The sequence below is a fragment of the Urocitellus parryii genome, chromosome 8 (assembly GCF_045843805.1).
Source record: "Urocitellus parryii isolate mUroPar1 chromosome 8, mUroPar1.hap1, whole genome shotgun sequence".
NCBI classification, from domain to species: domain Eukaryota; kingdom Metazoa; phylum Chordata; class Mammalia; order Rodentia; family Sciuridae; genus Urocitellus; species Urocitellus parryii.
In genome coordinates, this window is record NC_135538.1 from 38,257,601 (window position 1) to 38,528,075 (window position 270,475).

The window sequence follows — 270,475 nt, forward strand, 5'->3', positions numbered from 1 at the left end:
GGGGAGAACTTTGTCCATGATTCCAAATTCCAGTGAAGACTGCTGGGATTATGGACTTTGTTGTAACAATTTTTAGTGAGAAGGGAAATTCATGAATATGGAATCTACGGGAAATAAGCATTGTATGTTTTTATTTTCTAATCCAATAGCAGTAGGTTGTCCTCATAGGTTGAGAGGCATTCATGTTTTCAGAGAAGACTAGAAAGAAACCCATAGTCCTGTTGAAGGTTGTCTGATATATGATTAGAAATCATGGAAGAAAATAAGAATTGTTAGCTTCTGTCTCACTCCCACTGGTCTTTAGCTGTTACAGATCTTCATTCTTTTCAATATCTACACAAATTTCATCTGTGAATACAGTATAGTTTTTATTTTCACTGGGCCTGGGACAGTTTGCCATCTAGGGAGCTGCTGTTCTTGTTCTCTCTTAAAATAGAGATAAAGGCCAGGGTTGAGCATGTATATTGTATTTCATCTCTCATGATTCCTGCCAAAGAGTCTTGTACAAATTCATCTCTGGAAAGCAAACAACTAGAAGGTTATATTGTATCCATGCCCAAGTTAGTCTCAAAGAATAGACTAATGAACATTAAGGGGCTCTTGCATTTTTATTTGAAAGAAATTATATTCGGGGTTTCCTGACACATGTACAAACATGTCAGTACTATTTTGTATATAATCCCAAGCCCAGGAATTTTGGATAACTTGGTGATAGTGACCAGGCATGCATGAAGTAATGACTGAGTGATTAAATCACTTTTAGAGTCTATTCAGTTGTTCTGGTCTTCTTAACCCTGGAAACTAAATACCAGGTTAGGGTTGACTACCAGCTGTTAAAATGAGCTAAAAATAGTTAATGACTTTCTAACTTGAGTCATCAAACTTTCATCCACACTGTGACTCATTTTTCTGGCTTATCATTTTTAATATTTTAATCATTGTTTAAATCATAAAACATTAGTATCAATTCAGAAATAGTTATTGAACATCTCCTGTGAGGCAGACTATGCTAGATGCTTAGGATATAGAGGAAGGACATTTTTTTTTAACCCTTCATGATCTTTTGAAAAGGATGGAAAGTCAGATTCCTTAGGAAGCAATACCTTGTGGTAAGGACCTTGCCTAAGGTGAATCTGCATTTTGGGTGCACAGAAGGAGGCCTCCTAACTGAGACTGGTAAGAGCAGATAAAGGAAGGGTGCTTTGCTTCAGCCGAGACTTGAAAGATGAAGAAATTAACCAGGTAAGTTGTATGAGCCCCTAAAACAGTGGTTTAGCCAAGGTTATTGAAGTCAAAAGGAAGAGTTCATATTTTGTATCCTTTCTTTTCCTTATCATTTATAATGGTGAATTTCCTTAACTTGTTGAAAGCTTACTCACACAGTCATCTTATCCCTCCTATTCATTATTCTTATAGCTAACTACTCTATGTGGAAGTCACTGAGCAGAAATGGAACTGGTCAATGAATTCTAGATCACTCAGGGGGTGATCTTTTATTTTCCTTGAATTTTTAAAAATTTGTTATTTTTAGACACACATAAAGAGTGAATTTTGACATGTTATACATACATGGAGTATGACTTATTTTAATTAGGATCCCCATTCTTGAGGTTGAACATGATGTGGAGTTACCCTGGTCATATATTCATATATAAAGATAGGAAAGTTATGTCCAATTAATTCTACTTTCTTATTTCCCTCTCTTTCATTCCCTTCATTTCCCTTTGTCTAATTCAATAGACTTATATTCTTCCTCTCCCTACCCTCCCATGTTGTGGGTTAGCATCTACATATCAGAGAGAACATTCAACCTTTGGTATCTTGGGATTGGATTATCTCACTTAGCATGATATTCTCCAGTTCCATCATTTACTGGCAAATGCTACAATTTCATTCTTCTTTATGTCTAAGTAATATTCCATTGTGTATATATACCATAATTTCTTTACCCATTCATTTGTTGAAGGGCACCTAGTTTGGTTCCATAGCTTGGCTATTCGAAATTTAGCTGCTATAAACATTGATGTGGCTGTTTCACTGGAGTATGCTGACTTTAAGTCCTTTTGGTATAAACCTAGGAATGGGATAACGGGGTCAAATGGTGGCTCTATGCCACGTTTTCTGAGGAATCTCCATACTGATTTCTAGAATGGTTGCACCAATTTGCAGTCCCACCAGCAATGTGTACGTGTACCTTTTTCCCCACATCCTCGACAGCATTTATTTTGACTTGTATTCTTGATCATTGCCATTCTGACTAGAGTGAGATGAAATCTCAGTGTAGTTTAATTTGAATTTCTCCCAATTGCTAGAGATGTTGAACATTTTTTCATATATTTGTTGACTGTTCATATTTCTTCTACTGACAAGTATCTGTTCAGTTCCTTTGCCCATTTACTGATTGGGTTATTTGAATTTTGGGTGCTATATGTTTTGAGTTCTTTATATATTGTAGAAATTAACATGCTAACTGAGGTGCATGTGGTAAAGATTTTTTTCCATTCTACAGGCTCTCTCTTCACATTATTGTTTCCTTTGCTGTGAAAAAGCTTTTTTGATAGCATCCCATTTATTGATTCTTGATTTTACTTCTTGTGCTTTAGAAGTCTTATTGAGGAAGTCAGTTTTAGGAGGAGACCTGGCAGAGACTTCAGTAGCCCAATGGATGCTGTCAATAGTCCTTGCCTAAACCAGTTCCAGATCACTCACAATATACTGTGCCAGGGTCACCTATGGGAGGTGAGCATGACAGAAATGGGAGGAAGGAGTCCGAAGGACAGGTAAAGTACACTCTTCTGGCCCATAAACCAACCTTAGTAAAACTTAGAAGGAGAATAAGGGCCTTGGGGTTCTGTTAGATTCCCATTCTGAAAAATTACTAGCTGTGCAATCTAAAGCAAATTTCTTAGCCTCCATATGCCCGACTTTCTGGATTTTGTGACAGGATATTACATGAGATATTTATTTATGTGCTCTTTCCTTACCATCCCTTTGGGTACCCATGTTTCTCAAGTACTAGTTCCCAGCTTCCTTGTGCATGAGCACCTGACAAAGGGCTTTGTGATATTTCTGATATTTGGACTCCACAGCCCAGGTATACTAGTTTATTTTTTGAGAACTCTCTAGGTAATATCAGTGTGTTTCCAAGATTGAGAATGGCTGTTTTAGAAACTTTCTATAGCAAAGATGAAATGTACTAAACTCTTGGCTTTTAAATTTAAAAGTTGCCACCCAGGTAAACAGAAATAATGAAAAAAGAAATGTGTACAGACTCAGCAAGGATCTTTGGCCCTAAGTCCAGGGGAATTGGAAAGGCAGAGAAGTTGGGCAGGGCAGAGAAGTTTGAAGGAGGGTTTAGGTATGTGTCTATCTGTGTATCTCATTCCCAAACCCTACAGAAGCAAAGAGAGCCTGGCCTGGCCAGTCCTATTTGGAACTCTGATTCCCATATAGTTTTGAGAAATATATGAGGAACAGGGTGCTTCTTGTCATTTTGATTTTCCCCACCCTTTTAGTTAGTATAGGGAAGCTGCTAGGAGCTCTCTCCAAGGGCGTTGGTGTTAAGGTAGAGAAAACCTGCTAGCAAGCCTAGAACATCCCGGGGAGGATGGAGAAAGGAAGGCAGGATCACTCACAGAGAGGAGGCACTGTACCCTGCGAGGCAGGCCATGTCTTGCAGGACCTTCTCCCAGCCAGAGGACTACCAGACCCCACCCACCCACCCACAATGAGCCACAGAGCATGGCAGGAGGACTTGGGAAGTCAGCCATGCCACCAGCGCTGGCTTCATTAAAGAAGGTAAACACTAGGGAGTTTGAAATTAAAGAGACAAGACTCTAATTACCTTTAAAACCAGCTCCCAGGACGCTTCTCCTAGCTCCAGCCTCCAGCCACCTAATGCGGTAGCGAGGTTTATTGAAGAGGCTAGCAAGACAGAACATGCCAAGGAGTGGACTTTTATTGGGGAACAAAAAATTCCAGGGAAAATCCCATCCAATGAAGGTTAATGGGGACAGCATCCCAAGGTCAGGGGCGCGATGATTGGGTCTTCGGGGCAGTGGCCAGACACATCTCTGCAGGAACAAGCTCTCGGACCTGGAGAAGGGTGGGGAAAGCTCTGACACAGCTGTGCCTAAGCGCCTCTCACCCAGCCAGGGAGGTAACTCAAATCACATGTGAGGATGGCCGCCCACAGGGAAGAGACCATGTGAGTGCCCAGAGTGGGCCCCCTGCACTGCTTTTTCTCCACCTCCTTGAACTTTGCAGTTCTCAGGACTGCAAATGGTGTCTGAAGTTCAGAGAGTTGGCTGTGGAGGTCAGGGAGATTTAGCAGGCTGTGGTCTTGCCAGGATCACTGAAATAGAAAGCCCAGAGGTCGAGTCAACACCAGAAGAGTGTGGCACAAGGTCATAAGTAGGGCCCCTGGTTCTAAGGGACCTGTTAGATGAGGAAACATGCTTTCCACCTTACCCAGCCTATAGAGGCATCGGGGGCTTTTCCCCTTCTTTGCAATCTCCACCATACATTTCAGCCAACAGGAACTGGTAACTAGAAGAGAAAGGATCTATGGGGACCTGAAAAATAAGAAAATCAGGTTAACGTTCACAGGTACACACACACACACACACACATTTTTACTGGATCCATAAATTATGCATGCATGTCCAGAGAATTCAGAAGATAAAGGCACTTTCTTTTTCATTTTCAAGATAAATTATTTAATTGTATGCTGAATTCCTACGTACAAAGGTTACTTACTCATTTAAAACTTTAAAATATATAATCACTAAAATTGCAATCTCTACCATTCATCTAAAATTTATTAACGTTTTAAAGTTTTAATGCAAGGTTTTTTAACCTCAGCCCCATTTACATTTTTTTCCTGGATAATTCTTTGGTGTATTGTAGGATGTTCAGGAACAGGACTGGCTTCTCCCTTTTAGAGATAGCTAGTAGCAGCTTCACAGCGGTGACCATCAGAAATGTCTGCAGATTTTGCCCCCTGTCTCCTAGAGGGCAAAACTTCCCCAGGGGAGTGAGAACCATGGCTTGGATTCTTTTTAGAAGACTCCAAGTCATTGATTACCGGGTACATGCCTACAGTGAAGGGAAGTCCTCTGAGCCTAGTCAGGGATGGAGATTTTTGTCCCTCATTTCCACAAAGAACTGCTCTTGGAGTTTTTCTGTCTCCTTTATTCAAGAAAGGACATAGGGAAATTTGCCTCCTTTCTAAAGAGAGAGGGGGAAAGCAACAGAAGGAAGAATGGCTGAGGAAAGTAGTAGATATTTTTTCTCTTATTTACTTTGGGATGGTGAAGTGGGGGATTGAACAAACAGATCCATATGAGTTCTGTCCAGGGAGGGTTACATTTCATTTCAAATTGACTGGTGTTCTTATCTGATCTATTTTCTTGAGAGGTAATAATAATGAGGATTAGGAAGGATTTGGGTGCCATGATCTTTCATTCCAAAACCTATAGTTTGCAAAATGATTACTTTAAGGCTGATTATATTTCTTTGTTTATTTTTAAAAAGTATATTCTGCCTAGTTTTTATTACGTTTCCTATTAAAGATGTTCAACTCTTCCAGAAACACTGAGGAAAGAAAGAAAGAGAGAGAGAGAAAAAAAGAGTATTGTCTCTAAGGTTAGGCCAATACATGGTATGGCAGGTGTAATGGACACAAGAGAACTTCAAAGAAGAGGCACAAATGGATAGCAGAAGACAAAGGCCTCCATCATACACTGAATTACCTGTTTTGTTTTTGTTTTTCATTTCTTAAAAGATATTTTACTCCCCAACACCACCAAAAATAAAAATAAAAAGAGTTATAATTTCTTTTCCCCCCTTATTTCCTATTGTTTTAAGTTGTACACAATAGTAGAGTATATTTTGACATCTTTATACAAACATGGAATACATCTTATTCTAATTAGGATCCCAGTCTTGTGTTTGTACATAATGTGGAGATTCACTATGGTATATTCATATATGTACATAGGAAAGTTAAGTCAGATTCATTCAACTGTCTTTTCTCTTCCTATCCCGCACCCCTTCCCTTCATTCCTTCCTTCCCCTTTGTCTAATCCACTGAACTTCTCTCTCCCCCTCCCCCCACTGGTTGTATGTGTTTTTAAGGATGAAACAATTAAGTCCTATTAGTGAAGATTTGTGAAATGGTTTTCCTAAGAGTTAACACAATTTTTGTTAAATTTATTTTAAGACAGGGAGTGGGATCCAATAACTTTTATTATTCATTTTAACATTCTGATTAGAAACTTTGAAAAAAATCAATTTATACATGGATTTTGATATTCCTTTCAACCTATACATTAACTTTACAGAAACTAAAATATTAAACTAAAGTATTTTTAAGCCATAGAAAAACTAGAAGAAAATTTAATTGAATATTTATTAATTTTTCATCTTACACAGTGTGTTCAGAGTTTATGTGAGAGTGAGGGGAAGACATGTGCTCTGGATAAAGGCAACCTTGGTATGCAGATAAAAGTCTGTAAGGTGATAAAAGCTGTCTTACACCTTTACTAGTCAAAATTTACTTTGTGGATATATATTTCCTTTATAAAAGGGAAGTTTCTATTTTATTTTAGGTTTTTGAGGGAGTGGCAGAGACTTTTTTTTCTGCTTTGGCTTTTAGTTCAAAGTAATCAATACACCAAAGTGGCTTATTTGGGGGTGGCATATTCTGATTCCCATCATATTCATGATGACATATCCTGAACCTCAACAGGAAAAGAATTGAAATCTCTAGACTCTACAAGATCTTATATAGCTACAATCTTGATATCAAAACCCCACAAGAATAGTTCTGAGAAAGAAAATTATGAAAATTATGAAAAACCATTATGGAATTTCTAAATAAAATGAAGGCAAGTAAAATTTAATAATGTATTAAAAGTGTGTGTGTTTATCAGCCATGATTGACATCTGGAATCCATGGGTGTCTCAACTTCAGGAAACAGTAATGGAAATAATGGAGTACTGGAGGCAGCTCATATCAGCTCATGAATGTTGATAATGAAATTTTCAAATTAGACAGCAAAATAAATAACTTGGGAAAAACAAATGTGAATTTGGGAGCAAGGTCAGAAATGCAAAATGGAATGAAAAGCAATAAAAGTGGTGAATACAAATAAATACAAATAAAATTTTGTCTGTAGAATGCAATAAAAAGCATTTTCTTGTAAGGTTTAAAATATGCATGGAATTGAAATCAATAGCACAATTGCATATATGTCAAAGTTAAGGTGTTCTAAGAATCTTATATTGTCTAGGAAAAGGTTAAAACTAACATTTAACATTAGAATTTTATAAATCAAAGGTGAATTTATTAGTCACTTATAAATCAAGACAAATAGAAAATAACCAAATTGAAATGGGCAAAGATTATGCAAAAAATGATTCAAGCAGACATGTAAGTGACTGGTAAATTGATGAAAGTATTCAAATTCATTGGAACTCAAAGCAATGTGAAGTCATTTGAAAACAAGATAGCATTGCTTATCCATCAAGTTTAGGAAAGGGAAAATGTCTAACAATAATGTCCATAGGACAAGGAGCAATATGGATTCTCACCCACTGTTAATGGGAGTGTAAACCTGTACGACAGCATTGGAGAATAATTTGTCGATACCTAGTAAAGTTGAAGATATATATATAAGCTTCAACTCATTAAATCCATACCTATATCTACACTTCAGATTTGGAGAAATGCTTGCCTTTGTGCACAATGAGACATACACAGATTCTGATTGCTGTTTTGGTTGTAGTAGCAAAAACTTTTAAAGAAGCATGTCAGTTTGGTTGAGCTAAATACATAATTGCACATCTGTTCTTTTCTTACGTGTCTTTTTAGTTGTTTCTAGCTTTTTGCTATCAGAGACAGGGACTACTATGAACACTCTTGTTCATACAGAAATGTGCAACATTTCTGCCTAAGTGTGTACTTAGAAGTGAAATTTCAGTGTTGAAAATTGTTTGTAAGTTGTTAAGGCTGAAGAACTAAAATGGATTAATATAATAAGTATTTTTTTTTACAATTATCTGCATGTATGTCATCAATGTTTACTTCTATGAATTAAAAAAAATTAAGCAGAATGTTTCTTCAGTTTTTCTAGTACGTAAAAAATTTCATTTTATTGTGCCCTGAATATTTACTCTCCCAAATTATAATGAGATTGTTTATCTTTTCATATAATTATTGACCATTCTGTTTCCTCTTTTGTGATATACCTGTTCATGTCTTTTGCCTGCTTTTCTGTTGGGTTGTTTGTTTTTTTTCTGATTGACTTTGGGAGTTCTTTACATATTCCATATACTTTTTTTTTCAGTTAATGTGTTGCAACCATTTTTCCACTTTGTAACTTCCCTTCTCACTTTTTCATACATCTTTTGATAAAAACACATACTTATGGCAAACTAAACAGATTTTTTTTGTAAGAAAACATTCATTCCCTTGAAATTACAAGTTGTATTAGTCAGCCTTCTGTTGCCAAGGAAAACAACTTAAAGAAGAAAAGATTTATTTCGGCTCATGGTTTCAGAGGGTCCAGTCCATAGTCAGCTGGCTCCATGGATTCTGGGCCTGTGGTGTGACAGAATATCATGGCAGAAGTGTGTGGTGGAGCAAGACTGCTCATCTCAGAGCACCTGGGCAGCAAGAGAGAGAGAGAGAGAGAGAGAGAGAGAGAGAGAGAAAAGAAGAACCAGAGACAAGATATACCCATCCAGGACATGTCCCAGTGATTTATCTCCTCCAACTAGGCCCCCACTTCCTACAGATTTACCATTCACCTATGAACCTACAAATGGACTGATCCATTGATGAGTTTGGAGCCCTCATGATCCAATCATTTCCCAAAGCTCTATCTATGAACATTGCTGCATTAGAGACCAAGCCTTCAACAAGTGAGACTCTGGGGGACATTCCAAATCATAGCACAGATATATTCTTCTACATTTTCTTCTAAAAGTTTTAATATTTTGCCCTTCACATTTAAATTTTTTTTGCAGCTTAAGTGAATTAAATTTTGCTTAAAGAGTGAGAAAGAGGTCTAAGTACATTTTCTCCTGCCGCAGTCCGGCTGCAGCAAAATAACCGGGGGTTGAAGAGCAACTTGTGTACATTGATACAGCAGGAGAGGGAGCCGTTTATTGTAGGACAGGAGTGGAATATATACATTCCACACAGCTTATCTTAATTAACATAAAATAGATACAGCAGTCAACCAATAAGGAATCTCCACACTTGTGAAGTAACGCTCGCTGGCGTTACTTCACAAACCACTCCCTCTGGCAAAATGCCAAGCACCATCCTGACTTGTTTATAGACCCTAACATTCTCCATACCATCCAGTACATCTTTATTACTAGTATTTCTTTTCTACCTGTGGATATGCAATGTCAATTCTATCATACATCACATTTTCATGTTTGATTTTTTTCTGAAATATCTATTCTGTTCCATTGTTCAATTTATTTACCACTAGTTCAATACTATAGCATCTGAATTATTATAATTTTATACTAAATTTTTACATCAGCTCAGAAGTATCTCTCTGCTTGTTCTTCTTCAAATGTTTTCTTCATATAGTCCTGTATTTAGACTTAGCACAATACAATCTGTAAAAAAAAAAAAAAATGCTTCTAAAAATTTGGCCAAAATTTTATGAAATCTATGGATAAATGTAAGAAATTTGAATCTATTTTTCATTAGTATAGTAACTAACTCAATTCATTTTTTAATCTTTTGATAAAATTTTGTCATATTCTAAAGACCTTAAAAATATTTTGTTGTATTTCTTCCTAGGTTCCTTGCATTTTAATTTTGTATTTCTATCTGTAATAATGTTGTTTAACTGATAATTTCTAACTTTTGATATTTAGAAATGCAGTTTTTAATTCTAATTTTCACCCATTAAACATAATAAACATTCTTAATATATTTGTGAGGATTTTTTGTTTTCTAAGGAAATAATTATATTATCTTCAATGCAACTATCATCTATATCAATGTATATATCATTCATATAACTTCCCCACTTTAATATTAAACAAAACTGACAAGCATGAATGTTTTCTCTTCTTTCTGACTTTAAAAATGAAGCTTCTAATTTACTATCATTTAGAAAAGTATTTATATTGGGTTTTTAGTAATGATAACCTTCAATTTCATGTTTCCTTAGGTTAACATCCTGAAAAGATGTTGAATATTTTCAAGTGATTTCTCTGTACTTGGTGAGATAAATATATATTTTTTTAATATTTTAATGTGGTGTATTACATTAATATACTCTCTAATGTAAATTCACTTTTGCATCCTTGGAAATAAACATAATTTAGCTTGTTAATAGTTTGTTTAGGATATTTGCATCTCCCTTTATGAGTGAATCTTTCCTTGATATCAATCAGGGGTCAGTGCAGGAAACAAACAAGTCTATGTTTTATAAGTAGTCAGGGATTTTATATAGAAAATTAGGGACTTACATAATCCTTGGCATATGAAAAGAGCAAGTTTTGTATGTTTTGGGATGACTCTACACAGAAAATAGAAGTGTCCCATTAAGAGAACTACCACATTGATACATCATTGCAGCTATGCCAATTAAGTCTGGAGCATCCATTCCATTTCTGAAGCCATCTATAACTGTCCAGAAGCTGAAGGCTGTACATCCAAAGCTACAGAAGTTATGGATCCTTGCATAATCAGTAGAAATAGTTAACAGCTACAAGAAAATCTCTTGCACCTTCTAAATCTCTCATGAGAGAATATCAATGAGGAACTTGACAGATGTTCAAAACACCACCACTAAGGGAGTCTGAGAAATGTAGTCTTTATTCTTCTAGCTCGTACAACATAGAAAGATATTTTTCTGGAAGCAAAATGAATTTAGCAATATCCATTTATGATAGCTTGTATTTTTTTATCACACTGTCCTTGTCAATAATTAATATCAAGGTTATGTTACTCAGAATCCAATGGACAGACTTCTCTATTGGTGTAATCTGGTATGGTTGTAAATATTTGAAATTCTTTCTATATCGACTCTGGTAGAACTCACGTGTAAAATCATTTGGGCTAGCTGCTTCCTTGTGGAAAGATTTTAACTACTTATTGAATTTTTTTGGTTGTTTTTAGGACTCTTTGGGGTTTTATTTGTTTATGATTAACTTTTGTGAGCTGTATTTTGCTGGAATTTGAGCATTTCAGTTACAGCTTTCAAACTTATTTCATAAAATTTTTGAAGTATTTTCTTTAAGTATGCTCTAAGTTCCTTTTTTTGTTGTTAACATAGTTTATTTGTACTTTCTTTAATTCTTTCTTGATAAGCATTGTGAGGTTTGTATTGCTGTGACCAAAATACTCAACAAGAACAACTTAGAGGTGGGAAAGTTTATGTTGACTCATGGTTCAGAGGTTTAATCCATGGTTGGCTGGACATTCTCTGAGCCCAAGGTGAGGCAGCACATCATGGCCGAAGGGCGTGGTAGAGGGAAGCAGCTGAGAACATTGCAGCCAGGAAGGAGGGGGCAGGTGAAAGGGGCAACAGGGAAGAACAACCCTTTGAGGGCACACCGCCAGCTATCTTCCTTCTTTAGTCACACCCACCTGCACATGGTTGATAGGGAATAGGCAGTGAGAACATGAGATTAAGAGAATAACTTCCATAAACTGGGCCCCTTGTGCTGATCCCAAATGCTATCTTTTCTTAAAAAAAAAAAAAAAAAGCAATTTGCCTGCAGTCTTCTCCCTGTTCTCCCTGGCTTAACTCAACAGGATATGTTACATTGCTCAGAAAAAAAAAAAAAAAAATCTCTCATCTGCAGGAGAAATGCAAGCCTGAAATGCAGATAAAAAGAACACAAGTCACCCTGAAGTGGGGGCCTTTTGTGACCCTTGACCAGGTCCCAGAACTCAGGGATATAAGGATAATTCCCCCTAATGATAAAATCGGTAAGAATGGGTTCCAATTAAAACCAGTCAGGATGGGCCAAAGTGACCTGGAGTTGTCACGCACAGTGGAACAGTGGGGACTTGAAAGTCTGGGGCCTTCCTGCTGTCAGTCAAAAGTCAAGAGGAAGAACTCTCTGGAATCTACCCTAGGAACATCAATAAAACTGGAGGGCAGCAGAGGCACACATCCTTCTCCTCTCTGAACGGTGTTTCTGCCTCCCCTTTTCTCTTTTCCAATCCCTTCAATAAACGCATGCCTGCGACTCTGAATGACATGTCTGAAATCTTTCTGGCGTAATCACAAGAATTGGGGTGAGAAAGAACTGCAGTAGTTGCCTCGGTTTGGCAGCGTGACTCATGTTCATTAGCACAGTCAATCCATTCAAACTAGGATGGACTGATGAGGTCTCAACTCTCAAAATCCAATCATTTTACCTCCAAATATTCCTGCATTAACACCCGTGTTTCGTAGGGAACACCTCATATCTAAACCATAACATTGCACCTCTGGGCCCTCAAAAGCCCATATTTATCTCACAATGAAAAATGCATTTAGTTGATATCCAGGAGTCCCATAGTCTTATCAGTTCCAGCATTACCCAAAGTTCAAGCGCAAAGTCTCCTGTCACAGGGAAGATGTACTCTTCCAGGGCCCACCCCTAGAGGGCCACCTCCTCCAGCTACATCCTGTCTGCCTACAGTTGCCACCCAAACAATTCAAACTGCGATGACTGACTGGTCCCAGTTCTCACAATCCAAACATTTCAAATATGAACATTCTTGTATTAACACAGGAGCTTTAGGGGTGCCTGCTTTCCAACTATAATACATTGCTAGATGTTTATGCATTTTATTAGCCTTTTTAAGGATTACATTTTTGTATTGATAGACTTTATTTTGCCTTTTTCTCTTTCATTAATGCCCTTCTTTATAATCTATGGACTATTATTTTTTTTCTGAATTTTCACCTTGGAAGATAAGCTTTTTCATTTGCCTTTCTTTTTTCTGGTATATGCTTATAAAGTTTTATATATTCCTTCTGATACCAATAGCTCAAGTTTTGTCATGAAGAGTTTTTTTTATGATTCAACTGTAATTTATATTTTTAATTTTATTTCTTTTTTGACATGAAAAATTTTTAGTTATGTTTTTAATTTCAAAATATGTGAGGGCAGTATTTAGTTAACTTTTAATATTTTATTTCCAATTTAATTTTGTTGCATTTGGCAAATGTGGTCTTTATGACATAACTATTTAAAAATTTGTTGAGATATGCTCTAATATGTGGTCAACTTTTGTAAATCTTCCATTTATATTTAAAAGGAATATGTACATTCCCATTCTTACATATTTATGTGTCCTTGAGATAAAATTGATTCATTGTGTTGTGAACATTTTCTATACCCTATTGATTTTTTTCTTGTACAATCAATTATTAATTGTTGCAAGTTAAAGTGTTTCATTATAATGGTATAGTTATTCATTCTTCTATTGAAAATTGTTACCAAAAATTGTTATTCCTTTGAACAAATTTAATATTTTTTTCTTTTTATATTTAAAGACTTTATTTGCCTTAAAAATCTGTGTAAACAAAAGAGAATATATAGGTATGCTCCATGTCTTGGGGTTTGCATTTATCTAATTTAGCTTTTTCCAATGTTTAGTTTCAACATTTCTATGTTGTCTCTTCAGAAAAGCACGGTGCTGGATTTTTTCTTATTTTTCTCTCTCTACTATTTACTGCATATAGTCTATGACTTGCTTTTTTTGTTTAAATAGTGCATTTTAGCTATACAGAATATAATGGGTTTCATTGTGGCATATTTTTACATGCTAATAACATATTCATTCCTTTAAAATCGTAATTATTCATATGTATTAACTTATTTCTATATTTTTACTGTGAGAATTTTCTTCCAGTGTATCCCTTTTTTCCCTAAATCTTGTCTTTTTCTTGTTCCATTTATTTCCCTGTAATTGTCTGAAAATATACACACTAATTCTATTCATTAGGGATGATATTTCATATATTAACCTTTATATTTAGGAAAATAAAGTTAGGTAATATTCTTATCCTCTTCCTGCCTCATATGAGAAGAATTTAAGAAAGCAGTGATGTCAGTCACCCTCTCTCCACCTTATATACAATTGTAGTTTGTTATATTTAAGTGTCATATTTTTTATACTAATTTTATTTCATTTCTTTGTAAATCTTCTCTATTTTTATTCTGGCTGCTTTTAAGATTTGGTGGGCTTTTTTGGTGTTTTTATTCTGTATTTCTTCTGATATTTGTTTATGTTTGGATTTGTTATGCTACTCTTTCATCAAGTATTTTAACTTTTAGGTTAAACATAATCATTATTTTATATCATCTTATTTTTTAATTTTGCTTTCTTATATCTCAGATCTTATTTCTGGGAACATTTTACTTTGCATAAATGTATGTCTTTTAGAAATTCCTTTCTTAATAGTTTCTGAAAGAAAGTTTGATATTCAAGTCAAAATTTGTTTCTTTCAGGATTTTAAAATATTGCTGGGTGCAGTGGCATGCACCTGTAATCTCAGCTACTTGGGAGTCTGAAGCAGGATGATGGAAAGTTTAAGGCTGGTATGGGTAACTTAGAGAGATCCTATATCAAAATAAAAGATATAAAGGGCTGGGGATATAGTTCAGCAGTAGTCCCATTCTCCAGAGGTCAATCCCCAGTACTGGGGGCAGGGGGTGCAGGGAAGAAAGAAAGAAAGAAAGAAAGAAAGAAAGAAAGAAAGAAAGAAAGAAAGAAAGAAAGAAAGAAAGAAAGAAAGAAAGAAAGAAAGAAAGAAAGAAAGAAAGAAAGAAAGAAAGAAAGAAAGAAAGAAAGAAAGAAAGAAAGAAGAGAGAGAAAGAAAGAAGAGAGAGAAAGAAAGGAGAGAGAGAGAAAAAGAGAGAGAGAGAGAAAGAGAGAGAGAGAGAAAAAGAGAGAGAGAGAGAAAGAGAGAGAGAGAGAGAAAGAAAGAAGAATTCTTGTCTTTTAATCACTGAAATTGAAAAGTTATTATACTAATTTTATTTCAATTCTTTGTAAATCTTCTCTATTATTTTCTGGCTGCTTTTAAGATTTGATTTTTTTTTTTTAGTGTTTTTATTCTGCATTTCTTTCATCAAGTCTGGAAAAATCTTTAGTCAATTATTTTTAATATTTTCCCCTATATCAATGTAATTCTGGTTTACGTATAGTAATATTTTTGTTTCAACTTCCATCTATTTTAAGCTTTCTTTGGCATATTTTATTTGTCTTATTTTCTTTTCATTGATAAAATTTATTCAGTTCTTTCAGTACCCAATTCTCTCTTTAGCTGTGCCTAATCTTCTTTATTCCTTGTAATTAATGCAATTTATTTATATGTATTACATAATTTAAATTTGTTCTTATTTTTATAATTAAAATATCTATATGTAATGTTAAATTTTATATTTTATTATTATTTATATTTTATATAAACATAAGTTATATTAATTATTTGTATTTATATTATTATTATTTCTAAATATTCAATGTTGTCTTTTTTCCAAAACAGCTCTTATTTTTTGTTTCTTGCTCCTTAATTATGATTTTAGATTCTTATGGTTACAATAGCAAATTGCCACAAACGTGGTCCTTTAAAATAACAGAAATTTATACTCTTATAGTTTTAGAGGTTAGAAGTTCAAAATCATTATCAATGAGTTAAAATCAAGCTATTGGCTGGGCTGATCTGTCCCTCCAGTGATTCCAGGGAAGGATTCATTCCTGGCTTTTTCCAGTTTTTGGTCGATGGAAAAAGCAATTTTTTTTTTTTTTTTTTTTTTAAAGATGATGGGGATGGGGATGTGGCTCAAGTGGTAATGCGCTCACCTGGCATGCACAGGACCCTGGGTTCCATCCTCAACACCACATAAAAATAAGAATAAAGATATAGTGTCCACCAAAATAAATCAATAAATATTTAAAAAGATGATATAAAACAATAATTATGTTTAATCTAAAAGTTAAAAAACAAGACACTTAAAAATAATAAGCTATAATTGTATATAAGGCGAGAGAGTGAGTGATTGATGTTACAGCTTTCTTAAATTCTTCATATGATGCATCCACTTTCTTCATCTCTTGTCATATTGACTTCTTTGCTGAGAGCCACAGCCGAATGGGTATGGCCCCTGGCATTTTGCCAACAGTATTGGTTGACAGGGGAGGCATTACTATCCGCCTGAGCCGCTCTCGTGGGGATTCCTGGGGATTCCCCGAGAGTTCCCATTGGTTGGGAAAGTGCAGGAGGAGGGATTTCGGGAGGAGATATTTCCGGTGGCTGGTTCCTGGACGAGCCACGTGGCATTAGGGAGGAGTTGCTGGTGGAGTTCAAAAATAAAGTTTGTTCCTGCTTCAGTGGCTCCTGATTTGTGCCCAGCCAGACTGCAGCACTTCTTCCTTCTCCTTCCTGCATCAAATGTCCTTCTGGCTTTTTAAACAGATGTATAAGATTTTGGCATTTAGGATCATCTCTGTAATCCAAGATAATCTCATATCAAAATTGTTAATTAATCATGTTGGCAAAGTCTTCGTTTTTCTTCTTGCTCTATAAAGTAACATTCATACCAGAGATTAAGATATACATATCTTTTATGGGGTCATTATTCAGCCCACCACAATCACAGTGTGGTTCCCTGTTTCATTTCTTTAAATATACTCATGATACTTAACTTGTATTCTGTTTAGTCTTACTAATAGAAGTGATTGATTCATTTGATTCTCACTGGTGCTGTTTCATTTTGGTTTACAATTTTCCATTTTAATTTCATGTTTTTTGAATTTCACCAGTAGAATATTTGTGCCTTAGGAAGAGTAGATGTTCATGGGGTAGAAATGGTGTTTGATTTTTACCAGGTAAATGAAGATCCACTTTAAATGACAATTCCAGGCTTATTAATATTTAAAACCATGCAAGCAATATTAACTCAGTCCCCAAACTCACATGGTGGTTAGCTATTATGTAAATGTTTGGGGAAAGTGTTTTAACCCTCACTAAGAGGGTCATGTGCTTGTGTGGCTTAGAGTTTATTTGAATATTCCTTCTCTGGAATATTCTTCTGGTTTTGAGTCTTTATGAAGAATTCTCCAATTGGTTTCCTATCATTTGTGGTTGCAGAATTTTTTTCTTATAAATGGAAGTAAGAATCTGCATATATCCCCAGATTTTCTAATCTCTCCCTGCTCATAATTCATTTCTGTCCTTGCATTTCCCTTACTATCTTTAATGCCACCTTTTTATTTGAAAAGTATCAGGCTTTTGAGTTTGTCTTGTTATTAGAGTTAGAGATTTAAAAGTTTTCATTTGCCAAAAATCAGATTTACCAATACAAAATATTCTCATTCCTACTTTTTTTCATTCTAATTTCCTATACTTTGAATCTCCTACTGATGAACTGATAGATGGACAGATAGTCAACCATACATGTAGAATGCTATAGGAGGTGTCAGAATGTTACCAGAAATAACTCCTGACTCTTGAACATACTTGAAATTCTCCCATGAAGTACAGATCTGGATAACTTGAAGGCAGTGTTAAAAAACAAACAAGAAGTTCTTTCAATGTATAAATGTATAAAATACCAACTAATATGCTAATGTCTTAAAAAGGAGTTAAAGACCTTTGCTTGATAAGTTTGATTGAAAAAAGTGAAAATGGGGTATTGTCTTCAAGTGACGTTTTCATTGGAGTCCCTAGAGAATGGAAGTCATAAAAAACAAAAAATACAAATGCTTTCTGATGTATGATGGTATCCTCCTGATAAAGTCTATGTTAAGTTGAAAATACTCTAAGTGAAAACACAATTAATACACTTCACCTACTGAACATCATAGTGTAGCCTATATTAAATGCTCCCAGAGCATTTACATTGGCTTGCCTTTGGGCAAAATCATCCAAAGGTTATTTTATAATAAGTATTGAATATATTATATAATTTTGGGGTTCTGTACTGAAAGTGAAAAGCAATGTGGTTTTGCAGCATTTTAAAGTCAGAAAAATCAAAATCATAAGTTGAGCTATCATGAGTCAGGAACTTTTGCAGTTCCAAAGAATGTTGGAAAAATGTTATAAACAAACTCATGGAGAAATCTTTCATCACTCATGATATAGTGTTATGTGGGAGACCAACCTCGCATGTGACTGAGTTAACTCTCCTGCTGAACAATGTGGTGTCAGGCACCCATGCTGCTAGACTGCCCCACTCTTCTAGGGTTCCAGTAACTGTGTCTTCATGCTGGGCCTTATCTTCCTACAGCCCCATGGGTGGAGCTATGCTCATCTGTTCCCTTGTAATATTATCCCTTGGCCTGTTTAGGATAGAATGTTCCATGGAAGTGCCTTGTGTGTGTGTCCTCTTCTCTTACTGTGCCCTTGTGTGTGGCCAACCTAGATGTCAGTCAACCTGCTGACAGCAGACATCATGAAGCTGGACTCAGCCCCCTGAAACCTGACCCCTTGCTTCATTTGAATAGCTTCTCCTCAATAAAAGGGGTCAGCGCATGCTCGCTCTCTCTCTCTCTCTCTCTCTCTCTCTCTCTCTCTCTCTCTCTCTCTTTCTGTGGACCCTTAAGATCAGAGGAGCTGTCACATCGACCCCAAAGAAAAAGGTATTTGTGTCTCTTGTGTGGTTATTTTGCATAGCCCAGTTAGCCCTGTTTACCTGGAGTGACCTCTGAACCTTTTAGTCTCGAACAGAAACCCGGCGGTGTTATACTTGCAAAAAATCAGAAACGTTTGTTGATCTAATTGGGATTCATAATTCTGCTGTTAACCATCGTGCCAGATTGCCTCTGATCACTAATTTTGTTTTTCTCTATTCCTAGGAACAATTTATAAATCACTGTTGCTATTCATTTTATAAAAACTATAGCAGGGCTGGGGATATGGCTCAAGCGGTAACGCGATCGCCTGGCATGCGCGCCTGGCATGCGCAGGGCACTGGGTTCGATCCTCAGCACCACATAAAAAAATAAAATAAAATAATGATGTTGTGTCCACCTAAAACTAAAAAATAAATATTAAAAAAAATTGGACTGGGGATGTGGCTCAAGCGGTAGCGCGCTCGCTCGCCTGGCATGCGCGCCTGGCATGCGCGGGGAGCTGAGTTCGATCCTCAGCACCACATAAAAAAAATAAAATAAAGATGTTGTGTCCACCGAAAACTAAAAAATAAATATTAAAAAAAAATTGGGCTGGGGATATGGCTCAAGCGGTAGCGCGCTCGCCTGGCATGCGTGCCTGGCATGCGCGGGGCGCTGGGTTCGATCCTCAGCACCACACACACACACACACAAAAATAAAATAAAGATGTTGTGTCCACTGAAAACCAAAAAATAAATATTAAAAAAAACTGGGCTGGGGATGTGGCTCAAGCGGTTGACTGACATGTAGGTTGGCCACACACAAAGGCACAGTAAGAGAAGGGGACACACACAAGGCACTTCCATGGAACATTCTATCCTAAACAGGGCAAGGGGTAATATTACAAAGGAACAGATGCACGTAGCTCCACCCATGAGGCTGTACTACTATCATGCAGGGAGGAAGAGGGGAAGGAGGGGCCGATGGGTTCGATCCTTGGCATCACATAAAATAAAGATGTTATGTCCACTGAAAACTGAAAAATAAATATTAAAAAATTCTCTCTCTCTTTAAAAATATTTTAAAAATTCTCTCTCTTAAAAAAACCAATAGCAAATATTCAGTGAAAGTATAAATTATCAATCTGCAGATTAAATTTATGTGCTATGAATGTTGCGTGATATCAGTAGAAGAATGTGAAAATAAAAGAAAAAAATACATTGACTTTCTTTGAAATGTATTGCCTTAAATTTATGCTGGGAAGCATATCTAATGATATCTGTTAACCAACCTCCTGTTTTGTTTTGTTTTGTTTTGTTTTTTGTTTTTGTTTTTGTTTTTTATTGGAGGAAGAAAAGGGCTTGTCCATCAAGAGCTAGGTCAACAGTTTAAAGCATTCACTGAAAAAAAAAAAAAGGAGAAAATTAACACAATTCAAAAAGCTGCAAGAACTCTACAACAATATGACAGTTTAAAGCAGTTCAGTAAAGAAAATGCACAATTATTTGCTATAACTGTCAAATGACCATAACAACCAGTCTATATAATGGCAAATAGAATCAATCTGAATGCAAATAAGATCTGTCCAACTGCATAATTCAATTTCCCGCAGGAAAAAAATCTTTTTTATTCCTCTCACATATTCAAAGAGTTTTGTTTTCTACCTTATTATCTTTCATTCATTCCATCTCTTCCTAGTTCTAACCCACGTTTCCCAAATCACTTGGCAATAATACACACACACACACACACACACACACACACCACACACACCATAAATACACACACTTGAGAACTTATTAAAATGTCACAGACCTCAATTTCTAGGAAAATGACCACTTCACATGACACAAATCTTCAGTCTTCTGAGTGACCCAGGTGCCTTCCTCAGTGGCCTACTGCCCATCTCCAGGCACTTACTCACAGGCACTCTGGGGTCCAGCCATTTATAACAATTTGAATCTCCCAATGAACCCATGTTTCCATAACTTTCTGTAACTATACTTGGCTTAGTCTGTATTAGGAAGATTTTTTGCCCCCTTATTCAAAAACTCAACTTCTCGTAATTCTTTTTTTTTTTTTTTGTATCAGTCATTGAACTCATGGGCCCTCAACCACTGAGCCACATCCCCAGCCCTATTTTGTATTTTATTTATAGACAGGGTCTCACTGAATTGCTTAGCACCTTGCTTTTGCTGAGGCTGGCTTTGAACTTGCAGTTCCCTTATCTCAGCTTCCTGAGCTGCTGGGATTACAGGCATGTGCAACCACACCTGGCTCATAATTCTTAAAGATTCAATTTTAAAAAAATTGTTTTCTTTGTGAAGGCTTTCCTGAGTTTTTATATCATGAAATATGTTAATATAAAATTAGGTTCTTCAGATATGGAAGTGTAGCTAAGGGACAGAGTGCTTGCCTCCTGGAAGGTCCTGGGTTTGATCCCCAAGTACTGCAGAAAAGAAATTAGGTTTTCAAATTGTTGTATAAAGTATTATTCTGTTAAGCACTCAAATAAATATTTTTTAGTGTTAATTGTTCTGCTTTTATTATAATGCATATTAAAACTATTCTGTTTTTTTTCATTTTGACATAACAGTATAACATTGGTTTGGGAATAAATTGATTTTATCTTAAAAATAAAGCAATTTAAATAGAAATATTAAATAAGTAGCAACTCATTTGGATGTCTCAAAATGGCATATAAATGATCATACTTTGAGAAAGTTCTGATCTATTACTAGCTTAACACCTGACAACTGAGTAAAAATTGTTATGCTCAACATGAACACCAGACGGCGCCAATTCATAAGCACTTTCAAACTATCATGTAAATAATGACTTTATTTCAATGGTAAATCCGATGATAACAGCTATAATTTCTTGATTATCTATATTGTTCTAAGCATTTTTCTCAGCAATTTACATAAATAAACTTGTCTCTCACAATATGCCTTAGAATTACCTGTTATTATCTTTGTTTTATAGATGAGATTATTTCAGATAATAACAATGTTTTACTGTTTTGTTTCAATTTGCATTTAACATGCATTTAATATTGTTCCATGCACTATGCTGGGTTTGTTATAGATTATCTCAGTTATAATTTGTAGTATCCCTGTCAATTATTTTGTATTATATTCCTTGTTTGTAGATGAAGAAGTTGAAATTTAGAGAGATCATGTAATTTACTTGAGAGCAAATAGTAATGTAGTTATTGGTGGAGATGAGCCTATTCAGTGCTATAGCCGCCTATTTCACTGTCAAATAACCTCTGCAAGATGTCAGAATAATTTTTTTTCTCTTTATCTCTTCCTGCTCTTTTTCTTATGCATTAAATTTACAACGTCTAATATAGTAACTTTATATGTCATATAGCTGTTATGATAGGTTAATGTTTTAAAGGCAATCCACATATAAACAACAATAATGTTCACGCAAGCAATGGAAATTTATTACAATGTCTTTCTTTTAAGTTTATATGCCTATATCTGGTAATAAAAATGTCCTTACTTATGTATATTTATCAAAATATAAGGATGAGAAGGAGCCACTAGACTTCAATAAACTCACCACTGTGAATTTTACCATACTATATGTTCATTTCATGAGATAATAAAGTGACTTATAATAAAGTAAATACAAGTTAAAAATAAATAAGGATTTGTTTACTACAGGCTCTGGGTCATTTCAGAAATTCAAGAGTCAAACTCCATTGTATCAGGACCCAGAGGGTCCTGAGAACAAGAGAGCCACTTTAATAGAAAGAGAGATTCTAGGACAATGATTATAATTATGGCTTTAAAACGATTTCTGATTCCTTTATCAGTGCATATCACTAGAACATAGAGTGTTCACCACAATAATCCTGCATTTTAGCATTTCCATTAGCAATACCAGAAAAGAAATTCAAATTGTGAAATTGAAAATGCGACCATAGTCCTTCATTAGAATATTTATTTTACTAATAAACTAACTGGGAAAAAAAAAAAAAAAACCAAGCAGAATAGCCCGGGTTCCTGACTGCAAAGATAACTAAAGAATTGAAGCATTTTCCTTTCTAAGGTTTTCTCCCTATAATTTGTTCTGGGGCTTTGGAATAGGCTATTAATTCTGACAAAACTTTCTATCCTTGGCCACCAGAGTGTCCTCTACATTGAGGGAAGCTTTTTGGTCTTTAGTAATAAAAAATAAGATCTTACTAATTGCTTTTTGGTCTTTAGTAATAATAAATAAGATCTTACTAATTGCTTTTTGGTCTTTAGTAATAATAAATAAGATCTTACTAATTGCAAGAAGTTATAACTAATATGAAGAGCTCTATACTTAGAATTTAGGCCATAAAAGTTTGCTGTCTGATTTATAAAAAAAACACACTTGTTTTAATGAGGAACTTTGAAGTGACTGGAGGGTAATTTGCACCATGTGGCCTCCTCCTAAAGGTCTGGCAAGATTTGTGGGTATAGTGCACCCACTGAGCCTATAACAGGCTGACTTTGGCCTTTCCTCTGAGACTGCCTGGTGCTGTCCGTCTCCTGGCTGTCCAGGTAGATTTGGAACTCTTCAAGAGCCCTTCCAGCCTCACCATCTCCTTCTACCTTTGTTCATGCCCAGAGTGGTTATTGGTTCCCTAGGAGTGCTGTAACAATGTACCATAGATGATGTGGCTTAAACAAACAAACCAAAAAAAGTTATTTTCTCACAGTTCTGTAGGATAGAAGTACAAGATCAAGGTGCCAGCAAGGCTGGTTTCTGCCCAGGCTCTCTCCGTGGCCTTCTTTCCCCTATATCTTCACATGCTCTTCCTCTCTGTGTGTTTGTGCCCTAACATTTTATTATGAGAACAATAGTCATATAGAATTAGGGCCCACATCTAAAGACCTCATTTTAACTTAATTACCTTTTTCAAGACCAATGGTCACACTGAGATTACCAGGGGTTAGGACTTCAGCATATGAATTTTGGGGGAAATACAATCCATCTCATAATAAGGGTTGAGAATTGTAGTAGGACCGTTGCCTGAACTAATGTCTCCTTTTTCTCCCTATTTAATGCAAGGTTGAAAGGTGGTAGCAGTAACATTCTACACATATTTTAATCTCTCTTTTTTCACAGTAGGGCTTCTATGGACCCTGTTACTTTTGGAACCAGAAAATTATTATTTTTAAATTTTATTTGACATTATTTTTTTATTTTGCCAAAATATAATTTACAAACAAATTATAGCCTTATCTGTATGTTATGTATCTACACCTACATGTACACATATATGTATATATGTATATATATACATATATATATATATACACACACACACACACTCTCACTCATGGGAATGGTGTGGTAAGCCAGCTCTCTGCTGCACTCCCCTAACCTCAAAATCCTCTGTTTTTGTAGAGTTTGCCCATTTCTGTAGTGTAAATGCCATCATTTTTGCAGATTTCAAACTGCTGACTTGATGTTACTGAACATTGTCTGTAAGAGATGAACCTCATGGACTCTTGCAAACCGATAGAAGCCCTCTCTAAGACATGCACATGCACAACTTTCCTTGCCAAAAATGTCTGTGGTATTGTCTTATTCTTTCCTTTGTTATCCTTATCCCTACAAATTCAGTATTGATCCTGCTCATGCTGCCTCTCATTTCCTTGGCTCATCTTTCCACTCCAGTTACACAGAAGCAGTCTCTTGCTAGCATGTATACTGAGGAAGCAGCTTAGCTCTGATTTCCTCTTAGGATTCTCTGCCTCTACTTCACATGACATCCCGAGGAGACTATTAAACCCTGGAGATTCATGTGGAAATGCAGGTATATGAGGGAGTCATTGCCCCATCCACCCCTTGCCAAATGGGGACCAGAGTTGGTGATAATCATCTCCAGTCTGCAAGGAGGGCGATTCTGAGGCAAACTGTGTGGTGCTTCAGAGGTCCTGTGGGACTGAGGCACAGTTGCACAAAGGGACCTTTGATAATGTATCCTTCCTCAGCACTTCCCCCATTCCCCACCCCTCATTTCTGTTGTTTGGATTCACATCCTCTCTCCCCCCAAATTATTACCTCCAAACAAGATCTCATCTTGGGCTCTGTCTTTCTGGAGGGGGCACAGCCTGATAGGCTGTTTCTGATGCTGCAATGTTTTGATGAGACATAATTGCCATCAACATCACTGAGCAGGTTGTTAATTAAATTTTGTCTACAAATACTTAAATTGCTTCCTCTTTAGTTGAAATCCAAATGAAGAGTAATTGGCTTAGATTCTACCTTTTAGAAAAGAAAAAGCTATATGACAATATCCAAATGTGCATTAAAAAAAGAAAATTCTTTAGAGACAGTGGTATATAAAATCATTTGTCTCAGCCATATTCTATTTAAAAGGTTTATATACCAGCAAATTATCATAGAGACGTGCAAATAGATTTACTCAGTAATCTATGGATTTCTTCTGATCACATCCACAAAATATGAGTTCATAGTGAAAGTAAAAGGTTTAAGAACACACAAAATTCTTATGTAGTGTTTGAAATAGCTATGGAAACACTGGTCATTATATTATAATAGCAAAATATTGTGATAAAGCACATTCAGAAGTAAAAGGAAAAAATAATGAACTCAGAGGGTGGTAATAACCCACATTCCTTCTGAGTTACAGACTGGGTTATATTATTTTCAACTCAAATTTGAATTATTTAAGTATAATAAGACAGCTAATTCTGGTGAATGTAATTCTTGTGTTTTATTTTTGTTTTATATAATCAGGAATTAAAATCTAATATAGATCCATATTTAAATTACCAGCTCAAATGAAATAAAACCATAAAGACTTTAAGTGCATACAATAAAGTTCAATTAATAAGACAAATATAAATTTAAAATCTTCTGTAAAACTGTAATGGGAAGGACCCAAGTATATAACCAGATGAGTATATTTAATTTAGGTTTAGAAAAACAATAATTTCATTTTTTCCAACTTTCAAAAAGAATCTGAACACAAATGAAAGCTATGTAAATAATAAGAATTTAGAAATGCCAAAAGAATAAAAAAGAAAATAAACATTGTATCTTATTTGGGTGTAGAAGGATCTATTTTTCTTCTTTTGTGTGTATACATAATTTTAAAAAAAATTTTAAACAATTTCATTATCCAATTGGCATTACATTTATATTTAAAGTATTCTAGGATGAGTTTCCATTCATGTATAAATCATTATTATAATCAGGTTAAGGAACATTTTCCAGAAAGTTTTTATCTTTGCTGTTTTCTGTTCCTAATAACACTATGCCTCAGACTTAAGACAGCTATAAAGAAAAGATCTAGCTGAATGTGTTGGCACACAACTGTAATCCCAGTAACTTGGGAGGCTGAAACAGGAGGATGGCAAGTTCAAAGCTCAGCAACTTAGTAAGAGACTTTGTCTCAAAAAAATAAAAAAATAAATAAATAAATAAATAAAATGGTTTGAGGATGTGGTAAAGTGCCCCCAGATCCAATCTCCAGCATCCCTTTCCTCCCCAAAAAATGAAAAAAGAAAAGGTGTATTTTGGCTCAAAATTTTGCACATCTCCAAGGGACTGCATCTGTTGATGGTTTTCTTATTGAAAACCAGAGCATCAAATGGCAAGAGACACGTGTGTGTGTGTGTGTGTGTGTGTGTGTGTGTTCCTCTTCTTTTAAAGTCATTGATATTCAATTAAATTGGGGGTGTCCATACTGATAAATTTACCTAATTCTAATCAATTCTCTCCCTCTAAACATCATAGTTGGAATAAAGTTCCACCCTCTTAATATCATGCAATAGGAATTAAATTTTGACATGTCTTCAAAGGGGACGACCCTTTTATAGGAATTTGTGAATTCCTATAAAAATCAAAAGCAAGTTACATGCATCTAATACATAATGGCACAGAGTAAACATCTCCATTTCACAAGGGATAAAAAGGCATAGAAAGAAGGGATGGGACCAAGGAAAGACGAAAATTCAGCTGGGCAAACAAGTCCTGTAGCTGTACATTGGGCACCTTAGGCACATGGCATCATGATGTTCTCTCCAAAGACTTGTGTAACTCTGCCCCTATTGACTTGTTGGTTGCAGTCCACATGGCCTTTCTTTTGGCTTATTCTGCTTTATGCCTGCGACTTTCTTTGGCACACATTCCACAGTACTGTCATCTCTTAATTTTGAGGGTTCTCTACTATAGCTTTGACTTCCTTCTCACTTCTTCATGCATCACCCTCTCAGGGCAGCCTGCAGAGACATCAATCCTGTTCCACCTTTCCTGGCCTCATGGCCTTCGTTTGAAAGATCAGTGGAAAACCTTCATGACCTCCTAACTCCAGCATCCTCCTGTATTTCTGCAGAGTGGGCAGCACATAGTATATGCTAAGGTCTGCACCTTCTTGAGCAATAGCCAAATCTCCTGGGACCATGACTGCAGCAGCCCCTGAATGCCTGTGTGGCTGAGCATAATGAAACAAATTCCTATGACCCCTTTTGAAAACATGGTGCCCCTGTGGTCTCTTCCCAAATGATGATTTACCTTTATAACCTTGAGCCTAAGATGGGTATGGTCTTGCCAATTCCTGAGTTATCCTCAAGCCATCTCTCCTATTGTTTCTGGTAAAGAACTTAGCATCCCTTTAGTGGCTGTAATCTCTTAACAACCACATCTTCCATATCTCCTGCTTTATACACACTTTTCTGGCCAAACTGCAAGATTTTAAAATTCTTCAGCTCTGCTTTATGCTCCTGATTATCAGAGTAAACTTAGCTAAAAGCTGCCAGCAATAACCATGACACTCCTGAATGCTGTCCTGCTTGGAACGTTCCTCCATCAGATTAATTAGTCCATCATCTTTAAATTTAGTCTTATAGAAATTCTCAGAACCTGAGCAAAATATAGACAACTTCTTTGCCAGAATATAACAGGAATGGCCTGTAGTCCAGTTTCCAATAGAGTCCTCCTTCTCCCCTGAAACTTCATGAGCCCAGATTTTGCTATCCACAGTCTGATTGTCATTGTGGTCTTCTGAGCTCCCACCAGAACTGCGCATTAAGCCTTGCTTACAAAATTCGAAAGCTTTTCCAGCTTTCATCTCTCATCTTTTAAAAATTCTTCCCACAAACTCCAAAAAGCTCCAAGGGCTTCTGAACCACATGGTAGGTTAGTCACAGCAACAACACCACTTATCAGTACCAATTTGTGTTTTTGTCCAATTTTTCATTGCTGTGACATAAAGATCTGACATGAACAATTTTAGAGGAAGAAATGTTTATTTGGCACTCATGGTTTCAGAGATCTCAGTCTTTTAAGCTGACTCCATTGCTGTGGGACAAAGAGTGAGGGAGAACATCATGGAAGAAGCGTGTGGAGAAGGAAAGCAACTCAAGACATAGCCACCAGGAAGCAGAAAGTTCTGCTCACCAGGAACATAATATCTCAAACTTTTGATGTGGTCCCATAGATCCTTTAAATTCTGTTCATTTTCTGTCAATCTGTTTTTTCTTTCTTGTCTTCAGACTGAATGATTTTTAATTGATTGATCTTCAAGTTTACTCCTTACACTTCTATCTCCATTGAACCTGTTTATTGAATTGTTTATTTCAAAGATCAAATTTTTTTCAGTTTTAAAAATGTCTCATTTGGTTCTTTTAAAGTAATTTCTAGTTCTCTGCTGAGATTTCCTTTTTTTAATCCATCTCCCTTTTGCCAAGTCTCTCCTCTCAGGTCCCTGACCTCATACTCCAGGGCTGATCTGCCTACATTCTGTGGTTTTTGAAGGCAAACCAGGACCAGGCTTCTGTTAGCATTTTAGCAGCTGTGCCCTCTGCAACTGTGCCTGGGGTCAAACCACTGGAGAAGAAAAACCAAGCACCTTCCCACTATGGGGGTTGGTTCTGCACATTTTGATTCTTCCACAATTTGCCTGGTTTTGCTTACTTTTTTAGCATTTTCAGGTGTTTTGTCTTTTATTTTGTGGGGGAAAGGGGTCTGCTGTCAGGGTGTCACATCGCCTTGCAGAACCAGAACTCCTTGTGAACTTTCATTTTTGCTTCAAAAAACAAATTTTATATAGAGGAATAAAAATCAGATGCAAAGCATTGGCATTTCATCATAAAAGGATGACTTCTTGCATGAAGTACATTTGTTCAACCCTAAAAAAGTTTGGGGGTTGAAGATCTGGAAACTGTTCTTGGTTATTTGAGTGACAACACCATGTGAAGTTGAAATAGTCATCTCAGAATAGGCTTCAGAAGCCACCTCAATGCCACGGTATTTTCCCATTTCTATTCCTGGTGGCATATCCAATGAATTCATCATTGCAGTTCCCAGGTCTTTATTAAAATTTCCCTTGTGCAGAAGATAAGTAGTAGGGATGATGATGATGATGATGATGATGATGATGATGATGGTGGTGGTGGTGATGATCAGAAGGACTCTTAACAAAGATATGAGAGACGTTTGATGTTGTTCCCTAGTGACATGGTTAACTGTTCAAAATGATATGTGAAGTATTCCAGTGGAAACCTCAAATTGCCTCCGGTGACCTTAAAAACCAATTGCATTTTCTTCTTTTTATTTTCACAGTTTAACACTGAGCAAAGTTTGAGTTCAAAGTAATGGAAGATGAGAACAATTGTATCAATCATTTTAAAAATGCAATTCATTTAACAAAACACCACCAGTAGCTAGTCACATAGTAGATCTTTAATAAATAATCATGAGGAAGCAACTCTGAGAAGAATGCGATGATTCTGAGTGCTTGTTGGTGGCTCCAGGAAATTTTGCAGTGGTGTGTGGGATGTTTAGTTCAGATTTCTTCCTTGGAAGACTGAATGGTTCTAGCAGTGAGCTAGCAACATGACCCCATGAGTTCTTTGAGCAGCCTTTATTCCCCTTGCTCAGGATTCCAGCTTCTGGCCGCCTGGAGTTAATTGCAGCTGCCAGCTTTTCCTGCAGAGCCTGCTGCTTTTTATGGTCAGAGGAGATAAACAGAGGCGCAATAGGAGATCTATTTCTGGGTGTTGAAAGAGCCTCTGTGCCCACTGGTTGAGGGGGAAATCATCCAACCTCCCCCATGGCATGCCTGTACTATTTCCTAGGGCTCTCCTCTTCAGACTGGCACTTCCTGTCCCTAATGTAAATAGTAGATAGGCTAAGAGAAATAAAATAAGTCTTAAAAAGTCTAAAAGTATGAACTCGTGTCTAACTTGGCAAACCGAAATTCCAATTTGGCAAGCCAATACGTGTTCATTCAATGTTGAATTCATGGTCAATTTAGAAAATATATTCATTTGTGGGGTGGGGTGGGGGGGGTCACAATTACTACCCAGCTGTGGTCAATAACATTCTCTGGGTCAAGAGTGACTTGCTTGAGGGAAGGAAGGAGGGAGTTTCCATTCCCTGAATACCACTTTGGGCCTCCTGTGTGATTACATTATCCGAAGTATATTTATTCCCTTTATGTAGTTGTTAAAGCAAAATTGAATGTCATAAAATTGTGAAAGAGGCTTATACTTGCTCTAGTTTGATTTTATTATACATTATTAGTCACACATTGTGGTATAGCACTCTAGAGAGCTGATTGTCCCCTCCCCAACACTGAAGATGGTTTGAGCAGCTGGACCAACGCAATAGCCTAGGAGCCAGCAGTAGGATCCAGACTTTAGACACCTGAGCCCTGTTCATTTCACTACCCCAACCCATCTTGTTTATGTGATGTAAGTTTCTTGACTGGGGACACAAGCCAAGAACAAAATCCTAGTTAAAATAGTAGCATCAAAAAAAGATATCTTTGTTAACAACGATATTAGTGTCTGAAAAGAAACAGTCATATGCTAATAAATAATACACTTTTAAGAGCCTTTTCCTTATTATCAACTGAGTACAGAGAAATGCATAGTATAGGAGATAGACATATTTGATTCCAGCTCTACAAAATAAATGTGCTGCTCAAATGATTTTCTAACGAAACAGAATCTGCTTACATTGTGATTTAACAACTATTTAGACTCATTTTAATTAGTTATGGTCACTTTCACAAATAGGATGGTGTGTTTAAATTCAATACATGTAGAAGCAGGCTGTGGAAGGCTAGGTGACTTTCAAATTCTAATATAAGATATTGCTGTCTTTGGACTGAAACAAGCAATTATGCACTTTCTGGAAAGGAAATAGCACCTATATCTAATTGACTGCATGTTCCAGCTCCCCTCAGTAACAGAGAATATGTGGTGGATTTTGCAACACGGGAGCCTAGAATGCTTCCTCGACTGTTTTGTGGCTTGTCTTAGGGCCCTTGTAGGGATAGCTACACACTATCCCAGTCTTCCAGAGAATTCCATAGAGGAAAGAAGGGAAAGTATTCCTTAATTCTTTAAATAATATTTGTTAAGCGATTGATGACTGTGTATCACTGCTGTGGTTATAAAGCAGTACATACAAGGCATTTAAAACTCACAACAATCTTTCACTAAAAATCTATTCAAATTTTATAGATTCTGAGAGGTACAGGGAGGTTAATTACCTTGTCCTAGGTCCCTGAGATAGAAAGTGAAACCAACATTTGTGGGACCAATGTCTATGATCTTTGTTTCATGCCCGGGTCTTTCAACTGTAATCCCTAAACTATAATCTCCTTAAATCTCTTATTTCCAAATATAGTCACAATCTGAGATTCCATGGGTTAGAACTCCAACATATGAATTAGGAAAGAATCCAATTCAGCACTTAACACCACCCTGGGGAAAGTGGAGGCACTATAGGTAAAGGAAGGCCCAGGAATGGAGGCAACTTCCAGAAGTTAGGAGGGGGAACAAAACAGAGCCACCTTCAGAGCTGCCAGAAGGTGCCAGAAAGTGCCTAATTGCTTGTTTCAGTCCAAAGGGGACAGACTTGCTGATGCTGATTTCAGACCTCAGGCCTTCAGATCTGTGAGAAGACTTTAAGCCACTGAGTGTGTGGTACTTTACTTAGGAAACCTATACTGTCAGTACAACTGCCTTGTCCAGTGGTGACTTGTAGAGTGCTCAACAGATGAGCCCATGGTGATGGGCCTGGCTGGGTACAGACAGGAAGGCATCCTGCAGGAGAAGATGCTGGGTCAGAGGACTATGGAGACTTGGAGTTAGGAGGAGGTGGAGGTAGAGAAGCATCCTACACAAAGGTGAAGTGGTTTGACAAACCCAGTCTAACTGAGAAATACCAGAACTAAGTAGTTTGAACTAATTTTAAAAGTAGGTTGCATAATTTCACAGGAGAATAAATACAAGTAGTCAACAAAAGTATGAAAAAATGTTCATCATCTCTAGCAATTAAAGAAATGCAAATTAAAACTACACCGAGATTCCATTTCACTCTCATCAGAATGGCAATTATCAAGAAAACAAGTCACAATAAATGTTGGAGAAGATGTGTGGGGAAAGGTCCACTCATACATTGCTGGTGAGACTGCAAATTGCTCCAACTATGCTGGAAAGCAGTGTGGAGATTTCTTAGAACACTTGGAATGGAACCACCAGTGGACCCAGCCATCCCACTCCTTGGTAGAAACAGGACTCAAATGGTAGAAACCCAGAGGGCTCAAAATCAGCATACTACAGTGATGCAGCCATCTCAATGTTTATAGCAGCTAAATTCACAATAGCCAAGCGATGGAACCAACTTAGGTGCCCTTTAACAGATGACTGAATAAAGAAAATGTGGTATATATTTATATAGTAATGGAAATTACTCAGCCATAAAGAAGAATGAAATTATGGCATTTTCCAGGAAATGGATGGAACTGGAGACTGTCATGCTAAAAATAAGCCAATTCCCAAACACCAAAGGCCAATGTTCTCTCTGATATGTGGATGCTAAACACAATACAGGAGGCAGAAGGGAAGAATAGATGTCTATTGAATAAGACAAAGGGGAATGAAGGGAAGGGAGAAGGGATGAGAATAAGAAAAACAGTAGAACTAATTGGATGTAACTTTCCTAAGTTCACATATGAATACACAACCAAGGTAATTCCACATCATGTTCAACCACAAGAATGGAATCTTAATGCTCCATGCATGTGTAATATGCCAAAATACATTCTACTGTCATATATGTCTAAAGAGAATAAAAAAAATTTAAAAAGTATGTTGCATAGGTCTAAATTTAAGAGCTGAAAGAGGCCTTCGAGATTGCTCTTGCACTTTTTTATTTTATATCAACATTTGGGCAGGTATCAGAGAGCAAATTAGTGAAAACATTCAAGACAGAAATCTGTCTCCCAAGCATTATCTAATAATCTCTCCACTAGACCAGGGTTGCAGCCTGGCCTTTTCTTAAGTGCATATACAGCATATTCCTTAAAACAGAGCAAGGGGCACAAAACATATTTACTTAAAGAGTAATTAACTGAATAAATAATATTTAATAAAATTTGGAAGAACGAATGTCAGAGAGAAAATAACCATTGGTTGTAGGTGTGCTTTCAGATACACTATTTCACTTGATGGGAACAATTCTGTGTTATTATTCTCTAATTCCCAAGGTTTTTTTTTTTTCTTTCAAAACTGCAAGTGTTAAGAAGTTTGGGTAACTAGCCTCAAATTTCCTGGTTAATCAGAGAAGGACTCTGAAAAGCAATCTAGTGCTGTGGCTTCAGGCTTCTGAACTCTGGGTTCAGATGTCAGTTCAGGACCCTTCCAGACTGTGACAGGGGGCAAGCTATTCAGTTTCAGCCAAATGTTAATGAAAAATGAGGCAACTGTAATTTCCAGGACACCCTGATGTAGTGCAAAGGAATTTGCTTTGGAATTTGAATCAGGCTGGCAGTATGACTCCATCCTGTTTCACTTTCTTCATCTCTAAAATGAGAATGGCATTTAACTCATAAAGTTATGGAGTTTCTAAATATATATATATATATATATATATATATATATATATATATATATATATGCAACCCTGAAGATTTCTGCTCATTAAATTCGCTTGGCAAATGAAAATTCTTTTCACCTTTCATCCCTTCCCTCCTCCAGGGGTCTTGCTGGTTACCGGCGACCCTTTTTGTTAACCTATCTTCTTAACGTTCCCTTTCTTTTCTCTCTTCCCTTTCATCTCTTTCCAGTCTTTTTCTTTTGGGTTACGTTCTAAATGAAATGTAGAAAACAAACCAGACAGGTTTGTGAAAAGAGAACAGATAAATGGAAGATGTTAGCAGGATACTTCAGGGAGCTGCCTTCCAACCTCCCCAGAAACATTAAACTTATTTAAAAAAAAAAAAAAAGTATTTATCCTTCAAGCACGCAGGTAAGGGAGACCGCCTCGGATTGTGTTGTCCCCATATAGATGCTGCTGCCTGGGAGTTGCTCCCTTTGCTCATCATCCTGGGAGGAGATCCGCCCCCCCTCCAGATCCAGCTTTGGGCAGGGAACCGCTGCAGAGGTGGCGAAGAGCGCTCCACAGGCTCGCGCTCTGCACCACGCGCGCTCCATAAACCACTGCGCCACCTACACTGGGCCCAGAACAGTCACCACCACCCTGGCCTAACCATTGTCCACTGGCGGCCTCCTTACCAAGGCTGCAGTGGACAGAGATGCTCGTGTGCACACTCTCTGATGCCCCCAAAGATTTCAGATCCCAGGACAGCTGTGGTTCCCTAGTGTCCTCCCGCTAGCCCCCACAGGCTTTGGTGGGACCTGCACAGCTTCAGGGTAAGGATCAGAAGAATGGGGTGGACTGGTCACAGGGTCTAGGTGGAGGCTCCTGCCAGCAGAGGTCTTCTCTATTTTGTACAAAGGCAATTCTAATTTGTTTTTGCTTTATCTTGCTTTATTTTGTTGGTGATGGGCATTGGGGAATGGGGAGAAGAGAAGGATGTTGAAATTGTGAAAGGATATGTTCCTCTTCTCTTGTTTTTCTTTCTTTCTTTCTTTTTTCTTTTCTTTTCTTCTTTTTTTTTTCCTTCAAAAGATAGAATTCTCCTCCTGGGGCAGAAACCAGGTTAAATTCAACCCTTCGAATTTAACACCAGCTGGAGGGTGAGGACCGAGGTAGTGACTATGGTCTCTCTTTTCTGTCCTGCATTCTTTCCATCTCCAGAGGTGCTGTTCTAATCCACTACACTCACATGTTTGGAGTGGGAAGACCCAGTTTGAATCCCTGGCTTTATCATTTCCAGGGCTGCATAATCTTGGGCTCCATCTCCTATTTTTAGTTTTATCATCTATTCTACAAGCATTTCAGTGTCATGACGTGCCTGCCAGTTACTGTAGAAGGTTCAGGGGGCACACTAATGAGTAGAATAGGAACCCTGACCTACTGGAATTAATTTTCTTGCTAGGGAGCCTCAGATATTATAAAAGTAAAAATCATCAATTTTGGGGTGATTATAGAGTGGGGTGGGAAGAAGAGGCCTGTTTCATATTGGGGATAGAGGAAATCCCTGAGTTCACATGGAATGGACAAGTAACTTGGAATGTGTACCTCAGTTTCCACTCCCCTTTACCCCCCCCACCCCACCTCATCCCACCTCATCCCAACCACTCCATTCCCAGGACTGCTGCTGAATGCTACTGAGTGTTCACAGGAGCTCTCAGCTGCGTCCCCACTCTAGTGTTCTCAGGAGCAAGGTGTGATCAGAGTCTGCTTTCCAGGAGCAGGTGGTGTTCAGAGTCTGCTGTATGTCACGGGTAGAAAGGCCTGGTCTACTCGGTTCCATCTGGGACACTCTGCAGGGCTGTCTAGCTTCCTGCTGATGGATCCAGGCATTTGTGGGGACTTCAATGCAGTCCCCTTTCTCTCCCTGCCTAATACTGATTCCTCTGCTCCCTCAAGATGTTAATGCTGAGAGAACTTAGCAAAAACAAACAAACAAACAGAAAACTGCCAATTCTGGTGTTAAAGTCTGTTTCTCAGAAAAGGACCCTCCTGCCCCAGACAGAAGCAACAATGTCAGATTGTATTTTAGCCACATCACCTCAATAGCACACTGTAAAGAACTCCAATAAAGGACTATAATCTTTTGTCCAAAAAAGCACAGTGGACACCTCCTAGGAGCCTGTCACTGTCGTAGGTTTGGGAAATATCGAGAGGGAGCCTGAAAGTAAAAACACCAGTAACTGCTGTGGTCTGAACAAGAAATGAGGGTCATCTGCATTGATGGGATGAAGGTGTGAGTAGAGAGAAGTCATTTAGGAGTTGTAATCAACAGGGCTAGGGACAGAAAGGACTAGGTTGGGTGAAAGGAGCCACACAAGGTGAGTCCCAGCTTTCTAGCTGGGGCATCTGGAATCCATGTCAAGAGGCTGCCCTTCTCACATGTCCTTCAAATACCTGAAGGTCTGAATCCCAAAAGACCATTAAATTATTTTTGGCAATAGAAGAATAACTACGAAACACTTGTGAGGGATAATTTTTAAGATAGTTTCCCTTTACATTGTGAGTATGGTCCTGCAGTGGCCACAGGGCTCAGCTCTGGTGGCATGTGCACAGATTTGCTTTGTCTCTTCTGAGGGCCCATAATAAATAACACGGGCATCCTGCTATGTGTGCTCAGTCGTAACTTGTTGAATAAAGAAAGAAGAAATGATTGCCTGTGACCAAGGATTTTATTATGGAGTGAGGAGTTCAGCTGAAACAAGACTAGGCATCTTTTACATGTTGGAACTATCCTCTGGCCAGTCAATAGGCACCTTTTTTCCCCCTATCTCTTGCTCACTTTTTACAGGGTTGACCAATAGAGAGCTCAAACTTCTTTTACTCTCTCACCTTTCTGATATGCATTTAAAAATCATGTTTCTAGCTTCTGCCACGAGAATGATTCTGGCAAGAAATGCTGCCAGAAGTCCAACCACAGCTTACTAACAGGGAGTGTCCACCAGCAACTTAATGAGAAAACGGTAGAATCTACCCAGACCAGCAGAACTGAGGGGCTGCATCCACTAGACCAGGCATTCCTAGTTCTGCAGAAGATCTCTCTATATAATAGGCTTTGCATGTAACCTCTGGAAAGCCGGCTGTTGGGGCTGAGATTGCCTAATCTAGCTGTGGTCTGGAGTGAGCAGACAGCCCAGGTTTGGGCCACTGAGACCTGGAATTCTCTATTTCATTGATATAGAGTCTTCCTGCTCTAATATATTCTGGAAGAACACAGAAATATTATATCGAGTGGTAAAGAAAAAAAACTTGCTTTGCTAATGCATCAGCAGATCTTATTAGTTCTAATCTTAAATTTAAAAACTTCTCATTGTACCTCCTATCACTGTCCTGCTCCAAGCTGCCTTCAGATCTTTCCTGATACATTTTGGTGCCCTCCTGGCTTGTCTCCCATTTCTTATCTGGCCTTGCTTCAATCTGGTCTCATGCCAGAAGCCAGAGTGATTCTGTTGGGAAATAGGAATGGTCATATTACCCTTCTGCCTACAATCTCCAGTAGACTTCTCGTCTCACTTCAATAGAACGAAAATATTCCAATTCTCCTTCTACCTTTGCAGCACTGTCCCCTAATCCTCTGTTCATACCACTTTCACCTGCTTCTATTCTGGCTACTCTGGCATCTTGCTCTAGGTTCTTGCCCAGCTGCTTTCTCTGTCTTGATTGCTTTTCTTGCAGTGCAACTCGGTCAACACAGCTTCCTCCCTTCTCTCATGCTTATGCTCAAACTCCAGTTCCTAAGCAGCCCATACTCCATGACCTCATTGTCCATCTCTTTTCCCTGATTTACTTTTCTCCTTTTTGCTTCAACGATTTACATATTTTACTTATTGGTCTGTTTCCTCCATGACTGTAAAACGTGAGCTCCATGAAGGCAGGCATCTTTTGTTGACTCCTGTATCACCGAGTCTTGGAAAAGAGAATGGCACATAGTAGGTACTCAAAAAGTATTTGTTGGATGAATGAATGGCAGCCATGCCTCAGATAGTCACTCGCTATGGCCAGGAGATTGGGGGAAAGCTTCAGGAGCTGTGGTGACTGTTTCTGTATTGTTGTATCACTTTTTGGACAGGTGCTTTAAGGAAATGGCATCCTTGATTTCTAGTTGATGTGAGATGCTCACTGTCGGAACTGTCACTACACTCATAGACCAAAGAAACCCTGGCCTCCAGAACTAAATTGCTTGGGAAAACACAGGAAGGATAGGTTCTATAAGGGTGATGTAGATCCCTGTGAATATTGCCAATATTTTTCCAGCTTTCTCTCAGCTTCTATTAGTAGTTTTGTTCTAAACAAAGTGAGTTGAAACAGTAGAAATTTACTGTCTCATTGTCCTGGAGGCTAGAAGTCTAAAGTCAAGGCATTGACAGGGTCATGCACTTTCTGAAGGGAGAATTCTTTCCTGTTCCCAAAACTCTTCTAGTTTCTGTTATTTGCTGGCAACCTTTGACTAATAGAGGCATCCCTCCAGTTACATCTCTTCTAGGTGGAAGAAACATCTTCTGGAAGCTCATAGGCTCACATTTCATAGTTATAACATTAGAGGAGGACAGATAAAAGTTTTTCTATGGTCTTGGGTTGAAAGACTGAGGAGGAGGGGTGATAGTTGGCTTTATTTGACTCAGGCATCCATCTCTGAACTAATTGGTTTCATTGATGGGGTGGAGCATGAGAAAAAATGGCTGTGGTTGGGTGGGTGAAGAGGAGAAAACAATAGATGTTGACTAATTGATGACTTTCTGAGTAAAATTTTACATTTAACCATATACTAATCCAGAAATATATGTGTCAGGCATCATGCGTTAAAATAATTTGTCTTTTAGGGCACTTCATATCACAACTCTGAGACAAGGTACTAAGCTTGCATTCTCAGTTGCTTGTGGCTGACATCACTGCTTCATTTTGTATTAGCCAACCTGTTCAAATGGACAGTTACTAACGGTAACAAGAACTAAGGTTTCTTGAAATCTCATAAGAGCAAGTGCTTGAACTTGTATAAAACTTGGTTAATCCTCAAAACTAGACTGGGAGGCATATACTGTTAGCTTCCTTTTATAGAAGAGAAAACCAAGTCACACAGACGTTAAATGACTTACCCAAGATTACACAGCCTGGAAGATGCAGAGTTGGGGTTTGAATCTAGCAGTCTAGCCATCAAGCTGTACTCTTACCTTCCTCACAAACCTACCCCACTTAGGATCTGAGAGTTAAAACCTGGCCTACTCTAAGTTTCATGCTGAATAATAGTCATTTATCTCTTTTTGGAGGGGTTTAGGGGGGATTGAACTCAGGGGCACATGACCACTGAGCCACATCCCCAGTTCTATTTTGTATTTTATTTAGAGACAGGGTTTCACTGAGTTACTTAGCACCTCACTTTTTGCTGAGGCTGGCTTTGAACTCTTTCTTGATCCTCCTGTCTCAGCCTCCTGAACTGCCAGGATTACCGGTGTGTGCCACAGCACCTGACCTCATTTATCTTTTAACATGAAACTCCTAGTAGTAACTGTGATGAAATATAAAGGCAGTTAATAAATACGTGGAACAGAGTATTAGGTAAGGGCAAGGAAGAAACTTCATAAGGAGGTCTCCCATTGATGACTAATCCATCATCTCTCAATAGACTACCCTGGCCATGTTAAAGACATTTCCCCCCTCTCTTTGAGGGATGGATGACATAAGTGGCTTAAAATGAGGGTGTTTGTAGTTTGAAAAACACTGTTCAATGCCAGAACACATTCAGCCTGCTCAACACTTGGAAGAGACACTGTGGGACCAGAATGCCAGAAGAAACAGGAATTCACAGTTCCCAGCTTATATTTATGTTGGAGCATATGTCATGCCAAACATTTGTGGTGAATTGTGTAAGTGCAATACATTTCTACTGTATCATGCATGTGTGTGTTGTTGGCAACTGTAACTATAATAGGAGATACCACCATCTTTTGTATTTAAAAATAACAGCTTAGGGCTTGGAGATACATGAGTACTTATTACAATGAAAGAAACTAAATGCAAATGGATTTAAGGGCAATTTAATTTAGAGAACAGAAATTCAGTACAATGTACATAACCATTCTGGACATGTTTAAAAAAGGTTAGATGCCACTTTATCACCTGTCAAATTGGCACATATTTTTTTAAAATGACAAAATCATTTTTATGAGGATGAAATGGAATAGATATTCTTGTAAACCGATCATGGGAATATAAACTGGCATCAACTTAAACATTTGACATTTGGGTATGTGAGTGTGCATGTGTCTCAGAGTGGTTTTCAGCCTCTTATCCTGAAATTCCATTACTAAGAATTTAACCCAAGATTTGCATTCAAGAGAGTTCACTGCAGCCTGCTAACAGCAAGAAAATACAAATAGCTAAAATACATTCCATTTGCAAAGTTAAATATTATTTTTTCAATGTATTCTGATGATCCAAGAAACACAATATAGTAATAAAAGACAATAAATTCTTTTAGGTAGATGTCATATTGGAGTCATGTTTGTCTGTATCTGGAATTATAGGTGATTTTTGTCTTCTGAATTTAAAAATTATATTTTTTGCTCCCTTAAGTTTTCAAATGGAGGAATAAAATATATTTAAAATGTTTAAAGTATACAGATTTTAAATGTCCAGCACAAAAAACTATATATATATCCTGATGAAGTTTTGTGCATCATATAAATATGGAATGCAGACTGTATTGTGTCTGGCATAATTTGTACAACCGAATCTTCATGAGATTCAACTATTTTTGCATTGACTGCTCAGTAAGTTTTGCAATTATTATTATTTTGGGGGGTAGGAGTACTGGGGATTGAACCCAGAGGTGTGTAATCACTGACCTACATCCCCAGCTGGCTTCATATTTTTATTTTGAGACAGAATCTCACTAAGTTGCTTAGGGCCTTGCTAAATTACGGAGGCTGGCCTTGAACTTGCAATTCTTCTGAGACTAGAAATGTGCATCACCATACCCAGTATAATTTTTTTTTCATTTTTCTTGCTCTGATACGTTTCATTGTATGAATATACCCCTATGCATTTATCCATATTCCTGCTAACAGAAATTCTTATACATACCTTCAGATCAACAAATGCCCTTCTTTCCCTGTAACACAGCTAGGAAAAGTATTAGTAGGTTGTAGAGTTGGTGTGTATATTTGACTTAGATGTTTCCACTTTTCTTTAGCTAGTCTAGCTTCCTTTATCAGGAGAGTGATTACCACCCTAAGCCAATCTCTTACTTTCATGTTATTTGTTTATCATGACTCACTGAAGAATATCTGGACCAATCTTCACCTTTTGGTGCTTTTCTCCAAAATCTTGTCACAGCAACACACTCCACCAAAATCACACTCATGAATTTCTGTTCATTTCTGCTTCTCTATTCTGAGAATCCAGTGCAGAAATGACTCCAATAACTTCAGATTTACTTTTGTTTGGCACTAATTCATTTACTTTAGAATCCAAATCTATTGGAAAAAAACTCGAGAGTCTTGTCTCTTAAAAAACTTTTATTAGGTGTTGCTAGATGACGTTGCACGATGTATCGCACACATCCTGCAGTAAACGGCACTCACAGTAATCCACACGACAGCTCATACAGTGACAGTCGCAGCTGATTTCTCTTATAGTTTTCATCCATGTAGAGTGAGCATCATTAGATTTTTCCATGAGATCTGATCTCAGACTCAAGATTACCCTCCCATCTTAAAATAACCAACCAAAAATAATTAAAAAAAACAAAACAAAACAAAAAACAAATAAAAGCCCAGCTACAACAAAAGGCTATAGGGAAATTACCAAAAGTCTATAATTAGACTCTACAAGAATATCACAAGGTATTCATCTTTTCAAAGATGTGTCCCTAAAATTTACGTGATCTGACACTTGGGTTGCTTTTACCACCAGCAGCAAGTGAGATAGTACTTCTATAGAAGGAGCAGTACACTGACACATATCCACTGAAAATTCTTGAGGTAATAGATTTTTAAATTTCACTGCTTAAAAAAAAATCTGCTAATTTCCAGGTCCTGTCCAGCAGGATCTATCTGTTGGATAGGAAGATTCTTTTCTATTTTTTTTCTTTGTCAAATATTTACACATATTTGCATATACAACCTGCGTCTTTGTCTTTTCTAAACACATGGTTTATTTTATTCAGTCATCATACATTCATCAGGAAAAGCTGAATTACATACTATGGTACATAAAGAATACAACAAAACCAGCATTTTGTATAAAGCAAAACAAAAGACATAGACCAAGAAGAGCAAAATAATATATTAAACATAATAGCTTGATGTCGATAAAGCCCACAGTGAATGAACAGCAACATGAATTTGTGAATCTCATGGTTATCCAACATCTGTATGGAAATTTATTACTAATAAAATATCTCCAAAGACATATTGTAGAGAAATGATCAAATTCCTGAAGTAGCATATACTTTGTTTTATTTTTAATGCTTTTGTCCTAGTTTGAGCTATAGATTTACCTGACAGTCATTCCAATTCTTGTTTTAAACTTATTTAGTATTCTTTTTTGTGGTTTAAAATACACTTCAAGTTTAATGGCTTGAATTTCTGGTACTTAATATTCATTTCATACTTTCTTTTAAAAATGAACAATGAGTTTAAGAAAAATGCACTGGCTAATTTGCTGTTCTAGAGATAATACAGTAGATTATGGTAGCAAATACAGGCTATATACACCCCTAAAGAGATACTATCTCATTAGCACTTTTTAAATAAAGGGACCAAAGAACACTCACAAAAAATAGATATGGCTCTTTAGATAAGAAATAAAGTCAAGTGAAAAAAAATAAGGCACTAATAACATATATAAATGTTATATACCCATCACACAAAGCACCATATGGAAGGTTAAAGGGACTATACATTAGTGCTATTGAAAAAAGGGAATAAGCCCAATTTCCCTGGCTTTTCTTCACCCAGTTTCCTCCTTTCTTTTCTGTAATCAGTGTAGACACACTAAGGTGGTGAGAAAATTATATACTATGCAAAATTAATGGAACCAACAGCACAAAATAATCATTTGGAAATAAGAAGTTGATTGCTCTAGCAATGTAAGAAATTTTTCCTTTTAAATTATCCTTATTTTCCAATATTTTTAGCTCAGTAAAATTTGTTTTCTCCTTTCTAATTTCTTTTCAAGGATTTCTACATAAGAATATTATCCATTTGCTTATTTTATTTTTACCTGTCTTTTTCCTAAAATACATTAAAATTTTTTTCCAAATAGTTTTATGAATACCAAACTTAGTAGTATAACTAATGAAAATCAGAAACAGTTAATATTAAAGAAACATTTTTTTCAATCAGGCTCATTTTAAACATAAAAATATTATGATATATTTTTAGAAAATGACTACAAATTTTAAAGAAAACTTTAAGCAATATAATAAAATGGATAAAATCTGGTACAAGCTACTACTGGAAGTCACTCACCTTAAATTTAAAAAATTTGATACTGTTAATAAGAATATAACTAAAATGAAATATATTCTGATATTTAAATAGGAGATGCAAATTAGTTTTTAGAACTTCAATTTCTGAATATACAGGAATAACAAATTAAAAACCCCAATGTTTCTTTTTAGCATTTTATACTCATCATGAAAAAAGGAAAATGTGAATTATTTACTTGTCCTACAGTTTTGCTATACATCTATATTAATAGATATGAGTATATTTGTTTCATAAAAATGTTTGTTTAAAATAGAAACAAAACAATTAATTCTCATGGCTTCTTAATAAATAATATTAACATAGTCACATTTTAATGCTGCAGTTTTTGTGTTTCTTCTACACAAAATTATTTCTGTGGCCTTATGAAGTTGAATTATTATTATATGTTCATAACTGCTTTCTGAAGCAATAAGATTGTCAATTAAATTTCACATTAAAAACCTGTAACAGATTGTCCTTAATAAGGTAAATGGTAATATATATAAACCAATTACTGTTCCAAGTTTCATATGAAATATAAGTTTGGTCTATTTTAAAAAATATTATCTGTAGATTAATTGTGATGAACATGATCAAATAATAAAAGTAAGCTATTGAGGGGAATTTTAAAAAATGGAATATGGAATTTCAAAAAGAGGGGTCTTTAGAAAATAGTCAGCTGATAAAAAATCATGATACTTGATCAAAAATTTCTTTAGAAAGAAGGATAAAGCATGCTAATTTATATATTGAAAAATTTAGATTGTTTATGTCAGATATTTAGATACTATTTCCTTGAAATAAACAAAATATAATTGAATATAGAGGAAGTAAGACGTTAACAAATAGCAGTTTTTAAAAAATATTTGACTGGATTATTTTGAGAATATTTCCCTAACTGGGGCATGACAGGAAGATCTCCCAAATTTGCAGAGAACATGACTGAGAGAACACATGCCAGCTACAAGGAAGAACATAAAGTGACATTATTTCCATAATTTCTGGGGCCATTTACAACTAACTTTGACGCTCCCTTGAATTTTTTTTTGTTATGTACTAAACCTATATGAAATACAGTTTGAGTGTGGCTTATGTCTATGAAAAAGTTGAACATTTGTAATGACACATGGTTTCTAAACCATTCATTTAAGGTCATCTATTTTGGAGTATCAAAAATCTAATAATGTTCACAGTATGAATCAATGTTTGAGTCTTACAGACAAATGCTGCACTATATAAATCCCCCACAAGTCCAAGATGGAGGCCCTCTGGATGAAACAAGGACCAATGGCCATAACTGTAACCATAACCTATTTTGGATGAAGAATAAATGACTTGGGTTCAGGATGGATAAATATCTACACAAACTTTCTACCAACTGATGTGCAAAGACAATGCTGATCTTAGGATAATGTAAAGCAATTTTTGAGGCTTTGTTCTAGAGTATTATTAAGCTTTCTGGTCCAACTAATATCTTCTCATTTGTTTGATTTACTTTTTGGCAGAGAGCTAGGTGGAAGTTCTTCAACTTCATCAAGAGGTGGGAAGAGTGTCCCAGGAACTCCTGGATATATTTCAATTTACGGATAAATTAAGCAATATAAATTATGTTCATTATCAGAGTTAAATTGTATTGTCCTTTAAGAGTAGAATTTCACTTCATCAGAGTGAAAGGAGACAGAGGTGAGATAATTTATTCAATACTTGGTCATCAGGGAAGGTAACTGCTGAGGCAAAAAGGAAGATTAATCAGGAAATCTAAGATAGGTAATGTTTGAAATAGATGGGTATCACTGCCCAGTCAGGTAAGAAAGTCATGTAATTATTCATGATGGAACAGTGACAGAAGTGAGGCACATGATAGAAAACAAAGAAATATTTTCTGTTAATGAGTCTGCATAATCTAAGTGATGTATAAGAGTTAAAAGTGAAACTAATAAAAATCCTTTTATAGGTATAAGGAAATGGCAAAAAGTGTGGGATAGTGACAATGTCTTGTGTATTTTTTTAAAAAAAATTTACCATATTTTAAAATTTAGGTCCATATAGTTACTCTTAAAATGTCACTTCTATAGTCAAAAGGAAAAATAAAGAATATCATTTCTAGTATGCATAATTACATGCTTCTATAATTGGCAATATGTATAAGGGGACTGTAGGGTAGGTGGTAGGTTCAGGTTTTAGCTAATGCTCCAAACAGACAATTATAATAGTCTCACACTACTGTGACTCTGTTTATTGGATCTGGGACCTCACAACTTATGGCACACAAAGGCTCTATACCATACTTTGTTATGAAATGAGTATTAGTTCTAACCTCAACACCAGGAGTTCCATTGAATTTTCCTCTTAAAGATTATTATCATTGATTTGCATTCAAAGAGTAACATTTCACAGTCTTAAATATTTCCTAAGTAATGTGGTGTGTGTGTGTGTGTGTGTGTGTGTGTGTGTGTGTGTGTAAAATGTGATTTTAGAACCTGATTTCCGTAATAGGAGAAAAAGGTCATAATTAAATTATGAGTTTGAAAAACAAAATATATTCAAATTGTTTTGATCTACCATGTTTTTAGTCAGGGATACTTCTTTCATAGAATACATGAACTATGCATATATATTTAAAAATTTCAGTAAAAATTCACTTAACATTTTAAGCCAATGTTCCAACTAGGTTATTAGATAACATTTATTAAATATTATTTGCTATATTTGAGCTCTAAACATAGCAGAATTTTTGAAAATTTCCAGGTTTACTATAAAGAAACTGCTACATTTTTTCAGTTTTTTTTTTTACTTGTTTTAAATGTTTAGCTTCTGATTCTACACAAATTTAAAGAAATGACAGGTTTGCTAACATTAGTATTCTACTCTATCTATTGAAACATCTACATTAGTTGCTTTAACTTTGTCATTAAGTTATTTAAATGGCACAAGTATTTTAAAGTGCATGGACTTTTAAGGTTATATTTATAACCAATTATCACAAAACAATAAAGCTAACCACGGGGAAAAATTATTTTCTATAGTTGGGATAGATTTCAATCAATATGGTTGGATAAGCATATGACCCATTGAAAAGATTCACATTAAGGCCTATGCATATGTAGCTTCCTTGTAAAATCTACGATGGCTTTTGATGTGAATTTTCTTTTCTGTTTTTTGTACTTAGTAATATATGCCGACTAATGTGATTTAGGCCACTACATTTTTTTTTCATCAGTATAAATTTAATAGGCAGCATAAAAGTCTGATGTTAAAAACAATTGCATTTGTTTAACAAAGGAGAATTCATTTAACATGGGATGTCTCGGCAATGCCTTCCAATGTGACAAAGGTCAGTCAGAAATGCTGATGCTCTGCACAGACCAGAGAACTTTTCACCTCTTCTGTTTCTTCTCATTTCTTTTGGCAAAGAGGAGTAGTTAAAATAGCAGAGGTGTAAATGTATGATATGTCAAGATCATTGTATTGTCTTGAGCAACTAATAAAAAAAAAATAGCAGAGGTGTGGAGAAAAACAAGGTTGGGAAAGGTAAAGGAAGTGGAAAAGACTGCAGCAGTTTACAGGTATTTTATGGGAGCAATGTGTCTTATATTTGGGTGGTGGAACTGAAAAACAGAGTCTCAGAGAGGGCCTGGAGGCTCATGAGATGGTGTCACAGAGCAAGGAGTTTTCTGACAGGCACCACTGAATCTTGATCCTACAGCAGAGAAAGTACAATTGAAGATATCATGTTGTAACCAGATTGGTGTTTAATTACCTCGTATCATTTTCCTGTCTGTTCTAGTCTTAGGATACAATAGCACCTATCACTGAATCACGGTAGTGGTAACAGGAGGTTGCTTGTACCATGGGTTAGCTTCTTTCCTCTTCTTACTCAATGTACAGAAATCTCTAGGGCACTGTTGTGATTCATTGTAAAGTGAGAGTTCTCTGTTATTCTATGATTTATACTCATTCCACCAAACCTTACATAATGTAATTTATTTTTCTATGGATTATTGTGGGCATTTGTAACTACTGACATACTGTTTTCTACTTTTCACATAAAATAATTAAAGTTCTCTGTGAAGTCATGTGCATAAATGTAGATAGTGTTTAAAAAAAAGTGACAAACATCATCAGTTTGGTTTGAATATTTCATTTAAATCTCTCAAGTTTAAACCAGGCAGTTCAAAAATCTTTCTCACGTTATCTGACAGACAGTTCATCACATTTTATTATTATTGGAAAAAGATTAATTTAAAATAAGTTTTGGTAAGGCAATTATTTGGCTAATCAAGCAGGGAAGAAATTACCGTTCAAAAGATGTTCTCTTTAAAAATTCTGCACTACTGGTTAATATTTCTTTTACTCAAAAAAAATTTCAAATACATTATTTCTCATTTCCTGAAAATGCACTGAAATTTTTATTACAAATATCCTGTAAAAATCAAAATTTAAAACTATGGAAATGTTCATGCATGATGACAAAAATATATGCCAAAGGGTTTTCACTAATGCTTTGTAACAGGGAAGTGGAAACAATCTTGATGTCCATTCAATAGGAAACTAATTCAACTAAAGTATAGCCCCACAATGGATTATGTAGTAATTTATAAAAGAATGAGGTAAATATATGTATATATATATAAACTCTTATGGAAAGATATCTACTAATATATAATAAAATGAAAAAGTCACAGCAAAGAAATAATATTATTATTCTATTTATATAAAATACATGCATGCACATGTACACACACACACACACACACACACTCATACACCCCTCCCCACACGGTTATTTGTAAATTTGTAGAAAGTGTCTGGAAGGACACATACCAACATTAACAGTGGTTACCCCTCGTAAATTAGGGTGTGGTAAGCAGAGGAATTTGTGTTTTATAATTCTATATGATTTGATTTTTTAAAGGAGAATATATTAAATTTATAATAAAAACATATAAAAATGTCCAGCCTTTGATAGAAAGATATTTATTTAATGTGCACACTTCTTTTTCTAAAGTAGTTTTTAGAGTTTATTGTAAAGATTACTACTATTGTTTTACCTTCAAAGTTGGCACTAACATATAAAGAATCCTTTTTATTTTCTTCTTTCTGTGTAAGATTTTGAAATTTAGTTTTTAAAAAATCACAAATAATTACTTTATGTTGCAGGGAAAAGCCTAATATGTATCCACCTTTAAAGAGAAAAATGCATTCATTTATTTTAAAAATCTATGCAATAGAAAAATGAAATCCTGTGCAATACAGTGCACACTGTCTCAGTAATGAAGAAACAGCCTTCACTGATAACAGACACTATTTTGTAACTGGCATATTGGAAAGTTTTCCAAATCATATGAAAATACCTCAAAAGATAAGTTATTTAAAGAAAGGAATAAAAATCCCTGAGTAAGCCAAAGACAACAGATACAATGATCTAAGAAAATAGATGATTTATGACCAGAGAATATATTTTTCAACTAATTGGTATATATGTGTATGGCATATGTATTCATATATGATATATGTATATATATACATATATCATATATATATATATAGATCCTCTATATTTAGAATTTATCATATTCACACATTGCCAAACTGATGCCTAAGTCCTGGAAAGATGAATTAAAAAAAACTTGAGCACTTTTATGTCAGAGCCATGTATTTGGGCTAGAGATTCTCCTTCTCCCTAACTAATACTAAAGCACCTAAAACAGACACTCAATAAATACCTGACAAATGGTTGGATGGGTGAATGGAAAGATGAATTTGTGAAACTAGAGCATCACTTTTTCTCGTCTCATGTCATGCTTTTAGATACACTACTCTAGAATCACAAATGTCACAACTGCCTTCAACAGAAAATAGATGAGTCCAAAAACCCAACAGCTATTCTGAATTATTCCAAAAAAAAAAAAAAATGCAAGCATGCTGCCCTTTCACCCATGAGCTAAACAAAAATGGTAAAATGTCTTACACTCTGGAGCCCAATAAAGACCAACCATCTATATGAATGCATGTTTTTTATCATATAATCTATTTCAAGTCATATAAGTTTGCTGATACATAAATGCTACATCCACGGCAGATAGCTAATTTTGAGAATTTAGAGACAAGTAAAAAACCTTAGGCTTCTTAGAAGTCTTTTCTGCCTTTCTGCTGATAACAGACACTACTGTTCATGCTGGTAACAAATGAATACACTACTTAATTGTCCTTCTCTTATTTTCAAAGATTTCTCCTCTGAGAAAAACTTTCTGAAAACACTTTCTTCATTTTTTGGTTTCCTTCTCCAAAAATAGCTGTGTTTTTAGATGAACATATGAACATAACCCCTCTATAAGAAGATACCAACAAAGCATTATGCACTTGAGCAGTAAACGAGAAATCCTTTCAAACTGGTATGTTTCCATGAAAAACTTGAGGTCAAATAAAAACAAATAGGAAGAGAAGATAGGGAAGACAGTGGAGATTAAAAAATTTAAAACCTTGATCTAAAACAAATGATCTATCATCACAAGTTGGTAATTAAAAAAACAGTGGAATACGGAATTTGTTTAAAGACTTAAGCAATTCTCTTACTAATAAACTTGTTCTTTGGGTTAAATAATCTCACATGAAGGATTTATCCACAGAGTAAAGCACGTGTGCTATAATGGAAGAAATTGAAAAGACTGAATATTTGGGTCTTGAGGACTTACTAAAAGCAACCTATTAGTTTTGTCAGTTTACAAAGTCCAATACACCTCAGGATGACCATTGCACAAATTTTTCTGTGTGTGACAGAAAGAGAGAGCAAGAAATAGAAAGGGTCAACATCAAAATAGCCTGTTGTCTACATTGACTTTAATTCAATATGTTAGCAAATTATGCCCACAAAAGAACTATCATCTCTAAACAGGTCTAAGAAAATGTGAAGGAAAAAAAAATAGTGTAGAGGCATGGAAATAGATACGCACAAGGTTACTGGGCCTAGATTTAACATATATTTATATACACACATTCACACTCCTACACATATACACTTCATTAACTCATAATTCTTCTCATTAATTTAGTTTCATTATTTCCCTTTTGGGCACTGAGAGTTTTAGCAATTACAGTATCTGAAAGATAAAGGAATTACACTGTTTGAGACACAGATGAAAACAGATGCCATCCGTGAACTTGTATCTTCTGAAAAGTGACCTTGCTTATTGGGACAGACAGGACCTTAGCTATTCACACCAAGTCCCACAGATAGGCTGGAGGGAGGTTTAGGGTTCAAAGACAATCCAAGCAGTGCTCAGAAGAGGCACCCTCAGAACAATTCTGAGGAAAACCAGTCCTCAGTTAAAATATTTTCTTCCAAGAAACACAAAGGTCAGAGATATGATACAGATGTTTATAGTTTATGAAAGTGACCATTTTTTTTTAAAGCAGCAATTTGTTTAGGGTAAGGACAGGATACCATATTGGGAGTGCACCGGTAGCCAGAGGCATTGTGGCTTGCAGAGAGCCATGGGGAGACGAGATGCAGAAGGTTCCTCGCAGTGTTTTCAGGGTAGAACTCACAGATGGTGTGCCATCTTGCACAGCTCCTCCTGGGACCAGCTTAGTGGGGTGAGATCACCTGCATTTTACCAATGCATACCTGTCCTTGATCGCTTTCTCTGTTTCTTACAAAGGCAATAGATAGGAAATACAAATAAACCTAGGGATTAAAAAAACATAAAGGCAATTAGGGGGAGACACATTTTGGTTTCTTTGAAAATTTTCCCTTTCATTTCTTTGCATACTCTTTAGAAATAATCTTTTTTTTTTTTTAGCAATACATGGACGTGAAAAGAGAGAAGAAACCTATGCTATGAAATATGTTTATTATTATTTAATTCTTTATTATTTTTCTTTAGCTCTTTCTGCCTTTTAACATTCTCAGTGATATAGTTTCACTAGGGAACAAAGCTTTCTATCAAAATATCAAACCTTAGATTTAAATCTTAATTATCCATAGTCAAATCCTTTGTACACTATGACAGTCACATTTCAGTTTCAAGTAATACCACATCTTATTTAAAAACACCTTGTGGAGCCAAATATCAGATGTGACTCCCAGTTTTAAGACTAATAAGGTCTTAGTGAGCCTTAATTTTCTCAAATGTAAAATGTAGATAGTAAATAATTACCTCATCCAGTCCTGACTTACTGCAGTAACTGAAATGTCAGATACTGTCTTCTGTCCTGCACATGTATTACTTTCCAAATAAAAATTTATGTATGAAAAATCATTTTATTTAGCAAAATTAAATAGTTACAATTAATAAACAATTAATAAAGCAGCCTTTATCACAGTGTTTAACTTAATCTTTTATAAAGCAATGGTTCTCAAAGTGTGGTCCTTGGACTAATAGTATTAACATCACTTGGGAACATTTTAAAATAAAAAATCTATGGGCTGTGCCTCAATACTCAGTCAGAAGTTGCAGGTAGAAACAATCAACTATGTTTTAGCTAGTCCTTGTGGTTATTTTAAGACTTGGTAAAGTCTGAAAACTATTGGTTTAAGGTGCATACTTTAATATACTTGTATGAATGGAACTATACAAATCATTAATAGGTTTTCTATTTGTCCATGCTTAAGTAGATGTTGATATGTTCCTGTATACATGGAAGGCATTTTTTACTAGGTGAAACCAAACACCTACCAAACACCAAAGCCTCTTTTCTTTAATGCTCCAACCTGAAATCAGAATTGGAGAACTTTAAGTCTAGTTCACTTGACTCTTGCACTAAAACACAATTGCGTCCTTGGTATTAAGAGGAAGTAATAATGAATCCAAGTGTTCAAAGACTGAAAAACTGTCACACAAATATATCCTACGGGAAACATGATACTCTGAATTTAGAAGTCACATGCTGAGTAGCTGTCTAAAATAGGCATGGAACAGAAATTATGGCCACTAACAGCAGACTCACTTTACATTTACACTCATTTTGTCTCCGTTGTCATGTGAAAAATCTAATCTCAGACATGATAAGTGTTTCTTACCGATTACAACTGCTATGGCCCCTAGTGCTAATCCCAGGACCAGGATTAGAGGTGCAACGAATAATTTTCCAGCTGGAAAACAAAAAGCAAAATAATTTAGTATCTAAAAGCTAACTTGCCAAACACTTCCAGCAATGCTTTTAAATATCTCAGTGCAGGTTATTTTTAAAGAAGTCTGATGACAATTAAGACCTTATTTTCCTAAGAAATATACAAGGTGTAGAACAGCTAATGAACACATAAGTTCATCATAGATGTCTTGGGCAATCTGTGTCAAACATCTCAGAAATCATTTATCTTTCATATTAACAACAAAAACAAATCTAAACCAACTGGCTCACTTTATACTTCCAAGGCCATCCATCTTTGTGTTTTCCTTTAGATATTTTCCATTTTCAAGATGCTGAAAGATTAAGAAAGGAGTGACACGTTCTGATTTGGTAGGAGAAAATCCAGTTATTTCACAAATGAAGAGCTGGTAGGGACTACAGAGAAATTCCACCTAAGACCACATCTGAAAAAAAAAGTGGTTTATTTACCTCCTGAGTCCAAAGAAAATTAATAATATGACCTAATAGAATGAATGACAAATGGAATGTTGTGAAAACTCCTCTTAAGGAAAATTACCCATAAAAATCATGTTGGGAATAATTCAAGTAAATAATTTTTAAAAATTTAAAAAGGAAGGCACCTATAAAACAAAAAAGGCTACATGCTGGTAGGGTACTGTGTCTGGCAGCATCAGCCAGTATTTTCTCTCCTAGATGAATAATTTATCAGTGGTAATGATCAGTATTGTCATATGTGAACACAGAACAGAATCCACAATGGGAATCCCGCTGACTTTGAAAGAAACTAGCGCACACAAAATAGGCCAGAAAACAGTGTCTGCTCATTCCGTAGCACATGGGTTAGAGCACGTGGCACAGTTGTACAACTGCAAAACTCAAATGTGGTAGGAGAAGTGAAAGAGGAGAAAAATCTGCAGGAGGATCATACAGCTGTTTAAGAATGAAATAGCAATAGAATCCTATAAACTAGGAACAGTAATTTCTTTGTTTTAATCACCAATTACACACAAAAGAGAAAGACTATGCAGCTACTGGTTAGAAATCTGACAGAAAAAAATTAACTTATTTTTTAGAAATGGTCTGTGGAACCAGATGACCAGATGTATATGGAACATAGCTTTTAATATAAAAGATAGTTTTAATAACTGTAATGATTAACTTGAATTGTCAACTTGATTGGATCAAGAGAGGACAGATATTAAGAAATTTATGGGTGTGGCATGAGGGTGTATCTAGGAATGATTGGCATGTGGGATAGCCAAATGAAACGTAGACTCTCCCTAATCATGGGCAGCATTGACCAATAGGATGATGGCTTGGGTGGAATAAAAGTTGGAAGAACAAGGAAACAGCAGATGCCAGCTCCATTCTTCTGGAATGGGTTCTTGATAGCAATTGTCTGAGGATATTGGACTCCTGCTACTTTCCTCTTCCAAAGCAGACTCTGATAGTGATTCTCTCCCGAGCCGTGGTTGATCCTTCTTGTACTGGGGCTTCAGCCTCTTGGACAGTGCAGCTACTGATTCTTCCAGCTCTAAAGCCTGCAGAGTGCCACTGTGGAGTATCACCAGTTTTGGGTCCCGCTTTTATAATTATACTTCCTGTTCATTCTGTTCCTCTAGAGAACCCTAATACAATATCTAATTAATATTAACGCAATGTCTAACATGAGTTTTTTCTTTTCTTTTTTATTTATTCTAATTAGCTATACATTACAGTAGACTGCATTTTGACACATCATACATAAATGGAGTATAATCTCTCATTCTTCTGGCTGTACATAATGTAGAATTACACTCGTCATATAATCATATATGCACATGGGGTAATAATGTCCAATTCATTCCACTGTCCTTCCTACCTTCCTGACCCCTCCTCTCCCTTCACTCCCCTCTGTCTGATACAAAGTACCTCTATTCTTCCCCAGGCACCTGTTTATTGTGAATTAGTATCTACATATCATGGAAAATATTTGACCTTGGTTTCTTTGGGATTGTCTTATTTTGTTTAGCATGATATTCTCCAGCTCCATCCATTTACCAGAAAATACCATACTTTCATTCTTCTTTAAGGATGAATAATGTTCCATTGTGTGTGTGTGTATATATGTATACACATCACATTTTTTTAACCCATTCTTCTGTTGAAGGGCACCTAGTTTGGTTTAGCTATTATGAATTGAGCTGTTATAGACATTGATGTGGCTACGTCACTATAATATGTTGATTTTAAGTCCTTTGGGTATAAACTTAGGAGTGGGATATTTGGGTCAAATGATGGCTCCATTCTAAGTTTTCTGAGGAATCTCCATACTACCTTCCATAGTGGTTGCACTAATTTGAAGCCCCACTATCAATGTATGATTGGACCTTTCCCCCCACATCATCGCCAAAATTTTGTTGCTTGGATTCTTGATAATTGCCATTCTGCCTGGCGTGAGGTAAAAATCTCAGTGTAGTTGTGATTTGCATTTCTCTAATTACTACAGATGTTGGATAAGTTTTCATATATTTTTTGATCAAATGTATGTCTTCTGTGAAGTATTTGTTCAATTCCTTAGCCCATTTATTGACTGGGTTGTCGAATTCCACCATCAAACACTCACAGTCACTCCAGGTGAACTGGGACACACGAAACAACCACACAGAGACAGAGACAGAGAAATATCTTTTTCTTTAGGTCCTGTGATGGCTCCTCTAACCTTAAGGGTCCATGGAAAGACAGAGAGAGAGAGAGAGAGAGAGAGAGAGAGAGAGAGAGAGAGAGAGAAAAGAAGAAGAAGAAGAAGAAGAAGAAGAAGAAGAAGAAGAAGAAGAAGTAGTAGTAGTAGTAGTAGTAGAAGTAGTAGAAGTAGTAGTAGTAGAAGTAGTAGTAGAAGTAGTAGTAGTAGTAGAAGTAGTAGTAGTAGTAGAAGTAGTAGTAGTAGTAGTAGAAGTAGTAGTAGTAGTAGTAGAAGTAGTAGTAGTAGTAGAAGTAGTAGTAGAAGTAGTAGAAGTAGTAGTAGTAGTAGTAGAAGTAGTAGTAGAAGTAGTAGTAGTAGAAGTAGTAGTAGTAGAAGTAGTAGTAGTAGAAGTAGTAGTAGTAGAAGTAGTAGTAGTAGTAGTAGTAGAAGTAGTAGTAGAAGTAGTAGTAGTAGTAGTAGTAGAAGTAGTAGTAGTAGAAGTAGTAGTAGTAGTAGTAGAACCCTTTTATTGGGAAGAAGCCATTCAAATGAGGCAAGGGTCAGGTTTCAGGGGAGTTGAGTCTAGCTTTGTGATGTGATGTCTGCTGTCATCAGTTTGACTAAATTCTAGGAAGGCAAAGCCCAAAGGCAGAGCAAGAGAAGGGGACAAACTAAGGGATTTTCCATGAAACATTCTTATCCCAAACAGGGCAAAGGAACAGGTGAGTGTAGCTCAACCCCTCTGGGTGCTGCCTACTCCTAGGACCACACCTTGTTAGCACTGTTATCCAAGCAAGGAAAAAGACCAAGTCATGAGTCATGGCACTACCACTCCAGACTACATTGATCTTTCAGATCTGCTTGGTGCATTAGGACTTAAAGGTGTGTGCATTTGGAGTGAGTCCCCACACTGGATTATTTTATTATTTTAACCATGAATTTTACTTATTTTTCACCAGTGACATAAATCAGTTAAATAATACAAAAGCCCACTGAATGGTGGTGACCTTTGTATATTCTTAGAGCTATGGTTAAAAGTTGGAATTTAAGAATCTAGGACTGCATATTTTAAAATACCCTGTTTGTCTCCTATGCACATAGCTTAGTCTTTTCACTCAAACTTCCTCTAAAAATAATTATCAATATATTTTCATCACAGTAATGGAGCATGACTATAAAGAAAAGTCACTGATTTTTTGTCTTTCAAAATCACAGACATCAAGGAACATGTGCTCCCTCCCTGTGGGGTGAAATAAGCTTATTCTAAGGATGATCCACATTGAAAACTTAGTATTCCTATTTCTGAAAATGTCTGGAGGGAGTGAATACACTTTTTCTTATTCCTAGGACAGTAACACATTTTTAAAAAATACTATTTTCAGTAGCTGAAATAATATTACACATACACTCTATTATTCATATGCCTGTAATTTAATTTTGCCTAATTATGTGTTCCTTTTTTTGCTATTAAACATTCTACTTGCACATAAACTATTAAAGTTGATCATGTTTTAAAATCTTTCACATTACTATCAAATTTCTTTGCAAAAGAATGATACATTTTGATATTTTGTCCATCATAGATTTTTAAATACTAGTTGTGATTTTTTAAAAAATTGCATTAAAATATTATTCATTTTGAAAAAAAAAATTTCCAATTTGCTCAGTACAGTATGAAATTTCAGCATTGAGTGGTATTTTACAAAGTATTGGATAATCAGGAGTCCCAAATATCTCATTTTATTTTAATTTATATTTTTCTACCAATAACTCTGAAAATTTCCTCCCCCTCCCCTTCCCCTTTCCCCTCCCCCTCCCTTCCTCTCCTTCTCCTTCTCCTTCTCCTTCTTCTTTTTTGTACTGTGGATTGACTCCAGGGATATTTTATCACTGAGCTACATACCCAGCTTTTTAAATTTTTTATCTTAAGAGAGGGTCTCACTAAGTTGTTTATGGCCTCACTAAGTTGCTGAGGCTGGCCTCAAACTTGTGATCCTTGTCTTAGCCTCCCAAATCGATGGGATTATAGGCATGCACCACTGCTCCTGGATATACTGAATATTTTTGAACATGTTTTTGGTCTATTCATATTTCTTTAATTCTGGTTCAACACTCTGTTGTCTTTTTTAAAAAACTTGGGTATTTATTTTTGAAGGGGGGCTCATTGCTTTTGTTCATATAAACTGTCATCTAGAAATCACTTTAAACACTGATTTTTTAAAAAATTATATGATTTACGTAAAACCTTCAAATTCTGGTGTGAAATATTACAAGGATTTAAGATGTTTTCTTAAGCACTTTCATTTCTAATACCTGAATTATCTGCCTATGCCCTACCATGGAGATGCCCCGCGTTGGAGTCTGCTCATCATCCCCTTTCTTGTGAGTAGAACCTTTGGTTTCTAGCTGGGCAAATGGTAATGTGCAATGAACACCATATTTCCCATTCCTCAGATGTGGGAGGAATGCATGCCCTACCTCGGCTTCTGACCAAGGACATGTGGAGGCTGTATCCAAGGCTGCGGGGCCAAGATGTATAACATTACACAAGAAGAGTGTCTGGAAGAGTTGACCTATAATTCATCCACTCTCTTGTACGGCAGGGAGTCAGGGAGTCACAAAGTAATTCCTTTTCCTACTTTCATGGAAAGAGGTGAGGACTCCTCCATGGGAGTTAAAGTCAATAGCAGTTGAGGTTATTGTGCTGGGGTGGAAGAATACATGTTGGAGGGAAAGCTGATCTTAAGCCAGCTGCTCCCTATTTTGTCAGGTGTATCTTGACTTGGCTGCACGTACACACATGCATGTGAGCACACATGTGAGCACGCATAAGAAGAAGACCCAACAGAAATCCATTTACTGAAATCTGACCAAAAAAATAAATAAATAAATAAGAAAACAGAAAAGGTACAGAGAAAATATTGTCTTGCTGACAATGTCTATGGTATTCTCCGCCCACTGTCCATTTCACAAGCTGTAAGATAACTCAACCCAATTTTTGACCAGAGAAGATTCTCGGGGTGTCCAGGCAAATATCAAGAAGGCCCAAAGAGATGTATCCTGAGAACTGCTGGAAAGATAGAACATGAAATAACTTCCTTCATTAAGAATGTCTAAAGAGAAAAAGAAAAAGGAAAGAAAAAAATGACTGGCCAAACCAAAGATATTTAAAAAAAGAATGGAAGGAAACATCTTACAACAATAAAATCTAAAATGGCACTGAAATAGGATTAAAAAAGACTAACCAGGCTGAAAATATAAAGGTTTTGTATTTGGGACTGCTGTCTGTTTCTATAGACTTACAAATAGGATACTGCTCAATACTTTATTTGCAATTATTTTTCTCATAGTATTCATTATAAATAGGGGAGCTTCTTTATCTATCTCTAAAGGCTATATGACTAACCAGCAAATATAGCTGATACACCAACCAAGAAAATAAATAAACAAAAAATTGCTGAAAATTACTAAAACTAATCTTGATTACTGGATGCTGTTGGCTCTGTAAAATTATGTTTAAAATGGGAGTTCATAATCTGCTTGAATCAAATGTATGAAATATGATATGTCAAGAGCTTTGTAATGTTTTGAACAACTAATAATAAATAAATAAATAAATAATAAATAAAATTTAGCATATTTCAATCATGTAAGATTTTAGACGTTTCCATGTTAAAGTGCATTTAAGGTGTATGTTCTTTTTCCCGACAGAAATCTGTCATTAGCACCAGCTTTGTTCTAGTCAGCCATCATGATTCCAAAAAAGGAAAGGGTGGTCACACACCAGTGTAGTGGCTAAGAATAGTTACAGAGAGATTTTCATGAAGTCACTAAGCCGAACTAGATAGAAAAGGGTAAGTGTGGAAGATGTTGAAAAGTATCTTATACACACAACAAGACTGCCAGAAATAATGTAGCACAACACTGTGAAAAGGGAGGAAGAAATCTCACAGTGGATACATGACAGAGGTGCCGGGAGCTAAGGGAAGACAACATATTAGGTCACAGGAATGAAGGTGGTGGCATTAGGCCAGGGGGATTCGGTTACAGGCAGATATCAGCTTATGGGTGTGCGTGTGTAGAAGTCATGTGTGAGGCTGTGTGTTACTGAATAAGAAGGGGTAGAAAGTCAGTCTACAAGAGCACTTACGCTTGCGTAATTAAACTTGGGTCTATATATAATGAGGACTTCTGAAACTCATTCCATTAACTGCTGGCTCTTAATTAGGAATATGATAGGAAAACATATACAATGACATCGATTATGAAGACATAATGGAACTCCATTACAGGGCTGTGAAACGTGTGCTTCTTTCCATCCTGCTAGACCATGTTCCCTGCTGTACTGTACTGCAGTACTTCATCAATGAACAGAGGATGTGTAGACATTGTCCCTCTCATCAAGTGGCTTATACTAGGGCTTCAGAAATTTAAAAGGCTAATCACTTCAGATTTCTTCCATGTTATCAATGATTTGTTTTTCAAATAAAATCTGCTTACTCAAATAACTAATGTCCTGTTAACCAATTAAAGCTTTCAATTTGGGGGGTTTTGGTTTCGGTTTGTGAAAAGATCTTGTTAGGTTGCCCAGAATGGCCTCCAATTCCTGGGCTCAAAAGATCCTTAAGCCTCAGCCTCCTGAGTAGTTGGAACTATATATAAGTAGGTGCCACTGCACCAAGTCGTTTTCAATTTTGTTCACAAAAGGAGAGAGAATATTCTCTTCTTGCTTTGGGGTAAAGCCCTATCTAGAATATCTGGCACACAGCAAGTGCTCAGAATTATCATGGATATTCCAAGTTCTACAGCTTCATTCTGAGAGAAGAGTCCCATAAGCTTGTCAGATACTCACCACAGACTGACCCTCTCACTAATCTCCTTAAATGAGGTCTCTCTGGGAGGTAGCGATATTTGCATCCAAATATACTGAGGTTTGATGTGTGGTCTCCAAAAAACCGGAGTTGGCGGTATCTCTCCCCACATCGATAACAAAAATTAGTGTTACACTGTGAACAGGTCATGTGGTCACATCCTTCTGTTCTCTGGATGTGGATCTGTATTGGAGAAAGAGGCAAAGAGAAGAAAAGATTTTTAAAGTCTTTAGAAAGTAAAATCTGGCAACCTTTATTGGAACAACATAGCTTTTACCAAAGTGGAAGTGTCACATGGCATCCCTTAGGCATCCAATTTACTTATAATAACACTCTGCAAGATTAATTTGTTACTAAGTACTTTTGTGTATGGAAACCTCAGGTACTCAAGTTGTTGGCTTATTTTGATCAACATATAAACAAACACTGCCCACAGAAGATTCATTTGTCTTTCCAGGCACACATCTAACTCAGTGGGCAAGAGAAAATTTAAAATGCTGTGAAAGTATTTTTACCTTTTATTTTATGCTATGACCAGCAAGAATAAGGTGACTCAGGGGGAATAAGACAGGAGAGTTTTCCTTAAAAGAAAAGATTACATAAAAATTTCTGTGAATAAATATCAAGGAGCAGAAATTTCTCTTTGCTCAAAGAAATTATAACAAATACACATGTATATGCAATACCCTTTCACTACCTAATATTATTTATAAATATGTTGTTTATAGGACTGTGAAATGCCTTCTATGCAATTCAAACCTTCTCCTACTGTTGCAGTCAAGCTACGTGTAGCCACAGCTTCACCCATAATGTAACAAGGACATTATTTTTGGACAGTCCATATACTCAATGTGTAGTCACTGTCTTAAGCACTCCTCAGTGCTTAAGATCATGTTATAATCAAGATATTGCTCTTTTTAGGTATAACTGGACTCTGAGTCCTCGTGGATCCTGTATCCATGGATCCTGGAGCCATCTTTTATTCCAATGTTACCCACTTTTCCTGTTAGGAGAAACATCATGAAAGAAACTCTAAATATACAACAATATTATTTCATCAAAAGACACATACTTTCGTTATACTGCCTAACTCTCATGAATAAAATGGGATCACCTAAAAATACAATTTCACCATAGAGTTGGCACTTACTACATTCAAGGGTCATCTTCACTCATTAATATATATTTGCAGTGGTGGCACTGGGTTCTCATTCCATTATATAAAATGAAATATACCACACACGAAAGTCATTTGCTTAGAAATTTCATTGCAATTGTTCCCATTACCATTTTTACTACTATCAGCTTCTATCCATGATGTTGTTTTGGGATTTGTTTGTCAGTGAATGTTTTAATGCAATTGGGAACTTCACCCTTCATACCAGAGTCAAAACCTCCAGGAGTTATCTGGCTCCTGTCAGTAAAGCTTCAATCCCAATCTACAACATGACACATTTCATCTGAAATTATGCTCTCCTTCCCCTAATGCACACTGCAGTTCTCTGAACTAGCAGAAATGGGGTTAGAATCACATTTTTAAAAAAGCTGGTCAGTGATGTTAGAGACGGGATAAAATCATCCAGGTAAAAGAGATCTCTGAAAAGAAAAAGCTAAGAGATGAAAATGATTGCTCATTTCAAAACATAACTTATTTTATAGATGTGAGCATAAAAATTTTGGAAGTTGTTATCTCCAATCACATGCCACATTTGTTTTGTGATTAAACTGCAATTTAAAGGAATTTTAAAAGGACTCATGAGACTAAAATAACAATGGATATCAATGATAAAATTTTCATCAGAAAAATACACACACATGTGAATTTATCTATCATATCCTAATCTACCTACCAATGAGTTTCTAGGTGAATCTGACAATTTTGAAGAATAGGTAAGTAGAGGGCAGCCTATTACAGGCAAGCAACGGACACATGGATAAATGAATGAACCACAAAAGAAAAGTCAGCCGAGTGGCCAGCAGGACCTCAGGTATCCAGAGTTGTTTTGTGAAGTGTAGGTTAACTGCCCGCTCTCTCCAGTGACTCTGGGCAGGTAATTCTCAGCCCCACAGGAAAGCGGAAAGAACCTGGGATTTGACTTCCGGTGGCCTGTGGGTCAGTACTAGCTCATCTAGCTACTTAAAATGAAGTCACTTACTTCCCGAGTCTCAGTTTTAATGATGTTCCTCTCATGAACCCATTGTTTGGCACACCCAAGTCAGATCAGTATAAAGGGTTCTCATCTACCTTTATCCACCTAAACATATGAGAAATCAAATAATTGGATAATATAACTACAGACCTCTTCCTTGCCAGGTGGTCTCTCTCCCTTTCTTGGACTGACACTGGACTAGAGTACCTGCAGATAGGCAAGGTGTTTGTGGTCAAGGGTAAATGAACATTTGTGCTCAAGGATTACAAACAAATTATTATTTTGGCAACAAAAACTACATTTCTTGCTATTGGCCACCCTATTCCTTTATAGTAATACTGATTTTTTAAAAATTTTATATGATAGTGCAGCTGTAGTGAATACAGGTTTTATGGGGCCTGAGGTTATTTAATTTCAGGGACCCTCTTTAAAGGAAAGAGTGCAATTACAAACAAAAATTAGATACAAGGCCAAAAATGGGGGCCGTGTAGGTAAGGGTCTCCAGAGCTCAAGCTTTTTAGCTTCCTAGTAAAACAGCACTTTCCTAGTGGTGCCTGTTTATTAGTGATTGTGTGTCCATATTAATTCAGCACAGTAGATGGCATGAAGGTATAACCTAGGCCAAAGTTCTACTGGACCCTTCAACCTTTCATGATTCTTTAAACCATCAGGGCACTAAGAAACACATCTGAAGATAATTGCTGTGCACCTCAAACATCTTACACTCAACTTTTCGATTATATTTTGCATTTGATCTTAAAATGGAAATGATACCATTTAACAGATTTCCTCATCAGACAGCAGTGTTGTATGGAGCCTATAAAGGGAAGAGGACTGATATCTGTTTAGAGTTTATTTTGTGCCAAGCATCCTACATACAAAGATTAGCTCTTTAAACTGCACCATGAAATGGACATTCTTATTCTTAATGGGAACTCAGAAAAGTGATTTGCTGAAATAACAATCCTAGTGAGTGGAGAAAAATTTCAAATTTCTTATGCTAAGCAACCTTTTATTGTGAAGTTAAAGTAAAACCAGAGGGTCAAAATATTCTTTGCTAATCAAGTGTAATCTTCACAGTAGAGGTTATGAGATAAATACATCTGCTTTTCTAAGATTTTCTGCTTGTTTCTGCTGCTCTCTGGATCCACACTCTTCCTTCAAAATGGCATCAAAACTTTTTCTGATGGGAAACTTGTTCTTATAAGTTAAACTTGTCAATGATAGTATATATGCCTCAAAATTTTACATGCAGTTCTGTCATTTTATATCGGTTTATAATATTGCTTCACTGAGTTCTAAAATCTTTATGTGGCCTATTTATTATTCCATTTAAATACCCAAACTGCTATTTCTATTCTCTCTTTTAAGGTTTTTCCTTAGTACTAATATTGTTATTATATTATAATATTCTGAACATAGCATGAAACTAAAATATTATTGGTCCTACCACACAGGAATTGAAAAAGTAAGATCTCATAAGGATGTTCAGTAATTTTGTACACTGTAGGAATATATGGTTCTATAGGTTAATTTGAATATTTTACACTCATAAAGGCAGGGATTTAATTGTGGAAAATGGTATCATGATTTACCAACTCTGAAGTACACAGTGCTTTCTTTAGTACTATTGTGGATTGAATATATCTTGATTATATATAAATATTTTATTATTTGATACCAATAGAGAAATGAACAGATATGACATCAGTTAGCATACAACAGAAAACACAACTTTTTTTGACACTTAGTGGGAAATAAATTTCACATGCTAAATGAGTTCCTTGGGTATATCTTTGAGTGGCATGCTTGTGACAATGCCATCTTTGTTTTTGAAACATAAAGCTTTAAAATAAATTAAAATTATATTCACATATGGTTCATTTTTTTCCCAAAACAAAACATTCATCAGCTTAGCTCACTAAAAAATAAACTAATTACCCAAGTGACTACAATTCAGCATCAAAATTCTGTTTTTACTTAAAAGATGGAAATAGACTAGGTATTTCTAATCATTAGCTTAAACTGAGTATTCACAAGCCATGGATGTTATGTGTATGTGTGTATGTGTGTGTGCGCGCTACTGGGCATTGAAACCAGGGCCTTGCTCACATCAGGCAAGTACCCTGCCACTGAGTTGCACCCCCAGCCATCCCAAATGCTACTTGATTTGTTATTACACACACATTTTCTTCACTCCATCAGGATAAGGATGGCTACTTAAAGAACTGAATACTTATGACCCAAATGTTGCTGATACCTCTGTATACTTAAAGTCATGAGATGAAATGTTCAGAATATGCCAGACATTTCTTCAGTAAGAGTCTGATAATAAGTTCACATTGTAGTAGACACAAAAAGACACAACTGTTTATTTTTGTGCCTATGATATTCTTCATCCCACAGACCAAAAACCAGTAATAAGAGATTAACCATTACACATATGAACATATATAAAATAGTACCAGTCTCCCTCAAGTTGTTTACATTTAGTTTAATAAAATGATCATATAGAATCTAAAAAATAAAAGTGGGATATAGTTTTTTATTTTCATAGAGATTCCACTTAATCAATGGGTGGAAGAAAATCTCCAAGGGCCCAGATCATGCATATCTTTTTCACTCCTTAATAAAGGGCCTTGCATTGGTCCCAATACACAGCATATTCTCAATTACTATTTATTAAAATAATAAATAAGCATTATCTAGGATCTCCTAACTCCAAAATTCAATGAACACACTTGTAATTTTTATTGTACTGCAGCTTCCAGTATTATTTAATCAGTCAATCACCATCCTTTCCAGACCTCTGATGGACTTGTGCTTTAGTGACATTGTTTTTCCAGGTTCTCTTCTGATCTCCCCCAGGTTGCTTGCCCTTCACCTATCCCTTATTCCCATCCACACGCATCATGTTGCACAATCTCCTTGGGTGATTGCTTCCACATTCACCTGGCTTTGACTCCCCTCCGCAGGATCTTTTTTCTTTATCTCCACTGTAGACCTAGCTCCTAAGCTTCAGACTCAAACAGCAACTATGTGCTAGTCACACACATCTATATGCTTTGTAGGCATTCCCAGGCCAAATAGGCAAAATCAAAGTCATCATCCTTATTCTATGCAAAGCCCTACTGAAGTACAATAGTGTTTAATCTTTGTCAGTCTAACAACAATCTCTCCCTTCTGTGAGTCCATGAGAAAAAGGAACACATCTTACAAAGCATATAAAGGATCCATATTCAAAGTCCATATGAGGAAGAATGAAAAATGAAATTCATTTATTCAATAATTATCTATTTAGTGCTACAGAGTGCCCAACAAGTGCTATAAACACAAGAAGTATCTTTAGTATCTCTCAAGAGAACAAAATTAATTAAAAAAAAAATTCTTACTCTCATGGCTGAAAATACATCCATTACCTTAAAGAACAATAAGAAATAGAGGGCTACAGATAAGTAATATGACATGTGCTTTATTTTAGCTCCATATTATCTACTGAAGAAGGGGAGGAGGTTTGAAATTATATGGCCTTATCAGGAAGCTGAATATTACTCCAAGACAGTGAACAAACTAGCCATGTAGATGTCTGGGGGAAAGAACCTCTAGACAGAGGGAAGAACAAGTGCAGAGACCCTGAGATGTTTTGAAGCATGCATGGAGGGCATCATGGCTGTGGCAGGGAGAAGGAAGTATATGCAGCTAGAGGAGTAATGGGGTGGAAGCATGTTCAGGCTGTGAACTGTCACATGGTTGTCATAGGACTAGCATTTGCGTTGTTTAAGATGAGAACCACAAAGTTTGAATCAGAGGGATCAGAGGGGTGATGTGAACTGTCTCACGTGAAACAGTCTCATTTTGGGTGCTGGGTTAAGAACATCGAAAAGTGGGAGAAACCAGTTAGGAGTCTATTGTAAGAATCCTGGAAAGGGAAAGATGATGTCTTGCCCCAGACTGTTGATGATGGAATCCTGGTATGAGTTCAAACTCTGAATAAATTTCAGTCAGATAATCCATTGACTAGAAGTGAGTTATAAAAGAGAGTTGGGATGACACAGAGTTCTTGGCTCAAGCAGCTGGAAGATTAAATGGTTATTTAGAGAGATGGAGAGTTATGGGAAGAACTATTTGGGGGAGAAGTTTATTATTGCATTTGAGAAGTCTATTAGAGCCCAGAGAAGAGGCTGCATAGTATTTGGATATACACCTTTTCCCACAGTTCCCTAAAACTTTACGATATGTCAACTGCTGCCACCAGCAAAATTTGTATTGTTTTGAATTCCTTTTTTTTATTGGTGTTTGTTTTTTGGTGCCAGAACCTAGGGCCTTTGCACATGCAAAACATGTGCTATACCACTGAATCACCCCAGTGCCTCTGTTTTGAATTCTTGTTTGAATTTGCTCTATAGACAGAGACGGCAACTCTTATAACTTGAAATGAAATGAATGCATTATCTAAGAGAGCTTAAGATCCCCTAGCAAAAAAAAAAAAAAAAAAAAAAAAATGGCCCCATCAGACTCCAAGGGGAAAATGAGTAAGTAGCTTTTAACTCAAATGTTCCCCTGTGGACATGGTTCACTGGACTTCATCCTTCTCAGAAGCCCTCATCAACTATAACAAACTCAACAGGGCACTCAACTCCCTGGAGATGTTTCAGATTTTTCTTTTTCTTTTTAGTCAGGGGGATAATTAACTCACACAGGTGGCTAATGTTGGCATTATGGATGTCCTGCAATGCTTGGGATCTCCTGCACAGTAAAGAATCAGACTCTTTCTGTAAAATTTTTAAATGCATTAGATGTTTGTGTTGGAGAAAATCTGTTGAAAAATATCTGAACTTAGAAACCTAACTTTATTTTACCTATAAACACAAAAGAATGTTTATATAGTTTACAAACACAATGAAGTTTTTTGTCACACTATTACTGTATAAAATGAGGAAAGATTGACTGCATTTAGAGCATAACTCCATTTTATATATCAGCCCAAAACACAGTTCCAGTACTTCAACTACATACACATATAAATATAAATACATATAAATATGCATATATATGTACAAAATGTTCTTTTTGTCTTTATGTTAAAATGTTAAATCCAAAGGACAGGTATCCATAGAATTTGAATGTCACTTTAAGATTTCTTAAATGCATGGGTATGTATAAATCTGATTGCATCATTATTTGTTTTAATGTTATGTTACCTATGTATTTACACAATGATATATATTATATTATAATATTTTAATTATTTCTATATTATATTCAAACTAGGAGAATTTTCTGACTTTTTAAGGAAATGTAACAGGTGGTCACATTATATATTTAAATCTTGGGATAGTAAATAAGCATTCCTTTTTTTGGCATTAAAAATAGGGCATTAGAGGCAACACAGTCTAAGTCCAGGAAGTATTTTCTGTCAAACAATCAGGCTATTCTCATGTCTACAGTTCATCCTTCGGCACACCGGGAAAATAGCAGTAATAATCACTGCTCCAAACTAAGATATTTCATGCAATATGAAAAATTAAAAATGGTAAATCAGTGATCCAGTGGAAGCTATTTTATTTCCTGAGTGGCACTATTTGGAAGCTACCCTCAGTCCCTGTGCTTTTGCAGTAGTAAATAAAGTACTGAAGAACTGTAGGATATATATAAGAGCAAACATGGATATGCCAACCTTTTCCCCAGTAACTACAAGCTACATAGCTATGGCTCAGATATAAATGACCAAAGTCATAGCTTTTGTGTTAATCTTATGTGAACAGAAGAAAATTAATCATTTCCTCTGAATCAATATATTCTTGCCCAAAGCATCCTATTATAGGACTTAAGAGGATAAAATATCTAAAGAGAAATATCTCTAAAAGTAATTTCCCTTAATTGCAAATTCACAATAAATTGTGAATTAGCATAGTTTATTTTCCTTAGTCCTCCTTTTGGTTGTTACTCAATCAACCTGAAACTGGCTCTATGTCTTAGAATGGTGGTAAATACTTTATCCTTACAACTTTCTTTTGAGAATTAAATTAGACTATTATACACACTATTAAGGCTGTCACGTTATTTTTACTGTGTAACATCTCAAAATTTTATCAAAAGACAAGTAATGATTAAGATCTTGATAGCATACTGGAATTAGCATCTTACTATCACACCTGAGGATCTGATGAGGAAAACATAATTATAATAACTGTTATAGAGACAGACATACAGTAAATGTCAGTAGGTATTAAACAGTGTTATTACTGTGCTAATACCATAAAAAAAGATCACTGGACAAGGACATTTTGTAAACATGGAATAAAAATGGCTTATCAGAATTCGGCAACCCCTAATAGTATTTTGGCATTTCTTTTTTTAATGGTTCTGACACTTGAACCCAAGACCTCCCATATGCTAGGTAAATCCTCTACCACTAAGCTAAACCCACGCATGGATGTTCTTTTAATAACAGAAAAGTGATTATCTTGTCACCTAGAAATCAGAAACGTGTTGATCCTGGAATAAAATAAATAACTTAATTTAAATTCATAAATCACATTACTTGTATTCTAACCTAAGAAAATGTATAATTTCCTAGCAAGGTGTGGTGGCACACACCTATAATCCCAGCAACACAGGAAGCTACAGCAGGAGGATCATGAGTTCATAGCCAGCCTCAGCAATTTAGTAAGGCCCTAAGCAACTTAGTGAGATCCAGTGTCAAAAAAAAAAAAAAAAAATTAGAAGGGCTAGGGATGTGGCTCCATGATAATGCTCCCCTGAATTCCCAGTACACCATCCCCAACCAAAAAAGTATAATTTCTTAATTAATGATCTCTACTCAATGTCTTGTTAAATGTTTTACATAGAGATGTGAAATTATTTATAAGAAGAAAATCAAGGTGGTCAACTCCAGGTAATCTAGTCAATTGTGACTACATTTCTAACACATTACATACGTGTTTAAATAAATATTTATTTAATCTGACATTAAGAAAAAAGATAATTTGGAGAAGAGAATTTGATGAATTCCCTTTTAATTTCCAAAATCAATAAAAAAGCAAACTGTTCTGAGAAACATTAACCCTAACCTTGGTTTAGTAAGTTCAGTATTCCAAGCAACACTTAAACTTTACCCAAGGAAGAATGGAAAAAAAGTGTGTGGGGTGTGTGTGTGTGTGTGTGTGTGTGTGTAGCAGCCAAATCTCGAAAGAGTTGTTTTTCTGTAAGCTCCACATTTCTGGAAAAGCTGTGATGTTATGGACCTCCTGTTTCCTGATTAGATTTTATTTTTAATATTGAACTGTTTCAAACATTTAAAAAATATATAGATAACAATGTAACAGCTACATAGGGACTCACCACCCATATTTAATTATGTTGACATATTGAGATATTTGCTTCAGAAATATTTTTGAAGCAATAATTCTTGCTTTGTATAAAGCTTCCTTTGTATATTTAATGTTTCTTGACTGTAACTTCCTGCTTGCTTTACACTCTTGCTTGCCTCACATAATCAGGTAAAAGGGCCTGAATTTTTTACCTGCATTTTAAAAGTTCATGTGTTAAAAATATATACTGAGATTTCAGAAGTCTGGCCTTTGGAAAAATGGTGTTTTAACAATTTGAAACTTCAATAGGGAAAAACATGGTATGCTAGATGTCAAAATCTGGCTAACTGGAGAATAACCAATACTAATTAGCTAATAGTAAACCTTTTGAGTCAGATGGATGGCTTATTAACCATTCTTTTTTTAAAAGTTATTTCTTTTGTAGTTATGTATGGACAAAATGCCTTTATTTTATTTGTTTATTTTTATGTGTTTCTGAGGATGGAACCCAGTGCCCTCACACGTGCTAGGCAAGTGCTGTGCCACTGAGCTACAGCCCCAGCCCTTATTAACTATTCTTAAAGATTCCTTACCCACATTCTTGAAGGTTTCCTAACTGCTTTTATTTTTCATGATAGTTATCATATTGGGCAATACTATTAGGCCTTTAGAAACATCCAATGGGTATATGCTACTACCTGAGACATATTTAATAATAAATATTCATTAAAAGTTTCTCTTAAAAAGTATGCTGAACAATAAAACTATATGTGGCAGCCATTTCTGGAAAGGAAACAATGAAATACTTGTTTCGTTTCTTTCCTTTAGTTTAGTCAGTGGTAGATTACTCTATCATTTAAAGAACTACAAATGGCTGGGCCAGGTGGTGCACACACACCTGTAATCCTAGTGACCCAGGAGGTTGAGGCAGGACAATAGCAAGTTGGAGGCAAGCCTCAGCAGTTTGGTAAGATCCTGTCTTAAAATAAAAAGGAATGGAGATGTATCTCAGTGGTAAAGTGTCTCTGGGTTAGATCTCCCGGACCCAAAACATATATATTTTTTAAAGACAATTGTAATGACTGTGCACTTTAGTTGAGGAATTTTTTTAAATTTTCAAATGAAATACAAATTTTTAAAAATCATATTTGCATTTGAAAATAGTAAGCCTAAGTCATATAACATGATTTTTACCATGATTTAAAAAAATATTGAATTTTTCACAATTAAAAAAAAATTCAATCAAGCATGGTGGCATATGCCCAAATTCCCAGTGGCTTGAGAGGCTGAGGCAGGAGGATTGCAATTCAAAGCCAGCCTCAGCAATTTATCGAGACCCAAAGCAACTTGGTAAGACCCTGTCTTAAAATTTAAAATATTAAAAGGTTTGGGGATATGGCTCAGTGGTTAAGCGCCCCTGGATTCACTGTCCAGTACACACACAAAAAATTACTAACAAATAATAACTCCGATAATAATTAAAAGCTAAAGTTTAAGTATGTATGAAGCTATTAACATGGTATTTATAGTTTTATCTTGTATATTACTGTTATTTTTAGGTGTGCATCTAACTCAGATTTTAGTATCTCATCAAACATAGTCTAAAAATGAATTTTGTGTGTAAAAATGAACAGATATTTCATATTTTCAACAAAATTTAATTTCCTTACTTTCTTTAAATTTATTTTAAACATTAAATTTCATAAACTAGATTTAGTTTTGTTGATAACTAAATAAGAAAGAAACTCAATATTAGCACAGGTTTTCTGTAGAGTAAAAATCTTATAAAAAATCATTTGTAAGATAACAAATGGTATTTTGTAACTGACTGAAGAAAATTCTGTATTAGAAGGCAATGGCATTCAAATAAAGATGTTAACCAAAGTTGATCTTAACACAGTAACATAAAATTTTCATAAAATGTTTTATAAATAGGTAAATTCCAGAAATGTTTGTATATGTTTACCTTAATGTGAAAAAAAACACACTTATAAATTTTCTAATAAATGTGAGAAAAAAACTTTTAAAACTTATTATCTGTCAAAAATGAATTATAATACTAATTTTGACTTCTTAGCACAAGTTAATTTCTTAATAATACCATACCAAGTATTAAATTGGTCTTTCCACTTTAGAAAAAGGTAAAAATCTCATTATGGGAGAAGTAAAGGAGAGAAAAGAGTTACTCTATTGAGAGTACCAAATAAATGAATTTTTAGATAATCAAACTCTGCTTGAATGGGCAATTTTTAAATAATTATTTTGTAGTTATAGGTGAACACATATCTTTATTTTTATGTGTTGTGGAGGATCAAACCCAATGCCTCATGCCTGCTAGGTGAAAGCTCTACCTCTGAGTCACAACCCCAGCCGAATGGGCAGATTTTACAAAGGCATAATCATTTAAAATTCATCAGTATGGATACATAAATTTCATGAAAAATTAGCAGTAAGATTAAGTAGCTAAGAAAAGAGACTCTTATGTATCAAAACTTAAAATGTGCTTAGAAAGAAATTACAAATCAGTTGGTAGGAGAATTATTTAATAACCATTCCAAGATGGAAAAACTAGTTTCAGTACTCAATGTATAATAATCACGAAAATAAATTATGGGCCAATTAAAGAGTTCAAATATTTGGAAATCAAATGGCTTAAAGACAGGAAGAAAACAGACCTTTATAATCAAACATATGAATAATAAATAATTAAGTTTAGAAGAAAAATATGTATGAAAGATTTGTAAATATATAAAAAAAATATGTGTGTGTCCAAAAGGTAAGAGAAAGGTATATATGGTAAAAGAAAAACTTGAAAAAATTTCAAAAATATATATGCAAGCCTAAAGATAAGGATTAACCTAGAAATAAGGACTATCAAGTAAAAAAAAGAAATAAACAAACAAAAAACACTATCATCTGAGTAAAAAGGAAAATATGTAAATAAAATACACCAGAAAACATTTTAAAATAAATAGTTCACATAATTTGATAATAAAATTTATGCCCCAATCTAGGCCACATAAATAGGCAAAGGATATGAACAGAAAACTTTAAAAAGGTTGCATTATAAACTACAAAACATATTGTATTTTAAAAGAATATTTATATTCAGTTCATAAGTAAATAAGAAAGTGCAAAATGTGAGAACAATGCATTTTAAAACTATTAAATTTAAAGAATTAAAGAAGTGTTCACACAGAAACAAATTCTCAAAATTTTTCTCATAGAATTACAAATTGTTTCATTCCTTTTAGAAAGCAAATTGGCAGTACATGCCCAAAACTAAAAGCACTGATATTTAACCAATAATTCTACCTTTATGCATGTTTTAGAGGTTCAAAACATGGAAAAAAGATACATTCAAGATAAATATCATCAGCACATTATATACAGACACAAACCTAAACCAGCTGTGGTGTAGAAAGGTAAAATATTCACACAAATATTACACAGTTAATGAAATGTTCTGAAAAAGGCTTTAGAATTGTTTGGGCTGTTAAGTGAAGAAACTAATGTATCAAATTATTGGCATATTTTAGATAAAACACTACAAAAAGTAATTCCAATGGGGCAAAAACCCCATTTGACACAGTGAGTAGATTAAAGTCCAGGACTGAATACTCTGCCTCTTTGCCCAAATTTCCAGCATATGTTTTATAACCTTTATAAATAAAATGATTATTTTAAAATAAAAATCCATTACAATTTTGAATTTAAAACATAATATACCTATAGCAGGGTACAAAAATATAAATATACTTTGCTCACAACAAAATTTTACATATATTTGATTATTAATATTAAAAGCATTTATATGAAAATAAATAACAATGGCTTTGCCCATCTGAAGAGAATACATGAAAGTTTTGTTTTACCAACCCTCCTACCATCTTCCTTTTTTATATTTATAAATTTTAAGAGATATATTTATGGAAAGAGCCTAAGCAAGTAAAATAAACATGAATTCATTAATTTTATCTCAATTTCTATCATAAATATAGAAATGTTTCATGGGGGGGAACATAATTTTAAGGTCCAACAACAAAAATCAGAATAAACAAAATCTTTTAGGCTGCACTTAAAAGAAAAAAAAAGTTTGCACTCAAAACACGTCATAAATCATGAATTAGATGAATATAAATTTCATAAATGTGAATTTGACCAGAAAACAGGTTCTCAGTTACAATGTAGTCATGTAAATGAATTCCCTGGCTCTTTTCCTTTCTTCTATTTAAAAGGTAATTCTTCTTAAAGCCCAGACCATGGAGCTATTTCTACAAGAGGGAATCAGCATGCAGGTTTTCTTTTAACTGATTATCTATATTTGTCAAAACTGTGGGAGGTTATTAGTGTGCTCAGAAAATTTCTTGTTTCATTGCTTTTTCTTTTACACACGAGGGTCGATTTAATGTTAGATCAAGGGATTAAAGTCATAAGCGTATGTTTTTATGTATGACTTCATTTCAATCAGAATTTCCTCAAGGCATAATGCTGCAGTATTGTTCATTCAGAGAATAATCCCAGAACTGCTGACTGGCAATTGTTTTTTACAGTTTTCCAGGGAGATATAAAGTATACTTATGAGCAAAGTGCTAAGTAGAATGACTTAACAGCACTCAAATTCCCAGTAGCCTGTGGTTTAAAACTGAGCAGTAGCTTCAAATAAACACAAAAGGCAAGAAAAAAGGAAAAAGGTCCTCCTTTTAAAATGTTTTTCAATGGGATGAAAAATATAAGGGTACTGAACAATCGATGCACTGAGCTGAAATAGACCTAAATAAATAAATAAATAACGGAATGAATTTGCCTCCTACAGGGAAAACAGACAAAGCTTTAGCTCACACATCTCTACACATCACTTTTTACAAAGCTGGTTCAATTAAACTATTTCAAAATTTCTTCCAATTGCCAAAAATACAACATTATCATTTCATGCTATACATTTTACTTACGGTATTTATAAAACAGTATGTGAATTTGGAATAGTAGACCCATATATTAGTATTATTCTCAATAATAGGATTTATAAAATACTTTTACTACTTCAAATTGTATTCACAATTATTAAAATTTTAAGTATTTCTGATAATTTGAATTTCACTTATCTGTTCTAAGTCTCCAGGAAAGAAGGAATTGCAGAGTTACTCTTAAAAGAAAATTAAGCTCAATTTGGATATGATAACCAAAAGTAAATTTGGCAATAGATAAAAACCACATATAGTAGAGTGTACATATATACACACATAAAATTTTCTAAAGTAAGTTAAAAAAAACCACTTCAACAGATCCCTATCTTATAAGAACCTTTGTTTTGTTTTGTTTTGTTTTTGTTTGTTTGTTTGTTGTTTTGGCTGAATTTACTTGGTGATCTCTCTTTAAGAGGATCTTCCCTTGCTATTCGCATAGCTAACTTTCAATATCCAGGTTTCAGCTCAAATGTCTATTAACTCTTGATTACTTGAAACATTATAAGAGGGAAATTAAAGTGGGATTCATAAAATCCATAAGTCTTGATTTTGAGTATTAGTGTCTATCTCAAGAAATATACAAAGAAATGAAATGATCAATTTAAAGTAATCCTAAAGTGATATGCAATGGCCAAAGGACAAGAAAAGCAAAGGACGGTAAGGATTCAAAGCCTGCATAATTAATTGGGTAGGGATTACAGTAGTGTGGCAAGCTAGAAATGATATGTTTATATCATTTCCAAATTAACTTTTCCTTCTTAATTTTTAAAGAAAAAATAAAGATTTTGATGTTTTAAATTAATTCAAGTGGTCTCCTTAAATTTTGTAATGTAATGCAAATACATAATAACTCATAAGAATATACCTTGTTTATATATAAAATGTTAAGTTTAAGACATGATACAATTTCTCTTCTAAAATGAAACAGCAAATACTCTTTCTCCATACCTGTGTTCAGATAATCATAAATATGATTCACTTCAATATCGTGGATATTATTCAATTACATTCAGACGTACACATTTCTTCCCTTTCTTCCAAAAGGTCATCTCACCTTGCACTTTGGACACTTCTGGGCATTCCTCTGCCCATGCTCGATCTCGCTGGCCCAGTGACGCAACAGTTTGTCTCCTTTTTTGTACTCCTTGCAGTTAACACCTTCATGCCAAGGAGAGTGGCACTTGAAACACCAGATGAATTGGCAAGTGGGGCACTGGATCTGTGCAGAGAAAAATAATATTAAGTACTTGTAGACAGACTGAAAGAACAAGAATGGAGATGCTTGGGAAGTTAGCGAAAGTGTTACAATTTAAAATGCCTCCCTTTCAACAAGATCAGAGACGGAATAAGACATGAATATTCTGTTATTAAAAGAGGAATGAATTGCTTTAGCAAAAATGATGTGGCTGTTCATAGACCACACTGGAATTCAACACTTGGGAAGTTGTAGAAATCAAATTGCCTTTATGAACATCTCCAGATGGAAGCACGGAGTAAAACCTGATGGTTCTCAATGCCTCAGATCCAGACACTTCTCTCTTTAACTCACTTTTCCCTTCCATCAATTTCCCAGGTTTTTCATTGCTCTTCATAACAATGACTTGCTTCACTTTATGAAATCAAAGCCCCACAGATACTTCATCACATGAAAAACACACTAAACAATACACTGCTATACTAACCATCTGCTGTGAAGCAGCATCCAAAATAATGGGTACCCTTGGTTTGCTTCCAATATAAGGAAGGCTAGCTATAAAAATAATGCAAAGAATAAAATAATTAGAAATGTGTCAATATAGTGACCCTGTGGCTTGTATTGAGGAAACCATCAAAAAGAGGTCTTCATGCCATATCAATGTTTATAGCAGCACAATTCACAATAGCTAAACTGTGGAACCAAACTATATGCTCTTCAACAGATGAATGGATAAAAAAATGTAGCATATATACCAATGGAATATTACTCAGCAATAAAAGAGAAAAAATAATGGTATTTGCAGGTAAATGGATGGAGTTAGAGAAGATAATGCTAAGTGAAGTTAGCCAATCCCCCAAAACCAAATGCTGAATGTTTTCTCTGACACAAGGAGGCTGATTAATAGTGGGATAGGGAGCAGGAGCATGGGATGAATAGACAAACTTCAAATTGGGCAGAGGGTTTGGAGGGGAAGGGAGGTGGTATGAAATTATTAATATGGTGGAATATGATGATCATTATTACCAAAGTAATAATGAAGTGAAGACACGAATTGGTGTGCATATACTACGTATACAACCAGAGATGAAAAATTGTGCTATATATGAGTAATAAGAATTGTAATGCATTCCACTGTCATATATAAATAAAAAAAAGAGGTCTTCATATTTTCACTATGTGGAGGTGTATATGAGCATCTGTGTACATGTTCATTGAAAATATTTGTCTTCCACTTGACATGGAAATGTTTTATCTGCCTTCCTTTACCTGAATGGCAGTGGAGTATGCCACCCTCACAGAGTATTTATAGTGTGTCTCTCTCTCTCTCTCTCTCTCTCTCTCTCTCTCTCTCTCTATATATATATATATATATATATATATATATTCATATAGACATAATAGACTTTCCCCAGCCTCATTTGATTAAAATGAATTATCACTTTGAATGAATGCATGAAAGTGAATGACATTTATAACTTTTCTTCTCTAGGCTCCTGCATATTAGGACACTGCAGCATGGGTGAATGTACTAATGTTTTGAAGACCAATTTGAATTTCTTTTGGTAAACTATGCACAATATCACCACTTACTTCTTTGGATCACCACGTTTTGATAATGGAGATTCCACTACATAAATTAACTGACAATTACAATCACAGCTCTTCTGTTTATAACTCAAAGCACTGAAGTTTTCACTTACGTCAAGAATAAATAATGCTTTCCTACACAAATGTGAAAATGCAAAAGTACTTCTGTTTTTAACTTTGGATAAAATAATAGAATTTGTCATTAAATTAAAAATCTTCATGTCTTTTTAAAAAAATTTTGTTAAACGGAAATATTATGCAATATTTTTTTTTATCTTCAAGATAATCCTACAAAGTAAGTATGAAGGTAACATAGCAGGTATGTGTTAAGAAGAGATTTAAATATACATTTATCTGACTCCAAAGTCAGCACTTTCTAACTGTGCAGAAACACTTGCTCACACTCAGCAGTGTTCCTTCTTTAATAACTGACAACTTAAAACATAGCAGTCAAAGATTGTTAAGTGGTTAAACTATTCAGTAATTCAAAATTCTACATGAATCCCAATGAAAGGTGAACTATGAAAATCCTTTTCAAGATTTTCATAAAAATTGGAAGTTTCCTTGGATAGAAAAAAAAGATCTCATGATTCAGTTATTTAAAATAACTGTTTTTGCCTTTATTGACCACGAATATTAAAATAAGTCATTTTTCAAAGAAGAATGAGTTGAAATGGGTGTGTTTCAGAAAATAAAATATTATGTTTATTCCCTTATGTCATTGAACACTGAAGAACAGATGTCACTATCAATGGAGCCTTCCTTCTGAAGACAGTGAATGAAATGCAAAGGAAAAAAAATGACATCATTTTTCCTCCTGTACCTGCCAATATGTCAGGAGGACTTGAATACTTAATTTAGTTCTCTTCTATTAGATATAATCCATGATTTGAAATTGCTGGGCTCTAGTATCATTAAATAAAAGTGTAAAAGGCCTCTTTGGTTTTTTAATCAGTCTTAGATTTTATTTATGAAATGAGTAGAAATAAAACTTTGAAATGGACTCATTCTATGAATATCAGACATTATTATGGTTCAAGGATCCTTGTGAACAAATGTTGAACTCACGTCTTTGGATCTCCAACAAAGATAATGAGAAGTGTGCAATTCTCCCAAGGTACCAGAATGAAGGAATCTGACACTTGGTGTCTAAACCAGGCATGGTGGCTCCCAACTGCTTGTGATAAATGTCCTACTGCATGTCCTACCACCCTTCTCACCAACAAAACAGAACTAGTGACAAACTGACAGGAGTCATGCAGCAAGCTCTCAAGTGAATATGAATAAGGAAAATTCATACTCAGCTGCTTACCATGCTTTGGATTAAAATTATGAAAAGACTAACTGCCAACCTAAACAACATTGGTATTTAGAAACTATATCTGAATTGTTTCAATACTGACTTTTTGGTCTAAAGACGCCTTATTGACCTTAACTATATTCCAAATTGGCCTTATGTAAACACACATAGACCTCAACACCACACCTTCCTCCACGCTTTTATTCACAGTTATTCCCCTCATGAAATGCCACCTCACAACCACAAGTCTGCCACATGGAGTGCTTGCCTTCTGCATAGTCATATTCATACAGAAGCAGGAGAAGAGGCAACAAACATCAGCATTGCTTAAGAGCTCGTTAGAAACAGAGAATTCCTGAAATCTCACAGCCACTGAATCAAGAGTGCACATTTCCACAAGGTCCTCAGGGGATTCATATGCATGCTGATGTCTGAAATACACTCTTCTATACCAAGTGATCCATGGTTTTGTCTTGTACACAATTTATTGAATCAGGAAAGGCCAAAAAACATGTATCCTCTGGTTGGCACGTTGGCAAACTGCCTAAGAGGCCGCTGCCATGAGCTTTGCCCAGCAGAGGTGCTCATTGTTGAATGTAGATTAGCCAAAACGATTTTTTTCTCTCCTGAGAAGTGCAATGGGGAATCATATACACGCTGCCTTTGCCATTGAGAGGAGCCGAGTGTCCACAGTGAAGATCACTGGAGAAGGAAATAGGCATTGACTTGTGGTGAGATGACAGAGGGGCTCTCACGCCACCAGAGAACTATCTGTTTCTCCATGAGGCCTCCCTGGGTGGCTGCTGAGACTGGTTTCCTGTCCTTCCCACTTCCTGTGGTGCATTCAACAAACCTCACTCATTGAGGCAGGACAAGAAACAGCACATCTCTACTTCCTATCACTGGAAAGACTACAGTTAACACAATCTGTGCCTGTAATCTTATCCTAATATAATTTTCTTACTTTAAGATATCTTCCTTATTCCTCCCTATGAGATGCAGTTCTCTCTTAGGGAATTTACGTTGGGCAGGTAGATGTGCAATCTCCTTAAGAGTCTACAAGTTTACTGAGGGCAAAAGCTGGGTCACATTCATTCTGTATTTCCTGAGTCAAGTAACACAGACCCTCTGACATATGGTGGACACTCAGTAAGTTATTTGTAATGTGGATTAAATGAATTCAAAGAAAAACCAACATCTCTAACTTAGAAACAGTAGCTGAGATGGCATTACCATTTCTTAGATTCCCAGATGATGTTCACTAAATATTTTTATTAATGTGCTAACTCTTTTTACACATTAAAATACACATTGAGCAGAGGGTGCAGCATGAATCACCACTCAGAGGTCTCAGGGCACACGTGTAAACAAAAAGTGTTCCAATGTAGCCTGAACAGAGACATCACTTCACCAGCTCACCTCTGAACCTAGATGAAGTGTCCAATAAATAGGGTCTAGTAAGTACCTACAGTCTGGGCTTGTCTGCCAAAATATATTGTGATTCAGAAATTTCTTATATGAACCATGTAGAAATTACAGGTGTCATGCTGGGCATGGCATTACAAGCCTGGAAACTCAAATGCACTGGAGCTAAAGTAGGAGGATCCTAAGTTCAACACTTACAAACTGTTTCAAAATAAAAAAAAAAAAAAAAATACAAAGGGCAAGGGATGTAGCTCAGCTAGAGAGTGCCTCTGGATTCCATTCCTCAGTATTTAAAAAAAAAAAATCACAGCTATCAGGCTAATTTCCTAAAGAAACTAACCAATACAGTAAATGATTTGGAAATCTTACAGTTATAAAAAGTTTAAGAACTGAAGATGCATTTCCTGTACAGGAGAAGACGTGAAAGAAGTGTAGGGTGTTCCAGAGATGAGAAAAGGAGTCTTGATGCACAGCTTCAAACACCTGTAAGGAAGCCATTTGTTCCTTTATAATATCAAATCCTAAAGTCGAAGCGCAGCCATCAAAGGAGAGTCCCCACACAGGAAAACGGGCTCAACTTCCTGCCTTGCTCTTATTCCCTGGGAGTTCAGTGCCTACCTGGGATCTCTCCCTGCATAGGAGCACAGTTACATATGGGGTCCACAAGGCACTGTTCCTTAAAAGAGATACCAGATGTGGCCAAGTAACCCTTGTGTTACTGTCTCACAGCACAGCTGAAATTGGGGTAAAAAAGGAAAGAAAAAACTTTTCTAAAGTTTGGGGACCAAAAGCACACATAACGATGCAGGGTAACATATGACAAGATAAGGTATATCAAGTTACAGTGCATACTTATATAATTAATCTTATAGACCTCCCTTAATATTGTTTTCCTGGCTCCATTTACATATGTAACACATTATTTATTGCATAATACACCCTCCTGGCTTTTATTTTTAAGTGAGAGGTATGCTCTTCCAGGGCAGCACGTTGGAACTTGGGTATGGGGTTCTCTGCAGTGTCTCCCCTGAAATTGAGAGTCAATGTTCATACCATTCCACCGGAATCATCTTTAAGCACCTACAGATTCTACAGAAAGGTAGAAATACAGAGGGTAGTGGACAAAAAGTGCACAGACCAACCTTCTTCCAGAACATCTTCTGAGTATTTTATAATGAGAATCTGACTGGCTAACTTCACTCCCTTTCCAGCTAGTCAACAGAGAGAAATGATTCTTCACTTGTCTCTTATGCTGAAGACTCAAGGGAAAACAAGATGAATCAAAAAAAGAAAAAAAAAAGAAAAAACAAAAACAAAAACGGTAGTTCTCAACATTGTAGGCCAATATGTAGGACCTATAGGTCTTAATTATTACAATTATCTAGTTTTTTTTTTAAGAGTTAGATATAGGCTAAAATATCAGATGTATTCCAACATTCAGCTATGGATAGAAGTTGAAGCCCAAGCAAAAACTCTGAAAATATCATGGCCAGTTTGTGTGTAAAACAAAGAACAAGGTTAGAAAATACCTCATTAGTGACTAAAGGGAGAAATGCACTTTAATGAAATTTAGTAGGCCGGCATCAGAGCTGGGCATTAGACATTTTGTCAAAGGAAGAGTATAACACCCCTTTTGTTTAACTGGCCTCTTTAAGTGGACTAGACGACTCATTTTATCTCCCTCATAAATCTATGCCAGCAGTAATCATTTAACAAACTACACTTGTTTTCTATTGGTTTCTGACACGGATGATGCATTAATACCAAGAGAAATCAGCATGTGTCATAAACTAGACTGACCTTGCAGAGCTGAATCACGGTCCAATTCTCAAATTTGTAAACACTGTCAATTTAAAGTGATGGTGTCAGGGAAAAACAAAAGAGCAAAGGAGCACACTAATCACACTTTCATGGGCAAGCATTACACATCTCTATATATGAAAAGAAATTCTCAAATCATTTCTACCAAAGAAAACTTCAGCACATTGTAAAGCACACCAATTAAGGACAACCTATGGACTCTATGGTGTTCTGCAAGCCCTTAGAAAAATTCTTTTACTACACAAGGAAATAATACATCTGTGCAGTTTTATAAAATGTGATTTCTACCCAGAGGGCTTGTAATTGTAAGAGAATAAAAGACTGCTAAAGATATAAGGTCAGAACAGAGAGAGTTTCTCAGGGATATTTTATTGGTTCTTTTCTTCCACCTTACGATGAGTCACAGCTCCTTTGTGTAAATGATGACGGTTCTGCTTAACATTTGTGGGAAGAACAGGAGGAATTATTATTAGTTTTGCCTCAAGGAAACCATAAAGAGAATTGCCTTCACCATGTTCCTGTGTGGAGAGGCATGACCTTCAACTCTCACTGCAAAGCAGCCTACGCTTGGGATGGGAAAGGAACCTGGAACTGCACCTATCACAGTGAACTCCTGAGTGAAATAACTTAGTGGCTTTTAATCCTGTGCAACCCTCTACCCTCCCCTCTCATCCATGAAGAACAACAGAATAACCATCAATGTTCTTTCCCTGAAAAACATATGCTCTTCATTTTCATGACTTCCTTGTCAAAATTCCTTCTCTTCCACCTCAAGGTTGATGACTTCTATCAGGTCACTCCTGAACAGTGTTTCATGACATCTATTTCTTGATGCCCCCCAAAAGTCTTCAAACTTAACACCATTAGCATATCTCAAACCAAACCTTCTTCCACTCCGCAAAACCTTCTTTCTTCCTCCAGACACAATTTCTTCCTTGCTTTATTCCCACTGCGCACTGATCTCTGTTCATTTTGACTCCTTACTCTTTTCTCCATAGCCAGGGATGCTCATTTTGCTCCCCTTGCCTAAGTGATAATGAGCATTATAATTTTTAGCATGCGTTGAGCACTTTATGTGTCAGTCGCAATGCCAAGCACTCTATACGTGTGACTTCATTATGTTCTTACTATACTCTTAGGACATGGATACCATTACTGTTCCCATTGAAAGATGTGAAAACGGTACTCAAAGTTACAGAGCTAGTATGTGGCAGGCTGAGAATTTAGATCTAGTTTGAAACAAGTGCTCTCACCCAACTTTCCTCCTTGGTCAATTCAGCAGTTCAAGGCTTAGTGTGTTTGCCCTTCAGTGAAGTCCTCCCAGTCTTCCATGTCCTTTCTTCTCCTAGACACTCAGAATTTTCCATCTACATTCATTACAGTTCCAAATGTTATTTACACATTGGACAATTTATTAGTTCCTTCAACAGAGGTATTTGGAATGCATACTCCACAGGACATGGTACTGTAGAGTGAATGGAAATGAAGTAGGGAATGAAGCAAGTCAGGTCCTGGCCTCCTAGAGACTAGTAAAGCAATAGGCATAGATATATGCCATAAAACCCCAGATGATAGTTGCTATGAAGAAACACTTTGGATACATAATTTTGGATACATAAACATAATATGTCTGTCTCTAAGCATCATATGAGTATATAACAGTCACAATTATGTTTTTTTAAGTTTTTTAATTTTCCCACTACTAATGTATTTCCAAATTGATGGGCAGTTGGTGTGGCATTAATAAATTTTAGGAACTATTTAGGTTAGAAATTAAATTTCAAATTGGAAATTGAAGTCAATCTTGTAGAAATGGGATCCATAAAACCTTTTAGCATCATGACGTGAGTTTCAGAGAGAAGACATAAATATTATGAATGAAAGAATAAAATTGGATTTGACCAGAGGCAAGGTTGTCTCAATGTAAATCTCTCAATTCAGGAATGTACTTGTTTAATTTGATATAGTATGAGTTGACAATGTTCAGAACACAATGAAAAGCTCTATTACTCGAAATTTTTCCAGCTGAGATTGCTGAATTAGTGCTTCTAAGGATAAAGAACATGAAAATGAGTTCTGGTTACTGCTTCTTGACTGTACTCTGTTCAACCTTTTCCCATCTGCTGATTACACAATAATTAACAAGTGGTCTTTACAAAGAGCTATGCATGAAAATGAAATCCCCAAATATAATATTTTAGATCTCAACCTTCATGTGAGAAGCATTTACTCAATCATAACATTTCCAAACAACTTTAGCCTACTATATTAAGTGATTCTAAATTTTCAGGAAAAAAAAAACAATAATAAATGCTCAAAGAATAACATTAGAACAAGATACTGTAACTCAGTGACTCAAAAGCAGTACCATTGGGCTGGGGATACAGTTCAGTGGTAGAGCTCTTGCTCAGTATGTGCAAGGTCCTGAGTTCCATCCCCAGCACTGCCCCCAAACAAAACAAAACAAAACAAAAGCACTAGTACAACTGAGATAAACATTACAAGGGATTTATCAACAGTTACAAAACCCACTTAAGGATATAAACATAAGGCAGTTGCCTTAGGATGCAGCTTGTTGCATTTGAGTACTTGAATTCACTACTTTTGAAGTTATGATAAGCTATAACAGTTTGGAAGTGAGTTCTATTACTGGAGAAACTGAATTAAAATAAAAAAAATACAGCAAAACAAAAGATGTCCATCTGTTCACCACAAAGAATAAAGACCTTAGTGCCAGTTTAGAGTACTATACTTTAACCATGAACATCACAGGAGTTTGCTGGAGTCAGAGCCCTCCCTGCCTATAATATCCAGACAGGTATAGGCATATAAATCCGGTCATGTTAATGTAGAGCTTAGAGTTTAGCGATGATAAACGCTACATAAAGGTTACACTAAAAATAGTACACATCATAGACCCAGGAAGTGTTTGAATCATACCTATAACTGTGTACAATGTAGAAAAGGGGAATTATCCCCACATTTGGTAGTAACTTTACTTTGGTTGGAAATGGCTTTATAGTTTCTTTTTACATTGTGCTATAGCTTGGATCTGGAGTGTCTCCCAAAGGCCCATATGCTAAAGGAGTGGTCAGCAGCCTGTGGCATTAATGGGAGGTGGTGGGACCTTTAGGAGGGAGAGCCTAGGGAAAGGAAGTTAAGTCTTTGAGGACATGCCCTTGAAGGGCATGTTGGGATCCTGGCTCCTGCTCTCTCTGCTCTCTAGCCTCTGTAAGGTGAGCAGCTTTGCTCTACAACCCACTCATCTCCATGATATCTGCATGGCCAGAAGCCCAAAAGCAATGAAGTCAGCCAACAAGAACTGAATCCTCTGAAATCCTGAAATATCCTTGTGAGTTGATTATTTCAGGTATTTTGCCACACAACAGAAAGTTGACTAACACATATTTAGATTTCTATGCCATACTACCCCCTGAGGATTTTAAATGCTTTATTATCACTTACTATGTATTGAATTTCTTCCCAGAGCAACTTTACATTTCCTGTGCTTATAAGAAATAAACAATTGCATCTGCAAGATTTAATATCTTGATCCATTTGCCCCCTGCTTCTCTTCCTAACCCATAACCGACTGACAGATATCAGGGGATGATCATTGGGAAGTGTTATCAGGATACCTTTGGTTCACTTAAAAATCATACACATACAGGATTTTGTATTTGCAGTTTTTCCATATTTCATTCTCAATACATGTGCACTGTGATAAGTAATGCTCATTGCAGCATGATTTCAGATGAAATAAGACTTATAACATTTTATGCTGCTGTAATTGTCTCTAAATGATCCTTTGACTCATTTAATAAGAACAATACATTTTGACATTATTCAATTATTCCATTTTGGTTCAATTATGTGTACATTTTGAATATCACAAATAACCTCACTTATCTCTAATTCTAAACATAATTTAGAAAAAAGTAAAATATCCTGTGTTCTAAAATAACAAATACTTTTAAAACTACAAGTTTCCTGATAAAATCAATTAACATACAATTGGAATATAAGTAAATAAATAAAGACATATAGTAACAAAAAAGTATTTCATATCAAGTCAGTAGTCAATATCACTGTAGGGTAGTTATTTTAGTCTTACATTTTTGTAATGTCAATAATGACATTTCTTACAGAAAATTAACAAAAGGTTTCTCCTAACAATTATACCTAAAAGGTGCTAGCTTGCATAAAAACCAGAAATAAAAATATTAACCATGAGAGTCAAGCAGTTGCAAAGACCAGTTAGTCACTAAGAAGCTCTGACTGACTCAGGAATACTCCAGCTCATCATTGTAATGGCAGAAGAAGGTACTTGCTAAACCACACCAGGGTTCCCTCAAAGCCACAGGAAGAATAATGTACAGAACACTGCTTCCAAGACTCAAAACATGGGCAAAAACTTACCTTAAATGGAGATGATTTCGAACAGCCTTTGAAACCACTTCATCCTGCCATTTACTGTAATAACAAGGATGAAAACTACTGCCACAGCCTCATTAGTTTTCTGCTTCATTTACTGAAAATGTTCCCTGTCCTGCTGACTAATAGTCACCTGGTGAGGCTCAAAACTTTGCAAGACAATTGTTCTGGGGTAGGCCTGGGGGCACCTGTGCATCTTAAAAACTCTCCAAGCAGTTCTACAATAGTCAGGGCCATGAGTCAAAGATTCCTCCCACAGCTGTTGCCTTGGTTTCCCAGCCTTCAGTCTTGGCCTCCTGTGACAGCCTCTGAATGCTGCCACAATGATCTTTTGTAATGCTCATGGAATTAAATTCAAACTTCTGAGCATAGTGTGGAAGACTCCACAGGACTGCTCTAATCTACCTGCCAGACTGCTCTTCACTGTTCTTTCCTCATTGTCTCTGCAAAGCTGCCTCCTAGGGCCTGGCTTCAGCTTCTGCACCTGAGCTCTTACTCACCCCTTGCTCTGAGCTCTGAAATGCTCTCCATTCTGCCCAGACCCCACCTCCTCAGCGAAGCTATTCCTGACATCCTAGTGCCCAGCTTCCTGCAAGTGTCCCCCAAGCACCCTATATGAATAGGTGTGTGTGTGTGTGTGTGTGTGTGTGTGTGTGTGTGTGTGTAGTGGGGATGGTATTTGTTCTTTTCTAATCACAGTGAACTGTCATTTTAGAGAATATGTCTCCTTTTATCTTCTGTTATAGTTTGATTTTTAAGCATCCCCTGGATGGTAAATAAAGGCTGGCTCCCCGGGGTGGCACTAGTAGGAGTTGGTAGAGCCTTAGGAGGTGAGGACTAGTGGGAGGTCTTCAGGTCAATGAGCCTGTACCTTCAAAGGAGATTGTGTGACCTGGTCCCTTCCCCTAGCTCTCTCTTGCTCCCTAATCACAAGGAGAGCCCCAGTTAGTCATGGACTAAATCCTCCAAAACTGTGAGACAAAATAAACATTTTTTTCTATAAGTCAATTATCTCAGTTACTTGTTATACTGACAGAAAACTGACTAACACATCTTTATTAGATTTTATGAAGCAGGGACAATGTCACCTTTACTTTTGTGTCCCCTAAACTTAGCTCAATGCCAAGCATACACTGGTATTCTATATTTGTTGAATAAAAAATGAATAACATTTTACATTATTTTCCTTTATTACTGAGTTAAAAGAGATTTTCACTGGGACCACTAGGAAACTCAATATCAAGCTCATAGTATTAACTTGGTATTGGTAATGGTAATGAGTATTACTCTAATAAGGATTATCTTTCCAACTGTATTACCAGATGAATTTTCAACATGATTAAAGTCAATAAAAAAATCTTTAATTAAATCCTCAAGAGTGCCATCTTAGCATCAGTCTCCCCAGACCACACATTTTCAGAATCACAGGCAATGTATGCTCACCTTCAGCTCCGGGAAGGGAAGGAAGCCCACTTAATGCCCACCACAAATTGGCCCAATAGGGCTGCTCCCATCATGTGACATTCTAACCCACAACTCTGGTGAACATGCTTACTTTATATTTGCTTTCTGATCTTGAAGGGGTGGGAATATGTCCTTTTTTCTTAAAGGTTGTAAAGTGCTTGCACTGAGGACACGGCTTGGTGCTGGAATCAATGCGGCCAAGTTCCAAGAAGTACTTATACTTGATGGAGTCTTCGTGTGTTAAGTTATAGACAACAGTTGTTTCTTCCAGGAATTCAAAGCACTCTGTGATAGGGCATTTGATTTCTACTTGGCCAAGTTGTACCTGTGTGAAAGAACAGGTGGTATTGGTTATTAAATTTCTTTCTCTTTTTTGCATTAAATATTGTTATATCTTGATTACAGTAAAGGGTTGTCTGTTATTTTTAAAGATAACAATGAGGGGCAATCACTTTGATACCTGTATTAGGCAGTTCCAAAATAATCACTATGTTTCCATACTGATTTATTATTGGATGTTTCGTTTTCTCTGATCATATTTGTGAACCTAAGCCACAGGCTTAGGAAACAAACTTCAACCCCATCCTAGAAACACCACGATGAGCCAGCATTCACACCCTGTGCCAATGATAGGAACAGCAGGGTGAGCCACATTTAGACCATGTGCCAACTACAAGGTGTTTCAGATGTCATTACTGTAGAATATTTCGGCACTAAACTTTAGGCACATTTTACTTTAAGAGGACAGAAGATATTTTGTAAAGTATATTATGCAATATATCTTGTAGTTTGAAAATCATTGCCAAAAAAATAACATTTTTTTTATGATCCTTCCACCTGGCCTCCACTTATGATTTTAATTTTACGTTTGCTCCTATGTCTCCAGAAGCTCAGGAGCAAGGAAGAAAAATAAATCAAACACAAAGGTGCAAAATAAAATTTAAAAAATTGGCTATTACTGATGAAATTCACAAAACGAATTTATTCAGAGGAACTCATGTATTTAGCATTTTGTACAGGATTCTAGATATGGCTAAACTAGAAAATAACAGTAAAATATTAAAGCACAAAATGTGAACACAATTGATTTTTGAAAGCTGAAGGAAATAAACAACTTTCAAATAAGAAGGGCTAGAATCTCTCCTTTATTAGTGAATAGGAACTCCTCTATGGCATAATAATCTTCTTTGCCCTTCCTAATATAGCAAAGGCAGGCACTGAAAACCCCACATGGCACATGATGATTCTCCCTTGTGTGACTGACATTCTGAGAAATAAAAACACATCCACCTGAATGAGAAACGCAAACCCTAAAGGCCGAGGCAGGAAGGGGAGGAAGCCACAGGCTCTGTGGGAGAAAATCGTTACAAAGAGCAATGTAACTTTGAAAAGCCTAAATTCACAGTAACTTTGAACTTTACTGTTTATACTGTGCGAACTTGAGGAAAGTAGTTACGAAGTTGGAGGGTGAAGGGTGCATGAGAATGACACGTTTAATTAATACCGTGAAGGATATGAGCAAAAAATGATACCAAATGGAAGGGTCTGAGGAAGAGAGTCTGACTTTGATTAAACCCCTGAACCATTACGGATCTGATGAAAGTACAAAATGATACTTATTTGATGCTACTACTGTATAAAATGTGGTCCAAAGAGCTTTGTTTTTAAAATAGTTACCCAGGTTTTTTACTCTTTTTGATGAGTCTGTTTACAGACTCAAATTTTTCTATTTACATTGTGGTGTTTTCATGGTATACTGATTCTATTTTTTTTTTTTTTTGGTACTGGGTATTGAACTCACAGGCGATTAACCACTGAGCCACATCCCCAGCCCTTTTTTGGATTTTATTTAGAGACAGGGTCTCGCTAAGTTGCTTAAGTCCTTGTTAAGTTGCTGAGGCTGGCTTTGAACTCATGATCCTCCTGCCTCAGTCACTTGAGCTGCTGGGATTACAGGTGTGCACCACCACACCTGGCCTCTATTTATGATTTAATAAATTATTTTAAGACAACAGTCCTCAAGAGAGTTCATGTAGACAAAACTACAAAACAAGAAGTCTGGCTCGGTGAAGTATATAACTTAAACATTCAAAAATGATGAAATATTTCCCCCTTCAACATTCTGTTGACATTTTTGAAGGCCAATCCTGAGCCTCCTACTGGGTTAGGGAGTGAAGCTTCACAGGTGCCCATTGATCAAGAGGCAGTGAGGACAGAGCGAGTGTCAACACCTGGCATGATGAGTGCAGGTGTCAGAGGACTGCATGGGGAAGCATGGGAACCTCGCCTGGGGAGGTTCAGAGGAGGCTTCTGGGTAGAAGGGAGGCGGCTCCAGATAAGATCTTAAGATCTGAAAGACTTGGCAAGCAAGGGTGAAGGCATTCAAGCAGACCGAAAAAACAGCACAGACAAAGGAGGCCTGGGGAATACAGCAGAGCACACAGAACAGGGATGGTCATATTGTTCCCATCCCTGAACCCCATCAACTTAAACAGCACATGGGCATGCATCTGAATTTAGAGATCATCACCTTAGCGGGGGGGGGGGGGGGGGGGGATTAAAGATGTGTAATAAGAATGGCCCAAGGGTGTGAGTATGGAAAGCTGAGGCTGTGCAGATGAACTTGGACCAGAGGATGAGAGTAGAATCGCTACCTTGGGAATCTGCATTTTGTCCTATAAAATTAGAAAACTATTCCATTTGTAGCACATGAGAGTTTCTTTTCATTACACACCACACACACATACACACACACACACACTGCTCATTTCAGTCACTTTAAGGGCTCCTTTTTATTGGGGAGCAGTACACTTTATTGGTTTTGGAGACCGAGTTTTCAATTCCCAGGTCAGGGTTCGAATCCAGACTCCCTCAACCTATAGGTTTATTTATTTTATCTAAATACATGATAACCATTGATGCAGAAATTTCACAGCCATCTGGGAATAGTCATGTCTTAGGGAAATGGAATGTAGTTTAGGGACTACCATCTTCTGCAGCTCAAGAGACCAGGCCTCCTTGTCACTCGTTCAGCAGTGGGTGCTCGTCAACCACACTGGGCTACCTACCACTCAACATCCAACAAGCACCTTGTCTTCTATTTTGATGTTTCTTAAATTTGTCTGTAAACTCATTTTATTTCCCATATATAAATTCCTCTTTGCTTACATACTCTCCTATTGACTATTCCAAACCTTCTCTTCCTTTCAAAATCCCTATCCTACCTTATTGACCCAATAGCCTTATACAGTATTTTATGGAACATGCAAAAATCAGATGCATATTCTTCTGTCTTCCCACTGCCAGCTTTACCAGTGTATCAACTCTGACCCCATCTTTTCTTCCTTGTTACCTTGTATAGTGGAAGGCTAAATCTTCTTCCAGGACAACTGCATACAAATTGCTTGTAATGTTTGTTGAGAATTCAAGTTTCTGGGCCGACTCAAGACCTTACATATTCAAGGTTGAAATTATTGTATTTTGGGTTTTTTTAAGTATTTTTTCCTTTCCACTTTTTTTTTTTTTACTGGTACATTATAGTTGTACATATGATGGGATTTTTTTGTTACATATTCATATATGCACACAATATAAGAAAATAATTTGGCCCATGTCAATCCCCAACACTTCCCCCTACCCTCCAGACTTCTCAGCTGTGGTCCCTTTCCTCTACTGATCTCAATTTGATTTTCATGAGATCCCTGCCCCCCACTCCCATTTCCTTCTTTCTCTCTAGCTTCCACATATGAAAGAAACATACAATCCTTGACCTTCTGAGTTTGACTTATTTTTTTTAACATGGTCTGTAGTTCCATCCATTTCCCTACAAATGACAATTTCATTTTCAGAGTTGGAATTCTTGCCAATAAGCCAATAATTGGCAGTCTGAAAAATCACTCTCATAATATTTTCAATCTCTCATATTTCTTCATACTAATGCCTTTTTCATGCAGAGTGTTATTCATGATCTGTCTGATCTCTTGGTTTCTATATGTGTATTTTTTTTTAGAAAATAATTTTCTTAAAAGATTACTGCCAAACAAAAAAATCTTGACTAAGCAAAGTGCATTCATTTATTTAGTCAACAAATAAGTGTTCCATTAATTCAAGATGCACTTTAAAATAATCATTTGACATCTGAAAAGTCAAGACTGTTTCAGAATCAATAGTCATTAGCCACAGTTTAATTTGCACTGCTTTTACTTTCTTAGTGGTACATAACATGATACTGCATCCTACAATTGATCATATCTTTTAAATTTCAATGAAGTGTGATTTTTATGGATCAGGCATTGAGATGAACTTCTGCTGAGATGGCAGGAGAGAGAAACATCATATTGGAGAAAATGCAATATAAGTAAACAAACAAACAAAAAGATTGTAACCAGTGTTACCATGAACTACATACACATAGGGAGAGAGTCTGGGAAAGTGTCTGGGCCTGACATGCAGAGGAAGACACTGCCTGCAAAGCAAACCAGGACAATGGCCCCAGGGAAGAAGGTGCCGAATGTGCCTGATATATCTGTGCTCAAAGCAAAGATCAGAGTGACTGAAACATATTAAGTGAGAGAGGGAACAGCATGGGATGATACTGGAGTGTCAGGCCGGAGACAGATCCCACAGGCCTGGTTGGCAATGATTAAGTTTACACTGTATTCTAAGTTCAATATAAATCATCAAAGGATTTAAGGGGAGGAGTAATGTCTTGATTTACATTAAAAAAAAAAAAAAGAATCAGGCTCTTCTAGGAGGATGCACTGTGCAGGAGCAGAAGTGCAGGTTGGAAGAATAGTGGCTCTCGGATTGTAACTCTCTTACCACCAGTTGTCCAAGTAGTAGATAATGGATGACTGAACTTGGTAGCAAGAGGTGCCCAGAGAACCAACTGGGATGTTTTAAAATTGACAAATAAAAATTGTATATTTATGGTATGTAACATGTTGTTTTAAAATATGTATATATTGTGAAGTGAAATGGTTAAATTAAGCTAATTAACATATGCATTATCTCACTTTTTTTCTTTTCTTTTTTCTTTTTTAGTGAGAACACTAAAACCCTTGGGAGCTTATAACACATTGTTATTAACTAATCACTATGTTGTATAACAGATCTGTCAAGTTTATTTCTTCTAAGTAAAAGTATGAATCCTTTGACCAACCTCTCCCAATCCTCCCCACCCCACCCCACCAAACCCCTGGTAATTAACATTTTACTTCCTGTTTTTATGAGTTCAATGTTTTTAGATTCCAATATAATTATGGTTCTGACATCATTCTGCTTATGTTATTCAACATAATGGCCTCCAGGTTCATCCATATTGTCACAAATGACAGGATTTCCTTCTTTTTAAAGACTACTATTCTATTGTGCATAAATAACTCATTTTTTTCTATTATCCTAAATGATGGACACTTAGGTCAATTTCATATTTTAGCTATTGTGAACAATGGTACACTGAATGTGGAAGTGCAAATCTCTCTTCTACACATTGATTTTATTTCCTGTGTGTGTGTGTGTATACATATACATGTATATATATACATCTATATATACACATGTATATATATACATCTATATATACACATGTATATATATACATCTGTATATACACATGTATATATATACACGGTATACCATATATACTACACATACATATGCTACATGGTAGTATACATATATATATATACATATACATAAACACATATATATACTATATTGTGTGTGTATGTATGTATGTGTGTGTGTGTATATATATATATATATATATATATATATTTAGAAATCAAGTAAAGGGAGGAATCAATTTTAGGTTTTTGACTTGAATAGCCTGTGGACTGGTAGGTGGTACTTACTGAGAAACTTCTAATAAAATACAGTTTACAAGGATATATTTGCTGGAAATGATTCAGAACCAATTTTATAGTAATAGAAACAAAGATTATTGATGTATTAAGAAATACTGAGTTTCTACAATATGATAGTTAATATAAGAAGTCCATGATATAAAGTATATTATGCCATAAATCTTGCCTTCATGGAATCTCAGAATGCAGCAACTAAATTAGCCTTGGTAGTCTCTTCTAGCAACTTGGGACTTGATGGCACTAATTTACTTGATATTTATCTAATATTTTTTTAAAAAACTTTCATTAGAAATAATTATAAACATGTAAGAGTTGGCAGTTTAATATTAAAATCCTTAAGTAGTCATACTCCAGATTAATAATTGTCAATATATAGCCATTCTTATTTTTTCTGTGCCCTCACTCATCTGGTCCTATCATACTATTTTGAAGCAAATACCAGATATCATGACGCCGCATTCATAAGTATTTCCATGTGGGCTTAAAAAATTAGATGTCTTTTAAAAAGCTATCTATATATCTCCCAAAATGTTTTAATACCATATTAACATTTCAATCATGTTATTTAACTTTTTTACAGGAGTTTTACATACTTAACATACTGAAAACCAAGTTATTTTGCACTTTTGTTGTGGTCAAGGCTAACTGATGATTGAACACTCACCAATCAATTCCACTATTTATATCATGGCAAAATATGCTGAGTTGCTGAACAAAATCATGTCCATTCTTGTAAGAATAAATTACTTAACTCTAAAACAATCTCCAAGGTGTCAGTAAGAGACATTATTATCCACTTAACACCTGAGGTAGATGGCTAATTTGGAACTTGGGAGCGCTCCAAAGCAATTTAGTGACTCAGGTAAAGAGGACCTCTGAAGTGGAAGATTAATTAATTAAATCCTCCAAAGAAAAGGACAGAGAAAAGCATAAACCTGAGGCCTCAAGACTCACTTTGTGGAACGTATAATGTATGACATTTATCAGGGTTATAAGGTTGGTTAAGAGAAGGTATAGTGCCTTGGCCTTTTGCTCACTCAATACCAAGGGATTTCAGATTTCCTGTCCTGAAACATGGAACATATACATATGGCAGAGGAAAAGAGAATACCACAATAAAAACATGAACATGAAACACACATGGCATCTACCCCATACAGAGCACAGCTCCAAGCTCTTAGTGCATACTAATTGTTCTGCCAAGCACCATAGGGCCAAATTTGTTTTCAAGTTCAGCTTTCCCTGTAACTTTATCATCAGTGATTATTGGGAGGTGGATGTTCTACTGATATATGTGCTTTTTTGTCTACTCAGCAGATACTACAGGTCCCTGTGATATATACCTTGATTTAAAAAAAAATGATGAAAAACATCAGGCCAAAAGTTTTGTCCATTTTAAGCATGATGAACACAGGGACAGCTACACATAGACGCACCACATGAAAGTGCCAAATACCAAACACAGAAACTTATTCACAAGCAATCAGAAGAAAAAGGCATATTATAAATAGAAAACTTCAGCTCTTGTAAATTCTACCAAGTTTTGAGGATGAAATAACACCAATATTACATGAGTTCTTTTATAGAAAAGACAAAAAGAGGCAAAGGAGGAAACCATTGCACTAGCTGCTATATAAGGTAAGCAAACCTACACAGGACAATGAAAGACAATTACTGACCAATCTCTTTAATAAAAACAGATGCAAAAATCCTAAACAAAATGCTAAACAAAATATTAGTATCTAAAGCCAACAATACATAAAAAGGTAACATATCACAATAAAGCTGGCTATATACAAAGAATGCAAGACTGGTTTAACATTACAAATCTATTGGTATAACTCATATATTAATAAAATAAAGAGAAAAACCACATGATTATCCAAGCAGACAGGAAAATTTTTTGATATATTTAAAATTAACTCATGATAAAATTTTAGCACAATAGGAACAAATTAAAATTTCCTTCATTGGATAAATGGCTCTACAAGAAAATCTATAATAAACATCATAATTGTGAAATATTTGACACTTTCTTCGTAAGTTGGGCATGGGGTCATCATGCCAACTGCCATTATTATCAGCAATGATGAGAGCTCATAGCCAATGCAAGCAGACAAGAGGATATGAAAATAAAACAATTAGAAGCAAGGATTTAAAAATCCCTCATTGTTTATAGACTTCATGATTGTATCTGCAGAAAATTCAAAATTATCTACAGATAAAGTATCGGAATTTTTAAAAGTAGGTTTACCAATTTGTTGAATAGATCAAGATAAAAACATCAAATGTACTTCTATATACCAGTAACAAGAAATATAAAATACTTAAGAGACAGTGTCAACAGCAATATTAAACACATCAAATATGAATAAATCTAACACAAGATGTTCAATAACTCCACATGTAAATACTTGAGATATTTTTGAGGAAATTAAAGCAGCAGATAAATGGAGAGATATTCTTTGTTTTTTAATTAGTAGATTCTATACTAAGATGCAAACCCAACTATTCTTCCCCCCCCTTCTCCTCCCTCCCTCTCTCTCTCTCTCTCTCTTCCTCCCTCCCTCTCTTTCTTTTTATTTTTGAGGAAAATTTGGTTCAAAATTACAAGTCAGTTCTAAAATATGCGTGGATAGACATGATTCTTGCTATGGACTAAATGTGTTCCCCAAAGTTCTTATACTGAAACCTAATTACCAATGTAATGGTATTTAGAGGTTGGGCCTTTGGAACATGATTATGTCAGGAAGTTAGAGTCCCTATAAATGAATTAGTGCCCTTACAAAAGAGGCCCTGGAGATCTGCCTCACCCCTTCTACCATGTGAGGACACATTATACAGATGCTGTGTATGAGGAAGAGATCCTCACCAGATACTCAATCTCTTGGTGTCTTGATCTCAGCCTCCAGAACTATCAAAAGCAAATTTGTTGTCTATATGCTACTGTGTTCATTAACTTTCCATTGCTTTTACAAAATACCTGAGATAATCAACTTAATAAAAGGTGTGTTTTGGCTCATGGTTTCAGTGCACAGAGGAGAGGAGGTTGGCCCTGTTGCTTTGGGACTGTGCAGTCCATTATGGCTGAGGCACATGGCAAAAGGGGTCTGTCTACTTCATGACGTCCAGAGAGCAGGAAAAAAAAAAAAAAAAAAAGGAAAGAAAAAGAAAAGGAAAGGGGCTACAGTGCCATCATCCCCTTAAAGGGTATGCCCCTAACTTTCTTCCATTAGGTTCTACCACTAAAGTTTCTACCACTTCCAAATAGTGCCAAAGGTGGGGACCAAGCTTTCAACACAGGGGCCTTCGGGAGACATTCAAGATCAAACTACAGCAGCTACTCAGTTTATGGTATTCTGCTGCAGGAGCCTGAATGAACTAGGATAACATTCTTGATTTAGAAAAACAAAAGTAGTAAAACTTGTTCTACAAGATAAACAACTAATTATAAAGCTACAATAATTATAATAGTTTGACCCTGGCACAAGGTTAGATTATTAAAAAAAAAAAAAAGCAACATTGGATCAGAAAAGAGTACAGAACAAAACCACCTACATTTGGACATTAGATATATTGACATTATAGAGCAATAGGGAAGATCCTTTTTTTTTTGAATAAATTGTTCTGGGTTACTTAGATATTCATAAAAAATATCAGTCTTGATTCCTACCTCAAACCAGGTGTATAAGTGAATTTAAGGTGAAAAAAGGAAGACTTCTGCGATGATCAAGAAGAATATGAAGATAATTATCTTCAAAACTTTGGGGAAGAAAAAGATTTCTTAAAGATGATACCGAAACACTAACCATAACAAACTGATAAATAAGACTATATAATAGAGTTTAAACCTCTGTTCACCAACAAACACTACTGTCAAGAGTGTGAAAATACAAAGCATGAGAAGGTATTTGATATACCTTCTAAGTCTTTCATATATAGAATATGTAAAGAACTTTAAAATATTAAGAAAAAGGCAGACAACTAACCTGATAGGAAAACAGTCAAGACTGAACATGCATTTTAATACCCAAATAACTAGTAAACACATGAAAGAGTGTTCAACTTCAGGACTTATCTGCAAAAACACATTAAAACTGCAATGACATGTTATTTGGAATGAATTAATTGAGCTCTCCTAGAACTTAAAGATTCATCAAAACAATGTTTAAATAGTTCATAACTATAGAATTAATGTGGTATTCATGTTTTCTACAACCAGTCCAAATGTATTTTCCTACATACAGTCATACCTTTTTGTTAAACTTATTTTCCCCCTTCCTCACCCTGAATTATCATGCTTCAAACATTTATACACTTATGTACATTTAAAATTTCTAATTCAGTTTTTTATAAGATTATAAATTCTCAGAGTTCAAATACCAAAGAGTACAAAGTAGATACACAATTAGTGAGTCTGTCTTATAAGTGTCCTCTTTTCCCCACTCATATGACAAATGATTGGGGTTTTCTTCCAGAAACTTTTAAGGCATATATGAGAAATGCAAATGTATGTGTGTGTGTGTGTGTGTGTGTGTGTGTGTATATATATATATATATTTTTTTTTTCTGTCCTTTTAAAACCCAAATGGTGTGCTAGAGTTGGGGCTCAGTGGCAGAGCATTTTCCTTGCCCATATGAGGCACTGGGTTCGATCTTCAGCACTACATAAAAACAAATAAAACAAAATAAAGATATTGTGTCAATCCAAAACTAAAAATAAAGTTTGAAAATATTATTTTCCTTGCTTTCTTTATCTGATAAAATATTTTAGAGATTTTTCATACCAGCCTACAATGAGTTTTCCTGTCTTTTGTTTTTAATAACTGCCTACTACAGTATTCTACTTTACTGTAACCAGTCTGTCTTCCTTCCTATCTTGATGAACATTTTAATTGTTCCAATATTTTGCTGTGTCAAACAATGTTGCAATGCATAAATTTATACATATATTATTCACATGTGTACAAGTATTTCAGTAAGATTGTTAGGGTTGGGCAAACATCCGAGGAAGAGACCACCAAGAGACTTGTCTCATGCAAAAGCAAAGGGTTTATTGGGGGGAACCAGCATGCTGGGGCTCAGAGTTCTCCTGAGAGAAACTGGAGCCCCGAGTACAGCTTAAGCAGAGTTTTTATACAGTGTTTAAACAGGGAAGTTCATATGGCAGTTAGGGTGCGAGAGTGGGATTGTTACAAAATAACCATTACAGAATAATCATGCGTTTTGTCAGGGTGTGTTGGGTCAGGGTACATTTTCACATAAGTAACTGTTTTTAACATAAGTTTCGGGTTCCAGGAAGACAGAACTTAAACTTACAGAAAAGCAAAACTTAACAGGAGAGAAAAACTTAAATTTAACCTTTACAAGATGAATTGCTCTAGATCATAATTGCTAGATCCAAAGGATCATGTTTGTATTTTTAATGAATGGGTCTAACTTGCTCTCCATTGCACAGTTAAAACGACTGGAAATCTCACAGTAAAGAGGCATGATAAGAATAATTTAAGGTAAATTACAAAAAGTTTTATTTAATAGGTGAGTAAAAAGTTAATATTCAGAATTGAAAGGGCAATAAACATTTCTTCCTTAATTATTAGAAAGAATCATAACTAGAATCCAATTTTCTCTGGGGAAAACATAATGAGATATATTATCAGATGGTAAGCAATCTGTTTTTTACGAGTAAATACTGGGTCTTTGAGAAGGCAACTCCCTAATTTTAAGCAATAATTACTATGATGGGTATTTTTATGCAAATTACTAAATAAATAGACTGACACAAGAATGTGTGGCATGTGCTCAGATTAAACGGAATGAGTACATAGTCAACCATGATTAAAATGAACTTTCTGAAAGGCAGAATTTGAAAAAGAGACTAGATATTTGGTTACATTTTAGAGTGGTGAAATTTCTTAAAGAAGAAATTTGAGTTCATTTTGTTGAAATGTTACATACTTTTTTGCATCACTAATCTAAATGAGATACTCCAATTTCTCAGAACCTGAAAATAAAGACATGATACAGGTCATTTCTTCATAGAACCCTGACGTGGTGGGAATCAGCCACAAAGTCCTGGTGCTGCCTTTGTTCTGTGTGCGCTGGATAACCAGGGTCACAAAAATCAACTTTCTTAGAGATGGACTAGTTCATTATTACACATCCCTTCTAGCTCAAAAATCAAAGAATTCTGAGATGTCCAGTACAAAATCAAAACTGCATTTAAGCCTTCTAAAGCTTTAGCTCTAGCTTAAAAAGCTGTTGCAGGTAGATCACAAGATCTAATCACAAGAATAGATTCCAGAGTCAAACCAGCACTGACCCTCTTTTAATCTTCTTCTGTCCTTAATCTTTCCTTCACTAGAATCTGCATTTGTAAACTGGGATGGAAATAAAACAGCCAAATTGGGAGGATTAGAGCTGTCTTGAGCTAATGTATGTAAAATGCCTAAAACAGTGCCTGGTAGATAGGGAATACTTAGTAAATGTAAAGATTTGTCTTTCTTGACATTTTACACAAAGTATTTCACAAAATTAATTTTAGAAATTAAAAACACTTTTGTGCTTATTACTCATTTTAGGAGAACATTTTGAATTCTGCAATCATTCATAATTCAGTATTCTCATTCATAATTCAGTGTTCTCCCTCCAAAAGCATATTATTAAAGGCATATAAACAAAAGTACAAACTACATAATGCACAGTAATAAGCACGGTACACCATAGGAAATATTTTCAGCTGAACCAATACCACAGAACAATAATTAACATCATTTCAGTGGGAAAAGGAAGCTTTAACAAAACATCTTGCCCACATGTTCAATCTTGGTGAATAGGAACACATGAAAATGCTAGGTACTAGTTCATGAAACAACTTTTAAGTTTTAAAAGACTTCGTAGACCCACAAGAAACTGCAACTCATCTCTCTCTCTCTCTCTCTCCTTCTTCATTAGTTTCTTTCTCTTGGCCCTTATGATAGGTTTAAATATCCTAAAAATGCCCAAAGTAAAAGTCCTTGATTTATATGTTTACAGCAGCACAATTCAGTACAGCCAAACTATAGAATCAGCCTAGGTGTCCATCAACAGATAAATGGATAAAGGAAATGTGGTACATATAAATAATGGAGTTTTATTCAGCTATAAAAAAAAACAAAATTATTTCATTTGCAGGGAAATGGATAGAACTTGAGACCATTATGTTAAGCAAAATAAGCCAAACTCAGGAGGTCCAGGGTTGTATGCTTTCTCTCATTTGTGGAAGCTAGAGAGGAAAAAGGAAAAGAAAGGCAGGGATCTCATGAAAATGAAAGAGAGATCAGTAGAGGAAAGGGACCAAGGGAGTGGGATGAGGGGGGATAGAGTAAGTGTTGGGGAATGATATGGGCCAAATTATATTGTTAAATTGTGTGCATGTACAAAGACGTAACAACAAATCCCATCATTATTCACAATTATAATGCACCGATGTGTAAAAAAAAAAAGAAAGTCATTGGTTTAGTCATGGAAAATAACTGTACCTTTGAAAAAGTCATAGAAAATTTTCTTAACAACTCTGAACAATGAAATATGAGATTGAACTCTGTAAATACAAAGCAGTTTCGAGGATTTGTAAGTAGGCACACTAGAACCACTGACTCAAGCATGGGCACATTAATGGTAACAGATTAAGGGGAAATGATTATAAAACAAGACATGTTGGGCCAGTAATCTAGCAGCTCCTCTAAATCTCTTCCTGTTCATGACAGGGTGGTTTTTTTTTTTTTTTAATGTTTGTAAGATGTTGATGGACCTTTATTTCATTTTATTTATGTGGTGCTGAGGATCAAACCCAGTGCCTCACACTTGGAAGGCAAGCACTCTACCACTGAGCCACAACCGCAGCCCCATGACAGGGTGTTTTTAAAATTTCTCTCTTTGGTCTTCTAAGATGTTTTTACCCCATCTTCTTGGTAATGGAGCTTCAAGTACTTGAAGACAGCTATCACACCACTTCAGTCTTTTCAAAGTAAACATCCTGTGTTAGTCAGCTTTTTCTCCCTATGACAAAATACCTGATATGCAGCCAAGAAGCAAAGAGAAAGAAAGGAGGGGTTAGGGCCTCCATATCTCTTCAAGGTCATGCCACAAATGACCTAACTTCCTTCCCCCTGGGTTCCATATACAAAAAGGTCCACCACTTCCCAACAGTGCCACAGCCAGGGATCATCCCTTTTTAGCATGAGTCTTTTGGAGACACTTCAAATTCAAACTAAAGTGAAGCCCCACTTTTTCTTAGATATCATTTGAAGTCTTTCTTCTCAGATTAGTTGGTTTCTATACATGTGACAACCAAAGCCATTGTGCAGGTGTGGTCTGACTACTGGAGGGAAAATAAGTTTTCTGTTTTAACCTTGGTAAAAACGGAAAGAAAAAGAAAAGACAGGTCCTTGGAATTGTAAGTTACCAAAATTAGTCCAAGAAGAGGTGGAAAACTTGAGTGATCCAAGTACTACAAAGATATTAGAGCCCATCTTTTTCCAAGGAAAGCTTCTACTTTCTCAGTTTTCACCTCTATTGTAATGGAATATGATGTCCTCCATTTTTCTCTCTGGTGTTTTCTCTTTTTTCAACTCATCTTGTCTGTTTCTATTTTCTTTAATCATTGAATCTCATTCTTAAGGGTGATTATTTCTTCACGTAACCAGCTTTTGAACTAGCTTGTCCATTGTATTATTGCTTTTTTCTTTCTGTTTTCCTTTTTTTTACCCTTAAATATTTTTCTCTTCCTATTTTCAGTTGATTCATTTTTCTATTCTTTTCTCATTTTATTAGATAGTTTTTTAGTCTCTTCCATTTCTGCTTTTACTTGTTAACAATGAATAGTTTATGCTGTGTTCCAAAAAAAAAAAAAAAAAAAAAACTGAGGTATAAAATATCATTTCTTCATTATGTTCTGGGAAGTTTATAATATGTGTTCATTTTCTCCTTAGGTGTTTGTTAATTTCTATGCAGCTAAAGTTTTTTGTTTTTAACTTTTTTATATTATCTTTTTTCAACTTCATTTGATTATGAATTGGGTAACCATAATATAAAATCTTAATTTCCAAAAAATAAAAGGCTTTACTTTTGGCCAATTATATGACCTTTTAACAAATTTTTTTATGGACGTTACAAATTTTAGCTCTAACAAAGAGGTGTAAGATGCTATATAGATGGTTTTTAAAGTCACACTTTTTATTTCAGTCTATTCTGCTATGCACCTATAAATTGTAGACTTAATCTGATTCTGAATGAAAAGTATTCAAATTTACTACTGTAACTTTTTCAAATTATCTTTGCACTTCTAGTCATTTTTGGTTTATATATTTGATTACAACAGTGTTCAGTGCGTGCAAGCTTATGACTCATATTTCATTGTCTACTCCCTATTTGCTGTTTTTACACTTAAATTATTTTTCTACTTCATCAGAAACTAATGCTGCCACTTCTACCCTCTTTTCACTGACATTTTACTCCTATGACTTTGCTCACTTCTTACTTCAACTTCTTACTAAGTCACTTTGCTGTAAATGATTAGTTTCAATTCAATACCCAAAGGCGAAGCACCCGACTAGTTACAATGGGGAATATTAGGATGATTAATCTGCTACCCTGTAGTTATTTCCCATTAATCAGGAGAGACAGATATGGGCATTAATAACATAGTCTGGGCACACAGACACACAGGAGAACTTGTTACAACTGCTCATGTAAGAAGAGGGCTTTTAGTTAAATCATGAAGAATGAAAAGGATTTTGATGAGAACATCTGGCAATTTTATGTCTTAAGTGGAAAAAGTTTGAAAAATAATATAAAAATGTTAGACGAGAAAACATAATAAAGCTATATTTTCAAGAGTGTAAAAGAATATGAGAAAACATGAGCTGAGAGAGAAAGAACCTCTCAAAATTGATTCTAGAATGTGAAAATTTTTTTCTTATTTAATGTTCTGACATTTTTGTTAAAATTTTGATTGTACAATTTACTTTTTGCCTAAGTGTTAAGGGCATCATAGACTGGGCCTCAGTCTATGATAGATCCAGAACTGATGGCAAAACCAGCAACCAAATCTTTGAATTTATCTTGAAAATAAGACAAGATCCTAGTAATCATCAGATTACACTTATTAAAATTAAGTTATGACCATTATTTAAGTTTGTTTCTAAATATATGCAGTGGTCTCAGTTTATATCCTATGACTCTGTACCAATGGATTTTGGGCCATGTCCCCACCTTTGTTAGGGTGCAGCTGAGAAAGCAGCTGTCATAAGTAGACTTACCCCCATGGGAATACCACCCAATGATGCCATCATCTCAGCTAATTCACAGCAAGCAATGTGCCTTTTATGTAACTGATTTCAACATAATTTTTTAATTAAAAAAAATCCAAAAACTGTCCTTCCAATTTGTTTAACAAATAGAGCAACAAAATTTTTCCTTATGATAATACTTGTAAAGTTGGAGGTAATCCAAGTTTGACACATTTAAAAAGACATGTTTTATATTTTAACTCTGAACTATTCAATTTTTTTCCCTCTAAAGATTTTGGTCTTTAAAAATTGGCAAGTATCAATGCTTTCCTAGACGTTAAACCAAGTTAACATAGTTTTTAAACTTAAAAACAGCAGTTTCAACAGAGCCTTTCATGCCAAAACAAAGTATCTTTGTGCACCGTCCACCCAGTTCTAGGAATAGTCTGTTCATTACCTGGAGTTTTTAGATTTAATAAAGAATGACAGACTTTCCTTCTTCCTGGCTTCTACTCATTATTTCCAGATACAAAATACTGTTTAGTGGAGGGTCAGGACCAAATTTTCTTAATATCTCTCAGGAACAAAATAAAAGTGTACTTAAACATGAAAAGAAAAGTTTTTTTTTTTTTTTAAACTGTCTTCTCTTTTGATGCAAGAATTTAATGCCTTCAAAGTAAGGAGAAAACTTAGAAGTACAGCAATGTCTTCAAAATATGAATGTTAATAGGAAGGTGTCAGTAAGATATAGGTAGTGAATGAATACACTATAAATGAAAAGCTGTGATTAGATAGAAAACAGACTAGAAAATTCAGGATAAAATGTCCTGATTCACTGTAAACACACTTTAGAAATCCCTGCTGTAACTGAACTTTGTAATTTCTTTGGATGATCCTAATACAATTAAAACCTCTTGACTTTGCTATGGGTCAACAAGGTAAATATTTGCTCATGAATTAGAACTGAGATAGATGAAATGTGGGGTTCTTCACTGAAATAACAATTCACTTAACAAAACTAGCTAAGATAAATATATAGGACATCATAAAACAGAGACATAATTAGACTTACATGAACAGGAAAAGAACAGTGAAACCTGATATTTCAAGAGAATAAAACTAAATATTAAGTTGTTTTTAAAAAAATTCATACCTTTTCTGGTAAGTGAACATAGGTACAAGTGTAAAGACAGAACGAGGACATAATCTAAGTGTTTTATATACTGCAATTTTGTATTAGTTATTTCCAGTTTTATTTTATGCTCTTACCACATTTATCATACTGAGTTGTGTTTTCCTTAACACATATCTTACAAAGTAAATCCTTTTGGAACTGCATAGCATGCTGTATGTGTGTGCACATGTGTGCACATCTGTGTTATAGTTTGGACCTGAAATGTCCCCTAAAGACTCATGTACTTAAAGTCTTGGTCTCCAAAGTCCAGAGGTGAGGGTTTGGGAGAAGATTGCCTCATGAGGGCTCAAACAACATCAGTGTATTAATCCATTTGATGGTTTAATAATTTACATGGGTTTGGGGGAGGTGAGACCTAGGGAGGAAGTAGGACACTGGGGGAGTGCTCTGGAAGGGTTGATCTTGTCTTCAGCCCCTTCCTCCCACCCTCTCAGCTTGCCGGCCACCATGAGCTAGAGCAGCTTTCCACCTTGATGTTGTGCCTTACCTTAGGCCCAAAGCAACGAAGCTAGTACACCAAGGTCTGAAACCATGAGCCAAAATAAACTTTTTCTCCTTTCAGTTGTTTATGTTGATGTTTTGGTCCGTTATAAAAAGCTAACAAAAGGTGTGTGTGTGTGTGTGTGTGTGTGTGTGCAGAAACGCAGGTATGTATATCAGGATATCATAAACTATAGTCCTCAATTCATCTCTGTGTGCTGTTCACCTCTGTATTGTTGGGGGCAGATAACCTTAGTTTTCATCATATACCTAAAAGGATACTGAACCAAAAAAAGGAAGATTAAGATAAACAGATGAACTTAGTCTTGGATAGTCTATCCTATCCAAGAATAGGATAGCTGATGGCATGTTCATTCAACAAATCCATTTAATAAATATTCACTAAGTCACAGACTAACTATTACTCTTTACATGATAAATATAATAGTATCATACTATGATTTTATCATTGTTGTTTTTCATTTGCTTTCATTTTTTTTTTCACTCAGCAAAGGAGAAATATTCAGGCAGAAACATCATTCATACATCCATGTTGCCTTCCATGAGGCCACAGGTCACCCAGGAAAGTAGGGTGATTTCTGGAGAATGAAGGGTCTAAACATGAAACCTCATATACTGAAAAAAATTAATAACAGATACCTTTTTCTCAGAGAAAGGTTTCTCACTGTTTGTTTCATTTTTCTACCACAGATCTGATGATCTCCTTGGGCTTCCAGTGCTCTAAAGAGTTCAATCACACACCTATCAAGAACTTCTGCCACTGTCACAATGAATTGAAAGACAGTAACTGCAGCTAACATTTACTGAATGTTTGATATCTACCAAGCACTATTCTAAGCACTTTCCATCAATTATCTCATTTAATCCTGACCAAGACCTTCCTGGATCCCAAACATATAACAAGTAACTTCCCCAGTTACTAGAAAGAATATACTGAAGCTTAATTCATAGTACTCACTGCCAGAGTCTGAACACATTGCTATAATGCCACTGCAGATTCCTACCCAGACTCTGTAAAATTAGCCACCTGGACTAACAATGACATATTGCTAGCAGCCACAAAGAATTCTTATATGCTTTAAAGGCAGATTTTTGTGTATGATACTTTGATAAGCATAAGCAGTGTATTATAGTTTGGATATGTGATATCTTCTAATAGCTCATGTGTCAGACAATGCAAAAATGTTCAGAGGTAAAATGATTTGATTGAGAAGTGTAACCTCACCTGGCACAGTGTTGCATGCCTGTAATCCCAGCGACTCGGAAGGTTAAGGCAGGAGGATTGCTAGTTCAAAGCCAGCCTCAGCCATGTCCAGGCACTAAGCAACTAGTGAGACTCTGTCTCTAAATAAAATACAAAAATGGCTGAGGATGTGTTTTAGTGGTCAAGGGCCCCTGAGTTCAATTCCCAGTATCAACCCCCCACCACCACCACCAAAACAAAAGAGAGGTGTAACCTATCAACGGATTGATCCACAAAAGGAATAACTGGGTGGTAACTATAGGCAGGTAGGGTGTGGCTGGAGGAAATAGGTCCCTGGAGACATATCTTTGGGTGTTTATAGGTTGTCACTGGTGAGCAGAGCTTTCTCCCTCTGCTTTATCAGTGCTCTAAGTTGCGTTTCTCTGACACACCCATCTGCCATAATGTTCTGCTTCACCCTAGGTCCAGAGCTATGGAGTCAGCCAACCATGCACTGATCCTCTGAAACTGAGCCAAAATAAACTTCTCCTTCTCTAAGTTGTTCTTGTTAGGTATTTTGATCACAGTGATGCAAAGCTTACTAAAACAGAAATTAGTACTGGAAAGAGGGTGCATTGTTGTGACTAATTGACCATGTGGTTCAGAAACTTTTCAAACTGGTTTGAGAGGAATTTGGAAAGGTTTAGAGATGCAGGCCGGAGAAGTCTTAGAATGTTGTAAGCAGAGCTTAATGGACAATTCTGGTGAGAGCTTGGAAGAGCAGAATGCCGATAGGATTTCGGGCAGTAAACACTGGGCTTGTGAGGTTCCAGAGGAGGAGGACTCTGTTGAAAACTAGACTAGAGGCTGTTCTTATAAGATTCTGGCAATGAAATTGTCTATATTTTGTGCATGTCCTGAGACTTTCTGTAAGGCTGATTTGAAGGCAATGGACTATTTAATTCAGTGGAGGAAAGTTCAAGGCAGCACATCATTGAGGAAACGACATGGATATTGCTGGAAGCTTTCAGCTAGGTTTACTGTGAGAAGCAGGAGCAGAAAACAGAGCTGAAGGATTTAAAAAACAGTTTGTCCTGTAAAGTAAGTGTAAAACTGGGGTTAAGGAAGGTGTGGCTGTCAAAGAGATTACAGACACTAAAAGGAAGTTCTTTACCTAAAAACAATAAGAAAGCTTGCTTGAGGATAATTCGGGAATTGGCAAGACCAAACCCAGCTCAGGCTCAAGGCTGAAAAAACAAACCATCCTTTGAGAAGAGACCATGAGGGCACTCTGCTTGCAAAGGGGGCCTAGGAAGTTAGGCTCAGCCACTCAAGCACTCCAGGGCTGCTGCAGCCATGGTCCCAGGAGGCTTGGCTAAGGCTTAAAATTGCAGCAGACCTTGGAATCAACAACATGATGTTGGGTTTGCAGGAATGTAGGATACTGAAGTTGAGAGGTCATGGGGGCTTCCACTGAGATTTCAAAGGAAAGCCTGGAAGGTAAGAAATAGAGTAGCAGTGTTGGAAACCCTGAAGGCAGTTTCTAAGATGGTGATTCATGAATATGTGAGAAGAAAGCCAAAGATGAAGTGGAGACTCCCAAGATTAAGAGATGCCAGTAATGTGGAACATCTGCCAAGGAAAGCTACAGAAATCAAGCAGAAACAAGCAAAGAGAGAGGCCATGTGGCCTGAAACCAGCAAACAAAACTTTCCGAGAGAACACCCCAATGCCATGTAGCCCAGGCTGGATATGGAGCCACAGGATTTCTTTGCCCAGCTGGATTTTGGTCTTGCTTTGGTATTATCCCTTCTTTCTATGTCCCTATTTCTCCTTTGTAGAATGGAAATGTTTACTTTGTGCTATTATATATTGGATATATGTAACTTGCTTTGATCTTTACAGGGACTCAAATCTAAGAGTTTGCCTTCAGACTCAGATGAGACTTTTGTATTTGGACTTTAGGCAAACGATAGAACTGTTAAGATTATGGTCTCTTGGGAATGAAATAAATATGTTTTGCATTGTGAGGTGAATATGAGTTTGGGGGGACAGAGGTGGAATGTTATAGTTTGGATATGCATGTTTCGCAAAAGCTCAAGTGTGAAACAGTGCAAGAATGATCAGAAGTGAAATGATTCGATTATGAGAGCTGTAACCTAATCAGTGGCTTGATCCACTAAAATGGGTTAACTGTGTGGTAACTGGAGGCAGGCAGGGTGTGGGCAGAGGAAAGAGGTCACTCAGTGTATGCCTATAGGGTTTATATTTTGTTCCTCATAATTGGAACACCTTCTGTCCTGTCCTGAGCTGTACATTCCTCTGCCGTGATGTTCTGTCTCACCTCATGTCCAAAAGCTATGGAATTGGCCAAGCATGAACTGAATATCTGAACCTATATATATTTATTTATTTTTTAGTTGTAGTTGGACACAATATCTTTTATTTTATTTATTTATTTTTATGTGGTGCTGAGGATTGAATGCAGGGCTCTGCACATGCTAGGTGAGCACTCCACTGCTGAGCCACAACCCCAGCCCCAGGACATACTTCTTTCACACACATTCTTCTTGCCTAAATCCTTTGGGTTCTAGCTTAGATGTTAAATCCTTTTGGGGGTCTTTCCTAAACTCTCAAAATTGCAACAGGTGATCCTTAATAATAAGTGCTCTTGTAGCAATGCATGTGTAGTCCTATCATTTTATCTATTCTGTTCTCAATAATTGTTTGATTTTCCCATTATCCAGTGAGCTCTTTGAGGATGGAACCACTTACTATGACATCTCTAATCCCTTGCTCATCCCATGGTGTAGAGTAGGTTCTTAAATATTTGTGGAAATTCAAAAAAAGAGGTTAATATAGCCTGTGTGAGGTTTTCTACATAACGATTGGGTAATATGTCTTTAGCCAGAGAAGGTGAAGGTCAAACAGAGGGCAGATATGGGAATAATAGAGACCAGGCCACTAGTCCAAGTACAAAATCAATTAAAGTGGAGAAAACATGATTTTGTGAATTTGCCTTGTATACACATTGGCCTTGTAAATTAAATGGTCAGTGTTGGGTTCTAGACTATTTTAAGGGGTTCTGGAGGGAGAGATGACAGTCAAAGTGGTCTTGATCAGTAATTGTGAAGAAGACAAAATAATCAGTCATAGCTACCAGGACAAAGACCTCACTCATGCTGGAAGTTTGGCCCCCAGAGGAATGGCTACACTCTTGGCTAAATACGGCTTCAGCCATCACATACACTATGCTAACTGAAAGGAAAAGATGAGATACAGAAAAAAGCACTCTTTATTGGTCTGCCGTCTTTCCCAGTCCAACTCCCCTGAAGTGTTTTTAGGCTGCTTAGATGAAAATAAAATGATTGTTATGATATTTTTTTTAATCACTGCACTAATTTCACCTTTACTGCCTGACTGGATTCATATCATACATAATGGAACTATGTAAGTTTTATCTAACTATTGAGTAATCTCATCATTTTATGAGAACAGAAACATACCCTCCCTGGCCCCTGTCAAAATCAAAAAGTTCTGGTTTGTGTCTCATTCTCTAGAAATAAAAAATATTCCCAGCATATTGGAGGCCTGGAGAATTGGGAAGTGTTTAATGACAATCCTGGGGGCAGGTAGTCTTATTTACTCAACAGCACAATGTTTTATCTTCCTAGTCATATTTTTCAGTTATACAGAGAAAATTTGGGAACTTTTATTTGCACAGCTGATATACGGTTTTATAAAAGAAACTTGGAAAATAGAAAAGGGAGAAAAATCATATTTTGTATTATCATCCAAATACTATTAAGATGAATATTTTCATGTATTTCCTTACAAAATATATCATGCATGTACTCTAAATTTTATTCGTTAGTTACCTTGCCTTTCTATGGAACACAATGTGAGCCTTTTCCATGTTATTGCCATGTGTGGTCACTGTTTCTGAATGTTGTGTAATATTCAAAAAGTAGACGGACCACAGTTAACTTAATGAACACTGTTCCTAATTTAACACTATTTTACATAATGTGCAATAAATAACTTGGTTATAAAACTTTTTCTGTACTTCAGATTATTTCCCTAGGATAGATTCCCAGAATTGGAATTATTAGGCCAAAGTATGTGATCATTACAAGACTCTTAACACGTATTGCCAAAATGCTTTCTAAATGTCATATTTACTTACACTCCATAACAATGATCATTTTACCACATCTTGCTCTGCAAAGAACTACCATTAAAAGGCAACTGTCTAAGCAAAAACAACATAAGAAAACCTTCAAAAAATTTGCCTTTAATTTGGCAAGCAAAAAATGGCAATATTACTATTTTATTTTATGTTTACTTCTCTAATTACAGGCTTCAATATAGATCAGTATATTTGGTATTTTCCCCTGCTCTGTGAATTTTTTAGCATGTGTTGACCTGTCAGTCTGATGCTTCAAATACACTATGAAGTATTCATGGAGATTATATAATATTCTATCTAAAGTCAGAAGAGTTTCCTGCAAGACAAGCCAAAACAGCAAGTCTTTATCCAGAATCTGACCCTGAACAGATGTTTATTTGGCAGCTGAGCTGCAATAATTAACATCAGAAAGCAGGGCAATTTAAAAAATATACAGCCAAATCTCACATCCATGAATCATGGTTCTGTAAACCATCTGGATGACTGGGAAATAACCCTCCATTTTGAGAAAGACCTGCATGATAGTACTAAAGGCAAGAGTCCTCTGAATACCAAGTGCTTACAGCATATTGTTTATCTGCCTCTTAAATCACTTCCATTCTCTACCTTTTAATAACAGATATTGATTTAGTGGTCTCAGCATTCTTTCCCTGGGCTATATGCTTCTCATAGGCACATACCACATTTTATTTTTCTTGGTATCCTAGGGAGCACTAGGATTCTGTCCTGCATACAGTCAGCACTTAGAATTTATTTGTTGAAATAAATTGGAATAGAATAATCCAGATCTTGGCAGACATCTGACCCCAAGCCAGAGGGTGTCTCTTAATTGTACCGGGAGCTGTTTATCATCAGGATAAATAGTTCTGTCTCAAGTTCTACTGATGGTGGGAAGTCTGTCAAAGGAAACTCTCACCAGTAGCACTGCATGAGAAGAACACCATGAAGAGAGAACAGCACTTGGCCTCCAAGGCAGGTGGGATGCCTTCACACCACTTATAGTCCTTTGCCCAGGTCTGTGGGGCTATTCTGTGTAAGCTGACGGAGCCATAAGGTGAACTGCAACTTCAATTTGATATGTGAAAATGGCAATACATTATTTTAAGATATATTATTTTAGCATTCTCCTCCCACCAAAAAAAAAAAAATAGTTACATGTAATTTCCAAAGAGAAAGAAAGTTTCAAACGTGGTTTTCAGTGTACAAGTAACAACTTAGATTTTCATTTTAATCTCTCAAAATAATTTAATGGTGTATTTTCAAAACACTTAGCTAAGATCACACTTTAGGAAAAATGCTGATTGATTTCAGTTCTAAGTTATATCTGTTTTGCAAAATTAAAAGTCTTCACAAAGTCCCTGTATTGGTAAAGAATTTTGTAAAGTACTTAGAAAAAAAAAAGAACAACAACATAACCAAGGTCATGATTCCATAATCTATCTACGAAATTACTCCCATCTTTCGATTTTGAAACATTTCATCTCCCTCTCTCATACACACACAAGACCTTTTCTTTTCTTTTTTGCCTAGCCATTTAAAGTAGGGCTGCTTTATTTAATCACAATATAATCATCTGATCAGGAAACTATGTACAGATAAAATATTTTTACCTTCTATAAATTCCATATTCATATTTCTCCAGTGTTCTCCAAAATGTTCTTTATAGCTGGTTTTTTTTTAAATCACTTAGAATCCAATCAAGAATCATATAGTGCATTTGTCATTTCTCTTTCAGCTGTTTTAGTCCTTCAGCTTTTAAGGAAGTATTCTGTCATTAAAAATTTGAAAAATTCAGGTCAGTTGTTTTGTAGAATGTCCCACAATCTGGATTTGTTGATTATGTCCCCATGATGAAATTCGAGTTACACTTTGAGGTGAGTTTCCTTCTCACACATCCAATCAAGAAGCACACATGTTTTGTTTCTCTTATTGTTGTCCAAGACAAGCTTGATCACTTCTCATGGTGAGGTCTGCCAGGTCTCTATTGTAATTACATGTGTTTTGCAGTTGGTACCTGATGATGGGATCATATCTTGTTTACTAATAACACTTTACCCAGTGGTGGTACCATCCATTTCTGGTCTTTCCTGCATCAGACATTGCACTGCAGATCCATAATGGTGGTTTTTATGGTTCTGCTATTTCTTCTGCATTAACTGGCACTCTTTTGCACAAGGCAAAATTTTTCACGCTACTTTTAAAAATATTACTACAGACTCTAAATTTCCTTTTTTTTTTTTTTGGTATTTATTATGCCCCAAAGTATGGCCAGTGGAGACCTCTTTAAGTTAGCATCTTTTGACAGGTCTGCATTAGTCTTGAGTAATTCCTTGCCCGACAGCTATAATCAGCTGATTCTCCATAGAACCCTGTTTATCGAAGTGGAAAATTTAATTTTGAAACCAAGATGAAAGCTTTAGAAATGCACTTATTTGTGCTGGAGTACAATGGCCCTAGGGCCTTTCAGTGATCACAGCTATTTTACCTATTTGTGAACCTACCTATCTACCTGCCTGTCCACATAACTATATACTTTCCTGTATTTTCAATCATAATTTCAGGCCTATGCCTCCAATTCTAACCCAATAGTATAATTTTTCACTTTCCATCATTACATATTTGTAATTCTCTCCTCCAAAAGTCAGAAAGCTGATATGAACACATTATTTATTTGTTTTATTTTCCAATATGTATAAAAGTTTTAAAATTACCACATGAAAAACCTTGCAAAACAAAACTATTACATAAAAATAAAGATTTGAAAGTATTTTTCTGCTCAGAACATACCTCCCTAAGTACATAGTTAAAGCATTACATCTAAAAGTTGTCCCAATTAACTCATTCATTGATTATGCAATCTATTTGAGAAAGAGTTTAGTTCCTTTGTTTGTTCTTATTCTATTTTCAGGCTTGCATTTTTTAAAATTCCACCTGGATTTAATTTTATTTATGTAAGTAAAACATTAATATGATTCAAAAATCAAAACTATATGAAAAATAAGCAGGGTGCAGCGGCACACATCTGTAATCCTAGCAGCTTGGGAGGCTGAGGCAGGAGGATCCCAAGTTCAAAGCCAGCCTCAGCAAAAACAAGGCACTAAGCAACTCAGTGAGACCCTGTCTCTAAATAAAATACAAAATAGTGCTGAAGATGTGGCTCAGTGGCTGAGTGCCCCTGGGTACCCCTCCCCCTAAAAAAAAATCTATATGAAAAGAATACCCAGAGTTTTCTCAATGTAGCTCACTCAATATTTATACAGACAATCCTTCCACCTCATTCCCACACACTTCTATGGTTAACCATTTCATTGTTTCTAGTTTATCATTCCTAGGTTTCTCTTTGCAGAAATCAGCAAGTATTCTTATTTTATTTATTTTGTTTGTTTTTCCCCCTATATACTCTTAATTTACTTGAAGAAATAAAGAATTCCACCTAAGAAGTTAGCTGAGGAATATAAGGCAGAGTATAGGTAGCAAAAGTAGTACAGAAAATAGATACATTACCACTAAATGTTCTTGTGGTTTTCTTTAGTATATCCATAAGAAGTGTTCAGAGACAGATTTTGACAATCATATTAATCACACACTCAATCTAAAAAGCCATAATAATCCAAAGTTTTGCATTACCAAATACATAACACAAAGAAATTCTTTACTAATTGAATAGAATTTTTCTTTTTCTTTTTAAACAATTTTTTACACTTTTATTTTATTGATTTATTTTTATGTGGTGCTGAGGATCGAACCCAGGGCCTCGCATATGCTATGTGAGCACTCTACCACTGAGCCACAACCCCTCTCCTGAATAGAATTTTCAATGCTAAAGAAACTGCAGTCACTGTGCACACCTATTCTTAACTATCAAATGAGCATAAACACTGTGCCATGCACTAGATAAAAAGGAAGCAAGATTAAAAAGAAAAAATCACAAGACACTGGAAATTATTAAAAATTGCCTTAGAATTAAGTTTTTGAAATTCAATTAAGTAAACATAAGCTAAAATCTCACTTTAAAATAGTATGCAATACAACTAACTCCAATTTAAAATAGAAAATTTGCAATGAAGAGTTTTTCTTGTACACTTGTTATGATCTGGATCTAGAATTTCCCCCCAAAAAACCTCATATTTTGACAGCATAATCCCCAATGCAGCAATGTGGAGAGGTGGGGATTTTAGACAATGATTAGGGCTCTGACCCTATCAATGGATTAATCCATTTGCTGGATTAATTCACTGATAGCTGGATGGACTACTGGATGGTAACTATAGGCAGGTGGGTCATGGTTAGAAGAAACAGGTCACTGGGGACATGCTCTTGGGGACAATATCTTGGCCCTGGCTCCTTGCTCACCTGCTCTCTTTCTTTCTGTGTTTCCTGGCTGCCATAAGCCAAGCAGCTTTCTGCCTCCACATCCTTCTGTCTTACCTCAGCTCAGAGCAATGGGATCAGTCACCTTCTGAAGCCTTCTGAACCATGAACTGAGACCTCAGAAATCCTGAGCCCCAAATAAACTTTACCTCCTAAGTTGTTCTTGTCAGGTATTTGGTCACAGTGATGAAAAGCTAACACAACATTGTTGATGGGAATGTAAATTAGTATAGCCACTATAAAAATCAATATAGAAGTTCCTCAAAAACTAAATATAGAACTACCGTATGACCCAACTATACTACCCCTTTCTATTTTATCCCAAAGAATTAGTGTCAGCATACTTTAGAGACACATGCTTACCCATGTTTATCACAGTACAGTTCACAATAGACAAGTCATAGAATCAACCTAAGTATCCATCAACTGATGAATGGATAAAGGAAATGTGGTATATGTATGCAATGAAGCTTTATTCAGCCATGAGCACAAAACTGTCATTTTTAGAAAAATGGATGGAACTAGAAAACATAATTATGAGTGAAATAAGACAGGTTCATAGAGAAAGGTATCATACATTTTCCTTCATAGGTGGAAGTCGGAAGAAAAGGTGGGAAAGGGGATGTCATGAAAGTAGAAGAGTTATCCCATTAGTGTAGAGGGAGGGAACGACGGATGGTGGGGAATGCATGGGAGGGTGAAATTTATCAAGTTGTGTTTTTATGTACATGAGAATATGTCACAATTAAATCCACCAATTTGTAATTAAAATGCAGTAATGATAGGACCATTAATGGAAATTTTATTAAATATTCAGACATATTTTTTACTTTACAGATAATAAAGCAAGGTCAAAGTGTTATTCAGATATAATTTGACTTCCCTTAGCCTAACAAAAATTCAATGCATTAGACTGCCAAATATATTTAAAGAAAAATATCAAAATAATATTAATAATACCCAACACTGGTAAGATGTACCAAACACTATACTAAGAGATTTAGATGTATCACTTTGCTTTCTCTTTATAATATTAGTTAGGGATTATTTTATTATGATAATTACTGTAATTATCTCCATCTTGCAAATGATACAACTAAGGATTTTCAGAAGGTAAGTAGCAAAGTCACAGAGTAATTCAATTGTGTCTAAGAAACTTAAAACTTTAGGTCATTCACATGTGATTGTGTACTCTATTTTTATCGATATTAAACATGTACATTATTTTTAAAAGTCAAAATATTTCTTAAGAAGTAGATAATAAAAAAGAGACCCAATCCTAACATCTATTCCCAAAGGCAAAAAAAAACTTTCAACTCTTAGCTACTTCTTTTGGTATTACCTTCATATTCCCATATGTACTTATGCTCCTAGATTAGAGATTATCTGTTGGATTTTTTTTAAGAGAGAAATATTTATTTATTTACTTATTAATTTATTTATTTAGTTGGTTAGTTAGTTTTCCATGGACACAACATCTTTGTTTTTTTATTTTTATGTGGTGCTGAGGATGGAACCCAGCGGCCCGTGCATGCCAGGCGAGCGCGCTACTGCTTGAGCCACATCCCCAGCCCCCTGTTGGATTTTTATTCTTAGAGGTTAGAATTTAGAACTCTTTTACATATCTTGCCATTTTATGTACTTGTATCCATTTTCCTAATAGTTATAGTCCAATACCTTAATAATCCACATCTAGGTCACTGAACGACTAAATAAGCAATATTAACTATTTTTTTTTAAGAGAGAGTGAGAGAGGAGAGAGAGTGAGAGAGGAGAGAGAGAGAGTTTCCAACATTTATTTTTTAGTTCTCGGCGGACACAACATCTTTGTTGGTATGTGGTGCTGAGGATCGAATCCGGGTCGCACGCATGCCAGGCGAGCGTGCTACCGCTTGAGCCACATCCCCAGCCCCAAATATTAACTATTTACCTTGATAGTGTATCATCATTACATTTATTATATTACTATAATTTCATTCTTAGTAGTTAAACATTTACTTTTTAATCCATCTTTTTAGCTTATATATTCCAATCACTAATGCTTGTTAAGACCCTCCAATTGAATCAAAACTTCCCTAAAAATGATTTTTTTTCCCCCACAAAATTAGATGAATTAGTCAATCAAGTCCCACTTTTTCTTTCTTGAAGCACGCCTTCTGAAGCCTCTGTCTTCAGACTGATGCTAGACCTGCTACTTTCCCTCTACTTCTTGGATTCCATGTTTCCACTCTCTTCCTTGATTTCCCCTTTTTTTAGTGGAGATCCTTGCAGAGTTTTCATGAAATCCATTATTTAAGAGTGAAGTAATAAGAAGGTCATTGGAAGATCTGGGAGCTGGTCTCACTGGCTGATCAGATGGTTGTGATAAAATGGTACATTGGCTGGTGCCAGAACAAGTGGCCACAAGGAGTTTGGGGAATTTACCAACTCTACATTGACTTCCTGTAAATTCCTATTTTCAGTACAGAATGCCTTATTACAGTGTACCTGAGCCCACCTGCTAGACCTCAAGTCTTCATTACTCTGGGAAAGAGGTAATCTTCCCAGCTCTGCAAGGCAGGGAGAGGTATGGGGGATGGCATTCCTTTTCTGTATTTAGGTTTTCAACTAATCCTACTGCTTTTAGCCCCACAACTCACCACTCTCACCTAAATATTCTGTTACCATCTATACCAAAGACTTTCTGAGCTTCAGTGGTGTGAACTAACACCTTTCTTCTTGGTTTTCCATTTTTAATCATGTGAGTTTTAAATATCTCTGTTAAGTCAGTCATCCCACTACAACTACTTCTCTCCTAAAATGAGTCTGGATTTCTGGTCTACTGTTGTCTTCTCCCTTTTTTTTTTTCACAGTCTCTGTAAGTTAAATTCAAGTTCCATGAATGCTAATGTATTTGGAAAGCCTTCAACAAAAACAAACAAGATGTTATATTTTCAATGAAAATCCTTATGCTCAAGAAGATCTGCCCTTAAATAAAATGAGCTCATTCCGTTGTATCAAAATGAGAGTTGAATTAAGGCAAATTCTAGAAAGAAACTACTGTAAACAAACACTCAACCAGTGCCCCTTGGATTTCATTTGATCTTAATGTCACTTGATCTGATTAAAATAAAGATAAGCATTATTTTCCTGAAATTTAAAGTGGGAGGTTTGATTAAGAAATATTAAAATGTTGTGCAAAATACAGATGTAAAGCAGTATCACTACATGTTTCCATACCGTCTTCAATCTCTGTTGATGCCAAAGGAAGGCACCTTCATACCATAACTCTATAAATCTGAATAACTCCATGTTACCTTAGCTCAAACTTTTGAATAGCCAGTCTTAAAAATGACTAGTGGTTATACTCGGAACAACTCTAATTTAAACAATTATATACTAATAGAGGGGTGAGTGTAACCAAGAATGTTTTAAAGGCACCTGAGAAAAAATCTGATTAATGGAAATAAATAAATAAACCTCAAAAAGTAACCTCTTTTGTAAAGTGAATAAAATATCTGGTAAGTTGTAAAGTAAAAAAAAAAAATGCTTTCCTGTAACACTGGCTTTGTACTTCTACAGGTTTCATTTTAACCTTTGCCACCAAATGTGTTAATGCACTTATAATACTATCTTTGTGCCAAAATAACTACTGAACGCAATTTGACAGAAGGATTAAAGTGACTATTGCCCACACTGTAAAAATATATACTCAGTTAAGATGTAATTATTTCCTCCAAAGTCACTGATATTTAAGTATACATAATTAAGGAAGGAATTCAACCTCTATTTTAATTACAGGATTATACACTTGAGCTTAAAGGCCTATACAACATATGATCCTAGTACCAAGGAGAAAGAAATGTGTACACTTCCCATAATAACATTTCCTATACACAAAGTCTTTTTTTCCCTGAAATAGGTTATCCTTGTTATTTTATGTGTTTGTATAGTACTCATTTTTTATACCTACTTTATAATTCCACAGCACAACCTTATAGCAGCTTATGATAAGAGAGACAAATATAATAAAGCTGCAACACAGAGGTAAAAGAACACTTGCTAGTTCATCAAAGAGCTAATATTATTGAATAAAAAAACTTGCAAAGGATAACAACTCCAATTAATCCCCACATTTAACAGTCTGCCAGGGCCAAGGCAAATAGAAAACACAATGTCATGTGGTCATTCGGGTCCCAAAGAGGACATTAGTTCACTGGGAAAGCGAAACTTTTTTTTTTTTTTCATGAAATTCAAAAGAAAATGTCATAATGCTTCATACAAAACACTCTGAATACCCTGAAAGGCAATGTTGTCAAAAGTAGTTTATAAAACATATTTTCATATGACCAAGTCTTTTTTTTTTTTTCATTTTATACTTACTCAGATCTAAGACTGATCTGCAAATGGGAAAATATGCAAAGGGAAAGGGGCATGGGGTGGAGTCGAGCAAGCCAGGCTTCAGTTTCCAGGAGTCCTCTCCCAGTGGAGGCACAGAGAATGTGCATGACACCCCCAGCAACAGACCTATGAAGAGCTGTCTACCAAGGACAGTTGTCAGTGGAGAAGCAGAACCCAAGGGGTTTATTATTATTATTATTATTAGCTCATTATAGGTAAACATAACTTTGGGCTTCATTTTAACATAATTATACAAGCATGGGAAATAATTTTTTCCAGTTCAGTCCCCAATATTTCCCTTTTCCTTCTCCTCTTTCCTCCTCATTGCCCATTCCTTTTCTCTACTGATGTTTCTTCTATTTATTTATCGCTTTCAAAAATGAGTGTATTATGAATATACATACAGAAAGGTAAAATTCACTGTGGTTTATTAATATATGTACATAGGAAAGTTTGATCGGATTCATTCCACTCTTTCCTTTTCCTGTCCCTCCTCTTTCCCCTTCAATCTACTTTCTCTACTCCACTGATCTCTCTTCTATTTTCATGGAATTCCACCCCACACCCAACCTCCCATGTCCACATACACTTTTTTTCTTTCTTTTTTTTTTCCCCCTCTCATTTTGGGTTAGCTTTCACATATGAGAGAAAACATTTGATCCTTGACTTTCTGGGTCTGGTTTAGTTCACTTAGCATGTACCAGAGACTGGAGGTTGAGGTAGAAGGATCCCAAGTTTGAAGCCAGCCTCATCAACTTAATGAGGCCCTAAGCAACTTAGCGAGACCCTACGTTAAAAAAAAAAAAAAAAAAAAAAAAGTTATAGAAAAGAGCAAGCCAAGTTTTGGGGGGCACAAAAGTTTCCTGTACCTAAAAAGCACCAAAATCCCAGATTCCCAAAGGTGAGTTTTCCGTATAAACTATACCATGTACACAAACAAGTTAGACAGCAAACCACTCATACCATTTAGGGAAAACTACATCACTGTAAGCTTACCAGCCATATTTCCATGTTGACTGAGGGCCAAACCTGCAAGTCTGACTTTCTAAGGATAGCTAGTCTCAACCCCTCAATTATTTTTCTGCATGAATTCCATTAAAAACAAATGTATCAATGACACACTAAGTTGATTTGCCAGCCCATTGATGAGTCATAACTCATTTTGAAAATAAAGCTACTATACCTCCCATTTTAAAAGAAAAAAAAATCCCTCAATGGACACTCTATTCCCCTCAAGCTTCTGTTTTTTTTTCCTCTGCTCTTCTTTACTATAAAATTTCGTAAGAATGTTCTATATTTCATCTTTATTTTCTCAATTCCAATGTTTTTGGAAACATTTCTTAAGATCTACACAAGCACAAATAATGAAAGAATACAATGAAAGAAGCATATTCCTCTAACTACTATCAAGTTGCTATATTTGCTTACAGATTTCTATTGGTCTAATAATCTACCTGTTGAAGACTCCTTTGGCCAGCCCCATTTCTGCTCACTCCTTATTTCTTCTTCCCCTGCATCAGCTTGGCCAGCCTCCTTTTCCTTTCCTATACAAAAGACTCACTCACACATAAAACTGACATACCTGGTTCTATATTGTATTTTGAGACCTAGTAATACTGACATGAAAAAGTTTAATTTTTCAAGTGGTTATGTTACATTATATTCTATCAAACCATATTGTGTTAATACATTCTCTTATTGGTGCATTGTGAGGTTGTTTCCAAATATCATCTCTATAAATGATTTTTGGAGGTCTTATGTCCTTTCTGACACTATTATTATTTCAGAGCATGTGAAAATCTGAAGAACAAAGAAAATGTCACAACGTATGGCAATATCCATATTTATAACTCTTTTATAATGTCCATATTTATAATTCTACATGATTAGTGCATTTATGTACAAAAGTAAGGAAAACAAGAATCATACTATAAATGTGCTAACTTGAGACTTACATTTATTATATCACGATAATTTTATTTTATAAAATATTTAAAAATGCCCATGAGTTCCATTCTATATTTAATTTGTCATTCAACATTTCAGCTATCCACATTTTGCCTATTATATAATATTATTTTCTTAAAAGTATAAAGTTGCTGGTTATATAAGTATTTTTAAAGGCCACTTTAAAAATCAACACTAATTTTATGAAGAGGGTTTTTTTTTTTTTTCCTTTTTGGAAAATAAAGCAACACAGCCTAGGTTTACAGCTTTATGAAGATGTGAGTTAGGACTATTTAAGTAATAGGTCCCTTTGCTTCCTTTCTAGAATATCAACAATTTTAGGTGATCTTCTAATAAAAAGCTACACAGTGTACACACTGATACCAAGAAAATTGAAATAATAAAAGAAGAAGGAGGAGAAGAAGAAAACTGCTAAGTGGCTATCATGAGTTGGGTGAAAGTTTGCAATGCTTCAGATGGTAAGTATCTAAAAGGCACAATGGTGGGTTTTTGGGAAAATAAAAACATGTGGTTAGTATATTCACAGTCACAGCCCTTTCATCTCAGTTCACAGTGGCCTAAAACAGTAAGATTGTGCTCAGGATGGCTTAAGCAGCAGCTTTGAATTTGCTCAAAAATTCAATCTAGCACAAGACTAAGTTCCCAACAACATTACGCTATGAAGTATGTAGGAAATGAACTTGGCACAAAATGGTATTAATTTTTAATTTAGAAAGTAACTTTCCTTTACCACAAAATAGGTTCTTCAGAAAATTGTAACCCCAGTAAATGAATGAGTCACTGGAAGAATGAAACTTGGGCTTTGATGTGTTTTGAGTTTGGACTGCTTCTGATCATAACTAAGATTCAGTTACCTCTTGAAGCTAATTATTCCATTTGCCATTAGAGATAATCAGCACAGAGTTGGATTCCTGTGCTAGTTCCTGCATCAAAATTGTTTAATTAATAGCTATACCAAATAACTTAATTATATTATTAAATATGGGAGAAATCAGGGCTTTACCTCAATTATAATTTGATTTTTGTCTTGTGTACCTCAGTTTCCTTACCTGCAGGCACCTCACAGTGCTGTCCAAAGGATTCAGTGAACCAAACCATGCAAGGCATTCTGAGTACAGGCAGCACAGCTCAGTAAGTCACTGCTATAATCGTTATTCACAATCTCTTCCTACCTTCTCTGCAGTAGTATTTTGATAACAGCAGAGAAGAGCCACTTATTTTACTTAGGACCAGCCATTTCACCCCCTGCCCCCTGACTCCAGGGAACCCAATGGAACTCCCTGGGGCTGTCTGGGTGACAGTACCCTCTGAAGTTCTGCACATATTAGTCCCGAGTTTAGTCCAGAAACCATTCCCATTTAGCAACAAGCAGACAAGCAGAAATCTTAAATAAAATGAACTCCTTCTGTAAACAGAGACAGATGGTGTGACTTGTGCATGGTGCTGAAATACGATGAATAAATAAGGAGTATTTCTTCCTCTTGGTTTTGTTCTTCTGTTAGTAATAACCATTATTTTTACTGTCTTGCTACATATATTTGCTTATTATCTGTTTCTTTTCCACTGTAAAATAAGCTTTGAAAAGTAGGGGCTCATTCTGGTTACTTGCTATGGCCCCAGAACAATGAACAGTTTATACTGTACACAGTAGATGCTCCATAAATAAGTAAGACTAAATGAAATAAACCAAAATTAAATATTTCATATATTTTTAATTCCCTTTTTAATGTTTCTTTAAGAAAAATCAAGGTAGAAATGATAATTTTCAGAAAAAAAACTAATATTTTGTATCTGAAAAACTACCCTTGACAAACACTGTGTGGTTCAAAGATATTTTAATTCAGGCTCTGAAATGATACCTCCAATTTAAGGATTTATGAAAGACGATTTAAAAAGAAAGTGGAATACAGTCAACAAACATAATGTACATGCATAAGAAATTCAACTATGGTCATAAAATTGTCAATAAAACCAAAAATCAAATTAAGGTAAATCATCACATGCAATTTATTTCAATTATAATGACATCATCACACTGTGAAAGTCATTGCACAGGCCACGGGCTACTGTATTGTGCTGAGTATCACCGAGGGAAAAAGAGAAACAAATTCATGAAAAATCTGAGTACAATAAATCTCTGTAAAATACAAAACTAAGATTCGGAATATGTACAATACCCTAGTTGTAAATCCACCTTTATTAATAAGGGCCATGTAAAATTAAAATCATTATGAAAACATATTTTAAATAGAAAACTAAAAGTTTTATAAACAATTTGAACCATTACCCAAAATGGGGATATGCAACTTTAAAACACTTGATAAATAAAAATGTGCTGAAGAAATTATAGAGTACATTTAAAATCTTATATTCATTGTAGTTGCCTCATATTTATCAGTGAATATTAATTTGCAAAAACCCCTCTCATATTCTGACAGGTAAGCTACTCAAACTGAAAAATATTGTTATTCTGACAAGGGTAACTCTTAGAAAAGCGGTCTATTTTAGCATCATGTCTACTATATTTTAAATATTTGAACTTATCTAAAATGCCCCAATTCCTTCTTATTCCTTCATAGTTTATTGCTTCTTTTTAATTATATGTCTTGATGACTAGATACCAAACCACCTCTCCCTACTTCTTTTATTTAATGAGGCCTTCATATTAAATTCAATATATATTTGTTCAATGACTGTTCTCTTAAAAGGAGAAAGTGGTTTTTTATTTTAAAATGGCATTTGGCCAGCACCTCCTGATGTGAACCCTTTGACTCACACTAAAATGCTTATTAAGACAAAGGAAAAAGTCAAGGACTCAGCACTAAAAACTATGGCTGGCAGTTAATATCCTACCAAAAAGAAAGTCTTTAAACACCAGCACTGATGGAAGTGGATACACAGAGAAGGAATAAAGGAAAGTAAAACAAAATGTAAAGGACTAGATAGAAAAATGCTATGAAAGAAACCATACTTGGTTTCTATTAAGTTGTTTTTTTTTTTTAATTAAAGTTAACTTTTTCAGAACCAACTCTTCCTTGCTCTTCATGTAAAACTACTGAACCTATTTAAACAGAAGATGCATCCACACTAATGTTGGTACAAACTTTAAGACATTGTAAACCAAGTGATTTTCTTTTGAGTAATTACATAATGAAAATCAATAACCACACTAGAACAATGAATCAAGAACTGAAATACATGGAATGAGAGGAGCAAAGCCGGGGTCTCTGAAGTCAGACCTTGCCAGGTCTGCAAATCAGCTCAATACTTATTCTGGTCCAGAAAGTGATTAAGCTGCTGAGCCTTTGGCTTATGACTTCTCAGGTGAACATAATATTGCCTAAATTGTCATGCTCTCACAAGGTAAGAGAATGTGATGACACCTGACGCATAGCCTCAGCAAATGGTGGTTATTATTATCAATATTATTCAAAGTGACAACCCGGTTAACTCAGTATTTACTTCAGTCCTTAGCTTTCTACTGTCCCTGAAGATCCACTTTTTCGGAGTTAGTCATAGACAAAATTTAAAAATAAGAAAATTTTTATCTTAGGTGTTTTGCTTCCTTCCCTTTTAACATCCTTATTTCATTTGTTGAGTTTTTTGTTACCTATACCAATACCACACCACCTTCAAAATTACCACTTTCTAAAGTGATTTATCAAATCTAAAGAGTTTGCTAATGTGTCAGATAAGCCAATCAATGGCTTAGTGTGTTAACCTGTTCAGGTTATAGGTGAATTTCACCCTTCATCTTTTTGGAGGTACATCTTATATTGAAATTTTGAATATAAGAGTTTTAGGAACCTTAGGCAGAGCTGGTCATTGAAGCTGGCTGATTTAGATCACTGCTGAGTTCCTCAACCAATGCACTGCAATCAGACACAGCCCTACCAGGGATACTACTAAGGAAACTGAATTCCAAGTCCCTGGTCTAACCTGTGAAGTAAGGATGGTCAGGACCAAGCACACAAAGTACCCTTTCTGTAAATTTTGCTTATAGAAATGAGTAGCCTAGGTCAAAGTACATATATTAAACAAAAGCAGGTACTTTTTCTTGAATTCTCAAAGTCTACTTTTTTTTTTTTTTTTTTTTACACAACAAACTATTTTTATTGATCTTTTTTTTTTTTCTTTTCTTATTTTGAAACTGGGGATTGAACCCAGGGCTTTGCATATACAAGTCAAATGCTTTACCACTTAGTTATATCCCAGCCCTGAACTATTTTTATTGACTAAAATAAATTTAATTGAAGCACTTTTGAACAACATTTCCTGGAGATTCAATGTGAAATAGTTTCCATCCCAATAACAGAAATTGGTTCAGTCACTCAAATCTGCAAAAAACAATGTTCCCTTGAGCTATTTCATGAACTGTTTATTTGGAAGACAATTATAGTAATGCAGATATCTAAAGTTTTATTATAACTTCTTAATTAAGTCAGTTCATGCATTATAGCTGATTAGCGCCATACAATGAGAAGTTTCAACCAAAACCAAAGTTGGACTTATTTAATACTAATAAGCTGGAATAAATAAAATCATTATAAATCATTATGCCCTGGCTGTTCCCATCTTAAGAAGAAACAATTTCTAGTCCCAATAAACAGAGTGATTCTGCTACTTAATAACTCCATCCTCATTCCTTCACAGCAAATGCTCCAGCAGAATAACTTAAGAAAATGTTGCTAATTTCAATTATGTGAAATGGATGAGATGCAGAGAACAGACAGTACTCCCCGAGGGTGCCTGCCAACTCCATCTACTCTTCCTCTTTTCTCTGGGAAGGCCAAACCTGCCAGTCTGAAAATTTGTCAGACCCTCAGGTTTAGCAAAAAAGAATGCTGAGCTGGCTTCACATTATCAAAAGGGGGTGGAAGAAGACCAGCATGAACCAAAATCTATTAAATGAAACTAGTTTAATATAGGGAGATAAACATGAGAATCTAAATATTTTTTTAAAGATTCTATAATAGAACATGGGTAAGGTCAATTGGAAATAAAACTGCAAGGCTTTAAATGGTTTTTGCAAAAATCTCTCCCTGTGTGTGCATGGAAATGGAATGCAGCTTGTCAGCAGTTTATCTCTGATACTAGTTAGAAAGCAAAGGCTTTGATATTTCTCCATGTCTTTCAGAGGGATTGCACAATAGAAGGAAAAATAAAAGAGAAGGGCAAGGGGGGGCGGCAGGGAGGGAAAAGTAAGCCTATACCTAATTATACTACAAGTAATCAGCTGCCCTGCAGTGATGTCCTAGACATCATGATACACTGCTGCATGATCCACCGCAAAATTTCATTCTCTTATTTCCTCCTTCTCTCTCCCTCTCCTTTTTTATATTCTTCCTAGAAAGAGATCACAACAATTGAAAGAAAACCACTTCTGCTTCCAGAAAAGAAAAGAAAGAAGAAAGAAAAAAGCTGCTTTTCCAGGCTTGATGTCTATGAGGTGTCTTGAAGAAACCACAAGGGCTCCTGCAGCCCAGTGAGTGTGTCCTTCTGCAAAACCTGCCCTTATCCCTTTCAGGAACTGACTTATGGGGATGGGTAAGAAGAAAGTCAGTTCTACTACAGTCTTGATCCTCCAATTCTGTACCTTGACCCAAGTACCAGCAACAGGTCCACACATGAGTTACAGTAAAATGGTTTCAAGTCAAATAATAAACCCCTTGTATGCATGTACATTTCTGATGTGTCTGTTCAGGGAGGTCCATTCTATCTACTCCCTCATTCTCTGGGAATGAGTGATATCAACTTGCATATAATGAGATATAGAAATGTATATAATAAAGTATCATCTTCAACCATTAAATCAGAGGGAAAGAACCATTTTAAATGACAACAATCAATGCTAATGTCATACAGAAAAATTAATACTGTCATATATTACTGATAGTATAATATAAACCTTTTGAGAAAGTATTTAGTAACTTCAGTTCAGTATGGTGAATTGAATTTTAGAGGAAAATCTCTCCATTAGCCACAAACAAAGTACTGAATAAGATAAAAACATTTTTTACTACCTAATTAAGCTTGAAACCGAGAGAGAGAGAAGTCTCCAAAAAAAAAAAAAAAAAAAAAAGTCATGGCGAGGAGGTGGCTAGCTGCAAGGCAGGGATCAGATACAAGTTATAGCAAAAGTCAAAGGAGGTGAAAGGAAGGCTTGACCTGAGTTAAATGCTCAAAGCCACAAAGTGTTGCTCCATTTTTCAAGATTAAATAAAACCTTATTGTGTTAGTCAGCTTTCCATTACTGTGACAAAATATCTGATAAAATCAATTTAAAAAGGAGGAAATATTTTTTTGGCTCAGGGTTTCAGGGGTTTCAGTCCATGGTTGGTTGACCCTGTTGCTTTGGGCCTGTGGCAGCACAGTGAATCATGCTAGATGTGTTAGCAAGCTTTTTGTTGTTGTGATCAAAATATCTGAGCAACTTAGAGGAGGAAAAATTTATTTTAGCTCATGGCTCAGAGGTTTGATCTATGGTTGGCTGGCTCCATTGCTCTGGGTTTGAGGTGAGGCAGAACATCATGGCACAGGGCATGGCAGAAGAAAGCTGCACAGCTCGTGATAGCCAGGAAGCAGTGAACATGATGAGCCAGAGAAAAAACACATAATCCCCAAGGGTTGCCCCCAGGGACCTACTTCCTCCAGCCATGCCCCACCTACCTATAGCTACCACCCAGTAACCCATTCAAATTTTATTAATCCATCAAATGGCTTAATTTACTAATAAAGTTACGGCTCTCATAAAATTTTGTCACTTCACCTTCTATATTAACCACTGGAGCTTTTGGGGGACACTTCACAGCCAGGGAGTGGGTGGCGACAGAAGCCTACTCACCTCATGGCAGCTGGGAAGCAAGGAGAGATAGGAAGGGTCCAGGGTCCTACATCTCCTTCAAGGGCACACCCCAATGACCTAACTTCCCCTGATTAGGCTCCACCTCTTAAAGGTCCCACCATAGGCTGGTGTTACCTACCAAGTGTTCACAAACCTTTGGGGTACATTCAAGATACAGACCACAATACCCCATTAAGAGTGTCAGCCCTGACCAATGGTAAAGAAGTAGAAGCCTGGACAGTGCTGATGGCTGAGATGTCCATACTCAGGATGCCTGAGACTCCCCGCTGTAACCCCAGGCAGATATGACAATGCATTACACCTGTCCAGGGCTGGTTAACACTTAGCTTCTTTGTCAGTATGGTTCTCTCACCTGGAACATGAGGGAAGTCAGTGTATCATAACAGAACAAATGCAAAATACCTATAAAGGTATATGTAAAAGATGTTCATCACCATTTTAATAATAAATTCAAAACTGAGAACTCATGTTAATGTCCATTGATAGTAGACTATTAAATTGTTTTGAATTCACTCAGTAGAATAGTAAGCTTTGATGAAAAGAAAAGACTGTAAAGCACATTAGAAAATGTATATGAAATAAATCTAAGTGAAAAAGCATGCTGGAAATTTCTGTTTCATAATAATAATAACTATATAACACGCACAGAAAAACATAAGTAACTAGAAGCAAAATAACATGATGCTAGAGACTATGCTAAGGGAGTGAGGTTATAAAATCTTGTCCTTTCTGTTACCCTGAAGTTAAGAGAATTAATTAAATCATCTGCATTAGATAACACCTTCAATTGAAATTTTTCAACTCTTGAATCACAGTTTTAATGTGAATCTTGGAATCTTAAGTGAAAATTTCTGAGCTCTTTTCTCTTTATTGACATAAACATCTCCAACACAAGTGGTGCTCTACTCTTCATTCACACTTTAAATGACACCACTAAGGGCAAAACCATTTCAGACAAAGTGGGAGCTCTTGATATGCAGTCTCAGGTCTTTGTCACTTGCAGGAGCTGTCAGAGATGGCACAGCACTTCAAACAATACCACTGAATTAATAACCCATTACTGGGTCCTTCCAAACAGACAACACTTTTAACCTATTCCTCAAGATTATAGGACATGATATAAATGATGTTCACCTGAATTTTAAATGCTATTTCTACAAAGAGAGATATAAATCAAGCCCGAATCTCCCATAAAAATAAGAATAATTTCTAGTAATGCCTAACTAAGCTCTAATACCCAATTTTGTATAGAAAAACATTTAGTTACTTTATGACTTATACTTTAAAACTTTCTAATGAATATAGTTCAATCAAGAACAATAAATAGGCTGGAGCTGGGGCTCAGTGGCAGAGCACTTGCCTAGCATGTGTGTGGCACTGGATTTGATTCTCAGCACTGCATGTAAATAAATAAAACAAAGGCCCATTGAGGACTAAAAAAATTAAAAACAAAAACAATAAATGCATTTATATTTAGAATGTAATGTGGCATATAAATTTCTAGCATTACACCTTAAGAATTCTTAAATATTAAGAGTTCCTTCAAAATTTCAAAAATTTAGTTTTAAGGGAAAAAATTTCTCAAATGGTTCAAATGAATAGTTGAAGATCTATTTCAGGAAGTTTAAGGCAAGAGCACTTGGTGACCAAAAATCCAATCTAGATTTATCTGCTTTCATCGTGACATTCCTGCAGAGATCAAGTTTATTCTGTTGCCTGCAAAACAGAATGTCTTTCTGCTTTCTCATCAGCATTAAGAAGTTTCACCTTGAACCCTTATCTTATGCAAGACATATCTGTCTTCAAATTGCAGAGTCAACATGTTCACACAAATTTTTTTTTTTTTTTTTTTTTTATCCCTTGAGTCTCACTATGCTGATATTTCACTGTCAAGATGCTTCAGACTTCCTCAAGTGACTTCAGGCACAAGCTTTGTGTCTGAGTTCACAAAATTGGTCCTATTGCAGCTATAAATCCCAATATAGGCCTTTAGAAAGTAGTTTTTTAACTCCTTAAGTCAACTATCAAAAAAAAAAAATAAATAAACCCAAACAAACAAAACCTAAGCTTCTGTGTGACTACAGAGTAAGAAGACTAATTAAGAAACAAATCAGACTCACCATGAGCTGTGGCCCTTGCCCTTTGTGCTTACATTTCTGCCTTTGTAATTTTACTGCTCCCTTTCCACAAAAGATTAGTGGTTAACACAATGAACAACCATTTATAAAGATCCAGGCCTTTCCAGAACCTGGCTAAGAGCCTTGCCTTCTTCCAATGATGCTATCATGACTCAGAACACTTCTGTACTTGCCTTTGGGGACAATTCCCTAGCCAGGCAAGACAATCATTCTGGTTATCTTGAATTTGCCAGACATTTATTCTCCCCAGGGGTAGGTTTTCTCTGTTCTGCTTATCTCCCCCTCAACATCCACCCTCATTCCTCCTAACCAGGGGACTCCTCAGCCACAGCAAAACTATCCTGATTGGAAGCCGGTGGGTGAGGCTGGAGTGGAGGGCAGAGGTAAAGGCACTCAATTAGAGCTGGAAGGCTAATGCTTGGGAGGGAGGGAGCCACCACCCTATGACAGCCATTCCTGGGCCAGCTGTCTGCTGACTCTTGGGGACACAACTGAACTGTACCTCTATAACAAGATTAGAAATTAGACACATGCTCCAAGTCAAAGGCAGAATATAACTGGCATGCCCCAGAAACTGTCTAACATTCTGACTACATTTTTTTTTCAGAATTGCCTGCAAAAGATAACCTTATTGGATTACTGAATTTTAAATAATAATAATAATAATTTAAAAAACACTTTTAATTCACCATCCTAAAAAAGAGAAATCAGAGTAAAAATTTAATTTAAAAACAGGTATTTCAAATGCAGGTTTTTTTGTTTGTTTTGTTTTTGCAGAGTTTGGTTCACTTGGCTGCTATGGAATTAAACCTAGATGTTAGAATCAATTCATTTTGAGTTCCTATTGCAGGCCTTTTGTAAATTCTCTGAACCTGTTTCTCTTCCAAAAACCACATGCCTCACAAGGAGATGTTAAGGACTGAAGGACACAGTAAAAGTGAAACTGCATGCTACAATATCTGATAACAGCTACAGACACTCAAAAATTTTTTGCCTTTTCCTTTATTACAATTATCTTTATTTTCCTTTGACCAAAAAAAAAAAAAAACAAACTGTATATAATTATGGGTACAAGGAGATGTTTTGAAATATGTATACATTATGGAGTGCTTAAATCAAGAAAATTAACATTCATTATCTCATATACTTATGTTTTATGGTGAAAATATTTAAAATCTATACTTTTAGCAATTTTGGAATTTAAAACCATGCTGTGCAGTAGATTCTGAAAACTGATTCCCCTAGCACCTTGGGTGATGATGATAATGGTGATGTTGCTAAGAAGTTCTGAGTTGTTATTGTCTACTAGTTACTGTCCCTCCATTGGAACAAGAGGACTCTGAGGCTTAGAAAAGTCAAAAACTTTTCCCAAGGCCACCAAGAAGCAGTACTGGGTGTATAATTCATATCAGTCTGACTCCAGAGCCAATGCTGTTTTTCACTATGATATGCTTGCTCCTTTTCTTATCAGAGATTATAGAAACACGTTTCCTCTTGATTCTGCTTCTTACAGACCTGAACTTGAATCACATATAACTATGCATTTTAAATTCACTTAAGAAATATAAATCATAAATTGCCAATCACAAGTATGTATTTAAGTGCCTCAAGGGACATTTTGGTGACAGAAACAGAAAAAAAAAAATCAAATGAGAAGAAAACAATATATCATGAGAATTCAGTTTCATTCAAATCAATGTACTGTAAACTAAAAGCCAATGCTAATCACTACATCATATGCTTTGTGTTGAAAATCACAACTTTAAATCTCATCTACAATTTTTTTAAAAACTTCCCCCTTCTCCTACATCAAAGTTTCCTGACTCCACAGCTTCCTGGCTGTTCTGGTTTATATTTCTGCCTTTTACTGTGGACCCAGAATCATTATAATATACCAAGCTGCCTCCTCTCACTTGACTACAGGACTTTCTCCTTCACCTAGATATAACAGAACCAAATGGATTCCACACTACTCATTTAGTACTTAGTTACAAAAATAATGCCATGGGGAAAGTTCCACTCTAACACGGAATATGAACTTTCTCCTAAGCTACTTTTTTTTTTTTTTTTTTGGCACAAAAGTCATGTGCATGCTGGCAGAAAAAGGAGAGGAGGGAGGGATCAGCAAAGCTTCAAACAGGAAAGTAAAGGGCCAGACCCAGGCAGACAACCAAAAGCAAGCAGAGGAAAACAGGGTGGCAGCCGTAGTAGATAACATGGTCATAACAACGAGGACGATGATAAATAATAACCTTTGGGATGAAAGTCAAGAAAGGAAGTAAATGAGGAATGAAACCAAAATAAAGCACAGAAAAGCAAACAATTCCTGTAAGTCTCAAGGGGAGAAAAGGGGAAGCGATGACAGCATTTAGATTCAGAAATGGAAGCAAAAGTAGGACAGTAATTCAAAGGACTTGGGCCGGTTAGAGACCATGAGACTTGTGATGGGGAGGATTAGAAGGTTGAGGTCATGGTTTACTTAATCCACCAATGAGCACATTGTTCCAGTGCCTGGAAAGTGGAAGCTAAATTCCTCAGCAGCCAAACAAGCTTCCCAACACTTGGTAGCAACAGACCAGAAAGAAAGACACTTTTAACAAGAAGAGAAAGATGTCCCAGTGAGGATAACCAAAGTAGGCCACTGGGGGGATTAGCAGTCTCTCCAGTATTTTGCTTTTAACAAAACCAAATAATTCAATGTGTGTCATCCATTAGGAAGTTGGGCTTTGTAAGAGTTTCTGTAACTAAAGATCCTGTCTCCTATGGAGAATACAACAGCACCCAAACCTACACATTAAAAACTACTTGAGCACACCCTGCCTGGATGGAAACAGTAATTCTAGAGGTCTGCCTTGGCACGCTCTCCCATCTGTCAGGGATAATTGATGGGAGTCACACTTGTTCTTCAGCTGCTGTGCATTTTTTTCGCTTATCATTGGTTTGAATCACACCACTCAGCATTAGAACATAATCATTTGTTTCCCTCTCTCAGCACAAATAATACAAAATCTATGCAGTGGTGCATGCAGGATTCCATTACCATGTACTTGTATCACATAGGGGAGAAATCTTACACTTTGTTCAAAATTGTAGACTTGAAAAGGACACATTTCTGAGAATTATATGGAAGAAACCCACTCAATTATTTCCATTTATTTGTTATCACATTTTAATCAGTAGTTGAGAAATCTGACTGTTGCATCTTTATCTGCCAAGTTATAAGATACGGATAGGGGGTAACATTAATATGGGATACTCTTCACCACAGGTTTTACTAGACCCTTTATTCTACAGTTCACAAATTAAGACCAACAAGCCTGAAAGCACAACTCCCTTCACCACTGACCTCAAACGTGTATCCTCTAAAAAATAAATGGTGGCAAGGTGGTGGAATATGGGTACAACAAGAATGATAAGAAAAAAAAAAACAGGAAGAAAATGAGGAAATTTACATGGAATTTAATATTATACTGAAATCACCATTTCCTAATAGACCTCTAATCCCTAGAATACTTTTGCCTTCATTTATTTTCCTTATGAGAAAAATCTCATAAGCGGTCGGTGAATATTAATAAAAAAATCAAAGGCCAATTTAAAAATCAGTATTCTGCAAAATGCCAAATCAATAAGTAAAAGGTAATCTCTGAGTTGATCACTGGAAAATTGAGATTCTATGTTCCAAGCTCATTTTAGATTGTATTCATAACATGCAATTCAAAGATTTTTTTTATTAAGTATAGGTGTCCTGAAAACACCTTATGGCACAAAACATAAAAAACAAAAGATGCTTGAGATAAGTATATTATTCTTAGAACTAAGGAGTTTATTCAATTCTGAAAATATCTTTTTGCTAATGTAATCAATTTAGAACTATCCCCCCTTCCATTAATGTAGTGTACTGCTGGTGTGAATACTCAGTCAGGGACAGAAAAAGCTTCCTTAGAATGCATGCATTGGGACACTCACATATCTCAGGCAACAAATTTAGATAAATTATATTCTAGAGTGTCAATTTCTCTAATATGCATACAAATATGAAATGTATTCCATTTTCCTAGAATTCCTAATTAACTTAAGGACCAAAATTTCCTTAGGATATTATGAAAGATTATATATTTAAGAATGAAAGAATGAACAGTTGTGATTTTCAAACACTTAATAAATTTTTCCTTACATCATTTCATATTCATATAAAAAGAATGATGAACAAATCAGAGCTGTCATCTGACATCTGTTACATATGCTCTTGGGTTTACATGTGTTGGGTTATATATAACACACCATATAACATTAAGGGTTCGTGTTTCTCAAAATAGATTCTAATGTATAATGATTGTTAGCTGTGGTCACAAAGGCATTTTCGTTTGTTTTTTGTTTCAACCAGTTAGTTACATGAAACTTTTCAGGTGATTATTCATTTTTTATCACCATTTAAATAGAATGCACATTTGGCATTTAGATTCTCAAATATATTAAAATACTTATTTAAGATCAAGATATTGGCACAATGTGGCAAGGTTTTATACTTTGCCAATCAATAAAGAGGAAGGAATAGATATATAAATGGAGAGTGGGAGTACTGAATGATGAACCCCATTACATACACTAAGTGTTCTTGGTAGCTTAAACAGACATGAGACTTTAGAGCAAAGGAATCATCACATGATCAATGACAGCAATCAATGACACACTCTGATGCACTGATTTAAGTTCAGAAGGAAAAAGAAAACATCATTGCTCTGATCTTGTTAATTTGCAGATAATTTGTTGGTGGTATAATTAGGATCTATCATATTTTGTAAATGTTTCAGTTTTATAACTATATAACTGTTTAAGAGAAATATGCATAAGGTATGTGAAAAGTATAAATATGTTTAGTGTATATTATAGTGTTAAGTCAAAGCCAGATAATCTGTATATTTTTTTCCCTTTAAAGATGGTCTGAACATTTCTCAATATTTAAAAAAAAAAATGCTGCTTAAAACTTTTCAAAGGAGTCTTTATCATTTATCTGCTACCCAGAGGAGTCCAATAAGGCTCAACCGCATTTTCAAGCTTAGGCAAATGGAGCAGAGGTGGGTTACCTCACTGGTCTCTAATTATACTTTAGGCATTGACAGAATGGCAATTTGTAAACCTAAAGTATAATGCTTTTCCCATAATACCACACTACACATAACAATGAATTTGAACTACAATTTTAAAAGTTTAGAAAAATAACAGATAAAAAAAAGACCATTAGTTTTTGCTCTTAAAAAAAAAAAAAAGAAGTAGAAGAAATGAGAGAAGAGATACACTTAAAAGGTATTCACAAGACAGAAAGCATCCAGTGAAATTGGAGATGAGATCTGCTGGGGCGTCAGCTGAGGAAGAAATGAATCCCTGCCAGCTCCAAGTGCCAACTTCCTCGTGCACCTGCGGTTAACCACTGATGTCACAAGCAGGCTAAAACGGGAATGATGTTCCTGCAAGAGGAAATTTAAAATAAAATATCCCAAGACCAACAATTCTCTGAACTTGAATGGGAGACTTTGAACCAGAGCTAACAAGACCTGGCAGGCCTTGCTTGTCCTCACCGAAGTAAAGACTATTTATTCCTTATTTATTGGAGCCACTAAGTCACCTTGAAAGATTAAATTGTGTTTGACGTCAAATACTGCCATTAGTCAACTATAGGCTCTAGAATATACAGGAAGGTATAAACAGACATATCCGTAGAGACTGAATATCCCTTGTCTTAAATGCTTGGGACTAGAAGTATTTCAGATGTCAGAGGTTTGTTGGTTTGTTTGTTTGTTTCGGATTTTAGAGTATTTACATAAACCTTAAACATCCCTAATTTGAAAATGTGAGATGTGAAATGCCCCCAAACCCAAAACTTTCTGAACATCAGGTCAGCACTCAAAAAGTTTTGGATTTTGAAGTATTTTGAGTTTGGGATTTTCAAATTAGGGGTGCTCACAACCTGTATTTGAAAACAAAAAGTAGCAGCAAAAAACACTTTTGAAGGAATGGATTCATCATCTATTTATTCAGTGCCTATTATACGTCAGGCACTGTTTTTCACCAAAATAAGCATATAGATTCCTTTTCCACTTCAAATTTATAGGCATTGTTTTGTTATGTTGACAAATGGTTAGTTCAAATTTGATAAGGGTTATGACTGATGTAAGAACAATGTATAGGAGGAAATGGTACTTGAAGGAATTCTGAATTTGGGGGTGGTGGGCAACGTGAAAATCTAGATAAACTTTGGGTTTACACGAGCATTTGAGAAAACCAATTGAACTGGTCCTCACTCTTCTTGTCCATATCCCACAGCAGTTTGTCCCTTGAAGCCTGAAATGGGGGAAAAGAGGTGAGGGGAAAAGGCAGGTATGAGCGAAACATAAGGTAGAATCCACAGAAAAATGGGGAATGGTGAATCAACACAGATAACCAAGACAGAGGGAAGTGGCTGGGAGAATGGAAATGGCAGGAACTGAGAAAGGAACAGAAAAGGAGGCAGAGAGGAGCGACCTGGAGAAAACAGAAAAGCTTTCCTTTTGGACATAGCTGAGGTATCTAAGGAAGAATGTGTATTAGGAGATGTCTGCAGGTCACCACCAAAAAAAAAAAAAAAGGGTTGCTGGAGTTTGGGAGACACATCAGAGCTAAATATTGAAATTCTGGCATCATCTCCACATAAGGGCAGCTAAATTGATAGGAATCAATGAAGTTAAAGAAAGGTGTACTTACAGGGCAGAAAAATTAAAGTAAAAAACAGACACTGGAGAAATAAATTAACTGAGAAGACAGGGTTAAGAGAGGCCTTTCGGGAAAGACAGAAAGTAAAAATGAAGAGAATGTACAGAAAACAAACAAAGACAGCAGTGCTCAGGGCTTCAGAGGGAGCAGACAGAGTCTGTCATTTGCATAGGCTTCTCCGGGGACTTGGGGATGTGTTCATCTAGGGCTTCTAAGAAGCAAGATGTTGTAGCTGCAACTGGTCAAAAACTCGGTCATTTTCTGCTCTGACTTCCCCTCCGCAGTGTGTTGGTTGCCATTACTGCAGCTGTGAGGAAACATTTTTCAGGTTTGCCTAAGCAGAATTTGAGGTGGGGATGTCTTAACTCTGAGTTTTGAGGATCTATGTGATTTAGGGTCACTTTGATGTAGTGAAGTAACTGGCAGAGCCCTAGGGAGAATAAGCTCCAGGAATATCTCGTACCCTTCTGTACTGACTCATCTGGAGTCACGACTTAAGGTACAAGGACTGTATCAGGATGAGTCCCACAGAGCTCATGTGGGAAGCTTCTGAACACTGAAGGAGAAACAAGGTCTGAAACACAGCCAAAAACTTGTGTGTAGAAAAACCCTTCCAATCGTCATCAATACAAAACAAATTAGGAAGAGGCTCTGCTTCTCCATGACTGGTCAAAACAGAAGTTCACTTCTGTCAGTTTAACAATTAACAATTAAAAACATACCAAGCCAAAGAAAGAAAGAAAAAGAAAAAAATATGTTTTGATTAAAAAAATGATAGAAAACAGAATTTATCAGCATGTCTGACTTTATAAGTCACAAGCCTGAAAGACAACTAGAAGTTAATCTTTGTGAGAAGGTATGTTTCCTACATTTAAACAATCTATACTAAAACATAATTTAACTATTTGAGGAAAACCTTGGTCCTCTTATAGTCCATCTCTCAAAGCTATACAAAATTTCTGTCTGACAAATGTAATCAGACTGTATACAGTAAAAAAAAAAAATGGCAGTAGGTAACATAAGACATATAAAGCAGTTAACAGAAATATTATATTTTAAATTAGTATATTTATAGTATTTGGCAGTTTTTTAAGTGTTTAATTGTCATGATTTATTTTCTCATTCTAATAATTTATTTTTACACATAATTTTCATATTCATGACAGTATTCTTTATCTTTTCTTTTTAAGAGAGAGAGAGAATTTTTTAATATTTATTTTTTAGTTTTTAGCGGACACAACATCATTGTTTGTATGTGGTGCTGAGGATCGAACCCAGGCTGCATGCATGCCAGGCGATCCAGCTACGGCTTGAGCCACATCCTCAGCCCTTATTCTTTGTCTTAATGAATATTCTTGCACCACAGAAGCTTCAATTTACAAAAAACCTAACCTACTTCAGATTATAGATGTTGACTTCAGGAGAGTGACATCCCTAGAAATGGGTTAGAACTTCAGACTACAATTAATTGAAGAGAATTAAAACTCTTCAAAAGGGACTGGGGGTAGCTCAGTGGTAGAGCATATGCTTAGCTTGCATAAGGCCCTGAGTCTGATCCCTAGCACCCCCGCACCATATGCTATAAAAAGAACACCACAGAAAGAATAGAGAACCAGAAGATGATCTTTACAACATATTTAACCCATTAAGCTCTATGTTTTTGATTCTCTGAATATTTTAACTATATTGACAGTGGTGCATTAAAATTGTTTAGAAATTATAATTTATACCTTATATATTATATATATTTATATACACATATATTTTTTCCATGAAATCTATATTTTCAAATGCTATAGTCATTCACCCCTTACTTTTCTCAAAAGAAGAGAACTCTAAAGACATAATATTTATTTCAAAGTGACCATAAGTGGTATGTTTATTGCTCAATTTGTTTTTCATAGGTTTTCTACATATGATGATGGGACATAATGGGTTAAATTAACAAAGGTTTAGTATTCTGGGTATTAAAAACAGAACTCTTATGAATCAATAAAAAAAAGAGATAATCCAAGAGACAGACAAAAGAATAGGTTAAAGACAGAAAAAAAAAAACAAAGTAAACATAAATGACTCATCATCTTCAAAAACATTCAAATTCATTACAAATCATAGAAATGCATATATTAAATCATGACACATTTTTTCATATCCAGAATATTGACCAAAGTATGGTATGACAAAGTGCCATTGAGATTGTGGAGCAAAAGGAACACTCATCTGCTGTGAGAGCAAATATCATCAGTTGACAAAACTACTTTGGAAAATAATTTGACAATACCAAGCTAAATGAAAAATGCACAGACTTGTGAAGCAGCAATACCTTTCCTGGATAAAAACTCATGGTGTATATACTGTCTGTGAAGGATACAGCAAACAACAACAGAAAAAAATCCAAGTTTTTCAACAGTACAGGGTCTATGTGAAACGGGGGCCTATTCAACTTCTAAAGAGCAATGAAAATGAGAAAACTCTCACATACTTCAATACGGATGAATCTCTGAAATTTACAACTATGAATTTCAAAAATCTTCCAATAAATGAATATACCAAATGTATTTTTTATTTGTATAAAGTTAAAATCAGGCTGAAGTAAGCAAAACTATTTAGGAATGCAGACATTAATAAACATTTCATAAAATCCAGGATGTTAGTTAAGTCTGTCTGAGAACACTAGACATGTTTTGGATGGGCACTGGAATAGTTTTCAGAAATAATTAATGTTCTATTTCTTAGGAACAGTGGTGTTATGCGTTCATTTTACTATTGTTTTAAAAACTCTTGACTAGACATTACATATACTATATACTCTTTGTATATATGTTAGCTCACAAAATAAAAAAAATAAGGGATAAGGGAGAGGCAATCTTTAATAAATTATGATTTAAAAAGGTGATTGCATAACAAACTGACAGGCCACAGATAACCTATTCAAGGTTAACAATAGTCGAAAATTAGCAGTAATCTTGCTTTAATTCTTTCAAAATGGAATCATAAGTTATCTTTTGGTAATAACTGAATACTCACCATCCCATTTTAGCACAGTCCTGGTAGCCTAAATTTACAAATGAACTTGTATACCCCTGGATCATCAAACATTCTTGTATCATATCCTTAACTATCTCAGGGCTATCTCTTTCAAGCTGTGAGTTCCAAATCCCTGGGGCTGCCAATAGTCAGACACAACTATAAAACTCAGGGTCAAGTAACAGGTGTAAGGTTTTTCAAGTATAATTCTTACTACTAAAAAGATGAAAGCATAACTTGAAATATGATGCCATACAACTGCCTAATACAGCATTTCTGGCACAGAAGACACTGGGCAGCTCAAGATATAGTAGTTTCAGTATATATATAAAAGAAGATTATAGAAAATTCTGTGCTTATCTAAAAAGTCTTACTAATAACTTTTCTCCTCCAATTAGTGTGACAGGCATATGAGAATCATGCTATTCTGCTAATTTAAAAACATGTTTAAAATTTTGCATAAGGGAGAAACAACACACACACACACACACCCCTAACATATATTTTTTTCTCTCACCTAACAATTCAAAATTAATTTTTTTCTAGACTGGCTCTTTTCTCCTCTTCCTGGCATGACACCTTCCCTCTTTTCAATCCCTTCTTTACACTCTAGTCAGAGTAATCTGTTTTCTAAGATGCAAAGTGTTGTTTTTATACTTTCATTGACTTCCCACTGCTGGCTGGCTGAAGGCTCATACACTTTGCCATAGAATAAGGGCTCAGATATTGATACATGTCTCAGATTCCCCCTGCTTCTCTTGAGCCACTTCAATTCACTAGAGGAGCTATGTTCTTGCAGCCAGGGTTCTCTCAGATCTGGCTTGGCCCCTTCTTTATCTAGCTAACTCCTAATTACACTCATATCTCACCTGAGGCCTCATGGTCCTCCATAAAACCCTCCCTGACAGCGTCCATGTCCTTAGTCTATGCTGCACCCATCAACCTGCACCCTGCTCAACGCGGCTCCCACTATACTATAAGACAAGTGCTTTTATATGTAGCTCTGACTAAGAGGTAATTCCCAGACTTCGAAACAGGACAGGTTTACCTTTGAATTTCCAGGATCAGAAAAAGTGCAAGAAGCATCTAAAAAGCCCTAAGTGAATGTTTCTGCAAGTGGCAAATAATCTTATTTTATTATATTTCCTCAGCCTCTTCATCAAAGAAGAACTAACCAAATTCTGGTTAAGATAGTCTAAAGATAATTTAAATCATAGTACTAGAAAGGGAGAAAGGAGAAGAGAAGAACTAATATTCATTAGTATTTCCTATCTGCCCTTTAGTGTTCTAAGCATTCTATTTATATTAATTCATTTATTCAGAAAACCCAAGATATCTTTTAAAATTACACATTCCTGGTCTCCATTCCATAATTACTGAATCAGAATTTCTCAGGGCAGGACCCTGAGATCTATTCTTAGTAGATGTCTCTCACATTAGGAATAGCTGGCCTAGTAGTCCAGAGCAAAAGAAAGTTCATATGACACCATACACATTGTTCAATTTGAAGTTCACTGTTGCCAACTAATGTTATATCATGATGCTGTAGAAATCTGCCCATAATTCTATCACAGACAAATCCAATGACATTAGTTTCTTAGCCCATAAAATGGACAAGTAGTGCATTAAATGGAAGAAATTAGAAGATTCCACAGTAGTGTCTTTTTATAATATGTTACTATGATATCATCAAAGAAATAAACTGTTGAAGGTAAAAGATGGCTTTTCAACTTTATTAGCAACTAAAGATGAATTTATTAAATTTGCTAATTAGTAATTTACCAAAGTATTCCGATTACTTTACATTGAAATTTGACCAATTATTTTACAACCAAGAATAATGACCTGCTAAATAATTATTCTTTACAAAGATTTGGAAGAACAACAAATGTAATTTTATTATCAAAAAGTTAATATAATACTTTCCTAAACAACTAAATTCTTACCAAAAGAAACCAAGCCAATTTCAAACACAAAAGCCTCCTGCCCTCTCTTTGACTGTTCTAAACTTTTCATTCTATAAACTAGAGTGAGCTGACAGCATCCACTATTTTGCTATAGGAATCAGCAAAACAACATCATATTACATTGAAACGTTAAGTACCACCAAGCATCTTGTGTCAAGTACATACTTAAAATGAATGTTACAGAGCCTCAGCCTGTCAGTTTCTTGTTTTCTCTTGCTACATTATAATTATGAGGTTTTCATTTAATAGGAAACATGTTGTAATATACGTAAATTTGTAGGAGATCAGTATTTAAGATATCAGAAGCTTTACTTAGTAAATGTTATTCTACTTACAAAAGAACACCTTTGTGATAAAGATGAGTAAAAGAATGTCCTACTTAAATAATGCTAAAAAGAGTAATCCTTAACATATGTAATGCTTCACAGCCTGGCATCTCAGAGTGTGATGCCCCAGTTTGGCAGGGCTGGCATCATCTTGGAACGACTCAGAAATGCAGAAGCTGGGGCTTCATCGTAGAATTGCTGAATCCTGAATTTGAAACCTTAACAAGACCTCCAGGGTATTCATTTGAGAAGCGCTGATTTGTAGTGTTTGTAAATCATTTTGGATCCCCTGGGTTCAATGCTAGTACTAGACTATGACCTATAAGACTTTGTGGAATCCAAGGGCCTACAGCGAGGCATATATAATAATCAATATAACTTTCTATGATGATGAAAAAGTTCTCTGCCTGTGCTATCAAACACAGTAGCAGTCACTGTCACAGGGGCATCTGAAATGTTGCCAACTGGGGCTGAGAAATACATCTTTAATTTTATTTAATTGTAATTAATTTTAATATATAGTTAAATTGCATCATGTGGCTAGTCACACAGGTCTAGAGACTATAATATAAAATCGCTTACAGTTCTAAAGTCTCAAAACTCGAGATACAGAAAAATGACTTTTAAAATTGTACTCAAGAGAGTAATTAAATTATTATTTGAGCACCTACTATGTGGCTAGTACTCAGCCTTCACGACTGAACAAAACAGATCAAAATCTTTGTCATCATAGCTCACAATTGTGCAGAGAAAGAAAATAAAAATAATTATAAGTAAAAACACAACATTACTTGAAGATAATGAGTCTATGGAAAAAATAGAGCAGATTAAAAGAAAACGAAGACCACAGGTGTGCGGATGAAGATTGGTGGCATTCATACATGGGATGCTAAAAGGAGACAACTAGGAGAATCTGACATTTGAACAAGGACTAGAAGCAGGAGTTAGCCATGTAAATGTCAGAGTCACCAGAGAGAGCGAATAGCTACTGTACCAGTCCTAATGAGGGCAAAGGCCTGATGTGAGTGAAGAACAGAGTAAGGAACAGCAAGGTGTCCAAGGAAGCTGATTTTCTTGGTGAGCAATGGCAGATGGAGTCACAGAGTTCAGAAAGGAAACAAAAGGAGGAATAGGGTCATTGTCGTAGTTAGTTTTCATCACTGTGACAAATACCTGAAAAAAAAAATCTTAAAGGAGGAAAGATTTATTTTGGCTCATGGTTTCAGTCCATGGTCAGCCTGGCTCCATTGCTGTGGGCCTGAGGTGAGGCAAAAATATCATGGCAGAAGGGTGTGGCAGAGGAAGGTTGTCTAGCTCATGACAGCTGATAAGTAAAGGGATGGAGGGGCATGGACAATAAATACCCTTCTGGGGCATATCCCCAGTGACCTACTTCTTCCATGATGCCCCACTGCCTATCGTTTCCTCTACCTACCAGTTCTCCATTCAGCTATGGGTGAACTAATCCACTTCTGAACACTGTTTGCATGGGGGACCAAGCCTTCAACACATGAGCCTTTAGGAGACACTGAAAATTCAAACTATCAACACCTTGTATCATTTAAGGTCTCGTAGATCACTGTGAGATGTTTGGTCTTTACTCTGAAGAGTCAATATAAAACATGACATCATTTTAAACGGTTCCTCGGGCTCTACTCTAGACAATCAATACTCTACAACTGCATGGGGCAGAAGCAGGGAGACTGGAATTTTACTGAATTCCTGGAGAGAAATGATGGTGGTTTGGTTGACAGTGGAAATAGTGAGAATTGGTTTCGTTCAGGGTATATTTTAAAGGTATTAACAGCAGTGCATGAAGTATAGGACTGTGGTGTAAAAGGAAGAGAAAAGTCAGAGTCAATTCTGAAATTTTAATCTAAGCAGCTAGAAAAATGGAGTAGCTATCAACTTAGATGGTAGCACCATAGGTGGAACAGACAGAGATGGAAACAGTTCAGTTTTTGACTTGTCAAATGAGAGTTGTATATTACACATCCAAGTTGAAATATATTTTTTAGACTAATAAATCTAGAATTCAATAAAATAACCTAAATATAGATATCAATTAAAAAGTTGGTGACACATAGAGAATACTTAACAGAAATTAAACAATATCATGAGAGTAGTAAGCATATAAAGAGAAGATAAGAGGACCAAGAATGTTTAAGGTTAAAATAAAGGTTAAAGAAGTATCTCAGAAAGGGATTAATAATGAAAACCACAGAGAAATATCCAATGTGGAAAAGACTATGGTGTCCTTGAAGCTACCTGAAGAAAATATTTCAAGGAGAAGGAAGTGATCAATTGTGTCAAATATTGTTGAGAAATCAAGTATTATGAAAACAAAAATTAAGCATGGATTAAGTAACATGAAGATCAATGGTGATCTTTACAAAAATAGTCACAGTAGAAAGGTAGAGACAATGCTTAACTGAAGTGGGTTCAATGGACAATAGAAAGAAGAAATAAGAAGGAGGACAGCCAAGTTTTGTGGAACTGGATTATAAGGAGAGCTAAGAAAAGGTTTTGTATCTGCAAGGAAACAAAAAGCCATAGCAAGAATTTTTGTCTACATTTTCTTTTCTTTTTAAGGAAGACAGCAATAGGAGCTAGTTTGTATGCTGATAGGAAAGATCCAATAAAAGAGAAAAATCAATGATAGAGGACAGAGTTCAGGCAACCATTTGGCCAAAGTGCCAAATTCGGCCGATTGCTTGTTTTTGTTTTATTTTGTTTGTTTTTTTGTTTTTGTTTTTTAATAGACTATGAAGTAAAATTTACTTCTACATTTCCAAGTGGCTGAAAAAAAAATCAAAGGAATAGTTCATGATATGAAAATCTTAGTGTCCACAAATAAAGTTTTATTGGAACTCAGTCACGCTCATGGTTCATTCACTATCTTATGTGTGCTTTTGTACTACAGCAGCAGAGCTGAACTGTTATGACAGAGCTAGTATATAACATCCTACAACTGATTCCCACCACTGCTCAATTCACTATGAATCACAGTGACGCAGTTATAACTTGACAGCATTTCAAGTGCCACACATATCGCTGAGTGTGACACATTTTTTTTTTATTATCAACATATATGTCAAAAGAAGAAGACAAATTGCTTTGAAGACAGAGTGGAGTGTGGATTATCTGGCTACAGAATTAGATGGCAAAGCATTTGGTTTATTTTACAGGGACACTACAGCTAAGAGTATCCCATGAAGGACTTTCAAATTATGAATATGCAAACAAGCCAATGAATTGTTACCAATATCTAGCACTACCTACCTGTGTGAAAAGATGTTTTCATGATGAAAAATGTAAAATTTCAATACAGATCAATATAATGAATATTTGCAACCCATATTAATAGGGAACACTAGCACTGAACTATAATCAAGCAAAATGCTATCTCAAAAGAAACAATTGTTTTATATATTAATAGATATGCATTGTAAATTTGAAAATATTCTGTTAGTATTACTATCAGATTTTTAGTTTTGTTAATAAAATTTGTGCAATTTTATTATGTCTTTTCTCTTACATGATGTAATTACCTGTGTGATATTTGTGATTTGCTTCTTGGCCTGCAAATACTAAAATATTTACTCTCTTGTCTTTTACAGGAAATGTTTGCTGATAATAGCACACAGAAGGAATAGATGTTAGAAAAAAAATTTTTTTTTGAATAGGCAAGCTATTGCACCAATGATTCAATTTGACCTTTAAACAATTCTATTTGAAATGTACAATTTCTAGAACAAATATACAATGTATAATAATCAAAATACCTTAAAGGAAAGTCTGAGGACAACTAGAGGAAGCATTCAAAGAGAAGCCATGGACAAAGTACAAAACCTAAAGGACACTTTAGACCAGTATTTGAGAATAACCTCAGAGGAAATCTGTTGCCTGATGCTTGTCTTCCCCTTCCTCTACCATGAAACTGCATCTCCTCAAATTGGGAGGAAAAGTCAACCTGACAATAACAAGATTACAAAAGAAGGGAAAGCATGTATATAAATGATCATGTTTGAGTTGGTAAAGAGGAATAAAGATCGAGAATAATGCCAAGCTGGCAGAAAACAACAAATGCACTTAGAGGAGTCATTGAGGAATGCAATTTGAATTGAACTCCCTCAATGGAGATGACAATTTCTACTTCTGTGACTTATCTCAATTTGCTTTAAAATGCAATTAAAGAACTGAAGGCAGAGGGCACTGATTACACACATGAATAATTTTATAGTGTTGTCCTTAATTTCCACTGGAGAGACTCCCCAGAGCGTTGGTCACAGGTTCAGAAAGCAGCAGACTTAAGATGGTGAATTTAAATCCAACCTTTTATTTAAATTTAAATCTACTGAAATATGCTACACTGTGATTTGTAAAAGTGTGCTATCAAGTAAAAAGAAAAAAAAGCTAGCTTACTTACAAAATAAGCCAATGTGAGGATGATGATTATATAGACTATTAGAGCTGGAAGAAATCTAGTGATCATAGTGTTCATATCCCTGACTTTACAAGTGAACCTGTGAGTATTGAAAATAAAACTTAAAAAATAAAAAGTATTTGTCTTAAGATTAAGACTGTTTAGTCTGACATCACAAAATGCCCCATACTAGGTAACTTATTACGACATTCATTTCTTTTGGCTGTATTGGCTGGGAAGTCGAAGATCGAGGAGCCAGGAGATTTCGTGTCTGGTAAGGGCCTTTTCTCACAAGTGGCCCCCTCCTGTGTCCTCACATGCCAGAAGGAGCAGATGAGCTCCCTTAAGCCACTTTTGTAGTGAGTGGCACAATCTCTTTCATGAGGACAAAATCCTCATGTCCTAATTACCTCCTAAAGGCTATACATCTTGAAAACTCTGAAATCTGAAATACTTCTGGCTCAAGCACCTTTTGATAAGGGGTAATCAGCCTATACCTATAAAAATTTTACACTATTTTGATTAGCACAGCTGTGGTCTGAATATTTGTTTCCTCCCAAAATTCATGCTGAAACCTAATTCCCAAGGTAATATAATTAAAAGGTGGGACCTTTGGTATGTGACTAGGAAAGTGCCAAATGAAGAATTAGTATCGTTATAAAAGGGACTTGAAGGAGATTATTTGTCCCTTCTGTCACATGGGGACAAAGAAGACACCATCCATGAAGAATGGACTTGCACCAGACTCAGAATCTCTTTACATCTTGCTCTAGGACTTCCCAGCCTCCAGAACTATGTGTAATAAATTTCTGCTATTTATAAGTTACCCCATCTAAGGACTTTTTGTTACAGCAGCCCAAAATGGACTGATACACTTAACTTTAAAGCATGTCTTTATATTTGTAGAGAAAAATTTCCCTACTTTCTTATAGAGAATTTTGTTAATCTTGGACTTTCATTCTTTAGTGCACACAAAAATAAATCTGCATATTGCATTATATTATAATTTATTCAGAAAAACTCAACTCTTTATAATATTTCATCTTCCCATTCAATGGAACCTATCTCTCCACTATTTCAGATCTTCTTTCATTTACCTTTATCATGATTTTCTTTGTAAACATCTCCTATGTCTTTAGATTCACTTCTAGGAACATGTCTGAACACAATTTCTTTTTCTAATTGGTTTTGGTATTATCCTCTGGAAATAATGACCCTTTATTCCTCTCCAAACTGCAAGTCTGTCTTTCTTTCTTACACTGTGTTGACTAGAACTGCCATAACAAAGCAAAACGGAAACCATGACAGCAAAAATCATTTTTTTTCTAAATTTAGTGGAAAAGTTCCTAATTAATATTATTTAATATTTAATGTAATCTTTCAGTACATCTCAAAAAGTCAAAGGATCTTTTTTAAAAAATTTTTTTAGTTGTAGATGGACATAATACCTCTGTTTTATTTATTGTTTTTTATGTGGTGCTGAGGATCAAACCCAGTGCCCACATTTGCTAGGCAAGCGCTCTACCACTGAGCCACAATCCCAGCCCACAGATCTTCTTACTTTTATATGTTAATGAATGCCTTTCTTCATCTACTAAGATGATATAATTTTCCTCCCTCAATCTACCGATGTGATAAATAATATGAAATCTTTTGTTGATGTTAAATAAAGCATACTTTATTGAAAATTCTTGATTGTGATGTTGGAGTTCTCTTTTTTTCCTTTATAATGCATTTGCTGGGTTTTATTTGCTAGCATTTTATTTAGGATTTTTAAAATTAGTATTAAGAAGGCAAACAGGACTACACTACCATTTTTCTTGTAGCTTTTTTTATTTCTTGCAGTTACTTATCATTCAGAAACAACATCACCTTGAATCATTACAATAAGAGTGAGCATAGTACAGCAGTACACTGAGAGAGACTATATACACATAATTTTAATTATAGTATGTGATTATAATTTTTCAATCTTATTAAGAGTTATTACAGTTAACCTTATTATGCCCAATTTATAAATTAGACTTCACCACAGGTACATATGTGTAGGAAAAAACACAGTACAGAGAGAATTTAGTAGTATCTATAGTTCCAGGCATTCACTGGAATGTACCTCCCACAGATAAAGGGGGGCTACTACCTATAGTACATCTGCTTTTCTTTTAAAATAAAGTTTCTATTAAAAAAGTGGTCCTTTACTATACCAGTTATATCTGCTTCTTTCCTTCTCTCATCTTCCCATGAACCAACAGCAAACTTGACAGCCAAGGAAAGATGAATGACTTCTCAGCACAGTTTTTCAGTTTTGCTCAAAGGCAGTATATGAGTAATGCAATTCCATTTCAATCTTCTCATCAGGAACTCAGTAATTTACTTTCACATCCCAGAAAGTCATCAACATTTGGCTTTCTTGATATATATTAAGTGATATATATCAGTGATGATGTCAGAATATCAGTGATGTACCACAGGTGATTGAGAAAACAAGTGTCTGCATAGCATCCAGAAATTTAAAAAGCCTTCTCAAGGTACAACATTTGTTTAATTTGTTTCCATGTTGGATTGTGCATAGCATCATATATTAATATCCTACTAATGATGAATAATAAATTACTACATAAAATGTGTTATTTAAACACAAAAAATGCAAAACTACTTTTCTTTTTTTGGTGGCTTGTGTGGGTTTTTAGACTACTGAATTTTCCCATAACATGAGATACCAATTATGATATTTTTGTTATAGAAAATACCAAAGTACTTTATCTATCAAAAGTTAAAATAAACACTTAAAAAAATCTTGTATTACCCTTCTGAAATTTTTTTTCTATAAAGGAAAAATGTTTCTTTTATGGTAAAATGTTAAGCTGCTGGAATCCAAAAGCTAAATCCATTCACATTTATGAAGAAATTTTTTGCAAACATTGACTTCCCTTTTAAATGAGAAGATTCTTGAAATAAAGATGAATATAAGGGAAAACGTAAATTCCTTGCAAAGCACTGAAAGGAGGTATTACAAATTCAATGAATGTTCTAAACAACAATTTAAAGTCAAATTTTAAATTACTTTTCCCCAAATTGTATTATATACATTTAAGACACCAAAGTACTTCCGGATACTACCTAGAATCTGTGACGGATGGCACCATCTAATTTAAAAGCATTTTCAATTTACAAAACACTACTTCCCCTTAGCTTATTTTCCAGTGGGATTATATGGAGGAAAGCTGAGAAACTGAAACATGAAACAAACATACATATTTATATTCTTCCAAAATCTAGTTAACACATACCATCGGACAAATTAGATAAATATTTGAGGTTTCCTCATAAGTTAAAAAAAAAATCACATTGACATTACCTCTATCTGAAATATTACAGATTTTATGATCAGTGTCGGATGTAATGAGAGGAAACAACTTCAGGAGTTATAAACTAAATCACGGGGAGGGAGGGGCAACTCAGTTGCTCAGCATAAAATCAACAAAGCAAATCTTTGTTTAAGTAGTTATTTTATTGCTATACTTTTACTAAAAACAAAGAAAAAGATAGCCACAATCAAAATAAAACAGCCATTGTATAGTTAAGCCATGACCCCAGGGCCTTTGTGACTAAAGGCAGAGGAAGTGGAACTCAGACCAGAAGGGAACACTGTTACAAAAACAAGATTTAGAAGGAAAAGAGGAATATGCGTAATCAAACAGAAATTAACCGGGGAAGCAAATGACAGTTACTAAAACAATTCAACAAAGTAAGAACAAGCACTAAACAGAATTACCAAAAAATTCTAATAACATCCTCTGAGAACTAAAGGTTGCTGGCCAGTAAGACCTTTGTTATCTGAGGGAAGGGGAGGTGACAGTTCCTACTCATTCGTTCTACATGATGATGAAGGCAAACTGTATCCAATGGAAGAAACAGTAAAAACAAACAAATAAACAAAAAAAGTAAATTTCAAAAAAGTGACGCAGAAAATGGCCAACTTTATTGACAAATTACTTTTGATGGAATCAGGAAAAGAACATCCATGGACATCTTTTCAATAGATGTTTCCATATTTTTTGAGAAGTGACTCCTCACATGAGCATCTCTGAAACCAGTTAAAAAACAAAACAAAACAAAATAAATCCATTCCAGACAGGTGAAATTCGAGAAGAAATCAAGTGAAAAGATGCTGTGTCTATGCTGCCAATGCATGTGGCTGTCCCACTTGGGGCCTTCCAACAGAACAGGGCTGCCAGGACTGCTGTGCTGCTGCTGCAGCCAAGCTGTGCCCTGACAACACCTTTTAAAGGCAAAATATCCAGAAAACAATAGGATGTGAGAAAGAACGCCTCCACTGCTTGAACTCTAGTGTAAGTCACTGTCGCCTCTGCTCTGGTCTATTGCAACTGCCTTCTAACACACCTTCCCACCCCTACACACAATTCATTCTCCACACTGAAGCCAGAATCTTTTTAAAGCATTAATGATCATTTTACAGCTCTGCCACACTGACAATGTGCAGTGACTTCCCTCACAGCTGGAATTAATTATTGATTCCACAGAGGAGCTATACAATCGGACCCACACCCACCCCCACAAGCCATCTCCTGCTCCTCTCCACCGGCTGCACCGCTGCAGCTGCACTGTCCCTTCAGTTCTTGAAACCTGCCCATGCCTGTGCCCACTCTGGGCTCTGCACACTCAGCTACCTGCCTGGAGAGTTCAGCTCTGTACTGAGTTTTGTTCTGCTGACTCTTGCTTTCCCCAGGCAGCACTCGCCTCTTCATTTGTATATGCCACACTCACCATCTGTACCCCTCTCCAATCATGATCACCTGCACACCCTGTGGGTTTTGAGTGTGTTATGTGTGCTTGTTCACTCCAGCTCACTTACTTAGACAGCTCCCTTCCCTAATTCCCTTCCCTTCTCCTACCCTCCCCTGGGCAGCAATCAGCACTTTTCAGAGGCAGCCAAGTTTCAACTTTTTCTGCTCCTACAAAAACAGCTTTTTGTTCTTAGAACCACTTAAATCAATAGTCAATACCAAAACTTTCCAAGAAGATGGAAAGTTTACTGGTCTGTAAAGATACACTGTCTCTTCTGATGGTGACTAGAACGGGTGCTAAGCAAATATTTTGTGCTCAGTAAATATTTTTAATAGAATAACAATGCTTTAGTTCTCCCTCCCTCTAATTCCCTAAAACTAATTGCATATTAAAGAACCAATTTTCTAAACCTTGCCTATGGTGAAAGACAGTAAGTCTCAGTTAGTGGAAGAAAAGATTTCTCTATGTAACAAGTTTGTGATTCACAAACCACCAGTGATTCAATATGTGCTTCAATTTGTTTTTCCAGAAGAGGTGAGAAGATTAATAGCAATTCCTCCATAATGTTTCACCTACAGTCTTATGATCAAAAGCCGACACTTCATGAAATGACGGGAGGGGTGGGGGGTAGGGATAGTCTACAGCCACAGATCAGCATGCTATTTGTTACCCAGACTGTAAGCAGACTGCTTACTTGACTTTGGCCTTATTACCACCCTGAGCAAACCAACTGGGCTCTGTTTAATCTATCTAGATTATAACACACCAAAAGGATGTAAGAACAATATAAGAACAATCCAAAAGTTACAGTGATTTTCTTCTTCACCTTAATTTTAATTACATCTTGTTAACGGGTCATATAATAACATTTTGCTCTCACTACTCATTGTAAAAGCAACATTACAGAACTGGCTTTTTATTTTTGAAGATTTTTGTTCAGCATTACATGATCCTGGGCTTCTATATTTATTTTGACAATTTGTTTTAACAACTGTTGCAACTGAAAAGACCCCTCACACAGCCACAGCAACACAGCACGTGTTGCCTATGCTTACTCAATCCTTCTACTGATGTTTGTGTCTCACCTATTAGTTATGCAAAGACTGCTGCTGAAATTCAGCTAGATCTACAACTTCCCTGATGATTATCAACTGCTCTTACAACTAAAAATAGTTTTTAACTTTTGAAATTACATACAAGTGATTTAAAAATCTCTCTGAAGTTCTTCATTCGGATGATTTTTAACAGGAAAAGACTGTTTCCAAGCTTTTGAAGTCTTAGATATGCCAGAGATTTTTAAAGAGAAAAGCATGACTGAACACTTTTGTTCTAAAGTCTTGAAAACAAATACAAGCAAACCTTAGGGGGAAAATGTTATCCTTTCAGTGTTTTCCTTGCAAGCATTCCTTCTGAACTCTTTCTTCATCTTCAGGGTGAAGTCTCAAAGACTCACAAAGTGACATATTAAAACTCAGCACAACAACAATGTGGAAAATGGTAAACCCAATGACTATCTGTTTTGGTTGATACAAATTACACCTGAAACACAAACTCAATTGGAAATGAATAGATTTTTAAAACTCAACATCAGTAAATATTCTTCTTGTGACACAAATAACTTTGAAAACTGGATAGGCAGACAGACAGTATGCATATATATATATATATATATAAGAATGCCTGTGTATGTGCATGTGCACGAACATATGTACACACATATAATTTTAACCTAGAGTACCAACACATACACAGAATATTTCTTTGTTTAATTTTAGGAGCCTTTCATTTTCAGTGTTTCTTTCAGAAACAGTCTTAGGAAAAAATGATAGCACAGGGCGAAAAAAATCAACATTTCGGGTAAAACTAGTTAAAAGTAGGGTTAAAGGAGAACTCTTGGGCTTGTGCCTAACACCAGGGCATCTCTGGCAGGAGAGGAAACTTTGCATTTTCCACCTAGGTCACGCATTCATACAGAAAAGTAGGGATGGCAATCTGGGCACATCAAAGTCTCTTCTGATATTCTCCAACAGTTTTACTTAGACATAAACTATTAATTAACTAAACTCAAAACATTAGGAAAAACAGCTTTATAGTCAATTGTTCCATTTTCCCTGCTGTTTGAAATTGTTAGGCAACCAGTGGGAAAAGATGTGGTGACTGAACTTGCCACATACAACTCAGGGCTGATGAGCCTCACCAACAATGAGCACGAGCTACGATCACGTGAGGAAATACGCCAAAAATGAGCACCACTAAAAGGGAAGTAATTTGCTATGGAGCCTATAATTAGCTTCTGAATCTTATAGTAGGGAATATTATTGAGGCAAATGGCTTAGGAAGATTTTAAAAGGGATTAGTCATTCGTGTAAATGAATTAGAGCAGAATTCAGTTACCTGAGCCAGGTGAAAAAAAGGAAAAGGGGAAAAAAAAAAAGCCCACATCATAAAAGCAATATATCCTCTCTATTTCAGGATTCACAGATCCTTAATCAGGAAGAAACTTTTGAGTATAAACTACACACTTGTGGAAATTTTAAAGAGTTACCTACTCAAGAAGACATGAATCACAGGTAAAATCATCCACACAAACTAAAATATCATAAGCAAAAAAATTCGACAGTGGTTCAATTTAACAGATTAACCAGGATGGATAATTCTAAGGTGTCATTAAATGGAACACCATTTTTTCTATAGAATGTGCCTGTGCTAAAAAAAAAAAAAAAAAAAAAAAAATCTATTACATCAACTCTTTTTATGCAGAAAATATTCCTAATTTTTTCAAAATAATATTTTAACTACCATTAAGCTAAAATTTTGATAGGATGAAAAGAAAGTTGTATTGTTCATAATAATTTTAAATGGAGCTAATCAGAATAATTAAAAGCTGACTGGCACCCTGATATATTTCATTTACAATGATTCACAACATTCCTTATTGTTTTGTATGGTAGTTCTAAAACAGAGCTCCAGAACCTTTGGCCCATAAGAAGTTGGGGTTCAGAGTCCTTCCACTTGAATCTGGGCAGATTGCTCTGCTCAAGTGATGCTGAGGGACTTCCAAGTTAAGATAGAAAAGATCATGCAGCTTCCACCTGGCTCCCTTGGTCACTATCTCCAGGGAAAGCCAGTGTCCAAGGAAGAAGCCAGAGACTGCCATGCTGGCAAGACCACATGCAGCATTCTGGTAGAGAGCCACAGCTGAAGTCCCTGACAACGGCCAGCATCAGCTGCCAGCCAAGCAAGTGAGTGGACATCTGACTACAACCCCATGAGAAGCCCCAAGCGTGAACGGACCAGCTGAGCCCTTCCCAAATTCCTTATGCACAATGTCATGGTCAAAATAAAATAGTAGCCTTAAGCCCCTGCGTCCTAGGGAATTTGTTAAACAGGAGGCACTGTACCAGAACAGGGATTATAATTAAAGACATACCTCAGTGATAGATGAGATGCTATAGGAGAAAGACCCCAGCCATGACATTTCATTGCATTCAAAATTGAAATATACTGGGCAACAAGATGTCACAAGTTCATACTCAATAATTTACCTTACTTTTTCTACCAACCTAAGCATACTGTCATTTATTTTTAATCATTCCCTCAGTCTTTAGCAAATATTTACTGAACACCAACTCTGCTCTGGGCTAAGTGCTACATGCTAGCTATGAAAGCAGCTCAGAAAATATCGGACGGAGTGGGGAGGGGGTGCCACAGAAAATTAATCAAACATCAATCACCACCCAAACATATAATTACATGAAGCGAAAAATACAATGCTGACAGAGTAAGAAGGACTCTAAAAGCATTAAGAGCAGGACGGGTTCAGGCCTGAGACCTAAATCCAAGACATCTGAAGGCTGAGGAGCAATTACCACACTGTGGTTGGAGAAAAGAGAGCTTTAGTGCCAGAAGGGAGTGAGAGGATCAGAGGTCAAGTCTTTTCCGCAGCGCTAGGAAGAAGGAAGTGTGGATAAGGTAGTGGGAAAGTCTTACAGGGTTTTAAGCAAGATAATTAAGTATTGATCGTTTTGGCCATCTGTGTTGGCTTTGTATTACAAAATACCTGAGATCATCAACTTAAAATGAAGAAAGTTTTATTTGGGTTCACAGTTTCAGAGGTTTCACTGTGTGGTCACTTGGCCCTGTTGCTTTGAGCCTGCAGCAGCATAATACATCATGGTTAGAGCTCATAGTAGAAGAGGAAGCAAGAGAGAAGGGACAGGTTCCCAATTCTTCCTTGAAGGACATGCCCCCAAGGGCCTAGTTTCCTTACACTAAGTCCCACCTCCCAAAAGTTCCACGACCCCTCAACACTGCCACAGGCTGGTGTCCAAGCCTTTAACACATGGGCCTTTGGAGGACATTCAAGATCCAAACTATAGCACTCTCTACTCCAATAGTTTACATATTGAGAACACCAGCCTGTGTATCAATTACATATGGAAAACAGAAGTCCATCCCACGATACTCATTCCATACCTACAACACACAAAGAGCCAGAAAATTAATCAACATCAACAACAAATCACTAAGTTCTTCACACACACACAAGCTTCTGAATACAACACAGAACAGAACTGAAAAAAAAGCCACTCACATACAGTGAAATAAAAAAGAATCTCACAGCAAGATTCCTGTGTTGTTTGGTAACCTCAAGAGGGCTACCCAAGAACAGAGGAAGCCTGTGTAATCCGGATACAGGGGGTCAAGGAGAATTCTCAGAAAAATGTTTATGTTCAGTCTAGAAGAATGAAGAGGTATAGAGAGGCAAGAAGAGCTGGAATCACAAGGGAAAAAAAAAAAAAAGATTCCCCTAAGATAGAAGTTCATGCCACCACAGGGAAAGACTCATAATTCTAAATATCATGAAGTGTTCAAAGAACAAAAAGAAGTTGAGTAACAGCTACAAGCTGGAGGGGTACTTGATGAAAAACAAAGCATGGAGAGGTGCAAGGAGTCAGATCACGCAGGGACATGTAAACACTGCTGTTCAGTTTACATTCTACCCTCAAAGCCAGAGCCCCACAGTGAAAGGCAAGGAGAAGAGTCCCAACAATGGTCTCGAATTATATAAAGAAACCTCCGGCTTCAGTGTAGAGAACAGAATAGAGACAGTCAAGGTTGGAGCACTTGGACCAAAGGGGAAGTTGTTGTTAGAAAGCAGGAAGTGGTGGTGGCCTGAGCAAGGGAAATGACAGCAGAAAGACAGAAAGGTAGAGAAGAATAAAGAAATATTTTTAGGATGCAGAATTGAAAGGTAGGTGGTGAGATAGAGGAAAAGTTCAATGATGGCCCCAGGTTTCAGATCTGAGTACAAACTGGTGGCAACAGGGAATCCCAAAGGAGGAACAGGGAATCCCAAAGGTTTCAGGAGTGTGGAATAAGAGGGAACTAGATTTGAGAGGTTAAGTAAGTTTAAGTTGTTTGTGGGTGGGACATCCAACCATAATTGGAGATGGTTGTATGGTACTTAGGTAAAGAGGGTGATGGAACTAGAAATGAAGATTTGGGAATCAATGGCTCACAGGTGTTATCTAAAACCATGGGAGAATATGAGATGACCCACTAAGAGTGTTTAAAGTAAGAAAGCATATAAGGCCATCTGGACATAAACTTTAAGACATATTTAAATAAGAGAAAGCTCAAATGAAAACAGAAATAATAACCAAAAAGTACAGGAGGAAACAAGAGCATATACTGCCATTAAACCTGAGCCATAAGCCAAACATGCTTTTCTAAACTGGACTTCTGTTGATTTTCTTAGATGAGGCTAAGTTTGGTAGAAATTAAGTTTCTGACAAACATAATTAAATTTCTTCTCTTGTTCTGATTAGAAGACTTGTGATTTTGTACAATACAGACATTAACTTGAAAGAAAAGGAAGTTTATTAATACTAATCTTTCCTATAATAAATTTCCAAAACGTAAAAAAGAGCCAATGGATCTGAATTTAAATCCCACTTTCAACATCGCCCAGCTTTGTGACTTTGAGCAGGTTACTGAATGTCTCTGGCCTTGAGTTTCCTCATATAGCACTGTACTACCTACAATACAGAATGGAGTTGTCCCTGCTCTCTTGAACCCACTCTAATCAGAAGGCCAGCTCCAACACTGCTGATGCAAGCAGCTCTGCTCATGGTTACCAATGACTTCCTTGTTGGGGAATCTGTTGGCCAATGTCAGTGTTCATCCTGTTAGAACTCCGAAGCACTGGACACAGAAGATTCCTCCTCCCCTTTTGAAACACCACCTTTGTTTGACTTATGGGTAAGTACTGTATCTCATTCTCTTCTTGCCTAACTGGCCCTCTCACTTTTCCTAACCAACCTTGTTGGTTCTTTCATACATTCCAGATTCCACATCTGTACACACTGATATGCTCAGGTTCAATCCTCATTTCTCCTTCCCTATTTACTACCACTCCCAAGGTGATCTCATCTAGTCTCATAACTTTAAGTTCCATCTAAATGCAATCAATGTCCAAATTTATATATTCTATTCAGATCTGTCTTCTGAATGCCAAACACTGACGACCTACAATATCCCCCGGTGAATGTCTAAAATGGCATTTCAAACTCTGTACTTCCTCTCATCCTAGTCCTCTTACAATATTACTCTATGAAATGGTGACCCCATTTTGCTAATTGCCTGGGCTCAAAACCCAAGTTATCCTTAACTCATTTTCCTTCATCCCATATGTATACTAAAACATGAGGAATGGACATATTAATTATTTTGGATAAAACATAGGAAGAGGAAAAGCAATGTGCTTAATAAAAGGTTAGCTGATGTCCCAGAAGTGGTTTAATAAAAACTCCCAGAGGGGAAGCAGAAAAGAGATTCAATAGGTGTCTGTTCACTTTAAGAAAAGCTTTTTTAGATAAAGCTGGGAAAATACTGACAATAAGGCTGTAAGATGGTTCTTTGAGGACATTTAATATAGTTATAAAGTATTTCGTGGTGGTTCACATACTTGTACCCAATAAGTATTTGTTAAATGCCTAAGTGGTACACTAATAAGTAAATAAGTTAATTATAAATAATTAGCCTCAGCTATCTGTCTACACTGCCCATCAAAAACTCTTTATACAGAGCTTAGAATTCAAGTCCTAATGATCTCCGTTTAGGTCTCCCATACCAGGAATATTAGAAGAGTTTTCAAGTACAAAAGCAGCTCTACTCTGGGAGAAATTTTTAAAAAATCATACTCTAAAGATATTGATTTGATTCCTTAGGTAAGTAGTACTTTCGATGTAATTTGCAACCTTTTAGGAAACAGAGCGCAACCCAGGGTGTCTCTATACCATGAAGAGACAACTGGTAGGGAAGAGAAATACCCATGTAGCAGGAAGATCAAGTTCTGCTGGCCCACAGAGGATTTCTCTGCAGCAACTGAATGCCAATTAAAACCAGATTTTAAAAACAGCAAAGGAATTATTAAGAGAAATGTAGAACAGAGAGGAGAGGGGGGAAAAGTGGCCTGAGTAAGGAAGTTGTAAAAGCAAATGTTACTGTACCTCTCTCCTTGACCGATACACACACACATAACACACACACACACACACACACACACACACACACACACACACACATACACACACACACAGGCATGTACATATCAATTTTATACACAAAACTATATATTTATGTACACCTTAATTCTCACTTCCAAAATTTGTAGAGTGACTTTAAAATAAATTTCAGTCTTATTCTTCACACTTTTAGGATTACCAAAATCACACCTGGCATGATAGCATCTATAAACTCATGCATATTGAATGCCATGATTTCTAAAAATATTCAGGTTGCTTTAGGGTTTACAGAAGTGAAAAAAAAAAACTCCATGTTACGCATGAAGATCTGGATGACTTAGAGATCTTAATAACAGAATATATTAGCTTTGGCCCTAGGTCAATGATTCTGAAGTGACTATAATAGCAGTCATTTTAGGACATTACCATTCAGCAGCTGTTTAGCTCACAATCTGCAAAAGAAATGTTCTGCTCGGCTCTATTAATACTCATTGGACAGGTGTATGCATTCCAAGTTACATCCATCTGCCAATTCCCTGGCACTTTTAAGCAGAGTGGTGAAACCACAACAGCTGCTACCTTTACCATGCCCTTTAGCATGCTCAGTTCTTTCCTTTATCTAAAGTATGGATTATAAAATTTCATATTAAAAATACATTTTTATCTAAACCAAATTCAAAAAGGAAATACATTTGCAGAGGATTTCTAAAAAGAGCAATAGTATTCTATGGAACAAAGAAGGCTGTATTCTTCCTATGAGAATGTGGGGAAGGCCACACCAGCTGAGAAGGTCAGCCGCAGGAGAGCTTGGGAACCTGCAGGAGACTGCAGACATTCCTGGGGCTGTGTACGTCAGCCATTTTTGTGGAAATGCATTTCTAGGCTGTAGTATGAAGGATGTATGTTTCCAAGGCAATGTACACCAAGGTTACTTCCACTCTCTCTGTCTTGATGCACTGTAGCCTCTAAATCAACACCTAATGTGGCAGCAGAGTTCTAATTCACCAGTTCAACCCTTCACGGGGGCAATCAGAAACTACTGCAATGTAAAGTCATTCCACTAGGAAAGTTCCCCTAGCTCCACTCACAGTGATAACTGGAGAATATTTGTGCTTTGAAAAAATAAAAGAGCACAGAGGTATTTAAGTCAACTGTTAGCTTTGTACTGAAATATTGATGACAACTACCCATCAACCTTTACAATATAGTCCGTCCCTGGAACTACTGGAAATAGACTTTATCATTGAAAATTTTGCATTCCTATTTTCCAAGTTCATATCTTCTTTCAAAGAACTCAGCATTTCCTTTTAGAAGGAAATTCATTTAACCAGGCAATATTCCAACTCACATTTAATATGCATTTTAAATGTTTGCATAAAATGTTTACTAGAGACTCTGCTTTATCTTCTTAAATGATGTTAAATAATGTATTAAGTACATGGCACAAACTCAAAAGAATCTGAAAAAAGTCAAATAGTTATTCAAGTTTATCATCCCCCACCCCCATGCCAGTCATAAAAACTTTGAAAATTAAGAATTGACACATTCGCTTCTGTTAAACTTAAAAAAAAAAAAAATTAATGAGAAAGAAAGAGCTCACCATGCCTCTTTGATTCAGTTCAACAGGGCAGCAAAACAACCATGCAGTTGGAGGTTGTTGTTTTGCTCTGGTGCTCCTAGGTTACTATGGATCATTGCCTGCCATTATAGTTCATTGATGAGGAAATTCAGGCATAGAAGGTTTAAGTGGCAGGGAAATAGAGATCCTTTGATGCCAAGAGACCTCAGCATTGAGTCAAATTAGAAATTTTAAAATCACAAGCCTCTTTTTATCCAACTAAAAAAAGTCTAATTTTTATGTCAAAAGTTCATCTAAACTCTTTTATTTTTTTATTTTATTTTTTTTTAGAGAAGGGAGAGAGAGAGAGAGAATTTTTTTTAATATTTATTTTTTAGTTTTCGGCAGACACATCTTTGTTTGTATGTGGTGCTGAGGATTGAACCCAGGCCGCATACATGCCAGGCGAGCGCACTACCGCTTGAGCCATATCCCCAGCCCCAATCATCTAAACTCTTTTAATCCTAACTTAAAAAACAAATTTAGTAAACCTGTTGATTTTCTCTGCTTTCAGTTTTTGTCTTATCATCTTAAATATCAAGAAGTACAAGGTAGAATTTAGTACAGAGGTAGAATACCACTTTCCAGCCTTGGTTTCTGGGGCAACCTCAGGTTCTTCTTAAATTCAATAACTATTAGTTGCACATCTATTATATGCCAGACAACCCCGTGGATACTAAAGATAAAAAAGTGAAAAAAGCATGTGAAAACTCCTGTCCTCAAGGAACTTGACTAATTTCAGTACAAGATAGGGCATAATTCCTGCTATGGAGAAAATAAGAATCAGAAAGAGAGATAAGGGGTGAGTGCAGGGTCAGTGAAGACCACAGGGCGTGATATTTGAAGAAAGTTGAAAGGAAGGAGGGATGGAGAGAGAAAGCAAAGGACCAGAGAGGGACATATTAGGGACAGGAGGTAGCAAGTATAGAAGACCTGAGGTGGAAGTAGTCCTGGTGTTCAGGACTTGCTGCTTATTATTTTAGATAATGTATATTTTTCTTTATAGAAATTTCTGTCAAATGTGTTGGGAGGAGGTCAGGAATATACATGTAATAAACACTGTAGACAAGTTTCAGATACTATGCCCTTTCAAAGGAATTTTTGTGGGTACCTGTTGCAATGACCCCTGGATTCACCTTGCTACGTCCCCCCTCACCTGCCCATGTCTTCTGCATTACAAATCAAAAACTAACTTCCAAAAGCTAACTTAGGGTGATTAAAAAGAAAAAAAAAAAGCATTTTTTTTTTTTGAGGAAAACAGTCACCTCAAGTAAATCAAATTGGCTGGCAGAGTATCCAAGCCATAACACCCACCTCCTTTCAACTTCTAAACTCACTGATACTTGAACCTTGCATTTAACATTTAAGTGCTACCTGGCCCTGTTATTTTGTTGACATCTCATTATATGCTACTTTGTATTATTATTGTGTACACATCTGCTCTCACAGTGACTTCTCTGGAGCAAGGCCCATATTTGGGGAATGTCTGAAATCCACCACAGGGCTTTGCACGTGGAGAGCAGCAATATCTGTTTGATGGTGATGTCATAGAAACAACCACAACAGGCAGCAGACATTCCTCCTGTTTGAAGTATCCGTTTGTGGATAAAGCCTGAAAGAAACATCATCGTCTCTCATAGGCCTTTGGATAATCTCAGCAGTTTGGCCAAGTTACTGTTCGTGTAACATTCCATTTCGTCTAAGTTTCCCTCTGCATTTTCAGCTGGATAGAATACACACTTTCAGTCTAAACCCAGGCATGGTCTAACCACAAAACATAGAAAAACCACACTGTATAAAACCCTGTTCAGTTCACTTTAACCAGTGTTAAACACTACTATGTGAAAGGGACTCCACATGAAACTATTGGTTTCAAACTACAAGACATTGTCCAGACAGTCTAGCAAGACAGACATGTGAAAAACAACTTCAGTGCATGTATGATAGGAAGAAGTATTTTGAAAAGTCTATAAGCAGTGGCTTAGAGGATGAGGTAAGGCTTCACAGAAGAGCTGGCACCTGAACAGACAGGGTTTTGAAAGATGAATAGGCCTGGGACAATCAGACACGGGATCAAAGGGCATTATGGATTGTGCAAAACACTGGCTGCAACATCACAAATTGAAAATGGCTGGAAGAACACGTTCACCACCAGTAAAGGAAAACTGCCCTGTTTCTCAAGCTTTCCAAGAAAGGAAACATACTCTCAAAGAGGAGGTGAGAAGGAAAGTTCCACCAGTACTTGTTTAGTTAAATCTCTTATTTTGTTTTGCTCTTTCTGTTTTGTTTCTCTCTTAAAGAAACAAGTACTGTGCTGGCTTAAAACTTAAGTGAAGAAAGTACTTCAACTTTACTGTAGAAAAAGAAAACTGAAAGTGGACAAGAGCCAAGAAGTAAATATATAAGAAGTAAATATATGTATATACTTACTTTCACTTTTCTGGAAAATATGAGGGGAACACAATTTGGAAATCGGTTATCATGGAACTGAAATACTAATTCCAACCCTTTTCTTCACTAGGTCCATAAATGTTTATCTTGTGCCTACTGCCTGTTAGTATCTGGGATACCAGGCCAATGAGGCAGTCTCAATGCCCTCCTCTGAGCAAGCTCTTGCTTGCAATGTAGTAAAAGAAATAAGTAGAAGGCAACTCATTGTGTACCTTGCTCCCTCAGATGCCAACCAAAACCTGAAGCTCAGAGCAGAGTTAAATTCCAGTCAAGTAAACCGTTGAGAACCAAACACACTTAAGCAAAAACTATGAAATAAAAATTTTATAGAGGTCTTTGTTAGGTCGATGGCCGCGCAGGAAAGGAACAACAATCAAGTGCCTGTCAATCAGCAGGATCTCCTGACTAATGCCTGTCAATCAACAGGACCCCTTGGCCAATCCTGGAGTTCAGCCAGCTCCCCTGACCAACTGCAGCAGGACAAGGGAACCTAAAAATCCCCTTTCCTGTCCCAATCCCTTCCCTTCCTACCTTGAGCCCCATAAAATCTCAGGCCGGTGAGCTCCCACGAGGTTTCTCCTCAGACCCTTCTCCTGTCCACTCTTGGTCTGATCCAATTCCGCCTGGGAGTGATATCTCAATAAAGCCTACTCCTTCGGTGGCCTTTTCAAATCTTCCTCCTTTGGTTGCTACCTGCCTCGTGTGATCTTACATCTGGTGCTGACACCTGGGAAGGGAGTTTGGGGCTTCTCCCTCAGGGGATTAAGTCCATCCCTTCCCCCTTGAAACGAACCGGGAAATTTATAAGCTGCTCTTTCTGGGCCAACAGGAGTAGGGTAAGTTCGCTTCCCCTGACCTTCCAGACCCTTTCCATCCGTGGGGTCTATCCATAAGTCACGCACATGCCATAGGCCCTGCCCGTTCTGTTCAGGGCTCCTCCGGGAACTGTGGAGAGGTCCCAGTCCTCCTGAGAGCTTCCTGATCCGTTTGGGCCCTCGGAGGCGCGGGGAGGCCTCAACCTCCGCCTAGCCCTTATCCGTTCCTCAGGTGAGCGCCAGCCGAATTTGGGACTCCTTTTTCACCCCCAAGGGTGCCCAGAAGGTCATGGGAAACAAGAAATCCTCTTTGGACCCCACAACCCCTTTGGGCTGTTTATATACAAATTTTACCAAACTAGGCCTTGCTCAAGACCTGCGCCTTAAATGCCTGGTCTTTTATTCTACTGTGGCCTGGCCCCAGTATGAATTGGACAATGGGTCAAGATGGCCCCCAGGGGGAACGTTTGACTTTCAAGTCCTCACTGATTTAGATAACTTCTGTAGCCTGACAGGGAAATGGGTACAAATTCCTTATATTCAGGCTTTTTGGGACATCCGCTCTGGTCCCACCTTCTGTTCTATCTATTCTACTGCCCAAGTTTTCCTTGCTAGAGGAAATCCTAAAACTCTCTCCCATTGTTCCCATTGGTGGGAAGACCCTACATCCTTTAGGTCTCAACAGCCGACATGGACAGTCCTACCCCAAGGCTTCAGGGACAGTCCCCATCTCTTTGGGCAGGCCTTGGCATGGGACCTAACTGCTTGTGACTTGGGGGATAGCACGCTTTTACAGTATGTGGGTGACCTCCTCCTATGCAGTTAATCACTTAAGGCTTCCCAAACACACTGTTCAGTTCCTCAATTTCCTGGGGTCCCAGGCTATAGAGTCTCTCCAGCCAAAGCCCAGCTTACTACCTCCTGAGTTACCTATTTAGGTGTACTTCTCACTCCAACCTCTAAAAGCCTGAAAACGGACAGGATTCAAGCTCTCTGTGAATTTCAGCCACCCGAAACAGTGGACTACATCCTTTCCTTCCTGGGTCTAGCAGTTTTTTTTTCAGGCATTGGGTTCCTAACTTTGCACTTCTTGCCAAACCTTTGTACCAGGCAGCTAAGGAGACTCCTCAGGGCCCCTTACCTCCCCTAACCTAGTAGCCAATTCCTTTTACAAGCTCAGGGATGCTCTTACTTCTTTTCCCACTCTTTCTCTTCCTAACCCTAACCATCCTTTTCACCTCTTTATGGATGAAAGACAGGGTGTCGCCTCCTCGCTCAACCAATTGGACCCTCCTATAAGCCGGTGGGATACCTCTCCAAGCAGCTTGACTCTGTGGTTCGGGGATGGCTACCATAGCTCCGAGCACTGGCAGCAGAAGCAGAAATAACTAAGGAAGCCCTAAAACTTACTTTGCTCCAACCAATAACTGTATTCTCCACTCATCAACTGCAGGACCTTTTAAACCATAAGTGTCTTCCTCTTCTGAGCCCTTCAGGAATTCAAGAATTCCACCTCCTCTTTATAGAGAACTCCACCATTACCCTCTGTTCTTCGTCTCCTCTGGATCCAGCCACACTCCTCCCACTATCCCAGCCCCCCTCAAGTGCTAACCATTCCTGTCCACAGGTGCTAGAGGCCCTTCGATCACCCCGTGAGGACCTCTTTGATTACCCACTTCCTTCACCTGACTTAACCATTTTTGTGGATGGCAGTTCAGTGATGGGTCATGACAGACGTCGTAGAGCTGCATACGCAGTAGTCACTGCTGCCTCAATTCTGGAAGCCGGCTTCCTTCCACCTCCCAGAAGGCTGAACTTTTCTCACTTATCAGGGCTCTTACTTCATCCAAAGGCAAACAGGTTAACATATATACAGATTCCAAATATGCCTTCCTAATTGCTCATTCACATTCAGCTATTTGGAAGGAACGAGGATTCTTGACCACAAAAGGATCACCAGTGGTCAATGCCTCTCTCATCTCTAAGCTCTTACAGGCACTACAACTGCCATCACGAGTGGCCATCATACACTGCAGAGGACATAAAAATCCCTCTGACCCTATAGCTATAGGCAACAACAAAGCAGACTCTATAGCCATAGGAACTAACAACAAAATTCTCAGCAGCTCCTATCTTATTTTTATCCACCACAATTAAGCCTAACTATCCTCCACAGGAACGACAGGACCTAATAACCCAAGGTGTCCACTTTGGGAAGGATGGCTGGATTTTCCTGGGGGATAAAATTGCCCTCCCTAAACAGCAAGCTTACAGCCTACTGATGGACATACATAACTCTCTTCATATTGACCCCAAGCCCCTTTTCCAGTTTTTACAACCCCTCTTCTACTTCCCAGGAATGAGAACCACTCTCCAGCAGGTCCACTGGGCTTGTTCTGTCTGCTCTACAGTATCCCCACAAGGGGGCATCAAACCTAAACTCCCTACACCTCAGATGAGAGGCCACCAACCATACGAAGACTGGTAGATCGACTTCACTCACATGCCTAGGCACAAAAAGCTGCACTACCTACTTACTTTGGTTGATACTTTTTCAGGTTGGACAGAAGCCTTCCCTACCTCCAGGGAAACTGCTGACACCGTCGCCTCCATCCTCATTGAGCAATTCATTCCCAGGTTTGGACTTCCCACCACCATTCAGTCAGACAAGGGTCCAGCCTTCAATTCTCAGGTTGTTCAACTAGTTTCCAAAGGCCTCAACATCACTTGGAGGCTCCACATCCCCCACCGACCCCAATCCTGTGGTAAGGTTGAGAGGGCTAACGGCATTCTCAAGGATCATCTCACTAAACTTGCTATTGAACTCAGACTGTCCTGGCCCAATCTTCTGCCATTGGCCCTCACCCGAATTCAGGCAACCCCTAGAGCCCCCTCAGGCCTTAGCCCCTTTGAGCTGCTCTATGGGTGCCCTTTCTTAATCAACCAAAACTTTCCTGTCACTCCTCCTCCCCTTGTGTCCTCCCTGCCCTATCTCACACTTCTACATAAACTCCTAAGGGAACACGAAGACGGGTGTCTTCCTGCACCATCTGTCCCAGCACAATCAGGAATTGAATTGGACCCTCTTCAACTGGGTGACACAGTCTTAATTCAAGAGCTGCATCCTCAGTTGTTGAAACCTGGCTGGACAGGACCCCATACAGTCATACCTGCTATCCCAACAGCAGCCAAACTCTTGGGCCACTCCCCCTGGTACCATGTCTCCTGCCTTAAAAAAGCACCGGTTCCAAATGTGCAGTCCTGGACTTCCACCATGTTGGGGCCCACCAAACTCAGGATTTCTCACCAACCCTCTCCTTGTATTACTAATCATTAATCTCTCTCAAGCTTCTATCCCAACCCATAGATGGCGCTTCTACATCCAAGCAACATGGCAGCAGGATGGCACCACCAGCTCTCAGTTTATGGGTCAAGGCGATTGCCCTTTCACTGGCTGTAATTGGGCGTCACCCTTAATATTACTGGATTCAATCAGGCCACCTCGTCCCACTTATGTTCAGCAATGCTATGCTTCATAATACACCAAATTGAAGAATCCTGTAAGCGCTGGCCTGACACCTATGGCGGGTGCCCTTATAATTCATGAAAGAAACACTTCCTAGATAAGTTTGTTATGAGAATCAAGCACACCCCAAATTAAGTATTTGGGACCCATGGGACCCAAAATGGGCTTCTGGTGTTGATGGTAAATTTTAGTCTTGGGGTTTTGCCAAATACCCTTCAGCCTCTATCAGAATATGGAGAACTTATATACAAGTGTTCCCTCAAATTCACATAACCATCCAGGAGCAAGAGAAGGAACTCCAACACCAGCTGGATGCAGTTGCCCATGCTAAAGCTGACCCTTTCTCATGGATGGCCCTAATCAGGGCCTTCAGCTTCTCAATTTGTCCAAAGTTAATAACATTTCAGACTGTTTCCTCTGCGCAGGTTTGGATCATACTCCGTTAACCATGATTCCCATTGATTTCTGCTCAATACCTCAACTAGACCCCCAAGGACTCCCCTCTCCAGCCTTTGAGGAAGTACCTCTTTTTCGTAACTCATCAGGGAATTTCTCTTGCTGCTACACTTCCTCAGGTTCAGCACCCTGTGACCAGATTGTTGGAATTTCTTCCTTAACCTTGCTCCACCTGGGTTCTTTTTCTGGTGCAATGGTACCCTAACAAAAAATCTAAGCCTCAACATGCTGTTTGCTTTTTGTGTTCCTTCCACATTGGTCCCCCAATTAACTCTGTACAGTGAGGCTGAATGAACATGGCTTGTTACTACCTCTCTTTCCAGGACTTGTTACTACCTCCTTTTCCAGTCTTTCTACCAGTAGTAGTTAGACTCTCCCTGGCCTCCTCCCTTGCTGCTTCTGGACTCCGGGCAGGAGGACTTGGTTATGCAGCTTGAACAACAACTTCAGGAAGCAGTAGAGGCATCAGTCGCTTCCCTACAAAGGCAAATAACATCTCTTGCCCAAGTCTCAGCTCTAGATCTTCTGACAGCAGACAAAGGAGGAACCTGTCTATTCCTGAAAGAAGAATGCTGCTAACATATCAATGAAAGTGGATCAATTGAAGAGAATGTTGACACCCTCCGTCGTTTGGGTGAAAGGCTTAAACAGCAACAATCAAATGACCCTTGACCAGGCTGGCTAAACTCAACCCTCATTGCGTGGCTGACTCCCATTCTCACTCCTATAGTACTAATAGGACTTCTATTAATGATTGCTCCCTGCCTCCTCAGGTTAGCTCAAAAGCGCTTGAGTGAAATTGCTAGAGTGACCTTCAACCAGATGCTCCTACACCCCTGCAGTCGCCTACCCACCGAACCTACACCAGAGCCATCCCCTTACCCCAGCCCCCTAAGCAGCAGGAAGTAGCTAGACGAAATTAGCTGACCTGTATCACCAAAAAGGCCCGGGATGTTAGGTCAGTGGCAGTGACTGCAGCCCACGAGGGAAAGGAAACATCTATCAGGTGCCTGCCAAAATGCCTGTCAATCAGCAGGATCTCCTGATTAATGCCTGTCAATCAGCAGGACCCCCTGGCCAATCCTGGAGTTCAGCCAGCTCCCATGCCCAACTCCAGCAGGACAAGGGACCCTAAAAATCCCCTTTCCTGTCCCAATCCCTTCCCTTCCTGCAGTGAGCCCCATAAAATCCCATTCCAGTAGAGCTCCCACCAGGTTTCTCCTCAGACCCTTCTCCTGACCACTCTGTGGTCTGATGGAGTGATATCTCAATAAAGCCTCCTTCGGTGGCCTTTTAAAGTCTGCTTCCTTTGGTGGCTACCTGCCTCGCCTGATCTTACAGTCTTCATTAATGGGTCCTGTCAGCTCTTCCCTTAGTAGGTAGCTTGAAAGGGGACCTCCTTGCCAGAGATTTGAAATGATGAAAGGGAAGCCAAGGGAGTACAAAAAAGGTGACATTACCTGGGAGCTCAGGTAGACTTTGAGGCACTCATCGCACACGGCCTTCTTGCAGCAGGGCAGGGGCTTGATGGGCTTGTCTTCCAGGCACACCCGGCACATCAGCACCGTGAGGGGCGCATAGGGATCCCCTACCCCGCCCAGGCCAGAGTAGGGTGGAGCTCCTAACAGGCCCGGCACAGAGAATGGCTCAGGCGCCAGGTAGAACTCCAGCTCGATGCTGCCGCCGTCGGGGGAAAGGGGGTCAGCTGGGAGTGACAGCCTGGGGCTGGGGAAGGAGGACTGGGGGTTGGAGGTGTTGGGCACCTGCGGAGCCCGAAGTGGCGACGCCGGCGGCGAGAGCTTCTCAGCGGTGGGGACCTCCGGCAGGTCGCTCTCCACGCAGTACACAGAGCAAAAGACTTGTCTCTTGGCTGGGGGCAGGCGCCGCTGACCCAGCACGTCCAAGACCACTCCATCGGGAGCCACGGCGTGGGTCTTGGGCTCCGTCTCCTCCCTGGGGGACGCCTCCTGCTGTTCATCCCCTCTCTCTTTTCTGTCCCCAGCTTCCTCCTCCTCCTCCTCCTCCCGCTCCAGCTGCAGTTGCAAAGTCTGGGGATTGAGGGGCCCGGTGAGTGCCAGTCCCGCGGGCTGCCCCAGTGCTTGGCTCTTCCTCCACTCGGGCGCTCCCCGGCTCCTCGTGGGCTCCGAGGCGCTGGTGTCCGCACAGCTTGAGTCGCTTCCGCAGCCGCCGCCGCTCGACTCCGAGGAGTCGCCGCGCGGCCCGGGAGCCCCGGCGCTGTCCCCCCGCGGCCTCGGGGACTCAGGGTGGCCCGCGGAGCCCCCGTCCGGGCCCCGCGCCTCCTGGGGCCCGCCGCCGCAGCTCACCGTGCTCTGCTCCTCGCCCATCGCCGCCCGCGGCCCGCGCCGCCGCTGCCCATCCAGCCGCCGGGACCCCCACCCGGCGCCGGCGGGCAGCGGGGGCAGCGGCTCGGCTCCACTCGCGGCTCCGCTTCTGCTTCCGGGTCCCTCCTCCGGGGCTGGGACGCCCCAAGCTCCCTCCAGGGAGCCCGTGCTCCCGGGCCGCGGTGCCTGGGGAGCCCGGCCCGGCCCGCCGCTCCTCCTTCTCGTCCTCCGGCGCGGCCAGGCACCGCCTCGCGGGCGCGGAGGGCCGCTCGCTCGGGGCGCGGGGGCGCCCGCCCCACATGCAGGTTGGGGCGGTGCCGCGGCCCCCGCGAACCCTGGGCGGGGCAGAGGAGTCCCAGAGGAGGCGGCCGTCAGTCCCGCGCCATCGCCGGTCCCGGCGGCGGGACGCGGGGCCGGGGGGCGGTGGTCGGAGAGTCAAGGGGCCTGTGGCGCCGCGGCTGCGCGCACCAGTAGGTGCTGGAGCTCCAGCCTGCCGCCTGGGCCCCTGGGGGAGAGGCCGGAGCGGGCGACCTCCCTCTCCTCGAGCTTCACCTAGAGCCCTCCTCGCCACCCCTCACCCCACCCCTCTGGCGCACACCTCCCCACACGTACACACGCGCGTAAGCGCCCGCGCACACACTCACACACCCGAGTGGGTGTGATCTAAAGAGCTGAGATGCGCTCTGGCGCCCAGAGTTCACACTGGGTCTCAACAAAACCCTTCAGGTCAGGCAGACTCCCCTTTGGGCTACACATTAAGTAGAACTTCCTACAAAACTACTCAATATTGCGAGCTGGAACTAGAAAACCCTGACTGCTTAAGGATGTTGGGTTGGAAGACACAATGCTAAGGATTATTCAAAATGCTGTTATATACTACTGTTTTCTGCCCAGTGAGGCAAGAAGGATCTTTGAAACCCACAAGAAATCCAAGAAGCACTTTCAATCTACTTCAGCTGGAAGTAAGGACAAGGGCTAATAACTGATCAGCGATTTATTCCTTTTTTTTTTTCTCTCTCTCTCTCCCCAGTGTTCTCTCAGGAAATTTTTTATATGTGTGTTTCTTTGATTTTTTTCCTAAACCTTTTTTAAATGGCAGCACAAGGTAACTATATGATCTGGTTTAATTAATAAATTGGATCATTGGTGGAAATCTTGAGGAGTTTCATTAACATAACCATATTCATCCCCAAAACTGTTTCCAGGACAACAATTATATTTGAGCCAGAACTTAATTATATGTTGATCTATCTTTATTATACAGGAAGTATTAGTCACCCATACACTGGTGTATTTTAGTTCCCTAAAGCCAATGAAAACATTTTTGGGAAACCAATCTTTGGGAGTTTTTTTGTTTTGTCTTGTTTTTTTTTTTTTTTTTTTAACTTTATCTTGGGAAGGAATTCAATTTACACATTCATGTGATAGGAAGGAGCTGTTAGGTGTGTAGAATTTTTTATTCTATCTTGAAGTTGTTATTGGTTTTTAGAAAGTATTTTCCAAATTAGATGCAAATGTCATCAAGGTGACTAGCTGTACAGTACTAATAAAGCAATGTGACACCAAAGAACATTTCCATCATATGTATCTAATGCTCAGGTGTACCTGGAAGGGATAAATTTGATCACTCCAAGTGGCATGTCATTTATTGGTCTGACACATGAATGTCAAATTCTTATTTTGAAGATGAAAATTTTTCCATCTTTGCTCAATGATTTCCTCATAACTGTTGTGTTTCTCTGAAACATACCCTTAGTCCCCAGTGCTTATTGTTTATTTTTGTAAACTTTTTCATTGCTGTGACCAAAAGACCTGAAAAGAACAACTTTAGAAACAAACAAAAAAAAAGGTTATTTGGGGGCTTACCGTTTCAATGGTCTCAGTCCATACATGGCTGACTCCATCACTCTAGGCCCCAGGTGAGGAGAACATTAGGGCAGAAGAGTGTGGCAAAGGGAAGCAATTCAGAACATGGCACCAGGAAGCTGAGAGACTCCCTGGGTATGCTCCCAATGACCTACCTTTTTCAGCACACCCTACCTGTCTGCAGTTAACACCCAGTAAATCTCTATCAGAGGGTTAATGCACTAATTAGTTTTAGATTCTTATAACCCAATCCTTTCACATCTAAGCTTCTTGCATTATTTCCCACATGAATTTTGGGGGGATACCTCACATTTAAACCATAACATAGGGATAAGAAGCCCACTTACATGGTGTACCTTTTGTATGTGCTATGTCATAAACGTCTCTCCCTGCTCTTTCCAAATGGACATTTTTTTAAAAATCCGTTTTCCAGATGAGAACAGGCTGAGAATAAGGCCAGAGTAACAATAATAGATACAAAAATGTATGTTTCCCAACATCTGTAAAAATCAAACCGCTCAAAATCCCATAATTTTGTGTCTCCCTCCCCCACACACTTGTCACTGGAGTTCTGAGAACTTGATCTTCCAGTATCCGCTTTGTTCTTTATCCCATAGGTTTCAGCTCTCTGGAAGTGGCTTCTCTTGACACGTAACCAACTATAAGTCATTGTTGGGATTCCTGAATGCTGTCCATAACTTCAGTTTCAATGGACTCCCCTTTTCCTTGCCATGACTTCTCTCCTACAGGATTTAGCTGCCCTTTGTGAAAATAAAACCATGCTGTTCCCTATCTTCACCCTTCAAGTAGACCCAGCACTGAATTTAGGAACCAGCACCCCTGACATCCAGTTTGGGCCATGCAGAATCCCAAAAGTGGAGAAATTAGTTGAAAGACATAAGGTCAAAAAGGTGGTTCTAACATCAGTTTCCTCAGAATGCACAAAGCACCAGTGATGATTGCACTTATGGGATTTGTGGTGCACACCTGTAATCCCAGCAACCCAGAATGCCAATGCAGGAGGATCTCAAGTTGGAGGCTAGCCTCAGCAAGGCCCTATCTCAAAATAAAAATAATAAAGGGCTGGGAATGTTGCTCAGTGGCTAAGTACCCCTGGGTTCAATCCCTGGTACCAAACAAACAAAAAGGATTGACTGAAGATAGAGTTACTGTAGTAAAAACTTCACTTACCTCCCACAAACTTAATGTTCTCAAAACTTGAACAATGTGTTTGATGGCAGGCTCTATAAAATGTTAGTATAGCAACTCTCAATAACGTTCTGCCCCTACCAGTTTCTCAGCACATCCTAATCTGCAACGAACTATGTAGACTTCAATATCAGAAGACTACCTCAGATCTAGAATTGTCAGTTTTAGAAGTGACAGGCAATTGCTTTTGATCATTATTGAATGCTATTTTTTCTGGTGCCACCTTTCTTATCTTGGCTTTTAAACATAGCTTGGTTTTGGCCCCTTAATTTTTTTTATGCAAAAATTAACTAGACAATTAAAAAGCCTAGATTTATTAACTTTTAGAAAAATGATATGACGTATGAGAAGCTATGAATCATTTTACTTTCTCATGTTAAAGCTAAAATGAATTTCTTATTAACTGTTGAGGAGAAGGAATACTCAACATTTTAAGACCATGAAACATTGTATAGAAAAATATCTGACTTATTTGTCCACAACAGTCCCTCAATTATCAGAACATGCAAAAAGAAACAGAAATGCCTTAATTAAAAGAAATCTGTGTTCTAAAGAGGAATAAAGGAGCAGAATGGCTTCTGGGTCTACTTCTGAAAAGTCCTCCTCTCCTATCTTTTCCCCCCGCTTCTTCTGTGGAAGAAGAAAACCTGGAATCCCAAAAGAAGTGGAAAAGAGAACATACCATTTCACTTTATTTTCCACCCAAATCACGAAGAAAAATCCAAACAGCAAAATTTATGGAAAAGTAACTCTGTCAAAGCAGTGTAATTTGTTCAGAATCTAAAAGTAACAAATGTCTGAATGCTCATGAAACAGAAGAAACTAAGAGGGAGGAAGAAGAGGAGGAGGCAAGAGAAGGGAGGGAGAAGGGGAGGTTGGGAGTGGGGAAGGATTTTACCTATTCTCCAGTACTCTAAATAACTGTTTAAACCACTTAATACATTGGTGTGTTTCATTCTTATGTTTGCATCTGTGTGTATAAAATGTATATGAAATTTTAATACTTTTTCTTCTGCTTTTCTGTCTTTTCTTACTTAGTGTATATCCTGAACCCTTTCATACTACAAATATCCTTGTACATGATCCTGAATTGTGACCATATAACATTGACTATATACACTATTGTGGTAACTTATTTAACCAATTCTACTGTACTAAAAATAAATCACTTATAATTTTAATAAAATGTTTAACATTCATGTCATTTAAATGTTTTATATTAACCTATAACATAACCTTTGTGTACATTCTTAATATACAATAGGAAAAAAGTCCTAACAATTAAATTGCTGCAGAAAACAGTGGACAACTTGGAAGGCTTTTGATACATATCATCCCAGAAATTTATCATGAATTTTCCCATCAATAGTGTGGGTATAAGATAGCACTTGAATCATTCTAAGGAGATTTGTTTTATGCATGATATGACAATCTTAATCAGTGGATACTTTTTTAAAATAAAAAAGGATAAATCTAATATTAACTCTCAATCCTCCTCTATTTACAATTTAACATGTATGTAAATGGTTCTCTGTTACTAAGGTTAGGATTCTGACAGCATCCCTTTCTCATCTCTTTTGAATTTCTTCTTTATCTCTTCTAATTACAATAGTGTTGTAATCAATTAAACTTAATCATCATTTAATACTTTTAAGCACCCAATGCAAATTATCCATTTCTGCTGTAATAATGGACATGAACAAAAAAAGATTTTTAAAAATACTTTAGTTGTAGGTGGACACAATACCTTTATTTTATTTTTATATGGTGCTAAGGATCAAACCCAGTGCCTCATACATGCTTCATGCAAGTGCTCTACTGAGCTACAACCCTAGCCCCCAAAGAAGATTTTTTAAAAGAGTAAAATAGTTTTAACTCAATGAACAGAAAAATAGGTTAATTATTAAAGATGGTTATTTGCATGCATGTTCATGACAAATTAAGGTACATAAGTCCTCCTTCCTTGTTATACTTCCATTCAAACTTTTCTCAAATATCTATTAGATTCTGTGTCAAGCTCTGGAAAATTGAGTTTCTTAATTTTTTTTTCAAAGGAGAAAATAATTGTACTCCCAATTTTTTCCTTATTGTTAACTATGTTAACATCTATAAAACACTTCAAACTATCCAGAGCAGGTGTGATCTATATATGGAAGCCCGGTACCTAGCATTCTGCATATATTTAGATCCCAAGAAAATATTTTTAAAGGAAACAAAAAATATTCTATAATAACTCAAACATTATATAGAACTGTAGTTTCCAAATTATGTACCAAAGTAGTCTGAAATGTAGTAAACTCATAGGATTACTATGGGATATTCAAAATTCTTGAAGGAATCACATCATCCTTTCAAATACTATACAAATATACTGCTAAGCTGTTTGGACCTGATTACTATGAGAAAATTCTTTTGGCTTAAAGAGCTCTGTGAAAAATAACTTGAGACATCAAGGCATCATAAGCCAAGAAGGTTTGGTTGGTTTCTGGTTGAAAATCCCAAGCATAGGGTAGAAACTATGAGGTAGAGACCCTGATTTCTAGAAACTTAAAATTTAAATTTAGGAAACACATGTGTAATAAAGCTTTAACCTTGACCAAACAAAGGTTTGACCATTGCCCCAAATTCCCGGGAGGTAACCTCTAAGCCATTAGAATGGCCTGTTGGGTGAGTATTACCTGGGGTCTTCTGGCCATGCCATCTACTCTGTGCTAACAATGTGATTTATGGTTGGGGCTTTGAGTCATGTGATATCAGCTTGACTTCAGGAAGGGTCAGAAACTGAGGTCAACTATGTGGGTGGTCAGCTATGTCTATGTTATTGACTCCCAGTAAAAACCCTGGACACCAAGGCTTGGGTGAATTTTCTTATTACCAATACTCTGTGCATACGGTCACACACCATTGCAGAGAGAAATAAGCATGGACTGCTCAGATTCACTGGCAAAGGACAACCAGTGACTCTGTGCCTGGCATTCCCTGGACTCAGCCTGCCCTGTGTACCTTTTCCTATTGTTGATTTTAATCTATGTCCTTTCACTGTAATACACCATAACTGTAAGTAAGCCACTTTGCTGAGTTCTGTGAGTTCTTCCAGAGAGCAATTGAAATTGAGGGCAGTCTTGGGAATTTCCCAAATTATAGCACTTGGAAAGCCAAGTCCATTACCTTCATAGTTTCTATTTGCCTGATTATCCCAAGTGGTAAGATGTCATGGAGAAGGTTTGGCTTCTCGTAATTCAAGAGTAAGACAATTCAGTATGGAAAGAGAAAATGAATTATCTTTTTCTTTTTTAAAATTTATTTATTTGTTCTAATCAGTTAAGTTATACGTTACAGCAGAATGATCTTCAATTCATTATACACAAATAAAACATAATTTTTGACTTCTCTGGTTGTACACAAAGTAGGGTCACACCTTCATGCAATCATACATGTACATAGGATGATGTTGTCCATCTCATTTCACCATCTTTCCTACCCCCATGCCCCATTCCTCCTTCCCCTTTGCCCCATCCAAAGGTTCTCCACTCATCCCCTTCCTGCCTCATTATGGATTAGCATCCACTTATCAGAGAAAACATTTGGCTTTTGGTTTTGGGGGTTTGGCTTACTTTGCTTAGCATGATATTCTCTAACTCTATCCATTTACCTGCAAATGTCATGATTTTATTCTCTTTTATTGCTGAGTAATATTTCATTGTGTGTGTGTGTGTGTGTGTGTATCACAATTTCTTTATCCATTTATCTATTGTAGGGCATCTAGGTTGGTTCCATAGTTTGGCTACTGTGAATTGTGCTGCTATGAACATTGATATGCCTGTGTTACTGTAGTACAAATTTCCTTTTTCTTGTCACAAAATAAAGTTGATTTTTTTTTCACATAACACAGATCAGAAACTGACCATTTCAATTTGAAGTCTACTTGAAATTAGTGATGACATTTTATGTGACAAAATCTAGCAAAAGGATCAGATTCTGAAAGTTTTTAAGCCACCAGCATAAGCCATTCAGTAATATTTATTTTAGAATTAAGGCAAATAATTTTATCTATTTATCTTTTAACATACTGCTACCAAGTTGGAATGGGAGATCCAAGCTGCCTTTAGGGGATGATGAATACCACAAGCTGTTTCTTAAACACTGTGGAATCAATAAAACTCAAAATATTTTTCTCAAATACTTTAAAAAATGTTCTCAACATGCAAATATCTTAAAAAGCTTTTTATTCACATATTTCTAACTCATTCACATTGTATTTTTGATATTTATATAATTTTGGAGTTATATTTTATAACTATTAGCATCATGAGAATTATATTTGTTCCATAATTATGGGAAAAGTGCCAGATTGAGCAGATGGACATCTGTGTTCTAGCCTTGTCTTGCCATCAAGTATCCATTCACCTGTACTTTTCCAGGCCCTGGTTTTTACTTCTGTAAAATGGGTATCTCAAACTGGATGACTTTAGGGTTCATTTTAATACTAAAATGATCATTTTCAATTTAATGAATACATATTAATCCCTATTTTGTGCACTATGGTTTTGAAATACATGGGACTGTAACTTATTCCAAGCTTTGAAGAATCCTTCAATCAAGTCAAGACAACAGATCTCTAACCATAATTTTATCCTAACCAGACAGATTTTGTGGGTGCAATCTAGAACTATAAACTTATCACTATGAGAGTGGCAGCACAGGGCTGATTTCTACTTAGGTTAGTCATATTAAGTTTCACAGAGGGCCTGGCAGGGGACTTTAATTTTTATGGTTGAAGAAGGTGTTAAAGACAGTATTTAGAAGTGACTATGTCAGCAAATATGTGATGACAGAACACATGGTGACAGCTGCCTGAAATGGCAGGTCCTAGTCCCTTGTGAAGACAGGAAAGAGAAGCTGACACACACACACTTGTTTAGAAACTTTGTGCAGCAGAATTTCATTTGCCCTTCTAGATCCTGTCTCTCCACTGATCTACCCTCTGTGCTCCTGGAAGCTGACCCACAGAGACACACATCAAGAGCTCCAATACCCTGCTATCCTCCAAGTCACTTCAACCAGTGAACATCCCGAGTGGGTGATCAGAGACTGGGGTGTTTATTTTTCCAGCTTTTCATCTTCCAGGCCACTGTGGGCTATCTCTGTCCTCTATTGAAAGCCATGGGTATGACCATCTCTGTATTCTGAGAGTTTCTTTCTTTGGGCTAAAGGGAAATGTATTTGTTTCCTAGGGTTATTGTAAATAATAACAGCCTGTACGTGTTAAAATAAATTGGATGCCTTAAAACAAGAAGAATTTGTTGCCTCATAATAGTTTGGGGGCCTCCAAGTCTGAAATCAAGATGTTGACTGGGCTGTGCCCCTTGGAAACCTGTTGGAAGAAATATTTCCGTGTCTCTTCTAGTCTTGGGTTTTTTCTAAGGCATTCCTTGCCTTGTCGATGGAGCACTTGAATCTCTGCCTCTATCATCACGTGGCATCCTTTTCCAGAGTATCTGTCTCTGTGTCTGTTCTTCTATTTTTTTTTTTCCTAGTACCAGGGATTGAACCAGGGGCTCTTAACCACTGAGCAACATCCCTAGTCCTTTTTTATTTTTTGAGACAGTGTCTCACCAAGTTGCATAGGGCCTCATTATTACTAAGGCTGGTTTTGAACTTGTGATCTCCTGCCTCAGCCCCTTGAGCCGCTGCGATTACAGATGTGTCCCACCAAGCCCTGCTCTTCACCTATTCTTGTAAGGATACCATCACATCAGACTAAGAGCCCATCTTACTACAGTAAGATCTTATCTGAATAAATTCTACTTGCAACATTCCTGATTCCAAATGAATCCACATTCTGAAGTCCTTAGGGTTAAGACTTACATATCTTTTGAGATAACAGACACAAACAATTCATCTTGTCAGGACATAACTGTTCCCCTTGTTTTCTAATCCTAGGGTACTGCACTATGGCATATGCAAAACCGAAGCCCTGTTCAGACTTTGTAATTGGTCCCATTAATAAGCTTTTCTAAATAGAGTTTGTTTTCTTCAGAGATTCTAACAGTACAGATTTGATTGCCATTAAAATTATTTGGCCGGCTTTTGTTTTGGACAGTAGGATAATTTTAACAGAAAAATCAAGATCCATTCTGGGTTTAAGAAAAAATAGGTATTATGGCAAAGTAAAAATAGGCATTAGAGAAAGGGGCCTCGGGGAAAAAAGATATGAGGTGATAACCCACTATTATGTTACATTTTTATGTTGAGATATGATGGAAGTGGGAAGTAGGAGGGGGCACCAGTGGCACCAGTGGCTGACAGTGGCCCATAGTCAAATTCAGTCTCCTTAGGTCCTTTCACCTGATGGCACTCTCTCTGGCAGCCCTTTGCCTGCTTTCTCCCCAGTCATTCCACAGACTGTGTTCCCTCTGTCTGGTGTGCCCTTGCTCTCTGTCCTACATGCTGACCACCCCTGTCCCTTAACTCCCTTTGTCAGAGGGATCTTCCCTAAACAGCACCTGCCCTCCAACACCTTACCCACCGTCACCTCTCTCCGTTTCCTCTGTTTTATTCTTTAGAGTACTAACCCAACCAACTCGATAAGTTTGTATTTTTATATTTATTAGTTGTTAATCCATTTTTAGATTTTTAAACTCCATGAAAACGAGGGCTCTTTCTCTTTATTGCTATTCTAACTTCAAGTGTTAAAAATGTGCCTGACATACAGTAGGTACTCAATACACATTTATTAAATTGCAGTCACCATTAGATATAGAATTTATAAGGTATGCTAATTGATATAATATAGTCATGAGTGACAGGGAAGAAATTAAACCTGATTCCAAGGTTATTTCCTCTCTCTCTTGAGTGGTCCTGATGTCATACAAGTAAATTTTTTCTAATGTTATTGTATCTTTTATACCTTGATTTAATTTATTTATTTTTGCGCGGTGCTGAGGATCAAACCCAGTGCCTCACTCATGCTAGGCAAGCCCTCTAGCACTGAGCCACAACCCCAGCCCTCATACAAGTAATTTTTAATGCCTGTTTTACAAAGCAAGATTTGCTAAACCAGTTTAGCTATTTTTGAGATTTATAATTTGAAAAGTAGTTTCTTTCATTTCCAATGTCATTCTAAAATCCTAATGTTAGTCATAAAAATTAGGTTCCCATGAGAAAAAAATGTTAGTAGGTTGTGTGACTCATAAAACACTTTTTTAAGATTGTGCTTCTGAGCTGTACGTCATTATTCTACTGACACATTCTATTGATACTATTCTGACTATAGGTCACAGCTAGAAGTTCCAGGGCATTCCCCCCTTTCTCTTAATTTCATGTACTTATTATGCCTATGCATCATCAGTTGACTTAATTTTCCCATCTTTTCATCAAATAGTTAAGTTAGAAAATTAGTCAGTGTATTTAACATGATTATCCAGCTTGTTCTATGATGCATGATTTTTGTTATTTAATTTTTTGTTTCCAACTTTAGGCATGACTAAGAGATATTGTGAAATTGCAACTTCACCAGCATAGGCTTTCCCGCACCTAACACTCAGGCCAGCATGGTGCCTGCATTCCTTGTCCCTCATAGTGGCATCTGCAGGATCTTCCACCACACATTAAAGACAGAATCTGCTGATCTCTTGACAGTCATAGTGAGTCACAAATATGCAAGGCCTCTCAGTCTCTTGCCCTAGAGATTATGCTATGTGCCCAGCCATAGCCAAGTAGGAATGACCATGGCATTTTTGGTTGAAAGGTGACCCCAGCAAGCCATTGAGATGATAATGATTATGTTAAGATGTGCATTCAATGCAGAATAATACTCCATAGTATATAAATGCCACATTTTTTTTATCCATTCATCTATTGAAGGACATCTAGGCTGGTTCCACAGTCTTGCTATCGTGAATTGAGCTGCTATGAACATCGATGTAGCAGTGTCCCTGTAGCATGCTCTTGTTAGGGCTTTAGGGAATAGACCGAGAAGGGGAATAGCTGGGTCGAATGGCGGTTCCATTCCCAGCTTTCCGAGAAATCTCCATACTGCTTTCCAAATTGGCTGCACCAATTTGCAGTCCCACCAGCAATGAACAAGAGTGCCCTTTTCCCCGCATCCTCTCCAGCACTTACTGTTGTTTGACTTCCTAATGGCTGCCAGTCTTACTGGAGTGAGATGGTATCTTAGGGTAGTTTTGATTTGCATTTCTCTGACTGCTAGTGATGGTGAGCATTTTTTCATGTACTTGTTGATTGATTGTATGTCCTCCTCTGAGAAGTGTCTGTTCAGGTCCTTGGCCCATTTATTGATTGGGTTATTTGTTATCTTATTGTCTAATTTTTTGAGTTCTTTGTATATTCTGGTAATTAGGGCTCTATCTGAAGTGTGTGGAGTAAAGATTTGTTCCCAGGATGTAGGCTCCCTGTTTATCTCTCTTATTGTTTCTTTTGCTGAGAAAAAACTTTTTAGTTTGAGTAAGTCCCATTTAAAAAATGACAAAATCATAGAGTTTGGAGGGAAATGGATGGCATTAGAGCAGATTATGCTAAGTGAAGCTAGTCAATCTTTAAAAAACAAATACCAAATGACTCCTTTGATATAAGGGGAGTAAACAAGGACAGGGTAGGGACGAAGAGCTTGAGAAGAAGATTTACATTAAACAGGGATAAGAGGTGGGAGGGAAAGGGAGTGAGAAGGGAAATAGCATGGAAATGGAAGGCGATCCTCAGGGTTATACAAAATGTCATATAAGAGGAAAGGAGGGGTAAGACAAGAGAATACAAATGGAAGAAATGATTTACAGTAGAAGGGGTAGAGAGAGAAAAGGGGAGGGGAGGGGAGGGGAGGGGAGGGGGGACAGTAGAGAATAGGACAGACAGCAGAATACATCAGACACTAGAAAGGCAATATGTCAATTAATGGAAGGGAAACTGGTGTGATACAGCAATCTGTATATGGGGTAAAAGCGGGAGTTCATAATCCACTTGAATCAAACCGTGTAATATGATGTATTAAGAACCATGTAGTGTTATGAACGACCAATAAAAAAAATTAAAAAAATAAAAAAAAAAACAAAACACATTTAAAAAAAAAAAAAAAAAGATGTGCATTCAATTGGAGATTAGACCCCTGCTGTCTGCCTAGGCCTGCTACTTTGGAGCTCTCATGGGACTCCCGGAGAGTTCCCATTGGTTGGGGAAGTGCGGTAGGAGGGAATTCTGGAGGAGGGATTTCCTGTTGGAGTAGTGTGTCCTGGGAGAAGGCCGCATGCGTGGCATTATCGGGAGTTTTGGAAATAAAGTTTGTTCCTGCTTGAGTGGCTCGTGATTTTGTGCCCAGCCAGACTGCAGCAGCTATGTTATTATTTTAAGAATCATTTTAAATTCATAGGAAGAGTGAATAAAATTAGGGTGATTTTGAAAGTTATCAATGATAAGCTAGTGTCAGTAAAATTAAATAAGACCAGATTCTTGAGAAAACTGGCTTCTGTATTCCTCCTAGAGAATCATTGTTAATAATATTTTAAAATTCAGACATAAAAGTTATTCTTAATTTTTTGTCTATTAAAAATTAGCACTGAAAGCCTCTAGTTAAGAGTCTTTACTTTTAAATGTACAATACTCATTTGAAAGACTATGAAATAAAAGTTAAAAACAGGAAATGAAGGAGAATTTTAATCACTGAAAAATTACACATTAAGATCCAATTGTAAGAAAGGAAAATTATAGTGTATACCTAGCTAGAGATGATAAAGATGGTTGATTTTGGCTTTTTTTTCCCCTCTAGTCCCAAAGCAACCAAATTCTTTTTGATAAAAGTTGGCTTTAGAGAAATATTGTGAAATAATGTGTGCAGTAGTGTTTACTTTGCTCATGGTATACATGCTAGGATCACACGTTTCTATATGAAAAATTCTCTCTCTCGCCATATTAGTCTGGCAAGATCCAGGATTTTCCTGAATTCTTCCCCCATCTAAACTTACATTAGCTGTGTTCAATTCCCTCAGGCCTTTGTGTCCTCCTTCTAATAACAATGACTAATTAGTTCCATTAATAATAAATATTTTGCATATCTGTAGCATGATTTCCAATATGTTTTTACTTGCATTCTCCCATCTGGATTTTCAACACATTACACAATAGGAATGTCTACTGTATAGAGTTGGCAATTTACAGTCCATTGCCTGTTTTTGTATAGGCCTTTAAGCTAAGATTGGCATATTTTAAAGGACCTGTCAAAAACAAACAAACAAAAAAAAAAAAAAACAAGAATAGACAACAAAGTCTTGTCCAAGAAAGTCTAAAATATCTATTACATGTCACTTTACAGATAAAGTTTCCCACTTTAGGCAAGTATCATAATCTTTACTACCAGATGAAAAAACAAAGGCAAAGCTACATATAAATAAAAAGCTAAAAACCTTTCACTTTAAATTTTTCTTTAAAGACTAATTAAAAAATCCACCCCCCTAAATAAAGGGTAAGAGTACTAGATTTTTTTTTCTGAGACATGAAAAATTAATAGTAAGAATGAGGAGTTAAAAGAAGATGAAGAGTAGATATTTCCTTTGTATCAATTGTTCTCAGGTGTACTTTTGTATGCAGATATTAAGAATTTTGAGATGCTCAATAAATATCTGTATTGCCTATTATATGAACCTATGTGTAGTATTGAAGAATACTCTGTGATTCTTCGTAGATCACAAAATCATATGGTCCTAACTACACCCAATAGAAAGAAAGTAGTAGTTATATGGAGTGATACATTACAGAGTAAAATCTCAAGGATATGTTCCAAATACTTTATACTGGATATGAACCATTAATAAACTTAGGGTAACATATTTTAATGTTTTAACCACATAATCATTTGGTCTTTATTTTCTTCTATGTAAAATTGGAGTGTTTACCTAGATCACTTGAATCTGTCCTAATTTATAAAGCCATATACCTTTAAATGTCAACACTAGCCAAATTGCAGATAATTACCTTTGAGGTCTGAAATATTTTGTTACAATAATTTTTTGCAAGGGAATTTTATGACTCTCCCCAAACTTATGAAAATAATTTAGGGTCTAATTCAATGGAAAATACAACTTTTCTAAATACATGTTTACTTTTCTTGACATTTAAGGCATTACATTGATTTTTTTCTAATTCTATGGCCATGTAAGTTCTCTCATATAACAGCTATAAACTCTCATTCAAAACCCCAAATAACACCCCCCCCACACACACACCAACTATCTGAAAGCTCTAGACAATGAAAAAACGCAGACATATACAATTCTTGAGAGGAGAGGATTGACACTGGAAGATGTAACTAGCTTTTAATTTGCCTCCTATTTATATTGGCTTAACCTGAGGGCAGGGCATGGTCTATGTTGCACAGGGAAGAAGAAATCCTAATAGAAGGGTAAGCCACAAATTCTATGTATTGATTCTTCTAAAATCTCTGGCTGACCTTAAAACACATGTGCACAGGGCAGACTGCAAGCACCTCCACTAATGAGATAATAGTTAAAATGAGATGCAAAATCCTACACAGAGACAGCATTCATAGTTTGAGCCCAATTAGGTTAACAGTTGATAAGAAAAATAAATTAACAATTTGGAAAAACTGTACAGAATTGAGAGTTTCTACAGCATATTATTTTCTATACTGGGATTTAATACAAAACTGCTTGGTGTAAACAACGAGAAAAATGTGATCCATTTTCAGAAGACAAAACAACAGAGAGCATCTGCAATACAACCCAGAAGTTGGAATTAGCAGACATTATACTTATGGTCAGTGAAGTATCTTCTCTCTTTCTCTTTTTTTATGTTTATCTAGTTTTTTAAAAAAACTTTTAATTTTATTTTTTTAAATACACAATAGTGGAATGCATTACAATTCTTATTACATATATAGAACACAATTTTTCATATCTTTGTATATAAAGTATGTTCATGCCAATTCATGTCTTCATACATGTACTTTTTGTTGTTGTTGTTGTTGAATTTTTAAAATTTCAGCAAAAGTACAGATATTACAAAACAGAACCTAGTAGAAAGACATAAAACTTGAAATTTAAATATTCACCATATGGACAAAAGAATGGAAAGAGTCGGTAAAACTTGAAGATAGATAAATACAAATTATTTAATCTGAAAAAGAGTGAAATATTTTTAAATGGCAACTATGAGACAATAATAAAATATCTGATATGCAAGTAACTAGAGTTGCAGAAGGAGAGGTGAGAAATCATGAGGTGAAACATACTTAGGGAAATAATATTCAAAATTCTTCCTAGTTTTATAATCAAAAGATTTCAACAAACCTCAAGCAGGATGAATGTATAGAAAAATTAACCTCTGCTTATCATAGTCAAGTTGCTGGAAACCATAAATATAAGGTAATATTTTTAAAGGAAAAAAAAGGACACATTATATTAGGTTAACACTGCTTCAAACAACTATTGACATCTGAAACCATGAAGGCAGAAAGACACTGGAAGAACATCTTGAAAGTGTTAAAACAACAATTTAAAAACAGTTTTAAAAATGTCAACTCAGAATTATATAACCAATAAAAACAATATCCTTTAAAAATAAAAGTGAACCCTGACACCCTGTCAGGAACCTGACATCCCAGCAACTCTGGAGGCTGAGGTAGGAGGATCATAAGTTCAAGACCAGCTCCAGCAATTTAGAGAGATCCTGTCTTAAAAATAAAACATAAAAAAGGCATTGTGTACTGTACGTATAAAATATTTCTTTAAATTCTTTAAGCTACATATGAGTGTTTAAAGCAAAAATTATGATATTATTTTCTGGGAAATATATTTCTAGTCTGAGGTTATTCCATTTTCTTTTTATTATAATAATAATTATTAATACATATTAACTGTGCACATTAGTGTGATTTATTGTGCTATTTCCCTCATGAATCCATCACACATTGACAGGTCCATTCACCCTTCTTCTGCTCTTGGCCCTTGCGCCCTTTTTTGTTTTATCAGTTTCAAAATGTCCTATCTTACAAGTCAGGGGTTCACCTTCACATCTCTATTCAACATTACATTGGAAGTTCTTTCCAGTATAGTAAGGAAAAGAAGATGATAACAGAAAAGGAAGAAGATGCTCTTATTAGTTACAAAAACTGATGTTTTTATTTACAAAGAAAATCCTATAAATCTTACAAAATCTATTAAAAACTTTTAGAAGTAATGGATATCTCATGAGATACAAGTCAAAATGAAAAATCCTTTGTATTTTTATGTATTAGCAACAATTAGATAATGAAATTAACAATCATTTTTTAATAGTGTCAGAAACATAAAATAAATGGCAATACATTTGACAAAAGATGTCAACGAGTACTACATCAAATTTAACATCATTAAATACTAGTCATGGGGATGGGGTTGTGGATCAGCAGTAGAGCGCTTGCCTCACACATGTGAAGCATTGGGTTTGATCCTCAGTACCACATAAAAATAAATAAACAAAAAAAAGTATTGTGTCTATCTACATCTAAAAAAAATAATAAAAATAAAAAATACCAATCATTACCCCAGAGACAATTGTGTTTTTCTTAAGAATTGACAAGATAATTCAAAAATTTGTATTGAAATGCAATCTTGAAGATGAACAAAGCTGAAGGACATGTATGACCTGACTTCATGTCCCACTGCAAATCTACACTAATCAAGACATTGTGGTATTGGCATAGGGTCCACCAAGAGGGCAACAGAGAAGGTAAATGCCCCCAAATAAACACATGCTTTACACTGTTGTTTATTTTTAACAAAAATCCTTGAGTAATATGATAAAGACAATAAATAACTTGAAATATTTTAGGCCTAAATGCAAGAGCTTAATTCATTGGGATTTTAAGGAAACCAAAGGAGAATATCTTTGTGACTTGGGCATAGAAAAGGTGTTTTAAATTATAAAAGGCAAACTATAGAATAAAATCAATTCATCAAATTTAAAACCTATTCATCAAAAGACATACCCAAATCATAAAAATGAGGTATAAAGGAGAAAATATTTTTAAAACATATACGATAATAAAAGACTGGTATTCTGCCCATACAAATAAATCCTATGACTCAATAATTAAAAAAATCAAAACAATGAAATAAAAATGGATAAATAATCTGAAGGGAAAACTTTATGCAAAAAAAGGACATAATAATCATTATTGTGCACACACACAAAAGTATAAACATCATTAGTCATTAGGGGAATGTGATTGAAACCTCAGGGGCTATCACTACACATCCACCAGAATAGATAGAATCAAAACTTCTAAGTTGAATAATGATACCAAATGTTGGCAAACAAGTGGAACAAATGAAATTCTCAAACTTGCATGGTAATGTAAAATCATATGATAACAGATGACTATAAAAGTAAACATGTATAATTCATTGTTGTATCATAGGACCCAAGGATTCCAATCCTAGGTATTTATCCAAGTAAAATAAAAAAAAAATGTCTACAAAAATACTAGTAGAAGTGTGGTCAGGAGAATGTAATTCATATTAGCCCCAAACAGAAGGTATACAGGAATATATTTTAGAACTCATGGCATATTTGTGCAATGGAATACCACCCAGAAATAAAAAATAATGATATACACATTGACATACATAGCAGAAACTATACTTGCCTTTGGGGGTGAATGGAGGATTCCTTGAAAAAAAAATTACAAGGAACATTTTGGTGAGATAATAATGTCTTAGTGCGGTTTAGGTTATACTAAGATGCACATTTATCAAAGCTCAGAAACAAACAAAAATGAACCCTAAATATGCATGCTGAAGTATTTGCAATTTACTTTGAATTGTGTCAACAGTGTAAGATGGGTTACTGGATGGAAAGATAAATGAATAGTAAGTCACAGATAGTAAAATGTTAATGGTAGAATCTAGGTGGTGAGTATATGAGGATTTATTATTATTTTTTAATTTTCTTTAAATTTTTTATAGTAAAATATTGAGGGGGAAATCAAAACTAGGATTATTATTAATTAGTAATTATGTTATATACACAACTAAAAGTTCAGCTTATTTTTAATTCTTGTTGAATTTACTTAAAGGTATTTTAGAAGCCTCTTTGTACCCAGTGCAACTACGTTAGCTTGGGGGGAAGATTCAGTTTCATATTAATTGTTAGAATCTTGAAGCTAATCCTAATAACACTGTAAAATTATTAACAAATTCTTTAATAACTTACAGATAAAGACAAAATAGTTTCTTTATGGAAAAAGGATGAGGAAAGTACAAACTAGATCTAATTTTTTTATATCTATAGAAGTTCAGTCTTAATGCAATGTCAAAACTTGAGAAGACAGGCCTGGGAGAAATGTAGCCAAACAGGTTCTCATATGAAGAAGAACCTCAGAACCCCTCAAAGGCATTGTCCAGAAACACATGTCTCCCTCTCTGCCTGGCTCTCTATAAAAATGTAGACATAAAAGCATGGGATAAATTCTGTTTTTCAATATATAAATCTTTGTAAATTGTTACACCTTTGCAACTCCTGATGATGGTTTTGAAAGGGAATTTTTCACGTATGACTAAACCATCTGACAATTGATCCAGGAGGCAATGAATAATCTTCTGAACAGATGGCACAGGCCCATGACATGTATTGTACTAGTCAGCAAAGAGGATGTAGAGCCTTTCTTGTGGAATACTTTTAGGTAGTGACTCTCACATTCACTATGATGTCACTGATTTTAGGATAACTTCTTCTGCAAATGTCTATTTGCTAATATAAATTTTAATTACAGGATATCATTTATGTTTTGTCTTGGATCTGGAATGTTCCACCAAAAGTACATTTGTTGAGAGACGGGTCCCCAGTGCAGCAAGGTTCAGAGGTGGGGTTTTTAGACAATGGATGGGGCTCTGATCTCATCAAGTGGATTAACCCCTTTGATGAATTAATCTGGTGATAGCTGAATGGGCTACTGGGAGGCAGGACTTAATTGAAAGAAGTAGGTTAGGAGAGGCAGAACCTGGAAGGGTCCATCTTTTCCCTGGTCCTCACTTTTTTTTCTGTTTACTGGCAGCCATGAGCTGAGAATCTTTCTTCTGCCATGCCTTTCTGCCATGGTGTTTCTGCAGCGGCCTTAGAGTCTTCTGAAACCATGAGTCAAAATCAACCCTAAGTCATTCTGGTCAGGTATTTTTGCCACAGTGACAAAGATGACTAATACAGCTTATTTTTGCTTATCAATAGCAACATGTTCTTAGTTTTAAGAAAATAAATTACATTTCCTATGGAGTTGAAATATTCGTTTCTTTAAGCAAATATTCCCTCATATTCCCTTCCCTTTCTGGCTTGATCTCAAGTTATTCTTGAGCTATATCAGTATTCCCACACTCAGTGCTCACTGCTTACCTCTAACACTAGAGTTTGCTCATCTCACTTCCTCATCAGACCATAATCTCTTTGAAGGAGGGTCATCACTTATGTCTTGTAATCCAAGTCTGTAGCATAGCCACAGTCACATATAAAAAATGCCATAAATGTTTGTAGAATAAATGAATAAATTTTGTTAATTCAATACGATTTAACTGGCCTAGTACATGAAGAAATGTAGATAAGAAAATTCAGAGTGGCAAAAAATAAAAAGTCAATATCAACTTATTAATTTGTAATTTGATCCAAAGAACCCAATTCCAGGAGATCCTATCTAAGGCCCCAAACTGCTATAGTCCCTTTCAAAGAAAACTCCCTTCCTGGTAATCAAGATCCCTGGAAAACTGAAGCTTCAATCAAAAGATGCTTTGGATTTTATTTACGTAACCTCTGCTGAAGTATCCCTGTCTGTAAAGAATACATTTCTCTAATGACTATCTTCATGTTTCTGAACCTTAAACAATACTGGTTAAACATTAATAGATGTTATGCTTCTCTGAATTTCTATCTCTATTTCTCTCTCTCTCTCTCTCTCTCTCTCTCTCTCTCTCTCTCTCTCTCTTTGTTATCCCCCCTCTAGTTATCTGATTATCTCATTTCTGACATATTCAGTAGCTGTGTTATAAAATAAAGTATTATCGAGTTACTGTCATCACTGAATCAATATTCAATTTTCTTATTTGGACAAAGACCCAAATGATCTGGATTTTGTTTCAACTTTACAACTTTCTCTTCTACATTGTGTTCCACATTTAGATGCCTTCTCTTCCCCCCAATATGCCAAGGTTATCCCGACCTTGGGGCCTTTGAACTTGCTGATTTCTCCTAGAATGCACTCTCCTCTCCCCATTTATGAATGGCTGTTTCCTTCTCCACATTCAGGTCTCAGCCCAAATATAATCTCCTCAGTCATCCTCTATCAGGTCAGCCAGAGTCATTTTATTTCTAGCGCTTACTGACAAGGATGCTCTCTCTCTTTTTAATCTTATGTATGTGTATTTGTTGACTTTTCCATTTGAATGCAACTTTCACTGCTTGTATTTTCTTTACTGTTATAAATTCAGCCTTGGTGCTTAGAAGATGTCTCACGTATAGTAGGCCTCAAATATATTTGTTTAATGAATGATAAGGACAGAAGGCAGTATTCTGTTTCTATCGCCTCTTTATACGTACACTGATATTTAGAGTCCTGGGAACATGTTCAGCCTTATGACCTCACCTTTCAAATTTTATCATCCAAATACAAACAAAAATAAATATTGGCAAGAATATGGGGAAAAGGTACACTGATTCATAGTTGGTGGGACTGCAAGTTAGTACAACTACTCTGGAAAGCAGTATGGAGATTCCTTGAAAAATAGAATGGAACCACCATAGGACCCAGCCATCCCACTTCTAAACTAAACTAAAATCAGCATATTATAGATATGGGCATATTGATATTTATAGCAGCACAACTCCTAATAGCCAAATTATGGAATCAGTCCAGATGCCCACCAATAAATTAATGGATCAAGAAAATGTAGAGTTTTATTCAGCTATAAAGAATGAAATCATGGCATTTGCTAGTGAGTAGATGGAAATGGATAACATCATGCTAAGTGAAATAAGCCAGGTTCAGAAAATCAAGGATCAAATGTTTTCACACAGAGGTGGAAGCTAGAGCAAAATAAGGGAAAAAAGGCAGTGTTGGGGGGATTGGATATCATAAGGATATGAGATCAGTGGACTAGAAGGAGATTAAGAGGGAAAGAGAAGGAATGGGAAAAGGGGGGAAATGTTGAATGAATTTAACAAAATCACATTATACACAAACGTGCCACAGGAAATTTCACCTTTGTGTATATATAGAAAGTACCAATCCAAAATAAATAAGTAAATGAGAAAAAGGAAATTTAGTAGATAAGAGGAAGGAAAATAAGGGGAGGGGAGAGAAGAAGAAAAGGGGTGGAGAACAGGATTGAAACCTCACTCCAGTTTGCATGATTTTGTCAAAATGAACCCAATGACTATGTGCAAATATAATGCTCTAATTAAAAAAAAATAAAATAAAATTTATCATCTACCAATGTCTTCTATAGTTTTCTCATCCTTTGCCAGTCCATTTGTTATGATCTCCAGCTCATTTTAAGTACTTTGGGGTTAGAGCTCTTCTCTGTTCTTCTTCATCCCCAGCTCCATTTTGTTTGTTTAATGGTGATTCATGTAAGGAGAGGCTCACGATACACCTAAAATTGTGGGATTATTCTGCAGTAAGGATCAGGACGTTTGGGCACTTGTTAACCCAGGGATGAAATTATGGTGCAAACCCCTCACTGACACTGAGCATGGAGAAAAAGAGTGGAGAATTCTGGCAAAGAATTGTGAAGGGAAGCAGGAGAGGTAAAAAAATAAAAACAAACAAACAAACAAACAAAAAACCAGGAGAATGTTCCCTTGGTACGGGAGTGGGGAAGTAGGATAAAAAGGAAGGTCAAATTAAATAAAAAGGTAAGAGCAGAGGATTTGGATAGAAGAATCAGTTTTACTGAAACTGTGATTACGAAGTATTCTGGAGGAGCTTGAGTGTTTGGTATTAAAAATTCCTTTTACTTCCTTAGCAAGCAAAATATTGAATAAATTACTGTGATTTAATGGACTAAGTTGTCTGACCTGATTTTCCAGAAGGAACATCCACACAAATGTATTTCTGTTGCCTTAAATTTATTGGTCTCAAGTGTAATTGCATCTGGATATTCTCCATTTATTTGCACTTCATTCATTTTCTTTTCTTGAGACTTTTCACTATCTTTCCTTTTCATAGAGTCCCTGCTTTTCCCATTCCAGAATGTTGTGCAATATTTCACTGGGAGATACCGAAGAGATCTCAGAGAAGAGATGTCATGCTTAGAGGTAAGGAGCTGAGACAGGGCTCATGACAGTCCCATTCCATCATAAGAAGGAAGAGAGGCATACATAGTTTATTGAAAACTACCCTAGGTATCCTGAGTGACTTACTGGGAGGAAAGCAAGGTTTCCTGGAAAATTAGAACATGGGAACGAGTGAAAAAAAAAAAACAGAATTGCACCTCTTTTTAAATCAATTAATCAACCCAATCAAGTTGGGGTTTAGTGAAAAGAACATGATATTTTAGTGCCAAATTGACGGGGAATTGGTTGTAAAATTTGCACAAATTACTTCGCCTTCATGATTTCAGTTTTTATGTTTAAGTGATGAAGAGTAAACCTCTGAGATCTCTATGATCTCACTGAGAGTTAACATTCTGTGATTTCCTGGAGAAGAAAGTCTGAATGTAAACATGTAAGCAATAAATTAGTTTTTCTATTAAGATACATAGTCTGCTGAACAGTCTTTTCTTTTTAATACACTCCACTGTGCCAGATCCTTTAATCATTTCCTAATTTCTTAATTATTTTCACTGGAAATGTTTATATATATTTTTTTTCTTTTACTGCCTAATAAATGAAACACACAGCATATTTAGTAGAATTTTCAAAAACTAAAGTAGAAAGTAAATCCAAAATAAAACTTTCCCAATTCATTTTATCCCTGTTATGTTTATTGTTAAAGACCAAAATGTAACAGTCAAAACAGAGAGTTTGAAGCAATGATTTTAATTCCTATAAAGATAGGAGACAAAAGAATTTCCACATAACATAGTATAGACACATTTTTCCACAAAATCAATAGAGAATGTCCTGCCCTTTTAATTTACTAACTTGTTCTCTTTTCCAAGTGGCTTACGATTCTTCAATTACTAGTGGCATTGAATATTTTCACATGCTTATTCACTATTTTTAACTCTCATTTTAATAGTCTGATGGTAATCTTTGGCCATTCTTCTACTTATTGGTTTATTTACATTAAAAAATTAACCTGTTATCTATTATAGATATATTAATTTGCACTGTAGATGAGCAAGCTCATGTTAGCCAATCATTTTTTTAAAAAACGATTTTCCTTATAGGCACCCATGATTTTACTGGTTCAACAAGTTAGATGCAAACCTATAGAGTGGTAGCCACAGGAAATATCTCTAAAGGGCTCATATGCATTTTCTAACAAGCTCTGACTTTCTAAGTTTCCCATTACTTATGTGGACCACCAGGATTACAGCAGTGTTTTCTCTGTGCCTCTTATGTCTAAGTTCATCATGGTTCTCTTCCAAACAATCATGTTTGATGTGTCACACTTTGTGTATGCTTTCCAGCATGCAGGACTTCATCCTTCAAGAATTCAGTGTTGAAAGAGTCAGAATTTCAACAGGTACCTGAAAAGAGTAAAGGAAAGAGAAGAACTATTGTGAGCTTGCTTCAGCAGAGAAATAGAAGAGGCTTTCTTAAAAGGGCTGTCTTGACATTTGTCACTACCAAAATGACAAAATAAAATGAGCACATAGTTTTAGAACTCAAATTGTAGACACAAATCGAATGGACTTTTCCCGATTTTGTATTTTTTAGCAGAGCTGTTTGAGAAATCTAAAATGATAATCTAATTTAGAGTTGCAAACACATGAGAAGAATCCATATATTAGAAACCACCTTTTTTTTTGTCAAAAGAGGGAATATTTGGGCAATCTTTTTTGAATTAAACATTTCCATAGTACTAACTGACAAGCAACAGGAAGATGAAAATCATAACCAAGAAGCAAATAATTATAGCAGAAATTATTAAATTAACCAGCTGTTCATTCTAATATACAAGTGAATGTTGGAACAAATTAAGACTAACTCACTGTATTATCTAAATTGGATCATGTATAATTCTCAACAGAACAGCCATTCTTATTATCATTCCCCTTGTATAGTTTTTCCTTTACTTGAAACCTTATTAAACACTGAACATTTGTAAAAGATTCATTTAGAGTAGCAATATTTTAAAACACCATTTCATCATTCAGAATATGAGAGTTTCACAATGTTAATAATTTAAAAGTATTCTAGAATATAATCAAATTAAGCAATTAAAGATGATAAATCTGTATGGATACATGGGATGTTCAAATTTGCAATTTTAATACATTTCTCTTTTTCCTCATGAAAAATTCTCCTTCAGAATTAATTTTTTAAAAATAGAAGACCCGGTATAAATTGGTTGAAATAAAACTTCCTTTATCACCTGATTCCAGATAATTTGTTTGCTTCCCAAAGAAATTCACTTTATTCTGCAAAGCTTATCTGTTAATTATAGTACAAATCTTAAAATAATGAATGCTCTGAGATAAATTTTAATAACTTTGTAACTCCTAAAATAACAAAATTAAGTCCAAAAATAAATTATCTTTCAATATTATGGAAAAAGTTATAGGTTATATACTCATTTCTTTTTTTCTATTTCTTTTTCTTTTTGGTACTAGGGATTGAATCTGGGGTGCTTTACTACTGAAACACATCCCACATCTTTATCCCTTTTTAATTTTTATTTTAAGGTAGTGTTTCATTACATTGCTTAGGGCCTCACTAAGTTGCTGATGCTGGCCTGGAACTTGTTGTCCTCTTGCCTCAACCTCCTGAGTTGCTGGGATTACAGGCATGCACCACCACAACTGGCTTCTATTTTTTATTAACTTGATACCCATAACATATAGTATAGAGATCCCGTAAGTTTCATTTTACACAGTTCCTTGATGTGTTAAAAGACTGGACAGGTAATCACAATCAAATTGGTCACAAATTAGAAACATTTTTCAGAAAAGACTTTTTCAATTAAAAATTGTTCTTTTCCTCTAGCCTGTGTAAACTCTTTTGCAAAAGGTCTTGGTAGCCTGGTCCCTTGGTGGCTGAGTCAGAAATGGGCTAGAGTGGTACTTCTTTGCCCTATTCAAAAATAAAAATCAAGGTCATTAGTTCACAACCGTTTTGTACTTGGGACACCCTTTTGAAACAAAAATATTGCTGGAATTTTTGAACAATTGAAAGCCTCCAGACAAATAAGGAAAATTTACAATAAAAACATTCATGCTTATAACAATACACAGTTTAGAAATATCTGTAGCCACCACATTGTTAATTTGATTCCTTTGCTGAACTGGGCCTTTGAGGAAAAAATCTTCACTGCTTGAATCTCTGTCTTATGCTTACCAAGCAAATGTATTGCCTATCCCTGTAAACACATGACTTTTCTTTAACATCCTTTGTACTTGACAATATATTGATATTTTCCTTAGAACCAGCTTTATCTCATTTTGTCAAGTTACTCACTTGTGTTCACATTGTAATATTATATAGGTGTGTTTATAAGAGAAATGATTTTACACACTATAAAGTTTGAAAGAACTCCACAAAGTACTTTGAAGTTCACAGAATATTCTCAGTAACATGATGGGACACAGCATGTTATAATTGAGAAACGTTCATCTAAAATCTAGTCTGATTATTCCATTCCTTTTCTCCAGATTTATGCTTTTATTTTTTTTCAACTTCATCTAAACTTCTCATTGTTCTGCATCATTTAATATTTTTCAGGCATGCAGTGAACATTCTCCATTTGGAGCATTACTCTATTTCGCCTTTGGGTTGCAACTGAGCAGTTAACCTTATTAGTTCTCCTTTTTCTAAATCCACTACCAATGCTTGTTTTTCTCTGGATACACTCTAACTTTTGGAATTGGTCTGTTATAGAAGAAGAAAGAAAATTAGATAGCCTTAGACCTAGACTTTTTAAATAGGAGCAGAAAAACAGAGCATTTGGTGTGTGCTCTGTTCTTCCATTCTTTAAACAGTCCTTCAGTCAGACCACCCAAATACCTCTGGAAGGTGTGGCATTTCAGGGGAGACTTGGCAGAGGCCCAGAGGCACAGTGCTTAGTGCTTAGGAGCCTCCCAAGACATGAACACTACCCATCACAACAATGGAACTACTCTGTAGTACAAATACCTGTTTTTAGCAGTATCTGGGCTCTAATCCTTTTGCTCAAGAGAGGCATATTGTACCTTGCTAGCCGTTTCTGTCTGGGAATAACAGTGTGGACAGCTTGAGGTCTGGATGGTGGCCAACCCTCAACCTTTCTAAAACTGCCAAAGAGCTCACTGTGTTTGCAGAATTGTCTGTGTGGACATGCATTTCCATTAGACTGGAAGACCTCCAGGTGTTTGCTTAAGGAAGTCATTGAAATTCAATGCAAATTAAGACCAGCTTTCCAGGAGAAGAAATTCAGCAGTAAAAATCTTCCAGGCACAAAATTTGAAGACATACTATTAAGATGTTCAATATATGATTTGTAATATAAGTAATTAAAATAGGTTTAACTTTAAAAATAAGTTCTTTTGCATTTTGAAGTATGGGTCACTTTGCTTAGGGTTTATAACATAGCATATAAGACATTTTTAAGTTCAGGCAAAAAAAAAAAAAAGTTCAATGAGGATAGAATACCATTATATCATTTCCCAAGAATTTGCTCAAAATGAGTTTCCATTGAGAATTTATAAGAAATATATTATCATGTAGGAAAATCAAGAAAGCTAATTTTGGGGAAATATAAGAAAAACTCATAAATGAATAATACTAATTTAAAAAAATATTTTTACTTGACATGGAATTAGTCAGGTATTACTTAAGAAATAAGAACCTATATAAAAATTTAATAATGAATAGTTTAACTGACACATTGGAAAGTTAGACTAAATGAGAAGACTAAAGGAGTGCAATGCTTTGTGTCCCTCAAGTTCATGTGTTGCAAACTTAAGGTGAGACTCTGAATAGGTCAGAGTAAATCTCTCAACTTCAGGTATTCTGTTATTGAAGCAAAAAATGAACTAAGATACCAAGTAAACGGATAAAAAACATGCTGAATAATTGCTAAGTCAAATGTTTACAACTTACTAAGAAAAACATTCATGGGGTAAAAACCTACCATTATCTATCTTGTGTCTTCATTTTGTAGATGAGGCAATCAAGGTCATATTTGGGTAAGACATTTGCTTTCTGTCACATAGCTAGCTAGCATGGTTGAAGTGACTTCTTGGCTCTAGATCTAAGGCTCAGTAAACTGAACAGTATTAAAGTATGCATTAAAAATGGATTCTTTAAACATTAATGTTAAAAACAATTATAAATTTGCAGCATCTTAATTTGAAAACACATAATTTTTACATACACAGTTATAGTAATTTACTTCCAGGAGCACCCTGATCAATACATTCATGTGAGTTTCATAAGGATTGTAAATACTGTTGATAATATGGGGAAAACTTCGAAAAAGATTTTATTCGCATAACTAAAATTACAGGTTTCATTTTAAAACATTAGTTTTGTATATTTCATCTAAGAAGTTACCATTTCATCTAAAGACATACTGAATTGAGACCATGATAGCCCAGTCAGAAATATGGGGTTTTTTGTTTGTTTGTTTGTTTGTTTGATAGTGTTTTTGGAACAGAATCAGGGGTCTTTTTGGAGACAAAATAGGTGCTTGGTAAAAGACATATTAAGGTACAAGAATCAAAGAAATAACACCTCAAAATGTACAGTCGTCTTTTATAATCTTTTATAATCTAAGGAAGGAAGGAAGTCATCAGAGCCATCTTAGATCAGGCCCTGTTCTTTCTCAGCAGGAGAATGGCTTTGTCAGGTTGAGTAAAACAAGCCTCCATGGCTGTGAGGTCACCTGACCCCTCTACAAAGTCCTTTCCTCCTCCACCATGGACTCTGGGACTTTTCCCCCAAGATCATTTCCTCCTTGAAGTCTATATCCTGCCCTTTCAGCTTTTCCATGGCTCCTCCCAGATATAAGCATAGCTAACATTGCACCCCACTTAGGACTCTGACTTGTTACCCCTGTAGGTTGGCCTCCCGTTTACATCACTCTCATGTCGTTATCCTGTTTTACTTCTCTTCCCAGGACTTTTCACTACCTGGAATTATGTGATCCCCTGATTGGTCCATGAAAATATAACTTCTCTGAGGACAGAACCTAAGTTTTATGAAAACATATATGCTTTTAGTTCTATAAGAATGAAAAAATTTCTTTTGCATTACTGCATTTACTCCACCTTATAAAGGCTTTCCAGGATTGCTTCATTTAATCTTCGTATAAGAAAAAAAAATACTATTGTATTATCATCATTTGCTGCTGGGGAAACTGAAACTTATCAACATTAAAAATTATTATGCCTTAAGTTACAGAGGTATTAAATATCTAGAACAGGATTCAAATTTGGGTATTATTGGCTTTAGGTCCTGAGCCCAAAACAATGTAAAGGAAATGGAATTTCAAGGCAAATAAGTGACATAACTACTCATAGGTATAAAGTGGACTAAAGCATAAGGTAGGTATCATAACTCTCAGGGAATAGGATAACAAGAACTTTCACTTTCAAAAATAGAAGTTCATTGTATTAGATAAGGGGAAATGAAGGCAAAGGAGGGAAGATGGAAATAGAGATGGTAGAATGAATTGGACATAACTTTCCTATGTTCACATATGAATACATGACGAGTGAAACTCCACATCATGTACAACCACAAGAATGGAATCCTAATTAGAACGAGTTATACTCCATGTATGTATCATAGGTCAAAATACACTCTACTGTCATGTATATTTAAAAAGAATAAAGAAAAAAAAAGAAAAAAATGTAATATATTGTCAAAGATAAGCAGAACTGAGCACATAGTAATTCCTTTCAAAACATATATTTAATTGGTGCAAAAATTGTCCAAACTATTATTGAGTCAATCATATCATGCTTAAATATAAAGGCCTGAATTCTTAAAAGGGGACAACGTTTAAAAACTCTTCTTGCTGTGGCTTCCCGTTAAGCTAATTTCTAACATGTAAAAGAAATGAATTCTCTTCTATATCAAATATTTCTGGAGTGGATTTTTCTTTTCTTCCCTTCGGTCAAATATGTTCATCCTTCTTTTAACCTATATGTAGTTTTTAATTTTTCTGTCCAAAGTTTCCTTCCTTTGCAGGGCATGGTGGTGCATGCCTATAAATGCAGCGGCTTGGGAAGCTGAGGCAGGACAATCATGAGTTCAAAGCCAGCCTCAGCAAAGGTGAGATGCTAAGTAATTGAGTGAGACCCTGTCTCTAAATAAAATACAAAAGAGGGCTGGGGATGTGGCTCAGTGGCTGAGTGCCCCTAAGTTCAATCCTTGGTATACCCCCACCCCCCAAAAAAAGAAACAACAAAGTTTCCTTTTTTTGTTCAGTATTTTTATGGAGTTGAAAGGTCTACATTTTCTCATCATAATTTATCTATAGATTTCCTTATTGCACACATAGCCACAGTAAAAAGACTGATTTCTCAGTAACTAATTCCTCCCTTTTCATAAACCACAAAGTTTAAGAGCTGACTGGAAGGTCTAGAGAATTTCTCCTCTCTCTTAAGTAACCAGAAGATTGCTCACTGGCTTCTGGAGGGAACATGTGTTCTTGATTATCTCTCTGGGATCCTCAAGTAGACCCAAGTACATCTTCACAGGATTAGGTCCTGGCAATACAAACTGTAGCCTCAAATACAAAGTCATCAAACTGTAGGACTGGCATGGAGGTTGCACACACTTGGGTTGAATCAACCTGGTAAAGCTGGTCTAAGTCAGTCTTCTGTTTAAATGAGCAAAGTATGAACTAGTTTTTCTACATAAAACACAACTGAATTATTTGCCTCTTGGTGCTTACATAGAAAACCAATAGTGTATATCCTGGAAATTAATGTCCTGTCTGAGGTATAGGTGGCAAGAATACAAGTAACAATAAATGCTGGTGAGGCTGTAGGGGAAAAGGTACACTCACTGGTGTATGAGTGGTTGTAAATTAGTGCAACCACTCTGAAAAGCAGTATGGGTATGGAGATTCCTCAAAAAACTGGAAATGGAACCACCATTTAACTAGTCATCCTACTCCTCGGTATCCAAAGGAGTTAAAATCAGCATACTACAGTGACTCAGCCATCTCAATTATTATTGCAGCACAATTCATAATAGCTGAGTTATGGAACCAACCTAGGTGCCCTTCAACAGATGAACAGATAAACAAATTGTAGTGCATATATACATATGAATATTACTTTGCCATAAAGAAGAATGTTTTTATGACATCTGCTAATAAATGGATGGACATAGAGACTATCATGCTAAGTGAAATAATCCAGTCCCTCAAAACCAAAAGTTGAATGTTTTCTCTGATATGCAGACGCTAACCCACAATAAGAGTGGGCAGGAAATTCATTAGATTAGACAAAGGAGAATGAAGGGAAGGGAGGAGCAATAGGAATAGAAAAAACAATGAAATGAATCTGACATAATTTCCTATGTACTTTTATGAATACACCATAGTAAATCTCCACATCGTGTACATCTACAGGGGTAGGATTCTAATTAGAATAAGATATATTCTATACTTGTATAAACATATCAAGATAGACTATGCTATTATGTATAACTAAAATCAAACAATTAAGACAAAAGAAAATCAATCGTGTTGACTGGCTCAAATTAAATTCAATCAAGCTTTGTATGGAATTACCCAAACAGTTATGAATAGTATTGGCCCAAACATGTTCTCTGGAGCGTTTTGAAAAGATGATGCAGTAGGAGCCATGGATCTAGACCATGCAGGCACATACTAACCACAATATTTCTTTTGGTAGGGCACAGTGTAAAATCTTGTCTTTAAAATCTCTAATGAAATCCCTAAAAGCATGGAATATAATTAAATTCAGAGTTTTTCAGGTGATCGAGGTTGTCTGTGTGAACAAATATGTGGTTCAACTGGGCCAGCTTAAAAATTCCTTGGTCGTTGTGTCTGTTTGCTCTTGCCACTCACAGTGCGTTAAAATGGTCCAGTTAAATCAGACTGTCAAAATGGTGAGGTCCCTGTTTGATTTACTCATGCCACATAAAACCACACAGACGGTTATGAAAGCCACGTTTGAGAAAATCTCCCATTTGTGAAAACATATTGGGTCACATTAAGAAGGGATTAAATGAATTCCTTTTTCAAAAAGTTTTTGGTAGGTAGAAAGGAATGCTGAGGTGACGCCTGGGTAATGGCAGAGCTACAGACATCTCTTTCTCAGGGAAATCTGCTCTGTGGGCTAAAAGTCATTGCATGGGGGGAAGGGAGGACTGTGAGAGGCATGCTTCAAATTACTCTGGTATGAAAGGCTGGCAAATGAGAGCCTGACCTTCTGCAGGGTATTTAAGAGTGCAGAGCAAAACGCAGCCCCCACATTTCAAAAGAAACCCCCGTTGTGAGGTTTGCTGTACCTCAGCACCACCAGGCATGCTCTCCTTCTCTGTTCTACACTGCAGGACACAGGCAATTGAGTGTGGGACCCATTTGTTTTACTTCTAAAGCATTTACTGCAAGCACACTTTGTACAAAAGTTCTCAGCTCTTGTTTTTAAATGGAATTTATAAAACCAGCAGATATAAGTACAAATATCAGTGTATTATATAAATGTGTCCTAGGTTAGATATAATGAAATTTTATAGAAACTAGACTATCTTCCTGAGGGACATGCACACCAATGTCCAGCAAGGTGCATGTAAGCTCAGAGGATGACCAGTGACTACTTCTAGGAATCTTAATTCATGAGGAATCAAAAAAACAAAACAAACAAACAAAACAAAACAAAGCAAGGAAAGAGAATGAAAGGTCAAGATTGAGTCAGACTGCAATTTAGCCGGCCTTTATCTTATTCTGTTGGTGTTACTAAAACAAAATACCCGAGGCTAATTTACAAAGAATAGAAATTCTTTTTTTACAGTTCTGAATGCTGGGGAGTCCAAGATCAAGGCACCAGCATTCAGTGTCTGATGAGGACCTTCCTGCTATATTCTTGTACGAGCTAGGGCAAAAGGCCCAACTTCCTCCATTCTTCTTATGAGGACTAATTCTATCCACGAGAGCAAAGCCCTCATGGACTAATAAACTTCTAAGCCTCACATCTTTTCATACTGTTGTATCGGGGATTAAGTTTCAATATGAAGTTTGAAGGGGACACCAACTTTCAAATCATAGTATCCTATCAGGAGGACTGGAATTTGGGGCCCCAAGGAATGATTCTCTGCATGACTAGCTATGCTGTGAGTAAAATAATAGTGATTGAAGAAATATCTTCTTATTAACTGAAAATCAAAGGATTCTTGACAGAAAAGTGATAAACAATTTTGTTGGTAGACATAGGTTGATACAAGTCCTTTTATTTCTTTGAAAGTAGAAGGGTAAGAAAAATTTCAATATATTTTACAAAGTACATGTATGAAGACTTGAATTCGGTGTCAACATACTTTATATAAAAACAGATATATGAAAAATTGTGGTATATATGTGTATTAAGAATTTTAATGCAAAAAAACAGAGTACATGTATAAAGGCATAAATTGGCATGAACATACTTTATATACAGAGATATGAAAAATTGTGCTCTATATGTGTAATAAAAATTGTAATGCATTCCACTGCTGTCATGTATTAAAAAATAAAGTCAATAAAAGATAAAAAAAATTTACGTTTGCAAGACTAAAATTTCAAAAATATTTTACAGGTTTAAGGATGCTTTATTTATTAAAGTCATTTATTTGCGTCATTTGACAATTTGCCTAGTAGGTAAATCCTACTGAAGTCATATTGTATAAGCAGTCCCAAACCATCGCCAAAATGATTGTGCTGTTGGAATTTAACAGAAGCCAGTCATGGTGCCCAAGCCTATAAGTCCAGCAACTTGTGAGACTAAAGCAGGAGGATTGTAAGTTCAAGACCACCCTCAGCACTTTGAAAGAACCTAAGCAACTTAGCAAGGCCCTGTCTCAAAAAAATAAAAAGGGCTGGGGATATGGCTCAGTGGTAGAGCACTCCTGGGTTTAATGCCAACCCCTGCCCCTGTGCCCAAGAAAATAATGAAATAAGACTTCTTCATGATGCTTTTCAGGAGTTCTTTTTCACATTTCATTTTGTTTCTGCCTCTTTAATATTACAAAACACAGCACACTCAAGCCCAAATATTTAGTGTTTGAAGCACTAATTTCATAGAATACAAAAAAAAAAAAAGACCTAATTAACAGGAGCAAGTTAACACTGTTTATTATAAATTTTCCCTTCTCAGACAGGAGGAAAGAGGGAAATGCTACCTAGAACTGTAAGAAAACAAATTCTCCCTAATTGATCTGCAAAATCTGTCATGCTATTAACTCGCTTGAGAGGCCAAATGAGTTAAAAGTCAGATATGTACAAAGGATACCTGTCATTTATTAGATCTCTGGGGGCATTAAACATGTAAAAGGAAATAGGTTGACAAGACTGAGTGCATGTTTGAAGGTGGGTGAGGATGGTGGCTAAAGAAACATAGCAAAAACTCGGTGAGGGAGGGTAGGCAGAGCATGGTCTGCTTTAAGAAGAGGGAGCACTTGCCAGACACATCTCCCAGGCCCAGCCTTGAGCGAGTCCATCACACAGACCTTCCTACCTCAGCACCACATTTCTAAAAGAGATATCAGGACTGCCATGTTAACATTTCCTGCACAGAACAGACTTTGATCTCACTGATTAATGTCGGGCCTTATCCAAGAGTACTTTGTTAATACATCTGTTGATGGGTCAGATAGACGGATTTAGTTTTTAAGTGATTTCTTAAGTGATCTCTCCTAAAAGAAGATCACTTGGTAAGGCTTTAAAGGTCAGCATGACTACAAGTCTCTGGCTTTATTATTTGACAATGTAACAATATTTTTTTACAGGAAAAGAAAAAAAATTTTTTTTTCTCTATCCTATTATGCTTGTTTCCTGGGGGTCCATGAATCAAACTGACAAAAGACAGATTAACAGGAAGGTGAGACTTATGAGTAGGCAGAAAGGAGCCATCAAAGAAGTAGTCAGCTCACAAAATGATGAAGGTTAGACTTGCATACCTAGTTTAGTAGGTGAAAGGTGGGAAGGTGGGGGAAGAAAATACACTCATGAGAACACAAAAGGGTTTTTTGTTTTTGTTTTTGTTTTTGTTTTTGAAAGACAAATGGATTTTAGGAGAACAAACTAGAAATAAAAACGTTTGCAATAACATTTGTCTATACAGGTATGAGTAGTCTTTCCCTCACTAGGAATATAGACCTCTTTCAAGAAAGGGGTTTGGGATAGATTTTATTCACTTCATTCCTTCTGTAATTAGATCCACCTTGAAGAGGGAATCTGTAGGAATTTATTTTCTAGCGCTTGCAGCTTTTGGTCAGATAAGAGAAGCAGAAGGTTTCTTTTCAATATTTGTTGATTCCCAGTTGCCTACAGCTTAATGTAATCTTTTGCCAAAGTGGCATGTTACAGGGTGGCATATTCTCTTTTCATTCATTTAGTAACCAGCTGCCATAATAAAGCTGTATCTCTTAATTAACAAAGATGTTAATCTTTGAAAAATAGGGATAGCTTTGTACCAAGATATAAGATTTTGGTGAGTTCTTGGCATGTAAGGGTAGGAAAAGATAAATATCTTAGTTGCAAATTTTAACACCATAGCCAAATTTTGTCCCAAACAGATGGCATTTAACACATTGTTCCTTAAACTATGTTTAATATAAAAAAATGAAAAACAATATTTTGGCAGGAGAACATATCGTAGAGACAGAAAATACTAAACTATACTTTCTTGTGATAGCACAGTAATGATTTAAACATACTGCAGAAAAATTTTACTAGAACAATTTCAGAAGTTTACTCATCAATTTTTTAAAAATATACAACAATAGTGGAATGCATTACAATCCTTATTACACAAATAGAGCACAATTTTTTGTATCTCTGTATAAGGTATGATCACATCAATTTATGCCTTTATACATGTACATTTTTTTGCATTACAATTCTTAATACACATATATACTACAATTTTTGTATCTATATTTGTATATAAAGTATGTTGACACCCAATTCAAGTCTTCATATCTGTCCTTTGTATAGTAATGACCATCATATTCCACCATCCTTGCTAATCCCCTGGCCCCTCCCTTTCCCTCCCACCCCTCTGCCCTATCTAGAATTCATCTATTCCTCCCATGCGCTCCCTCCCTACCTCACTATGAGTCAACCTCCTTAAATCAAAGAAAACACTCAGAATTTGTTTTTTGGGGGGGCAGATTGGCATACTTCATTTTTAAGGTCCTTTATCCAGTTCATGAGTTTCCACCATTACTACTCCACTGTCTTATACAGGCCCTGCCAATTACTAAGTCTCAACGTACAAATTTTGGGGAACACAGAAAATAGCAGATATAGCATTAAATTGTCAAATAGTTGGTTAACTTATTAACTAATGACTCAGAAAATGCTTATAGAACCCTTCTTACTTGCTGGGCACTTTTTGAGGCTTGGGGATATGGCAGTGAGCTACATAGCCATGCTTTTTGGTAATTAGTGAAGAAGAGAGAAATAGACAAATATATAATATCAAACATGATAGGTACCATGAATCATTAGCAAGTAAGTGTCCAGTGGGAATAACCTAGTGTGAGAGAACGTTGAGCTGAATACATTCACAGAGCCAGCTCAGTGAGCAGAGGGGAAGAAGAACTTTCCAGGTATGGAAATAGCATGTGGAAACTCTGGGCTGGGAAGGACCAAACTTTAGAGTCCAAAGTGGCTAGGCAACAATTATAAAAGGGGAGAGTGGCAAAAGCTGGGTTAGAAAGGTAGGGAAGGGTGTGACCACCTGAGGTTTTTTATAGGGCTTTTTTTGTTGTTTTTGTTGTTGGCAGGAGATACTGGGGATTGAACTCAGAGCACTTAGCCACAAATTTGTATTTTATTTAGAAACAGGTTCTCACTGAGTTGCTTAGTGCCTCACTAAATTACTGAGGCTGGCTTTAAACTCACAATCCTCCTGCCTCAGCCTCCTGAGCTGCTGGGATTATAGGCATGTGCCACTGTGCCCGGCTATAGGGTCTTTTAAGGATGCTGACCTTTATATATTTCTGAGGTAGAAGAGTTAGGGATCTATGATAGTAGTTTGTCTGAGATATTGATTCCCTGGGCTAAAGCAGTAGCAGATGTAAAGAAAAAAAAGGGAAATTCTGGGACAGGTTAGTCAGATTTGGATATGGTTGGTCAAACAAGAGGACAGATGAAGTGATAGTTGAATCTTGAGTTTCTAACTTGAACAATGAGATGGATGTATAGAGCAGGCAGAGATGATTACTTCAGTTTTTGATTGGTTAAATTTTATATGTTCATGGAATATTCAACTGAAAATACTGAGAGTAAACTACATACTTATGTGTATATATGTAACATATATGTATATGGGTATGTGTGTGTGTGTATCTTTTAAGAAAGATCTGAATGGAGGTTATTGGAAGGTGACGGCCTATAGATGGTAGATAAAGATTTAAATTACATAAGATGATGCCAGATACAAAGTCGAGAATGAAAAGATTGGGGTCCAAGATTGGCATAAAAATTTAATGCTCTTTTAATGGATGGGCAAGGTTGGATAATTCACGACAGGGCAGATAAGCGATAGAAAAATATTTTTCTTTTTAAGTTACTACAACTTTTAAAAATACTAGACAATATATTATAAGAGAAAATAAGTGGTAGATGTAAGGCATGTGGGTAATTAGTAGAAGAAATTGCTGGTCTTAGAATGGTCAGGAGGAACTGAAAGGAATAGGGTCCTACTTGGATTCTGAGATGACCAAGGGTCCCAGTGAGGAAAAGTAAAGGGACAAGAAAGAAGGCACAGATCTGCAAAAAGAAAAAAAAAATTAATGATGGTAATTTCTGCCCTCACAGAACTTACGTATAAGTGGAAAGACTATTCCAAAAAAGCATGAAATATTTAAAAGGACCATATTATACAAATTAATATTGTGGATTGTCCATATGGAATGCACGGGAAGCACGAGAATGGCTGTGCTATTTTAGGGTTAATTAGTGGAGGATTGAGGAGGAAATGGTTTGGGAGTTACAGTGTAAAGAGAGCTACGGATGTGAATTCTTAGACAGGATTCAACATTTTCACTAAAGAATTTGATTGCCCAGTAAATATATTTGGACTGTCCATTCTGTTGCGGGTTTTCAAAGCCCGATAAACAGCACTTGAAAGGTTTTTCCCTTTACTGTTCATTATAAATGTAACTTGTAATTGCTACAATGAACCATAATTACCTAAAGCCAGATGAGATGAAATCCAAGTGCCATTACTATCTCCCTTAATTAGGGAAGGCAAGCTCAAGGGAAAGAGAAAATGGATGTACTGATCGCTTTTACTTGAGCCGAGAAAGGACACTGAATAGAAGTTAGGCTACAATATTATAATTCTAAGCTTATCAATGCATTAAAAAGTTTACCATGAAAGAACGATATTATGACTGTTTTTGAGTCACATCCTGAACCCTGAATTCTCTAGCTTGGTTTTTACCATTAATAAACCTTTTTCTCTGGATAGTTTCTTTGTGTCCAATGAAAATCCTTCTTCAGCAACTGAAGAGAGAAAGGGAATGACTTTATGGTAGCACCAATGAAAGGATTTCTCATATATGTATTTTTTCTCTGTAATCATATGCTAATTGTTTGATTTCCCCCATTATTTTAACTTCTAAGGGAAGATGATTCTAACCTAGCTTAGATGGAGGAGACAAAAGAAACAGCCATCTGTTTTTGTACAGACAGCATAATTCTGCAAATGTAAAGTCTCTTGCTATGTTTGTTTTCTTCTTTTCTAGGTCTCTCTTATTTCTGAAGTGATTGTAAATAATTCCCAGAGAATTATGTAGATTGTTTCCTAATGTCAAGAAAAACAAAATCAAACCATAAACAACAAAAGAGACTCGGTGCATGATGTCACTCAGACCATGTCCACACTGTCTCTTAAAAGGTAGAATCTTCTCCACAACCAGAGGTCTTGGAGGCTCAGTGGGCGCATTTGGACATGGTTGAACATGACTAAGAACTTTCTCCTTTGTTTTCAACAAACAGGGTTTCTTTGTGGTCAAATAGGGGCCTGAGGCGTTTCTCTGATGAATTATTCCAAAAGGGGTGTCAAGCAGATTCACTAAGCCTAGGTAACGTGTCTCGAGTTTGATGAGCTAGAACACCCACACACGCAAGTTACATGAATCTGGTTTGTTGCTCACAGAGGAGCCCCAAGGAACAATGGAAGGCCAGAATTCATTGTGAGGAAAGCTACTGGACCAACCATTCTATGGGGCTGGATCAGAGGCCAGGTGTTCCAGCCAGCTCTCCTGCACTTCAGGGTGTTGCTTTCCCAGCAGGTTCAACTACTCTTCTTAAGAACTACAAAAGAGAGTCAGGCACAGTGGCGCATACCCATAATCCCAGCTATTGGGGAAGCTGAGGCAGGAGCATAGCAAGCCGGAAGCCAGCCTGGGCAAACTTGGTGAGACCCTGTCTCAAAATAAAAATTAAAAAGGGCTGGGGATATAGCTCAGAGGTAAAGCACTTGCTTAGCATGTGTGAGGCTATGGGTTGGATCCCAAGCACCACAAACAAACAAACAAGTACACATGAGAAAGAAGGCAGAATTGTCCCACGAGGTTGGCTGTGAGGGGTAAAGACTTCTCTTATACTGAACATGGGTTTTAAAACAATATGGTGCCTGAGTATGATATTTGCAGTTAGATAACTCAGGGTTTGAACTCTGCCTCCAACAAAACATTTTTATTACAAAATAATGCCTGATAGTTGTAATAAAAATAGTAAAATCACATATAAGAAATAAAGAGTAAAAATTACCTTTTATCTTGCGGTCCAGAAGAAACCATATTTACAAAAATGACCATACTGACTTTTTTCATACAAAATAATTTTTCATCAGGTGGATGATTTTTTTAAAAGGGTTGCATTTATTTTATTTAACAATTTTTTTTGCAGTTTTAGATTGACAGAATGTCTTTATTATATTTATTTATTTATTTAAATGTGGTGCTAGAAACCAGTGCCTCGCATGTACCAGGCAAATACTCCGCCACTGAGCTACCGCCCTAGCCCCAAGGGTCGCATTTATTTGACAGGAATACTGTGACTGAAAATTATGTACTTATAAGGGTGAATTACTTAACCTCTTTACACATTAGTGCTTGCAATTGTAAAATGAGGCTATTAATTCTGTTCAAAGAAGTTTGATTAGGATTAGATGAGTTAAAAGCAAAATTTTTGGTAAAGTGACTAGAATATGGATGAGGAAGTCCAACAAATGCTAAATGTTATCCAGAGCCCTTGCTTCTGTTATGTTCTATGATCACAACCATCCTCCAGGGTTCCTCCATTGCTCACCTGCCCAATATTATCTAGATCATCTGGTATCCTGCAACCATCAGAGGTCACGGGCAGTGCTTAGTCAGAGATCACTGATTGAATGAACATACCGTAAGTCTAACATTGAGCTGTGTTGCAGAGATTGATTATGTCAGTTTTCCTTTTTAGGCTGAAAGATCTTTGATACAGCGGCCTTTTATCTTATGCATTTTCTTCCCTTCATCCCATAAAATAGAGCTTAACCAATATTTGGTAAATATAAGTATCCTCTTAATATTGTCAAGCCCAGAGCACATCAGGACCTCAGCGGTAAGGAGTGTGAAGGAGCAAATTCTGAAGGCCCATCATGGAGTGGAATGAGAAGCCCCCAGCCTCCAACCTCTCCAGCAGCCTGGCATTGTTTTAAAGCACCCAAGTATCTTCCTCGATTCTTGTGACATGTTTGATCTAGATTGCTTGATCTAGAATGCTTGTTTGGAGGCCCGCCACGGAAGGGCGATGTGTTGCACAGGCCCATCACTCTTCTTTGAGAGGAGCCATGAGGGAGAGAAGACACATTGACCAGTGAGAAGATGCTGCAGGTTTCCGTGGTGCTTTCTGGTTGGACTCCCAGAACTGAATTGAGCTTTCCTATCTAATCCTCTGGATTTCTAGAGAAAAAAAAAAAAAAATGGAAAGGGCACTACTAGGTGCTCTTTCTTTATTTTTACTTTAAATATACCTAGACTGTTTGACTTTCCAACTTGCATGTATATCATCTGGAATTTATCCTGAGAAATTAGATGAGCATTTCTCTCTTAAACTTAGTGCTAAAATTAAAAATTCATCCACTTTACTTACCAGAATTTTCTGGCAGCTCTATTGTTTCTTTGAAAGACCACATGTTTACCTACCATGGAATTTAAATCAGCCCATACAATGGCAAACATTTCTTCTTGTTTGTTTGTTCTTTTTAGATGTACATGACAGTAGAGTGCATTTTGACTTATTATACATACATACAGTATTACTTATTCTAATTAGGATCCCATTCTTGTGGTTGTACATTATGTGGAGTTACACTGGTTATTTGTTCATAATACTGTCTTTCCTATTCTTATCCCTCTCTCTTCCCTTCATCCCCCTTTGTCTAATCCAATGAACTTCTATTCTCCTACCCCCCTTACTGTGTGTTAGCATCCACATATTAGAGAGAACATTTGGCCTTTGTCTTTTGGGGACTAGCTTGTTTCACTTAGCACGATAGTCTCTTGTTCCATCCATTTACCGGCCTATGCAATAACTTCATTCTTCTTTATGGCTGAGATTTGTGTATATTTGTGTATATTCCATTGTGTATATACATCACCGTTTCTTTATCCATTCATCTGTTGAAGGGCACCTAGGTTGGTTCCATAGCTTAGCTATTGTGAATTGAGCTGCTATATTGATGTGGTTGTGTCATTGTAGTATGCTGATTCTAAGATCTTTGGGTATATACGAAGGAGTGCAATAACTAATTCAAATGGTGGTTCCATTCCAAGTTTTCTGAGGAATCTCCATACTGATTTTCATAGTGGTTGCACCAATTTGCAATCTAACCGGCAATGTATGAGTGAAACTTCCCCCCCACATTCTCACCAGCTTTTATTGTTAGTTATATTCCTGATAATGCCATTATCACTGGAGAGAGAAAGAGAGAATCTCAGGGTAGTTTTAATTTACATTTCTCTAACTACTACTGATATTGAACTTTTTTTTTCATATATTTGTTGACCAATTGTATTTCTTTTGTGAAATGCCTGTTCAGTTCCTTTGTCCATTTATTGAATGGTTTATTTGATTTATTGGTGTTAAGAGTTTTGAATTCTTTGTATATCCTGGAGATTAATGCTCAATCTGAGGTGCAGGTGGCAAAAATTTTCTGCTATTCTGTAGGCTCTCTCTTCTTGCTCTTGATTGTTTCCTTTGCTATGAAGAAGCTTTTTAGTTTGATACCATACACCCAACATTTCTATGCCATTTATCATAGGTTTCACACTTCCCACACATCCATGCAGGTAGTTGATGTAGGGGTATGTGTGTGTGTGTGTGTGTGTGTGTGTGTGTGTGTGTGTGTGTTTGTATTCTGGAAAAAATCTATAAGAGTTTTCTCTAGTAAACATTTATTATATCTGAGACATTAAAAAGCTCTCTTTTATGAAAAACAGTGGTAAAATATCATTTTAACCATTTTTAAGTGTGCAATTCAGTGGTATTAAATACATTCACAAGGTGAGTAAGCACTACTGCTATATATTTCTAGAATTTTTCCATTGTCCCAAACAGAAATTCAAATAAGGCCTTTTAAAATAAGACCTTTAAAATCATTAGTTCTAAAAGCATGTTGAAACATTTGTGCAGCCCTTCCTTGAAGGGTGGAAAGTATATAATGGAACAAATGATAGTATATTGCTTAAGTAGTGGTTGAGTTTCTCCCCCACCCCCATATTGGAATAACAAGACTGCACTCAGAGTAGGTCTACCACTGAGCTGCATCCCTGACCTTTGTCTTTTTTAAAATTTTGGGGCAGGGTCTTGCTAAATTTTCCAGGCTGGCTGCCTCAGACTTGCAATCCTCCTGCGTCAGTGTCCCGAGTTGCTGGGATTATTATCTCATGCCACCTTGCCCAGTTTGAGTTTTCATTATTAACTACAGCTTTAAAAATAGTGTAAAAGCACATTAGAACCATCCAACATGGTCTATGGAATCAAGGTAGAAGTATAAGGTAGAAGAGCCGATCAATGACAAATATAACCCTCCCATCTTAGCCTTTTTAAAAAGACTCATTTCAAATTGTACCTCCTCCATTAACTTCTTTATTAATTTCACCAGAAATAATTCCTCATTCCCTGAAATTTGCTTATTTATTAGTTTCTTTTATTATTCTTTTACTTTGAGTCTCATTAAGAATTAATTGCCCTACCAAAGAAATAGTTCTTTGACAATGAATATTTATTAATTCAGGGATAAAACAGTTTAATATAAACTATTTTATATTACTACCTCTGATAAAATGGTTATCTTAGTAATACTTTTAAGTCTGTTTATTTCCTCACTAAAAATTACCATTTCCTGAATAGCCCGAAAAATCTTGAAAAAGAAAAACAAAACTGAATATCTCATAATTCTTGATTTTAAGATTTGCTACACAGCTACCCTAATCAATATGGTGTGGTACTGGCATAAAGACAGATAATATACCATTGGAACAGAATAGAGTCCACAAATAAATTCTTACATGGTCAAAGATTTTTGAAAATTGTGTCAAGAACATTCAATGGGAAAAGGATAATCATTTCAACAAATAATGTTAAAAAAACCTGGAAATCTACATGCAAAAAAATAAGTGAACAATAAAAATAAAGAATAATTTGGATTAGATCCTTACACCATACACAAAAATTAACTCAAAATGGACCAAAGATCTAAATTTCACAGCTACAGATGACAAACCTTAGAAAAAGAAAAGCCTTAGTGACATTAAATTTGGCAATGATGTTTTGGATGTGACACCAAATAAACAGAAAATGAATGAAAAAGTTTTTTTCTTACTTTTGGATGTCCAATCACAATGAACTTCATTATAATTAATTTTTTTGTATATCAATGACCTTATCAACAGAGTTAAAACACACACATTGAATGGAAAAAAAATTGCAAGTCATATATTTCCTAAGGGAACAATATCTAAAGTATATAAAGAATTTCTACAATTCAAAAAATAGGATTATGATTTAAAAACATGTAAAGGACTTGATATAATAAAGAAGTTTTACAAATTGTCAACAAACCCACAAAAAGATGTTCAACATACCATTCCTTAGGGAAATGCAAACCACAAAGAGATACTACTTGACAGCCATAAGGATACCTATTACCCAAACAAAGGGAAACAAACAACCAAACCCAGAAAATAACAAGTCTTGGCAAACACGGAGAAACCAAGAACCTTGGGTGTTGTTGGTGTGAAAGTAAAATGGCTATCATTGTGGAAAATATTACAGCAGTTCCTCAACAAGTTAAACATAGAATTATCAGTTGCACTTAGTATATTCCTCAAAGAATTGAAAAGCAAGGACTCTCTTGGCACACACTAGCAACTCCAGCAACTTGGGAGGCTGTGGCAAGAGGATCACAAGTTTGAGGCCAGCCTCAGCAAATCAACAAGAACTTTAGCCACTTAGCAAAACCCTGTCTCAAAAATAAAGGACTTGGGATGCAGCTCAGAGGGATTCAATCCCCAGTACCAAAAAAGAAAAAAAGAATGAAAAGCAAGAACTTGAAAAGATGTTTCTCTCCCATGTTCATAGTAGGATTATTTATAATAGCCAAAAATAGAGAGAAATGCATGTTTTTATCAACAGAAAAATAAACAAACAAAATATGGCACATATATATAGACATACAACATATGCATAGACACACAATATTATTCAGTCTAAAAAGGGAAGGAGATTTTTTTTCTTTCTTTTTTTTATTGGTTGTTCACAATATTACAAAGCTCTTGACATATCATATTTCATACATTAGATTGAAGTGGGTTATGAACTCCCAATTTTACCCCAAATGCAGATTGCAGAATCACGTCGGTTACACATCCACAATTTTACATAATGCCCTACTAGTAATTGTTGTATTCTGCTACCTTTCCTATCCCCTACTATCCCCCCTCCCCTCTCCTCCCATCTTCTCTCTCTACCCCATCTACTGTAATTCATTTCTCTCCTTGTTTATTTTCCCATTCCCCTCACAACCTCTTATATGTAATTTTGTATAGCAATGAGGGTCTCCCTTCATTTCCATGCAAAGGGAAGGAGATTTTTAATACATGCTACAACATGGATGAACCTTGAAGATCTTATGCTAAATGAAGTACATCAGTCACAAAAGGACAAAGACTGTATGATTCCTATGAGATACCTAAATTAGTCAAATTTATGGGGACAAAAGTAGAATATGGATGCCAGGTGCTGGAGAAGGGAGGATTGGGGAATGACTGCTTAACTCAGTGGAGAAGGTAAAGGAAGAAGAAGGATGGTGGTGATGGTGGCCACAGGGCAGACTGAGTGCATTGAATATCATAGATCTGTATCCTTCCGTGGTCAAAAGGTACATTTTACATCTTACATGTTTTTTTAACCATAAAAATTGATGTTTGCTCTTCAGCCTCATGTCTTTATTTTCTTAGCTGCCTCAGAGTAAATTTGTAAAGAAGACATATTTTCCCTTCTTTATCTTACATTCATTAGCATCTTTCTGGACCTTCCTCACAAACAAAATGATCTAGTGAGATTAAATCAATTAGACTCTGGAAGCATCTGTGATGTCTATAATTTATACCAGAATGGAAAATCAACAACAGAGGCCTGGAGCTCAAAGATAATCAAATCTATCTCTTGAGTTTCCCAAAGGCCTGGGGAGGGATGGGGGGGGGGCGTGGATTTCGTGACCTGAGCAGATAACACAGCTGCCTGGTGATGCGATGGGTCGGATGGGTCCCATAGCATGACTGCTTTACCAGAAGCCAAGAGGTTTATGGCTGAGAACACTTGTGGTGCAAATCACATTAACCAGCAAGACAAAGTGCAGTGCTGAGCATTCAGTAAACAGCACAGTCATTAGGAAAACAGGATGAGGTCAAGGCTGAAAGAAGCAGGTACAGGATCTAAGACTTTGGAGCCTGTGATTCCCAGTCACAGCACTGAGTGGCTACAGGATAGGAACTAGCACAGAAGTGTGATTTAAGGTTAATTGCAAGGTGTGCGTTATAGAGTTCCTCTTAGATTAAATGAGATAGGGCACACAGAGTGGCACAGGATATGCATTCTACCAGAGTTTACCTTTGGTATGTAATCCAGTGTTATCTATTCCATAAGGAAAGAAGGAGTTTGTTTGCTTGCTTTTCATAAATTTATCAGAATATATTTATCATAATATATGAGAAGGGGTGTAATGGAAATACATTCTTGAAAAGCCAAAATATTTTTCCTCTGGGAGAAGGGAACATATGCAAGGGAAATAGGCAGGAGCTCAGGAAGTGGAATACAGTCTTAGGGCCCTTTAAATCCACTCCTTGCCCTTCTTTTTTTTCTGGCAAACCACAGAACATTTTCTCTGGCTTCTTCTCCTCAACCCAGTTCATTGTACCATGTCCCTTGGGTCAGCCTCCCCAAAGTACTCCTCTTCCTCCATGATTCTTATCACTTAGGGGTTTTATTACTATTCACTATAGGAAAATACACAATAATAGTATGTAGAGGAAAAACAAAGGTTTAGGAAATCTCAAAAGGATCTTTTAGTCCTACTGTCTGGATTATGCCAAACTAAAGATGGGATCAGATCTGCCTTCTTCGAAGTCCATTTTACTGCTAGATGGCCTGGTGGAATGACCCTCTTGTCATTTCTGTTTCTTTCATTTAAAAAATTCTAGAGAATGCCCATGATATTACAATTCCAAAGCTATGTGGTTGTTCTATGAACTCTTTTTTTTTTTTTCTTATTTGTGGATTGTGTTTACCAAATTTCTAGTTCAAATGTCTAGGGAATTGTGCTGAGATATTATTCTTAGATATTCTGTACATTATTTAAAATATTAAGAGATATTAAACAACAAACATTCGTGATTATTTATGCACGTTAGAAACTTATTAGCTATAGTATCTTGATGTTTGCAGGTACAGCCAGAGAGGAGACTGGGGGATCTTCAAGGAAAACAACTTTTTCTCATCTCTGCTTCTGCAACCATAGTTGTAGGCACACAATAAATGATTATGAAATGGTCAAATAAATAAAAGAATGAACTAGAGAAGTAATAATAAATTGAATGGTCTTTGCTAATGGAATTGCCCACTAATTATGTTTTAAAAATTCATTTCCTCTTTTTTTTTTTTTTTAAAGATCTAATCTGGAGTATGGGTAGAAATAGACCGTAAAGGTGAGTTTAAAACAACAACTTGGGCTGGGGCTGGGGCTCAGTGATAGAGTACTTGCCTAGCATGTGTGAGGCACTGGGTTCCATTCTCAGCACCACAAATAAATAAAGTCCATTGACAACTAAGAAAATATTTTAAAAACAACAACAACAACGAAATCTCCTGGAGTAAAACTGTTGTGAGAAAAATGATAATTATTTTTAGTTAATATTGAATTAATATTTTAAGATTGAGTATTTACTATGTGCCAGGGAGCTTTATCCTTTATGTACTATTATTTTGATTAAGTTCTTTCATTAAAAGATTAGTTGAGGATTAATGTAATCCCTTACATGAAAATTATTTTGTTATGTAAAAACGTCAGTTTGCATTTTAAAACTGAGCAAAGTACATACTAAGTACGAATTTGGTGTCCTTGATGCAGTCCGGGTCATCAGCAGCTTTTGAAATATTAGAGTGCAGATTTTCACATCCAAACATACTGCTTCAATTTCATAAAAATTGGAATAATCATGAATAAGTTCAGCAAGGTACAAGATTAATATATAACAATCAATAGTATTTCTACACATTAGCAAGGAACAATGTAAAAATGAAGTTAAGAAAAGCAATTCATTTACAATAGCATCCAAAAGCATAGAACACTTAGGAATAAAGTCATTTATTTATTATTATTTATTATTATTTTTTTCAGTGCCAAGGGATCGAATTCAGGGCTTACACAAGCTGGGCAAGTGTTCTACCACTAAGATACACCCCATCTCCAGGAATAAATTTGAAAAAGAAGTGTTGATGGTGAAAACAATTAAAGAAGATCTAAAAAGGTAAATTATATTCATGAATTGAAAGGCTCAATTGAGAAGAAAAAAAAGAAAGGGAAAACAATATTAGTAAGTCATACATCTAAAAAAGAACTTACAGTTTGAATATATAAAATTCTTACACTTCAACAACAAAAAGTCAACTAATTAAAAAATAAGGAAAGAATATGAATAGACATGTTCTCAAAGAAAATAGGTAAGTGACCAAAAGTCCACAAAAAGATGTTCAACATTATTAGTTATTAGGAAAGTAAAAATTAAAACCATAATATGATACTGATTTATATTTACTTAGATGGTTATAAGATGGAAACAAACAATAACAAGTGTTGGCAAGGATGGAAAAATTAGAATGCTAATACGCTGCTGGTAGGAAGGTCAACTGGGCCAGCCCCACTGGAAAATAGCTCAGTGCTTCCTTCCAGTATTTAGAATAGAGTAACCATGGACTAACAATTCCATTCCTTGGTATATCCAAGAGAAATGAAAGCATGCTCACCCAAAACATTTGCAAAATGTCCATAGTAGCATCATTCATAATAGCTAAAAAGTAGAAACAACCCACATGTCTCTCAACTAATTAATGTCTAAACAAAATATATCTACATGAAAGAATATTATTGTCTGAAAATGCATGGAGTATTGACACGTCAACAACATGGAATTTGGATGAACACTGAAAACATTATGTTAACTTTTAGAGCCACTCACAAAAGCCTATTTACTGTATATTGTCATCTATGTTTATATGTCTAGAACAGGAAAATTGGACAGAAAGTAGATTAAAGGTTGTCAAGGCCAGATAGGGAAGACTGGGAGGAAATGTACTCCTAATGAGTATAGGATTGTTTTTCAGGATGATGAAAATGTTTTAAAATTGTGGTTGCTGGTGAATATAGTAAAACCCAATTCATTGCACACTTTACATGTTGAATTACATGTTGATCGAGATGTTAAAAAAGATCTTAATACTGGAATCTGTGTGTTGAAACTAGCTTTGTAGCTAACTCTTCTCCCTCGTTATATTTTGTATAGAATTCAGTAAAGTAAAGCTGATAATGATTCAAACCAGTACTGCTCTAAGGGAGGAAACACATTCTACCTTCCAGGTCAAGAAAAGTACAATTTTCTACCAAAGATTCCATGGGCAAGACGAGGAGGATCCCACACTTCTAATGTCCTGCTTCAAGTCTTCTGAAGTGATTGTTGTATTGCCGTGAGGTTAGAGTCTGCCATTTAGACGCTAAGAAAAAAACCTGCCATTGGGTTGACAGCCCCATATCATTCCTGATCCTCAAATGCTTCCACTTTTAGGGCTAGGTGACAGATATGTTACAATGTCATTGTACTGCACTAGAGCCATTCTCTTAGTGAACTCGTGGAGGATGAATGCCACACATGTATGGATGGATACAGCACTCTTCACTGGTGATTAAAAAACTTGAGTTCCTAATGCTACATTATAGAACGATTTGAGAAAGGAGAATAGGGAGGCTAGTCCAGAGCCACTTTATCAACAGAACTGAATTGCCTTGTAGAAGATGGTGTCTCGATGCAGTACAAAATAAGATGGTAGGTTGACAAGTAGATGACATATGTATACACAATTTTTTTTTTGTAGTGTCTGGGACTGAACTCAGGGCCCTATGTATGCCAGGTAAGTATTCTTCCTTTCTTCTACTGAACTACATCCCCAGCCTCAACTATGATAATTTTGATGACTGATGATATTAAACTTCTGAGCTTACTAATACGTGAATCAAGTTTTGAAAGACAGAGAACTCTGTCCCATGACTAGGTAGTACAGGCATAGCCACCTCAAGAAACTCAGCCCTGAAATTTTATTCATTAATAACATTATCATTTATTTTAAAATGACCTTATGGCTATAACTAAATATCAACCAAATACAGTGCATAATCTTTGATCTAATTCTGGAATTTAAAAAATTCAGTAAGGAACATTGTTTAAAAAATAAGGAATGTATTTTTTCATTTTCTATTTGTTCTTTTTGGATATACAAGTAGAGTATATTTTGACATATTATACATCAATGGAGTATAATTTATTCTAATTAGGATCTCATTCTTGTGGTTGAACATGATGTGGAGTTACCATGGTGTATTCATATATAAACATAGGAAAGTTATTCCAATTCATTCTTCTGTCTTTCCTGTTCCCATCCTCCCTCCCTTCCCTTCATCCCCCTTTGTCTAATCCAATGAACTTCTATCTTCCCCATCCTCCACTTATTTGTATGTTAACTTCTGCATATCAGAGAGAACATTTGGCCTTCAGTTTTTTTAGAATTGGCTTATTTCACTTAGCAAGATGTTCTCCAATTCCATTCATTCACTGGCAAATGCCATAATTTCATTCTTCTTTATGGCTCAGTAATATTCCAATGTGTGTATCTACCACATTTTCTTTATCCATTCATCTGTTGAAGGTCACCTAGGTTGGTTCCATAGCTTAGCTATTGTGAATTGAGCGGCTATGAACATTGATGTGTCTGTGTCACTGTAGTATGCATACTCTTTAAATAAATGGTACTGGGAACATTGGATATCTACCTGCAGAAGATTATTGGTTTGAATTTCGGTGTTTTAACTTTCCTGTTTTCTATTTTAGAACTGGTGTGTCCAAAGAATTTTGCTTTTTATTTATTCCAGAAAACAATTTTGCATTATTACTGTATTTCACATTACCTCAGCTAAATTTCTATTTTAGTGCATGTATGTTGGGAGCCGATTTACAGACAATACACAGATGTGAGGGCTGCTCATTTCTCAACTACTCATCTCAGGTGAGTTGATCCAATGACCAGGTTGGCCATCACCATCATCTCAGTTCTGAAAAGATGAGTACAGGTGGCAATGTGGGATTTGAGGGAATAGTGGAGGAATTTGACAATTCATCAGGGAAGACCCCTGATGAAAACTGTGGTGTAGGGAAGCAGGCAGCCAGGGGTGACAAGAGAAGGGAGTTCCGACTGTGATTCTGTAAATGGAACATCGATGATGCTGAAATCTGAGCCCCACCCACAGGCTGAGTTACGGTTTAGATATGAGGTCGCCCTGAGAGCTCTTTTGTGAGACGATTCAGGAATGTTCAGAGGTGAAGTGATTATGAAAGCTGAAACCAGATTAGTGGATTAATCCATTTGAGGGGTAAGTAATTTGAAAGGACCACTGCAATGGGTGGTGACTTAGGCAAGTAGGATAGGGCTAGAGGAAGTAGGTCACTCGGCTGTGCCTTTGGGGTTTACATTTTATTCCCGGTGCCCACCCCCCTCTCTTTCCTGGCTGCCATGATATTCTGCTTCACCTTCAGCCCAGAGCAGTGGAGTGGGCCAGCCATGGATGGAGACCTATGAAATTGTGAGCCCAAATAAACTTTTCCTCCTCTAAGTTGTTCTGGTCAGATATTTCGTTCACGGCACCCAAATCTGGCTAACACAGCCTGCATGTTCTGGGAACAAGAGGGAGGGGAAGGAGCAGAGGGAAGAAAACAGGGGCTGCTCTTAGAGATGGGGAAATTTCTAAACATAGGAAGACCCCAGCATATGTATCAAGAATGGATTATAACAAGAGGAGCTGAATTCACGGGGAACAGTTAGGAGGCCACCACAGCAATCCAGGGCAGAAAAGACAGGGCCTGGGTTTTGAGGTGAGTGGGCAGGTCCTGGACTGGTTTTGAAGGCAGAGCTGTCAGGATGTGCTGATACATAGGATGCGGAAACTAAGAGACGCACAAGGTTCCTTCTATATTTATTGAGTTGGTATACGTGTTAGACATTGTGCTAAATACCTTGGCCTAGAAAGATAAAAAAGCACAGTTCCTGCTCCTAAGGAGCAAATGATCTAGTACATCTCTCTCTTTTTTTTTCTTCCAGACTTTTGACTGCACAAATAAAGAATACATTTGATCCTGTGACCCGTTACCTGCAGACACCTATTTGTATCTGCATCATTGAAAGAAAGATTTCAAGAGATTACGTACTTCCCTAAATAATGTGTATTAATATAAAGTATAAAGTTAATAGGAAATGTGACTTTAGTAATACTAAAATATAGTAGAAATATATTCTATTTCATTTTAAAAATGCTGGTCACAATACATTAAATCAGTGGTTCTCATACATTTTGGTCTCACACATTTCTTTCTTTCTTAAAAGTTATTTGAGGAATGAAGTAAAGAGTTTTTGTTTATGTGGGTTATACCTATCAAGATTTACTATGTTATAAATTAAAATGGATAATTAAAACGTTTATTTAATTCATCTAAAATGACAATCATGTGCTCATTACATGTTAAAATACCTATTTTTTCTATTTTAATTTTTTAATTTTTAGTTAGACATGACAGTAGAATGTATTTTGACATATCGTACATACAGAGAGTGTAACTTCCCATTTTTGTGGTTGTACACGATGTGGAGTTACACTGGTCATGTATTTATATATGAACATAAGAAAGTTATGTCCAATTCATTCTACTGTCTTTCCTACTCCCAAGTTGACTCCCTGGCTTCATTCCCTTTGTCTAATCCAATGAACTTCTGTTCTTCCCTGATGTGTGTTAGCATCTACATATCAAAGAGAATATTCAGTCTTTAGTTTTGGGGGATTGGCTTATTTCACATAGCATGATAGTCTCCAGACCCATCCATTTACCAACAAATGCAATTATCAAGAATAAAAGTAACAATAAATGTTGGAGAGAATGTGGGGAGAAAGGGTACACACATACATTGATGGTGGGACTGAAAACTGGTGCAACCACATTGGAAAGCAGTATGGAGCTTCCTTAGAAAACTTAGAATGGAACCTCCATTTGGACCAGTTATCCCACTCCTTGCTCTATACCCAAAGGATTTAAAAACAGTATATAACAGTGACACAGCCACATCAATGTTTATAGCAGCATAATTCACAATAGCTAAATTATGGAACGAACCTAGTTGCCCTTCAACAGATAAATGGATGAGGAACATGTGGTACAGATGGAATATTACTCAGCCATAAAGAAGAATGAAATTATGGCATTTGCCAGTAAAATATCTATTTTAATGAAAATATTCTAAAGAAAACCTAAAAGAAGTTAATACAAATATATATTGTTTTATATATATTTTTTTCAAATTCCTCTCATGTATAAAATAGCTAGATTCCCATACCTTCTGACTTTTAGTCTGTTGAGATATGCTATTTTAATTGAAGTATACCAAGAAAATTTGGCCTTATAGAACTACTACAGATGGACTTTACTTACAATAAGGTTTTATTCAGATAAACCCATTGTAAATTGAGCATATTGGAGCTTGAAAATGCCTCTTACACACCTAACCCTCCAAGCATGGTAGTTTAGATTCAGAGTACACTGGAAAGCACTACCTCTTTCCTCTTGAGATGTGATTGCCTGGGAGCTGAAGCCTGATGCTGCTGTCCCACTTTGCAAGAGAGTCATGCTGCCTATCACTAGCCTGGGAAAAGATAAAAATTCAATATTAGAAGTATGACTTCTCCTGGGTACAGATGGCTTTGTCACCATCTTTTGTTACATTTTGAAACTTCTATCTTTAAATTTCAAAGCATTTTTTAATTGACCCATAAATATTATCCATAGGCCTGGGGTACCTTGTAGAATCTCAATATATGCATAGATTGTGTCATGTTCAAGCATGGGTAAGAAAGTCTATCTCCTCAAACATTTATTTTTTTGTAATGAAAACACTCAATATTTTTTTCTTCTAACTTCTTCCAAGTGTAGAGTACATTGTTGCTATCCAGTTACCCGATTGCGCAATAGCACGCCAGAACTTACGTCTCATATCTAACTACATCTTAGCACCCATTGATCTGTCTTCCCCAGCCCTCCTTTCCCTCTGTGCTCCCCGGCCTCTGGGAACCACTCCTCCACACTCAACTTCTGTGAAATCAACTCTTAGATTTCACACGAGTGAGATCCTATTTGTACCAACTAAAAGTTAAAAAAATTGTAAATCAAACCGTTGTTACTCAAGGACTGTCTGTAGTTTAAAAGGAAGAGAATTTTAATAGGCTTTTTGAAGGTAATTGTTGATATTCTCTGCCTCATAGAATCTGAAACTGTGCCTATGAACTTTTAGTCTACGGGGAGGTGGCCAGAGCCTTGTTAGGGGGGGGTTCTTCTTCCTGCCAAGGAAGGCGTAAGCCACCTGAGAAATTAAAGCCAACAATAATCAGTGAAGAACAAGAGAGAAGTCAGAATTAGATTTAAAGGACTGGAGCACCTAATAGGTCCAATCCACACAGAAGCTGGAACCAGACTGTTAGAAAACGTCTCCTGTGGTTTATTTAAAGGGGTACATCAAAGGCAGGGGTAAGGTTACAGGGGTGGATTCTTGCAGGCAGCAGGTGGATGGCATCTTGGCAGGTCACATCTATCTTGGAGTGGCTGTGCAGCTACAGCAGGTCACTCCATTTCCAGTGCTTTGTGGGACCTGGATCAAACTGAATAGGACTCACAGTGTGTCTGGGAAGTCAACCAGAGGAAATGTCAACTGGAAGATCCCAGACACCAGTTCTCCTATTCACTGGGTTGTGATGTATGACAGTCCACACACAGCCCATGGAGGATGGCTGTCTACATTAGTGTATTTTCATTATAATTCGTTGGCTTATCTTGGACTTCATTTCTTTGTTTTTGATATGGAGTCACTAAGTTACTCAGACTGGTCTCAAATTCCAGGGCTCAGTTGATCCTTCTGCCTCACCTCCCAAGTAGCTAGGACGATACATGTGTACCTACCTGCCTTGTACACCGGGCTAGATGTCTAATGGATCTTTTAACCACATGTGATTTGAGAATACCCTGAGTTGGTCATTTGGGAAATATTTATCCCTTGAATTATTTTCCAAATGTTTCAAACTTCTAATATCAAAAAGTCACATGTCTTAGTGTTACCATGCATCTCATGTGAAAAAAGTCATTAAGTTGTTGGGAAGCTCTCAGGCTCACAGTGATGGATACAAGTTTTCCAAAGTTCCAATTTCTGCTTGACCTCTTGAACTTTATCATGGGCCTTAATGATACAACAATTTTACACATCATTCCTTTTGTATTATAGTGCAAATGTCAACACCAAGGCAAAGGTAAATGATGTGTTAGTATCACTGTGATTAACTTGAACCTCATAGATCTTCTGGAAAATGCTTGGATCCCCAGGGCTTTATAGTCTACACTTTGGGAACTGTAACACTTAAGTTGGTCTGATAACCCACCAACAGGTGACAGACCTGGGTTTCACAAAGAGAATATAATAAGGAAGAAAAACAAAAACAAAACAGAAAAAAAAAGGAAAGGTAGAAGAAATGGAAGCAACATCACTGAGCTAGATGTTTTATGCCCACTAACCAAGATCATGGCTAATAATAGGATGAGAGGGAATTCAATTTTAATTTTAATTTTAATTTATGCAGTTTTAAAACCTATAATCTTTTCAATAGGAATACCATTAGTTTCTAGGAAAATCATGAGAAAAACAATTATTTTCTCAGTAAATATTTATTTAGCATCTGCTATAAACCAGATAGTATTCTAGCATCAGGAACATTGTGACTCTAGGTATTATGATAACCAGAGTTTATTTGTAGTCTCTTAGTCTCAATATTTTTTTTAAAAAATTGATAACTAGGGCTGGGGCTATAGCTCAGCCTTGCATGCACAAGGGCCTGGGTTTGATTCCCCAGCACCAAATAACAACAACAACAACAACAAGTCAATGAAACCAAACAATGACATTTCAGATAGTGCTAAATTCTGTGATATAAATATAGAAAGGTAAGAATAATACTAACCAGTCCACATGCCTTAAATATCAGTAAGGACCTTCTTCTTACACTCTTGCCCACGAAGCAAAATGTCCCTGGGGTTAGGAGTCATGCACTCTCCAAAACAGCAGTCTCAGAACTCCCTGCTTCCAGGGCAGGGTTTGTATTTTAAAAAAAGAGTGAGCTACAGATGTGCACATTTCTAGAACTGTTAGATGAAGCAGGAAGTCTAGACTAAGCTGTTCTTAGGCTTGAATGTGAGGTCTTTCTTGGCCCAGGAAGAAACAAAGTGGAAAGGAAGGTGGACATGAGGTAGGTGCCTCCATTTATACTTTTGCCTTATCCTGTCCATGCTAAGGGTGGACTTGAGTAAAGGGGTAGGAGAGACTGGGTGTATGGCAGGTGAATTAATTTTGTTTATATACTATTGCAAGTATAAAATATATGATATTAAATTGGGCATAGATTAGGTACTCTTGTAGAGGTCTCACCCAACACCATGTAAAACATGAAAAATGTACCACATTAAGTACTTATTTTTTTGCTTCAAAATATTAAGAATTTTTTATACTTCTGTTTCTGATAGAATTGGGTCACGAGAAACTTGTTTAATTTACAATTGGCCATGATTCGATTTTGTGGCAATTATTATGTGCATTTGGAAATTCTTGTGAAGAAGAAAGACATAACCAACAAATTATTTGGAAAAATAAAGCAACTTTCTGGAGTTTTTATTTGAATATTTTTAAGTTGACAAAAATGGCATGTTAATATTTAATTATGCTAAATCAAAATGTTCTTTAATTTTGATTATGAGTTTTATTTTGTAAAACTAGTTTTTTTTTTTTTCAGGTCTCATGTATTTCCTTTTGCCCCTGAAAAGCTTAACATTATATTTAATGAATTTGATTTTCATAGTATGGTTTGATACGTTAGGTCCTAGATTGAGACTGTATGGTTTGGTACAGTAGCTACTAGCCAGATGTGGTGAGTTACATTTAATTAATTAATATTAAGTAAAGTTAAAAGTTCAGTTCTTTTCATGCACCAGCCACATTTCTGGGACCCAATAGCCATGGGTGTGTAGTAGCTGCCATACTGAAGGGCAGAAATAGAGAACATTGGCATCATCAGGCAAAGTTGTATTGAATAGCACTGACCAAGGCCACTTTCAGCCATGAAATTTCAGAGAGTGATACTGTTTGTAGACTCCAGATAAAGTTAGTTGTGAAGTATTGGGAGAAAGCTTTCCCCAACAAAATGTAAAGAAGAGGGGTGTGAAGAAGACAGATCATGTTTGCAGACTGCTTTGGAGGTAGATCTCCTAACAAAGTACCTATAACAAAGAACTGAGTACAGAGTGAAAATAAAGCTTGGAGTAAAACACAACCAAGGAAGTGCGTATAAATAGCTGATTGAACTGATTTTCTTCTTAATTGAAAACTTTGAAAATTAGGACTCGCTCCTTGCAGGAAAATGAGAGACAATTTAGTCCAAGATGAGAAAATCAGATTCAGGTATCTGTCTGTTGCATCCAGAGGAAGAAGCAGATCTCCAAGATAACACAGAGGAAAGAGCAGCAAATCTGGCCACTGATTATTAAGTGTGATGTGGTAAAAGAAGATCTTGGGAGATAGCAGAGGAAAGGGAGATGATTCTACAGACTCAGAGCCATTGAGAACAGTCCAGGTTGTGAGACTGGGACAGCCTTGGGAGGAAACAGACTTTGGTGTTTATCTTTTTTTCCATTGACAGGGTGGTCAGAAGGTGTCACCCATCCGAAAACAGGAAGAAATGTGGGATTGGGTGGGGTCAGGGGTCAGTAGGTAAATCATTCACAAAAAAAAAACAAAAAAACAAAAAAAAACGAAGGCTCAGAGACCTAAACAGATGGGCTTTCTCAGGAAGGAAGAAAATAACCAGAATCCTTGTTTGAGGGAGGCTCTGCCCAGTGAGGAAGATAAGACCTTGCCTAAAGGAATGCAAAAGAAAAGGGTCAGTAGGATGCCCAAAGTCCAGAAGAGGGAGAGCTCAGAAGGTCAGCTGTAATAGGGAGATCTCAGGGAAAGGCAACAGCATGGGTGTAGAAAAGATCTTAGGAATAGAGAATGATAGACCTGTAAGTCCTCTATCACTAAACCTTTCTCATAGTCCCCGACGATGGAGGCCAGAAATACCTTGGCCTTAGGTCATGATGAATCAGACAGAAAGTTCTGGAATCAGTACATTTCATTCCAAGGAGCTGTGCATAACTGGTTCGTGGGATGACGGCAGAAGGGAAGTGGTTCTGTAGGCCAGTGTTTAAAAGGTCAGAGGCACACAGACACAGTTACTCAGTACGAACAGCCTAAGCTTGCAAGGCAGCTGGTGTTCCAGGGTGCTTTTCTTCAGCACTCTGTCTCATGTGAGCCCTGGCATGCATCCTGTAGGAAGGCCCTGCTCCTCTCCCATTTCACACATGACTGATGAACTGACAGATAAGAAGAGGTTTGTTTGTTTGGGTATAGCAGTAAGGAGCTAAAAACAAGCCAGGAATATCAACTCTACTTCAGTTGTCTCCTCCAGTTTTTCTTCCTACATTCCATATGCTACATTTGGGATTTTACGGTATGTTTGCAATAATAACCAGGCTGTAACTGTCTGTTTTTTTTTTTGTTTGTTTTTTTTTTTTTTTTTTTTTTGAACACACCATCAAATTTTGCTCAGTAGAGTCTTAATTGCTTTAGGACTGTTTAAGGCTCTAAGGTTCAACCTTGGCCAAAAAAGAAGAGAGAGATTTTGAAGGTACTAGACTAGTTATGTGCTCATGTCTGTATTTTGTCTCAAACCAATTGGAATTATCTAATAAAGACCTTGTGTCTTTCTGATATTAACAAGTCTGCTTTGTCTCAGGGGATGAAGAAATCCATCCTCTACTTAGCAACAGACTTTGCACTAAGAAAGTAAAACTGTATGTAGACTAAAGCTGTACCTTACTAGTAGCCACCTCCCCCACCATCAAAAAAAAAAAAATTGTTGAAAGAAGTGTATTTTTTTTTTTTTTTTTACAGGCAAAAGGGAGCCGAGATTCTTATTTGAGAACTTTAATCAAGTTTTCTGTCTGGGAGACACGGATTAGCAACTTGGTTTTATTTTGGTTTCTGCTGTGTATGTAAGAATGTGAAGAGACAGTAAGTCTGATTTAATGAACAGTTGAAATAAGAAAAAGAGCAATCCCTTCATATCAGTTCTCTGATTATCAGTGTGCTGATGCTCTTGACATCTTCAAGGACCCCCATTTAGCTTTCTAGTTTCTTCTGTCAATTTTAATACAACCTACCATCTCATCCACATAGAAAGTCCCCAATATACAATCATGTTTTATGCCTCTGTGTACACCTCTATAAGCCTCTAGTATGATGTTTATAACTGTGTTCAGTTACTACCTGTTTATACATCTTCTCCATCTATAGATTTTGAAAGCATGTGGGTTAAGGATCCTGCCTAATGATCTCTGTGATTGGGTAACAGTTCCATTCAAAATTTCTTTTGTTTGTTTTGGGGAACCCAGAGGTGCTTAAGCACTGAGCCACATGGCCAGTCCTTTTAGTTTTTATTTTGAGAATCTTGCCAAGTTGCTTAAGGCCTCGATAAGTTGCTGAGGCTGGTCTTGAACTTGCCTTCTTTCTGTGTCAGCCTCCCTGGCTGGGATTTCAGTCATGCGCCACCACACACAGCCCAAAATATTTTAATGTCAAACATCAGTTTACGAACCAGGTGTTTGCTGAGGAGAGATGTGACTGTGCCATAGAGTTTAGTGGAAGAGAAAAGAGCTGAGGTGTGAATTCGGATTAAAAAGGATTAAGCATTTCTGTCTCTGGAATATTTACGCTAGCATTTCCATTTTTAACCACTTTATGTATCACTGACTTTATAAATAGTTCAACCTCAAGGGGACTCTTCTTGGTGTCCCATTCTCTGTCACAGCGTAGAACTTGTATTTTGGATCACTTGAAGAAGGCACCTTGTCACGGTGGAAACATTTAGTTCTTCTGTGGAATAATAGGAATGGGAGGACAATGAAGTTTCTTGGGTTGAACTTGGAATACATTATTTAAAGTGGCAGCAAGTGACATAGTAAGCCAATGGAGTGAGCTAATTGGGGAAAATGATACATAATTTATAATCTTGAAAATCCTTCAAAAATGATTAGAATTTTTCTTCAGAGGCAGTTTAGATACTTTTTTTGTTACATTTAAGAAGCATTTTAAAGAACATACACTCTATAGAGTATTAATAAGCATTGTGTTTTTAAAAAGTTTCAGTGTAAACTTTTTAAAATATTGGTTTTTAAAGAATCAAAGTGGGATCTTTAAGATTTGATGGTGCATTACACATCTCCAAGAGACATATGTGGCATAGAGTAGTTTACATTTTCCTGAGACCACAGTCTCTTTTCTCTTTCTTAATATTAATGCAGGGGTCTTCTCTTTTAATGAAACACTTTGAGAAATGTTTTACATAAAGAGTTCCATAAGAACTTAGTTCCCCACAAAACACCACATGTTACACCAGTAGTAACATTTTGTCCTCACACTTCTGCTTGCCAGCCTGAGACTGAATATGATTCAAAGGATATCTATTTATTTGTTTATTTTATTTTATTGGTCCTGGAGATAGAACCTTACCACTGAGATACACCCCCAGTCATTTTTGTTTTAAATTTTGATTTTGAGACAGGATCTTGCTAGGTTACTGTGGGTCTCTCTAAGTTGCTAAGGCTGGCCTCAAACTTGGGATCCTTCTGCCTCTGTGTCAGCTGAAGATTTCCTATTTTCACAATAAATAAAACAAGGTGGGAATGAGGTTGGAGAGAAAGAGGAGTGTTTTTCAGAATGAATTAGTGCTTGACGTAGGCCCAAACATTTCAAGAAATGACACATATTTGAGCAATGATCACGAGATAGAAACGGCAGTGAATCTCACAATGTAGGCAGTGTATTTGACCAAAAAAAAAAAAAAAAAAACAAAACAAAGCAAAACAAAAACAACCAAGTTAAAAACAAATTCCAGGATAATACTTGCCTGTGTTAACAAAATTTCCTGATCAAATTTCAAATGACAGTTTGTACTTTTCTATTTTGGGGTGGCTGGGGGTCTTTTTCTTTCTTCCTTGAAAGAACAGACAGGAAATGATTCTTGCCACTCAGTCGAAGGGGGCATATTTACCTAGTTCCTCATGATGTGACCAGGAAATCCTGTGTAGAAAAAAAAGTCATTGAAAAAGGAGAGGGAAAAAATGTAGCCTACTTATGTTTTCTTAAACTCCTGCCCCACTCAGGGAGCCATTGAACAAAAAGTCTCACTTTTTTTTTTTTTAAAAAAAACAAATTTCACCACCCAGGTTCCTGCATTTGGATTTGCTCGTCTCCTGTTGTTGAAACCCTAAGGAAAGGATTTCAGATGCATTTTTCTCGCAGTCCCGGATTTCCCCAGGACCCACAGAGGAATGGTGGAATTTCCATGCCGAGGAGAAGGCATTATTGTTTTGTAGGTTTTTAACCTCATGCCCCACAGGCCTTTTGGTCTCCTGCTGATGTCTGTGAGCTGCACCTCAAAGGCAGAAATGAACAGGCTCTGTGATCTCTCTCCTGAATGACAGTGACGCTGCCAGCCAGGAGGGGGCTGTCACTTCGGATTCCACAGCAACTTGAGCAGCTGCAGCTGCTGCCTCAGGGAAAACCAGATGCACCCATGTTTCCAATGCGCATTCAGGTTTCCTAGGAATGTACAGACTTGTCGCAGTTGCTTTGCAGGACTCTGGTATTTGAAATCTGTCACAAAGCCAATTCCAATTTGGGTAATAATATGATAACTCTTTGAGCGCTAGGCGCCACGTGCTAAATTTTACTTGAGGGTTCACACATTCTTGCCGACAAGTTCTATGAACCCCGTGTTATAAATAGGGAAACTACCCAGCGCGTCTAAGGGTACATGGTGAGTCAGTTCTATAAATGGTAATCTGGCGGCACATCTATTCTCCAATAACTTTTATCCATTTATTTTTCTCCTCATAAAATAGTCTATCCTCAGGTACGGTGGGGGCTATTTGTTAATACCTGGCTATGAAGAACTAGCAACTTAAATAAGTTGCTCTGAATCATTTTTAAAAAAATTTTTTTAAGTTGTTGATGGACCTTTATTTTATTTACTTATTTATATGTGGTGCTGGGAATGGAATGCAATGCCTCAAGTGAGCTACAACTCCACCCTCTGCCCTGAATCTTGTTTGGAAGAAGTGCTGTTGTAGGTTAGGGTCAGAAAATGAGGGCTTTTATATTATATGTCTTTGTCTGTAGTGGTTATTGGTTTTCAAATGTGAGTTACTCTCAAATTTCCTTTCTTTCTAGAGGAGGCAGAGGCTGCATTCTCTTGATCCTCTATTTTCTTCCAGCTGTTTCCAAGTTTGCTGTTTTTGACACTTTAGAAAGTGTGAGCATGAGAATTTAAGATTAGATCACAGAAAGCAAGGTTTTAAAGGCCATAATTCTTCCTTTTTCTTTTGACTTTGGAAATTTATTTGGTAAAAAGTTATAGAGAAGTCTGAATAAAGTGACAGTAGTGCTTAAAATGTAGGTGAGCTTGGGACTGGGGCTGTAGCTCAATGGCAGTCTGCTTGCTTAGCATGTGTGAGGCACTGGGTTCCATCCTCAGCACCACATAAAAATAAACAAATAAAATAAAGGCCTTCTGTCCTTCTACAACTACACATTTTTTTTTTAATATAGGTGAGCTTGAAATGTGCACAAAGACACACAGGGTATCCAAATCAGATCTGGAGCCTATGGCTGAGCGTCAGGATGTCCAAGAGATGGAGATGTCATCTTCAAGATGTGTACATGAGAAAGCTGCAATTAAGTTCTTCCGGAAATGCTAGAAGCAGTGAAATGTTGCTCAATCTATGAAAATGGGGCCAGAAAATCTCTACTCACTGTTGTATCAGGTGTGACCAGAACATTTTTCTTTGATACGTTTTCGCAGGTCAAAGTGTCACCTTCAAAAAGAAAGTAGGCAAAAAAGCCGTGGATCAGTCATAATTAATATTTGCCACAATGTTCAGATTTTTAAGCCGATGAAATAAGCATAAGCTGTTCCCAAACAACCCACATTCAGACAATGTATGAGAAACACACTGACAGGGAAGAATCCATAGAAACAAAAGATGAGAAAAGGTACACCATGCCAATATTAATTAAAAAGAAAGAAGTGGCCTATTAATACTGGATAAAGTTGGCTTCAGAGCACTGAAAATTACCAAAGTGGGAGTATTATGTAATGACAAAAGGACCCAGCCATCAGGAAGATGAAACAAACCTAACTGCATATAGTCCAACAATATACATTAAAAAAAATAAAACCACAAAGCAAAAATTAGTAGAGTTGGAAAGGGAAGTCGACAAATTCAAAGTTTGAATACCAAGACTGAAGAAGACTTGAACAAATACAAGAGATCTATGAACGTGCAAGAACACTGCACTTTACAAAAGCAGAATCTATATTTTTAAAAGTATCTGTGGAAAAGTAATCAAGATATATCATATTCTGGACTAAAAAACAAACAAAAACTGAAATCATATAGTACTTTTAGTCCTGATGAAGTCAAACTCGACATTAGTACCAGAAAGACAACAGGAACATTTTCAAATACTTATAAATTAAATAATACACTTATAAATATTAATGGATTAAGAGGTAAGTAAAAAAGAAATGACAGATACAGCCAAAATGAAAATACAGTATATCAGATAAGTGGAACGCAGTATTAAATGTTTGCATGAAAATAAAGTTTTCAAATCAGTAATTTAATTTTTACTTCAAGAAACTATAAGATGAATAGCAAAATAAACCCAAAGCAAACAGAATAAAGGAAATAAAATAAGAAGCAGAAATCATTTTAATTGAAAATAAGATAAAAATACAGAAAATTAATGAAAAAAAGCCGGTTTGTAAAAAAGTATATGAAAATGGTAAACCACAAACAAGGCTAATTAAAATAAGATTGATAAATATAAGAAGTGAAAACTAGAAATCACCAATATCAGGAATGAAACAGAAGATTTCACTACTTACATTGTAGCTGATAAGAGAATAAGAAAGGAACCTTACAATCATGAATTTTATAGTTGGAGTAAAGTTGACTAACTCTTTGAAAAGCTCAAATCACCACAACTACAACAAGAAAAAAGTTAAGTAGACTTGCAATCGGTTAAGAAGTTGAATTCACAGTTATAAAGCTCTTAAAAAAAGGAACAAAAGAAAAAAAAATCTCCAAACCCAGATGGCTTCACTGGTGAATCGTGTAACACATTTAGAGAAGTATTAGCATCAATTTCTTACAACATCTTTCAGAAGACAAGAATACAGTTTCCTAATCATTTTACATAATCAGTATTATTCTGATATAAAAACCTGTCAAAAATAGTTTTTAAAAAAGAAAGAAAGAAAAAAAACTAGAAAACTACAGACCAACATCTCTCATCAACTTAGATGCAGAAATCTTCAGTAAAATGTCAGCAAACGGAATCTAACAATACATAAACCAACTGTATACCATGATCAGGTGGCATTTGTTGAGGTACACAAGGTTATTTCAACATTTCACTCACATTTAACATAATCAATGATATTAACAGGCTAGTGGAGAAGAATTCATATGATCATATCAATTCTTAGAGAAAATAATTTGTTCACATCTAACATCTACTTAGGATTAAAAAAAATAAACAACTTAGCTCATTAGGAGAAGAAAATCACCTCAACTTGTTAAAGAATGAATAAATAAATAAACCCACAACTAATTTTATACTTAGTCTGAAAGACTGAATAAGATATAGAATAAGGCAAAGATTCTGTTATCTTTCCCCTTAACTCAACAAAGTACTAGAATTCTAGACACAGCAATAAGACAAGAAAAAGAAATAAAATACATATAGATTAGAAATGAGAAAATAAGCACTATTTAAAATAAAGATTGTCTACATTAAAAAATGTCAAGGAATCTTAAAAAAAAACAAAATACCTCTACAATTAATGAGTTTAGCAAGGTTGTAGGATACAAGAACGACACACAAAAATCAATGGTATTTCTTTATATGAACAAGAAAGACTCAGTAGCAGAAATTAAAAATGCAATATTTATAAACATTAAAAAGAAAATTAAAAACTTAAGTATGTACTGAATGAAATGTGCATAGCATCTGTTTTAAAAAATGCTGATGAAAGAAATCAAGGAAAACCTAAACAAATAGACCTATCTTGTTAATGAATTGAAAGGCTTAACAGAGTAAAAATGCCAATATACTCAAATTGAGGTACAGATTTATTATAAAAATCTCTGTGACATAATTTTTAGACATAGACAAGTTTATTCTAAAATTTATATGGAAAGGCACAAGACCTAGAACAGCTGAAATAAACCTTTCAAAGAAAAATGTGGGGGGAATAACCCAACTTAATGAAAAGTTTTACCATTTATATTATTCAAGACAGTGAAGTTGGCTAGGAGATGAACATGGATTAATAGAGTAAAAACCAGAAATTGACTCACACAAATACACTCAACTATTTTTGACAAAGGCATGAAAACAATTCAGTGGCAGAAGGATAGCTTTTTCAACAATGGTAGAAACAGTATTCTGAAAAATTGAATATTCATAGGCTAATGAATGAATCTTTACCTAAATCTTATATTACTTAACAACTCAAAATGAAAACAAACATCAAAGGTAAAACTGTAAAACTAAATTTGGACATATATGAAAATGATATATAAAACACACTCAGAAATGAATATAATAATAGGGAAAATCTTAACTAAGTAAATTAGAAAATGTCAGTATCTTTGTTATTATGATACTGTTATATCATTTTGCAAGATGCCAATCTTAAGAGAAACTGAGCAAACAGTACACAGGATCTCTCACTATTATTTCTTGTAACTGTATGTGAATCTACAATTTTCTCAATAAAGTTTTCAATTAAAAAATTGATCTTGAGCTGGTGAAACCTGTAGTACCAAACAAACCAAAGAAAAGTGAGAAACTACTCTGTAGAAATGCTTCTACAATACAGATCCCCTTGAAACTCTTAGTTTATGAAAATAACACTGTTAGCACTTATGAAATGCTATAACAAAATACCTTATACTGGATGTTTATAAACAAAAGATGTTTATTTCTCACAGTTTGGGAGCAAGGGAAGTCCAAAATCAATATGCTGGCAGATTTGATGTGTGCTCCTGTTGACTGGTTCACAGATGGTAACTTTTCTAGCTCTTTCTTCTCATGCTGGAAGAGAGGAACAAGCTCTCTCTTTCATGGGGGTACTAATCCTATTCATTGGATCTCTGCAAATACTACTAAAAAGAAGCTCATGATCAAGAATTTCAAGCCACATGAGAAAATGAAGTACTACAAAATAATGTCAGCAGATGCAATAATTAAGAGCTTTATATCCAATAATTTGATATAGAACACATTGAAAAACTTATAACTTAGGATGTTCAAAATTTTCAAGGAAATGCTAAGAGGACAAGAAAATAATTCAGAACATTGGAAAATAACAGAAGGATTGAATAGACAAACTGTTGAAAAGTATAGACATAAAAGTATATTGAATAAAATGAATTCCAAGAGTGGATTAAAATAGCAGATTAGGCATAACTCAGGAGAGAATTGACCAGAAAGGTATGAGAAAATTGACCTGGATGTAGTATGGAAAGATGAGGAGATAGAAAATATAAATTATCAGTAAAGAGATGATAAAGGCTGAAATTAAAGAACAGGAAGAAAAACCATACTCGAGACTGATGGAATCCTCTGGATTCAGTTATGGAAGGTGTGAGGGATTTATGGAGGTGGGGTTTGGTAATGAGTCTGAGGTTTCTATCTTAGGAGAAAGGGGAGTTTGAGGTATCTGCTGAATACTTAAGTGTGTCCTGTTCAATTGTGTTTATGATCCCAGGCCTCAGGCAAAAGCAACACTTTGAAGGGGAATTGCTTTTCAGAAATGCAAACTGAAGCCTGAAAATGGTATAAACTTTCATCCTGTGGAAAAGCAAAATTCACACCTACAGGTCAGAAAGATTGAGTGACAGACAACTAATGCAAATAGACTGATATTAAGAGTGAAAGCTTTTGTTTTGTACAAATTCTTAGTAGGCCATGTGATAAAGAGTAGTAGCCTAATGGTTCAGTTAATAAAACTCTGTATATACTGCAACAAGTGAACATTTTACCCTGACACATAGCTCACTAAAGAGAAATTTTGTTCAAGGATAAATAAGTTAGCTTCTCTAGGGAAGTCACTGTTACAGATAGAACAAAGGGCTCATCACTAGAGTTAATTATTGATTTTAGGAAGGTGAGAACCACTCAACATAATTTCCATTTAAATATAGTTCAAAGGTGGTGTATTTGCACAGATAGTATCTGTTGAGCTTTAATCAATAGTGAATTAAGGGGATGCCCCAATTTATTTATTTATTAATATATTGTGTCCAAGTCAATAAATTTACAACTATTCTTAATTTGTTTTATTTACTACGTTTTCTGATTCCTAGGACAACATTACAATAATGCTATTGTAATCTCTGATTCAAATCAAAGAGATGGAGACTGTGATGCTTTATACAAGCCAGTACAATTACAACAGGTTCAATCAATTTGTTTACCGATTTGCTAAAATTTATCGAGTATTTAAACCATACTACAAATAACAATTTGGAAAATTTTCTATTTCAGAAGATACTTGAGCAGTGAAGGGAAATAATTCAGAATTCTCACTTTCATGGTCAAAGACACCTGCTTTGTGGACCACTAATTGCTTGGTTTTGAGGTAATTAAGAAGTGTCTCCCTGCTTTCATGAATGAATGGTGACAATAAAATGACCCACCTCAAAAGAATGAAGATTGCCTAACTCTAGCCTGTGGAAGGACAGCATTCTGTGCTCTGCTGAGTTGCTTATGATGGATAGAACAGTGCATTCAGGCTGTCTAAATCTGAGTTCCTCCATTTTGTGAGGCAGTAGCTTGCCATACGCTACTTCATTTTCAGTTTTAGGGCTGAGGTGGTGTGTCGCCACATCCTGTTTGAACAAATAATCAACCATCCTCTGTCTGGCACAATCATAAGGCATAAACTGATAAATAAGTTAATCCTGCTAATAAGAATGACCACTGTGAACTTATTGAATTAAGCATAACAAACTCATATTGGAAAATCAGGCCCATGAGCATATCAAGCACTCCAGATCTCCAAATTCTGCAAACTCTCATTAGAGACCCATAAAAGGAGGGACACCCTGAGACTGGACAGAGCGGCACCCTGACCCCCTTACCTAGTCACTTGTCAGGAGCCTTTCCTAGGAAAATCACCACAGTGACATACACTGAGAAGCTACCACCTTCCAGACCTTGGCCTAGAACCAGTACTTGTATATTGACAGCTCCGTGCCCTGAACAATTCCTTGGGGAGCTCATAATCTTATCTGACTCCCTGTAGTGACTCTCTGTGTCTATATTTGCTCTCTGCCTTTGCACTCAGTTCACCCTCCTGAAACCCTGTGGCTGCCTCAACCCTTTCTTAGCCTTTCTGTCTTATATCTCTCTCTCTCTACTGGCTGATGACTAACAGGTGACCCACGCGTATTCAGTGAATTGCCATTGATGAAAGTGGTATAACCTGTGAATGTACTGTTTTTCAATAAATGCTGACATTGTGGAGAGACACAATAGTGTTTGGTATACGTTAATGACAGCATGCTCACGATAATGTAACATTCAATGCCTAGTAGACAGTGTTAAAAAAAATGTTAGGTTTCATGAGAAGTTGACGTTTTCTTGCTGCTGTCATTTTATAATCAACCATCAAGTCTATTAATGAGAAAGCTTTAATATGGAGTATTTTGACTGTTAGTTTTCTGTATGCAGTTGGTGTCAAAGCACAGCCTTCAACGATAGAGGTCGTGTAAAATTAGAAAGGAAGAAAGTCACTTATATTTAGCAGCTGTGTCACAGGCACTGAGAAAGGAACTTACACATATGCTCTCTCATTCAACCTGCCTCAGAGCCTTGTGGAACAGTGGCTATTCTCATTTCAGAGTTGAGATAAGTAAAATCTGTGTCAGAGAGATCATTAGTGGCAGAGCCATTTTAAAAACCCCAATTCCCCATTTTTTTTTTACTTTATTGTAGAAAAATGTGATTAAGCCCTATTATTGATTGAATGGAGTCTGATTTTTTTCTTCTTTTGATACTTCAGGTGGTTTGAAGCTATCTGTGCACTAATCTCCTTTTACTCTTTCTGTTGTATATGTAACAATGTTAAAAATGAGTCACAAAATAATTATGTTTTGCGTAGTTCCTGCTTGATCTCTGATAAATTACGACCACTTAGGCTATGCGGTCTGAACTGATGAAATTATAGTTAGATGATAGATGCTATTAGAAACAAACAGCAGGAGTCAGAGCCTGACCATAAGTGGATAAAAGACTGAGAATCATAGAACTTGGCCACTTGGTGGCCTTAGAAATTTTTTGTGTCCTTAAATTTTAGCAATAAGGAGAAATCAGGCTAGAAGAAGGATGTAACAAAAGGAAAAACAACTCCATCCTCTACAAATTATCAAAAGTTGTTAGCCGGGCCTGGTAGCACATGCCTGTAATCCCAGCGACTCAGGAGCCTGAGGCAGGGGGTTCACAAGTTCAAAGCCAGCCTCAGCAAATGCGAGGTGCTTAGCAACTCAGTGAGACCCTGTCTCTAAGTAAAATACAAAATAGGGCTGGGGATGTAATTTAGTAGTCTAGTGCCTCTGAGTTCAATCCCCGATACCCTTCCCCCATTTTTTTTTGAACACCAAAAAGTACACATTGTTAGGTGGGCATGGAGGAGCATGCCTGTAATCCCAGTGATTTGGGAGATTGAGGCAGGAGGATTGCAAGTTTGTGGCCAGCTTCAGCAACTTTGCAAGGCCCTAAGCACCTTAGGAAAACCCTGTCTTAAAATTAAAAAAAAAGACAGGTGATGTAGCTTAGTGGAAAAGTTCCTCTGGGTTCTCCAATGCCAAAAAATAGATATTTCATGTTGTCATACATTAGGAAACTTTGTACAATTTTGTGTATACTTTGACACATAAATGGATATTTTAAAATAAACGTATATTGAAAGAAAGCATTTTATGTTAATATCATTAAAGTTTGTATTTCATTTGGAAAAAAAATAAATTACCCCATATTTAAATCCTTGGATAATGGTTCAGAATTTATATTTTTGCTGTATTTCTGGATTTATTATGTAACTTAGATGTTTTTGGTTTAGAGTTTGCTTATAGTGAAATATGATAAGTTTAGCTTGAAAACATGAGTTTGAATTCCAATCTTAGAGCTCCCTCTTCTGTTTACCAGTAGGTATGAGAAATTCTTATTCCTATCCCCAGATTTGAAGATTGGGTCAGAATTCCTATATCCGTTATTAATTTTTTTAAAATCTATCTAATTTTAATAGCTAGTAATTAACAGTTTATCTGAAGTACAGTGTGGTTGACCAGGAACCATTGGGTATAGCAGAAGCTTCTAAAATGCTTATATGTAGGAGTCAAAATCATATGTCATTTGAAGTGCTAGGAACCCCTTGGCCATCTTCTTGAAGATCTCAATGGTTGCTGGTTGGACAGATGAGAAATCTGAAGCACCATTATTTTCTCAAAGTTACATAATTGGTAGAGGCAGGCATCCAGTCTTCAGAATCCCAAAGTCTGTCCTCCCCTACATGAAAAATGATAGAGACAAGCAGAAGAGTGACAAAAGAGACAGAGAAGAGTTTTTGACTCATTTATTCAATTACTCATCTAACAAGCAAGGTGAGATTTGTGAATTGTATGCATTTCAAAAATAATTTAAATATGATCTAATTTCTAATATTCTAATTGGGAGACAGTTATAATACTGTTAGATAATCTCTTCACGACATAGTTATGTTTACTAAAACTTGTGCTCTTATCCTTTTTCAAAAGTCATAGGAGAAGAAGATAGATATTAGTTTGTACACAATGCCAGCTACATGCTAAGTGTTTTATGTATTTTATTTTTATTAATTGCCACAACAACTGGTTAGGCATCACTGTTTTCTTCCTTTAAAAAAAATTAGCAGTCTTTATTTTATCTATTTGTTTATTTATTTACTTTCTTTTTTATTAAATAATTTATTTATTCTAATTTATTATATCTGATGACAGAATGCAATCCATTTCATATTACACATATAGAGCACAATTTTTCAAGTCACTGATTGTACACAAAGTATTTTCACACCATTTGTGTCTTCATACATGTACTTAGGGTAATGATGTCTATCTCATTCTGCCATCATTCCTACCCCATGTCCCCTCCTTTAACCTCCCTCCCATTTGCCATATTTAAAATTCCACCATTTCTCCCATGCTCCCTGCCCATTGCCATTATGAGCCAGCATCCTCATATCAAAGAAAAAATACAGCCTTTGGTTTTTTGGGATTGGCTTACTCCACTTATATTCTCCACCTCCATCCATTTGCCTGCAAATGCCATGATTTTATTCTCTTTTAATGCAGAGTAATGTTGCATCATGTATATATACCAAAATTTCCCTGTCCATTCATCTACTGAAGGGCATTTTGGTTGGTTCCACAATTTAGCTATTGTGAATTGTGCTGCTATACACATTAATATGGCTGTGTCCCTGTAGTATGCTGTTTTTAAGTCCTTTGGGTATAAACTGAGAAGTGGGATAGCTGGGTCAAATGGTGGTTCCATTATAAGTTTTCCAAGGAATCTCCATACTGCTTTCCATATTGGCTGCACCAATCTGCAGTCCCAACAGCAATATATGAGTGTGCCTTTTCCCCCACATCCTTGCCAACACTTACATTTGTTTGTCTTCATAGTAGCTGTCATTCTGACTGGAGTGAGATGAAATCTTAGAGTAGTTTTGATTGGCATTTCTCTAATTGCTAGAGATGTTGAACATTTTTTCATATGTTGTTGATTGATTGTATACCCTCTTCTGAAACATGTCCGTTCTGTTCCTTGACCCATTTATTGATTCGATTATTTGTGTTTTTTGATGTTAATGTTTTTTGAATGCTTTATATATCCTAGAGATTAGTACTGTTTCTGATGTGCTTGTGGTAAAGATTTGCTCCCATTCTGTAGGCTCTTTATTCACCTCACTGATTGTTTCTTTTTTTGAGAAGAAGCTTTTTAGTTTGAATTCATCCCATTTATTGATTCTTGGTTTTAATTCTTGCACTATAGGGGTCTTAATAAAGAAGTTGGGGCCTAATCTGACATGATGGAGATTTTGGGCCTACATTTTCTTCCATTAGGCACAAGGTCTCTGGTTTAAATCCTAGGTCCTTGATTCACTTTGAGTTTTGTGCATTTTGAGAGATAGAGGTATAATTTCATTTTGTTACATGTGGATTTCCAGTTTTCTCAGCATCATTTGTTGAAGAGGCCATCTTTTCTCTAATATAAGATAACTATAGTTATATGGGTCAGTCTCTGTGTCCTCTATTCTGTCTACCAGTCTGTTTTGGTGCCAATACCATGCTGTTTTTGTTACTATTGCTCTGTGAAGGTAGATGCTCCATTGTTTGGGGCATATATATTTATAACCGTTATGTGTCTTGTTGATGTATGGTTCCCTTTAGCAGTATGAAATGTCTATCTTTATCCTTTTTGATTAATGTTGGCTTGAAGTCTACTTTACTTGATATGAGGATGGAAACCCCGTCTTGTTTATGTAGACCATGTGAATGGTATATGTTATCCCAAACTTTCACCTTCATTTTGTGGATGCCTTTTCCTATAAGATGCCTGCATGGAGAGCCACCCTGAACTGGGGTTCCTTATTTATCAAAGCATGGCTTCATAAACTCACATCAGGGTACAGGCTTGAGGCTGACACAAACATGAAACAGATATCACCACTTCTATCAAGGGACAACAATAAGGACCTGGTAGGACATAACTAAAGTCCCTTTTGGCCTGGCTGCTCCAAAAGTTTCTCTACTAGGGGTGCCAACATTTATCCTGTTGCTGAGGTAACAGGGAGTCTTGCATGGGGTTGCCTATCTCTTGTTTCTACTAACAGTCAACTTCTTATGATTACCCTCTCACTAGTCATATAATCAAATACCTCCCTATTCTCACATCCTACCTCCTAAACATCTCAGCCAATACCCCCAGGCCCCTGTTATACTATTAGAAACTATAAAATCATTAGGCAAACTTATTGACTATATGGTATCTTCTCACCTATTGAAGATGGTAAGAAGATAACTGAACTCATCATTTCTGATTATAGTGACAAAACTGTTAATGTAAAAATAGAAGCTAACTGATATATGGCTGCACGTGGGTACATTGAGTGCTGTAATATTAATCTCTCCCTTAAAAGTGGGGTATTGGTAACCTATAGGGACACTATAAGACAATAGAGCAGAAACTGTAATACCTCAGATCTACACTGAAAGAGATGAAGACACATAGATATCATAAATTAACAAGGGAGGAAAGTGTTCCAAACAAACCAAGATACTACAACAATAGAATCCATAGATAGTGCAGTAGGTAAAATGTCAGAGAAGGAGTTCAGAATATACATAACTAAAATGTTTTGGGAATTAAAGAATGACCTAAATGAGCAGATTCAGGCAAAAATCAATCACTCCAACAAAGAGATGAGAACAAATACTAGTGACCATCAATCAAACCAACAAAAAGGTAAGAGACCAAATATAGATTGCAAGAGACTACTTCATGAAAGAGATAGAGATACTGAAAAAAAAAACAAAACAGAAATCCTTGAAACAAAAGAAACAATAAGACAATTAAAAAACTCAATAGATAGCATCACCAACAGACTAGATCACTTGGAAACAGGACCTCAGACAATGAAGACAAAATATACAATTTTGAAAATAAAGTTGACCTCACAGTGAAGATGGTAAGAAACCATGAACAAAATATCCAAGAATTATGGGATACTGTCAAAAGACCAAATTTAAGATTCATTGCGATAGAAGAAGGTTCAGAAAATTAAACAAAAGGAATGCTCAATCTCCTCAATGAAATAATATGAGAAAATTTCCCAAGCATGAAGAATGAATTGGAAAATCAAATTCAAGAGACCTATAGGACACCAAATGTACAGAATTACAACAGATCTACACCAAGTTACATAATAAGTATAGAATTTTAAAGGCTGCAAGAGAGAAAAATCAGATTACCTATAGAGGAAGACCAATTCAGATCTCAGCAGATTTTTCAACCCAGACTCTCAAAGCCAGGAAATCCTGGAACAACATATACCAAGCCCTGAAAGATGGTGGATGCCAACCAAGAGTCTTATATCCAGCAAAATTAAGCTTCAAATTTGAAAATGAAATAAAAACCTTCCATGATAAACAAAAGCTAAAAGAATTTACAGCAAGAAAGCCTTCACTACAGAACATTCTTGGCAAAATATTTCACAAAGAGGAAATGAAAAATGATAAAAATCTGCAAAGGGAAGAACTACAATAAAGGAAAAGCTAACTAAAGGAGAAATCAAGTCAAACTAAATACCAAAAATAAACAAAAATGACCAGTAATACAATTTTTCATGTATCAATAATAACCTTAAATGTTAATGGCCTAAACTTACCAATCAAAAGACATAGGCTGATAGATTGTATTAAAATAAAAGACCCAAGAATATTTTATTTATTTTTGACAATTTCAAACTTGTTCTTTTTGGGGCTGGGGATGTGGCTCAAGCAGTAACACACTCGCCTGGCATATGTGAGGCACAGGGTCCTGAGCACCACATAAAAATAAAATAAAGATGTTGTGTCCACTGAAAACTAAAAAATAAATGTTAAAAATTCTCTCTCTCTCTCTCTCTCTCTCTTCCTCTCTCTTAAAAAAACTTGTTTTTTTTAGATATACGACAATAAAGTGTATTTTGACATATTTATACATACATGGAATATAATTTATTCTAGTTAGGATCCCATTCTTTTGGTTGTATACCATGTGGAGTTTCACTGTATATATATGTATCTATGAACATAGAAGGGTTATGTCCAATTCATTCTACTGTCTTTTCTATTCTGATTCCCTCTCCCTTTCCATTATCCCCCTTTGTCTAATTCAATGAACTTCCATCCCTTCCCCCACTTATCGTGGGTTAGCATTCACATATCAGAGAGAACATTTGGCCTTTGGCTTTTTGGGACTGGCTTATTTCACTTAGCCTAACAGTCTCCAGTTCTACTCATTTACTGGCAAATACCATAATTTCATTCTTCTTCATGGCTGAGTAATATTTCATTGTGTATTTATTTCACATTATCTTTATCCATTCATCTGTTGAAAGGAACCTTGGTTGGTTCCATAGCTTTGCTATTGTGAATTGAGCTACTATAAACATTGATATGGCTGCGTCATTAAAGTATGCTGATTTTAAGTCCTCTGGGTATATAGCAGTCTTAATTGTAAGAGAAGTTTCAGATTAACAGCAAAATTTGCGATAGAGGATCCCCATGTACCACTGCCCTGCCCCCATTCACAACTTCCTTCTTATCCACAAACCTGTTTCAACTGATGGAGCTGCATGGACATAGCATTATACCAGTCCATGGGTTACATTAGGGTTCACTCCTGGTGCTTTGTGGATTTAGACAAATATATGATTGTAACCATCATCATTATGTGGTACAGAGTAGTTTCACAGCACTAAAAAACATGTACTCCATGTATCCATCTTATCTTCATCCTTAATTCCTGGCAGCTACCAATCTTTTTATTGTCTTCATAGTTTTGCATTTTCCAGAAATTTCTATATTTGAACTCCTACAGTATGTAGCCTCTTCAGAATGTTTTCTTTCCCACTTAATAGTGTGCATTTAAATTGGCCTCATGTATTTTCATTGCTTGATATCTCATTTCTTTAAATGTTGAATAATATTCCATTGCCTGGATATAAGAGTTTATCAGTTCCAGAGAACATCTTAGTTGCTTCCAAGTTTAGGCCATTTTAAATAAAGCTGTCACAAACACTCATGTGCAGATTTTTGTGTGGACATAAGTTTCCACCACTTTTGAGTAAGTAACAAGTGGCACAATGCTGGATAGTATGGTAAGAGTAGGTTTAGCTTTTTTTTTTTTTCTCTAAACTTTAGTTTTAATGGCTCTCAAAATTCTGTGACAGATTTTCAGTCAAGTTGTTTCCATTAAAAAGTACTGATTTAAAAAAAACTGAAAACTGCCACATACACACAAACACCAAAAATGCCCCAGTGGTCCATAAAACATTCTCCTTTCCTCTGAAGTTTTCATGATGCATTGTTATCATAACCAGTCTTTTACTATTAAACCTGAATGGCCAATTGGGACAACAAGTTTTGAGATTGTTCTTTCATAATGGTTTAAGTCTGGGGTGGCAGGCATTGGGGGTAATATTTCTTTAGCTTTCTGAGCTTTCTGGACTGTCATAACCTGCCTGGAATCAAATCAACAATGTCAGTTTCACATGAATTCAAGAATTTAGAACCATCTTCCAGCTTCTGACCAGAATAATGATCAATTTTTTCTTTCAGCTCTGCAACTTGCAAGCATTATGAGCTGTTTAACCATCCAGGACAGGGGCACGGATGCAAGGCTTGGCAGGTTCAGGATAATCACTGAGCAATGAGACTAGCTGCTTCCATCGGTGGGTCATTTTTGATGTCACCAGCAACATTGCCATGATCAGCATATTTGATAGACACGTTCTTGACATTAAAGCCCACATTGACCCCAGGAGGAGCTTCACTCAAAGCCTCATGGTGCCTTTCAACTGACTTGACTTCAGTTGTGACATGGAGTGGAGCAAAGGTTCCACTGGGCCCTCAGGCACATTAGTAATATCATTGATTTTGTAGACATCCTGGAAGGACATATGCAAAGGCTTGTCAGTTGGATGGATTGATGGTAGGATGAATCCAAAGCTTCAAGCACCATGATTCCCCTGGCACTGCCCTCTTTATGGGTGACTTTCCATCCCTCGAACCAAGGCATATTAGCCTTGGCTCCAGCATACTGTCACCATTCCAACCAGAAATTGGCACAAACTGCACTGTGTCAGAATTGTAGCCAGTTTTCTTAACGTGGATGCTGGCTTCCTTAACCATTTCTTCATATTTCTTTTGACTCTAGGGTCACTCAGTGGAATTCATTTTATTAACACCAACAATAAGTTTTTTCACACTCAGTGTGTAAGTCAGAAAGGCATGTTCAGGGATCTGCCCATTCTTGGGGATACCAGCTTCAAGTTTACCAACACCAGCAGTGACCATTAGGGCAGCGCCATTGTCCTGAGATGTGTCTGTAATCAGGTTTCTGGTGAAATCTCCATGGCTGTGGGCATGAGTTCTAGTCACATTATACTTACTGGTCTCAAATTCCCACAGGGATATGTCAACGGTGATACCATGCTCATGTTCAGCTTTCAGTTTATGCAAGACTTAGGCATACTGAGGTGCCCTTTACCACCTTAGCAGACTCCTGTTCAATTTTGTCAATGTTTTTTTTTTTTTTTTTTTTTTGTTGTTGATCCCACCACATTTGTAGATCAGATGGCCAGTAGTGGTGGACTTGCCTGATTCGACATGTCCAATGACGTACTTTTAGAAAATTCTATATAATTTTTGTACATTTGAGTAGCTGATAAAATTACTAAAAGAAATTTAAGATGTTAACACTATTTTAATTTTATTTTGTTCTTTCCTTTTATAGAAATTATTTCTATAAAGTGCTTTGTGAATTACAACAGTAATAAATACATGGCTATGGCTGTTTATAAAAAAAAAGACGACAATGTCAATACAATTTTTTTCCTTTTCCATTTTGGCTTTGATTTAGTGATGGTTTCCAAAACACTTGTGTTCTGGCTGCAACCCTGCATGTGTTTGATTTTTAAAGAAACTCCCAAACGGCCTTTTGAAGTAGTCATACCCTTTTAGCATCCCCTTCAGCAACAAGTACAAATTCCTGTTGCTCCCCATCTGTGTCAGCATTTAGTGTTGTTGTGGAGGCATTGATTTTTTCATTATCTTGACAGGAAAATCATATGTATTTGGCCTGCCCCAGTGGTCTTGGGTCACTCCAGTTGTCCGGGTGTAGTTATTAATAATGACCCCTGTTTCACTGTTCAAAGTATCTCAATTTGACTAATCTAGTCTGTGTTTTTCTAATCACCTGTATATCACACTGGTGGGAACCATGGCCAGAAAAGTTAAACAACTTTTCCAAGGTAACCAGTTTCTAAATTGCCCAGTACTGCAACTAGAAGAAAATTGTGCCTGACCCTAAAGCTTCGAAGATGGTGTCCATCTGTAACATCTTCAGAATTTCTTCAGGACATTCTTTACCTTCCTTTACTCTTTGAGAGATATGATTCATTGCTTATCTTGCAGACTTTACAGGCTAAGTCATAACTGCAGTTAAACGTTCTCCATAAAATATAATTCCCTTTTCAAAATGAAACATAGGTCTCCCTGATGCAACTACTCATGAATGCTAACAGCTCTTTAAATCGCTGCATTTGGTTACTTTGTAGATTGATCACCACAGAGTGCTTTGCTGGGTCATATCAAAGGCTCATATTGAAAGGCTGTATTGTCTTTGCTTAATATTCTGTCCTTTCTGTAAGGCTCTATCAGATCAAAGTGTTGACCTTGTTGAATAATAATTTTACTGATGAGTTCCTGGTAAAATGGTGTCATTGTCAGAGAACAAAGTATCCTTTGTATTAAAACTTTAATGATGGGGTCAGTATAGAACGTTGAAATTCATCCTCAGGAAAGCTGTGCACAGGTGTATGAACCCAGGGTGATTAGTGGAGGGTTGGGGTGGGATAAAGTTGAGGTGGGGGCTGCACAGTTACCCTTGGGAGAAGAATTTAAGAAAAGGCAGCCTAGGAGATATGTGGGAAGTGTGTGCCTGAAGAAAGAGTTCTCCCTCCTTTTTAAAAAGGAAGGTGGTAAGCTATAAACATTTTGGTAGCAAGAAACTATGCTAGATAAAACTCATTAACTTTAATGTGACTTAACACATTTCTTCTAGGCAGAAATGTCTGCATTAGTTGACAGCTTAGGCAAGGGTAGATATTCCGTGAGGGGTCTGCCTAGAAAGTCTCAAGTCAGAGGTGAGGGGCTATCTGCTCTGACATTTAGCAGGGCATCTCTCAGGACAGTGTTATAAATTTATGGGCTTAAAGAAATATTTGTGAGTTTTGTTTTGTAAAAGTCATTCTCTTCCTGGGCTTTGTTCCTGTATCAGGAACCCAATATCAGAAATATTGTGTGTGTGTGTGTGTGTGTGTGTGTGTGTGTGTGTGGTGTGTATTCTTCTTCCCCAGCTTAAAATAACATAAACTTTCTCACTTTTGTGTTTTTTTAATGTGGTGAGAAAAGGATTATGTATGTGTGGATGTGTGTGTGTGTGTGTGTGTGTGTGTGTGAAATGAAGGAAAAGGAGAGAGAAATATTGCAAAATTCGGTGAAAAAAGTATCCTGAAATCTCACAGAAGCACTTCCACAAAGTCAGCTAGCTGTGAACCTGTCCAATTTTTTGCAAAATCTATGGGAAGGATTCTTCGCCATTTTTCTCAGCATCTTCTTTTTTCATCTTGGCTTATTAGAGATTACCAGAATGTATTTCAAAGTACATTACCAAAACCCTTCTTTTCTTTTTCTATTCACATGCTCTTGTGTGTTGCCTCTTAATAGCCCATAATCAGGTGAATTGTTTATGCTGCAGTTAAGTGAAGGTGGCTTCCTGCTGGAGACCCCCGCTGGGTTGCCATGGCAATGCCATGATCACTGATTCAGCATTAGAATTTTTGGCCACACTATTCAAATGAGCATAGAGGGAAGGCAAGTTGAGATTTTAGATAACAGGAGATCCAAAGTAACCTCTGTTAAACTTGTCCCTTGCATATGCAATAGACGTATTCCATGGAGTTTAGTGTGTGTGTGTGTGTGTGTGTATAAACTTTACACAGTAAAATCCAGTTACAGGTATATTAAAATAGTCTGATAGGTATACTCATTTGGTTTGAAAATAAAAAAAAATATTAAATTTTTTTTTTTTTTGCTCCTATTGTTTTTAGTGATAACAGGACCTATTGCCTGGTTATATTAGTTTTAGGAAAATTAAACTTCCTAATGTATGAAAAACACTCAGCTGGTATTTGATGTCATAGTAGGCAGATTTCTGAAGATGTCTGCCCAGGTTTCCTAATCTCTCATTATTAAACCAAACACTAATCTGGATACTATCCTGAAAGGAGCTTTCTAAAAGTGGTTAAGGTTACATATCAGCTGACCCTAAAACAGAGATTACCTTTAATTATCTAGATTGGTCCACTTTCATCGTAGGAGTCTGTGAAAGCCACAGAAGTATCACTCAGAGAGAGACGGCCGAAGTAGAAGTCAGAGACATCTGAACCATGAATAAAATGTGATCCAATGTTGCCGTGAGCCAAAGAATGGGGGCAGCCTCCAGAAGCTAAGAACAATCCCTGGCCAACAGCTAGCCATGAAACAGGTACCCGCGTCCAACAATTGCGTGGAGCTGTATTCTGCCAACAACCTAAGCGAATATCTACAGATTCATCTCCAGAGCTTCAGAAGCAAATGAAGTCTTGACAACACTTTGATTTGAACTTGGTAGGTCCCAGAGAACTACCTAAGTCTAGAGGCATTCCGACTTACAGGCCTATGAGATGATAAAATAGTGTTGTTTTACGCAGCTCAGTAAGTGGTACTTTGTTATGACAGAAATAGCAAATTAATATGAACACGAAGTCATGACCAAGGCCCATCTTTTCTTTTTCTTCCTTTCTCTATTCCTGATGTACTGCTTCATCTTTGCTCTCCTTTCCCCTATCAGTATCCTTAGGTTCCTTTTGTGTGTGTTACAAACACATATGAAATCAGAGGGAGTGAGAGAAGGAGAAGCCCTATTCTCTTTTCAGAGACATATTCTGCTTCTGCTTTTCTCAGAGTGCTCATTTCTCCTATACAGCAACCATAAGAGGCTGAGGTGGGAGTATTTTAATGTATTTGAGAAAGAAAAAGTGGGACGCTATGAACTGGAGAGATGGTGGTAGGAAATGAGGCTGGATATATATCCTGTGGCTAGCCTTGAGACTGTCTTTCAAGTCATGGTCAGGTTTCAAGTCGTGGTCAGGTAAGTTGATTTCATTCCAAGCATATGAGGAAGTTATTAAAGAGATTTAAGGTAGAAGAAGTGACATGATCCAATTTATATTGTAAATGCATCCTTCTACTTACTAAGTGGAGAATTCGATAGGGGCCAAGACAGGAAGCTTGTAAAGCTAGTGAGAAGGTTAGGAGAGTGATCTAGGAGAGGGAATCTAGCTGCTTGCTCTAGGGTGATGGAGGCAGAGATGCAAAGAAATTGCCATATCTGGGGCACAATTTTAAGGTGGAGCCTACAGACCAGAGGGTGGTTCACCACTCCAAATAAGCTAGTCTGATTTGCTAACCAGGCTTCCGTGCTCATCTCTTGCTGCTCACTGGATTCATAAAATGTCATCTGTCGCATATATGCTGTTCTCCAAAGCGAAAATAACACACTTCTTGCCCTCTGACACTGACCTGTGGGACTTGGATCCATTACTCAAGCCTTGATGATTCTCTGTTTCTATATAGAATCCTCCCCAATATGTTCTTTGGTCTCTTGAGCCAGCAGGCCTGGGTGAACTCACCTTGGTGATGGAGGCACTAGAGAATAAGAGTCTGCTCCTGGAGAGTTGGCTGAGCTGGTGTGGGCACAAGTACATGGAGGATTTGTGTGGGCTGCTTAGTGTTATGTTCCAGGCATGGTTAACGATTCTCACCATTGTGGGAATCTTACAACTTGTAAAAAGGAAACTGGTTTATCCTGGATTACACAACAGAAGATTAACCCTGCTCTTATCCGAAGGCATTTGCTCTTCTGCTTATGGTACTCTTCGTTTCACTTGTACTTGCTTTTCTTTATGCTTTATTCTGGCAAAAAAAAAGTCCTTTAAATCTGTAAAATACTTCCAGCTATTTTGAAATCAAGAAAGGATTTCAATATCAAATGAATGAACAAGCAAATTAACATGTGCCGTTTACATAAATAAAGTACTTAGAAGGTTTATTTTACTTTATTTTATTATGTTTGCACAGGGGATTGAACTCGGGACACTTTATTATGGAGTGTCACTTCGGCCCTTTTTATTTTTTATTTTGAGACTGGGTCTTGCAAAGTTGCTTAGGGCCTTGCTAAGTTGAAGAGGCTGGCCTTGGATGCCTTAGAAGGTTTTAGTGAAGACCAGGTTGGGGAAGGATTACTTATCTTACAGAGGAGGGCTTCATAAAACATTTTATTTTTATTATTTTTATTTATTTTTTGACAAATAAACATATTTCTTTATTAAACACATGCTTAAAAAAACTACATACTATATTTCAAGTACCACTAAAGTTCTGGAAAAAACAGTAGTAAATAAGAGAGATAAGTTTTATGCTATAAGGGGCTAAACTTTTGTGTGGATGATTCATAATAAACACATTAGACTATTATATTCTGAAAACTAATTGATACATGCTCCCAGGGTAGCAAACAAGTGGAAGGGATGTGACCAGCAATAGACAGAGGGGAGTTAACAAAGACCTGAGAAGGTGACATTTGAGTTCACCAAGTATAATTAAGGCTGGAAGATACTGAAGCACTTGCAAAGGCTCTAAAAATAAAATAAAATAAAATTAAATTAAATTAAAAAAAATGAGTTTAGGAAAGAGAAAAGGGAAACTGGTTTATCCTGAATTACACAACAGAAGATTAACCTGCCTCTTATCTGAAGGCATTTGCTACTACATCTTACTGACAGAGGATGAGGAAGAAGTTCCTGGAGGAAGACAGAAAATAGGCAGAAGCTAATGAGAAGAATGGCTTCAATAGTCTGTAGAGTGAAAAGATATTGTAAGAAATTTAGCAGGGGTGTATTGTGACCTGATTTGTGAGTTTTTTTTTAAATTATTATTTCTTACATACATGACAACAGTGGAATGCATTACATTCATAATTGTCCATTCACAGCACAATTTTTATAACTCTGTATATAACGTATGTTTATGCCAAATTATGCCATTATACATGAGCTCTCTTATTATTATTATTTTTTGCATTACAATTCTTAATACACCTTTATACCACATTTTATCATATCTCTGTTTGTATGTAAGGTATGTTGACACGAAATTCACATCTTCATACATGTATTTTGTATAATGATGACCGTCTCCTTCCACCATCCTTTCTATTCCCCTTCTCCCTTCTTTTCCCTTCCACCCTTATTCCCTACCTAGAGGTAATCTTCCTCTCATGCTCTCCCTCCCTACCCCACTTTGAGTCACCCCCCTTATACCAGAGAAGACATTCGGCATTGGTTTTTTAGGGATTGGCTGACTTCACTTAGCATAATCTGCTCTAATGCCATCCATTTCCCTGCAAGTGCCATGATCTTATTCTTTTTTAGTGCTGAGTTATATTCCATTGTGTATAAATGCCACATTTTTTTTTTACCCATTCATCCACTGAAGGACCTCTAGGTTGGCTCCACAGTTTAGCTATTGTGAATTGTACTGCTATAAACATTGACGCGACTGTGTCCATGTAGTATGCTGTTTTAAGGTCCTTTGGGTATAGTCCAAGACGAGGAATAGCTGGGTCAAATGGTGGTTCCATTCCCAGCTTTTCATGAAACATTTTAAAGCTTACTTTTCATGTATATGAAAGGGAGTAGAGCTTTAATATTGATATTCTTCAAACACAGGGACTTAGAAAGTAAGATTGAATATTTACTAGAAATATGGAGAATACAATAGGTATTTATTAGTAAGAATTTCTATGCAGATAAAATTGTGTCATGTTGGAAGAGATCAATGAAGGTAGGTGTGATTTAGACTTAGGTGATTCTTTAAAATAACTTGATTTCCTTTGTCTGAGACCACTTATTTGTGATTCTATGTGGACAGGATAGAATAGATGGTTAAATAAAAATAATATTTTACAAATAAAAGGTACAACTAAGATTTGACTTTCCCATAAATTTATTTTTGAAAACAATATAATGTGCAATTAAAATGTTCTAACCTTTTTATTATGTAATAAATAGCATTATATCATATTTGCATCAGTTTTTAATGTGGTGTTTAGAGTAAAAAATTATGATCAAAACCAAGCAGCAAGTGAAATTTATGACAATTTATGACTCATTTTCTGTTTGTTTATTGTTTCCATATTCAGCTGGAGAACTAGTATTCTAATAGATTATAAACAGGAATTATCAGCCAAGATTCAACCATGCACTGTTGTAACTAGAATAAATTTCAGATTAAAGATGAATAATTCAGGAAATATTTCTCAGAGCTTTTTTTTTTTTTAACATTGCAACTCTAATCAGCAGGTGGAATTTAATAGCACCTGGGTTAATCAGAAACTAATAAGGTAAAAAATTGCTTCCTCTCTAGATACATAAAAATTTTTTCTCATTTGCACTGACTCTTTTTTAAAGGGAGAAATCATTCATCGGCTTTTATCAAGTAGCTACAGGGTATAGCAGAGTAATAGAGAGCCTGCCATGTGAAATATCAGTTACAGTTATGGACCAGAGATGAATTCACAGAAAAACGTACTCTATTGGGTTATTAGTCAGAGAGGCTTCTTGGTGTTGCTTGTCACTTAATGTACATGGATTCTCACATACACCCACACACACCACTGCTACTCTTGTTACCCAATTTTCAGTTTAATCAAGCGGCTTTCCAGCCAGGAACTACTCACCTGCCTATGTTCCCTTCTTTCCACCTGGGTTTGACTGGGTTTCAGTACAGCCAATCTATTGATTGATAGATAATTTAGTGGAAATAACTAATTTCATATTTCCATGACTTTCTGGTGGGCCATGAAGATTTAGTCCTACAATGCCTAGCAGAGTGTAGATCTGGAAAAGATTGATTAATCTAGGGTGGCAAACTGAGAGGTGATGAATTATTTGGATGAATCTGCAAATGACCGAACAGCAAGCTTCCACCTATATTAGAAGCACTAGTTGTATTAGTTGGGGGTCTCCGGAGAAACAGAGCCCATAGGATATGCATAGATACATAGAAAGAACTGTATTATGAAGCACTGGTTCACATCAATACAGAGGCTAGAAATGCCATAAACTACTATCATTGCAAACTAGAAGCCTGAGAAAGCTAGTCGTGTAACTCTGGTTCAAGCCTAAAGGCTCAAGAATGAGAACTGATGTCCCAGAAGAGAGTTCACGGATGTCCCAACTCCAAATAAAGAGCAAATCTACTCTTCCTCCTCATGTTTGTACCATTTGGGCCCTTAATGGTTGCATGATGCCAAACCACACTGGTGAGAGTGATTTTTTTTTTTTTAACCCAGTTTACACAAATGCTTATCTCTTCTGGAAACATCCTTATAGACACACCCACAAATGTTTTTACTGGCTATCTGGGTATCTTTTAGCCTAGTCAAGTTGATAAATAAAATAAACCATTGTGCCAGTGTACCATGATAACCATCACTGTGTGACACTTCTGGGTTTTCAAAACACCTTTGTGAGTGATTGGAGTGTAGTCTGCTACTCTGAGTTAAAAAAAATCATTCTACTTTATAATATTTTCTGGATATTGTGATATTTGTAGTTAGAATCAGGTTTTGAAAAAATCTAAACTTGTTTCTCACTAGAAAGTCTCCGATAAAAGGGCAATAAGAGTTTAATATAATAAATTCAGTTGTTTTATACTGTCAATAAATTAATAGTAGAAAGATAAAAAACAAGTCTCTCTGCTTATTTTTTCATGTTGACTTTATAGAAATTTTTTCTCATTTTTAGTTTTATGCTTCACACATTACACTAAAATAGCTTAAATAAGTTTTTGTTTTGCTCATGTAGCATTGTTTTATAGAACTAAAAAAGTAAAACAAAATAAGTTAGATTATTATTATTTTTAAAATATTTACTTTTTTAGGTGTAGATGGACACAACACAATGCCTTTATTTTTTTGTGGTGCTGAGGATCGAACTCTGGTCCCTCCCGTGCTAGGGAGTGCTCTACCACTGAGCCACAATCCCAGCCCCAAGTTATATTATTTTGATAAAATAAAAGAACTTAACTGTCTACCTTGGGTAAGGATAATAATAAATCAACTGATCTTTTAAATAAGACTTTTTTTTTCTTTTAACAGAGCTGTAAAGTTAGTCATAAAATAAATCATTATTTTAAAAGATATCATGTATAGCTTAGATTGAACTTGATTTGAATCAAATCTATATTTCTAGACTTAAGATGCTGTGAAAAATATCTGGTTGGACATTTCAGTCAGAACTGAGCTTTTTGTCTTAGTGGTATCTTTAAGTCTGGACTGAAATTTCCTGTCAGAATTGTAAGGGAATGGCTCAATTCTTCTTATTGTCTGATAATTTAGAAATTCCTAGAAGCCCTTATGGCTGTACAGTTATTTCATTGCTAAGTTTTCATATAAAATCTTAGAATCACTGAAATGTAGAACCCAAGAAAAATATTGACAAAAATAAAAATTAAATTGTTTATTTTATCAGAAGTTTTTAAATTAAAAGTTCACTTATACTTTTTAAACACTAGATGGCACTAAAACACATCATGATAAATTCTGTTACTCATCATGAGATCATATTAATAATTTGTTGAACACTTAAGATGGTGCTTTCTTTAGTTGTGTTTTTAAAAATAAAAAATTTAAGGATGTTCTACTAGTGGCATTGATTATTGAAATAATATTACCAAAACTGTAGAAGTACACAATATTTAGTTAGGAATTATTCAAAGTGTTACTTTGTTGGCTTAAGATAGCACCATATATTAATTGTTTTTATCACATGAGTTTGCTTCTTCGGAATTCCCTAAGAAGAAGAAATACACTGCAAATAACAATAATGAATAGGTCTTGAATTGTTGGATAGTCTGATAAATTATGAGAAATAAATCATAAAGCACACTGGGAAAATATTTAAGTTTTTGACAAACAATACTTCTTTTAACAAAGATAACATAAAACTAACAGTATGGCACTGCAAGAGAACATCAGTGACAAGTCTTTTGTCAATCCAAGTGATATGTACAGTTAGTCACTGCACAGGATAATTGGAAATTCCCCCAAATCTCACAATTTTAAGGCTTTCCTAAATTTGACAGTATTCCAAAAATCAATTATGATTCTTGTGAAGCTGATAGAAACTTTTATGTGCTATCAATATTAACAAATTTGGATCAGCTGCACCCGAGGAAAAACTGAGTTAATTTTTTTGTCATATGGAGACACGATTGAACATACTAGTTAGTAGATGGAGTGTGTTGGATGATAAAAGTATTCTGAGCATTACAATAGTTTCTTGTGATTTTTGTAATATTTGTCTGATGTTAAAAGATTTTTGATTTGTTGTGACTTTTTTTTTCTCCTTCAAAATACATTTTCATTTTTTAAAAATATTTAACTTCGGATTCTTTTACTTTGATAGGGGCTTTAAAAACTATGTAAGCTCCCATCTGTACACATATGAATCCATTCTATTCCAACTCCTTTTAGTTCCTGCTAATGTCTGGTTATTTAACTTTCTGGTCTTATCTACATTCAGTCTTTTACCTTGTATCTCTATTAAAAAGGAGTTTTTCGTATTACAAGCAGCTTTTAATTTTTATTTATTTTATTTTTTTTTACTACTAGGCTTCTGTTTATGTTGTGCTCTCTCTTTCTCTCTTTACTTTTAATGCCTTTTCCATTCTTTTGGAATTGCCTTTCTGATTTCTACTTAGATGGATCTACAAGACACAGTTCATACATGTTCTCCTAAGAAAAGGGCTCTGAATTCTCCTTTAAACCTCCATGTTACTTCAAGCCGGCCAAGAATAATTTCTCCCTCATTTACAAAAACATATCTTTATTTCTTTTGTGACATATTTCTATTACACATTATATATATTTATGCATCCGTTATTTCTCTTCTTGGTCTCTTAACTTGTTGATGAAGGCCTAAACCCTACCCACCTTTTGTCCCTTATAGTACCTAGCACAGTTCATTATACGTCATAGGCAACCCATAAAAATGTGTGAATTAAATTAAAGGATACATGAAAGTTGTTTTACCTGATGGCCACAGCATGGTTTTCTCTGCTTATTTATTTGAATTCTTAATGTATTGGTCTTATATGTAAAATAAAATCTGTAACAATCAAAGACTCTTGGAAAAAAAGAAAAAGGATGTTTTCTTGCATGTTTATAAAAATTGTGGTTCTCTCTCAATATGGACAGTACCCCAAGATTGAAATTCCCAGAGAGGGCTGGCAGTTGAGTTTCTGTTTGCTGGAAGTATTCCCAGAATCTGGGGATATTCTTCCTTATATCCTAAAGGAAAATCTAGATGGTATAGGATAGCATCCTTTGTACCTATCCAGAGGTATTGATGGCTTGGATCAGAGAGACTCTGCCAGTGATTCTCCAGGGAGTTTCCAGAAGCCTTCAGTCTCAGACTGGGTCGGAGAGTTGATCCCTCTTGTTCTGAGGCTTTAGCATCTTAGATTGTGCAGCTACTGGTTTCTCAGCTTTCCAACCTGCAGACAGCCATTGTGAACTATCCAGCTTCTGGTTGCATAAGATAATCTATTATATCCCCTTTTTATAATTTTACCTCCTATTGGTTCTGTTTTTCTAGAGAACTCTGACTACTACAGAAATTGGTACCAGGAGTGGTTCTGGAGAAACAGAATTTTAAGGATGAATTTCCTTAGTTTGTTTTGTGGTTTCTGGAGTTGGCTGTCTAAATTGGTTAGGCCTAAAGTTGCTAAAGTCTATCCTACTGGTACTATGGAGAACACTGGTAATCTATGGTGTGAACTTTAAAATTTTTAAAACTTTATAAAATGATACATTTGATGATGGTCCCAGTATGGCACTTGTAAAAATCAAGGAGTTTAATGATTGTATACATGATACTTTTGAATACTTCTGGAAGTCTAAGAAATACGACAATATTGGTTGGTTGCTTCTGGCTTCCATAGACAAAGTAACAAAGGAGAAGGATGAGCTCAGAAATTTAGTTTCTCAGCTGCAGACGCTCATAACTGATCTGAAAGCTGATCAGTGTGTTATGAAGGAGAATCTTCTCTCTTGTAGTCATAGGGCTGAGGTTGCTGAAAACCAAACACAAACCCTCATCTTGCAATTGACTGAATTAGGATGCAATCTTAGCTCTCAGTCTCAAAAGGTATCTGCGGTTAAAGGGAGGCCGCTGCTTGCAAAAGAATGGGATCCTGTTAATTGGGATGGTGGTGTATGGGAGGAGCCTGAGGGGGCTGGGGACATTAAACTCCTACATTATGATGCATTTATTTTGCCAGAAGTTGTTGAGTCCTCACCCTTATCTATGGCTGATACATTCCTACCCCCATTCTCTGTCACATTGGCTTCTCCACCTCCTTTGGAGGGAACAAATCCTGCTTTGGCTGTGGAAATAGCAATGACATTTCATGATTTATTGATCAGCATTAAAATGTTGATACTACACAGGACCCACCCTCACTACCCATTTTTGCTTCTATGCCTATATCTAGATTCAAGTCTAAGCAGGCTCCTAGAGATGAGATGATCCACAAGGAAATATATTATACTCCAAAGGAATTTTTTGAGTTTTCTAATTTATACAAACAAGAGATTTGGGGAACATGTGTGGGGATGGATTTTAAGGGTGTGGGATAATGGTGGAGAGAATATAAAATTAGATCAGGCTGAATTTATTGATATGGGCCCATTAAACTGATTCTAGATATAATATAGTAGTTTGCAGTGTTAAAAAAAAAAATAAGGTACTAATAGTTTGTTTGGATGGTTGGCTCAAGTATGGGTCCAAAGATGGCCTAGGGTGAGTGAGCTGGAAATGCCTGATCTCCTTTGGTTTACTAGGATGAAGGAATTCAGAGGCTCAGAGAGATTGGAATGCTAGAGTAGATCTGTTTTGTCTGACCTTCTCCTCCATTCTGGGAGGATCCAGAAGATGTTTCCTTCACCAAAACTATAAGAAACAAATTTGTGAGGGGAGGATCAGCATCCTTGCAGAACTTTGTCATTGCTCTTCTCTGTGTGCCAGACCTTACCATGCAAACTACAGTCAATCACTTGGGAGACTTAAATGCAATGGGAATAATTGGAACCCAGGGAGAAAGGAGCCAAGAGGCAGCACTCAATCCCCAAAGAGAGGGTAGTCATAGTTCCCATAATGGACAGCAAAGGGGAAGAAATGAACAAAATGTTCTGACTCATGCAGATCTCTGGTGTTGGCTAATCAATCACAGTGTTTCTAGAAGCCAGATAGATGGGAAACCCACAAAATACTTATTTATATAAGCAGAAAAATTCTAGGGCAAATGTACAAAAGTCTGCCTTAGATCATAACAGAACCATGGTCCCTCAACCACTTCCCAGATTTGAGTCAGTTTACAGATCCAGAACCCCTTGAATGAAGGGGCGGCTTTGTTCCCTTGAGGAAGGACCCACATACAGTACCAAAAAGCTTTACTGTTAATCTTTTTCTCATTCTTCTTCAAAGGGACCTAAGGCCTTCTATCAGGGTAACTGTGCATTGGGTAAAAGGCAATGATCAGAACTTTTGGGGGCTACCAGACACAGACTTTAAATTGACATTGATTCTGAGAGATACAAAATGTCATTGTGGCCCACTAGTAAAGTAGGGGCTTATGGAGGTGATCAATGGAGTTTGAGCCAAGTTCTGACTCATAGTGGTACCAGTGGCTCCCAAACTCATCCTGTGGTTATTTCCCCAGTCCTAGAATGTATAATCAAGATAAATATACTTAGCATTTGGCAAAACTCCCACTTTGGTTCTCTAACCCATCGAGTGAGGGCTTTTATTGTGGGAAAGACCAAATAGAAGCCTCTGGAGTTGCCTATACCTGGGAAAATGGTAAATCAAAAGCAATACTGCATTCCTGGATGAATTGCAGAGATTAGTGCCACCATCAAGGACTTGAAGGATATAGGGGTGGTGATTCCCAGAACATCCCCCTATTAATTAACTGTCCTATTTAGCCTGTGCAGAAGACAGTTGGATCTTGAAGCACAATGGTTATGGTCATAAGTTGAATCAGGTGGTGAGCCCAATTGCAACTGCTGCACCAGATGTGGTTTCTTTACTTGAGCAGATTAACACATCTGATAACTGGTATGCAGCTATTGATCTGCAAATGCTTTTTTTTCTCCATCCCTGTCCATAAGGATCACCAGAAGGAATTTGCTTTCAGCTGGAAAGGCCAGCAATATACCTTCACTGTCCTTCCTCAGGGATTTGTCAACTCTCCATCCCTGTGTCACAACTTAGTTCACAGAGATCTTGATCACCTTTCTCCTCCACAAGGTATTACACTGGCCCATTAATTTGATGACAGTATGTTTATTGGACCAACTGAACAAGAGGCAGCAACCACCCTGGGCTTGCTAGTGGAGCATTTGTGATGGGAAATAAACACCACTAAAATTCAAGGGTCTTCAACTTCAGGAAAGTTTTTAGAAGTCCAGTTGTATGGAGCCTGCTGAGATATCCCTTCTAAGGTAAAGGATAAGTTGTTGCATCTGGCCTTTCCTAAAAACAACAAAGAAGCAGAATGCTTGGTGGGCCTGTTTGGATTTTGGAGGCAGCACATTCTTCATTTGGATGTAACCTCTGCTCGTCTACCGAGTGACTAGAAAAGCTTCTTGTTTTGCGTGGTGTCCAGAACATGAGAAGACTCTGCAGCAGATTCAGGCTGCTGTGCAGGTTGCTCTGCCATTTGGGCCACATGATCCAGCACACCCAATAGTGCTTGAGATGTCCGTGGCAGATAGGGATGCTGTCTGGAGCCTTTGGAAGGCTCCCATAGGTCAATGACAGAGAAGGACATTGGGATTTTGAAGCGAGGCCCTGCCATCATCTTCAGACAACTACTGTCCCTTTGAGAAAGTGTCTACTGCTGCTGGGCCTTAGTGAAAATTGAAAGCTTGACCATGGGCCACCAAGTTACTATGTTACCTGAACTGCCCATCATGAACTGGGTGCTAACTGACCCACCAATCCATAAAGTTGGACTTGCACAGCAGGACTCTATCATCAAATGGAAGTGGTTCGTATGTGATGGGGCCTTGGCAGGACCTGAAGGCAGAAATAGGTTACCTGAAGAATTGGCCCAAATGCCCATGGTTCCTACTCCTGTAACAATACCTACTGTCCTTCAGCATGACCCTATGGCTTCCTGGGGTGTACCTTATGGTCAATTAACAGAGGAAGAGAAAACTAGGGCCTGGTTTGCAGATGGTTCTGCACAATACATGAAAGTGGACAGCTATAGCACTACTGCCTTTTTCTGGAAGAACCCTGAAGGAGAGTGGTGAAGGGAAATCTTTACAATGGGCAGAACTTTGGGCAGTGCATCTGGCTGTGCATTTTGCCTGGAAGGAAAATGGCCATACTTGTGACTGTATACTAATTCATGGGCTATAGCCAATGGTTTGGCTGACTGGCCAGGGACCTGAAAAGAACATAATTAGAAAATTGGTGACAAGGACATCTGGGAAAGAGGTATATGGAATGGGCAAAGGATTTTTGAAGCTATTTATATCTCAGGTAATTGCTCAGCAAAAGGTGAACTCAGCAGAGGACTTTAATAATCAAGCAGATAGGATGACTTCATGTGTGGATAGAAGTCAGTCTCTTTCCCCAGCCACTCCTGTCATTGCCCAATGGCCACATGAACAAAGTGGTCATGATGGCAGGAATGGTAGTTGTGGATGGGCTCAACAGCATGGACTTCCACTCACCAAGGGTAATCTAGCTAAGGTCACTGTTGAGTGCCAAATTTGCCAGTGGCAGAGACCAACCCTAAGCCCCTGATATGGCATTATTCCTGGGGAGATCAGCCTGCAGCCTGGTGTCAATCTGATTATAATGGACCATTTCCATCATGGAAAGTGCAGAGGTTTGTCTTTACCTGAATAGATACTTCTGGGTATGGATTTGCCTTTCCTGCATGTAATGCTTCAGCCAAAGTCACCATTCATGCCCTTACAGAGTGCCGTATCCATCATCATGTTATTCCATACAGCATTGCTTCTGGCCAGGAAACTCCACGGCCAAATAAGTGAGGCAGTGGGATCATGCTTATGGGCTTCACTGGTCATACTGTGTTCACCAGCATCCTGAAGCAACTGGTTTCCTAGAACGATAAAATGGACTTTTGAAGATGCAGTTACAGAGCCAGCTAGGTGGCAATACCTTCCAGGGCTGGGGCAAGGTTCTTCAGAAGGCTGTCTCTACTCTAAATTATCATCTACTATATGTTGCTATCTCTCCTAGTGCTAGAATTCATGGCTCCAGGAATCAAGGGGTAGAAACAGGAATAGTACCACTTACCAATACCCCTAGTTACTCATGGAAGTTTTTACTTCCTGTCCTGAAACCTTATGCTTTGCTCGCCTAGGAGTCTTAGTTTCAGAGGAGGAATTCTTCTGCCAGGAGGTATAACAATGGTTTTATTAAACTGGAAGTTAAAACTTTCCCCTGTTCACTTTGGTCTTCTCATATCTCTAAGTCAATAGGCTAAGAAGGGAGTTATGGTGTTGGGGGGGGTGAGTGATTCAGATTACTAAGGGGATATTGGACTATTATTTCACAATGGGAGTAAGAAAGCATACTCTTGGAGTGCAGGAGATCCTAAGGGTGTCTCTTGGTATTACCCTGTCCTGTTATTATAAATGATGGGAAACTACAGCAACCCAATCCAAGCAGGATGATAAATGTCTCAGACTCTTCAAGAATGAAGGTGTGGGTCATGCCTCCAGGCAAAGAGCCAAGACCTGCTGAGGTGCTTGTTGAAGGTAGAGGAAATACAGAATGGGTAGTAGAAAGAAGCCAAAAATACCAACTATGGCCACATGACCAGTTATAGAAACAAGCATTGTGGTTGCCATGAATATTTCTTCCCTATTCTGTTAAGAATATGTTTATGCATATTTGCACATGCATTAATAAGACATGTTTGTTACCCCCCTGTTATTCATCATTCATCAAACTGACTTAATATCAGTACTTTAAGTGATATTTTTGTTTTCCCTTCTATTCTGGAGGAAGAATTAATATTTTTCACTTGTATGAAGGATAGTTCTGTTGTGTTAGGTAGAAGGAATTATGACCTTGTTATTGTTTTTATTTGAAGATTAAATATATAAAGAGTCATGCTTGGATATCAAGTTGACAAGGTGTGGACTTCTAATGGTTAATTTGAATTGTCAACTTGATTGGATTAAGAGATGCCAAAGATTTAGAGGCTTCTGAGTGTGTCAGTGAGGGTGTTTCTAGGAATGACTGGCATGTGGTATAGCAAGATGAAGTGAAGTGGAGACCTTCCCTAAGTGTGGGCAGCATCATCCAATAGATTGAAGGCTTGGATGGAATACAAGTTGAAAGAGTAAGGGAACAGATGCAGATGCAAGTTCAGTCCTTCTTGAACATGTTCTTGATTGCTGCTGTGATCACCTTAGAACATCAGACTCTTGCTCCTTCACTCTTCCCAAGAGGACTCTGCCAGTGATTCTCCAGGGAGTTTCTAGAAGCCTTCAGTCTCAGACTGGTATAGCACATTTGATCCCCCTTGGATTGTGCAGCTACTGGTTCCTCCACTCTCAGCCTACAGATGACCACTGTGGACTATCCAGCTTCTGGTTGTATAAGCTAATCTAATAAATCCTCTTTTTATAATCATCCATCCTGTTGGGTCTACTCTTCTAGAGAACCCTGACTAATATGTCTCTCAAGGACTTTTTCTCCAAAGGGGAGGAATAAAATCAATCATTAAGTAGAGGGAAAAGTAGGGAAAAGAGAACATTAAATATGTAAAAAAAGGTATAATGTTTATATATTAATGAACATAATATAGCAGAGAAGGGAAGGATGATGCACAAGAGAGTGATTTGTTGATGCTGAAGTAAAAACTATATAATTATATTTGAATAAATAATATGGCTATTGCCACAAGAACACATATAGACCATTTTCTTACTGTGGCTTTCTCTGGAAGTATCCCTGAAGTAAGGGCTAAAGTGTGGGTGGTTTATTTGGAAAATGATTTCATCAAACAGAAGTGGAGAGAGGAAGGTATGGAGTACAGAGAAGGAAAGAAGCTGGTAAATATGTGGTTAAAAGCTGTGAGCTCTGGCTATTAATCAATTTATTTCCTCTTGTCTCCAAATCCAGCCTTTATTAATCGCCTTGCCTTAAGAAATTGGGACCTTTAAGTAGTATATTAAGTTTTGCAGGAGAGAGTGCTCAAGGGACCTGGAAGAAAAAGGAAGGTTCTCTTGCTGATTATACTGTACTCCTATCTTTATGTTCCTGTAGCAACACATTTCCTTTTTCTTACTTCTTGGTGCACAACATAGCCTGGCTTCTTGTGGATAGTAGCTGCTGATATAACTCTCAAATGGCTTCCTGGTGAAGTGACATTGTTGAAGAGAGGGGTGCCCCTGTGGAGTCTCCATGACTGGTTTCTCCCAGTATGCCATCATCAGGTGGCTTTGTGGAGGAGAGCATGTGTGGGGAGATACATTATTCTCTTGGATGGTTTCTATGATTACCTGCAGGGAAGTTTTACAGTCAGTTCTGAAACATGACAACTGCAGCTTCCTTAGGCCCCTCAGAATGAGTTCTGCAGTGAATTCTGTTCATGTGGTGTGAACTTCTTGGCCATCTAGTGAGCCAGTCATGCCCTCTCCAATGAGGTCTGTGCATCAAACTTGGGAAGAAGTGGCCTCTTCTTCCTTCTTTAGTTCTAAGAATAGTGGCTGCCTCCCATATCTGCTCTTTTTCCTATAACATACCCAATCTGCCACTATTCAAGCCACTGTTAACTTTTTTTTTGGGGGGGGGGAGGTTGGGAGTACTGTGATTGAACTCAGAGGCACTTAGCCACTGAGCCACATCCTCATCCCTATTTTGTATTTTATTTAGATACAGGGTCTCACTGAGTTGCTTAGCACTTCACTTTTGCTGAGGCTGGCTTTGAACTTGGAGATCCTCCTGCCTCAGCCTCCTGAGCTGCTGGGATTACAAGCATGCACCACTGTGCCCAGATCTGTTAACATTTTATACTGAATGTTGCCTGTCTATTTTTTTTTAAAGAGAGAGTGAGAGAGGAGAGAGAGAGAGAGAGAGAGAGAGAGAGAGAGAGAGAGAGAGAGAGAGAATTTTTATTTATTTTTTAGTTCTCGGCGGACACAACATCTTTGTTGGTATGTGGTGCTGAGGATCCAACCCGGGTCGCACGCATGCCAGGTGAGCGCGCTACCGCTTGAGCCACATCCCCAGCCCTTGCCTGTCTATTTTACTGTGTGATTTCTGTCTCCTGATTGGACCTAGACTCATACTAATTCTCTAGGTTATTTTCATATGGAACCACAGTAAAGGTCATTTATCCTGGATGAAGTTCAAACAGTTTGGTAAATTTCAGTATTTGATGATATGAACTTTCAGATAATCATAATTGAAACAAAATAATTAAATATGATGAAGAAACCCTACAAAAATGGTACAGACGACATCTTATTCAATGTTGAAATTTCCATGGCTTTTCCCTTGAAATTAAAACACAAAAATGTCCACTATCAAAATTTCTATTCAATATTATAATAAAGTTTATTTTAAAAGTTAGTAAAATACATTCTTATTGAAAAAATTAATAAGATCATTACATTGCAGAAGATATGGTTGTATGAATAGAAAAATCATAATCTATAAATAGATTAATAATCAAATTGAGCAGGAATTATGAGTATTGATCATGTATAAATTGAACATAATCCCAGCTAATAAATAAGTGGGTGCTATGATTTAGATATGGAGTCCCCTCAAAGCTCACATGTGAGACAATGCAAGAAGGTTCAGAAAAGAAATGATTGGGTTGTGAGAGTCTTAACTCAATCAGTGATTAATTCTCTGATAGGAATTAACTGAGTGGGTAATTGAAGTTGTAGGGTGTATCTAGAGGAGGTGGGAATTGGGGGCTTGGCTTTGGGGTGTACATTTGTGTCGGGCAAGTGGAGATGTCCCTCTCTCTGCTTCCTGATCACCAAGTGAGCTGCTTCCCTCTGCCATGCTCTTTTGCTATGATGTCCTGTTTCATCTTGAGCCCCAAAGAATGGAGCCAACTGTTTATGAGCTGAGACCTCTGAAACCACGAGACCCCAAATAAACTGTTCCTCCTCTATAATTGTTCTGGCTGGGTCCTTTAGTGATAGCAGTGAAAAAACTGACTAAAACAGTGGGTTTTGTTTTTATCTTTTCTTAGGAACTGATATGCTGCCTTTAAATTTTATATGAAAATGGAAAGGACCTGGGTTAGCTTAGGTACCTTACATTAACAACAGAGCTATAAAATACATACTATCAAATATCAAGTTGTATTGCAAACCTGTGACATTTAGAATAATATAGAATTGTTACAAGGATACACAAATCGACCAATGGAGGAGATGAAAGAGTCTCAACAGACCCACACAAAAATAGTCACCAGGGGCTGGGGCTGTGACTTAGCAGTAGCACACTTGCCTGGCATGTGTGAAGCACTGGGTTGGATTCTCAGCACCACATATGAATAAATAAAATAAAGGTGTATCAACAACTAAAAAAATTTTAAAATATAGTCACCAGATTTAAAAAAAAATTGCAAACCAAAATTAGTAGGAAAAGGCATTTTCAATACTTTGAATGGTATCAATTGAATATTAATTTGAAAAAAATATATTCTAACTCCTTCCTCACAATAGACAGCAAAAAATAAATTCAAAATGCTTCATAAATGTTAAAGAAAAAAAGGAAGCTGTGGAGGAAAATTTAAGACAGTATTTTTATGATATTGGGTCAGATTAAAAGGCAACTATCATGAAAGGGAAGGTTGATAAAATTGGACTTCATTTAAGTTAAGAATTTTTTCATCACAAGACAGTATGTATAGGACAAGAAGACAGACTGGGGCAAGATATTTTCCAAGATAAAAGCTCAATAAAAATGAAGAAAAGACTTCACAAATATATCCAAATTGCCATTATGCTCATGGAAATGGACCCATATAACACTAGTCATCAGGAAAATGCTGAAACAACCATAATAAGACACAGCACCATATCCACCACAATGGCTATAATAAATAGAATTTATGGACAATCATAGCTGCTGGGAGGATATGGAGCACCTTTGCTGAGTGGAGGGTAAATGAGTACAAAAGTTGAAAACCATTTGTCAGCATCTTTTAAAGAGACAGATAGATGAAAAGATGGATATATAACTGCCAAAAAGTTTTTGAAAAAACTTATTTACATTTATATATATATATATCCAATATTTGTCAGTCTATCAATCACATTCTATTATCTATCATCTCTCATCCATCTATAATCTATTTTCAATAACTGAGCAATCAACTCCTCAAAATGTATCCACAAATGTCAGTTTGAATAAGGAAATTATCCAAATATCTTCTGTAGAAGAATGGATGAGTATATTGTGGTATATTCACATAATGGTGTCTTAAATAGTAAGAAAAAGAACCTAATACCACCCCTGGCAACAATCAGAGTAAAACAATGCCCAAATAAAAGAGTATACACTATGTGATTTTATTTACATGAAGTCTAATCCCAGGCGACATGAATTTATGCTGATTAGAGATTAGAGCAGTTTATTTGAGGGGATGAGGAAGGGATTTGGTAACAGTGTAGTACCTGAGGGAGCCTATGTGTGCTGACAAAGTATATCTTGATTTAGATGCCTATCACACAGGCATGATCAATGTAAAAATAGTTGAGCTATAGACTATTTGTATGGTGCACGTTAACTATACTTCATTTTAAAATGGTAGAAAGAGAACATTTTCTGAGAATGAGAAGGGAGTAGCAAGGTAGAAGCTTTTTGAGACATATGCAGTATATTTGAAATGGTTATTGTGGAGCATGAAAAGAAAAAGCTAGCCTAAGCAAAAGGGCATTGGAGCTCAGTGCAATTGATGACCATAGGATTTTACAGTAGTCCTGTCAATAGCTTTGGTATGAGCCTAGAGAAGGTACATGCCTGAATCTCAAATAGATTTAATAGAAAAACAATATGGAGTGAATATCAGATATTTGCAAAAAGAGGAATGAAATTCTGGAATTTGGACTTTTACTGGGATAATGAAGATAGAAAGAATATGATGGTCAGTGAGGAAGCATAGCCAAATAACATGTGATTAGTGTAAATACCAGTGCAGGTGAACATCTGGGAGCAGTCAGTGGGTAGAGCTCTGTAGTTAGAAGGACTCTGACCAAAATTGCATTTCAGCTCCGCAACTGTTTGCTGTTGATATTGTTTCAGGTGAGATCCTCTGAGATGCAGTATCTGATAAAGATATTGGAGTATAGACCATGTATTTTGGGAGAACTCTGGGAAATAATACCTGAGGGATCGTGAAGGAGGCATGATTATGCAGAGAGAGAGAAGTGTAACTATGTTAGAATCAAAACTAAAGACTCAGTTTATGTATAGGCAATTGGGGTTGGTTGGTCCTTCCACACTGAGACAAGGGGCCTGGGGTATTTTGTTCTGATATTGAGTCGTTGTTGGATGTGGGCTTGGGTGATGGGAGGGTGGTGTGATCTTGGATGAGCTGGCTCACTTGAGCCAAAAAGATGTCCCAGGGATGGTCTTAGTCAAAAGCTGTCAGTCACCAACACTTTCAGGAGCTGGACAAATGACTGTTTCAGAAAGTCCTGAGAAAGGAAACCTAGGTGGTTCATCTGTGTTTACTGCAGGTAGGTTCCAGGATTGTCCATGGGCTGAATGGCTAAAAAGAAGTTAAAGGTGAAGCGATCTGGGAACCAAGAGGATGGGGGGTGGGATAGGTTATTCACATAGATGTTTACATCATGAACGATGCCACCAGGGAAAGGCAGAGTCAGGAGGAAGACTGAGAGCTGGGTGGCAGGCTCCTGCCTTGAAGGTGCTGATGATTCTCCCATATCGCCTTTGCCTTAAATTGGGACGTGGTTAAACACTCTTTGTTTTTTTTTTTCCTCAGAAGTACATTTAATGGACCTTGATTTTACCAACTTCAGCTGTAGTTTATTCTTTTTTTGAAAAAAAAATATTTTTCATTCTAGATAGACACAATACTTCTATTTTATTTATTTATTTTTATGTGGTGCTGAGGGCTTCACATATGCTAGGCGAGGGCTATTTCACTGAGACATAACCCCAGCCCTCGAGTTTATGCTTTTAATTTAACTTTGATGGATGCCTAAAAACTGTACATATTTATGGAGTACCATATCATGTTCAGACACATGGATATAGTGCACAATGCACAAATCAGAGTGAACTTACCTATATCCCCATTATTTATCATTTCTTTATGACAAAAACATTCAAAATCCTTTCTTGTAGCTTTTTAAAAAAGTAAACAGTACATTATCTATGGTCAATACATTGCATAATAGAATACCAGAACCTCTTTCTACCATCTGACTAGAACTTTGTACCTATTAATCAATCTTTCCTAACCTCTTCCTTCTCTCTAGTCCCACTGGCCTCTGGTAACCACCATTCTAATCTCAACATCTGTGACATCAACTCTTTTATATTCCATATGGGAGTGAGATCATGTAGTGCTTGTTTCTTTGTGTGTCTGGTTTACTTCACATCCATGTTTTCACAAATGACAGGATTTTATCCTTT

General features: G+C 36.6%; 1 protein-coding gene, 1 long non-coding RNA gene and 2 pseudogenes across 4 annotated transcripts; 2 read left to right on the forward strand and 2 right to left on the reverse strand.

Moving 5' to 3' along the window:
* Positions 1-42,863: 42,863 nt before the first annotated feature.
* On the reverse strand, positions 42,864-170,316 carry Rnf217 (ring finger protein 217). Of its 3 annotated transcripts, XM_026380761.2 has the most exons (6): positions 169,353-170,316; positions 87,359-87,592; positions 75,093-75,257; positions 59,590-59,791; positions 52,005-52,076; positions 42,864-50,669 (listed from the first exon to the last, which is right to left on the reverse strand). In XM_026380761.2, exons 1-6 carry the CDS (start codon positions 170,235-170,237, stop codon positions 50,596-50,598), a joined length of 1,632 nt encoding a protein of 543 aa, XP_026236546.2. In that variant the 5' UTR covers positions 170,238-170,316; the 3' UTR covers positions 42,864-50,595. The 3 variants fall into 3 exon arrangements, with proteins under 3 accessions (XP_026236546.2, XP_077657737.1, XP_077657738.1); XM_077801611.1 differs by lacking the exons at positions 42,864-50,669; positions 52,005-52,076 and adding an exon at positions 57,367-57,850; XM_077801612.1 differs by lacking the exons at positions 42,864-50,669; positions 52,005-52,076 and adding an exon at positions 57,684-57,807.
* A 57,650-nt stretch (positions 170,317-227,966) lies between these two features.
* On the forward strand, positions 227,967-233,099 carry LOC113177010 (uncharacterized). The gene is made up of 3 exons (XR_003300104.2): positions 227,967-228,127; positions 228,571-228,690; positions 232,288-233,099. It is a non-coding gene; the product is annotated as an uncharacterized LOC113177010 (long non-coding RNA).
* A 12,972-nt stretch (positions 233,100-246,071) lies between these two features.
* LOC113176559 (elongation factor 1-alpha 1 pseudogene) lies at positions 246,072-251,184 on the reverse strand (annotated as a pseudogene).
* Positions 251,185-258,619: 7,435 nt separating this feature from the next.
* On the forward strand, positions 258,620-263,687 carry LOC113176568 (uncharacterized; annotated as a pseudogene).
* Positions 263,688-270,475: the final 6,788 nt, after the last annotated feature.

Coding starts and splice junctions, on each gene's coding strand:
- Rnf217 (XM_026380761.2), bottom strand. CDS start 170,237: ATGGGCGAGGAGCAGAGCACGGTGAGCTGCGGCGGCGGGCCCCAGGAG. Junction 87,593..169,352: donor AAGTCTACCTGAGCTCCCAG/GTAATGTCACCT, acceptor TCTTTCACACAG/GTACAACTTGGCCAAGTAGA. Junction 59,792..75,092: donor AGAAGTGTCCAAAGTGCAAG/GTGAGATGACCT, acceptor TCTCCAATACAG/ATCCACATCCAGAGAACAGA.